Source organism: Aphis gossypii, chromosome 3 (assembly GCF_020184175.1).
Source record: "Aphis gossypii isolate Hap1 chromosome 3, ASM2018417v2, whole genome shotgun sequence".
Classification (NCBI taxonomy): domain Eukaryota; kingdom Metazoa; phylum Arthropoda; class Insecta; order Hemiptera; family Aphididae; genus Aphis; species Aphis gossypii.
The window spans coordinates 1486458-1745900 of NC_065532.1; the positions used below are offsets into that span (position 1 = coordinate 1486458).

General features: G+C 26.9%; 13 protein-coding genes and 3 long non-coding RNA genes across 20 annotated transcripts; 8 read left to right on the forward strand and 8 right to left on the reverse strand.

The window, feature by feature from the left end:
* Positions 1–11487: 11487 nt before the first annotated feature.
* On the forward strand, positions 11488–77747 carry LOC114128100 (uncharacterized). Its single transcript, XM_027992532.2, has 9 exons — positions 11488–11879; positions 25052–25605; positions 27891–28349; positions 31719–31795; positions 72012–73903; positions 75269–75397; positions 75465–75573; positions 77102–77242; positions 77427–77747. Exons 2-9 carry the CDS (start codon positions 25079–25081, stop codon positions 77582–77584), a joined length of 3492 nt encoding a protein of 1163 aa, XP_027848333.2. The 5' UTR covers positions 11488–11879; positions 25052–25078; the 3' UTR covers positions 77585–77747.
* Positions 31802–41707, forward strand: LOC126551480 (uncharacterized). The gene is made up of 3 exons (XR_007605383.1): positions 31802–33115; positions 41107–41301; positions 41379–41707. It is a non-coding gene; the product is annotated as an uncharacterized LOC126551480 (long non-coding RNA).
* Positions 77748–77916: 169 nt separating the features above from the next.
* LOC114128078 (elongation factor Tu) lies at positions 77917–80385 on the reverse strand. Its single transcript, XM_027992495.2, has 4 exons — positions 79748–80385; positions 79363–79691; positions 78309–78958; positions 77917–78253 (listed from the first exon to the last, which is right to left on the reverse strand). Exons 1-4 carry the CDS (start codon positions 79878–79880, stop codon positions 78043–78045), a joined length of 1323 nt encoding a protein of 440 aa, XP_027848296.1. The 5' UTR covers positions 79881–80385; the 3' UTR covers positions 77917–78042.
* Positions 80385–82389, forward strand: LOC126551481 (uncharacterized). The gene is made up of 2 exons (XR_007605384.1): positions 80385–80776; positions 80877–82389. It is a non-coding gene; the product is annotated as an uncharacterized LOC126551481 (long non-coding RNA).
* A 3145-nt stretch (positions 82390–85534) lies between these two features.
* On the forward strand, positions 85535–90242 carry LOC114127971 (multiple inositol polyphosphate phosphatase 1-like). The gene is made up of 7 exons (XM_027992362.2): positions 85535–85836; positions 87932–88224; positions 88296–88412; positions 88508–88631; positions 88705–88805; positions 88879–88988; positions 89066–90242. The coding sequence occupies exons 1-7, from the start codon at positions 85680–85682 to the stop codon at positions 89502–89504; spliced, it is 1341 nt and encodes a 446-aa protein (XP_027848163.1). The 5' UTR covers positions 85535–85679; the 3' UTR covers positions 89505–90242.
* A 774-nt stretch (positions 90243–91016) lies between these two features.
* Positions 91017–91973, reverse strand: LOC114127990 (uncharacterized). The gene has a single exon (XM_027992386.2). It carries the CDS (start codon positions 91971–91973, stop codon positions 91017–91019), a length of 957 nt encoding a protein of 318 aa, XP_027848187.2.
* A 4644-nt stretch (positions 91974–96617) lies between these two features.
* LOC114128085 (multiple inositol polyphosphate phosphatase 1-like) lies at positions 96618–108953 on the forward strand. Its single transcript, XM_027992509.2, has 8 exons — positions 96618–96773; positions 104155–104333; positions 105820–106145; positions 106211–106360; positions 107051–107237; positions 107932–108041; positions 108126–108235; positions 108323–108953. The coding sequence occupies exons 2-8, from the start codon at positions 104180–104182 to the stop codon at positions 108777–108779; spliced, it is 1494 nt and encodes a 497-aa protein (XP_027848310.2). The 5' UTR covers positions 96618–96773; positions 104155–104179; the 3' UTR covers positions 108780–108953.
* Positions 108954–110575: 1622 nt separating this feature from the next.
* Positions 110576–116891, reverse strand: LOC114128093 (uncharacterized). Its single transcript, XR_007605173.1, has 3 exons — positions 116395–116891; positions 115439–115618; positions 110576–112420 (listed from the first exon to the last, which is right to left on the reverse strand). It is a non-coding gene; the product is annotated as an uncharacterized LOC114128093 (long non-coding RNA).
* A 1203-nt stretch (positions 116892–118094) lies between these two features.
* On the forward strand, positions 118095–132904 carry LOC114127882 (multiple inositol polyphosphate phosphatase 1-like). The gene is made up of 7 exons (XM_027992238.2): positions 118095–118370; positions 121463–121755; positions 123478–123597; positions 125076–125220; positions 129338–129438; positions 131502–131611; positions 132386–132904. Exons 1-7 carry the CDS (start codon positions 118154–118156, stop codon positions 132816–132818), a joined length of 1419 nt encoding a protein of 472 aa, XP_027848039.1. The 5' UTR covers positions 118095–118153; the 3' UTR covers positions 132819–132904.
* On the reverse strand, positions 132786–147157 carry LOC114127876 (non-lysosomal glucosylceramidase). Its single transcript, XM_027992226.2, has 16 exons — positions 146323–147157; positions 141615–141703; positions 141317–141497; positions 141081–141243; positions 140894–141014; positions 140389–140507; positions 140209–140329; positions 139943–140078; positions 139225–139350; positions 137625–137992; positions 137401–137546; positions 137203–137315; positions 134523–134665; positions 133400–133506; positions 133132–133323; positions 132786–133060 (listed from the first exon to the last, which is right to left on the reverse strand). The coding sequence occupies exons 1-16, from the start codon at positions 146475–146477 to the stop codon at positions 132875–132877; spliced, it is 2466 nt and encodes an 821-aa protein (XP_027848027.2). The 5' UTR covers positions 146478–147157; the 3' UTR covers positions 132786–132874.
* Positions 147158–148716: 1559 nt separating this feature from the next.
* Positions 148717–165539, reverse strand: LOC114128111 (insulin-like receptor). Of its 3 annotated transcripts, none has more exons than XM_027992567.2 (23): positions 163663–165539; positions 158541–158920; positions 158058–158479; positions 157190–157304; positions 156964–157130; positions 156702–156897; positions 156518–156631; positions 156098–156245; positions 155796–156022; positions 155540–155720; positions 155119–155291; positions 154884–155054; positions 154613–154802; positions 153538–153668; positions 153217–153414; positions 152260–152411; positions 152025–152186; positions 151793–151961; positions 151513–151714; positions 151239–151404; positions 150994–151168; positions 150790–150926; positions 148717–150727 (listed from the first exon to the last, which is right to left on the reverse strand). In XM_027992567.2, exons 2-23 carry the CDS (start codon positions 158890–158892, stop codon positions 150206–150208), a joined length of 4470 nt encoding a protein of 1489 aa, XP_027848368.2. In that variant the 5' UTR covers positions 158893–158920; positions 163663–165539; the 3' UTR covers positions 148717–150205. The 3 variants fall into 3 exon arrangements, with proteins under 3 accessions (XP_027848368.2, XP_027848345.2, XP_027848354.2); XM_027992544.2 differs by having other exon boundaries at positions 152257–152411; positions 163663–165538; XM_027992553.2 differs by lacking the exon at positions 163663–165539 and adding an exon at positions 162807–162984 and having other exon boundaries at positions 152257–152411.
* A 30189-nt stretch (positions 165540–195728) lies between these two features.
* On the reverse strand, positions 195729–199957 carry LOC114127843 (GPI ethanolamine phosphate transferase 3). Its single transcript, XM_027992180.2, has 6 exons — positions 199038–199957; positions 198874–198950; positions 197175–198800; positions 196770–196987; positions 196378–196557; positions 195729–196309 (listed from the first exon to the last, which is right to left on the reverse strand). Exons 1-6 carry the CDS (start codon positions 199769–199771, stop codon positions 196109–196111), a joined length of 3036 nt encoding a protein of 1011 aa, XP_027847981.2. The 5' UTR covers positions 199772–199957; the 3' UTR covers positions 195729–196108.
* A 533-nt stretch (positions 199958–200490) lies between these two features.
* LOC114127860 (dual specificity protein phosphatase 3) lies at positions 200491–203309 on the forward strand. Its single transcript, XM_027992204.2, has 4 exons — positions 200491–201078; positions 202454–202675; positions 202746–202969; positions 203054–203309. Exons 2-4 carry the CDS (start codon positions 202512–202514, stop codon positions 203251–203253), a joined length of 588 nt encoding a protein of 195 aa, XP_027848005.1. The 5' UTR covers positions 200491–201078; positions 202454–202511; the 3' UTR covers positions 203254–203309.
* LOC114127853 (putative phosphatidate phosphatase) lies at positions 203029–206645 on the reverse strand. The gene is made up of 6 exons (XM_027992190.2): positions 204915–206645; positions 204643–204791; positions 203855–204099; positions 203708–203765; positions 203461–203625; positions 203029–203360 (listed from the first exon to the last, which is right to left on the reverse strand). The coding sequence occupies exons 1-6, from the start codon at positions 204961–204963 to the stop codon at positions 203310–203312; spliced, it is 717 nt and encodes a 238-aa protein (XP_027847991.1). The 5' UTR covers positions 204964–206645; the 3' UTR covers positions 203029–203309.
* A 750-nt stretch (positions 206646–207395) lies between these two features.
* LOC114128070 (putative phosphatidate phosphatase) lies at positions 207396–224054 on the reverse strand. The gene is made up of 5 exons (XM_027992482.2): positions 223692–224054; positions 215170–215321; positions 211742–212095; positions 211484–211660; positions 207396–208777 (listed from the first exon to the last, which is right to left on the reverse strand). The coding sequence occupies exons 1-5, from the start codon at positions 223753–223755 to the stop codon at positions 208664–208666; spliced, it is 861 nt and encodes a 286-aa protein (XP_027848283.1). The 5' UTR covers positions 223756–224054; the 3' UTR covers positions 207396–208663.
* Positions 224055–225698: 1644 nt separating this feature from the next.
* On the forward strand, positions 225699–255452 carry LOC114127953 (serine/threonine-protein phosphatase 1 regulatory subunit 10). 3 transcript variants are annotated; one of them, XM_027992339.2, is made up of 12 exons: positions 225699–226502; positions 226584–226735; positions 227805–227905; positions 237599–237685; positions 238060–238247; positions 238342–239301; positions 252697–253082; positions 253339–253420; positions 253486–253647; positions 254005–254088; positions 254165–254345; positions 254415–255452. In XM_027992339.2, exons 2-12 carry the CDS (start codon positions 226733–226735, stop codon positions 255244–255246), a joined length of 3066 nt encoding a protein of 1021 aa, XP_027848140.1. In that variant the 5' UTR covers positions 225699–226502; positions 226584–226732; the 3' UTR covers positions 255247–255452. The 3 variants fall into 3 exon arrangements, with proteins under 3 accessions (XP_027848140.1, XP_050059425.1, XP_050059426.1); XM_050203468.1 differs by having other exon boundaries at positions 225699–226735; XM_050203469.1 differs by lacking the exons at positions 225699–226502; positions 226584–226735 and adding an exon at positions 227574–227745.
* The last annotated feature ends 3991 nt before the right edge of the window (positions 255453–259443 follow it).

Here is a 259443-nt window from a genome sequence, read left to right on the forward strand (position 1 = left end):
AATCAATGCTTCTACGCTCTACAATTATTATTGTAAATATTGCCATACTTGAGTTTTAGACTTTTAGTTATTAGTTAGGTACCATCCTTCAGAGAAGTAAAAATATTAGTCTCTTATTTACGTAGGATCTCAGCATAGGTATTTTTTATAAATAGAAAATTGATTATTCTTAGGAACAATATTTTTAAAATTGTATTACAATTATAAAAAAAAAAACAGTACAGAATCTAATAAGTACCTATAGAAAATTACCTAGGTAGATTCCTAAAAGATCGCCCGTCCAATTTTTAGTAAAACGTTTGCAAAGAGCCAGAGAAATCGGTTGCTTCGAACTCAATTTTTATATCCACATTCCGTGCAACATTTATAATAATTATTGTAATTATACTTTGATTTATTTTATTTTTATTTCATAGGTATCTACTCAACATTTTCACAAAGCTGTACAAGTAAGTCATTTTTTTCAACTAGTTGAAGTTAAGTTAGGTAGGTACTTTAATAAAAAAACTAACTAAGTTAGAATATAAGTTAGTTTCTGAAACTGTTAAAATCTCTAACTTCGTTAGTTAGAAGTTAGTTTGGTGAACATAGTAACTAAAGTTAGAGTAGAATAGTTAGAAGTTAGTTTTTTTATAGATTGAAAAACTTTTTTGTTAAATTGTAAATAATAAGTTATCTAACTTCAATTATTGATTAAAACTGAAAAATTGAAATAAAATATACCTAGTAATTTGGTCAAAATTATTTTAGTTAAATAAGTAATAATTTCAATTTCTTATATCACTAGTCGGTGATTAGAACATGAAAGGTGAAACAAAAAAAAAAAAAACAGAACAGTATGACAACTTAAAATATTAATATAATAATTAATAACTACTAGTTACTTTTTTTTCTAACGAGTTAGATTAGACTTTTTACATATTAAATGGAACTAGTTAAGTTACAAAGTTAATATAAATTAAAACTAACTAGTTAGTGCCCAGCTTTAAATTTTAATTTCAAATTTCAACACTGTTACTGTTACGTCTGTACGTAAAAATAATTTAGTATTTATAAATATTTATTATATAAATTATTTTTTTAAATTATAAATACATACAGATTGGTACCTACCTAAATAATAATGTAATATAAAGATATTATATAATGACAATGACCGGTACAATTGAAAACAGCTATATTTGGCCAAAATGTTGCACACTATTAAACCAGCCGTCGATAGGCTTATTATTCTTAATAATAATAATAAAGTAGGTGTATAAACAAATAATTTAACAATTATAGTTATATTTTTATTAATGTTTTATTATTGAAATATTTCTAAAACATAAGACTATAGAATAATTCGTAAGTATTAAGTAGGGTAGGTCGTAAACATGTAAGTACTAGGTACTACCACTTCTACCTAAAATACTGAAACAAAAGCAAGTACCAGGTAGTCGATAACTTTATTGCAATTCGTGACAAAACTCATAAATATTAATACCTATATAATATTCCCATGGCAACAACCATAGTATTATATTTTTAATTTAAATAAAATAAAATAAATTATAGAATAAATAGAACTATAATATAAAATCCAACAACGTAAGTAACAAACATCATGTCAATATGGCATGTATACGTTTAATGTTATAATAATATACCTACCTGCCTGACCATATTTAAACGAATTTTAACGTTAGTCGTATAACCTACATCATTGTGATTAATTTTCGAAAGAGGTAAAATTCGCAAGTCGTAATAAAATTGCTTATAAAATTGAACTAGTTCATAACTTCGTGATACGTCAAGTAGGCAGTAGTTTTTTTCTATAAGGCAAATTCGTAGACGTAAACTCATTAGACGACTTTGTAGTAGGCTACGACGATCGACGACCGGCAAAGCGACAATCTACATACTTAGCCAGTTGATTGACAGGCGACGGCTGTTGGACCTTAGCCGGCGTTTTCAATGTTTTCATTCCGTAATCCGTTTATCAAGAATTTTCATTATCATTTATCCGTGTAATCTACAAGTACTTACTATCATCAAGCGACTATCATGTCCTTGTTATCACGACATGATGCGTTATCGTCACAGATTTCTATATAGAACCACAGAATAGATTAAATAGAAACTAGATAACGAACTCCTGCTATCAATTTATTGAAGCCAGGTTTTTTGGTTGGCATTAAATGGTATTTTATATGGTAAACATTAATTATGTTGTATTGTATTTTATAATGTCTGAACCTGTTGTTTAGAAAAAATTAAAAATATTTTGCATAAATAATTTTTCATTTGTTTCTATATTTTACCATTAAAAACGATGTTATTCCTAATCACGATTTAAGATAGTATCTTAAATCGTGTTCCTAATACATTTTGTATAGGAATTGTAATGTTTTGCCAACCGACGAAATGGCGGAAACTGATACGCGAGCTTCAATGTTAATAATTTAATATTATAAATAATATACGAGTTCCTTATCTAGTTAGTATAGAAGTCTGTGGTTATCGTCCGGACCATGGTTATCTGCGAATAGATACCCTGAATCACGAACCATGAACTACTATATAATACAACATTTTAAGTTCATGCGATCATGCCATAAATTTTCAATTTAGATAGGAAATCTGATAACCATAACTTATTTATGAAATATATATATAAAAAATAGTATATTTTGTCATATTTTATTGATCAGGTTTTTAGACTAATTAAAATAATTTAATAAAAAAATAGATGTACTTAGTCATAAAGCTTAATATAAATAATAACAATTTATAGATACGAATTAATATCGTATAACTTATTACCTATGGAATATAGGTATGTAATATAGGTATATACATATATATATATATACATATGTATAATGAAAATAAGAATTTTAATGGTAGCCGGTAGGTATCTATACTTTAGTTTGTGGTTTTAATTTAGATCAAATATTCGAATATTTCAAATAAAAAATAAAATTTTTACTTGAATTGTATTGACAATAGGTAAACTGATATTTTTGTTAACAGAATGAAATTACGATGTAAAGAAGCAATATTTTCATGGAATCGGTGGATGAAAATATGAAGTGATTATATAGTCGCATAGGCGCAATTAATTGGGAGATAGGGCCGAGGGGCAATGGTGCCGAAGTTTTTAAAATTTGGTCGGGCAATTTTAAAACTACGCGGCCTCAAATTCTAATAACAAGCGGCTAATAAAGAAAATAATAAAATAGATTAGTAATAAGTGAAAAATATGAAATAAACTAAAATTAAACACAATCTAAATCCAGTTTTTTTACATATTTTTTAAAGGTAGATAAGATTTTTAAAATTATTTAAGTTAATATTAAATGAAACACACAATTGTAAGTCAATATAATATGTAGTTTTTTGACCAAAAACTTTAGTACAATTTTTTAAGCATATATTAATATTTTGTTTAAAATGTTTAAATCTAGTTTTATGTTCATGATCAAAAATTGGTATTAAATGTTTATGTATTTGTATAAATTTATCAGAACAGAAAAATTATAAATAAATTTAGTTTTTTTTTATATTTAGTGACTCATATACAGTGCTAGTTTGAAAAGGTAAATTTAACAAGTATTTTATAATACAAATTATTATAGTAAGTAGTAGGTAACATTTAGTCTGAATAAATGGATATATTATATAGGTTTCTCCTCAAATTGATAAACCATAAGAATAAAAAGATTGTACTAGAGATAAATAAATAATTCTTTTATAATAATTTTTAAAAAATATATCTAGTTTTTTTTAAAATATAGAAAAATGTACGTAAACTATTATTCATATAGTTAATATGCCTGTCCCATTTTAGCCTATATAATCAAGAATTAACCCAAGATATTTGATTTCTATTATATTTTCAAGATTAATACACTTAGGATTGTATAGGTAGAAATACAATTAGGTATGCAATTTAATGAATGTAACTACTATTAAATTATTATTTGAAAAAATAGTAGATGAATAAAGTTCAAAATGCATAAATTTAGATTTAGATAAATTAAATTTAAATTTATTTTTACAAAACCATGCATAAATGGACAAATGGTATTTAAAATTTTATTAGATTCATAATATAAATTGTTAACTGTTGGATCAGATATCAATATGGCAGTGTTTTCGGCAAAGCTAAATAATTCAATATTAATATTTGCAGTTTTTATTTGTAAAAGATCATTTATACAAATTATAAATAATAACACATTCCTCCACAAGATATTTTTAAAGTTTCGCTAAAAGTATCATACATTTATGATTTATACGTTCTTTGGGTTTGTCCACTTAAAAAAGATTAAATACGTAAATGTGACCAACTGAGAGGTACCCACTTGATCACACGTTTTTTTTTTGTTTTACATAACAATATGAAATAAATCTATTGCCTAATAATTTATTATTTATTTATTAAGTATCAAATATACGGATCCAGTCTTAAAAATTTAGGTTAGGTGCTATATAAAAATATATATGAATAAATAGGGTTAGACATAAAAGATAATTAAAATATAACAAGATTATATGTACATTATATGATACAAATAAAACAAAATATAACATGTGTTTATAAAGGTGTGTTTGAATAGGGAGGAGTGCACCGGAGTTTATAAAATAGATCTCATTATATACAGCAAATTAAAAGTAATCTAAAACTACAGATTTTTGCGACTATAGACGTTGAGATTACGACGCCAAAAGTCAAATGTGCTGTGCAGCCTGCAGCGTAACATCCACTTGATGTCGAGCTCAATTCGAGTTGTCGAACACACTAACCGATATTTTATAGATGGCAGCGAAATTTCCACGTATAGCTGTAGATGAATTATCGACATTATTTTTTAGAAATGATGATATTACACAAATAATGATCGTATACTATCTCGTTTATCTCGAGCGTTTGACCCGTGATACTGTCATTACTCATTACCGAAAAACAACGTCTACAATTTGTTGTATATGGAAAAATTAAAAAGCACCGTCTGACTGTTATCGATAATTTTAACGAAAAATGTACATCTTTCACTCGTAAAGCATCGTCAAGTTAATTGGCATGACGTGAATGTTACGCTACACTTCACGTTTGACTTTTGCCAACGTAATCTTAACGTTTATAGGCGCTATAACTGCTGTAGTTCGAGAAAAAGCCGTATAATCAGCGGAAGATGTTTCAAAAAATATCTTCTGTTATTATGTTTGACGTATAAATAAACATTCAAACAAACATATCAATCGTGACAATAACAAACAAAATTCAAAACATTGTTAAAAATAATAATATAGGAGGTGGCCAATTAATTTCCAAAGACATTACACGATATGTCGATATTATATATTTCAAATTCTTACAGTTTTATACTAGTTTAATAATAATTTATTCATTTTTTATATTTTTAAGATGATCTTAATCCTGCTTCAGTCCCTTGAAATTTTTATTTGAGTTCACCACTTTTAATTTACTTATTTATAATGAAGTGTTATACTACATATATTTATAAATTTATATTAATAATATTACATTTATTATAAAATATAATAGATGATACAATGTTTGTTAATTTTTAGTACCATAATTTAGTTTTAAATTATAATTTAATGTTTACAATGTATAACTATATAATTTTGTTATTGTAATAAATTATAGCTATACCTTCTATAGCTTTGTTTATGATTTGATATTGAAGATGTTTTGTAAGTTGCAACTATACCTATAAAACCTTCTAGTACGAGTGTATATTATTAAGAATAATGTTTGACTATGTAATAAATAATAATTGATTGACCCGTGTGCTGCTATAATAATAAATAATAATTAGATACGATGTTTTGAATTACACAATTTAAACGGTTATTTTTCGCAACCAGTTTAAGTTATATATTATGACGTTTTTATGCAGATTTTAAAAACTATTTATTTTAAAAAGTTTAAAAACACTGACATAAGCAGCTGTTATAAATAAAAATTATATATCAATATTTCTTTTCAGACTTTAGTTGTGCAACCTAGACTAATATAATAACATATATATGATATATGATCTATATAAATGTATTATGTCATTATGATGTATCGTGTATAATGTTTTTTGACTAAGTTGCTAAGTTGAGAGGCATGCATTCGAATTGCATGCAAAAAAAAACATAAATTGGGATGTCCGAATTGCATACCATTAGAGTTTGTCTGAATTGCATGCCACCGCATCGAGGGGTTTGTCCGAATTGCATGCCATCAGATTATCAGGTATCACTGTATTAGCAATAGTTTATTTACTATACACTTATTATATTAGGTATAACTTGAACTTTTTTTTTGAACTTTTCTAATTTAACTTACTTTTCCACTGTAAGAACGGGCTTTTGTTACATTTAGTTTAGTATAATAAAGTGAATATATTTTACATTTGTACATGATATATTTTAAATCAATAATTATAATAATAATATAAAATTTATTTGGATGTCGGTAACACAATATTAGCTAACTTTTCTACAAATGAAATTCTACTAATTTCATTATTTTGAAATTGCGTCATCACTGAATTCATAAATTTTTCTTTTTCCAATATTTCTAGTTGTCTATTATTTAAATTTGAACTACACATTTTTATATTTATATACCACGTTGTACTTGTTTTAAAACATCAATTAAACATAAATTAGAAAAGTTCAAAAAAAGGTTAAGTTATACTTAATATAACAAGTGTATAATAAATAAGCTATTGCTGATACACGGCATGCAATTCGGACAAACCCCTCTATGAGATGGCATGCAATTCGGACAGACCCCTTTAAGAAATCGCATGCAATTCGGATGCAGCCGCTGAGAGTGTTATTATTGATTAACGAATATGTATAAATCATGTAGTATGGTCGCAAAATTATTTTATAAGTATATACTATACATAGATAATAATACTTGTTCTGCATGTTACGTCAATACCTATCTAGTTAATCATATTAAATTATTAAATTTAAATTTAAAACATCGAGTTTTTGAGTTGGGATATTATACATTTTTCAGAAGAAGTTAGCGAGGAATATCACTTGAATATACATTTAAATAATACCCCAGCTGTGATCTGTACCTATAACTCATTATCATCATATTTATTTATATACCTACCTAATTGTATTGTGTTCTATACCAGTCACCAGATAAATATAATACATATGTATAGAATATAATACACTATTACTATTATGATTTATGATTATGTATATTGTATACTATAATATACTATAAAATAATGTATTTATATTGTAATAATTTGTAACTCTAGATTACCAACATTTGGCAAAATATTTAGTATACTACAATTACATATATACAGTAACTTATTGAAAATATTAATTATATTGAGCAGGTACCCTTTACTGAGCAGAAAATAATAAAGATTAAATTATACTATCTATCAAAAATTATAAATATTTAAAAAAACTCATTTATTGTTTTTTACTAGAACATACCTAAATATATATGATTTTCCATACTCACTAATATTGACCGCAGGTCAATTTTTAAATTTGAAGCCAGCAAGTTCATCTAATTTCTATAAATTAATATAATCACGGTTACCTAACCAGTAATTATTTGAGTAAAAATAATCACCTACACGCGGTTACTTTAATGAATTATTATTGGGGATAGTAACATATTATTAATTAATTTCTTTACAAAAAAAACTTTTTATAGCTACTTCATACAATCGCGATCATACCTTTTATAATTAAGTATTAACTACATTGGTGTAGTGAAGGGAACATGAGGGTACATGACTTTTCTAAGATAATATTGAAAGTTGGTTAATCACTAGAATTTATTCTTCTACTATTACCTATAGTAGTTATAATTAAAATAAATTTATACAATTTCTTAAAATAATTAAATTATGACAATGATAACAAAGAAAAAAATCCATTAAAATAATGCTAGAATTCAATATACTTAATAAGTTTCATTTTTTTTTTAAAATTAAATTATTTCACTGATTATAAGAACAATATTCCATTAAAATAATACTGTGTGCTATAATATTATCTAAATTGGTTAATTATTATTAAGAGTAAGTACAAATAGTTACACCTTATATTTAAGACCAAAATGCTATTGAGTTTAAGATCACTATAATAGAAGATATACTACTTAATAGTAATAATTTTAAGGAAGCCATATCATTCTATTTCGGATCAAAATAAAACAGTTTAAAAATTATGAAAAACATCTTATAATTAATGTGTAGTGAATTTAATTAATTTAAAAGATTCTATATTCATAACTTAATGAATGAATTTCATAAGCTCCAAATCATACCTGTTTTTCATTAAATCTATAGTGGCTTTTCATTAATAATAAAATATTTTTTTCTGAGTGATATTTGAGAAAAAACTTATGGAAAACTAAGTGCTAAATTTTTTAACCTTAGATATAAATACAAAATATGTTATGAATTTTCAACAACAAAATTACTTGTAAATTTTCGCTATTTTGACATAATTTCGTAAAAATTTTAACTTTAAACGCTTATAAAATAAAAAAAACTATGATCAAAGATTTTTATTTTTTTTTAACTACACTAAGAACAACTTATATGGAACTTTGTATTAAAGTTTCAAGTTTTTTGGGCACTCAACATTTTTTTATCGACACTTCAAAAAAAAAAAAAAAATACTTAGAAAAATTCAAAAATTTCAGTTATTCTAAATAGCTCAATAAAAGCCAAAATATTTTGAAAATTTAACTGTAAATAGAAAACTTTTATATAAACATCTTGTGAAAATTTCAAGTATTATTTACAGTGATTAGTATTTGTATTACAGCTATATAAAAAATTCGATTTTGTCAAAAGCTGGTTTTGTGTAAAGATTTCCGTTTTTCCGTAATTTTTTTTTGTTTTTTTCCGACGTTTTTGAAAACTACTGGAAAATTTTTACTTTTGACCTCTATATAATGCACCAAGGATATTCACTTTGCCATCATCGGAAACCACCCCCAAAGTTTGAAATTGAAGCATTATTTCGACAAGTTATGTTGTACACAGACATAAAAAAAACAAACACACATCATTGTAAAATCATTACATTCATCACTTCGTTCAGAATCTAAACGAGAAGATATGCTTTAAAATCTGAGCCCTAATTTATATATGTTCATAGTAAGCGCATCGACCTTATAATTATAACATAAAAAATATTAAATAATGAATCATTTATTTATTTATCATTTACAAAACAATCTGTATCCTTTCTTTTTTAGCTATTTTGTCAATAATTTCTTCAACGTCCAATCTTATGCGGTTATGAATGTAAAGCTTTGTAAGCCCATTCAATCTGAACTATAATTAAAATAATATTTAAAATTTAAACAATTAATAAGCACAACAAATATTTCATTAGCGAATAGGGATATAAGCTAAGAAAAAGGTCAAGGGGGAGATATATCTCTCTCATCCCCCCCGTTAATACGCCACTGTATTATATTATACCTTTGAGATTGATAAATGAAAAAAAGTAGACGAATATTAAAAACCGGAACGTGTGTCAACACACAAAAATCAAATTATATTTATGTCTTTTTTATATTTGCACGCGGTATGTATGTTGTACTTAATATCGATTATTGACCATCGTTCGGATGGTGGAAGGCTATGTAGGTGAAGACGGAAGGAGACTATCATGCAGTTCCGGATTTGTGAACAAACCGGTGTTATACTCACCGACGTCCCAGTCAAGCCTACGGGTGCACGAAAAAAAAAATCAAATTACCAACAAATATATTATGTATAGGTTACGGCAGCTGACCTGCAGTGACATATTTAGGCCGAATCCGTAGGGGTCTAGCTGTCTGGGCTGGTCAGTTGTAAGACATCACCTTGATCAACAAAGGCCGGAAGGAGGTACCGGTCTTGCATTGTTTTTAATACAAGGTGTACATAATATACGACAATATCAAATGTACAGATGATATTGATTGAAACAGATTTATTTTTATTTTAATGGAATGTATTTTTTAATTTCACGATCAAATCACAATGTACGCATGATTTTCAAAAAACTAAATAAGATTATTATTATTATAAATGTACAACAGCAGTTTGTATAGTTAAGAAAATGTATTTCTATTAAAAACACACAAGTTTGCTACTGTGATACATAAATAAAAATAAATATTATTTACCATAATGGCATAATATTGACTGAAGTTGACAACCGAGGTGGAGAGATATCATTAAAACTAATACACTTTAATTTAAATCTAAAGATATAAAGATTTTCGTTTTTATTTTTCTAGTTTCCTTATGAATAAATATATGACAAACTACAGAATAATATTTGAAAGTTGTAAGGTTTAATTTACGATTAAAATTAAAGTTTAAAAGTCAATATGAAGAAAATTACTGGATATTTAATATTTTCATGGCTGTAACTGCAGAGTATCTATCAACCTACTTATTTATATGAAGTATTGACAGTTAGATAAAGTTTAAATATATTAGGTACCTATATGTTTGTTTTTTTTAAATACCTACCTCCTACCTATGTAATAATTTTAACAGTTGACAGTTTATTTTGTAATGTTTGATTTTTTAAACGTGAATATTAATTTATTAAGATAAGCTATTTTTAATAATAATAAAAAAAAAACACAATTTGATGAAAACATTCGCATTGTGTTATAATGTATAAAAAAGGAAAATATATTACTGACCAACTTATTATAGTTTCTTGATGAAGTTATAGTTATCAATATGTAATTCCTAAATATTAAAGAACACACCAAAATCCATATTATGTTGATAAAATTTCCACATAGTAAAAATAAGATATAAACAATAATCAATATTGAATACCTAATAATTAAAGTTATCGCTAGGTAGTTGGTATTTATCGCCTTAACACATTTTATATTATTATTTGAATATTAATTATAATTATATTATTTTAATTTCATTAATGAATCAACATTACTGAAAAATGTGTACAACAAGTTTTTCGACAAGTTTATTTTACAATGGTACCTATAATATATTGAATATTACAGACGTTGCAAGTCTTTGTATTGCAGTTATGCGGTTTTAATATGAAGATTTAACACGAAGGCTCACTCGTACACATCAGTACATCACGTGTCACAGCGGTAGACTCGTATTCTTTCTTCACGGTAAGTAGTAAAGTAGTACGACGATCGACCCTTGAGACGGGAGCAAATTATCGGCATAGAAAAAAAAATAAACCTGTTGCGCCTGTCGCCAAACGGATATACAGGTGCGTGCGTAAAAACATACCTATGTTTATAGATAATATTATGATTATAATAATATTATAACCGGTAACCGCCGCCGCGACTTTCGTGCGAAACATTCGACCGTCGACCGTATCTGTCAGCCGCCGGTCCTCGTCGCCGCACCCATCCCCTCCGACGACCCTCGAAGAAGATACACGGTCGGGGCGCCCGCTCCAACAGGTGCGCACAGATCGCTCTGAGTGCAGACTGCAGGCGCGCAGTACACGTTCGTCCGGCTCCCGCGCTCGCGGTCCATTCGTCGCCCATCGTTTCGTTTGTCGTTTCCCGGTGTTTCTCGTCTACAACCCTTCCGATATCATCCACAACCCTCTCAACAACAACGAATACACCACGTACTCTGCGAGCGATCTCTTCGTGTTTTCCGCTTGTTCTGAAAGGTGTGTTTTCGCGTGATGATCGCCGACAGTCCAGCATCATCATATCGCGGGCGTTAACGTCATCGTAGGCGATGGGCCATCAAAGTCGGTATCGGTCAGTCCCAGGGTTCGGTCTTCGTGAAATGTACCCGACCAACGGGGCAGGAGTGGCCTGCAAGATACATTTTTAATATCATTTTGCGCACGTAAGTCTTGTACGATGTATAGTTTCGGTTTTTACACAAGTACCTAGTATATAATATATATATATCAACTATATACAGTATACATAAATACATAATGGTACCTAATATATATTATAATTAATATAGAGGTACAAACCACTAAAATATAAAGTCTTGACACTCTAATCGAATCATTCTGGATGATAACGATTACAATGTAATCGATTGGTATATTTATATAGATCCCTAAATACACTAACCACATCTAACCATTTTAGTGATTTTCTAAAAGTATTAGATTATATACTAGTCTAAAATGTTTAAATCACGTACCTATACGTTAATATAAATTATATTTTGAAAAGCTACTTGAGTGATTCGCGTTTGTATGTGAAACTGGTCGTTGCTTTAATGGCCTAATATAGTTAAAAACATCATACTACGTAGGTAGCTGTTGTGTAGTAAGTTTTTGTATAAAAGCGTAAAATCTGTTTTCATCGATAGGTACTCGCTTTCTTACTAACAGTTTGAGTTGTTTTAGTTACCAGTAAAAATACAAAGACCCTTGAATCCAAAACCGTCTTGAGTGTTTTGTCACCATACTATAAATTTATTTATAGAAAATAAACGATATAATCCCATACTAATGTTTAACAAATAATAATGTACGTTTTCGTCTTCTCGTTGGAATATACTTTGTTTTTGGAGGATAGGTAACCGGCAATAGACGATAAGAATGGACGAAATCAGTTATCACTACCCCTTCTGATCATGTGGGAACACTGTCCGTTCGGTGATTACGATGAGGTTCATTGGCCATAGCGGCGGCGGGCCGAGTCGAGGCGATTGTCCCGAATCTCCGTCGTCGACCTTGTTCCGCGTACGCACTTGCCCTTTCACATTTATTTAGTAGTACATGATATTTATAATTTTTAACAAATAGATTTGTGTAAGTACAAATAAAATTAAGTATTTTTAAATACCTAAATTTCATTTTTTAAATTGTTTTTATAATTAAAAATTAAAATGCAATTTTGCTGCTATGGCGCAGGACACTTGTTAAGCTACGTATTATAAATTATTATACCCATTGATATTTCGATTTTGAACTTGAATTGAATTTGTAGTCTGCCACATATCATTATTATACATACCTACATACTTGTACATAAAACTATAGAATTCTATTAATTAATCACAATTATATTTTGAATCTTTATTAATGGTTTTATTGTACATTTTATTTTACAAATATATACCTATATAGTATATTTTTATAATTTAAATAATTTAATATCTGCATTTTTATATTAGGGTAAACTATAGTTTCGTATAATGTAAGTACTAAAATATAAATACAAGTATAGATATGTTCGTCACCGTCCTTAAATATATTATACATAATATGACATGCATATGTGTGTATATTATCAACATTATCACGTGGTTAGCATTGAAATTACAATAGAAAACAAATCATTTTTTTCATTTTTTTTTTCTGAAAACTACTCTCACTTAAATTTTTAAAGCGAATCAAAGCCCTAACGGCTAATAAGCGCACAAACAATTACGATTCCTTTCGATTGACTATTCATATATAGCGTATATTTGCAACATTATAGGTGTGTTGAGTTGTTTAGTTTAATCGGTCGTGTGGTTTTATGTACAAAATGTATTATGGAGTTCTGCGGTTTATTCAATTTATTATTCCATTAAATGAACTCTATACACCTATAACGAAAAATACTATCTATAAATGGTTCACATATCATCTATTGTAGGATAAATATAAGTTCCTACATAATATATAGCATGTTAAAAATATACATATGATAGTTTCTATATACTGTAGAAAAATTGTATATTATGTAAAATCCTACACAGTAAAATAATTGTGTTAATTCCTTTACTAATTGTTTATCTGTGTGTATATTTTTTTGCTAATAAAATGTTACATTTTTAAATAATTTAAAAAAAAAACATAATAATATTTGATGATCTATTAATTTAATAATAAAATATTTTTATACCTATGTATAATTCTTCTGTATATTATGTGTAATGTGTATGTTACTGAACTCCTCCTAAACAGCTGGATTGATTTTGATGGAATTTTATGTGTGTGTTTAAGTGGGTCCCAAGATGGTTTAGATTCAAGTTGGACTTGATAGGTATAGCGCTGCAATCGAGTTATAGGAAATTTTAACATTGATATATCTTAAATAACACTTGTGTGAATCTTAGAAACTGAAGATCTTTGGGATCACTCATTTGAAGTGATATGGCTTATTTTAAATAAAATAGTAGACTATAGAGCAGATTTCAAGTATACTTTTATGGACTTAACTCTCGTTCATAGAATATTGAGCGATAAAATATGAATAATGAATGTATTAGTGGCACTATCTGTCTCGAAGAAAAAAATTTAAATTTAATACAAAAAATGATATAATTTTTTCCCCTGTGAAGTTGATCTTACGACTAAAAAAAAACATCAATATTGCATTAACTTATATTTTTTTAGTTTATTTTAAAACAACGATTATAAGAATCTACTAGAAAAATGATTTTCCAGAGATTGGTACATTAAAATGGAGATACGACGATGTAGCATATTATAATATTTTATGTATGAAAATGTAGTTAAAATGATGCTGTTTTTTTTACCGTGTAGAAACTTATATATTTTAATTTTTTTCAGTCAAAGGTGCATTTATTTTTTATAAAGATATGTGTAAAAATGTATATAGTCATCACTTCATAACTTAAAATTCAGGGAACCGAACTAAAAATTCGATCTATAGAGGTTTTCAATTTACCGAGTGTTTGTATAATCGAGGGGAAAAAACAAGTAATTCAAATTAAAGAGAGGTGAAAAATTTTATTACATACCTACGTCCTACATACATTATTGTATTTATTTTTATTATTATAGTAAGGTGTCAATATAGTAAAATTTTCTTTTTGTTTGAGTATAATTGAATGCGTTGAAGTTGGGGTACAAAAATCTAGGGCAACATCTTTTTTTACCAGCTTCAACTGCCACACTCACTTTTTTTTTTTATAGGTGAGCGACAAACACTTGTACTTAACGAGGCCCATATTTAGACTGATAACCACTATACGTATGAATATGTCAATAAGACTATTTATACACAATCGTTATATTATAATTGTCATAGTAAATTTATTTGAGTTCATATAATATAATAAAGAAATTTGAACTATAAAGGTTCTGATAAAAAAAAATTCGAATTGTAGAGCTGACAGACATTTCGAATTATGAAGAAGACTAAAACTTACTCATTATATTATGTTAAAGGAAATATAAATTAAATCTAATAAGTAATTTAAAAAAATACTTTGATAGATATCTGTTATTGCCTACTAATAATTTTATTAACATCATGATAATATTGTGGATATGAAGCGTAGTATACAGAATGATGCATGCTATTTTTATATCTGATTTTGGAATTTGTTGTGTCATGTATTCATGTCTAATGTCTATTGATGTTTTCAATCAATAATTTCTAAAAAAATAAAAAAATAAAGATGCCGAGGACATAATAATAATGGTTAGTTGACAACTATTTTTCAGGTATTTTAAAGTCATTATAAGAAGAAAAAATATAGATAAAACTAAGGTCATATTTGAAATTTACATGGAAAATTTAATTATAAAACTTTTTTTTTCAAAGCTTACACATCAAAATAATATGTGCAGTGTCGGTAAATATAAATTATAATATATAACATGAAAATGATTATTAGAGTATATTATATTTTATATATATTATGGATTATTATAGATACAAGAGTTACTAGAATAAAAATAAAAATTTTTGAATAACGTTTATAAATTTAAAATTGTAAAAAAAAAATAATTGTTTTCCATTTTGTTCATTTTGTTGATCTGTTTTTACTTAATGTAACCAATACATTTTATGATAAATTAAAATTTATGTGGCAAGTACTATTTCATTGATCAAATACTGTACATATCGTAATAAATATCAGCAAGATAATTTATTGTTTTTAAGTATAATAAGTTTTCAATTTTGTCATTCACAAAGAACATAAATATTTTACAAACAAATTCTGTGCATCAGCATGGAATCTTAAATGGCTAAAATGCCCTTGAGCTAAATTTCACTTCAAAAACGCCCACACCTACTCACATAATATCCGAATAGTAGATAAATGAACTTACTATCTAACATAAATATACGTTTTTTATAAGTAAATATACCTACATATAACTACATATATAATTCCTCATTTGGATCTAATCACACTTCAAAGATCTGAATAAATTAGCGAATAAAAAATATATATATTTATTATGGGTAAAAAAAACACGTTTCACCAGATATGTGGTATTATTATTATTTTTTTTTCTCCATCCTTCTCGTCTGGCAGTCATCATATTTGCATTACAATGCTTGAAAATTTCTTCCAATGACCTTAATCGCTTAATAACTTCCATGTAAGTTAAATTTCGTTTCCGTGTCCATACTATTGTAATTATATTACGAAACTATAAAACTCACGTGGGTACCTCTAAATAGATACTACACAATCGTACACTGTAGTCATGGCTTTTGAATAGGTGAGGCTGATGGAGGGCATCAATAATGATGAAAAAATCTAAACTGTAGATTTCATTGAGACACAAAATATTATCAATTATAATACCTAATTAGCTATTAGCAATAATTACCCTAATTTATGATATTAATGTTTATCTTAATTTATGTAAGTTTAGAATAGATTAATTTGATATTTGCTATCAAATTAACAAATTATTTTTTTTTATTACCAATTTTATTTGAAAAAAAACAACACTAAATAATAAACCTTCACATCACTTCTAGTAAACACACATAATCTTACAACTGCGCTTACATATAATTGATGCTAATCTATAACAATATAATGTATTTTTATAATAATAATAAGGATCATTATCTTTACGATGTATTGAAACGCTTTTCGTATTATGTGTGCCATGCAGATCTGTAATTGCATATTATCTAGGTTTCTTATAATTGATATCGAGCGGTGTAAAAACAAAACAACGTGCAAACATATGTCTTATTATAATGAATTATATTTTGGTTCGTTGTTGCCGCTATTCCGCGCCTATACCTTCAATGTATTACTATAATATTATACTACTTAGGACTGTGGGAATACTACACAACATATTATACTTATTTAGTACCAGCTGCCTGTACGCATATTATAATATATCTACCAACTAAATATTCATAACGGTATACCTAGAGAGCTCTCTAGGTATACCTATGCGTATTGATGTATAGTATACTACGTTATGAGTGTCTAGGATTGTAGGTAATACATATTATGATGTACCGTATAAATATATAATACTATTTATTACATAATATATAATTACAGGGAGGTGTATATTACCAGGTGATAAAAGATTAATTTTCATATAAAATGCCCAAATAACACCTTTGAAATTACACCGTGGAATTAAAATTTATTGTTGGCGAATATAAACTATATTATTATACAGGCACACGTTATTTATTAGTTTATATAATAGTTTAATATAATATTACCTACACAGTTATCGCGAATTTCGTTTTCGCCGACTACATTGTTATTGCCGTGGACCATGAAATGGTGTGTTTCATTGAATAATTAACAATAAAAATCAAACGAAGACTTCGTTTTTACTGTCTGCTGTACACGCATAGTATCACGATATGAATGTATATTATTCATTTATTCAGTTCAAATAAACTGGTTCTAACTGACTAAAACTTAAATCAATACATGTGAAACTTATAATATTATGCATACGCACGCGCGGGTACACACACATTATCTATGTTAAGAGTAAAAATCTATGGACATTCAGAGCAATTTTTTTAGTATAATAATGTTATGTATTATAATAACATCACGTAAACGATTCAGATGCTGGCGGGCGGGTCCGTTTTGCAATAAATAATAATAATCGTACTGAATGGGAATCTTGTACGCGACTTCGCATAATAATAATAAAAGAATCAATACATAATTATTTTTCGGTTTATCAATTTATCAAGTTTGAGAAACAAAAACTGGTCAATCTGGTAATCGTCACTTCAGACGCACTCATAAACAAAATTCACTGCTATTATAATATTTTATTAATATTATCATCGTCATCTTGCTTTTTATAAATACAGCTAAAACAATAAACAAGACTGAAATTAATCCATTTTATATTATTATATACTTATCCACTTAAGAGGAAGCTACACGTTTAGCATTATCTCCGTCTTAAAAATATACACATAGAAAATTGTATATTCTGAATAATCTATTTAACTCCTGTTATGTTACGCCAAAGCGAGTTGATCTATTATCGAATTAAGAAGTAAGAATATTATCTATTGATTTTTTTTTAAATTTAAATTTTTAAACCTAGTTATAAGCATTCTAAACTTTTAAACAGTACATTTTACACATACATGTGTATGTAGCATCTTCTTAAACAAGGTATACAATTGAGGAAATCTTTGACTTATAAATTAAAAGCTACATACAATATTTAAAACCTATGCACGATTGTATACATACAATGACCAATGTGTAGTATAACCAGTCAGTACTTGCAAATATTAATATCTTGTATTTAATAAAGCAATATTATATTAAAATGGAAGTGTATTTAATTCGATTTCTAGCATAGTTTCACCAGAAAACAATTTTTTCGCTCACTTCTATAAAAACTTTTGACCGACTTTCGAGTTATCTTTGGAGTTCCAACACTGTTACACAGTGTTTAATTGTATACTTGCAGCACTAAAGATACCGACCTAAGGATTTTTTTATTATTATAATCAACTCGAATAGCACGAACTCGAGATTTTACGATATTATAATATAGTTTGTTATACCGGACAGGTTTCTTATTAATAAAATAATTATATACTTACCTATATAAGTAATAAACGCATAATAGGTATATAATATACATAAGTAATTGCAATGATCAGTTATCATTTATAGAATTATAGATATATAGGCAGTGTAAAATATTTGAGAATAATAATTAATATAATAAAAGATGACTATAAAATAAAAACGATAATACAGTTCATTAATTCGAATATATATATAGAACTTTTCATGTAGAACTCAAGATCTTATACGATTCATATTATTGCAAAGTAGGTCTTTGCAAATTTTATTTGTAATATTAGAAATAACTTTTTTCTATTCTTTTTAATCTGTAGTTTCCAAAATTTATTAATCTAATTAACTAAAAAATTAGGTATAACCGTGTAGCCTCAAAATACTTTGACCATATTTAAATTATAAAAACAGATCAATACCTGACATTTTTAAAGCAAATTTATTGTTTAGAAACCAATTATATAAGCTCAAATACAAACTACGTTAGTTAAAATGCATTTGTTATTTTATTATTCCCGTGTTTTTAAACTAGAATTGAAAAAAAAAATGGATGTTTTCAATTCTAAGTCTGTGTTACATGTATACTAATTGCTAAAAACCATTAAGGTACATAACATAAAGTTTTGATAATGTCTAGTAACCTATAACAGCAACATAATGTTAAAAAAAAATTGGTTCTTGAATTCTCGTTCGTAATTCAGACTTAAAAGACATACCATATTAAATATTTTTTTCCGGTATCGATGCAGACAAAAAAAAAACATTCGTTGTATATGTAGTGCCGGATCTAGGACATTTGACGCCTGGAGCTAGTAAAATGCAGCGCCCTTATAACTGTGCACTGTGTAGGAATACTTTCATCTTTTTATTCGACTATTATAATAGTTGTATTTGGTATTGATTGAGTTAGTACCCGAGTATTAGCGTTTAATGGAACCAGTTCTATAAATTTGAAATGTTTTAGATAAAAATATTTTCATAAAAAAATTAAACAAAACTTGTAATTACAGTTGTATCTATTAAATGATAAAAAAAAAAAAAATCATAATTTAGCTTTGCGTCGATGGCGTGGGTTTAGAACTATTGTAATTTATAGTAATTTAACAAAAAACGAACAAAATTCCAGTTATCACAGAAAATAGGAAAAAAGTCTTCTGAACTAGTATTCTACCTACAATAAGTGCTAAGCTCACCCATTAGTTTATACACTTGTTATGATATATTTGGTTGTCATCCACTTGAAATATTACTGGTATATCTGCAGGGTTATGAGATGGCTATGTGTTTTTAACATATCATTTTATAATTTATATGACAATAGATGTTTATAGTTTGAAATACAAGTGTCAAGTGATACCTTCATTATTTGATAAGTAAAAATACATTTTTATTTTATTAATAAAATAAATAAAATTTACAATACGGTTGATATCTGTACATATAAAGTCAAATTTGCAATGACGTATAATACGTTGCATTGTAATTAAGGGTTATTCGTGTTCTCTATATGCATATAATGTATTAATATATTATATTATTATATATCACAACGACGTCAGTAATAATAATCTTTGTTCGGTCAATATAATTATTTTTACTCTGGACCTTTAAAGGCTTCAGTAGAATTACCGTAGAACGTGTTTTTTGACGTGTGATTCCGTATTTCCGTTCGGCTATAAAACGTATAATATTCTGATTACGAACTAGGGGGAAAATTGTAACATTTCCGTTAATTTCCATCCTGTTTGACGAACCGTATAATACATTAAACATTATTATGTATACGTATATTATTGTGATTCGCCAAAATAAAACTGAAAACATTGAACTCATTCCCGTCTTCTAGTCGATTATTATATACCTAATAAAATAAATAGATATATAAGTATTAGGTGTATAGGATTATATATTTACAATAAATTACCCACAGACCAATGTCATATACAATTTAAACATCTACAATGAATTTGAAATATTTTTTAGGTTTTACATGTGTATGTAATAATAGTTACATAATAAAAAAATACATGTATACCTACTATTATTTAGAATTATATAGTTTTTCTGAATACAAAAACATTGAATGTAATATGATTTTCTTTTGTGTAGTGTACATACCATATAATATATAGGTACCTCCTAATCTGATTTTGTCAATGGTTCGATTTTGATGCTTTATTTCTTTGTTTCATCTAAAGACAATAAAGTATAATATAGAGTACCAACTATATATAGATTAGATTTTAGACTGAGATATTATATCTCGACATCTTGATTTGATAAGTCTAGATCCGGGATTAATGTAGGTACAATGGAAAAAAAAGTAGGTACTTGTAAAATCATTACATTTCAACCGTTGTGCTACATTACATTATTATATTTTATCGTTTAAGGCAATTTAAACACAAAAGAGATTATAAATGTGAAAATCGTGGATATACTCGTATTTTTAAATTCATAATAAGGTTTCTTTATAAAAATTACAAGATGTTACGATTTGACAAATTATAGGGCGTGCAAAATATCCGTGAGAATCGTCCGAGAGTCGTCGCGTATTATAAAAACACTGCTAAGCACTAGCAGTTCTATTAAGTATTAACATAAATGGCATGCAATGGTAAAATTATCGTACTTTTTAATGTTTGAACGTTCAAAGACATTGGATCGTTAAAAATAACATGTCGAATTAGGTTACTACAGTGGACGATGCTAGATAATATTATACGTTAAACGATTAATAAATAGCTAGGACTAAATTTAATTCAATATATTTTATTACTATGGAATTCCTTTTTAGCTATCTGATTCAAAACTGGATACTATACAATACAATTCATTATTATCATGTTAAGTATATATGATACATAAACATACCTATATACATGATTGAATATTTAATTTGTATTTATTAAATTTACATTATTTCGATTTGTAACTTATATAAATTTATCTATATTTATAGACGCTAGAAAAATTGTCTACTAAGCATTTTGTACTAATTTAAATAACAGATAAAAGTGAAGTTTAACTATAATAGAAGTTACATCAAATGTTTATATTTAATTTAAGGTAGTAAATTGAATTATAGTAAAGATAATTAACTATTAGTAATTGCCATTTGCCATCGATAAAAATTCATATCGTTTTACTGCTAAAAATAATTCATACCTATATAATTAAATTCTTTTGTATATTAAGTTACGTTAGTTATAAATATTAACATATTAGAATACGTTTAAATAGTTCCATATCGATTAAATAATATTTTAAAACTATTTCCGTATATTTTAAACTACTAAATTTGAAATTATTTAAGAATGTTATTAAAATGTAGATTTGCTATTGTTGTAATATATTTTAATATATTGTACATAATAGGGTCAAATAAATACTTATTGAATAAATAAAATTTCAGATTTAAATTTAGATTTATTTCGAACATATCATCAGCTTTATAATGATATGTTTTAGTGTCGAAGTGGAGCTAGTAATGTTTGAAGTAATTTTCAGTGATGTGGGTTTTTTATTAAAATCGTAAAAAAGTAATAAAATTGAAATTTCTTAAAGCAAACTATATCCATATAAGGATTAAACCAGGTTCAGAACGAAATAGACCAGTGCAAAATTTATCCAGAGTTCTCTTAATGAATATTTGCTAGGTTTATTTATCAAAAGATATTTAATACAATATACATTTAACAGTCTGTGAACATAGTCAATGGCGTATTTACGGGGGAGGTCCAAGGGTACTGGACCCCCCCCCCACAGGAAAAAAACCGATACATATTCCTGCAGTATAGAGTAATAAGTATAGAAATTGGTATTCTGACGACGGTTTCCAAGTTATGACTAAATATAATGTGTGATAAAGGTAATAGATATAATATAGTAAGTTATATCATAGTTAATATAAATTATTTAATTACCTATATATAAACTGTGGACCCCCTAGAAAAATGTTGAAAATGCGCCACTGAACACAGTTGTGTCGTTCTATATTTTTTTAGAAAATACATTTAAACTACAACAAGTAGTACTGCAACAAGTCCTTAATGAAACAAACGGTTAAAATTTTTGTGATAAACACTTTTTGGTCCGGAGTATGAAAATTGGAATAAAAACAAAAATTAGAAGCTGAATATATGATTAACTTTAAATTTCCAAAAAAAGGTCATGTGATTTCTTAGTTTTATGTGGTCATCGTTGTTGAACAATATGAAAGTTGTTCAAGAAAACAATCGTTTTGCTTTAAAAAGAAAAAACTCTAAGTTTTTTATTCATCCATCATATACTATGGGTACCTACGCTTATATAACTTGACATTATACATCAAGCAATATTTTATGGTACTCACTCATGATTTACGCTATAATATAATACTATTATCATTTTCTCGTATCGTTTTGGGCTTTTAGTCACATATACCTATACAATAAACATATAATAATAATTATAATATTCAAAACGATGTGCGATGCTTTTATGTGTAGGGTGTATACAAGTACACTACAGAATAATATATATAATTATAGGTTCATGAGCACGCAAAACCGCTATTATCCTTATTATTTTTGCATTATTGTTGTTGTTGTTATTATTATTATTATTATTTGTATATATTTCTATCTCTATATCTTTCTTTTTTTCTGTATGGTTCTAACTAAAGTAAAAATTATTATATTGAGGATGATAATAATAATAAACGTTGGATAATATTATAATATTGTTTTTCTCTCGCGATCGTATCGTAAACATCGGATATTTCATACTTATATACATATTATATATACCTATCTAGAATATAAGTATATACTTTCACTGCGATTTCACATTGAACGAATTCATCTTAAACTTGAAGTGTATCTACATATATATATATATATATGTATGTATTCGTAAAAACTCGAACACATGCGTGCCCGACCTGCGATGGGCGGGCATACTTGAAATCCGCATATAAGTATATACATATATAATATTCATTCTATATGTGTTGTACCTTGTACAGTGAAGTCCAGGTCACCGTTATAATAACATGCTCATTTGTTTTTTTTCACCGACGAAATTCCGTATAGCGCGTACCCTGCACCTACTTATAGGTACAACGTATAATAATACTATCGTATGTATTGTATATAGGTACCTAGTTGATATTTTGAATTCATATTGGTCGATATATTTAAAAAATCTTTTATTAACACACTTAATATTAACATAATGATTCAAATCAATTTTTTGTTATTATTGTTTGATTAAAAAAAAAACTAAAAAACCATCGATTTTTGTTTTCTTATCGGTAACCAATATAGGTAATACACATATTATACTTATTGAGTGTTTTTTTTGTCAAATACTCATTATTTTAAAAATATTTGTTTTTACACAATTATTGATACGCTGTAAAACGACTGACTTAATCTTAAAATTATATTACTTTAAGTTAAGATTAAGAAAGTAGAATAGAGTGATCTAAAATCTATTCATTGTTTTTAAATTTTATAAGTTGACTTATAGTTTTATATTACTATTCATTCTAATTATCATGTTACATAAATTTTTTTTAAATATTTACATAATTATAGAAAATTTGAACTCATGTGAAATCAAAGCTATAGCTTATAACTCTACCGGTTTTCGGTGGTTTTAATCAATGCAAGTTATTTATTGCAATAATATACAATCGAAATAAATTATAATCGTTTGATAATTTTTATATTTTTATGAATACAAATACACAATATATATGTCATTATATTATGTATAATACCTTCGTTTTCTAAATCTCTTCTCTTTAGTTGACAGTCGTTACTCCCAAGATATTTCTTTTATTCAAAAACACTTTTCCGGTTTTGTTGGCTCTCATTAGCATTTTGAACTTTAAAACCTAAAGGTGTTAATTCAAAACACCCGTAATTCTTGTTTTATTATCTCCACCGCTTAACCAATTATTTAAGAAATAGTTTTTCTTCAGGATGATGATGTTCGCCAATCAAACCCCGCCATTTTTAAGTTAAGGTCTTTAATCTTGAAATATATTATTATATTGCCATGCATTTACATCGTGGTTTTGTATACCTTATGCTTCAAACCCTATGTAATATTTAATAATAATAATAAAAACAATAAACAGATACACTTTGGACAATGGACATTCTCAGTCTTGAGTCGTTAGGAGAAGTTTTATTATGTATTTATAATAATATTATCATCAAACATGTCATAAAATAAAATATTATAAATGGTTTTCACAGGACGACAGAGCACAGCACAGCACAGCCATGAGCACAGTGGCCGCGAAAGACTTTGTGACGGTCGTATCGGTGGACGGTGGTGGCCGAGGTGGAGTTCAGACGGTTGAAGATTCGTTTGTCACCGTGCTGTCCATCGGAGAGGACGTTGCCGCTACGGACGGTTCGATCTGCAGCACCGCTGAAGAAGTACTTGTCTATCGTCTGCCCGGCGAGCGATTGGGCTTTGGGTTGCGGTTTGACGGCGTGGACACTTGCAACCGGCTATTCGTCCAGTCATGCGCCGACGGCAGCCCTGCGTCCCGCACTCAGGCGTCGTGGGGACCGCTGGCCGCCGGCGACGAAATCGTCCGGATCAACGGACGGCCGGTGAATAGGCTGAGCCGCGACGATTGCGTCCGATGCCTCAAGGAGTCGGGGCTGGTAGTTAAGCTGCACATGGTCGACGGTCGGCTAGCCGTAAAGGCACCGCCGCCCGTACCTCCCCGGAAACAGAAGAAACCGGAACCTCCCCCGCCGATCGCGTCGTCAACTTTGTATACAGATGCCGTCGAAAAGTAAGTACCCGTATTTATATATTTATATCATGATTTCGCATTATAATATTATTAATAAGCTTCTCGCTACTCGTGTTTACGAGTATGCGATATACTTTGGTATTTGCCAAGTGCGGTTGGAACCTAATAGGTATAGTATACCTGCTACTTGTACGAATATTCGGTATTTGACACGAGTCAAAGAAACAAATTAGATTTTTCATTAATATACGAGTAGTGGTTTACGTTTGAATATTCGTGTAATTTAACGATTTATTCCACTATTCGTGTATACTGGTCAAATACGCGAGTCGTGGGTATCCAGCTGTAAGTTCTTCCGGTTCTGTATATCGTGTATTGTATAACTTTAAGCGGTCGGTAATTGAGCCACGTTTTATCTATATATTTTGTATACAACAGTAGTTCTCAACCTTTGTGTATATCTACCCATTTTTCATGCCACCTTTTTAAAAATAGTGTTATACCAACGTTTTCAATTTTTTACCGACCTATTGAACATTATTGGTGACCTAGAATTAGGTCGTGACCCTATGGTTGAGAGCCTCTGGTATACAATATCTGTTTGTATTTTTATTACTCGTGTGTTGGCCATACATGTATAACACAAAATTATACAAATATGTATTATATAAATTTATAAATTTCTTTTTTTTAAATAAATATATACAATATAAAACGGGACGTAATATTAGTCAAATAATTATTAATGTATTTTTAAATAATGCGATACAGATTTCACAAATTAAAATCTGACTTTCTCCCCTTCTTCCTATTTTTTTAAAATTTGGTTGAAAATAGAATTCTTTCTAATTAAAGTTTGCTTCCTGGCTTTTAATTATCTTACGCTTCTTTAAAATAGTGGTCTAATCACTGGGTCAACCTGATGTAAATGTCTAATTTTAGTGGTTCAATCCCCGGACCCATAACTATAATATTATGTGTTATACAATATGGTATGAAGTAAGCATTACAGTAGGATTTATCAGTGGAAAACATAAAAAGAAATATAATTTGAATGTATTTAAATGAATTCATAATAAAACAATGTCAGTTAATAGGTAAGATTTTATATTACTTTTTAATTATTAAAAAAAAAAAATACTTTTAATTTGCCTTTCATCTCATATTTTACGCAAGTCATCCAACTAGAAAATATAATATAAGCTAACGGGTTATGTAAGCGAAAAGCGAATTACATTACCTGATAAAATTTCCATTTATACAGAGAAAGGAGGCACAAAGATGACGATCGATGATCAATTTCTACTAATTAGTGATGATTGATGAACATTGTGATTATATTATATATAGATAACGAAACTCATCTAAACAGATACAAACCTATTATTTATTAAGCTATGTTCAAAGAATTGCCTCGTTGGAATGTCCGTGTTGATTATTATATTATACGTGATACTATCAAGTGTTGATGTTAATTAAAAAATAAAGCGTCTGTGCGATGGGTATAATATTTTTAATTTCCCTCGCAAAACGAAACAATTAGGATTATAATTGGATGCCTATTGGGAATAATGATACATCTGTTCTCATCACACACGTTTCATAGGCGTAACTTCACTACCTACATAATAGTTTTTATAATCAATTATACAATATATTATATTAATACCTATACGTTATAATAAAGTATTCGAATATTTTAAATTTCAAAATATGTAGGTACAAGAATTTTGACATAAAATGATTTTAATTTTTGATTTATTTAAGTAAACTATTACTTATTTGTGAATTGTGATGTTTTTAAAATTTGTCGTTATGGAAGCTTTGAAATAATTTTCAAATAATATTATCAATAAATGTTATTAATATAGTAAATGTTGTAAGTATTATACATTCGTACAATTTATTTTTTGATAACTGTTAACTATGTACAAGTAGATAACATTATAAAATGAAGTAATGCCTATACTGTTAGAGTAAGTCAGAAAATTCACTTAAGCAATTTTACTCAAAATGTCTACCATATTATTTTTACCTAAATAGTTACCTATTTAAAAAGAATAATTTAACCTTAAATAATAATGCTATTTTTAAAGCTCTATAATACTATGTATAACCATGTAAGTTGTTAATATAATAATTTGACCAATAATCTATCCCTACACTATCATCATGCTCTATCTTACCACAACTATATGGTGTGTAGGAAAACATAACCTTTTTGGAAAAACAAAAATAATTAAAAATATTTAAATTGCGTATGCAAATCTAAAATCTGCATGTATTCGTACTCCAATACTTATTAATATATGTCCATTTTACAGGTTATTCGTTTATCACGGCGAATCGGAATCGGACGACACCAACAGTAGTGTTTCCACGGTGGTGTCCAAGTGTCCTGCCGAATTATCAGTCGGTGAAGACTGTGACGGCGTGTTGAACGGCGGCAGTGACAAAAACTGTGTGCTGGACAGAGTTCTGGAGCCGTTCATGCAGCTGGAACGTGAGTTTTCGTCGAGTGCAGCCATTGGCGATGACGTTGGCCTGTACGAGAAGTTGGTGGCCGTGGCCGAAGAGGACCGACTGCCACCCAAACCGCTTCCTCGAAAGGAAGTGCGGCCACCTAAGAAGAAGCCACCGCCACCTCCACCACCGCTTCCTTCGTCGCCGCCGCCGCCAGCTTATCGGTTGCCGCCCAGGCTTGTGGATTTCGTGCACAAAGACGAACCGCCACAAACATTCGTCGACACACCTGCTGCAGCCGATGATGACGACGTTTTCGCGTAAGGGCGTAAACCGATAACTTCCTACTTACCCACCGGCGATGGGGTACAACCCGTCTCATTTATTTAAACCCATTTTTTTTAATCCTATTATCTATAATTATAATTATTTTAATTTATATCTTTGTCATCGAACCCCACCACTACCCCAAAGTGTTTAATGCTGGTTAAGTTCAGACCCAACCGTTGACCTATGTCTATATTATGTTCCTAGCTCGTGTCTCGACAAAAAACAAACTATTGTTATTGAAAATTCTACTCTTAGGTATATTTACGGTGATCGGCGTTCACTAAATCGTATAAAAATGTTTGCAATTAAGGTTTTTTGTTCGGGTTCTACTTGCAATGAATGAAATTAATAATTTTTATTTCCTTATATTATCTCAAGTTTAATTTAATGTGAAACTATAATATTTTATAAGCCTATATCTAAGAAACGGATAAAAATGTATTTATTATTTAATTTAATTAGGTAATTAATTATTCAACTGAAAGTAATCTTATTGTGTACCTATACTTGCTACCTTGAGTTTATTTTACAAATAAGGTAAATCCACTTAATATATTTTTGAAATTAAAATTACATTTTTGTGTTTTATTGTTTTATAAAAAAAAATAGTCATTATAGAACTTAATTTTTTTTTATGATTCATTAAAATTTTAAAATGTTTAATACATTATCAAATGTATATTATTTAATTATTAAAATTATTGTATCTCAGTATTTATTAAATTTGAAATAAATTTATTATATTGACGTTTGAAGATTAGGTATTTTATATGCTAGTTAATTGATTTCTTTCAATCATTATTTTACGTAAAATAAACGAAAAACAAAGTACAAATCGTAATTTAACAATATTTTTTTAGGTTATAAATACATATGACTTTATTTGTAAGGAAAAAATCGTTTAACTTATTTGAATTTTAACTGATGTCTGATCGTTAAAAACTAGATTTTTAATTGTATTACCTAATGAAAAAAAAATAATACTATAATCTTGAATAATGACAATGTAATTAAACATTTATAGATTTGTGAAAAGATTATGAATTGTTACACGGTATTATAATACATACATTTGAAAAGATTTAAATATATTGTTTCTAATTTAAAAATATACCTCTAACAATGTAAAAGCCTTAATTGTTTCAGATTACCCGAGTACTATGTCTTACAAATTGATTCTTCGGAATTAAAAATAATTTACCCTACACAGTTGAATGTATATAGTTAAAAACTAAATCATCGTTGGATACATTTGTCTTTAACTTATATCCTGTATTTAGAAAATAGCTTATTGGAAGCAAAATGGTAAATTACCATCCACCCTAATCCCATTTCTCAACAAAATAATACATCTAGGATTTATTTATATTTTTAATGATGTAACGTAAATAAAGAATGTTTGACTACTTTACTATTTTAGTCAATTGTTTTAAGTTTATGATATTACGACATTATAACTTATAGATAGTAGGTAGTAGGTATAGATGTTTTTTAGAATTATTTATTAAATATTTGCTTTATAAATAAGATATTCAATATATTATATTAAATTATATTATGGGTGTCATGGAAATTAAAATTTGTAAAGTTTTTCATTATTTTTAAACAAATTCAAATATTTTTCTCATAGAAAAATGATATTCAATTTAATTTTGGCTTTAACTTTTAATATCATTTTTGTATGATTATGCTTATCATTATAATACATTTAATACACAATTCATATCATATGATTTGGTTATAATGATTAACTTAATCTTTAACAAAAAATGTCTGTGTTTGGAAGGGCGGAAGGAGGAAACTACTTGAATTAAACTAGGGAAGGTCTGTTTTTCGTTTTTACATTTTTTCAACTTAAAAAGGAAAAGTCCTCAACAATTTTTAATTTTTAGTAAAAAATGTTATCAATAAAGGTGTTTGTTATATATCCAAGTCATTATATTATAATTTATAATAATGAATTCTTAGAGGGATTTTTTATTTAGATTAAAATAGTGATTAGTACAGAGTAACAAACAACAATATTTCTTATAATATTATCATACTATATACGTAAATGATATTTATATAAGAAAAAATGTCTTGAGAACGGATCGAATAGTATCAATGTTATTCTTATTATTTATTATCAATATTAAAAATATTTATACATATTATTATGTACAAACTAATAATTTTAGCGTTTAGCAGATTGTATAATAAATATATAATAATAACTATGATAGATAAATGGTTTTCTTTTAACTTCGTATAATACGTAGGTACCTACAGTAGAAACATAATATTATATTAAAATGTGTAAATTCGTAAAGAAACAGACGAATCTGCAATATCTGTGTGAAATTCATATAAAACGTGTTGTTCAACAAACCATTTTTAATCTGTAAATTTTATACTGACTCTGTACTACTAATATTAAAAAACAATATTCATTAGGTATCACATTCGTACACTATTATAATTAGAGATAGACAAAGCTAAGTTATAAAGTTAATTTTTGTTAAGTTTTGACCTTAACTAGTTAGATAATGTTTAATTATTTTATTAACTTAACTAGTTAAAGAGTCCATTGTAACAACTTAGATTTTTCTAGTTACTTTAATATATATTTACATATAACGTTAAGTTAGAACCATGTTTACATATATCCATAACTGTAATTGAAACTTATTTATTTACTACTATTTCTTGGCTGGTTACCCAGTAAATTCATAATATGCAATAATTTTAAATAAAAAACAAATATTCCTTGATATTTGAATCATTTAGTCGACACAAACGTGTAATTGTTTAAACAATCACAGCTAGTGTGTAATAAGGAGGAATAGAATAAAATGCATTTTTATCATAAAATATTTAGTTATTATTTAAAATAATGATTGAAATATGTATAATCACTAAATATGACGTGAACATCTGTTACTTAGATGGTAATTAAAAAAAAAAAATTGTTAACTGAGTTCAGTTAATATTTTTATAAGTCTTAACTTTAAAATATTTTTAGAGTTGAAATATTATTTATTAACAATAATTAACTATTTTAGTTTAGCGTTTTCTACGTTAACATTTTTTAATTAATTCAATTTTTTTGTTTTCATCCATTTTCTCACGTTTGCTGTAATAATAAATCACATAAAATCATTTTATACCATCTGATATGGGTTGTGATAATAATACAATATTGAATGCATGCCCCTTTAACCACGACAATCGTGTATAAGTGTTTATCTATTCGCCGGTGGAACGGCGACCGTTAATATCTATTACAATATAGTACGTCGGATAAAATAAAATTTAGGTTTTTATTTATCGACGATTTATTTATTCTCTTCTGATATTCTTAAATGTTTATTTTTCAGAATTGTCACCGATACGATTACGATGCCAACGAGTGATGAAGAAATAACAACTGCAGAACAACACAATCTGAAAAAAGGTAACAACATACTATTATAATATTATACTAATATAATAAACAAAATACCACTATAGTAATAATTATTATTTTATGAATCAAATTCAAGATATTAAAAAAAAAATTGAACCTTACATTTTGAACGCAGTGATAAGAGTATTGGTTTTTAATGACGTGTGTGTGTGTGTGGTGTGTGTGTGTGTGTGTGTGTGTGTGTGCGTGTTTTTATGTCAAAAACAATTTTTAAAGTAAAAAAAGTACTCCGATCATTAGATTTTAAGGAATAGTGTTTATAGAAAATTGGATCTATAGTTTGTACTTGGAGGGTCGAAAGTAGAAATTTTAAAATTAATTTATCAAATAACTAGGAAAAATTTTTGATTACAAAAAATTCATAACATTTTACACAGAATAAGTTTTTGACTAAATTGAATTACTTTTTTTTACTGCAATCAAAGAATATACATTAACCAAATCTAACCAAATTAAGTAAATACCGATGAACACAGATTCACATCTTTAAAGAATTATTTTAGAATGACAGAGCGTTTCCGCTTAGAATCATTTTTAATAATATAAAATAATTTATACCAAAGACCTACTCAATAACTATTAGATACACTTATGACTTGAATTTTATTGTACAACAGATAGGTTACTTATCCGCTTTTTGTTATGAAAATAATGTATTTCTCGAATCGTCATTTTTTGTTTAAGCAAATGACTATATATATGTATCGGACTACTTGTTTACGTAAAAAGTAGTATTTGTACTTAAATAATAATAATAATATGTACATTGGACAAGATTAAAATGTCGTTACAGGACTCAAGACCTTAGATATATCTGTTAGTATGCGTGTGTGTTTATCAATATTATTTAGTATTGCAGGCGTAGGAAGATAGGTACATTATAAACAATGACAACACTATAGGAGATAACGGCATGCACTGGACTTAAACCGCAAACCGTTCAGCCATGTGTATCGTCTAATAATATTAAAATAATAGTACGAGTATAATATTATTGCAGTGAGTATCTACTGCTCCGTAGTAATGACACGTGTCCGGAGATCCAGACCGATACCATAGCTACTACATCTGACTACAATAATATTATAATAATATATTCTATCGTCTAGTATCATCTGTACATACGAAATAATAGTAATACGTTATAATATAATATATTTTCTATTACATTTTGTACTTCTACCTACCTATAATAAACCCTACGCGCGATCGCGTTTAACAGTGATTTATAACGCGTATAAGTGTATAACTCGTACAAGATAATTATGACGATGGAGTACGCTAGACGGATACTAATTATCGTCACAGGTATGTGTGCATTAGCTTATTCAAAGATCAGTTTCGATAAAATAAAAAATAACTGTTCGTAAACTCAATATTATATAATATTAATTATATGTTTACAATGTATATATATAAACAGTTCATATGAAATTTACTTTAATAATAATTGATTTATGTTGCTTATGTAGGTTTATATAGTGGTTAACGTATATTTTGATATTCTTGTCACGCGTCACAGAGTATTTGGTTTATATCTTGACTTGTATAATATAACAATTTCAATGAAATGTTTATAAACTCGTATGATATAATATTAAATAGGTACTCAATAAAAAATGTATGTAAGTAGTATTATTACAGATCTACGCTGTGGTTTTAATTCGGGAGGGACTGATTATTATATATATATAGATATAGGCGATATAGGTATAGGGTTAACTTGACTTAAAGGATTCTTCATTGTTCCGTACGCCGATAGCGTGAATTTAACATTTTATATTTTTACAGTGATCTTCATACAAATTATAATTTTTAATAAGTAGTTACGTGTCTTACGTTATTAGTTTACAGAACATTGGAATCATTTTTAAATACTCCTAAAATTCGAAGATTGCACTCCTCATTTTGTAGCTCGCACAAATCCTTTTTACCTGCACCACTTTATATTTCGCATAAATAGGTAGTTTCAAAATCAAAGACGCATATCGAAAATTTAAACATAATATATAACGTCATCTAATAAAAACATAGTATCAAAAATAATGTATATTAACATATTGTATCAGAGGCGTGTGTCATTGATAACAAAAAAAAAAAAAACTTTTATGACAATTACAACAGTTGCAACTATAGAAGTTTATTAAAATATACCAACATCTCTTGAACACAATATTTTAAATGCCGTTTTAATATTTGTTTTGTTATGTAATTTTAATATTGTGTATTGTATAAATATACATATTTATATAATATATAGGTACTTGTATTACTATATTACGACTATGTATCTCCTATACTAATTTATGGCCCTAATTATATCTTAGGAGCTTTTACAGTTGACTATATTGCAATTTGAATACCGTACTCTAATGTTCATACACTTGCACACACCACGTCATGTTACTGTCTTATGACGTAGGTACTTGGTGGTGAAGCATTTTTATATACATTAGGCATCTAGCTATTAGCTACTAGAAGGTTCAAAAATATTTAATTTAAATTTGTTCTTGGAGCACCAAAAACACTTTCATGAAACCCTAGATTTCCACGAAGTATAGTTTGGGAAACATTGACCTTGATGATGCAAAAAAAAAATTTTAAATATTGTTGTTAAATTATTTTATTTCACCAATCACCATAATAGTTAAGTTTTATAATTGTATTCATGATATCGTACTTATTACTAATATTTATAAAGTAGCCTAAACAAAAATGTTTTAAAAATCTTAAAAGATGTTTTAAAAAAAATATATTAAAAATTTGTGTCTTATCGTTTAATTAATCATATAATGAAAATGATTTACTAAAGCTACTAAAATAGAAGTAGATATTGATTTTAAAAGTATCTTTAATTATTTATAAAATTATAAATATAAGGACGGTGGTCGATAAGTATTACTTATCTACTACGCGTTTTAGTCATTTTATACTATCTGGCCACATAATATTATGTACTTCATGTTTATCACAAATATGCCGATTTTTGTCACAATAAAATGTTTACTATAACTTATGTTCACTTGAAAAATAATGCAAAATAATAATCGTTAAAATAATATCAGGACTGAAAACGTAAAACTATCAATTATTATAATAATTATTAAAAATATATTAAAATAATAATAAAAAGTTCAACCATGTCTTTTAAGTTTGAATTTTTTGTTTTTATATCTTATTATTTTTTTTTACATTATGTTGTTCTGTACAATATTTACTTAAGCCAGGTGTACCTAGTAACAACAGATGGGAAAAAAAACGTATTAAATCGATGAAATCGCGATGAACGCAATCCATTATTCCGCCGTATATTATATTTATTTTATATTTATATTATACCATCGTGATATATTATTGTCCATAATAAATTAATGTATAGGTTTAGTAAGTACATATACCTTTGGCAGGGGAGAGACGCATACGTATAGTAAGACACTGTGTAGAACACTACACGTGGCGGGTATAAGATCTGGTCCTTATTATATATGGACATGCCTATATTACTTATATACGCGCAATAGGAGAAGTATTTAAACATTCTTGACCTAATTTAGCAGAGCGCGCAAACAAATAGGTCCGATCTCTATAATGTATACAAGTGCTTACATATTGTATATGTATTATATGTAATGACATAATGTCGTACGATATTACGATACTATATTATAATATGTGGTGTATCATCGCCACTAAATTTTCAAATCTAGCTAAACGCATACATGAAATATTAAATGGATACGACGACGAATCATGTGTTGCACGGCCTGCTGGAATGGGGTGTTATAAGATAATAAATAATATTTTCATGGGGTTGAAATGTATATTTAGAGTGCACCCAACGGCCAACGCCGTTACTGTGGTCTGTGGAAAGGTGTAGGTTATAATATAATAAAGATGTATTATAATGTATTATAGGTATCAGGACTCAGGATGAGCTCAGTTGCACCGAAGCAGATATTTTCATGTTCTGCATGAAAAAAATTCCGACTTAAGATCTATCTAAATTTCTATAATCTGCCATAATATTATTGTTAAATTATACATTATCATTTTGAAATATCACCAACTGGCCCACCCATCGTGACTTCCACTTCTAAAGAATTTACCTCTGTTTGTGTATTGATACGTATTGGTTATTAGTGTTATCACGTTTATCGAGCGTTCAATAAGTTATATGTGTGATATACTAGGCACCAGAAAACATCTCAGGTACGAGTCCGGTATTTTATACTATACTAAGTACATAGCGATACATATCAATTTTTTCTTCTAAAATATCTTGCAGGTACATCACTTGGTTTACGCTGGCTTCACGAGTTCTTTGAACGAATAAAAGGGCATTGTGAACTGTATTACAAAAATACTAAGTATAATTAAGAGGGCACCACTGTCAGGGTTGTACAGTTAGTCCCGTCCGCAAGCTATTCGCATTTTCCCAGGCATCGGGTCGAATTGAGTCGATTGAAGAGCGTTTTATTGAACGTCGACTTCGCGTAATAGTTAGCATATCAAACAAAATGTACAATATTACTTTTAGTTGCATGCGAGTGAGATCTATATGTGTTTACAATCTAATTGATAATAGTAAAAACACCATTGTGAAATCTTCAGCGTATGCGATATGTCCACACTCGTATCTACGTAAATATAATATGAAACCGCTGCAGCGTGTCCCTCTCGTCCAGGGCGGCAGTTGGCATGTATAAGAATATAAATATTATACGATGTTGTCGTGGGTGGTCCAAGCGTTTCGTATATCGTATAAGTTTATACACACGCGTATAATATAATATACACCCGCATTGGCGTTGCAAAACACCATACGTATGCGAGACTTAAAAGGGGATAAAAAATAAAAAATAAAGTAACAGCCGTGCCAGTTGGCCGTCGACACCGATGACCTCAAACTCGCGGCACGCACGCACGTCGGCGGGTCCAATAATATATTTAATATCGTTGTTTATTGTACTACAGTGTATACCTATATAACATTGTATTTATTTTATATTATTATACATAAACTCCTTGTTGCCAACGAGCGCCCCAGACAACTCGTTCACGGGATTAGGTGTGTGATGTATATAATATGTGTAAGGCGCGTGTTCGAAGTAAATGCGATACAAAAATCAATTATAATTTTTTAAATAATAATAAAGATTAAAGGTATATATAATATTCCTCGAAAGGTCGTCGTAACAAACAAAGAGAAACTCGGACGCGTAACGAATAGTATTGGTATATAATATTTCATCTTACGCGTGGGAATATTATTATTATTAATATTACAATATATTTTATTATGCATACCTATGATAGATTATATTATTATATATTTATGTACACTATAATCATTCCATAGTATTACGTATACGTAACACGTTTGGTTGTACAAAATGATCATAAGTAAAAAATAGATTTTTTTTTTTGTTTTGCATTGTATTGGCAGTAATGAGGATCTTATTTTAACATTAAATTATTTGAAAAACACAATAAAATTATAGTTCCTTAACTTCTACACATTTTATATTTTTCTCAATTGAAAATTAAAATTGCTATAACAAATCATTAAATTTTTTTTATTTATTAGAAAACAAACAAAAATGGCTGATAAATCGTACGAGATTTCATTGAGTGAGATATACGTTAGAGAATTATTGTAACACAAAATCACGAACGTCATATTATAATAATATATAACGCGCCGTTTATTGCTGTAGCTACGTATCGGATTGCGGCTACTGGCACTGCTGACACCATACGTATATGTATAATAGGAACACATTTATCATCTCGAACGAGGTTCGATGTTTCGATGAAACTCTCCTCGGGCCTCACAAGTCTCGAGTCATAATAATTTTTCATAATATATAATATTCTGTACGTAAAAAAAGCGAGACGACTATGGGTGCTTACTACCCGGGTAAATTTCTGTCAATATAATATGTTAACGCTATTTTTCTGACAACTTGGTTGAAACGTAATTTTCGAAAGGAAAATAAACTATAATTTATGCATAATATACGTTAATGTATATACCTACATTATTGCCGTTACCGTTTAAACATTTCAACCCGATCGCGTCATTAAATCACGAGATATCGTGTAGGTACACAATGATACGCTTTCTTTTCGCCGCGTATCACCATCTCAATTTACTTTTTTTTACTTCACGTCGAACTTCAACTCACGAAAAACGATTAACTGTCGCATTATGAAATTACGAAAGCGCTTCAACATTCCAATATTATTTATAATTTCTTTACGATATGATTTACTGTGTTCACTGTTCATAGTATATTTTATGTTAAAATAAAACCCCGAATTATGATTATTATTTATTATTGTTCCAACAAATTTTTTGAATACTTTTGTTTTTTTTTTTTTTACTTATAAAATCACGATTAATGACATTATATTTATATAGTTTAATGGCCTTATCTCAGCCGGATTCAAATTATTGCTTCTATTTATACGCTTTCATCAAATGTTCTATGTCCTATAGTTTATGTATAAAATGGTGTATCTAGATTTTGAAATTGTAATGGCTTAGTTTCACTCAGGTACACATCCCTTCTTATCAAATAAGTCAACGACGAATTGATTGCATTGTGATTTACACTTTAATATATTATTATAATGTCCTCCCATTATACAATATAATTATTATAATACATTTATCACACATATGTATTGAATTTCAACAATGAAATAATTTATCCTAATCCAATCTGCTGCAGCGACAGTTGTTGTAATTTATTGGACGAAGCCACGAAGGTCAATAAGTCCTCGGAAGAATTTTCATTTAGCACTGGTCCATACGTTGTTACTTGTTATCAGTACAATAGTATTAATAGTACCTACAGCATTATATTATTATAATTACGCGACATTCATAATCGCCGTAGAAAATTAAATTATTAATAAAATAATAAATAATACGTTTATTATATTCTACGTTGATTTTATTTTTAAAGCTCACGGCACCCATACAGTAATACATGTTACAGGTATCTCATAGATTCTCCACATGGCACATAGTGTACCTATATCATACGCACGCTCAATGATATATATTTACATTTTCAATTTATAACGTTTTTTTTCAAAAAATTGTAATTTTTATAATCAGTACTGATAAATATATTTTTACAATAAGCATAAATATAAAATAGCTACATAGTTTAAAACGTTTAAGAACTTGAGTTACGGCTCATCTGGTGGGCGGTAATTGAACTTTATGACATGGATTAAGGATTAGTCAATCAGTAGGTGACGATCCCAAGTTCATTTTAGGTGTCTCCTGAGGTCATAAGAGATAATGGAGATGGATAGTTCTGAGATCAAAGAGTTGTCAACTATTGAGTGTAGTCAATATTTTAACTCAAAAGGTTTAAATTTGAGAAGATCGAGAAAAATATCAACTATATTAATACTCAGTCAAAACGAAGATAATTAATTTTTTTTATAACCATATGAATCACAAATATATAAGTGAATAAGTTAATTTGAGAATTTAATAATTAATTAGTTAATGGCCACCTTTGACCTTTATAACTATGTTATATACCTATACATACGTAGTTATTCGTTGTTTATGTAATCTTAATTATTTTCGTTACAGCTGTCTCCTAGAGGAAAATATATCATATTATATGTTATATCAGTTACGCGTCTTTATTTTGTTTGTTTGTTTTTTTTCGTTTAAATTTCTGTTTTATAACATATGACTCATAACCGTACACCACTCGCAAACAACGTGTGTCGCCGGCTGGCAATTCGCTGCAGTTTTTTTCACCGAGTGGAACCAATAGCAGTTAATTTTTTTTCGCGACAAGAATATAATAACATAATGACATTGGAGTTGCTTTAATAACAATAGGTTATTGCGGTTTTTATGCAAGTTAGTATTCGTGGAGGATGGGAGGGGTACGTTAAGCTGGAAAAATAACATAACATTATGAGCATATTATATTATAATATTATATACGCGCCGCGGTATTTACGCATTTTTAAATACAACGTGGACCTTATACATTATATTATTATAATATAGGTAGTTAAAACCGTATAGTTTCACGTTGTAAGAGGACCTTCAAATTGCCATTATTGTGTCGGCTTGTACATATACGGCATGAATGGGTTAGAAAATAATACTTTTGATCCGCTGGACAGTATTTAATTCTTCAACGATAACCAATGGTGCGTTATTTATTAGTGTATAATGATGTATACCTTAAGTGTGTATGTACAGAAATTTTCTGTCAAAAACACTATATTTAGAAACTAGAAATTTTGAAAAAAAGTTACCGCTTGTAATTATATTTTTAGTCCTCGTATTGTAAAACATATGTTCTGTACGATTTTACATTCTTAAAACTTGAAGCGAATACGTAAACTACGTATACAAATTATATGCTACTAATAATTATAATCATATTATAATGATAGGTTTTAGATTTAATAATGAATTTTAATACAAACATATATATCAAACACATCCCGATCTCGTATCAATAAACGCCAATGCACTATTATTATTTATATACTTACAAAATATATTCAAAAATTTTAATAGTTAAGGACTTAAGGTTAACTAGATGATATTTTATAATTCATTTATTAATGAAAAATAAATAATACACATGTTTAGTGTATGATACGTGTAGTAGGTATAGTTATTATTGTTGATAGGGGTTAATCAGTTACTTGACGTATTTTAACGTTTAAATCATGCAATTGCAAGAGTCATAATTTATGACGTGAAATAAAATTTTTCTAAAAAATATAACACTGATAATTAATTTGGTCAATTTAAAAAATATTATGAATAGGTATATTTTAAGACCTATAATGAATCGTGATGAGATTAATATTGTTCTATTACACAATATGTTAAATTTTTTAGATGGATACCTTAATATAGTCATTACCTATTAATAATTCCTTATCATTATCACGATAAAAATCACGAAACAAATATTAATAATAACAATGATGACATAATAACTGTGATTTTAAATCCATATTATCAAGAACTCATTCTACAATTAAAAACCAAGTACTATGTAATGCACCCTTCATAAGAGAAATTCCATAAGAAAGCTGGAATTATATATTGTGTCACAATATTTTACATTTTGCATACTATTATATATATATATGTCCTGTTGTACAATATAAGATTTAGAGAAGTCAAATACTTGATTTCTCGAAAATATAAAACGCCTACATATTGTCGTAAAGTGTACACCACCTACTACCTACACAAATCTAATCCTAGCCCGTTGTGTTGCTTTCAGTTCCGAAGCAAACGAAATCCTTTCGTTTTCCACGCACTTGGTCATTTCTATACGAAACTGTGTCCAGCATCGACTATGACGGTGCTGGTGGCCATTGCTCGTAGATATCATGATAGAAGATCATTGCAATTACACAACGTGCAATGACTGCAATATAAATGGAACAATGGCGTATATGGGGTTCTGCTGCAATAGGTTGTATGACTTGTGTTGTCTCCCGAGTACGCGCGCACGTGTGTGATTTATAATAATAATATTATATTATATTGTAGATATATAATATTATGTCGGTCGTCGGTCGACTTGTTGTCCTATAAATAGAAGTCGAAACTCAATATTATCATAACGTCCGTCCGTTGGGTTTTGTTTGCGACATCGAACCCGTAGAGCGTGTAATGTGTGAAATGTGAATATCAGCTATTCCTACAAGACCATATCTATAATATAGTATTATGGAATCCAAGGCTGGGTATAATCTATTAAATAATTTTCAAAATCCAGTTGATTAAGACTACTATAATTGAGTTACTTATACATTTTTTATTTACTAAAATTATCATTCACTTTAAATCACACAAAGTTTTGTGACAAAAACTATTCAGTCGAGTTTTGAATTAAGTATATAATATATTGTATGTACCTATGTACGTATGTTGTTATGTATACATAAAAAAAAAAATTTCAAAAAAATTATTCACTAAATAGTTTACAGTAAACAGAAAGATTTTCATCTGTAAAACAGAAATTTGTATCTCCATAGAGCACTCCCGAAATAGAACAAAAAATTTCAAGAAAAATATGATTTTGAAATATCTTTAAGAAGTTTAAGAATTTGAATAAATTCATTATTAAATGAAACACGGGGATAAGTATTCTTAGTGAATCACCGTATATATTACATGGTTTATAAATAAGTTATATGTTTCTATGAATAGCAGTAGGTATCTATTTTCTATATTGTCTATGTAGTGATCACGAGTGGCTAAAAAAAATGAGAATAAATCGTTCGTCATTACCACGCAAGGCATGACGTATTATGGCCGATGATCAGCAGTGGGCATTGATCGATAACTCGTTACTAAAATAACAATAACGCAATAAAAAATAAAAATAAAATAAGAGAGAAAGAAATTAAATCGAAGTAAATTGCTTAGGACACAGTGCCGCCCGCGCGTCATGGGATCTATGTGTACTGATTTTTATCTTAATTTTATGTGGGGGATTAAAGAGAGCTAATAAAACATATCGTCAGACGCCAATTTATAGCTCTGCGTTTAAAGACATTATTATTTAAGAAATAAATATACATTATATTGAAAAAAAACCAGAGACAAATTATTCCAGTCGTATTTATCGTGATGAAAACTGGTTGTGTCCACTCGCATTTATTCAAATCAGTCTGGCGATAATGTCGCGCTGCAGTGACATCGCCCGAAATTCTCGCGGAATAAGCACCGCGCCTTAAGAAACGCTTAAATAGATGTATATATTATTATAGTACAAGTACATGCTAGTTATAAATGATCGACTGGAGACGACAAATCATCGACGATAATTTCTAACAGAAAGTAAGAAAAATTTTAACCGTGCATCTGCTCGGCAGGGTTAGTATATAATATATATACATAAAATAGTCACTTTAAGTTTTTATTATACTAATAGGAATTGTAGTACAAATTACGTTAAAAATTATAAGGTTTTGCAAACCGAAAATGTATACAACAATATGAATAATATTATATTCCTTTATAAGTGTCAGAGTCTGCAATAAGTAAAAGACAAACATACTATGGGCAATTTTCAGTTACCTATGTTTTAAAATGCTTGGAGTCAAGTACGAATTGTGTTAAGCTTCATTTATCAAAAATATATTAAAATTTTACTAGGTATAACGAAATGTATGAATTTTTACTCTGAAGTAATTTTTATTACCAAAACGTGTCCACTCTGACTGCACCATTAATCGAATGATATCAATTTAACACGTTAAATTATTCGTTTAATTGATTTCCATTGAAAATAAAACTAAACCTACTCGAAAAGACTATATTATGTTATTCAAATAGATAAATATGTCACTGAGCTGTTAGAGATACATGTCCAAAAATTATTACACCCACTCAATCACTATACTACCTTAATTAATAGGTATATCGTATATAATATGTTTAGTGAATTGAATGCTCTGTATTAAATATGCTACTGTAGACTGTGACATTCAATAAAGCTAAGATAAACAAGCACTGTAATATCTAAACTGGAGTACTGGAAAACTGAAATCTCAATCGAATTAGGACAAATTATATAGAAATGTAAGATATAGTCATTACCGATGCCGCACTACCCGCATCACATTCAAGTTGCATTTTATCAGTATGAATTTATAATTATAATTTATATGCATATTTATGACTATGGTATATGACGAACCATTCATTTTAAACTATTTATTATTTGTGTAACTATAAAAATATTATACGTCCATACTCCATAGGCGTCCGCAGCAATTTTTCTAGGAGGGGTCAATGTTAGGATTTGTTATATTTAAATAGTAATTTATCTTAAAACATTCAATTTAAAAAATATTTTTGAAAAGCCAGGGGGGGAAATGCATTAAAATGCCCCAGCTTGCTCCTCCCTCCGGGTGCCTATGTATACGTCGCGTGTATCTCACAGAATATATTATTAGTTTCGATGGCTTTTTGTTTTTATACAAAATAAAATCATACATAAAGGTTTTGTATTCAATTAACTCAAATTGGGGTGGCTTGGAGGGGGGACTTAGTATTAAAACTGTCTGAAAATACTTTCCAATTCAAAATCTAATATTCGTTAGTAGGTACTAAGCATCAATAATTTTTAGAAAATATTTTTTGGAAGTGACTCATTCAGTCATTATTTTCTTAAAAAATATGCAACTGGCTTACTAATAATTCTACAAGGACATAATAAATGTATAGGACATAGGTAATATATAACAATTGACAGAAATATATTATGATAATATAATGTGGTACATTATAATAAAGTTTCTGGCGTGCACAGAGTTAGATGTTTTTATTTTTTAATATTCTATTGTAATAAAATATACCTAATATACGCGTATTACTGTACCACGCAATTCGGGCGCGCCGGAATAATTAACGTCTCCTATATTATACTTTAATATTAGGTACGCTTTTAATATTATAAATTATAACATCGAGTGATGCGCCCGCCACTGTTTGTATCCACAGGTGTGTTTATGACACCATCGACGGTATATAATAATGTAATTGACCGTTTCCACCCGCGCGGTATACTATTTTATTATTATATATATATATTTACGATATAACTTGCTTAAACATTTCACATTACCGGTGAGAACGGGTGGGAAAAATATTTTTAAACTTCGCATTCGTACACACACACACACACACACATATATTTTTTCTCTTATTTTTCCACTATGTATGTATACATCGCAGTCATTCTCTTTTTCTTGTCCGTATATTGTTTATAGGTAATGTATGTGTGTGTGTGTGTGTCCGGCACCGCCGCAGGATTGAAATTGACAAACGTTGAACCCGTTCGGCCGTATAATAGCGCAGCATCACTCCCTCTTCCCAGTTAATATGCCGCCGACGCCAACGCCGGTGCAAACCGAATCGTGTCTGTAGCTCTAAACGCAGTTTCAGTATCGGTACCGGCGACTCCGCATCCGCGATTCTATTACGTAGGTACCTATATTATAACGCGACTAACCGTACAGGTCCGCCTCGTCGTGTAGGAAACGTGCAAAATAACGGAGAGAATAAAATACGATTTCATCCGTAGCCATAATATTATTATTGTACATAAATAGTGTACTTAGATATTAGTTTTTTTCCAAACTTTTATTTTTCGTCTTTTACATTTTAAACACGTGTAATAATATCATACATAATACCTATGCACTGCAGCGTCGCTGCAGCAATTAAATGTGAATATGAAAAGTTTCAAGTTTATCGATCAGGTAATATTAATATATATATTATTATAATATATTTTATAGGATGTTTACGCATATTATATTATCATATTGTAGTATATATTTTATTACTATAAAATATATTAACAGTAGTACAGTACTTAAGTAAAATATCAAAATATTTTCATAAACCATAATAATATAATATATAAACATTAAACATGCTGCAAATACACTTATATATACACTATATATATACTGTATATACACCTATACATATTCTATATTATTTATTTACTCACCGTCACGTTATGATAATAATATATTATATAAATATGATATATATATTATATCTATACTTGTATCGCAGTATACATATATATATATATAATATATTATAGCAACGCGTTCTCCCTTGTTTTCTTCGGTTGGTGCAAATATTGTACGAGCGTATCTTCGCGCGGAGTGAAAGCTGCAGCACATTATGGAACATTGGTTCTTTTGTTGGCCGAGTACGTATATTATGTATGGCCGATAATGGGCATCGGGCAGACAAAAGAAACGCAATATTAATGTTTGCAATGTGTGAGTGTGTGTTTTAGGGAGATAATATCTATATCTCTTATCAAACAATCGAGTGTGATGAAAAGTCCGTTGAATTTGGGTTAATAATAATAAAAAATAAAAAAATTTCGACCGGTGTGAAACAATAGGAAACCTTGTGGTTTGTGCATCGCCGTAAAAGTTTCTGACATTTCACACAATTTTCTTGCGTAACTGAAATTCGCTTCTAGTTAAAATATTGCACCAAACGGAGCAACTACGGTTTCTCGTGTCCGTCTTGCACGTTATCGGTCGATAGGCAGTAAGAACTAAGAAGTAACTCAAACGAGAACTAATATATTATCAAGTTCACGCTACAAATAATATGGTAATATGTGAGTATACTCGTATAGTATCGAAACGACGAAAATTATGAAGCGAAAATTATAAGCATAAGTATACCTATAGCTTATACAAGATTTAAACGTATTTTTATTAATTAATACTTTCGGCTATGATATAAATTATAAATTACGATAGTATTGTTTCACATAAAATGACAATTATCTTTTTAAAAATTGGAAATTGTTTGGCCATTGCAAATACAAAGAATACTATGGTGCATAGCTGAACCGGTCCGTTTATAGATAGGCATAATTGTAAATCGCATGACGTTGGTTAGGAGTGGGCGGAAAAAAGGAAACATTTGTCTGCAACCAATTGCTTTTAGTGACCATCCAAGTTTGTAGGTACTTGTATTCTTTTCTTTTGCATTTAGAGTATACTGTCATATAATTGACATATGTCTGAAAATGCATAATATATAAATATATTGCGTCGTATAATATATGTATACCTATGACTAGGCTGCACAGTGCACAGTGCACACACACTCGCGTGCTGCATACGGAATCAGTGCCCGTTATAATGTTTAATAATATAGTCTGCCGCATTTTATCCATAAACGGCATGTTGTTTGAAGGGGAAAAATACCATTCGGGAAACATTGGGGGATTGTCAGTGTTGCGATGGCGACAGCAGTATAGCGTGTACGTACTTATATACCACTATATATAAACATAAATATACATATCTAGACCGACAGATTTTTATGACACAAAAATAGCAACGTGGGATGGGCACATGGCCCACGTGTAGGGTTACGTCGTATGGGTGCACCGGAAATATTATCACCACTTGAATTTTTTCAGGGTGTGTATTGTATGTATTTATACGATTTATATTAATAAAACTCGCCTCAATAAAAAACACGATATGCATATAATATATATTATATATATATATACATTATATATATTATATATATATATATATATATAAACATTATACTTATATTGTTGATAAAAAAAACCCTTGTATATTTCGAGATCTCGCATGTTTTCCGACGCTAAAACATTTAATTCAGAAATACAGCTGCTGCAGTGTGCCAGTGTTTATATAGGCGTGCAATATATTATGTATATGTATAAACGTTTTATTGTGTGCACGTGTTTTCCTATACATATACGTATAGGCTGTAGATTGTAAACCAACTTTATAGGTAAATGGAAATTTTTCAAAAAATATTACACTACGTGGGTCGAATAAATTGGTGTTATAATGAATATTTATAACTATAATATATAGTACATGGGATGACAAAAAAAAACCGCACGAGCTTGATCGTCGAAGCACTACAATGATGGCAGAAAACGAGTATATAGCGAACCCCGCGCACCGCGACTTGCGTATTCCGAGGTTTCGCTCACACTACGTCGCAAAATTGCAATCACACATGTCTTTCCCTTGTTATAATAGTTGCACTTCAGCACTTTATAAAAAAAAATATATATGATTGAATCCGGTTTTTGGATCCTCAGCCTTAAATGGTCATTTACTCCGGATGATTGTAATAATTGGATATTATAAACATTCTTCGGTAAAGTGAGATTTTCATTTGATATTCCCGGAACAGACAACGAAAAATAAATTAAAAGTTCGTATGAACTTGCAAAACTTTACCACTTTGTACCACAACTATTGTATTGATACAATAGTGCGTTCCGGCAGTGGCGTAGCTAAAGGATAATTAAGAGAGGCCTTAGAGTTTTTTTTTTTAGGGTTGGTGGATAAGTGAGCGGGTAATAGTCAACGAATAATAATTTAGTATTTTAATATGATATAAGTGGTTGGAAATATGACTTTACAACATACCAGTACGTAAGTAATAGTAGAGGTACCTATTATTATTCGGACGCAAATGTGTTTAACGTCCAACAGATGCACGCACGAGGGATATTGACGAGCAATCCTATTAACGATAAAATAATATGTGTAATTCGTGTGCCTATATAGTAATAATTAGTTTACATACTGCAGTATAGTGTGGCTGGATAACGGAGTACGACGTCAACGGCTGTTCGCGTGTATTTTTAGAAGATTTATTTCAGGAAACTAAAGTACCTACACGGAACAGAATCCAGGGCCGTGCGTGTTGTATATATACTATATATTATATTTGTTGGTGTATACTGTATATACATAATAATGTATATTAAATGCTATTTACTCTATATAATACTGCGGCCATAGCTCATAGATCGAAAGAAAAACTGATCATTTTTTTCTAATTTAAAATTATAAAATATACTTTTAAAGATTGATCTCCATTCAATTTATGGATAATTTCAGGTCAGACATAGGTTCCACTTATAATTTATTGTTTATTACTTTTGTGTTGCTTCAATAATCACTTAACGCATCCTTAATTTGTAAATTTAAAACAACACGAGATACCTTTAAATGTCGTTTAACCATTATATATATAAGCATTTATCTTAGATGAATAATAATATTATATATTTTTTATAATAATTATACAATCTATACTTCTTAGCATAATAAGTATAAGTGAAAAGAGACAGAAAACATGGTATGCGTGATTAAGATTTAAGAAGTCACCCACTAGTGACTCTTTGCGTGAGGAATAATATTATATGAATACTATTTGTATATATATATAGATATTATTAGGAAAAAAATTAACAAACATAAAATACATGGCTATAATGATAAATCTTGGTTTTAGTGTACCTCAGTTCACTGAGTAGTTCACGAATACTTGCATTTGAAAACTGTATGTGTTCTTAATGTTTTTTTCGAAAACAAACGACGATTAGACATAAAATAATAACCATTGATACTTACAAACTTCTCTCGTAGGTCGTGTTACGTCGGTGGCTTGCCACTCATTACGTATATGGATGTGGAATTCCTAACGATACATGTTTCTACCTATACATATACGCACATACTTAGTACTTGCATATATAATATGGCAAACCCAGCGGAAGTATATTGTATGTAAAGAGAACAAATCACGACGTTATATTATACTAATATTATTTACTTATCGAATTTATTAAGTATGTGTACCTATATTGTATATATACTATAATACTACATATTACTATTATGTATAGTTGGTTATCTCGTGTGTGCGACAATTTCTATACTACTGCGTTTTGACTACAATACTTGCCTGCCGTAGCTATAATATTTTTATCGTATATAGATATGTATTCCGACCAAATGATAAATCTTATTATAATGCGTGATTCGTTTATTTGTGTGCAATTACTATTGCAATACGCACAATTTTCTGTCAAAACGTCATGGATTAAAAATATTTATTTATTTATGCTTTACCTGAATATGCATAATGCACATATAGATATCTAATAATATGATTTTTTTTTTTATTTACTTGTTTATCGCATTTATAGTAACCACTTCATCGAAGGTTCGTAATATTTACAGTCCCTAGTACCTATATATAATATTATAGTGTACCGTTTTTACCATTCGGTTTTGAGTTACGGATTAAATCGGACATATTTACACATTAACGCATTAGTTACAATTTCCAAACATTTTCCATCCGCAGTAGGCAGTCAGTCATGTGAACAAAACTTTGTCAAACACAATATATCTACGATAATATTATAATGTATTTGCAATGTATTAGAACGCTGCAAGTACATAAGCTGCACATGTGCAATATTTATTTAGAATATTGTATTTTTTACCGGTACGTAAGATATTTAGATATAATATGGTATCATAATAAATTATTTGAATATGCATTGATATTTATTGTACATTTCGTAGAATTATAAATATATATTATATTCATACTATTAAAATAATAAATTGTATATAAATAAAGTATTACATAAACCCAATATCTTTAGAAAAAAAATCATTACCAAATAACAATAAAAAGTCCTATAACGTTGTTCACATTATGTTGTAAAAAAACGTGAATCAAATTGAAAAATACGATTTTATCGTAATTGAATTTTGTTATCGTAATCAAATAATCTTTTCGAACAATATTCTTGTATATGACAAAAATGTATTTTGTGATTTTAACAATGAATCATAAACACTAACCTCATACCTAGTTTTGTCGATCGGTCAATGCAATATTAATTTCATACCTAACTAGTAACTATTGACAAAATAAATTTTGTAATTGAAATACTATTTTTTTCCAACTAGTGTTTTATTACCTTACACCTACCTGTGGAATGTAGATGTATAAAAATATTCATGACAACGGTTTCAATGGGAATTCAATTTGATGTTATGATTGGATTTGTAAAACCTAATTGTCGCAATAATACGAAATGTAATGTAATTTGTATATTGTATATATACTATATTATTTATATATTTATATGCGTTCATATACATCTAATACTTATATTATTCTTAAATTATACTGTACGAGAATAATGTCAATCGTTATTATTAGTTGGTACATCATTTTATGATTATTAAAACATAATATCATGTTCAAATATTTTTAGTTTTTCGACACAAGTATTTGCTTATTATTATTATTGCATGTGTATGTTAGACGCAAATAATCTATATTTAAGATATTTACTTAAGTCTTAAGTATAATAATAATAATAATAACTAGTTAGTTAGCCGTTACGAATAAAAATCGCCAACTGTAATAATTATAATTAAATAATAATTTATAATTACTGGTGTAAGTTCTTTGAATTTCTGACATTTTTCTTGTTCTCCAAACCCGGAGTCAACGGTTCATAAATGTTTGTTATACTCATATAGTTATTATTATGATATATATTATGTTGTGCATTATAAGTAGACGTGAATCTTTTTATTAATCGCAGTGTGCAGTGTGCTCTTAATCGCCCGACGAAACAGTTTTGTAAAATCGCTTTTCGCGTGCAGGTCGGCCGCGGAATTCGTCTACTTACCTCATCCCCTTCCCACACATACACTTTCAATTGTATATTGGTAAACACGCCACTGCGCCTGCAATGTCCCGTGAATCTGATTTATCAGTGTACTATGTCCGATTAATAAAATATATACTAATATGTTATACTTTGTATATATTATTATTATAATTATGCGTAATGATACAATGCATTGAAAAAAAAATTATGAACTTATTTCTAATTAACATTTTTTTTTTTACCTCCATCGGGTGCGTGTCAAAAATTATGCTACCAATATAACATAATAGTCATAAAATATGCATTCAGTGTATAGACGAGACGGTCACCCGGCGATCGCGTCTCGACATTAAAAAATAAATTAAATGGTTATAACGACTCAGTAATAAAACCAGCGTTTATTCATCAGTCAAAAAACAAAGTCGACGACGCCGCCGCCGAGATGAGGTCATCAAATACTCCAACATAGGTATAATACAATATGCACAGTCCATAGTACATATAATATTATTGTGAGCATATTTGATATTTATGTATAACATATTATATTGTACAGGCAAATGGTATACATAATATATGTAGTACCGTATTTCATTCATGTACAGTGGGGTATAGGGCTGACAGAGGTATCTTTAACTCGCATTTCTCGTCATTATGTTATGTACGTACTTATAGTCCAATGTGGCCCATGTTATACAAACGAAAAAAATCAATCATAATGATATGCAAATTGTGAACAATTTCACAAAAAATATGTTTTACACTTGCCTATATGTGCTATAACTTTGACAAATAATTTGGTTTTTAATATTATAAAAAACTTATAAACATATATTTTAAAAAATATTATGTATGCAGAGTTGGGCGTTATTCGAATGAAATTTTATCTAAATGATTATATAGATAAAATTTTATTCGAATAATTATCTAGATAAAATTTTGCACAACTCTGCTACAGGTCCGTTTCGCCAGCACTGCCACTTTCGAATTCTAATATCAAAAATCGACAGTATTATGTACTTTTTTTTGTACAATTTTGTTGTACAAAAATTGAGTTGTGCAAAATTTTATCTAGATAATTATTCGAATAAAATTTTATCTATATAATCATTTAGATAAAATTTCATTCGAATAACGCCCAACTCTGTATGTATGTATAGACTAAAGGGCATAGGCACATATTTAATAAAAAAAAATATAGTGGTAACTAAAATGTTTTTCGTTTCCTATGAATTATATTTCTTTGGGGGAAAACCAAAAGGTTAATTTTTGGGCGAAAACATGTACGGCCTTTTTAACAATGGACAATACAAAGTGACCGTTTACCATATTGTAAGGCATGGGCCAAGGCATTCCTTCGAGTTATCGAAAATTCGATTTATGTAGAGGTTCTACTGTATTGAACATTGAAGTGTTAACAATATATTGACATAGTATACTTTTAATATGATTGTTGCACTGCACATAGCTCGCGTGTATTTATAGTTTGCACTTTTAGTGGTTTTAAAACTTTTAAAACGTATTCCTTAATCACCAAAAAGAAAATAATAGATAATAGATATCTATCGAATATTCTACAGTTTAACGTGTTGAATGTATCCCATTATATTTACCTTTACATTATATTATGTACATATTTAAAAAAATGTTTGTATTATTATATTAAAATACATTATTATGTTATAATTTACTGTAAGTAGATCTGACCACAACCACGCTACCAATATTATTAAATTTATTTTCCTAAACGACCGAATGAAATTCTTTTGCATTATATGCAACCGAGTTTTGAAAGTGAACAACTTTACTGTACTTATAAACATATACATATAATACATAATCTCGAGTCGTTGAACGTGTTGAAAGAAGAGTGCAGCGTACCTATGCATTCCATTTTCCCTTGAATACCTTCATCTAAATAATAATTTCCCATTTCAACAAGTACAATATAGGTAAATAATATTATCTATTTATCTACAAAGACTCGTGCGTGATTTGTTGTCACAAACTGTTATTTACTAATAGAAAATAATAACTAATATTTAATAAGCGATACAAAACCGAAAAATTTTCGAAATTTTAACATTGGTAAACCAGTATAAAGCATTTGCAATTATTAGTAGATATGATACATGATACTTTAATAAAGGGATTCAACTTTTTCAACAGATGGTAAAAAAAACTAAAAAGATAGTAAATAAAAATAAAACCATTGGTTCCCTCGCTCAGCTCACAGTTTATAAATTGAAATACATTTTGATTAAAATTATGTTCATCGTGTTCCAATATATCAAGATCCATCTTAAGTAGGATAAGATAAGTTATGAATTTTGATCGGTTATACATTTTATATACATAACTTAAACTAACTATATTTTTAGCAAATTGTTCCAAAATATATCATGCTCTACACTTTAGTACAATGTTTTTAATACAATTATTAATACAAATATTATTAGGGAGGGGGCAAATATACATATGTGGCGTTTTTTTTCGCTTGGATCAATTGTCCTAAATCCATAATATACCTATATCTACTTACTATATAAGCTGGCGATGCACCAAGAAAGGCGTGCAGTGGCGCGACACTGATGCTGTAGTCGCCATCCGCGAGGCTAGACCAGAGCCACATTCCACGTTCAGACAACCGCTAACGTAGCTATTCATATATAATAGTATATTATATGTATAGAGGTACATGAGCGCGTCTAAATCGTTTACCGACATTCGTTCACAGCAGATATACATTGCAATTCTTTGTCATCACAGTTACTGCAAGTTGGTACTATAATATTATCTATATATTATATATATATTATATAGGTAGTCGGTTATTTAGTACCAAACACTATCCCACATATCATATATATATCAGGGGCGGCCAAACAGTCGAACGCGATCGACTGGTTGATCTTGAACGATTTCAAAGTCGATCATATTAGAATTTATTTTTAGGGCCACGCGCTCTATATGTTCTTAATAATTATAGTTAATCAATAATAATGTAAACATTTTTATGGAAGTCAATCCTCAAAGGTGAAGTACATTTTCAGTAGATCATAACCAAAAAATGTTTGGCCACCGCTGATATATATATACAAATTTTCGATAAAATAAAATAATATTATGGACTTCAAGTTTATAGAATAATTATTTTCATGCATATTTTTAGACACCAATATACAATATTGTAATACAATTGTATCATCACAAACGCGCCTCAACTGCTTATACCTACTATAAATATAATATAGATTACTTGGAACGAATAATAAACATTGTTGATAGTACTGCTATGTATATAACTACAGCAAAAAAAGCCACCAGAAAAAATAATAAAATAATTCAAATAAAAAAATGTATTAGCACGAGGGTTAAACTCGTTAAGTTTTAAATATTATGGTCAATAAGTATGAGATCAGTGGTTATAGAATGTTTAATATTATAACTGTAATACAAATTTGAGTGACACCACAGAAGCGATTCTCGTGTAAAGTTAACACATTTGTGGACTAAATTCCAAAGTTAATGTACATGTACCTATCACTACTTCTAGAGTACCTATTAGAGTATAAATTATTAAAACAATTTAAATACTACTGTTATAGCACAATTATTTTCAATGGTTTCATATGAAATAATATATTTTATTGTCCCACGACAATACTTGATAAAATCAGGTGTTGTATTTTGTATACTTTATACTTTTATAAAATATTATTATTTATAGTACATTTCTAGTGTATTTCTTAAAGTACATAGTTTTTCTTACAAGATATTTTATTATCCATACGAATGTGTTAATAAATCGCAATTAAAGGTGATTGTAAATTACGTTGAATGTATTGACAAAATATTATTAGTTTAAACCTTTTTAAATGTCTTGGTAATTCTCATCAATAAATGTCAGTTTTAAAAACTGCACAATGTTTTACTTTTCATTTTAAAGCTATAATCAGTAGCGTACGGCGAGGGCAAGCTAGGTAAGTGGAGTATGCCTAATCAAAATGGAAAAAATAAAAAGTTTAACATTTATTATGTTAAATGACAATGCGACTTATGCATTAAAATTATTAGTGTCGGCCAACGATATATTTTTAATTATCGATATCGTCTTTATTTTTAATTATCGATATCGTCTTTATTTTTAATTATCGATATCGTCTTTATTTTTTCGTTATCGATATCGATTTGCGTATATTTATAATATTCAGTTCCGTCTTTACATAGGGTAAAGGTACGTGCCCAGGGCCCCCAGCCAAATGGGACCCCCGAATAATCGAAATTACAATTTTAAATTGTAAGTTGTAACGTATTAATATTTAATACGACCATCATCTATAAAAAAAAATAATTCTAAATTCTGTAAAATAGTTTTTAATTGATAAAGTAATCATACTAAATAACTTTTGATGTTTTTATTCAACTTATGTAGGCCTACTAAAAGGGTCCCTGCAAAACTTAAAATGGCCCTGATAATATAATTAATTATATGTATATATTATTACTACTACTAATTATTAATAATAATTTATTATGTATTATAATGTAAATATAAATGTAGAAAATTAGGTTGTAATAAAAATGTTCACTCATTTTGTTTAACACAAATATATATTTAATAACAAAATAAAATGATTATGACGTATCACAGCGAGCAAACAATCAGAACTGAATTTTTAATTTAGATTAAATTGCTTGGTATGGTGAATTATTTCTTTGAAATTTATCACAAATGCCATCATAATTTTATTGTCTAGAAGATAAAAGTAATAAAAGTGAGCCCCGAACAATCTCGATATCGCGATATTTTCAATAATTAATTTTAGATATCGATATCGAAATTATTAAAAAAAATACCCACGATAACGGTATCGTATCGAATTATCGATATCTTTGGCCAACACTAAAAATTATTGTAGCTATTAATTAATTCTTATTTGAGAACTTATTTAATTTATCAGGTTTCTTTGAAAGAAATTATATTAAATTTTTTTCTTATAGTCAATTTTTTTAGATTCTGAACGGAGTGATGAATGTATTGATTTTACAATGATGTGTGTTCTTTTTTTTATTTTTGTGTCTGTGTACAGCATAACTAGTCGAAATAATGCTTCAATTTCAAACTTCGGGGGTGGTTTCCGATGGAAAAGTGAATATCCTTGGTGCATTATAGAGATAAAAAGTAAACATTTTCTAACAGTTTTCAAAAAAATCGAGAAAAACAAAAAAAAAAATGACGGAAAAACGGGAATTTTTACGCAAAACCAGTTTTCGACCGAATCGATTTTTTTATATGGTTGTAATTCAAAAACTAATCACTGTAAATACTTGAAATTTTTACCAAATGTTTATGTTAGTGTTATCTATATACAGTTAAATTTTCAATTTTTCCAAAAATTTTTTTTTGAAGTGTCGATAAAATTTTTTTGACCCAATCAAAACACTTGAAAATTTTATACAAAGTTCCTCATATGTTATTCTTATAGTGATTAAAAAATTATAAGAATACAAAGGCACAATTTTTTTTTTATTAGCATTTGAAGTTCAAATTTTGACAAAAATTCGTCAAAATCATGAATATTTGCAAATTATTTTGTAGTTAAAAATTCATAAAATTGTTTGCATTTATATCTAACGTTAAATATTCTAGACTGACAAATCATCTCCGTTCAGAATCGTTTTTCGTATACAATGATACCTATCATTGCATTCAAATTTAACCTACCCTAGTCCGAGGTCCACCCCACCCCTAATGTACACCAGAGCGGTACCCACTTGCCGACTTTTTACAAATGCGCTTATGTTTTTCATTTCCCGGGCCCGTATTGTGGAAATTATCGATTGTGATAAAAGGGGATATCCACGTTTTTACGTATTGGTTGAAAGCGCTGTGCGAGCACTTACCAATATTTTTAAAAATGTAATTCAAACATCTTGCCGTTGCATATTGATAAATGATAATGGGATTATTTTCATAATCAATTAACTTTTATAAGACGGATACAATACTACAATAGGTATACATTGACAAATGACAATATTATTTTATCGTCAACCGAAACAAGAAAGACCAATTATGGATAAATTATACTTTTATCTATAAAAATAAATTTCAAATAGTAATTTTTTTTTATAAAATACCTTTTTAAGCTTTAACTTGAAATTTCACTTCACCGTGACTCAATGGTCAGTGATATTATAACCACTAACTCTTTATCAGCCCCAGCATAATATTAATACATCGCGACACCACCTATTGTCTCTTTTGAACTCCACCAACAATCCCTTTCAAAACTATAAGTATTTTCTCTAACCAACAAAAAAAAAACATCATATTGAACATATTATTTTTCTTTAACTATTCAAGTTTTTTAATTTAATTCTGCTTTTTTACTGTTTTTTCTTATAATCAACTTTATGTTGTGTTAAATAATTGTCGAAATTAATTGTACTTCCATAGTTTAATATAACCACACACCACCGCTATATATTATTATTTATTACTTCTGCATATTGTGTATATAAAAAGCTGTAAGGTACGGATATATATAAATTACGTGTAAAATCACATGGGAAAAAATTTGCCAGAGTCAGTTTTGATCCATTTTGGGTTAGACTATATTGTGACAATGGTAATATAAACAGTTTCCTAATATACATATTATAGGTATACCATATATTATACATATAATATATACCTATACTAATCGTGCAGTATATTATAAATAAATGCAGTGATGAGATGGTGATGTTTATTCATGTGCAGTGCATAATGCACATCAATCTTGGTCGACGTTAATTGATAACTAGTGGTTAGTAATTAACTGCATATAATGTCTATAATTCATATAAAATCATTATAATATTTTGACATAGTAGTATAGTACGGATGTAATGTTTGTATATTTTTTATATAAAACAAAATGTACGGTTCACGAACATTATCGATATTCTCATGTACAAACATCGATACCGTGTGGATATATATTATTTTACGATTATTATTTATATTTATACACATATTATATAAGATATAATAAACAGTATCGAGTAAAAAATAAATAAATCGCTAGCTATTTCTTTCTCAATCTTCTCCTGTTTTCTTCCTCTCTACCTATAATATTTATTGTATTATATTTTGTGTTGAGAGTTGGAGAGAGAGAGAGTGAATGATACAGAAAGAAGAAAGAGATAGTCACGGTCGAGATGAAAACGCATTTTTTCCTCGAGGCAAGTGACCTTCAGGCGATCTGCACCGATGGCGGCGACGGCGCATATATATAATCAGACGATCGGAACCGGGGGGCCGTACCGATACGAGGCGCGCGCGTGCGCGTGCGTCTTCCCCCGCCGAGTGCAATAAGTATACGACGGCGATGGGAATTCGTGGTCCGGAAAGGTATGCGGTATCCGGTCACGGGAAAAGAACTTTGTTGATTTTTTTTTCCATATCCTATAAGCAACGGTTGCAGCAGCACTGCAGCAGCAGCAATCGGAGTATTATTATATTGTATCATAATAATATCATATTATACGTTTTTATTTTTCCACATTTTTTTTTTATCTTCTTCTAAGTAAACGCGCGCATCGCGTTGGTATATAATATGTATACTTACGTTATGTGTTGATATCGTTCATATAATTGTAGAAAATACCACCGTGGTTATGCCAATATACGTGCGTTATTGGTATATTCTGTAGTTGTTTTAGGTGTATCTAATGTGTATGTAATACCTTCAGATGATTTTTTTATCAAAGAATACTCATCACTTTAAAACTATTGAAAGTTTTCAAAAATATTTTCTTTACATAATTTTAGGTTGTTACAAAACAACATTTATATAAAAAAAAATGATATTTTTATCATTTTTAAGAGTGGCACAGAAGCACGTACTCCAAAAAATATTAGTTTATCACTCTATCTATAAACTAAAATAGTAAATAGTTATAAAGTGATAACTTGTCAACTACTCGTCCAAAACTCAATTTTTTTTTATCGAAGTATTTTAAAAAATATTTTCTTTTAGAATAATAAATTTAAAATGTATGTTTATATTAAAAATAGAAAAAATTAGACAAGTAGTTACCGTTCAATAGGTAGGTAGGTAGGTAGTCTTAAAAATAAAAAGTGATCTTCGATAAAAGAATCGTTATACGCCTGCTGCAGTTATTGTTACAGGGTAGGGATATTCGATTATTGAGAAGTCTTTCCTCCTTGACTCTTCAAATTTATTATATACATAGTATAGTATCTGATCAATATTTTAATTTTATAGTCTACTCGAGTATTGTTTCTATGCGTGCATCTGAATTGCATGCCAAAAAAAAAAAAACATAAATTGGGATATCCGAATTTCATGCCATCTCTTGAAAGGGTCTGTTTGAATTGCATGCCACCACATCGAGGGGTTTGTCCGAATTGCATGCCATCAGATTATCAAGTATCAGCAATAGTTTATTTACTATACACTTATTATATTAGGTATAACTTGAACTTTTTTTTTGAACTTTTCTAATTTAACTTACTTTTCCACTGTAAGAACGGGATTTTGTTACATTTAGTTTAGTATAATAAAGTGAATATATTTTACGTTTGTACATGATATATTTTAAATAAATAATAACAATAATAATTTATAATTTGGTCCAGTTTTTAAATAAACAATTACAATAACAATTTAAAATTTGGTCGAATTTTTAAAAAAAAAATAATTAAAATAATAATACACAATTTGGTCCAATTTTTAAAATAAATAATTATAATAATAATATAAAATTAACATATAGTATATATACTATATACATTATACTTATAAAGAGTGTACATTTAAAGGTTAATCAAGTACTATAAAAATTAGTTAAATAAATCTTTGACTTTTTTTGTTCTTGTGTTTGATGTTTCACTGTTTATATTACTAGATTTTACTTTCATAAAAAATATTTTATATGATATAATAATAATGAACAATTAAAAATAATTACGTTAAATCAAGTAAGCCACTATAAACATTTTTAGTTATTTGATTTATTTTCTACTGCTTACTTGATATCACTATTGGTGTACCTATTACCTATCTGTATGTAAACTATGAGTTAAACCTTTATTATTTGTCCCCATCTGACGACAGCTAAATTAAATATAATAATTAATAATAAAAACAGCCGTTTTGAATATAACGTACAGATTTCAATGAATGTGACGCCAACAGTTCATAAATATTCATTAATAATGACGCAAATATGTCATATTGTTTGGTTACCACATATACTAAAGAATAGCGAAAGTCCGTTATTATTGTGACAATAGACATGACCACCTAAATACTATAATAAATTGAGCAGGTTTTTTTTATTTACAATAGTGTTAGCTGTTATGTAGCTGCTAGGTTAATGTGCTATAATAACTACAAAATATTTTATTTTTATTATTCTTCATTCATCTTTGAAATGTCTTATAACTTATAACTAAACATTATTTAAAGGTTTTTGTTTTAGAATATTACTCAAATATATACATATATTTATTACAGTATTTATTCTAATAAGATAAACATATTTAAAACTTAAAATTTTCGATTTTATTAAGTGATTGGAAGAAATGCGCACATGTAGTTATGTGGTTGACATAGGTTATGTTTGGTATATATTAATTTAAACATTTGAACAATTTATGAATGTAAACTATGATATAGAAAATTCCATAGTAATAATAAATATACCACTTTTTTTTATCAAATGTAGGTATTTCACTTAATTTCAAAACTTTGAAACTAGCAACTCTCAATTATCAAAATAATGTTTATTCGAATACATATTTTAGATATGTATTTAAATATTTTAAATATTATTCAAGATATCCATACTTAGATTAATTTATATATGTTTTTTATTATGTCTTATAATGCTTATTCTATAATTCTATATCAATAAATAACCATAATTTTGGTAATGGTTTTCATATAGGTAGATACCATAGAGATACGTTAACTGAAGAGTTTTTATCAGGGGACAGGAGTATCACTTACAGTCATAGGTAAATTGTATCCTCTATGTCCAATTTAAAATTGTCAATACTGTCAACCACTAGGTAATATAAATTATGAGTGAACATTTTATTATTAGTTTACAAAACTAATATCAAAAATAAAATTAAGATACATAATATATTTACTAATAAGTATTTTAGTACATAATAGTCATTAATTCATAATATCCACTACCTATTGTAATTATAAATAAAATGTATACTATATCATAAAAGGATTTATGCATTTAGCACATAACTATAATATGTATATTGTATATTTGTATGGGACCCTGCGATGACAATAACTTCTACTTACCTACTTGTTATGGCTCAGACCTCCTAAAAAAAATTGAATACCTCTGATTTAGATTGTATGTACATAGTACATATTATATAATATTTATATACCTATAATAGGTATATGTCTGATTACGAGTGCTATAATTATTTATGTATGTTGCGTACTAGTTAAAACGCGAAATATGTTCTAAATTTTTTATTTGTTGTATGTAATAACACGTTAAAAAAATATAGAGTCGGTAAAAATATTAAATGGCAACAATTACTACTAGGCAACAAAAAAACGTAATGCAGATGTATTTATTTCGTCAAGTAATTTTTTTATTTGTCAACATAATATTAAATTTCGTTCATTACCGACACAATACACTCATATATAATATAGGTACATCTATAAAACATGTATAAAGCCGTAAAAGGTATCCATACATTTATAATGTTACAACTTACAAGAATATAATATATATTTATATAATTTCGCACACAAAACGATATTAAGTGTTTAACCATTAGTCATAATAATATAATAATTGTTACCTATCTACCCGCGAACACTCGACTTACACTTAGATACATTACATATATTATAATATGTGCCACGTACTATACTATAGATAATTTAATATATATATATGGACACGAATACCGGAATACCTACAGCTGTATATATAATATGTGCTCATTGTGAAACATCGGGCGAACGTGTTCGTAATATTCGCGTAAATAATGCAAACTATATAATATGTAATAGTTTATAAAATATATAAACTTTATTACATTGGTTATAGGCTAACATAAAAAACATTTAAGTATTCTAATTATTCTATTAAGGTCCAAGACTTAATCCTGCTATGTGTACATGCGTTTACAATTTCTTTTATTTATATATACTTATACATACATATTAGTGTTTATATTCAAAGGTATTATATATTATCCGATGAGCTAAAATTTTCTATTTGTCACTACGAATTTTCTAACGAATTATTACAACAACAACGCTTTGTTCATTGCAAAAATAAAATCGTATTTTACAAACGATGCGAACATATTTCTTCATTGTATGTACTTGATATAATATATGTATTCGCGCTTTTATAATAAATTGGAATACACACTTATACACGTGTACGGTTCATTATATAATAACATTCAACGTGTCCTAATAATGCACACGGGGACCTGCCATACCTTTGTAATATGTATATATACCTAATACCTAAACCGTTAACTACAATATTCTGTAAAATACGATTTTCCGACTTGTTATTATCCCACTAGGAACGTAATTATATAATGACGCGTTGCCGGGGTCGGCATATAATATATAATATATATACGCGTGTACAATATCATACGATATTACACACGAGAGAGCTCAAAAATTCGTGAGTTTCTGGTGACCTACCTATGTATACGCATGTACATATATTTACCATTTAAACGTACATTATATATGAATATAACTGACTGGACTGCACGTAGGTATTTATACGCCGACTAGACAACGAGGGAAAAACAGTTGCAACACATTTTTCTAATTTTCAAACGGTATACGTAGGTAGTATAGCACAATAACCTATCGGAGTACCTTCATTGCTTCTTGATATTAAGTACAATATACTATATTTTATCTATTATATGCTATAAATTATAATATTATAACTACATATAACGATTCACCAAGCATTTTTTCGTATTATGATTTTTGAAATTTTTAAACATACTAATAATAACTAAGTATATTAAATTGAATTACATATATTTGAATACACTTAAATTTTTTGTTCCATTTTATAAAAAGAGTACTCTGTAGTAATAAATACTATTTTTTAGTGAAAATCGCAGTTAATTCTTATACATTTTTATCAAATGATTTCTTATATTGAAAATGTTGGTATCTCTAAATCTAAATTTGAATGAGTAGTTTTTGAGTTATTTAACTTTGTATATAAAGAACAATACAATAGATTTTAGATTATATGAAAGAGACAATAATAAAGACGATAAAGTGAATATTTTAGTAACTTATATTAATATATCTACCTATGGGCGTAGTAAGAATTTCAATCAGGGGGGTGGGGGAAAATTAAAACAAGATTATAAAAATGTCAATAATAATTATATAAAAAAAAATTGTTTTATTCAATTTGAGGCGCAAATTGAATACAGCAGAGGTGGGCAAGTTCCCACCCCTGCCCCACCCTCGTTATGCCCATGTATTTATCCATATAATTACATATATAATAATTTGTAACATTTTCTAAGTAAAATAAATACTAGATTCAATATTTGGTACATTAATTTATTTTATATTTTTGTAAACTTATTTTTATGAGCTATTATTCTTAGTTCCCACTACCCATACACGTTTCGATAATTTAGAAACTACAAAATTCATCAAAATGTTTAAAAAATAATCTGCTTAATATAATTGACTAAAAAGAATTAGTTATCATTTTTAAAAAGACGGTTGTATCACCCCATATGCTAAACACTTCTTATAAATAGTATAAAAATCTAAATAATTGAAAATAATATAATTCTTAAATATACTCAAAAATTCTAAAAATCAGAATTTGAATAAATTCATTATTAATAAAAAATATAATACTTATTTGATGACTTACCATTTATAGATGTACATTGTACATTATAGACTATAAGTATTATTATAGTACTAGGATAGGGAAATGTCAATTTGGGTAATTGTATTTTAAAGTTTTTTAATAAATAATTTAAGACATATTATAGGTTTACTGGTATACTCGTAGTCTTACAGTAGGTACTCAAGTAATAATTAAGTAGGTACTAATGCATTATTTTGATTACCTATAGGCTATAACTAAATCTTATAGCTCGATAACTAATACATACTATACACTGATAATAAATTATCTTAAGCTATATTTCACACAATTATATAGACTAGGTATAGTACAAAAATAATTTTCGTCGCGTATAATATAGTATGCCTAATAAATAATAATATCTGTAATATTATCTGTAAGTATAATATCATATTGTCTATTGACTATTTATGTTGTACTATTTCTGAAGAGATTTGACCACCCGCAAAATAAGTTTCACTCTTCGGCCACGCAAATAGTAATATTATTATTGTGAACTAGACGTGCTGCAGATATATCGCGGCGGTTAAGATTACCGGCCACGGAGCGTCGTCGGCCGAGCGCGACAATTGGACGGCAGGTCGGCAGATCGGCGGAACGGGAGCGCCCGACCGTATAGTCGAGAAAAAAATATAATGTAATATTATTATAAATTCACGTGATGCATTTCCCGTAAAAAACCGAGACGGTATATGTAGTTATAAGCAAAAATTATATTGCAATTGAAATCTTCATATTATTATTAGGTATAGTTTTTCCAGTTCTTTTAGTTTAAATAAGTATCTGCCTGTAATAAATGTGTTTTTCTTCGGTGTTTTCATACATTAAATATCATTGTTATTCACAATATTTAATATAATATGTATAGCGCTGAAACGGACGATTTTTGAGCGTGGGCTTTTACCTTGACGATAACATTGAGGGGCACAAAGAATGCATGGGACTTCTGAAAAAATAATTTTCTATAAATTTAAATCACGCGAATACATGCATAAAACAATTATGAAACTATTTTAATAAAAAAAAAAATAAGTAGGTGTACCTGATGCCTTAAAATAGTTTGAAAAAACATTAAAACAAGTTTTAATTGTTGTATTTTCTTAAATAATCTATCACAGAATACAAAAAAACCGTGAGTGTTGCTTCTTACTAATCATAGTTTTTTAGATAGGAGCAAGTATGAAGTATCGAGTGTACAATATGATGATCGAGAACATTTTCATGTATATATTTCAAGTTTTAATATCAAAATGAATTCTGTTTATTGTATATGCTATAAAATGAATATTATAAGAGTAGATACATATAATAATATTATACATGTAACTTTACATAAATTCAACAATAATGTAGTTTGTATATCTATATAATATATTATATAACTTCTGTTCTTCTGGTGAATTGTATCCACTATTGTTGTATTGTCTACAACTTACAAGTAAATAACATTGTCATAATTATACCAGTTTCAACAATATTTCCAAATATAGAAAAATGTACAATAATAATGTTCACTATACCCCACCCGATCGCCCCTATTTTAAGGGCTGGACTGTCCCTGACGATGATATATATTGTTTTCATATAATAAATTTCAACAATATAAGTTGTGTGTGATGGTACAACAATAAAAGTATTAGTACCTATTTTTCCAATATAATATGTAAACAATATTATATTGTTTAAGTGATCAATGTTCAGTCTGTTTCATATTATTATTTACAATATAGATACACTTAGCACTCATATTAATCGTGTATTTTCATTTTCCAAGTCAATAGGTATATACAATGATAATAACTATAGAATTTATACAAAATACACTAATATAATATAGTATTATAGCTCGCAGATATGTGCCTATATTATAATGTGGACGTTATATGTTCAAAGTTCGTTTCCCTAGCTATATATTAACTATATTAAAATAACGAATAAAAAATAATTCAGGCTTTTATATAGACATCACTGTATTTCAGAATTTAGATATTATGCCCAGTTCTCCAAATAATTTCTCGACGTACTGTTTAGTACAACGTCTTATAATCGATATGGTAATATATATTTAAGTGTATATATCTCTACTAAACACGTTACATTTTATATTTTAGACAGAGCTAGGAATATATTCTTGAATGTGGTGTATGATTAAAAAGTTTGAAAATTGAACACGATATTTCTCGTCAAATATGTGTTCTTAAAACAATTTAAATATATCAAAAATACAGTTACAATTTTTTTTAATAATCGTTTTAACTTGAGATATTGTTAAAATTGGATATTAATCGAAAAATATGTCCTTTTTCTTTAACAATTGTAGATATTGTTAGTTAAAATTAAACATCATTCTACAGTACGTTTGGTATTGAGCTTATAATAATTATATCTGTGTATTATGTTTTTGGGGGAAAATATTTCCACATTCTCTTTACCAAATTAAGATAATACTAATAATAAGATAGAACAAAATATTTATAGAAATAAATCCTTAATCCATTTGCCTTCTTTATTTGTTTTTTTGTAAATAATTTTGTATCGTATTAAACTCAAAATATTTTATAACGTCCATTTGATGCTACATAGGTATTATAAATGACGACCGACAAAATATATTTGAAACCTATAATTAAGTACATAGCATAACGAGTTCCCCATTTTTGAAGTCAATTTTTTAATAAACATATAATATGACATCCGATCCAGATGGCAACAATGTAAAATTCTGTTGGCTATAGTCACTATCCGTATGATAATTAATCCAAATGTTGGTGGCAATAACATTATTTACAATCTGCAAACTTTAACCATATTTGGTGTACGGTACGTCGGTACAATTTATACTTTATACATAAAATAACAAATAGGTATACACAATGCACTCATACTCAACACCTTTCCAAACGAATATACATATGTGCGAACATAATATTATGTTTTACATTTTCATACCTAGGAAGGTATATATGTAATGGAAAAACACGTCATTATTGTGCAAATCATTACCTAAGCTTTATAATTCCCTTCTACTTTCGTGGTGCCCAAAGATCGACGACGACATACCTATATAATAGTATAATATATTATGTTATTTTATTATGATTATCGTTCTCTTGTATATACAGTAATTCCATTATCATTAATAACATAATACGACATCGAAATTGTAGTATTAAGTTTTAAGTAGTCTATAGTATATACTATATATGATAGTGCATATACCTATTACATATAATATATGACCTACCTATACATTATAATAACAATATTATATACCTATTATACTATAATATATAATATAGTGAATAATCGTTTTGCACGAGTTTTCCGTCGTGGCGATGTACATCATTATTATATTATATTGAAACGTAGCTTAGGTACCTATATTATATAATTTTAAGTTGAGAATCTCTCTTTATCTCTCTCTCGCCAAAACGTTTACAATTATTTTCATTTGGTTTTTATCATATGCAAGACTCGTTTAAAAAATATGCAATATTCTTCTCAAAAATATTATTATTCGTTTGGTCCTTTTAAATTATTACCATTATAAACACAAGTGCATATTGTAACGACTACCTATATAGTGTGTATTCGAATAACCTATCCACTAATAGTTTTTATAAATATTTTAATACATTATATGAAGTGTTTAAGCAAATATGGAAACATTTCTCCAAGAGAACCTTTTTAAATAATACCCCTCAGCAGATGAGATAATAATGGTACACCCATATTGAAAAAAATAATCATTCTGATAAATATGTTAATAATACATAATTACATTCATTGTAAAAAGTATTAATGATTAATGAATAATTGTTTTATTAGGTATACTAAGACTTTAAGCATTGAGCTTTATTCTACTCCTATTTTGAACGACTTTGTATAGTATAAAACTATAATGTAGGTTTGATTAGGTTAGCTAGTAGGACAATCAGTACAGTAAGTCAGTAAACTTAGTAGAGATAAATAAACTAAGGGTTTTCGAAATAAATGGTTATCGCAAAATGCTTAAAATTAAATGAAACAAAATGAATAATGAACAATAAATGAATTACAATGTAAGTTTCCTGACCTATATAATAAATACTAGATATAGTAATGAAGAATGAAGACCGACTACAAAAGACTATAGTTTCGTAAATACTAAATGTTAATCGTGTTTTTATTATTTATTAATTATTAAGTATTATTAATTATGATATTAGGTATACTCGCGATCTTATGATGTATTATAGGTAAATTTATGCTATTATTATGGGATGATGTTCACCTGGTACGAGTATATAATAATAATACTAATAATAATGACTATTTCAAAACGAACGACGAGTGCAATCATTGGTCTATGTCGAAAAATAAAAACACACAGGTAATAAAATGTATAAAAAAAATATATATATATATATATGTATTAAAATGTCATCATGTAGGACGTGGGTAGGTATGACGAATAAATTACGACGTAGACAGCTAGACGTGACGATTACAAAATGTGAATTACACAGCAAATTTATATGACTAAAGATATCTTAACGTACATATTATTACCTATGATTGTTTTAACAATTAAAACCCTTATTATTTCAGTAGATGTTGGATTTTTTTCTTCCAAAAACTTATATAATTTTGATTATGAATTACATTTTCGTCAGCATTACTTATCTTAAAAAACTTCCAAAATTTGACTATAGTCTATATTATAAAATAATAAGTATTAAGCAGTAACAATTACTCTCGTATCAAGACTGAGCGGACAAGATATTAATATTATTGATATTATGAATAATATATATATTTAATAATAATAATAGCTTAATATTCAAGTCAATTTTCACAGGTCACATATTATATTTTTTCCTATTATTCGATCATTAATTAGATCACATACACACGCCTGCGTATTATAATGGTTTAATGGGTATATTATACTCGTAATATAAAATACATTAACCAGAGGAATGGTTTTGCACGAGGTAGATATCTGCCTCTATATTATTCTCGTATACCTACCACCTATAATACTACATAATATACACCTACCTAGTACCTACCTACAACTTACCAGCTATATGCCTATTATATATACCTACTGACTTTGCTATACACAAGAGTACTACTTTTATTCCTTATCATTTTTTTTTCTTATTTCTTGTTTCTCTCTCCTGTCCGCTAGCATTTTTATATTAAAAAAAATACACGTTATAAATCAGGTTTGCAAGAATCTGGTTCACGTTTAGTCGGAAAATAATTACGGATAACTTAGTCTATCGGCGGCAACCGCCACGAGATGTACCGCTGAGATTTATATATACAATTGCCGCACACATCTTCACAATAGATATATATGTGACATTTTTTTATTCACTTCGCACACATATTATAGATATTGATATATACAAAAGTAATTGTGAAGGTCGCTATTGCCGCTTACCGTGCAGTGTTATTATTACTCAAGAATAATATAAATATAATACATATTATTTCGTTTTTTCTTTTAACTTTAAATCGCGACATGGGCGTAATTGTTGGCCATTATTCACCGTGGTGACAATGAGACGTGTCCTCTTCATCCATTCCAATCTCCTTATACTACATAACTCATAAGCGATGAATGTATTATAATGTATAAGACTAAGACACACTGTGTGAAAAACAATAATAGATAAGGACCTACCACCTGTGTTATATTTCCGGTTATTAAAATCTGTGGAAAATTAGTTTCGAAAATAGCTTACTATATTAGAATAATAGAATAATAATACTTTCAAAATTCAAAGTAGATGGTAAATATATTAATGCGCATTATATTTTATAATTCATCCATACCTATGCCATGGGTGGATAACTGCTGTAAGGTGATTTCTTTGAGAACGGTAAACTCGAGACAGCAAATTTCTACCTGAGGCGCTTATTATTATATTATTATACGTATCTGATTTAATGAATAAGAATTAGCTAGATTTTAATGAATATTTTTAACTCTATAATATGAGCTGGTTCAATAGTTAATTTTTTACACTAATATTTTATAAAAACTTAAAACGTCATATTATATGATACAGCCAAACCTAACCATATAGGTACAAACTACAATTAATGGTACAATTTTAACGTTTTGGCGCCAAAGCGTAAATTTCGAAGTTCAATAAATGCTAAAATGCATAATATAATTAATTAAACTCATGTATTTATGGATGATTATTGTTTATTAAATATAAAATTAAGAATAAGAAATATAAAATTATTAAGTGATTATTGCCTAACGTCAGTATAGTATTATTGATTTAAAAATAATACCACTAAACTTTATACAATTGCATGCAATAGTTTTTAAAATAATTAAAACATTGACACAAATAATTAAAAAAAATCATTAATTTTTGGTTTTTTAAAATTTTAATACTCTAATATGCTCGTAAAAAATAATACATTAACGCGTTAAAAACATTGTTATTATATACACATGCCTTATTTAAGCTTCGTTAACTAATGAAGTAAATAAACTAAAGCCATTTAAGGACGTCTTAAACTAACCTAACGCAAATCGCGTGAGAATTGATCGTTTGACAACATTTCCTTACGTAGCTCATTATAATGTGTATAAATTTTAATAACATTCATATGACGTATTAACATACACTTATGACTGATGTTTGATGACTATAAGTATATTTAATACTTAACAATCGTATCGTATCTATTTTTTCGATTTATGAAAACATTAAAAACTGTAGATCGCTGAGCGATGTAACCTAAACCTAACCTATTTCATGACAATATTACTTATTCTTAGCAAATAATAAATATATGGAATAAAGTATTATGCTTATAGGATATATTTAAAAATTCATGGAGTACGTGATCTATAACATCTAATAACAAAAATATTCATGATTTAATCGTAGTGTTTTGTATCTACTATAAGTATACGCGTATACGCCAAATAATAATTGATGCTGTATAAGCACTCGCATTTATAGTCGTCTTCTACATCTACCTATGCATAAGTATATACTATATACCTATATTATATTTTAGATTTAAAATTTGACATATAATATAGAAAAATGCTTTCCTACGGCTCATATATCGATGGCTAGCCTCATTATTTTGTCACTAAATTGATTAAAATGCGTGAAAAAAAAGAAAAACAATTTATTTTTACTTTTATATTATAGTTGAAAGATATTTATATTATTTTATACACTATTGTATATTATATTGTATAAATTACGACCAAAACACATTATTACACACATAGCTGTAATGAACGTGGGCATACAAATACACTTGCATGAAAGGATTGAAAGGGAGCCGGGGATAGTGTGTCAGTAAAATAACCATCACATATTTTGTGCGCGAGATTTTCATCGTATCTATGTGTACTTATCTACATATTATACACTCTTTACACGCCAATATACAGGTAAAAAGTAAAAACACTAAACTATATTACCTATTATTTAATCATAGTAAATGAAAGAGTCATTGTCGCTCGTAGTGGGCAGTCATCTTGACAGATTCATGAAAAAAAATATGTATGTTAATTTAGTATTAGTCTATTATTCTTATCAAACCTTACTATTTTTGGACATAATTATTTTCTATATTAAACTTGAACATTATTTTAAATAATTTTAAACATTTACGAATTATCTATATAGAATATTATTCGATATATTTATTCAGCTAAACAAATTTTACTAGATACTATCATGAAAGTAGGATAAGTCTATGAAAATATATATATATATTAAGGTATTTAGTTTTAATTTATTATTATATGAATATATAAATCTAAATATTTGATGTGAAAGGTATATTCATATTTGTACAAATAAAAACTAGCAAATGTCAAATAAAACCAAAGGTATAAATTAATGTAAATAATTATAGTTAGTTCAATTTAAAGAGAATGTCAAAAATCATCGTAGAAAATATAAATTATATAATACATTAATTGTCTTTTTGATCAGTTTATATCCAAACAATATAAAATATTATAATATAAATTAATCAAGTATAGAAAAAACATATTAATGATCCATTTGTTTTAAATTACGATTCAAACTAGGATTAGAATTGGCCTAAAAATCGTAAACATACGTTTATCTTCAAAAATAATAACAGGCTCGAATAAACATATCTTTCCTTTTGTGTGTTTACAGAGTGTGATGCGGCTTTGGAACGACCGGAGAACCTGACGCCGAGCTGTAAACCAGATCATTTATACAGCGACGGCGGTTGCGGTGACGGCGACAGAGGAGGATCGATGACAATGAAGTCGACGCATACGGTGGCTGCGGAACCGTCCAGTAGAACGGACTCGGAAACGGATTCGGATGGTTCGAGAAACTTTATTACGACGATGACACCGAAAAGAACCACTTCGGGCAGGACGGACGAGGTGTGCAACCGGAGCGTGCGAGATAAAATAGCTATGTTCTCACGAGCCACGGCTACGGCGGCGGGCGGGGAAAAAAAAGATTCATCATCATCAGCTTACTCGACGGCCTCTGCAGACTCGTCTCCGGCAGCATCTCCAAAGGCTGTGGCGTACAGCACTCTACAACGCAAACCACCACCTCAACGCCCGCAACAGCAACAATATTCAACCACGGCGAGCCCGTCGTGGAGCGCACCGGTGCAGCAGCAGACTGCAGACCATCGGCGGTCTCAGAGTCTCGTCGAGCAACCCTACAGCAAGTACTTCAACACGATGAACGCGTACGCGGAAATGGGACGGTCATCGTTGAACGCTTTGATTGAACAACGTCGGCGAAGCATGTCCAAGCTCAGAGGATTGGTGATACCGGAGAAAGTGGTGCCGGGGTCCGGAACCGGTGTCGGTGTCGGGGACGGCACAGTTAGCGGCGGCAGCACAGACGAGTCGCAGCTGCATCCGGCTGCGATTCCCGATTTACCGCTGGTGATCAAAATCCCACAATCGGAAAACGATGACGACGACACGGACGCCGCTGTATTATGTCCACCCATCAAGACGTACGTTAACGAACCTGCAAAAATAACGGTGACAAGACGTGTTAACCCGGTATTGCGGCAGTCATTTATGGTCGTCCCTGTGCTGACGCCGGCGTCAGTGACGGAACAACGTCGTCCGTCATCTGCGTCCAGTTCACCGTCGTCGTCGTCGTCTTCCTCATCTACATCGTCGTCGTTGAACTCAAGCAGAGAGGAACTCAGGCACATACATGACGAACGACCGCTGTCATCTGACAAGTCGTCTAATAAGGGTTCGTTTAAAGCAGACAGTGATGAAGACTCGGCGCTCAGCTCTAGTCGATCGAGTACGTCGCTCCAACAGTATTCTCCCGCTTCGTCACCGTCACTTGAATCACAGCAGCAACAGCCGCCACCACTACCATCAACGTCGCCGCCACCGCCGTCGACCACAAACATGGCTATCCCCAACCACAATAACCCGTCTGCGTGTGACACCGGAAAACGTGTGCTGAAAGCCGAGAGCGTGGAGGCTATCAACCGAAAAAACGTCCTCTGCTCGGCGAGGATCAGCAGCGGCAAACCGGAACCTCAGGCAGTTTTGCCGTCATCTCTCACCAATAACTACGCGTACAAGACCGAATACTTGCCGAACAACCATCACTATCACCAGCATAATCATCAACAACAACAACTTTCAGACGGTCCAGCGTTGAAATCAGCCAAGTCCGGGCCGGTGTTTGCCACCGGAACAGCAATCATCAATAGGTATACACACAACCGAATGTCATCAGTGGAGTCTACAACAAGTGACGATTCTTCCATGCAATACGTAGTAAACGCCGAACCGTTCGGCAGCATCAGCTCACTGGCGTCCTCCACCAGTCTGATTTCACAACAGGAACTACAGCAACTCATCGACGACGCCAATCAAACTCTAGAAGAAAACAATAGTGGTTGTAATGGAATTGCCGCATTAACCACGAACCCCCTGCAATCGGTCGAAGTGACTGTGGTTATCCTGCACCGGGACATGGCCACTAGTAGTGTGGGTATCACGTTAGCTGGCGGTGCAGATTATGAAACGAAAGAAATAACGGTTAGTACAAAACCTATCATTTGAAGTTTGCACTTATCATTATTGCTGTTGCCATCGCCATAAATGTAATTATATTTTCTGGTAGTAGGCATAGAGGTTTCTCTATAACTGTCTTTATCAGTGGTTCCCAACCTTTTTCATTCTACGCCCCCCTTATAAATTTACTAAAATCTCATCCCCCCCTTAAATGTATAGTCGTTTTTTATTTTTTGTGAGGTGTATAAATTATAAATCATATAAAATAACTATATATTATATAAATATACAATATACAACTATTTACTTTTATTATTTTCATAATTTTAAAAATGTATTATAAATCACTTATGAAGTAATAATATTAAGTATAAGAAAAAATTATTGAATATAAAAACAAAAATATTAATATAACATATACAAAACGACGGTATTAAAAGTGCGACTTGACTAACGTGCAACTATAATAATAAACATGAAGTCGAGTCTACAAAAAACATTTCAACGCATGCTCTATCTGGATTGTAATATCCGTTATCGGAGGCAAACAGATAGCCGTGAGTCATGTGAATCAAACTTCGACACTGTGTATCTATTAATATTAGATTAAATGCGAAAAGATCTATCGTTATATGTAATATATATTTGTTATCGATGTGCTATAATCTTAAAATGAATACAGTGATTTCAATTGTACACATTATACTGGTCTTTGTCATCCGATTCTTAATCACACAGTTTTACGGTTGTTTTTTTTCATTTTTCACGCCTGTGAATGAGTACTATACTATATTATGATATATAAGCTTATCATTGTTTAATCAATGAAAGACAAATACCTAACACATTGTCCGAGAATACCACATCATTAATCTTATTAATCACAGGTTCCTTGTAAGTATAGCAACAAGGCATATAGCTAGGATTTTATTTATTGGTAAAAGAGGGAGGGGGGTTTAAATAATTTTGAATACAATTTTTATTTTTTACATTATTCATGTACAAAACCTTACATTTAAAAAAAAATAGGGGAGAGTTTCCAGACCTTATGAACCTGTTATGGATATACGCCGGAAAGAAACAATTGTATAATATGATTATACAACAATTATATATAAATAAAAATTGATTATACTTACATACATTAATATGAAATGGATATTGGATATATTAATAGAAAACTTTGATAAAATAATTAAGTAAAACGCATTATCGTCAGATATTGGGATCGGTTATATTCATCTATAAGGCTATAAGCCAGTGAAACATACAATTATACTCACGTGACAAACATTAATAAGTGTTAACCACTTATAGATTTATCAAAATATATAATTGTGCACAATGCTCAAAATTGTATAATATACCAATGAATTTGTTTTCGTGTAGGTGTATAAAGTACTGGCTGGAAGTCCGGCTGATAAAGACGGCCGCATCCGAAAAGGCGATCGCATATTATCAATAAACGGAAAAAGTATGAAAGGAATCACACATCGAGAATCATTAGCAATACTTAAAGTAAAATTGAACCAATATCACGCTTTCAAACATTAACTACCTAATTAATTTTATTTTTATTTTTTAGGCACCTAGGTCCGAAGTAGTGTTAGTAATATCTAGATGCAAGTCAGATACGATCACTGAATCTGTTGGGTTACACCAATCTGCAGACCTCATGACTTCAACCAAAAATGGTAATAAACAGAGGGTTCAGTCGAGTAAGATGTCTCAGAAGTCGTGTAGGAAAAATGTACTAATATAAACCTAGCAACTTTTTCATCGAAATTAAAACAATTTGGTTCCTATTAAGTTAACTTAGTCACTCAATATCTCCATATTTAAAACAATCGGTACTTCTTTCGACCAAATATGTTTAAATAATTTTCTTTTTGTCTACGGTTTCGCGTTTAATATCTTAGAGACCACTGTCTCAAAATTAGTTTAATAAAGCCATTTACCATAACCCAGAGAGCACCACGAAGAAGTTGCTTTTATTACTCTCCAAAAGTGTACTGTTTATGTAGATACATTAAAATAATAAATAATTATTATATAATATAAGTACAAATTGATGTATTATACTCGATTAAATATATTATCCACTTGGCACTTACAATACTTTCCTTAAGATAAAACTTCAATTAGAAAAATGAAAATAAAATCCAATAATATAATAATGAAGGGTTAAGTCAGCATGAGTTTATTTAATCTTGGTATTCAACTATACACTCACATGATTAATTAATATATGAACATAAATCCTTTTTTTTTAACAATGTTAGGTAAAAACAATTAATTAGTAATACCTACTTATCTTTATCATACAATAATTATTTTAATGTAAGTACACTAACGCAATATATTTTTGAAGAGTAATAGAAACCACCTCTTCGTAGTGCTTTCTAGGTTATGGTAAAAACTTAATTTAATTCATTTTAAAATGTTACTTCCCAAGATTTGAAATTTGAAATGTTGGTCAAAAAAATGAAATTATGTTTGGGTGAAAAAAGGAAGGTCATTTTTGGGGGAAAGGAGTATTGTCCCTTCAAAAAGTTCAAACAATTTCTTTATTAAGTTAAATATAGTAGGTAAATTACATAATATGACATCCCATATTGTTGGTTGATAAGTATAAGAAGGACCCCAGTCTTTCCAATTTTATTAATTCGTTAATCATTGTACCTTTACAAAGAAATCATATAATTGCAAGATATTTGGCTATTTAAATCACTAGTATATTAGATATATATTATACGGCATTAATTGAATGGCATTGATAATGATATTGATATAACAATTAGTACAAAATTATAAACTCTTAAGTACCATTGTTTTTCTACCATAATGAATTCTCAAATAAATTAATATTAGTTATATCTTAAATATATATCTATTATATTTATATAAATACTGGTATAGGTGTAAAAACAAATTAATTTCTTAACTGATGTATACTTTAATACTTTGATACTTCAATTAACATAGTTAAAAGTGATAATTTTCATAGAAATGACAATAGTAAAAATCAAACCAATTTGTAAAACAATACAGATAATATTTAAGTGCCGAGATACCTAGAAGTAATATTGTAATATTATAAATGATTTTTAAGATAAAACTTTTGTAAAGAAATTGTAACATATACGTCATATGTATATCTTCTTAGACACTAATTATTTTTATTTATTACCAACATCCTTATTATATTTTTTTAACTTGCAGATGTCATTGCAAATAGAGTGTTTGGACCATTAACTAAAATAGTATTATCAAAAGACGGTTCTGGTTTAGGCTTTAGCTTGGAAGGTGGAAAGAATTCACCAACTGGTGACCAACCATTAACAGTGAAAAAGATTTTCACAGGTTAGTAAATTTACTTAACTTTTGGTTCTAATAACATTAATATTTATTGCAACAAAATATAATATATTAAAACATATTAAATAAATAAGTTCAAAACTTATCTAATAAGCATATTATGCTTGGATATGGATGAGCTTAAAATTACATTAATATTTTAACAATGGGTAATTAACTATTTACCCAGGTGGTTGTGCAGAGCAATGTGGACAAATATTAGCCGGAGATGAATTGGTTTCAGTAAATGATATAGACGTGACTGGGATGTCACGTACTGAAGCTTGGAATTTAATGAAGAGGCTAGTAAACGGAACTGTTACACTCTGTATACGACATGTAGTCTAAATACTATTATACTAGCATTAAGCATATAATATATTTTTATTGTTATGAAAATCTAAAATTATATATTGTATCTTTATTTATATCTAACTTAAAAAAATAATTTTTAAAAAATTTGTTATATTAATTGGCAATAAAATTATTTTACCATCTTTGTAAAATACAATTTTAATAATAATTATTTAATAAAAAAAGTAGTTAGATTATTGTAAAAAATAATACTATTAGTATGATTTTAATTTATATATAATTTAATTTTAAATATTGTGCCATTGTGATTAATGATGAATAGACTATGGTTTACTTAATAATATTATAAATCACAATTCACAACATATAAACATAAACTGATATATTATGTTCATGTATGTATGTATGTATAATGTATATATAAAATATATGTTATTGGTAAACATTAATAACACATACAAATAGTGAGTAGCTACATTTTGTATCACTTATTAACTTTCTGCATTCACCTTACTTAAATTGTTTTTAGATACATGTACATTTGATAAAACTTCACTAATAATACCAGTAGCAACTGTTCTTCCATTTTCTCGTATAGTAAATGGTTGTCCAATATCCATAATCATTTTATTTAATAATGTTATTATAACTTCAGCATGTTCTCCGGGCATTACCATAGATACTGATGAATTCAGATCAATTCTATGAAAAAATATAAATAAATACATATATACAAGTATATAAACAAGTTAAGTACCTGCAAAAAATGTTCCACGTATGACTGAATAATTGCTGTTGATAATTGGACGTGATTGGTTTAGACCGTCCGCCCTCTGAGCGTAGAAGAAAATAAATTGTAGCTTTAAAACGATTTTTCAGAGTCAAAGTATTAATAGGGCACAATATCATACCCTTACGTATAAATTTTGGCTTAAGGCCTCTTAACAATAAACCAACATTTTCTCCTGCTTTGGCACTTGCTACCGAATTCTTAAACACATGGATATCACTAACACTCGTTATTTTTTTTTCATCAAATCCTAATAACTCGACCTTATCATTTTTGCAAACAGTTCCTCTCTTTAATGTACCTATAACAACAGCCCCTCGGCCAGGTACTAGTAAACAATTGTCTATAGGCAATAGAAATGGAGAAGTAAAGTCACGTTTAGGAGTTGGTATGTTATTGTCAATTACATCCATTAACTTTCGTATAGACTGTTCTCCTAGTTCGGATGTGTCACCTTTTAATGCAAGAAGTGCTGAGCCAAAAATACATGGAATCTCATGTCCATTAAAACCAAAATCTGTTAATAGTTCTCGTATCTCAAGTTCAACAAGTTCAATAACATCATTTTCTGTTATATCACATTTATTAATGAATACTACCACATGTTGTACTCCAACCTAAAAAAATTCAAATACAACTAAATCAATAAAATGTTTAGTAACCTAAACATTTTTTGAATTTTATAATTTACTTTTTGTTAATTGATTAATAGGGCTTTGTCGAAACTCATATAATGGTAACAAAATTACAAGAAATAAAATAAAGAGAATCAATAATTTATTTAAAATACTTAATTATATAAAGTTATACGAAGACAACAACATCAAAACAATAGGTACAGTGTTAGTGATTTTCAAAATAATCTGGAATGAAAAAGTTGAGTTTTTATTACCATATTATATGGACCCAATATAAAAAAGTTTTAAAAACAATTAAAATAACTTTCATTCAATAACTACAAATAATAAGTAATGTAAGTAATGATTAATATCAACAATGAAAAAATAAGATAAGTATTTACTTGTTTAATCAATAGCAAATGTTCTCGAGTTTGGGGCATTGAACCATCTGTAGCAGCCACTACCAAAATAGCACAGTCTATTTGAGATGCTCCAATGATCATGTTTTTGACAAAGTCAGCATGACCAGGACAGTCAACATGGGCATATTTACGCTTTAATGTTTCATAACCAATATGTGCTATATTTATAGTTATACCTCTAGCTTTCTCTTCAGGAGCCTTATCGATTTGATCATAATCTACAAATTTTGATAGACCATCTTTTTCAAGCACCTTAGTAATGGCTGCTGTCAGTGTAGTTTTTCCATGATCAACGTGTCCAATAGTACCTATTTGTACCGCACTAATTAAGCATAACTATGTTTTAAAATCTTTCTAGACTTACCAATGTTGCATGTTGGTTTAGGATTCGTACAGTATAATTTAATCGTTGTTTGGCTGGTCCTATATATTCTATTATAAAAAAATATTTTCCTGCACCACGTAGTGTTTAATGAGCAAAGTGATTTTAAGAACATTTCGTTCTCAAAACTAATTTAATATTCTCAAAGTACAACACAGACTAAGATATTTTGGTACGCGGTGTACGATATGTTGTACACTATTATAATAATTATAAGAAAAAGTTAGTGGTTATTAATAAAACTAATATAATACTAGCTACTTTATACCTACTACCTAATAATTATTTCATATTATTATAATTTTTATCATTAACTGATGAAAAAATATTAAATAATAATATTATGATCCCCATTCCCCGGTCACGGTTATTATCTACAGCCGTGATTACAGTTGAGATATTGATACTGTTATCTAAAAACCTTTGGTACCACGTGACGACGGTAAATCGTTACGGGACCAAAATGTTCGGGTAGTTGCAATAAAAAAAAGAATGCAATTATGTGTGCCCGAAAAGGCGTAGTTATTTATTTGAATTAAAATAACAAGAATAAATATTCATTCAGAAAATAAAAATATTTTACAAAAATACGTACGTCGACATCGGGAAGAATAACTCGAGACGGGGGAACAAAACGCGTGACGACGGTCGTAAGAAAAGTGGTGATAATGCGTGAACACTGCGTACATCACAGATATAGATAATAAACTAGATTGCTAACAGTATAAATCGACAAGCTAGCCGACGGACGCCGATTTTCCGCCATGTTGGTTATGGGCTCTGGTATTTTATCAATTTTTATTATTGAAGTGATAATATAATACACATAATTATTATTATTTATTATGATTCTTGAATTCGTAAATATTTCCTTAGAATTTAAAATAATAATAGTATCTTTTATAAGTCATCAAGAGAACTTTCAACTTATTACCTAAGTATCTCAAAAAGTCAAAAATATTTAAAGAACTAATCTTACTGCTACAAACAATGAAACAACATAAAACATAAGTAATATTAACCTAATAATATATTTTAGGTGTAAAAAAAATATATGATTATAAGTTATTAAACAAAATTGTCTTATGCAACTTTTGTCTTTTGTTGACAGAAGATTTCATAATTGAAAAACTTAAAATTTTGCTGTAAGAATGTATACGAATATTTAAATAAATACGGCTTACTACGTTAATAATATTTATCTTGTGAGGACGTGAATGCATTTCAGTGTCTTCAAAACATTTATTTGTTTCTGGAAGTAAATTTGAACATAATGCAAAAGAATTTTGAACCATTATCATAATTTTTTGATCCATATTTTGTATAAATAATTTATTTTTGTTAATAATTATACACTTCAAGTATTGTTCCGTTAATTTGACAATTTTGAAAACACTTTCAGATGCTAATTGAAGACCTCCTCGGTTTTTTATATTTGTCAAGTTATTAAATGATTTTTATTTTTTTGACAATAAGCATGGTCATTTACCTATGTTATTTGATTTATTGATTAATGCCTTAATGTCATTTGGACACTGCAAAACTGGAATAAGTTTTTTTACTATATAACCAGAAATATAGTATAATACATTATATTTATTTTATTATTTGCATTTACTGAAATTAATTACTAATTACTACCTATATATACTTGCCCCCCGGCTCCCCCAACTAATATTCCTAACTACGCCCATGACAAAATATATATATTTTATCATGGCTACGCCACTGCTATCTAATATTGCTTATTATTATAATAATTATATCTTATTATTTTATACAAGCATATTTTTACTAAATTTTAATTAATTTTATTTGTGTATAACTTATTTTGCATTATTATCTATATCTGTGGGAATGGCCTATCCATTCTTTATTATCTATGACTGCGTATGCCGCCGGTTATAGGGAAAATGTCGGTAGGTGGCGTTGCGACGATTCGGTGGCGCTGTGGTAGCCACAAACCAAGATCTGTTCGCTATAATTAATAAACATAGATAATATATACCTACATATAATATATATTATCTATGGCTATAAACCATGGTTGTAAAGAAAACCATAGATAATAAAGAAATAAAAAAAATAAAAAATAATAAATATTCTTTATTATCTATGAAGAAAACTGTGCTATAAATTAAAAAAAATATTATCATTCATCAATCACAATGTTAATGAAAAAAAGAGTTGAAAAGTCAAAATTTTCAGAAAAATAAACTCTAAGAAATGGCAATCTTTGATTTTTTTGAAAATAATTAAATAAAAATTGTAACGTTTTTACCAAAATATTAAACTTATTTAAAATATGAAATACTTGTGGCCCTTATCTCTGTGAGTCTTGTGAAAAAAAAACAGAATTATTATCATTTCATTATATTAAGAGATATCGTAACGGGTAAATTCTTACGGTACACCCTATCCTAACATGGGTGTGCAAGCTTGGCTGCGTTTGGAACATAGCAAACATAACAAAATGTTATGATTTTTATAGCGGAAATTCAGTACCAATTATAGTGGGAGGCAGAAAAAATGGCCACGGAAAAAAAACTCAAAAATAAAACCTACGGAAAAAAAAATCCTAACTATAAAACACACGCCGGAAAAAAAGCCTAAAAAAATATATTGTACATAATACATTTACATTTATTTATAGATACATATTTTAAATAATATACACAGTAGTAAAATATAATACTTTATTAAATTATACATACATGATACATACATACATACTTTTTAGCAGTGGTAGGCATTAACTTATTAAAAAATTAATTTTTTTTAACTTTTTAACTTAACTAGTTAGTTACGTATTTTTGTTTAATCAAACTTATTAATATAATATAACTTATTCAGTTAAATTTTGTATTGTTTTAACTTAGCTTTTTATAGCTAATTATCATTATTGTACAGTTAAGTTAATTTTAATTTTTTTATGTAGGTATAGATATAGCCTACAAGTTATTATTATTACAAGTAAGTTATATGATTTGTGTTGTTAAGGTAACACCAGTGTGTAGCTGAATTAACCTTATAATTCAACAATAAGTTATGTATTAAGATCATGTTGTATTAACTATTGATTGTTATCGTTTTGACACCATTTTATTATTGTCTCAAATGAGACAAATGTAATCAATGATTATTAATTAACCCTTAATAAATGTTGATTTTGCTTAAATAAGTTTAACTTTTTTATACCTAATAGTTTTTCAACACCAAGCTTACTTCAGCTAGATTTCTACACTCAAATGTGTTTAATATTGACACGTTTTGTTGTTAATTCAATACAAGATTTCTATGTGTGATAATTAACCATACAATCTATATTTTACACAATAATATTATACCCTGTCAATAAATTTCATTTTTATTGCCCAACCTTTGATAAGCATTTTGACATTTAATTTAATTTATATTGCTGATATATTTGATATGATAAAATTATTTAAAAAATATTATTATTTATTATTAAAAATATATTATATGATTGTAAATCCATTGTATAATCAACAATCAACAACAGTTTATAAAATATTTCATAATATTAGATTAGGTACAATGATTGCACTTTTATTTTCTTGGACTTTTTTTCCGGGGTGTGTTTTTTAGTTTGGGTTTTTTTTCCGTGGGTATTTTTTGGGGATTTTTATCCGTGGCCATTTTTTCCGCGATTCACCAATAGTACCCTCCATTTACATAAAAATTGCAATTCAGCATTTCCGGTCTTATCTCATTTTATCATATACGGTATTCCTATTTCTTATTACATTATAATACAGTAATCATCATTGATTAATAATAGTAGTTTTGTTTTATTATTGAATATTATTACTCTATGCCCTATGGTAAGCATTATCTAAGCATCATGATCAGCGACCATCCACCTCCTGTGTTAATAGTCTTATGATCAAATGTTTCCAAAAAGAGTTTTTTCGGTATGCTTTTTAACATAAAATATCTTCTGTCCTCCTCACGAGTATGCGCCAATTTTTTACATGTACACTTGTTCTTAAATTTACCTCAGGTTTTGGTTAGATTCTCCATACGGAGGGCCGTATTTACGCCTAGGCCAGCAAATTTTGTAAGAAATGGAAAAAAATTCATATATAAATATTTACTACATTTTTTTTTTTTTTTGAAGTAAGGGTGGCATATTTAAAAGGGCCTAGGGTAGCACTAATTTAGGTTCTAAATCCTGCACTTTCCACACATTTGGCCTAATGTATCATACAGCTCAACGTTTCTCAAAGTGTGGGTCGCGACCCACTGGTGGATCGTCAGTCAATTTTTGGTGGGTCGCGAAAAATTTTTTGAATAATATAATATGTAGATTCAAAGAAATTTATGTTAAATTAATATTAAATATATTATTATAATAATATAATACCAAAAATTACGTAGTTATTAAATAATAATTCATACTAAATACCTAATAAAAATGTACACATATTTATATAATATAAATTTTTTTTTTACTATTTTTTGAAAAGTAAAACAATGTGGGTCGCGGTATTAAAAAGATTGAGAACCACTGATATAGCTCCGTTTCATGTTTACCTATTCTTCAGAAAATTATATCAATTAAATTCTCCATTCAACCGCATGACAAGGAACAACATTGAGGACTTAATTTTTTTTCTCTTAATAAATTCTTTACCTATTAATTTCTTAAGTGCGCTTCACTTTTTGTTTTGTTTTTTCTCTACTTCACCTTAGTGCCATGTATATAATATATTTAATATTGTATTATTTTTTTCCTTTATTTATTGTACCTATTTCTCAATTCTTCAACTATAGTAGATATATAACTTTGAAAATATCTTTTGTCGAATATGCTATAAAGTAAATAATAAATAAAATAAATACATAATTCATTATATTTTTTTTTTTATATATAATTTTATTAGAGAGTATACAATCTATACTTGAAGGCATAATAAGAATTTATGCTACATTATATTAAAAAACATGAATAGGGTGAGGAAAGAAACCGTCCAGTGATCGCACTTCCTTTTGATTAAATATAATATGTGTAACTATATATTTTTTAAAATTCATTATATAAATAATTATAACTTAATTATAGTATTAATTTAATCCGCGTGTGTTTTTACGTGTTATACAAATGTACAACAAGTAAATTTTCGTTCAGTAGAATACATTTTGTATTGTTAGCTTTAATATGCAAATTTACTTGTAAGTGAACTAAAAGTAAAACTGTAAAAGTATACATTATCTGATCTCTCATAGGTTTGTTTTTTTGATATCTTCTTTAATTTTAGTGAGTTTTGTACTTTTTTCAGTTATGAGTAGGTATGTAAAAATGTAAAATATTAAAATATTAATATGTTCATAACGTGATTAATAATTAAAATACCATATAGAAAACGAAAGATAGATTATAGATAGTATTGTAATACTTCAATTTTATAATAGGTAAGTGATTCATAAATATATAGGTAATAATATAATGTAAATACAACGTCCTCTTAATATTAGTTTTTTCTTTCTTTTACCAATTTATTGTATCAAATAATAATTAGATACCTGCAAGTATCTATACATATTATTAATATATTATTATCCATTAACCTACTTTTAAGTTCATACCAAAGCAAATAATAATAGATTAATTAACATTTAACTCAACAATTGTTGAGTACACATATATAATATAGTGTTCTACAAAAGTTATCTAATTTAAAACAGTGGGGGTAGTAGAGTTTGGGTTATTTTACCACTCTAAAATTATTAATCTTTAATTGAAAACTGTAATAGAATGAGATTTTAAACACATTGAAATAAAAGTTTTTACTGTTATACCTATAGTTAGGTTATAAAATAACATTGTACATTGTAAAAAATATCTTATAATTTTTTTTTACTCTAAGTAATACACAGAATTTATTTTAAAATGAAATTTTCCGTGATTATACTGCTACTGTTAATATTTAATTACGCTAAATGTGAATCAGATAAATGCTTTTACTATGATGATCACCCTTTTCCATTCTTTGCTTCAAAAACTGCATATAATTATGTGTCAGCCAAACAAAACTACACTCAACCAAGTAAGTTGCACTTAATACTTATTTACATATTAAGTGCAATTTTATATTGTATGAATTTATAAGAAACATTCTATCAAAATACCTATAAAATTATCGTGGATAGTGATTTTTTAAACAAATTTTTAATTTATGTAATTCCACAATCCACAGAAATGAATTCTGAAATGCTTCAATAATTTCAAACTGTTCAACTTAAAATCCTTCAACACATATAGTTAACGCTCCTACTTAACTTATCTAATGGAATTATCCTTTATAAAAAAAAATCCAGCCTTATAATACAATAATACATTAAAATATTATTTACTCATAAAATATCGCAAAGTTAGGTTGTACCTACTAATTATATCATAAATTAATTATGAATCGTATATAATATATAGTTTAAAATTAAATAAAATGTATATATAATAGAAAAATAGAAATAAAAATCCCTACTTATTATATACCTACCCTATGGTCTATTGTATTAATTTATAGTGGGGAGAAATGTATATAACTAAATCTCTAAATATATTTTATAATATTATGTTTTATGATATTGCTATAAATGCTATTATAAAGTAGTTTATTTCATTGTTATAAAGTAGGTTGATGTAATTTTTACAAAAAATATCGCACTCATAAGTATTATTAATATAATACATAGTTAATAATACCTATGCAGGGGCGTGCTCAGCTTTTTTCAATAGGGGGTGGGTGAGGGGATGAACTGTATTTTATTTTGTTGATTGTTTCGTATACTACGATTACTCGGACGTATACCAAAATAAATTAAAACCAAAAATGATGTGAAATACTTTATTTGAACGCGACGTCCAGTGCGGTGATCGAGTCATACGATCACCACCACTGACCCTTTTGCTGCCTTAACCATATCTCTTATATACTAATTGTTACATCTTTCTCTTATTATACTAATTTACATTTCATACACCTTAACTTACGTAATTATTATTTTAATCAGATTAATAACAAATTGTATTTACATTTCTTACTACTATGTTTTGATTACTATGCTAGCTAAAATATAAAAGTTTATTAACACTATATTTCACAATAATTGTTATCTTAACTTATTTAAATGCTTTTTTTTATTATTGCTTAATAATTATGGAAATTCATTAAATCCTAATATAACAATTATCATAGACACAAAATGTATAAATGCATAAGAAAAAAGTTCATGGGGAGATATGATACCCCCCCTCCCCCCATAAGCACGTCCCTGTACTTATGAACAGGTTTATAGTAAAACAGATATTATCTATAAATGAAACTGCATATTTTAAAAAATTCATGGCGCATAGAATATTCATAGTATAAGTAGGTACGTAAATATTTTAAATGAATAATGTTTTTGAATTATAACAAAATAATCAACTAAGTTATTTATTGTTTAAAGTTATTATTTCGTTTAAATTTTAACTTCAAATGTCTTTTAAAAAATTGAGCTTATATTCGTATAGACTATAGGTAGGTACCTATATGTTTTACCTTTTTTGAATTCAACATGAACTACTTATGCGGAATTTTGTAATCAAATGTCAAGCCTTAACTACAAAAATTAAAAATGTTATATGTTTTAAAATGTCAGTTAAAAAAATTAAAGCGTAGTTTGTTATTTTACTTTTATAGATAGTAATATGAAAGCCTAAGTGTTGTCTAGTTGGTTATACATTTTAATAAAACCTAATCCCGGTAAAAAATTGAAAAATTATCTAATGTAGGTACATACAATATTTTTCTAATGTAAAATAATAATGGCAAAATATCCTCTTAAAAATAATTTCTACAATATGTAAAATATAACAAACAATACATTTAAACATTATATTCTTATACCATAAAGTATTAATTGCAATTTGCAATTTATAATACAGTTTTATAAAAATATTACTATATTTTTAAAGTAATATGCGTCTCTCTGTACCGTCTGTGAATATAAATAATAACGACCATTACTTATATATACATATATTAACATTCAATAGTGTTCTTTCTTATATTTTATACAGTCTATGTAATTATCAATTAATTGGATTGATAATAACTAGTGAGTTCATAAATAAATTATAATTATAATTTTTAATAGATTGTAAGACATTGCAATTGTGGATGTTGTCAAGACACGGAACGCGACATCCCGGAAGAGATACTATTCATAAAATATCAAATTTAAACGAGTACAAAAATAACTTAACCAATAATTCTAGTTTATGCAAAGAAGACTTCGAGGCGATTAAAACATGGGTTTTTAATTTGACAGAAAAAGACGAATACAAACTCAATAGTCAAGGTATAAACGATTTGTCATCTCTGGGATTAAGACTTCAAAGTTTATACGAAGATATATTCAACCAACCTTATAATCCCATGACATATAGTGTAATTTTATTATTTAACATTTAATATCATGAATATATAAAGTATAAATTTAAAACGTTATGTATTTTCAGGTGTTATCATCGAATAAAGAAAGATCAAGGGATAGTGCATTTTATTTTTTAAAATCTGCTTTTAATGTGAATGTTACTGATATACCATTAATAAATAGTGATGATAAAAAATTAAACGTAACTTTTATTTATAATAAAAAATAAATAAATATTTCTGTATTCTTTTTAAATATAAATAAGTAAATAAGTGATACATCATACTTCATTTCTAGATATCCAAATTTGAAAATAAACACGATAATGAAGAATTAAAGAAATTTCGTTGTAGTATTCACGTGCAAGAGGTAGTTGTCAGCGTATCGAAGATTTTGGGACTGGATCGTAATCTAACATTTAGTAAATCTTAAAAAATACATTTCGTTTGTTTTTAAAAATTAAATTTGTATTATGTATAGATACGATTTTATAGATATTATAAAAGCTATGTATGACTCATGTCGATTCGAAAGATCAATCAACTTAAATTCTCATCCAGCTTGGTGTGCTGTATTTTCTCAAAAAGATTTAGAAGTAAATTTATTAATGATATTTGAAATCAATCAATATTTATTGTTTAATCATTAATTATTGTATACTTTTATAGGTTCTTGAGTACGATGAAGATTTAAAGTATTACTACTTAAACGGATATGGTAACTCTTACAACGAAAGACTTGGCTGTCCGATTGTGAAAGATCTCATGAATAACTTCAAGTGAGTACAATACTAAAATTGCAACTATACAATCCTTATTTATTTATCGGTTACTAGTGATTTTTTTATTTTAATAGAAATAAATCTCAAACACAACTCGGGCCAAAAGGAGTATTTTATTTTGGTCATTCGTCAAACGTGTTTAGTGCAATTGTTAGATTAGGATTTGCTAGAGACACTATACCTCTACTAAGCTCAAACTTCAATAATATGCGCGATAGAAAATGGAAATCGTCGTATTTGAGTCCTTTTGCATCAAATTTAATGGCCGTACTTTACGAATGCCATGGTGTGAAAAAAGTAACTTTTTTTGTTAACGAAGTCCCAATGACCGTGGAGAAGTATGGATGTACATTATGTCCATGGGAGTTGATCGAAAATATGTTTGACCCCATTATTTCTAATCCATCCTGTACATTTGATGAAAATTCGTCTGCTTTCAAAATATCTAGAACAATGAATTTACTTTTTCTCACTTATATATTAAACATTTTTTATTATTTTTATTATTCCTAGAGTTTTTACATAAAAATAATTACAGCTCAAATATTTACATAAGACATCTTATAAAATTATTTATTTACACTTTATTGAAGTAAATCAATTTGTCACATACGAATTAATTTTTTTATACAATTAGGAAATTATATTTTTGAACGTTTTTGCGAATGTTCTAAAATGACTAAAATATACCATTAATTAAAATAATATGGAAACTTCATAAAATAATTGATTACAATTTAATACTTTATAATAACTATATAAAAATATTTTACCCACATGCATTAATGCTTCGCCAATAACGTTAAAATTGTTGTATTAATAGTTGTATTAGTAATAATAATGACAATAATGTATAAGTCTTTTACCTCTACTAAGTACTACATAATAGTTCTTTATTTTACATTTATAGTTATACACCGAAATACTTAGGTTGATAATGATTAATTTTTATTATTTATTTGTATTAAGTATTTATTACGTTTTAATGGTATTAGTGTATCATCACTATAATATTGGCTTTTATTTATTGAAATTCTACTTCAACTTATCAATACTTTGAGTAAGTACTTGAGGTTGAGGATTGTTCATATGATATTTTTATCATATTTCTTCACCTATTCAAAATATGCGACAAGTAAAAGCTGTATTCATCTAAATTAATAAAGTAACCTGTAGATTAAAGTATTAAACTATATGAATGTTTTATATTAGTTGTCAAGTATTATTAATATGAATAATAACATAAACGTGTGTTTTGTATACTTTTATTGTCGACAATATAGATCGTAATGAAGTACATTATATTTCTACTCTAATGATCGATGGACAGTCCCCACCGATCGTAATATGATATTTATGCTTACAATTAATATAAGGGTGATCTACTTTCCGCCAAAATCGACCTTTCCGTTTACCGCCAATACAAAAATATATATTTAAATAACATATATTTACAATATTTATATATTTTTATATATTTTAAGGAACCTTTTACCGCCACCACAAATTCCAGTTTCTATATTTTGGTAACCCCTTGGTAATAATTTTTAAAATAACAAAAATAATTAGGTAATCAATTTTTAATTAAACATATGATTTTACAAAAAAAACATTCAAGTGATACTTATAATTAAAATTATACAGAATATTGTATAATACATTACGAAAAAGTCAATATTACGACGTAAAATAGTAAAATACAATATCACAGTCAAACATTTATACTATTTATTTATTTCTTATAGTTATACGCAATTGATTTTACAAATGTATATCGACATATTTCTCCCCTTTCATACTTGTCAATTAAATTCTGGTTTTTTATTTGTCTTCTTAAAATTTGATTTCGTGGTGTTTTTTGTTCACTGACGCTTCTTAGTTTGCAATAAACGTCAGTTTGAACTTCATCGATTAAAACATTTAACCATTGTAAAATAGATGGTGAATGTCGATAAAAACTATTTTTAAAATGTGAATGAAATGACTCACAGGCGTTTGTTGTGCGTGTAAGTTCTGAAGATGCAACTATGCAAGTGGCCAAAGTTTTGGAGGGTAAATACAATCTTCAGAAATATATGTTTCTACAAAATAATCAGAAAACTTTTGTAGTCTTTCATCGAACGGACACTCGCTCATAAAATCGTCGGTGAAACAATCACTTACATCTTCCGGATTTAGAAATAATAATCCAAATATATTACGTAACCATTTACTAATTTCAGATGACTCGTCTTTATACACACTTGATAAGCCAATTTCTTGTATTTTACGGTACCAAGACTGGGTCAAGTGAAATCGGCATCCTGATATATTGGTTTGCGTCCACATTCCAGAAACTGCATTAATTATAGCCCTTTCAAAATCTACAGTAATATTAGCTGGAGAAAAATTTAACCCCAAGTCTTTGCATTTTTTGCTTATTGCACGAAAAACATAAATATACATTTGTTTACATTTATTTGGTAATAAGCAAAAAACTAATGGAACATAGTAACCATTAAGATATCCAAGAATCGAAAAAAATTGTAAAAAAAAACGAGCACTATAATCGAAAGTTCCGTCCATATAAATATTATCAACTATAGATAAAAATCGAAGATTTGTTTCACACGAAAATATTATTATATTTTCTTTTTCGTCATTGACCAATAAAAAATGTTCACTTTGTTTGGTTTTCACGTCAATTAAATTAAGTACGTTGTGAGCATCAGCTATATTAGTAGGATTTGGGGGCATAATTTTCCGTCGGTTTTCATAAATATTCTTTCGGATTCTAGTTATATCGTTAATGGTTATATCACTTATATCTGATGAATTACTATTTTGTGCGATTTCAGTGAGAATAATTTTTTTTGGTCTGGTACTTACATTTTCAATAGCTTTTCTTTTACATGCTGTATTAAGCACCTGCTTCTTCAATGCTTGGCTGGAATATTCACCATGATTGTGCTGTGCAGGTGTATCTGTATTGTTAATACACATATTATTTTCATCTGTATACACTTTTGCTGTATAATTTTTAATAGTACACCGCCAACGAATAAGTCCTTTATAACTTGATTCAATTCGAAATTTAAAATTATTTAAAATTAACTGTTTTTTACCACGATTACTTTCAATAATATTTCCCATTGTGCGGAGCGTACTTTTTTTTCGCGAACTTCAACACAAACTAAAATGTTATAGGTATCGTAAAATCTATAAAAGATCAAACCAGACAAGCGTTATCTTTATTGTCAGTTGTCGCATGAATTTTAAACATAATCTTTCCTCTCTTTTATATTAATAGAGAAAAAACATGATTGTGAAAATGTTATCTGCGTGATAAATATACGTAGGTATATAATATAATATTTTAATTCTTTCAATCAACGGTTTGGTTAGGTTTTAAAAATCATTACCAAGGGGTTACCAAAATATAGAAACTGAAATTGGTGGTGGCGGTAAAAGGAAATATATATTTTTGTACTGGCGGTAAACGGACTTGGTGGTAAACGGAAAGGTCGATTTTGGCGGAAAACGGCGACGCCCTTAATATAAATGTGTGTAGTATAAAATATTGTAAAAGCTGAATATGCAACATTAGTTAAAGGTTTAAAGTAAAATAATATTATAAATAAAATTATTCTTGTTTATTAGTTATTACTTGTATAAGTCATAAGATAACTTCATTTATTAGGGTTCCGTACCTCAAAAGAAAAAAACGGAACCCTTATAGGATCACTTTGTTGTCCGTCTTTCCGTCCGTCTGTCAAGACCCTTTTTCTCAGGAACGCGTGGAGATATCAAACTGAAATTTCTATATGATACTAAGGTCGACTGTCCCTGGAAGCTGTAGAAAAATCAACCATCTAAGCCAACGCAGTCAAAAGATACAGCCATTTAGGCCGCAAATTTCCGCAAATTTTCGAAACTCGCACGGGAATCAAAACCTACGGGGTACTTCCCGTGAACTTAGAATCTTGAAATTTTGTACGAAGTCACGTCTTATAGTACAGATATAGGAAAAATTACGAAAACCATAAATTTTTAGTTTCATCATATAAAAATAAAATATTTTTGACAATTTTGAAAATTTCAAAGTTACTACTTCTTATCTCATGAACGCGTTGATAAATATAATTGTAGTTACCGCAATGGCCGCAACTTACCTTTATGTATTGAGAGGAGACAACATTTTTCAATCAGCTTGTTACAATAAAATATAACACGCTGAATTACCCGTCGTGTCCGGGTTAAAGTATAAAAACATTAATAATAATTCAGTAAATTTGATAATATTTTCAAATTCTTATTCATCTGTTAATTCGAACTTCAATGTTCAATGTGGTACTATTCATACCTTTTTCAGTCACCATTTACAAATCTGGTTCAAATTTAATTTTTAATTAACATTTTTGTACCAGATTTCTAAATAGTGACTAAAAATACTGTAAATAAATAACTTTGATAAAAAAGCTTGCCCTTACAATTGTTATATTATAAAATAAACGATAGATGTTAATATAAAATGAAGGATTACTGGAACGATAAAGATACCTTTGCCATTAATTTATGATTAGCTTTTCATATTTTAATGTTATAAATTTCATTTTGCAATAAAAATACCATAACTATGACTCGATTGTCGTGTTGGTTGAACTTTTACTTATATACCTACAGGTTTGTACGGAACCCTCGGTGCGCGAGTCCAACTCGCACTTGACCGGTTTTTTTTATTATTGATTCAACATCAATATTTTTAAATTTAATATAATTTTATGCAAATAAAATTGGTTTTTGAATCATATACATCTAATGTTTAATGACATCAGAAGTTAAAATCCTATTTTTTATTATATTAAGTCTTATATTACTTATAACTAAATATTATAATAGTCTAGCTTAGCCATCCACGATATTTTTTGGGTACCTACTCAACGAAGTGATGAATGTGTTGATTTTACAATGATGTGTGTGTGTGTCTGTTTGTATATGTACACCATAAATTGTCAAAATAATGCTTCAATTTCAAACTTTAGGGATGGTTTCCAATGGCAAAGTGAATATTCTTGGTGCATTATACAGGTTAAAATTCAAAATTTTCTCACAGATTTTAAAAAAATTGAGAAAAACAAAAAAAAAAATGACCAAAAAAAGGGGAATTATTACGCAAAACAAGTTTTTGACAAAATCGATTTTTTATATAGTTGTAACTCAAAAACTAATCACTATAAATATACTTGAAATTGAATTTTTCACCAAGTATTTATATTAGCGTTATCTATACATGGTTAAATTTTCAAAATATTTTGAATTTTTGAGCTATTATTGACGACTGAATTTTTTGATTTTTCTGAAATTTTTTTTTGAAGTGTCGATTTTGGGTGCAAAAACTTGAAAATGTAATACAAAGTTCTTCAGAAGTTAGTCTTACAGTGATTCAAAAATTATAAGAATACATGAGCACAACTTTTTTATTAGCGTTTGAAGTTCAAATATTGACAAAATTCTACAAATTATTTTGTAGTTAAAATTTATAAAACATTTTGTAGAAGTAGTCAAGAGTTGATAATTTAATACAAGATTTTCCATAAGTTTAGCTTACAATAATTATAAGCTAACTTAAGTTTTGGGGTATTCTGGTCATTAAAATATAAGCCACCTTTTTCACCACCCATTGGAAAATATTTCCTAGTTAGGCTGATAAATCATCTTCGTTCAAAATCGTTTTTCGTATATACCTATCCAATATAGGTACATTGCCAATTACTGTCTACTAAAAATATTGGTTTTCTATAATTTTAATATTGAGATTGTGAAGAGTTCCATAATACTATATTAGATATAAATATTTCATTAAATAATATATATTATTTATTGCTATTAAAATATTTAGATTATACATATGAATATTATCATTGAGTTTAAATACTATAGATTACTCTCTTGCAGATTTTTTGGTGGAGTAAAATAAAAATCCCGATAAATTAATATAAGAGATTTAGGTAATACCTAAGTATATAGTAACTAATAATAATAAATTCTTATTTCGTTTTGGACGTTGGCGTAGCGTAGGGTAATCTTATCTTAGCTTCAAATCTAATAGTTTTCAGATGTCATTTGTCAATCTTCGTCGATCAGTTTAATATAATATAATATTGTTGTATTATTTAGACTTATGAGATATATTTGTTTTACAATTAAAAAAAAAAAAAAAAACATTTTCTTTTGGCATTATGATTATTAGAAAACAAAACGTGTACATGATACATTGATACAACAACAGTCAAATAGAAATCAGTACCTACCCAATTACAGGCCATCATGACATATTGTAGCCATGTTATTTTGTATGTGTTCGAAATGTCGGACCGTTGAACTCTCTATAAGCACAGAACAATAAGCGTTATTGTTGATAATTTTAATCATATATTAGGTATAAATACATAGTATTTATTTTTAATCAATTGATTAACTAACTATAAGTACACTAATATACTGTAATATCTCACTTAGTATTTAATCACGATCATCATTATTGTAACTCAGTGGCAGCTCGTGGTGTTCAAAGTGGGCGGTGTGCAAGTGCAATTCTTATAAAAGTTTATTAGAAAAAAAAATTAAGTCTATCTAAAATATTATTATAGTTCGATATAAATATATTGAAATATTTATACCATGTTTAAAAAATAATTTATATACCTACGAACATAATACCAAATAACATGCGTAAATTGTATTAATTAACAAAAAAAAAAAAAATTTATGTATGATTGAGTTATTAAAATTATAACCGATATGAAGCGCCGCGTGTGCAGCAATTACTACACACCACGGTCCCATTAATTTGTGCCAACTACCCACTCAATGACAAAATACATATTTTACACTGACAAATGGTGTTTTGATTGAGCTGCACACCAAATGATGTGTATTTATTACATAACTTCAATAAATTATAGGAGTAATATTTTCGGATATATATAAGCAAATATTATTTTTTTTGAATCAATACAATATTGTACAATGAATAGTATACAAATTGTGTAAAAAATTGAAAATACATTTTTACTATTTTATCTGTATTAATTTATGTGGTGTGCGCACACTTGCACACCTAGGCACGAGCCACCACTATTGTACCTCATAAATAATAATGTAATTTAAATAAATGTTATTTATGCCTAATTTAGTGTTCTTAATTGTTATAAATTACACATACATAATCTTACAAATTAGGTCAATGTGCAAATTTACTCAATCTAAATACTTTTAAAAAAGTATTTTACTCAAGGCTGCCAATAATTGTTTAAGGTAAGGTTTTACTTACTATTAAAATGATTAAATATATTATACTGCAGTAATGCTATACTGCATTACTATGTTATGTATAACAGGGACAACGTAAAATTAGTATAAATTATACTCAAGGAGTTAATAATTGAGTGCTGAAAATTGAAATGCTGAAGTTAAATAATTAAATAATCAATGATTAACGAGGCAGGCGCGCGGCTCCTAAATCCTGAATCTTGAATCCAGACAGCGCTAATTCTCAGTCGACCAGACATGACTACTAGCGATTACAACGTTATCGTGCATAACTCGTCCGCTGCATAGCCCAACGATACCGTTTAAATAGCAACGCACCGAAAAATCGATCAGTGTGCAATATAGTCTGGTACTCAAGTGTTAATTATTATTTTCATATTAATTTAGTTAACTTTGTTTTTTTCGATTTTCATAAACAAAAATAAGTAAACCTTACTTTATATTATTTTAACAACAAATTTTTGTTAAAAGGTATTTTATTTTATTATTATTTTATTTAGATTAATTTTATTATTTTTATAATATTTTAGATTCTGAACGAAGTGATGAATGTATTGATTTTACAATGATGTGTTTTTTTTTTTTGTGTCTGTGTACAGCATAACTAGTCGAAATAATGCTCCAATTTCAAACTATGGGGGTGGTTTCCGATGTAGAAGTGAATATCCTTGGTGCATTATAGAGGTAAAAAGTTAACATTTTCCAACAGTTTTCAAAAAAATCGAGAAAAACAAAAAAAAAAATGACGGAAAAACGGCAATTTTTACGCAAAACCAGTTTTCGATCAAATCGATTTTTTTTATGATTGTAATTCAAAAACTAATCACTGAAAATACTTGAAATTTTCACCAAATGTTAATGTCAGTAGTATCTGTATATAGTTAAATTTTCAAAAAATGTTGACTTTTTTTGAGTTATTTATAGACCACTGAAATTTTCGATTTTTTGAGAAATTTTTTTTAAAGTGTCGATAAAAAATTTTTGGATGACCAAAAAGTTTTGAAAATTTCATACAAGGTTCCTTATGAGTTGTTTTTATTGTAGCTAAAAAAATTAAAAATCGTTAGTCACAATTTTTTTTTTATAAGTGTTTATAGTTCAAATTTTTACGAAATCTGTCGAAAACGCGAAAATTTGCAAGTAATTTTGAAGTTGAAAAATCATAAAATTGTTTGTGTTCATAACTAAGGATTAACATTATAACACTAAGTTTTCCATAACTTTTCCTTCAAGTAGCTATAGAAAAAACTCATAACATCATTATAGGAAAAATTTTATGTGCGTTTGAATTTTAAATTTTTACGAAATAGCGTAACGATAACGATTTATCCTCAAAGGATTTTAAGTATTTGTTATTATTCAAAAAGTATAAGTAGTAGATAATTGAAAATTTTACCAGTTATTAAGATTAGCATTTTCCTTACATGATTTAATTTTCAAAATATTTTGAGTTTTTTTGAGCTATTTATAGACAACTTAAATTTTCAATTTTTCTGAAAATTTTTTTTTGAAGTGTCGATAAAATTTTTTTGGCCCTATCAAAATACTTAAAAATTTTATACAAAGTTCCTCATATGTTATTCTTATAGTGATTAAAAAATTATAAGAATACATAGGCACAATTTTTTTTATTAGCATTTGAAGTTCAAATTTTGACGAAAATTCGTCAAAATTATTAATATTTACAAATTATTTTGTAGGTATAATTCATAAAAATGTTTGTATAGGTAGCTAAGAGTTGAAAATTAAATACAAGATTTTTCATAAGTTAAGCTTACAATAATTATAAAAGAACTTAAATTTTGGTGTATTCAGGCCATTAAAACATAAACCACCTTTAATTTTCACCAACCACTGGAAATTATATCCTAGGCTGACAAATCATCTTCGTTCAGAATCGTTTTTCGTATACAATGATACCTATCATTGCATTCAAATTTAACCTACCCTAGTCCGAGGTCAACCCCACCCCCTAATGTACAGCAGAACGGTACCCACTTGCCCGCTTTTTTATTATATATTTTTTAATTTTGTTTTGGCTTATTTTTTACGTTGATATAATTAATAATATGTAATATGACAAACTATAAAAGTATTAAATTGTTATATTTGTAATTTAAATTCAATGATCTTTAATGCTTTAAATTATAGGCGGATACTGTTGGGACTTGGAGAGGGCTTAAACCCCTTCAAAACGTAATTAAGCCACACCAGACGGTTGAAGTGTCTAAAAATATGTGTTTATACATGGATTAACATGTTAAGCCCCCCTTCCTCACGAATGTGACCAATTATCTCTCTGGTGCCTATGGCTTTAATAATTGTTACATACATATTTGCCCAATGTCCACAGATTCGAATGATTGTAGTTTTGTATTTTATACATAGAATAATTAATTTTGTATGAATTAAATTGATAATTTATTTTTGTTATATTCATAAAAAATAACTAATAATATTGTTCAGCTATTCAAATGACAAATTTTATATTGTTTATTGTTTATTTACATCTATTCGACATTGATTAGGAAGAGTTTTAAAAAAAATTTCTTGATAAATTCATTAATACACGAATAGACATTTCGGCTGTATGATAATTTAGATTTTGTTGAAAAAATAAACACAGTTATTAATTCATGAAATTGATATCTAATAACTTAAAAATATGTTTGTAAGTTAATGTCCTAGGACGTACCTGTAGGGTGGTTAGAGGTTCAACCCCCCCCCCCCCCAATAAACCCAAGTTTCTACGTGAAAGTATATAGCAGGTAAAAAATTACATACGTTAATTCCTACATAATATATTATGTGCAAGTTCCTACACGTTAAAAGAATGTATTATGATAGTTCCTAGTGTTCCTACACAGCGAAAGATAGGAACACAATATGTAAAAAATATACTATATTTTATATAGTATTATAAGTTATCAAACTGCTGATAATGTTTAAAAAAATAAAAATATCTTTAAGAAAAAAATACATACTACTACATGTTGTATAATATTATAATAAATCAAATAATAATATTTTTCCACCGAAAATATAGGCTTAATAATCTTCTAATAGAATACATACGAAAAACGTATGCAACATTTTCATTCAAATTTTTATCTTCAACATCCACACATTTCTAAAATTATTAAAATTCTCAAACTATTTCAAGTAAATACATACATGAAAATAAAAACTGCAGATAGTCACACAAAAACAAATCAATCAAAAATACGCTGAAAAAGAAAATTGTATAAATAAAAAAATTTTAGAATACTCAACAAACAAGATGAACTAATACGATTACCTATGTTAAACATTTAAATTTCCGAAATAAGCCACATAAAATATATCATTGATTAATAATTTTATACATATATATAATATTTTTATTATTTTATTATATAATATAACTGATATCAGATTGATAACTTATAAATTATATTATTACGTAGAATTATAATATTGAATTATTATAAACAATAAATACGTAGTGCAGGAACTTACATACGTAGGTACCTACCTTTTTTACCGTGTAGGAACATTAAGAAGTTACATATGTACCTATTTTTTACAGTGTACTAACATATGTATTTTATTTGCCTGCTAGGTCTGGTGTAGGAACTTACATTCGCCTACCCCTCCCCTCTCACCCTGAAATTTTCTCGTTTTATACGAACGCATTTAAACATTTTTCATTGTTTTATTCACCACTTACTAAGTTTTGTATAACTACTATAACAACTCTAAGAAATTTGTTCTCAGTACCTACGGCTTTGTTAGTATCAATTTTAAAAATGTCAGCCTTTTCTTTAATAAATTATTACTTCGTAAAGATCTATAATAAATATTAATTATTATAGATCTTTAATTAATATTAATACACACCTATGAACATTAAAACATGTTATACCTAGTGTTACTGTCATAACAGAAGTCAGAAGTCATTAAAGTAGATAATCGCAATGGTCAATATGAGTAGTATACCTACTCATACTATGAAAAGTCGATCTATTTTTGTGCTATCAATTATCCGCTATACCTATATTATATTATATTGACGATCCAATTCAATCATGACCACGCGAGGAACAGATAGTTTTATACACACAATAATCATTTATCATTCTGTTTATTTTGCTATAGTTATTGTTATTAAAATGTGTCTTGTGACTTGTGAGTTATATTCTAACATTGTATGTAGATTATAATTTATATTTTATAAAATTTATACCTAATATACCTGTGACCTGTCACGTTATCGCATGCCTTAGCGTCAGCTAAACAAATATTTTAGTACGGCCATTGTTATTTTTTTTCTTTTCGCCCGCACGTTGTTGTGGCATTACCGATGCGTACTATATAATATTTTGTTTTTACTTTACTGAAATAATAAGAAATAAATAAATAATAAAAAATATAGTTATATAGGAAGTTTTGGTTTTCCGGCAAAATGGCCTTCGCCCGTTATCACAATAATCATTTTCCGTCAAAAGTTATATTCTGATTTCAGCAAAAAAAAAAAGCGGGCAAGTGGGTACCACTCTGCTGTACATTAGGTGTCGTATGGATCATTATTATATATTATAGCAGTGTTAAATTTGAATTCAACGATAAGCATCATTGTATACAAAAAACGATTCTGAACGAAGATGATTTATCAGCCTAGAATATCATTTCGAATGGTTGGTGAAAAAGGTGGTTTATGTTTTAATGGCCTGAATACACCAGAATTTAAATTCTTTTATAATTATTGTAAGCTTAACTTATGAAAAATCTTGTATTTAATTTTCAACTCTTAGCTACCTATACAAACATTTTTATGAATTATACCTACAAAATAATTTGCAAATATTAATAATTTTGACGAATTTTCGTCAAAATTTGAACTTCAAATGCTAATAAAAAAAAATTGTGCATATGTATTCTTATAATTTTTTAATCACCATAAGAATAACTTATGAGGAACCTTGTATTAAATTTTCAAGTTTTTTTGGTCGTCCAAAATTTTTTTATCGACACTTCAAAAAAAAATTCTCATACAAATCGAAAATTGCAGTGGTCTATAAATAACTCAAAAAAAATCAAAATTTTTTTAAAATTTAACTGTATAAAGATAACACTAACATAAACATTTGGTGAAAATGTTAAGTATTTACAGTAGTTTTTGAATTACAACCATATAAAAAAATCCATTTGGTCAAAAACTGGTTTTGCGTAAAAATTCCCGGTTTTCCGTCACTTTTGTTTTTCTCAATTTTTTTGAAAACTGTTAGAAAACGCTTACTTTTGACCTGTATAATGCACCAAGGATATTCACTTTGCCATCGGAAACCACCCTTGAAGTTTGAAATTGAAGCATTATTTCGACTAGTTATGCTGTACACAGACAGTAGACACAAAAAAAAAACACACACCATTGTAAAATCAATATATTTATCACTTTGTTCAGAATCTAAAAAAAAATTAATTAATTATTTAAAATATTTTTTGATAACCCCTGACTTTAAATCTGTCAAATTGTAATGATTACGATGTACGGGCCTCACTTTGTATCACATATATATTGATAATAAACTATTATCTAAATCTTATCTTACTAATATTTCCCAAGATATACATGTAAAATTAAACGACTAATAGGTATAAACAGTATATACGGAGTGTATCTCATTATATCTCATTATTTCATTATACGCTGGATTTTTTATTTTGGTTAACTGGTTTATTTACTATGCTGACCTTAAAATTTAATAAAATGTTTTAAATGAATTGTATTTCTAGAGTTAAATAATTTTTTTTTAACTACCTATCTTTTAATGTAATTCTACACCTTTTTATAAATTTAAATTGAAAATCTTATAACACACACACAAAAAAAAATTATAAGTAGGTAGGTAGGTTACACCTATAACCTGTGTTAATTAAAAAATTCCAATCTTATAATATAATTGAATACTGTGATAATCATTGTCTATTTTATTAAGTATCCAAATTTAAGCTATTTTAAATAAACAAAATGACTACTATGGTATGAAGAAAAATCTAAATTAATCGATTTATTATGATCATACAATAATAGTAAGTATGTATCTACGTATTTTATAATTGTATGTTAAAATACCTTCAACAGTTTTGTAGACAATTATTGCAAACAAATTTTTTCATTGTCTGATAAGATGTTCAATTTAAGTTTATAAAAAGGTATAGAATTGCATTAAAACATAGATAAACAAAATTATTTAGCTCTTCGAATACAATTCATATTTAAATTAAATTATTAAAGTTTAAGGTCAACATAGTAAATAAACCTGCAGTGAACCAAAATGTATGATTTTAATATCATTTTTTTTTTTAAACAAGCTAAAAAATCCATTAAAAAATAAAGTTGTTACTATTTGAAAAAAAATTGATTTTGATGTTGGTACAACTGCTTACTTAAATTTTTAAAATTGTTATAAAAAAATTGGCTGTTTAAAATAAAGAAACACATCTTTTTTTCTTTTTTTGAAAATTCCATGTTATCGATCCATAATCGTTAAAAAACTCCACGTACAACAACATAAGATACACTCTGTATATTAATGATTAAAAACATTAAAAGTTTGTAGTCCAAATAATGCGATTGTAAAAACTAAAATTACATAAAAAGTACAAAATTCAAACATGTTTTATGACATTTCATATTTATTATACTAAAAAGAGTTTTTTTGACAAACTCGAACCTATACTTAAAAGCCCATCAATGTATTTTTAAATGTATTTTTCATTTTTTAATTGTGTTAAATAAATTATACTTCGTGGAGTTTTTGTTTAATTCACAATTTACATTTTACAACATACACTTAATAGTTAATAGTATAATCATAATTCAATATTTTCGCCAATAGCTGCATAAACTTACAGGAGTTAGGATTGTCAAGTAATTAAATAACGCGGGATATAACTGATATAAGGGGTTCTCAAAAAATATGATTAATAATTTATTAATTTTTTTTTTTGAGTAAAACGGAATACAACTTTTGGTGGAAAAAGGTCATGGTGATAACGACCGAGGGTGCTTTTGGCGAAAAACAGTTATGCCTGTTATATACTGTGGTGTCGAATCGCTCAAATTGCATTATTGTTTTTTCCACGCTAATCGACAAAATATATAATTTTTATTACCAATTTGAGCTTTAAAAGGCATAATTTTTTATATACACATTATTATTCGTATAATGGGTTCCATAAATTGTGAATTTTTTATTACAGTGTACTCTCGATTATCCTCGGATAGGGTGGCAGGGCATCCACGGATAAGCGAATTCTGTGGATAAACCGCAAGACCACGAATAATAATTTTTTTCATTAAACGTAGATATCAACAATTACCAAAAAGTATTAATATTTAAAAAGCGTTTTGTATTTTATGTCGTTATCGAGTAATCAGCTATCATAACCCAATTAAACCGATAATGATGTGTAATGTAAGGATATAATATGTATTTATATTTTATTTTTATTTTTTGTATACATCGTAGACTATATGGAAAATTAGTATTTTTACGGATAAACCGCAACTAAAAAATACCCAACGATTTTATTATAAAATTAAAAAATATTAATCATGGCTCATGAATTATGAGTAATTGAAACCTTTAACGTGTATTAAAATATACATAAAATTAAATGTTTAAATGCAATGATTTTATCAACAAAAAAAATTCAACTTATTGTAATACCAATATAAAAATATATATCAGAAAAAAAAATAAAAGTATTTCATTTTAATTTGTAAGAAAAGGAAAATTAAGTTATATGAATAAACCTTACTTATATACCAATGTAATTCAAATAACATTTATAAAATTATTTTCAGTGGATTATTTTATCAACACTAAACAATGTTAGTTCTTATTGCTATATTATTATCGACGTCGCAAGTGCTTGCAAAATTTACTTCACGATTCAAAGATCCGAGTTTTCCACAGTATCCAAATGATATGAGAGGTATACCATTTAGGTTGGGCTCGATGACACCATACCATCCACCAGATAGTAAGATTTTCAATTTATATTATATTATAATTATATATTTAAAAGTTATATGCCCCATAAGTAAATTAGGTTTTAAATAGCTCAGAACTTAATTTTGAATAAATTAAATAGGTATTATTTATTTTTATTGATATGTATATGTCTTATGGCTGGGGGTCATTCTGTTAATTTGTCCCGACACCTAGAATGTTACCATTTGAGACGGCGATTGTTTATAGCAAATGGTTGTTATAGCAACAGGTTGCTATGTAAAAATGTATAAAAAAAATAATAATAAAAAAAATATATATATATTATATTATTAGTTTAATCTAACTATTTTTAACTTTTTTTTATTTTTTTTATCTTTACTATTTTTTATTTTTTTTTTTATTCTAATACCAAATTGACATTGACATTCTTATGTCAACTATATTCAGTAGAAACAAAACATATACATGTACCGATGTATCTGCATGTAGTGTAGATACTCTTTAGTTTTTTTTTATATGCCTTCGATATCTATCAAAAATAATTAAACTAATAAACTAATATCTTTCTTTAGATTAATAAATTATTATTATTGTTATTTTTTTGTACCTACATAGTAATAGATAGTAAAAAATAAATATATTTGTATCCATTATTATTTTATGTGTTTTTATTTACATATTTATAAAGAGTTTAAGATAATTTTTTTTCATGTAATATAACCATAACCTAATATGTTTTATGGCGTAAATTTATGTTTGTGTGACCTTTTTTTATCGTGGAACATAAAACTAATAATTATAATAGGAATTATATCTTTTTCTTAAATCCATCTTCCAAAAACTGAAGGTTGGTATTTCAATCGACGTTTGACACAATCTCTCTTTAGTGCTCACGGTTTTTTTTTAAAAATTCTGTGATGTTACATAACACCACCCACGACAAGTTTTATGAGTAAATTACCAGTGAGAATGAAAACTGTTAAAATCCTAATCTAATCTAGCCTAACCAAACTTTAGATATTCAAGGTTTATAGATATTTATAGGTTTACAGCCGACCGTCTTCTTATCAATGATTCTGGCAGCTAAATATAACTTGGGAAATGCTTACTAATAATGGTAGACAGGTATATTATGAAATATTACATAATGTAGGATTCGTGAAATTACGATGCAAGACGATGACGAATCAAAACGATTAAAAAATTATAAGAATTTGTAAACATTGCCCAAATGACAAATGGCATTGGGCATCATAATTCAATTATATTTTTGTATATAGAATCTTATATCTAGTTATTATATATATATCTATGGACTACTTTTAAAAGGTTTAGCGAAACAGAGTGTCCAATACTTACGTATTTATACGTATTTTATCTATCAACGTTACTCGTAGCTTGACTCATTTAACTGTAGATAGTAGTATGGAAGGAATAATGAAACTAATAAGTTAGGGAATTTTAATAATTTTTACAAATTATGATTTGTAAAATTTAGCAATATTTATTTTTAGAGACATGTGTAGCAATAAGAGGCCATTGTACGGTGAGACACGGAGCAAAATTTCCGAAAGAAGATGTACAAAATGGCATTTCTGGATTGAACTTTATACAAGACCATCTTAATACACAATATGAAGATGAAAATAAATTAAATGCCTTACCCCCAGAAAATAAAGAAGTTGTTCATAAAATAATGAAATGGGTAAATAAAACGTCTGAAAAATCATCAAAGGAAATAAACGAACATGGTTTACTAACTATGTACAAGTTAGGGCGTAGGTGGAATTCTCGATTGTTAAATATAGTAACAAGTATTAAAAGTGAAAAAGATATAGAGGTAATAATAACAATATAAATATTATTCATAACAGAATAATAATAAAACATTTAATATATTTTTAGTTTAATTCAGCAAAAGAACATAGATGTATTGAAAGTGGTCAAGAGTTTTTGAAAGGGTTTCTCAAAATTCAAAAAGAAAAAGATTCAACTGTAATAAAAATACCTCCGGCTAAGATCCCAGAAATAGGAGGTGCCGATCACCGAATAAAGGTATAGTAATTAAATAAAAATAATTTCTAGGCTTTAATTTCAATCCTACATGTATTATTGATAAATCTTTATATTTATTTTTATTAACAATGTATACAAATATACAATACTATATCTCTACAGTACTAAAACGTAAACCAGAGGTGTGAAATGGCAAGAATCCGACCGACATGAAATTTTCTACTGTCACAAAGGCGCGGCACGACTTTTTTTGTTATTATTTTTTTTATACATTTTTACATAGCAACCGATTGCTATAACAACCAGTTGCTAACACAATCATCGTCTCGACTGGTAGCATTCTCGGTGTCGCAGAAATCAACAAAATGACCCCCAGCCATAAGACATATAGGTACATGTCAAAAAATAGATAAAGATTTATCATTCGTCTATCCTCAGACAGACTTGCTTTTTATAAATCAATTAAAATTACATATTACAATTATTATAATCGAATAACTATTTTATAGAGAATATTAAGTAAAAAATAACTTATGTAAATAGTATAATTGAATTTAATCATAAATTACTATTAATAATAATGTTTTCGATTTATGTATTTTGGATATACCTATTCTCAATTGCTTACATTAATAATTGTGCTTAAGATTAGTTATTGTTTACTTCTGTTAATTACTAATATTAAATACATTTTAATGGTGTTTTTATTATTATTATTATTATTGATAGTTGGATAAGGGTAAACCAGAGGTAAAAGGAGAACGTAAACCTAAAAACCCGGATGAAGAAGAAGTGGAAATTAAGTTTTTTAATAAAGTGTGTCCACAAAATACCTGTTATCTAATAGACAAAATTGGTAAACTATTATTTCCATCTGATGATGAGTGGAAAACATGGCGTGATAAAATAACAAGCGGTAATATACATATATTATGTTGATTTACTATTCCATTATTTTCAGAATTGAGTATATAATCAGAGTAGAGTTCGTTTGCACATTACTACTACCCGGGTACATATTATTTCTTTGTCAATAAGTCATATTCGTGATATACGAGGACTATAGTCTACAACTATAATTTTTATCTTCAGTACCTACATGTTATCATTTAAATAACAAAGAAAATTTGTTGAGGTTTTTTCCTTACTTATTTGATGCAATTCCTCCGCTTTCTCCTTACTATGCGTGATGAGCTCTATAGTAATGCATCACACCACTCTGCTGTTCACTGCCTTAGCTAGAACTGCACGACTTTTAGTTTATCGTTAAAAATCATAATTTAGTTGGATCCTATGATTACATTTGGAATGTCAACCAGTTATAGAACTTTCCCAAAAATCTGAGATACATCGTTATTCACCATCAATCCAATACTTAATATATCAAATGAATTATTATGATCTATACGGTGTGTCGGTGTGTGTACTTGAGGTATGGAAACGTTTTAATCTAACGGAAATAGAATTTAAAGCATCAATATTCAATGCAGAGTAAATACTTGTGGATCAAAAGTTTTAATTTTAATTTAAATATATATAGATATAGGTGATATTATTGTTATTTATTACTAATGTAATTATCATTTATTAGAAAATTTTTTTTTTTGTAGCTAGGATCTGGGCAATGTATATGGCATGTGCTAATAGTTATGTGTACGAGTATTCAAAAGAAGAAGAAGGACAAGCATGGTGTCATGTATTTGATAATGATGATATAATAGTAAATATATTTTTAAGATAATTTATTAATGTTTTTGTAAAAATTAAGAGTTCAATCAACTATTTAAAATATATATTTCTGTAGATGTTTGAAAACATGAATGATTATCAATACTACGTTAAAAATGGATATAATGATATAAAAACTAAGAATTATGGTCACCCAATGATGAGAGATATACTGAAGTTTTTAAAGTAATATTATTACTTATATTTAATTTATTATTATAAATATAAGTAGGTAACTGCAATGAATAAAAACCTGTTATTTTTGTTTTATAGTGAGAAAGATACTGAAAAATTCAAATTATTTGCTTCACATACTTCAAATTGTCTGAGTTTAATCACCGGATTCCGTATGCTTGAAGACGAAGTCAAATTATCACTAGAAAATATGACAGAGGGTGATAAAATGAATAATAGAAAATGGAAAAGTTCTTTAATAGGCAATTACGCATGTAATATAATGGTTGTAGTTTACGAATGCGAAAATGCCAAATACAAAATATCAGAGGAAGTTTCAATTTTTTTAAATGAAACCCCTTTAGAGATGGTTTTCGAAAATGAAAGAACGTGTACCCAATGTCCAATAGACGATGTTAAAAACCTAATTGAAGAATTATTGAATGATTTACCAACGGCCGAAGAATTGAAAGAATACGAAAACTCACAAAAAGGAAAAATAGTACAAGAGAAAATCGGCGAAACAAATATTTCTGAATCATCAGTTAAAACTTAAAAATATATTCAGTCATTTTTTTAACAATTATATAATATATAATTTTATTTCATAAATTTACTCAAATTATCGTAAACAATTATTGACAATGTATATCTAATAGTAGGTGAATGCTCTAGTTGACAAAACCTTTATTCTCAATAAAATAAAAATAAATGCATTTTATATTAATAACACTGTTAAGATATATTTCATTATAATATAATCAATAATATTGTTAAAGTGTCTTGTAGTAATAAATCTTTAACATGCATAATCTTTCTAGTCTTGGTAGAGTTATTCCCGGAATGGGTCTCCTACCTATTAATTTTTTGGTAACAAGCTTATACGATAAACCCCAAGGATCCCTATCGATTTGCTTGCAAAGGTTGATCCAGCAGATCTTTTTGCTCTTTCCGATTGCGTACTTAACCTCTTTCCTTGCTGTTCTGAACTCGTCATTCTCGTTCTGGAAAGGTTCTCCTCTGCACCGTCCTCTTTTAATTCTCCTGCGGGTTGCGTGACATTTCCTCCACAGATCTTCGATCTCTTTCGTCCACCAGTGCATCGCCTTTTTTCCTCCCCTGTATTGTCCCTTAGGCATGCTCCTATTGCATGCCGCCTCCACGATATTTGATAGTCTGTTGGAGCCTGTGGCTACATTCCTTACGTCCTCGAACGTGACTGTTGACATATAGTTCTCAAATTTGGCCTGGTCAAACTTTCTCCAGCTCCACCTGTTTTCTATGTGCTTGCTATTCTAATTTAGTGGCTCGAGCCTGATGTTATACACTATGTATCTGTGCCAGCTTAGCGACTCTATAGTCTATTCAGAATAAGAAATACAGTCGGTGACAACTAGTTTTCGTCGACGGTGGTCAGATAACACCCGTTTGTCTATCCCTATCAAAGACACTATCCGTAAGCTGACCGTATATAGTAACCACGCCCATGCGCAATAGCTAGCCGCCATCTAGGTTTATTATTTTGAACAGAGTATACTTCCAAGACCTCCCATTCACACACCTTGAGTACTAGCCTTGAGCTTCCGAACGTGATATCGATGTGGGTGCCTGAGTTACCTCGGACGAAGGTAGGTGATCCTCCCTTATTGCATACCGTTAGATCCATGGATGCCATACGATCTGCCAGGAGGGCTCCTCTTTCGTCTTCTAATGGGCTGCCCCAGTTACTCGACTTGAAATTGAAGTCGTCAGCTGCTATGACTGAGAGTTCTGATTCTCTAATGCACTCCTCAAGCATCCTCAAGAACTTTTCAAATTCGGCGATTGTTACGTTCGGGGAGCAGTAACAGCTATAGAATCTGATCCCGCTTGCTTCAATCCATCTAAATCCTTGAAAGGGAGGCCCTATCTTATCGATCTGCAATCTACTCGAGACTTCAATCGTGGACCTGCTGCCCGCGTCGGCATACCACCTTTCCTCCTCATCACTATCTCGGCATTGCTCGCTGAAGACTACGATGACGGTTTCGTTAGCATTCACCATTGATATTGCTAGGTCTTGAGCCGCTCGGCAAACTCCGACATTAATTTGGAGTATACGGATCATGTCTTTAGGTTAACTAGTACGCCGGCCGTTTCCTCCCTCCTGGGTAAAGACCTGGGTATACTGCATGCGTTTTCCACCGTCTTCAAGCCCTTGTGAGACTCCTCCTTCAAAATTTTTTCAAACTCAACCGCTGCAAGTACATCCTCCTAACAGTCGTTGGCAAAGTGGCCTGGCTTACCACAACGCCTGCAGCAAGCACTGCGGTCGATGCTCTGGCAGTTCTTGGATTCGTGTTCATAGCCTAAGCACCTGAAGTACCTAATCCGACGCTTGTCCGCTAGACGTACTCGGCAGTTCACCAGACTGATTTTAACCCGCTCGTAATCGATAACCTTGTTTGCGTACTCAGTAGGCAGAAGCACCAGTGCTGTCTGCGATCTGCCATATACAGACCTTCTATTGATAACGTTTACCATTTGGCTATGAATATTGTTTTCCCGGCAGAGGGATTCAACGACGTCGGTTCTCTATGACCAAAGGTCTATGTCCGGATCTCGATCATTGATCTTTGTTAAAGTAGCCAGACGTGCACGTCGTCTCCAGCCGCTCTAGCGACCTCCGCCTTCACCGTGTACACAACCATAGAATCGCCACGTACCTCCAACAATAGTTTACCTTTTGTCGTTTTTCGCATGCCGATAATTGATTTACCTACAGTGTTGTGGTCCACCCGGCTCTTTATTTTATTCGTTACTGCAGAGAAATCATCCTAGCCATCAATATCGACCAATATTGCAGTAGGGCGTGTTTTAGTTCGCTACCATCTGACCTTCACGGTATCCTCTTTTCAGCGATTCTTTCTTCCGTTCTGTGTTCGCTCTTAGATGGTTTCCTCCTGACTACATCGGTCCAAGTTCCACCGTCCTCATTGCCCCTGCTATACCCCTGTTGATGCTGTTGTTGCTACTGTCGTTGTTGTTGTTGTTGTTGTTGTTGTTGTTGAAGTGCCTCTGTTTGTGTAGTCAATTTGTTGATTGCTTCGCTCTGCTTTTTCAATATGTCCTTCACCTTCATTAAAGCCCCCGAAAATTTGGACCGAGTGCAGTCGGGTGGTTGAGCGAAGTCTGCTTTCGTTTTCGAAAGTATTTTTGATAGTTTTTGTGTGCTTGTATTTATATAATATAAATATATTATATTCTATAATCAGATCGGATGGTATTTTGGAGATATTTTGGTGAGTTGAGTCATGACAATGCAAATTGTTTCTTTTAATTCTTTGTGCACGTTTCGGGTGCTCTGTGCAAAGACTGCCATCGAATTTATGTACCCTCGGAGCATGGTCAGAAGATCTTCTTCGCTGCGTTAGGTTAGGTTAGGCAGATATTAATCGACCTTGTCGTCGTTGAGCTACTGGTCAGTCCTCCGGATTTCTCCCCTCCGTTTCAAGGAGCCATGGCATCTGTGTCTTGGTCTTTACCTGTTTCCGTCGCCTTTCGCATGTCCGTGTCCTTAATCCTACCATTGACTGTTGCAGTAACCTCAGTGGCTTTTCGGCCACCGTCGAGGGCCTGTTTAGTACCCCCGACAGCAGTAGATTTACCATCTCCGTTGCTGGCGGTAGGGACCTGATTAAGCATCCCTACGCCTTTAGCACCTGGTGGTGATTTCGACCCTTCGGGCGAGCGCTGTCCCGCATTGCCGCCTCCTGGGTCTCCGAGCCCCCTGGAGAAGTACGGTTTGTGCTCTCTGTTGTGCTGTCCATATTGGTTGATTGTGGCTAGACCGACACTGCCGACACCAGCCTCGTGTCGGTTGTCCTTGTTTCATTCGTGGGCCGAGACCATCCGGGGCACCGTGGGTCGGTCGCTCCACCGGTGGTGGTTTACGGTGTCCTTCCGTGTCCGTTTGCTGGTGTTAGCAGGTGGAAAAAACCTTCCGGCGCCAGCCACTTAGGGCAAGCGCCGGCGCTATGAGTGGAACCTCTTAGCACCGACCAAGTGAATGGTCAGTGAGCCCTCCACCACGACAAGGTGGGTTACGTCAGGGGGGGGAGGTTAAAGTAACCTAACCTAACCTGTCGCGGCTTTCCAAGTGACATTTTTTCAAATTTTTGCTTCAATCTTGTTAAGCCAGATAAGCAATTGTGTACGCTGAAAAAAAATTTGAGGCCCAAGTTGCTATAGCCAAAATTACATATATTACATACATAATTACATATATTATTATATATAGCCAATACACGAGCAGTCTGCGTTTAGAGGTTTAATCCACACAATGCCCCGTGTTTCGGAGGTTTATGGATGGCAACTGTCCAGTCAAAAAAATGCCTTTTCAAGTTTATTGAAAATTTTGGGTCAAATCTCTAATATGCAGGTGTTAGCATGACGTAAAACATTGAACAGTAAAAATTTAATAAATACTAATATTAGTACCTACATAGTTTACCTAATAGCAATTTTTAAATTCACAAACCATAAAATAACTTCTTAGAAACTTAATTTCAAAACTCCTTCTCATAAACTAGTCATTGTTCATCAATCATAAAATGTACTGCAAGTATCATTTTTATATGTCAAACCATAATAAGTAATACTACAGTATTTATTTTCAAATTTCTGTAACTTAAAATATTAAAATAATTAAATTTAAAAAAAGTTTTTCAATTAAATCTACGAATAAAATTGTTTATAAATTTCACTATGTGCGCTTAAACGATCAACGATATTGTTAATTATCTAGAGTAGAGTTATTTGTGTATAAACTAGAATACAAAACATTAGATTCCGGGAGGAAGTAATGCGAAAGCGGTTTCCTCCCGGTCGTCGGTTCAAACAGGAAAAAAAAAAGAATACAAAACATTAATAATGGATAGTTATTATTAGTGTATATATTTAGATATTTTGCTAAGTCTAAACTAAAAATGTAATAAAAATGCATTGACACCACTTTTAAATAGATAATGTATAATGAAATAACATTTCAATGCATTTTTTAGTTTAGACTTCCCGAAATATGTTTATTAATTGTACACTGTTAATATGTTTTGTGTTCTAATATTCATACGAAAATAATCATATTCTGGAGACTTAACAATATCACTGTTTGTTTAAGTTTAGGTACTGTTATCTGTATTGTATAACTTAAAATAAATTTCAATTTAAGATTTCCAGCTGAAAATAAAAAATTCTCCATAGGTACTTTTTAAAATAACTGGAAAATACAAATCATTAAAAATTGAATTTAACTGGAAATTTTTACTTAAAACCAATAAAATTTAGTTATGTTAATTTATTTTAAATAACATAATATTGTTAAATTAATGGTATAGGAATAACAACGAATACAATTGTGTATTTAAGTACAGTATAATAGTATACTTATGCATTTAATAAAAGTGTTCAAAGTATATTTGTACTTATTTAAAAAGATACATATTGTCCTAACCTGTATTTAATTAAGTTGACTGTATCCTATAAGATACATTGACAAGAAATGTATACTATTTTATTGCTTTTATTTATTGTATCCTATAGGATACATCGATATTACTGAAAATATTAGTTTTTTATAATATTAATAATAGAAAGAGTTAGGTATATTAGATATAATTATTAATTAATATTTTATAAGATATTATAAGCTATTTATTATTGTTGGGGCGTTGACTAATTATACAATATTAATAGAATTGAGGGTAGCTCCAATAAAAATAATAAAGCAGATAAATGTAATTAAGTGGACTGTATACTTAATAACAATATAAAAAGATCACACAAGTAATAAATAATATAATAATATCCACCTGTTTGGCAGTATATAAAAAATAGATAATACTGAATAACATAAAACAATCAGCAATAGGCTAAATCAAAGTATAGTTAATGTAACCAATATAACAATAGTAACAATATATATATATATATGTATATATATATATAAATGAATTAATAGAAACAAAATAATTATAATAATCACAAATTTGAGTCATGAAACAGTTTTTAACACAGGTAATAATTAAAAACCTAAGTAACAAATATTTATGCCTTAGATAACACTTATAAAAATATCACAATATTACAATAAATAATAGCAATAAAATCATGTGGTGCACCACGTACCTTAAGTATAATTATGATGCCCTGTGGTGCCCAGATCCGTATATAATAATTTTAATAAGTTACAATAAATAATAACAGGATGATCTGGCACACGCACATAAGCCCCGCTAAACATACACGAAGAATCAAATAATAATCTGCAGCCAAACCAATAATACAACACCGAGAGACATTCTCCAATGACAATTTATTATATGTTAGAACGATCTCCTGCAAATATAATAATATTCAACAACCGCAACAGAAGATGACCGAACGATACGTACCAAAAACCGACATTCACCGAATACTGAGCCAAACCACGTGGTGAAAATAAGGACCAATATACGCATACAAGCGAAACCAAGAAGTATATTGAACAACGAGCAAACAACTAAACTTGCTGTCTCGAGAGCACCGAAAAGAAGAAGAAAAAAAGTGACTAGAAAAAAAAGGTACAACAGACCATACCGAATACAAATAATAATATGAACGTAGGAATGATATTCAGTGCCATACACACAATATTATATAAAACAAGGCAATCATTGTATATTTGGTGGCATTGATACAATGATTGTGCAATAGAATAATAAATGTAGCACCCAAAAATACTAAATAACATTTGAATAAAATAACAAAATAATAGTGATAACAACACTGATTATAGCTAACAGCTTGTGAGCGTGAACAATTATTATTATAAAGTTTACACTTTGCATGAATATTATTTTAGTATTGATTGAATTTAACTTTATTTTTACGATATTCATAAACAACATTTGGTAAAAATAATTTCATATTATTTTATCAACAAATTTCTATTAAAAGGTTATTTTGTTATTATTTTATTTGGATTAATTATGATATTTTCATAATATTTTTTAAAATGTATCATTATTATTTATATAATGTTCCAGAAAATATGGAAGGGAAAATTTAAAAAATGTTTATAATAACTATTTCGCTTTTAATTTTACAGTGGGTATGTTAAATAATTAAAGTTGAACGAATGGATTTTATTCTCAATGAAATAAAATAAAATTAATTTTATACAAATACGATACATACCTATTAAAAAATGTTCTATACTCAAATTATTTAAATTCCCAACTGTAATTGCAACGCTTGTCCACTGGAACTCACGAAATTTTATGATTCACCAATTCCCGAGAAAATTTATTGGATACTTTGCCTGTATATGATTTTTATATTTATTATTACGGAACAATCCCAAAAGCAATAAAGTACCTATAATAACATATAAAGATAAAAAGATTAGGTAGCTCCGAATGAATAAAAATATTTTATGAATTGGTAACTCGCCACATGCACCGTATTTTTGAAGGATAAAAAAAAAACGAATGCACCACAGTTCCGTTTTCTAAAATTATTTTTAACACCAAAACTTAACATCCATAAAATTAAGCGGGATAGTCGAATTGCACTTATTACCTAAAAAGAAATGGTCGAATTGCACTTAGGTTGAAAAAAGGTAATAGTTGAACTGCACTCGGTTAAAAATTAGGTAGTAATCGAATTGCACTCATTCAAAAAAAGAGTTAAAATGGAAAAACCGTGGAAACCCGTTAAAAATATTGTGAATCTTATGTTTACGAATGCTACAGTAAAAATGTATAATATAATATAATATAATGTATAATAATATAATATATAAGAATAATTATAATGTATAAATATATAATTAACATAATGTGATGTATAAAACAATCATTTTTAACCACGCCAATGATTAAAATCATTGTCAGTTCTAAGCCTGTAAGTGGGAAGGAAAATGAATGTTTACTAAATGTTTAACTCCTTCAAATGTATGATAATTTGGTTGAAATACTTTTTTTGAGCCCAAGTGCAATTCGACTACTACCTGCTTTTTACCCGAGTGCAGTTCGACCATTACCTTTTTTAAACCCAAGTGTAATTCGACTAAGATGAGTGCAATTCGACCATACCCAAATTAAGATATCGCTGTATCGGTGTAAAACCATATTGAAATTAAACTATTATACCTGCAAAGCCATATCAAATCATTATTGTGTAATGATTTAAATCCCATGTCTACGTACTATTAGACGTTCTTGTGTGTTCCGTACTTCCGTTCTATATGAATATCGTACTTTGTGTTTTAACGAATCGACAGTGATCACTTTAATTAGTTCTTTAACTATAGCTGTTGCTTAAAATATTATTAATTTAAATTATTAAATTATTACAAATCTTTTAATAAAGTTTTATTTAAATATGGGAAGTGAGATAAGTGTTTTATAGTCAAAGAAAAATATGCTGTTGGTAAAAAATCAATTATAATATAATTTAAAATATACAGAATGAAATAGATACTAGAAAAATTGGATGGAAATGCATAAAAAATCGTTTAAAACAAAATTCACAAAATTAGCGTTGGTTATAATTTTTGGCAAGAATCAGGTACACATAATATGATAATGAACATTAATTCTGCCAATAGGTAATATAGTTAGTTTACTGTTATTCAACAATGTTTTCGTTGGCATTTAAAATTAATAAAAATATACCAAGCATAGAAAATATTAACCTAAATAATTTACAAACATTTCAAATAGGTATCTATGATTATTTGATTATTAATTAGGTAAGTACCTTCCTACAATAAAATGAGAAAAATTGTCTATTAGAAATCGTTATTTTAAGCTTAAATATCCTATTTGGTTGTTATTTAAATTTCAGTTACTCATACAATTAAATAAGTAATAGGTTCAAATGTACATTAGAGCGCAAGTGGGTTATAAAAAAGGTGTGATGAGTGCAAATGGTTTGCACCGGATTACCGATTAGCGGTAACTGACATTTTTTGGCAACGGTCATAGATATATACAACTAGTTAAAAGGTAGGTAGTATAACCATGCATATTATGTAACTATGTAGTTTTGTATATCTATAGAAGTGATGGTTAATCATATAGCCATCATTTTTTATTTATTAAAAAATGAATTAAGCATTAAGAGCAAAATCAGTTACATCATTTAGTAAGAGGGATAGTATACAACTCTGCAGTCTATCTATTCTCTGTGTAAAGAAAGAACATGTCGATTCTGCGCAACTTGAAGTAACACATCCCTGCCATCAAGACCGATTTTATTATGGCCTGATGTCGCGTGAAGGTCCATCATGCGAAAAAAAGCCGACATTCCACATCGAACGAACACGCCGCACATTCTCTCGCTGGATAAAAAAGAAAGAATATGCTTTAACAACACAACAAAGAAACAACATTTTTAGAAAAAGGATAGCATGCTTGAGTATACAATACACTTAGAAATTAGAGTTCTATCGTGTTGGCACTCAGGTATTGGCTTTTTTTTAAATAATTATAAGACTTAGAAACCTATGACAGGGTGTTGGAGACAAATAGTTATCATATTAATTCGTCTTTGCAGAGCACCGGATATCGATTTTTGACCTAAATCGTTGATAATGGATATAAGCACTGTATAATCCTACAGTCTATAGTAGGTAGGCATACGATTTTTTTTTTTTTTTCTGCTACTCTTATTACTTCGTATTCATATAATGTAAATCATTTATTTATAATAGTATAATACAGAAATACATTAAACAGTAAAAAAAACAAAGATCGCCTATCTGAGTCTCTCTCTAACCGCCTCCGCTGCCGCGCCACAATCGCCATATACAACTACCAGCAATCGGCGTCGGCGGTGGCGATTTCGACGGCCACAAATCGCAATTTCTATACGGCAGCGTACCTAACGCCGCTCAGTATCGCAACAATGTTGGTCACGGGATGTCTGTTTACGATAGCACTAGTGTTCGGGACGTTGGTCACGTTCACGACTGGACTTACCGACTGGCAGCACATCTCTTCGTTCAAACAGCAGACCGACTATGGTCGCATGTGCTATCGGACCGTCCAAAATCCGTACGTGTACTTCGGCACAAAGACCACTTACGGTGCGGTGGCCGGCAACGACTTACAGACTCCGCCAGGTGTGTGTGTATATATATATATATATATAATACAAGATATTTGGCCCATTAAATATATAATGCCAACAATTGCCCAAAAACGTTCACGCCTAATCACGCTTTACGATGATATCTTATAGCTGATGAGCAACTGAGCATTAAGTGATGGACGGTAATGTTATTATTTAAGAAGATTCTCCGCTGTAAAAAGAGATGATCTTAAAATTTTTATTTTTTTAAAGTTTCTCCTTTCTATTAATGATTAATCGTATACGTAAAAAATCATTATAATCCGCGAATCGTGTAATTGGAGTGAGTGTAAAATGTTAGTATTATAATGCTAATAATTTAAATAACATCATCTTAAAGCGACTACACGGCATAAACTTATATTATAATGTATAATAATTAATAATTATAATATGAACCATATTTTCTTATAATCAGGAAAGAATAGCAAAATATAACGAGGTTGGAATATCTATGCAACGGCCAAAACCAACTTTAGACAAAGTCGGTTAAAATTTGAAGTTCAATTTTTGTCAAAAAGAGATTTAACAAAATATATAAAATAATGATTTTTTCTCAAAAGATATAAATTATTATTGATTATATAAACATATATATTATATTATAATCTTTGAAATTTGACTAAAAAAATATAAACCGCAGAAACTTGAAAAATTCCATTATTTCTTATATGCCTACCTACCTATCATAATTTTCTGTATAAAATAATATTTTCAAAATATTAAAAGCATATTGAACTTATTTACATTACATTTTACAAAACTATTCTCATATTTCTACGGCATTTAAAAGTCATATCAATAGTTGATTTTATATACAGTTGGTAAATACTATAATTATGTAATGCGATATTTTTGACAATAATTAGTTTAATAAATTATATTATAAAATAAAGATTAACATAACAATCACGATTACACTGACATATTGCTTAATGTCAAAATAGTCATACTTCAAGTTATAAGTTACTGTTGTACAGCGGGCATGGCTATTATAACCGTTTTCGACCAAACGTATCCTTCGCTTTTAGTCCAAAACAAAAAATATTACTAACAGAGCACAAGACTTTTTATTTTTATCTACAGTAAACACTATATAATAATAGGTACTTTTAGAAATGCAACTATACAAATAAGGATAACAATAGACGTAGGTATTGACAAAAGGTTATTTAAAATATCCTGTATTATTATAATTATTATACATTAATATTTAATCATTTTTTTTTTTTTAATTTATTTTGTATAATCCCACGCTATTCGACAGTTGCTTTTTAGTACAATAATAATTCACAATATTATAAGTTATTTATTATTAATTATCACTTATTAATACAATTATATAATATGTAGTAGGTATATTGTATTTTATAAACATTATATTATTATTTATTATTTACCAATAATAATTGAATATATTTTATAAATAATTATAATTTATAATTATTAATATATCATATTATTTTTTCTAAAATGAAAAATTACAACAATTTCGTCAAACATAGACAATAGATTGAATTAAATAATTGAAATTAGTGATCTCTAATTTATTTTATTTGGAATGTTATCAATGAAATTTTTGAAATAATACTTTATTATTCTAGTAAGATCTCAAAGTATGAATTATTTAGGTATTTAAAAAAAAAATTAAAATCAATACATCATTCAATTCACAAAATTGTTACTTCTTCAAGAATTTATTAAATCATTTATACTTTACTATTTTATCAGATTTAAGTTGTCCTAATAATTATCGATTATATTATGTACTATGTACTTTCATGTTACCTATGTATGGAAATAATATGACTAATATTTTTCTTCTAATGTATTCATGTCTCATTACTTTCAACTATTTAGATACCCAAATTTTCCTAAAAAATTCTATAGAACCATTAGTCATTGTTGACAGAAAATATGTATAAATGTGTTGACTCTATAATCTGTAAGTACACTGCACCTTTATGAAAGACTAATAATTAGGTTTGCATTAGAAATATAATTATAAGCATGTCTCTCAATTCGTATTCAAACCAAACATTAAGCATTAACAGCATAAATTTATCACTCGTAAATTATTACTATTTTATATTTGTCTGTCTTTCTGATAAAAAATTACAAAGCGCCTAAATTAATAAATAATATGTTTCGATCATGTGTATTTTGCTGTTTTTTGTACGCAGCAAACAGTATGGTTTTATGAAGCTATACTGGCGTTTAACGCATATATTTGAATATATTTCTAGCCAAAGAATCCTTTTATAAATACAATAATTTATGATCACCAACTGTAACACGTGTAACATTCAGTGATTCGGTATACAGTATAGCTTTTTGCTTTCCACTTATTTTATGCTGCAATACAGTGGCGTAATTATGGGGGAATATAGGAATATATCCTTCCCCAGACGCTTTTTTTTTGCGTAAAAAACAAAAAGGAAAATTGACTTGATACTACAATTGATGAAAAATATATTTTATTTTATTTTATTGTTTACTTAATTCTTTATGAAAACTATTATTATACTATTTAACTAATTTATGATAATAAATTAATATAATATTGTGATATACGAGATTTAATGTTCAAGGGGGGGATAGCCCTACTAAAACAATAGTAAATAAACTTATTCCCAATCCCACCCCAGAACCAATTCCAAATTATGCCACTGCTGCAATGTGATTTAAAGCCGAATTTATTTCAAAGTTAGTACAAAAATTTAAGTTTTAGCTTTAATAAACTATTAAAGTCTGTGTTTTATAATTTAGTTTTTCGAAACCACTCAATAAGTAATAAGTAATATTTTTATTTTATTTCTTTTGTTTAATTTATAAGATTTATTAAACGTTTTATTTTTGAACTGAATGATACCATCGATACTTCACAAAATAGTATTTGATATAATATTCAATTAAATTGTCGCCATCAACTTAAATTAGTTCATCTCAACTTTTTCTATATGATATTAAAAAATAAATTACTTGAAAAAATTACAACCAATACAAATAGCTATTCATTAGAATAGACACCCGAAAAATACATTGTTAATATATATTTTACGGAAATCATAAATATGTTTACAGACTGCCGACCGTTACAAGTGTGGATGGTATCCAGGCACGGTACACGTTATCCATCGAAAAAAAAGATCGAAGAACTTAAGAAGTTGAACGAGCTTAAGACAATGATAACTGCCGAATCGACTATGTGTCCTGAGGATATCGTGGCCATCAAGAACTGGAATACCAATCTTACCAAAGACGACCATTACATGCTACAAAGACAGGGTGTAGAGGAACTCAAGTCGCTGGCCGTGCGGCTCAAAAGACAATTTCCACAGATATTCAATAACCCATACACTGAAAACAACTTCAAAGTACGTACAACAATTCATATGGATAATATTTTTTAATTAACTCAAATAATATTTTTTCACTCTTCACTTTCATACATTGAGAAACCTTCTACAAAATGAAAACTGTCAGTATAAGTTTTAAAATCATAGTTTATTTATAATTCAGTTATAAAATGTGGCGTCCGCGAGTCCATTATGTATGGTATTCAACTCCAAGGTAGGACCAATAACTGGGCAACAAGTCGAAAATAATTTTATTAAAACACTCTTATTATTTAGTGCAATATGAATAAGTACTACGTGTTATTGTAATAATACCTATTCTTTTAAATTACAAAAAATTTAAAAAAGTATAAACGATATATAAATATCTATAGTTTTCTCTTACAGCAAACTTTAGGTATATTAATTAATAATATCCTAAACCCTAAATCTACATCAGTATCAGTAGCATCCAATGGTCTTAAAGACTTAAACACAAATGCGTTATTCTCCATATTTCCCGATATAGTAATATAGACGTATAAATATATAATATAATATAGTTGGGCATTTATATCAATCTATTTTACAACTATTTTCGTACAAATCTTATGAATGCTTACGCCTTACAGGTATTATAAAGTGATAACTATTGATAATAGAGTAGTTTTTTAGAATATCAAAACATTTTAGTAATGTACAATAGTTATTTGTATTAATAAATATTTTTATAAAAATTATTATAATCGTAACTGTAATAATATAGTTTTGAATACATTGCATTTTAATCACAATTCAACTAATTTTATTAGTTATAAATTATCTTATAAAAATATGTAAGCTGCGATGTTTTTTAAGTAAATATATTATGTAATTAATTATAACAAATAAGCAAGTATAAAATAAATACTTAAAATAATTTAAATGAGTTGTAGTCCTGTAGATCTATAATCATAAGTATTAAACCTATAGGTACCTACCTAAAAAAATTAAAAATAAATAATAATAATAATAATAAGTAGGTATTTGAATAAAAGTATCTACATGTTTATGATAAAATAAATCACTCACTGTAAGTCAGTGGCTATTTTTTCTAATTTTCCGTAGTACACATATTTCAATTTAAGTTTAGTTAGGTACTATCAATTCGTCCGAGGTATAGTTGCAGAATGTTATATACTATATACTATATAGTACATAATATAAAAGTGGTACACATTTTTATTTTTAGTAGTGCACAAAGTGTGTTGTAGTACCACAAAAATAACAACTTCTGTAAGTATTATTACATTTTTATTATATTCCGTATAATATATTGTTTTTGTATGTTGTCCATAATGTTCAGAATTAACTTGTTATTTACAGTATTTACCAAATTAAATAGTATTCTTTAGGTAAAATATTTTCAATAGTCAATTTATTAGTCATTAATAACCAAACCTCACGTAGAAGTAATTGAGTATTTTCAACTATTTGATAAATTTGGTAACCAGTTAACCACACTCTGTAGTCTGTATGTTTATATTTATACTATTATGTATAATTACATACTGTAAATCAACATGTCCCTAAACAGAGTGACGACTGACGAGTGACTCATTTATAGTATTTCGCTCCGATACGTAAGTACCTAATATGTAAATAACTATAACAATATTAATAGGTGTCACATTTTTATAACGAGAGAGCTTTACAATTTTACATAAAATTAATTATTATACAATAATTTATAAAAGTATTTCGATTGGTTTCTTTTTTCAGTTTTTGACTTCACATAAACAACGCGCCAAAGACAGCGCTACTGTGTTTTATCAAACAATCTTTAACCGAAACCCTGAAAATGAATTACCGATCGTCCAAACATCCGATGACAGATTTTATGTAAGTATTGAAAACGTCCAGCAATAATTATAAAATTGTACTAATTTTTAATACTAGTAATACCTGAACAGTATAAGATGAAGCTAGTAATTAGTATAAAGTAGTGGTTTTCATAATATTTTTTCATCGTGACACATATTATTGTTATTTACGCTACATTTCAGAAAAACATTGTCTATCTATTTGCTAACATAAATACTTTAGACTTATAAAAAAAAAATATATGTTTACCCATTACAGTGGTATTTGGGTAATATAACCGGTATAGAAAATGGGAATTAGTATATATACTTAATCCAAAATAAGGAATAAGCAGTTGATGCTCGTAGTCCATAGAATCCAGTGTTTAGAGATAGTGGCAGAGACCCTTTTTTGACAATCCCTTGTTTCTGATGGCACATAAGAAAATCAAACTTCTTGCGTTTTATCAAAAATACAAATACAAATACGTGTCAATTTGACCTTACACAATGCGAAACGTCCATTCCATCAATGATAAAGATTTATACTGAGGGTTATCATTATCTGCGCACGACAACCTGACCATTATTTATTCATTATATTCGTAAACTGTGAACAATATGTATATAATTTGTGAACATATAATATGATAAACATAACGCCATAATATAATGTGGATAGTTTATATTATTTCGAATTATAAATATTTTGTATGCACCTATTAAATATCGAGCGATCATTTAATTATGTTCACGTGGCTTTTGAATTAAGTACATCTGTAGACATTTGTTTTAAATTGATGCTTTCTTATAAACAATTCAGTCTATAATGTAACAATTAGTTCACAAAATGTTGTTCGCATAACAATAAACAATATAATATTATAATATTGTTGCATTCTTTAAAACTTTATTATAGACGTACTTTCTTTAATTTGTAAATTCGACATATTTTCTACAAACATTCGCCAATATTTTCAAACATCTTCTAATTATATTTTTTATTGTATCTTTTTTTTAAGAGGACATTTTTACGCAACACCTCCCTTCTTAATGTAGTTTTTATTATAAATTTATAACCATTATTTATTCTCCTGTAAAATTTTCAAATAATTATACCTAGTTATTATAGCCCATGCCTTTAACCTCTTAACTCAGTGACACTTCATACTCGAAAAATCCACCATTGAAGTCGTTATTCGCGTAGACATAAACATAAATATATAATAAACATTTATGTCACGTAATGATTTTAAATAAGTATTAAGTGTATAATATAAATCCACTCGTGTTTTATTATAACGTAGAAAAAAATATTTGTTATTTCATTAACTTGAACTTGACTAAGAGTGTATAGCGTATGTCAAGTATAATTCTAAACTATTAATAGTAAACAATTTAAAATGTTGACGTTAAAATTGCTATTATAGCCGATTATAATATTTAATTTTGGCACACTACATTGCCACTAATAACGATGACTTAGGTAAGTAAATTAAATAATATATTGTGTAATAGCTGTATAAGTGCAAGCAAGGAGAAGACGATGACGACGACACAAAGGGACAAGGAGAAGTGAAAAAGTTCGAGGACGGCCCACTCGTGAGGTCCGTTGTGTCCAGGGTATCTATGGCAATGGGCCTTAAACAAAACCTCAGTTATGGTAAGTTTGTCCATGAGAAGTCAATATTTCACGCATGTGCGAAAATAGTAATATTAAGGCATTACGCTTTTATTTTTTTTTTTTTTTTTACGATTATAACTAGATTCAGCTGGAAACCCATCCAACCGTATAAGTACATTTTATAAAATGTATGCTTGTGCAAAAATATATAACTTTTTAAGTGCTTATAGTAGTATTCAATATCCGTTAAACCTATGATAATAAGTAGGTATAATAATTATGTATAGGTTTTGCATTGTCTTTATTCGTTATTAATGATGACGATGACAAATAATAATAATAATAAATTACTATTTATCATAAATTATAATATAATGCGGTAGTTACGTATTGTACTTTACATTATTTTATACTAATACATACACAATTGACGATATTTATATCAATAAAAGGGCTACCGACCCCAGTTCCCTGCAGTGCAGCGTTTTTGTGAATCGTTCAACAGTGTGTTGTAATAATTATAATGCCAAATTTGTACATGAAATTCGATTTCCATCTCTACCAACACATTATTGCAAATATGTATATATAATAATATGATATATTGATATCACATGTTTCCATTTTTTAGTAATAGGTAACCTAACCTACCTACTGTTACTGTACTCACCGCCCACTAGCTATCGAATAATAACCGTAATTATCTATATTTCCGCAACCCGAGGTCATTGGATTAATTAAACGAATATAATTTAACAGATTCGTTCTATTAATTACTTATTTGATTAACGATAATAATTGTAATATACTAACCTCCTTCCCCGGACACGCAGATCCATACAAGCGTAGTATTGTCTTTAATAGCCGTTTATTAAGTGTATCTATTCGACTCAACTCGTCAGCTGTCTTCATATATATATGTATGTACATACAATGAATAATAGTAATAACAGCACATATAAGTTCAAGCAAACGTTTTTCAATGAGTATAGAAGCTTGATCGTTCGTTTTATTTATAGTGATTTGCTGACTCGTCAAAATTGTTTAGCTGTAAAACACATTAATCATATGAATAGCGGACTTAAAGGAACAGACCCTTAGTCCGTAAAACATTACGTCCAAATAAAATAATTACATAGATTTAGGAGATATATTCGTTTGTAATAAATATATTGAGTTCAATTACCTACTTTAATTATCATTAAACTATATTAAAATAGGTATGTATGTAACAATACTCAAAGATGAATAAAAATAAAATATTAGTTATTATAAATACTACTCAATTCCAAGCTTATAAAGCTTCTCCCTGCTTCTGTCCTTGCTATAAATTATCTGAAATTTATATTATTTATTATCATAAACAAAAATACCTGTATACCTACATTAAAAATAAATACAATACATTTATACGAATATATACATTATTATTCAGTTAGATATTATACAACTACAATTATTAAATATTACCTTTAGTTATTATTACATTGTCAACATGGAAAATGCACCATGCACACATAACATATCATCAAATTATTAGATTGAATTAATTTCCTTTCCACTTTTAAGTTATGATAGTTTTAAAAACAATTATATTGGGGCATACCTACTCAGGCATAGGTAAATAATCCGTCTGAAAACTAGCTATAGGTTATAGCAGTTATCGAGATCGTTTCGCCTAAACGCTAAAACCTTTCGGGAACTTAAAACTATTTTACAATATTCTTAAACAATAATGATTTATTATAATAGTTTGGGCAGTAAAATATTAGGTGTATACTGTATAATGTATTAACGAATACTTGTAGTATACGAGATAGTAGGTCAACTGCTGACAACGAGTATTAATACTAAGACAAAAGTACTATTGTTTGTGTATTTATAGGGCGTTGAACCTTTCAATAACTATAGATAGATGAACAAGTGTTAACTGCTGGACACTAAAATATATAGCATTCTTTTTGATTTGTATACACTATACAGTATGTAATAGGTATGATAATTGATGCGATTTACCGATTCATTAGGATGTGCTAGTATACAAAGAAGTAAAACAATTTTCACATACCTATTATTCTATTAATATTTCAATGTTAATGGTTAAAACACAAACAATATTAAATACAAATAAACAAAATATTTTATTTTATTACCTGAGTTCGATAAATGATTAGAAACTAGCGTGGATCTAGAGGGAGGGAGGGGGTGCTAGGGTAATATAGTACCTCTCTTGAGATGTTCCTTCCTGGAAAAACTCTACACAATATGTATTTAGGCTGGGCACATTTTTAAAAAAAGTTGGTACTAAAAAAATAAATGAATGAAATTGAGAAGTTATTTTCCTCTAATAATTGATAACCAGATGTACTTAATCGTAAAAAAATTGATTCTAAAATAAAATTAATGGTAACACTACTTATTATGAAAAAATGGGCAAATGTAAACTGGGCCCGCGATTACCATTTTTATTGTAAACTCGGCTCCAAAAATTTTAGGTAATAAATTAGATAGAATATACATTGGCTCGGAAATTACAGGTAAAAAAATGTCCGTTGTAATCTCGGCCCGATAATATTTACCGATAAAATATAATAAGCACGACATAATTTAATTTTAAAAAAATAACTCTTATAAAGAATACTTACAAAATATAAAAATAAGAAAATATCAGTGAGTGAAAACGTTAAACACATGGCTTTTTACTTTTAAAAAATAGATTTATACATTATTACATTACAATTTTTCACTTATATTTATAAATTTTTTACATTTACTAATACACACTTACATTTATATAACGAATTTCATACTATGAATAATATGAAAATGAAAATCATTTTTGGAAGATAATGAGAAACGCCTCCTCGTGGTGTTCTCTGAGTAATTCTTAATGGTTTTCAAGAATATTGTAAGAAAATTATATGTACCTTTTTAGCCGGGCCGAGTTTACAATCGCCCGAAAAAATAGTGTTATCAAATATAGTATTTTATAATAAATTATTACATTAACGATTAACATTTATAACAATTTTCAATCAGGTAAATGTTGATCCATTAAAAAACAATTCACTCACAATTGCTTTAAAATCAGAATATAAAAGCTCTATATTATTAACTATGCAGATACTTCTGCTTCGGTAATAACTAATATTGTGTTTTAATTTTATCGTATTAATTAATTAATTAAATATACATCAATATAATTTATATAATAATTAATTGTATATGATTTAAAATTTTAGTATTTTTTCTTGTGTTAATACTTTTGCATAGGTATAGTGCGAGATATGTATGAGAAATCATATGTGATAAAATTTAATTTTTTTAAATAAAAGAATTTGTTTTAGATTTGTTTTTAAAGTTTCCACTCATGCTTATCCTTTTGAATATTAAGCACTAAAACAGTCTTGCCTTCGGGATAGACTGAATGGAGTATATACAAAATACAATACCTTAACCTTAGCTCCCCCCATAACAAAAATCCTAGATCCGCCACTGATTAGGAATATTCCTATAATAATCTGTAGAAAAGAATTATTATTCATATTGTATTATTGAATGAGTGCTCCTACATTAGACATAACAGGTAAACACCACCTATGTGTAGGCATATCTCAATTCGTAAGATAACGTCACAACGATTTCGAAAATGTGAAGGACAAGGGTGGTCAAAAATTATATAGTTAAGGGTGAAAAATAAAATAAAAAAAAAATACATATAAAGACAATTTCATAAATTACATACGTATATACCCGATTCCGATAATTATTTTAATCGAAAAGAACTTATAATAATAGGTAGTATCTTATATTAAACTGTGTTACAAGCTAAACACATTAAAATAAATGTTAGAACTTGGGAAAATTTTGATATATAACAATAATTATATACAGTAGAATATTATATATTGATAATATTTTATAGTAAATTAATAAATATACTGAAATATATTGAGTTTACACTTAAACATATAATTTGAACCGGAGAATGTGTTGCATTGACTTTGACTAATAGAAATTCTGTTTTTATAATGATAAAAATAAATTAATAAATAGGTACTATTAAAAAAAGTTATGTCAATATTGTATACAGACTATTCATATCCTACACACAACATACAACTCGTATATACATTATATAGTATTATATTTTTAGAAAATGTTTCATTGATGTTGGAGTCTTGCAAGTATGAGAAAGCTTGGTATATACAGTCGCGACCACCATGGTGTGCCGTATTTACGCAGTATGATTTAGAAGTACGTATAATATAAAATTACACGGTGTAAGTGTACCTAATCTATTTAGTATAGACACCTACTAACATATGTACAATAGTATTACAATATTATTACATTGGGTAATGTTATACGCGGTCTAGTCTATAATTACTGTCTAGCATGTGACACTGTAACCTACCGCTAACATTAATCAATTTAAATTTGCTGTTACTGATAGTATTTATTACTAGTTCATATTTTTAAACACAATGTATCCTTCATATCTGTATAAAAAAAAATATAGTTTATTTGTTTGACTGTTGCATACATTGATCTCCACTAATCTTCTTTAAATTTCTCATATAATAATTGCGAAGCTTCGATTGTTTTTATATTTGTTATTATATCTATTTTTAGACATTCTCCATAAACCTTCAATTATTTGTTTATTCATAAAATATATAAAACATTTTTAATAAACACACAAAGTATGAACAATGATATAATCAAAACATACTGAACTGAACATGGTATATTTGTCGTTTGTCACCCGCAATTTACACATATTTATCAAAATAACCATTTATTTTATCTACAGGAAAATTTCTGTCCACTGTGTACATTATTGAATACGTATAGTTTCATTAGGTATACAACATGGTGCTTATTATGTTATGTTTATGGCCATATGTCCGTCTTAACCACAGTTTAAGGTAGTATGTATCCTAAATCATGGTATTGGTAACCAACATTTCAATACGCTAGCTTGTGCACATAATAGTAATAGTAAGAATAATTTTTAAGTAAGGCACATATTTACATGGTTTTGCATATTTGTAATAGTTGGATCGAAAAAATAGCCAAGTTTCAATAATATTTTACAAACGATTTACCAGCAAATCATACAGATATTATGAACAAAATTCGTATAAAATATGTAAGACGGCAATCTGTATAGGCAATTTAGGGCCATCACAATGTAATATTAATTGGGTCCGTGTAAATAAATATTTCGTACGAATTGGGGTCCGGTCTTTTCCGGTAAAAACGATAACACATATTTACAGAATATTTATTAAAAAATTATATTCGTCCTGATGCAAAGTTCCCTCCAAAATAATGGTTTGAATTTAAGTCTAATACAATAAGAACTATAAATAACGCATGTGAATTTTTATGTTTTATTCTGTTCATCCAAATATATTATTTCAATTTATACACGTTATAAAAGATATTCAAATTAACGTTTATATTAAAATGAGAAATCCAAAAGGAAGAAGAAGAAACTGTATTATATCTAAGGAAAATTTCTTAAAAGAAAAAATTACAGAAAAGATATTGGGAACAATTAATTGCTACGAATTTGTCAAATCTGTATCTTATAAATTTCAGCCCAATTATTAACTTATTAACTAGGTATTAACAACTAGACTAGTGTAATTTTATTTATACGAAAATAAAATAGTAAACATTAGAAAAAAAATATATTTTGTAATTATATTTATGTTATTTATGTAAATCACGAAAATAAAATAGTAAACGTCAGAAAAAAAAATATTTTTAACCATACCTATAATTACTAGATGTTATTTGACAGTCCTAAGTCTGTAAACATGGGAAAAAACAATATTTTTTTTTCTGGGACCCAACTAGTACAGTAAGCTTTTTTACACGGGACCCAATTAGTAAACAATTGGAAACTGGGACCCAACTAGTATGCGCCGTCCTTTACAACTTATATATTAAATGTTACAATCAAAACTGGATACAATAATACAATATTCACTCACTCATCAGTCAGTTATCAGTTTATAACTCATTACTCTTCTAACATTTTTTAATTGTAATTTGTAAAAGCTCTAGAATCTGGTGTGTTAATATTGTTGATTTTCATTTATTCAATTAATAATTTATATTGAAATTTAATGGATTTCTGCTAATGGTCCTTTTCTATGCTTACTACTTAATGTTTTGTATCATACCAGTACTCCAGTCTATAATATTACATAATAGAATAACATAGATATTTTAATACCACATGTCACCACTACTGGTGATATTAATATTTTTGATAATAATAATGTTTGCTCTTTTTTCTTCAGATCCTTGAATACATAGAAGATCTCAAATATTACTATGCCAATGGGTATGGAAATTCTATTGGAGAGAGCATGGGATGCCCTATTGTGAAGGACTTGATAGACAATTTCAAGTATGATACTAGTGTACAACTCAGATCTATATTTGATAATACAAATTAAGTACAGGATGTTTCTATTTGTTTCAATACCAAAACATTAGTAAAATTAAAAACTAGATTAAGAAATAACTTATGTAATATTCAACAAAATATAAAATTAAGGGCCGTTCTTACAATGTTCGGTTAAGAATAACCGGCAGAATTCTATCGGTCAACACATAAGAAATTCTGCCGGTTAGCGTTATCAGACACTAATCGGACATTGTAAGAACGGCCCTAGTCTAGTCAATAAAACTACATGTTAGCTTGTAATAGTTGACTAAAAATAATTATATAGCAATATCAAAAAATAAGTAAGCTTTAATTTATAAAATGTAAAGGCAAATGGAAGTGGGTATACAACAAAGTACCATAATAAAAAAATATAACACTTAATTACTTTTTTATTAAAGTAACCTCATAAATCTTTCATCAATGAAAAACTCTCTTTTTGTATATTCCCATCAGAGCTATACATTATGGATTAACCTAGTTTTCTATATTGCAATATAATTATTTTTAGTCCACTATAACTTATTGACATAACTCATTTATATATTATTTTGTTACATATTACATAAAAGTTTTCTTAACCTAGTTTTTAATTTTCTAATAATGTTCATGTAATAAAACAAATGGTTTCATACGTATACCCTAATTTAATATATATTATTATATGCTAAATACAACACAATATTCATATTGTAAATAATAATATAATCATAGTATAGTTTATTAATTTTATAGGAACCTTGCCAGAGGAAAAAATGGACCATTAGGACTATTTTACTTTGGTCACTCGCCTAACGTTTTGAGTGTGGTAGCCAGGTTAGGCATCGGAAAAGATAATACACCATTACTGAGTACTAACTTTGAACAGATGAAAACTAGAAAATGGAGAACATCATTTATAGATCCGTTTGCATCAAATGTAATAGCAGTATTCTACAAATGTAGGGATGGAAATAAAGCCATGATCTTCCTCAATGAACATAGTATACCGATGGGTAAAGATGATTGTCGATCATGTCCATGGGAACCAATCGAAGCACAATTTAATGCAATAACCTCTAATAACCAAACATGTAATTTAGATATGTGTAAAAACTCTGCAATTTTATCCTCAATAAATTTAGTTGTAGTCATATTTGCATATGTAATACATGAGCTGTGTATTTAAAAATATTTTTAGTTCATCATATAAAATTGAACATAAATGAAATACTATTTTAATAGTTAGTCTTTGTTTAAATTATCCAATGCAACTTGAATAGACCATATACTCAGTGGTCTCATGTAACCAACAGAACGATATGCGTTTTTAGAGTAAATAGCTTCTGGTGTCTGGTACGCCATGCCTATATTATTATAAACAGTATTATAAATACCCTTGGCTGTGTTGAAACCTTCTTCATGCATACCCTAAGAACAAACATTGATCATTAACATAATACAGTTCATTATAGTACTACAATTCACAATAGAAAACTAACATGAGAAATCATTAAAGAGGACAAAGCATAAGTAACTCCTGTCCAAACTTCTTCACTTTGCACAGAATACATATCTAAATTTCCATCAGGCATCATGCCATTCACAGCTCCCATTTTTCCATTATTGAATCCAAGCACATTCATCTTGTAAATTGTCTGAAGAGCTTTTTTAACTCTGTCAACTGGGAGCACCTAAATTAAAACCATTTACCTATATATTTCGAAAATTACATATTATTTAACTGGTACAGTTTGTATAATCCAGTACCTCTTCGTTTACACCACAACATTTTAAATACCATTCCCCGCATAATTGATCAGCCATAATTGATTTTGAATGATACTGACCAGACGAATCAAAATCGAAATATTCACCTGAAAATATAATGTATTAACAATCTAATTTTATTCAGTACCTATTCTTAGACAAAATGTTAAGTATATTTATAAATATTTTTGTATTAAAATATTTAATTTATACATTTGTGACGAACAAATAATACTCAGATAATCGAAATATTGTACTAATAATTGTGACAAATAAATATTAAGCAATTTATATTTATAAGTTATAACTAAATATTATATAAAAAGTACATCTGATTTTTATTTTTTTTTCATAGAAAGTAGACAATAGTTATGTTTATTTATTGTTGTAATAAAGTATTGCAATTCAAAATAATATATAACAGTAATTGTTTTATCAACTATTTAATAAACGTCTGTTTTTTAAGTATTCATTTAGTCTAATATTACACCTTAATTAAATCATAAACAAATTTTTTTCTTTCTATTTTTAAATGACAAAAGAGACTCTGTTTAACTATTACATATACACTTATCACCATTGATTATATAAATCATTAATTATCTTCCTTGTTTAAAACTGAAAATGACATTGAATCATGAATAATATGTATTTTAAATTGAAAGGAAATAATTTTAATATATTAATGTGTTCATAATATCATTCTTTATCTAACAAAAGACTAATATAGTCTATTCGGAATGAGATCGTACCTTAGCGGCGACCAGTTTTCGTTCGCAACGGTCAGACGCTTCTCTCACCTAGTCAAACAACGAAAGCTCGTGAGACTAGCACTGAGGAACGAAGCCACACCCATGCGCAGAATTTGGCCGCCGAGGTACGATCTCATTCTGAATAAACTATAGATAGAATTCATTATGATAAGATGTATTGTAATCAGTATATTATAATACATACATTATATCTTTAAGGCCTCTTATTATATACATTAAAGTACTTTTGTCAACTTATATGCCTTACACTTTATACATTAATTAATATTAATGTTTAATTAATTACAAAATCATTTAACTGCTGCATTTAATTAAATGCAATTAATATAATAACAATTAAAATCAAATACCATTCCATAAAGCAGCATTAAATGACTCCTTAGCTTTATTTAATATAGATAAATATTTTTCACTGATATCTTCTTGTTTAAGAATCTTTGATATTTGAACAGTGCAATAAAGAGCAGCTAACCATAAACCTCCACAATACGCACTAGAAACATAAATATTATAAAATACCTAGAACTTAAAAATCAGAAAATTTTATACAGAATATTTTAAGAAATCAGAGGTAAGATAATAGCAATTCTTATTCAATAATTGGAAAAACTATCAAAAAACAAGAGGAAATAGAATTATTAATATAACACGAGTTTTTGATAATCTAATTTAATATTTGTTGTAACTCAAAAATTAATAACCATAGATAGGTACTTGAAATTTTATAACTCTGTAATATTTTCTAAAACATGATAATTTTCAATATAACTTTCTATGCTGCTATTTTGCTGCATTTTGTATTGAATTTTTATTATTATTTTTTATTTTTCATAGTTGATTGATATAGATAACTCTTATTTCTTAGTCAAATATAAATAATGAAATATTTGAAATATTTAGTATTATTTTAAGTGTTAAGATATAATATTCCAAAATATGTCGGTATATTAACTTTTACTTAATAATAATAATTTATGTTTTAATATTATAATAATTGTTATATGTATTCAATATTGTTGGCAAAATTAGTTCAACATACACACATAATATTACTAATAGTAAAATAAATTATAAAGTATCCTTAGAGAATAGAGGCTGTTATATAATTTCTACTACTCATTTAAAATATTCAATGATATGGCATTGAATTCAACTTTCACACTTCCATAATAATGACCTATTCAATAATGAGAAACATTTGAAACCTACTACACAATAATGCTCCCCAAACTTTTATATTTAATAGTAACAAATTTAAAAGTACCTACTTAAATAAATATTTTAGCTATTAAAATGTTAATGAAATATGAATTCCTATTTATATTATTAACTTGTTACTTAAATTTAATTTAGTTTCAAAAAAAAATTCTTCTCATAAAAATGTCCAATCACAATACAAGATAAGTGGGTAGATATGAATCTTTACCCTAATTTTTAGCATTAAAAATCCTTTCACTAAGAAAATATTCAATAGTTTAATTCATCATGAAATCAAATTACTTTTAACCAACCAAATATAAAATGAAAAACCTAAAAAAATCGGATAAGTGGGTACCGTTCTGCTGTACATTAGGGGGTGGGGTAGACTTCGGACTAGGATAAGTTAAATTTGAATGCAATGATAGGTATCATTGTATACGAAAAACGATTCTAAACAAAGATGATTTGTCAGCCAAGGATATAATTTCCAGTTGTTGGTGAAAAAAGTGGTTTATGTTTTAATGGCCTGAATACACCAAAATTTAAGTTCTTTTATAATTATTGTAAGCTAAACTTATGAAAAATCTTGTATTAAATTGTCAACTCTTAGCTACCTATACAAACATTTTTATGAATTATACCTACAAAATAATTTGCAAATATTTATAATTTTGACAAATTTTCGTCAAAATTTGAACTTCAAATGCTAATAAAAAAAAATTGTGCCTATGTATTCTTATAATTTTTTAATCACTATAAGAATAATATATGAGGAGGAACTTTGTATAAAATTTTCAAGTATTTTGATGGGGCCAAAAAAATTTTATCGACACTTCAAAAAAAAATTCTTAGGAAAATTGAAAATTTCATCTATAAATAGCTCAAAAAAAAGTCAAAATATTTTGAAAATCAAACGTAAAGAAAATGACAATCTAAATAACTAGTAAATTTTTTAAGTATTTACGACTTATACTATTTGAATAACAACAAATATCAAAAATCGTTTAAGGCTAAACCGTTATTTAAAGCGGTTTTGTAAAAATTTAAATTTCAAACACTCATAAAAATATTTTGTCTGAATCCGGTAGTTTTTTTTACAGATATTTGAAGAAAAATTTATGGAGAATCTTGTACCAAATTTTCAAAACTTTGTTATAAAAGAAAAAATTTTTACGATTTTCCAACCACAAAATTACTTGCAAATTTTCGCAATTTTGACATATTTCGTATAAATTCGAACTTTAAGTACTTATAAAAAAAATTGTGACTAACGATTTCGGATTTTTTTTTATCACTTTAAGAAAAACTTATAAGAAACCTTGCATTAAATTTTCAAGATTTTCTGGTCAGCCAAAAAATTTTTACCGTTATTTAAAAAAAAAATACTTAGAAAAATTGAAAATTTCAATTGTCTATAAATAGTTTAAAAAATGTCAAAATTCTTTGAAAATTTAACTGTGTATGGAAAACGCTAATATAAACATTTAGTGAAAATTTCAAGTATTTACATCGATTAGTTTTTGAGTTATAGCAAAATAAAAAATTCGATTTTGACGAAAACTGGTTTTGCGTAAAAATTCCCGTTTTTCCGTCATTTTTTTTTTTGTTTTTCTCGATTTTTTTGAAAACTGTTGGAAAATGTTAACTTTTTACCTCTATAATGCACCAAGGGTACTTTTACATCGGAAACCACCCCCATAGTTTGAAATTGGAGCATTATTTCGACTAATTATGCTGTACACAGACACAAAAAAAAAAACAAAAAAAAACACACACATCATTGTAAAATCAATACATACATCACTTCGTTCAGAATCTAATAATTACTACCTTATGCCAGTCATTATCCAAGTGTCAAAAGTTTGATCAGCTGTTCCAGAATTCTCAATCATTCCATCACCATTAGTATCCCAAGTCAATGATTTCTCCATCACATTTTTTATCTAAATATAAGTAAATTATTATTTGTTTAATTTTTTTTCTTATCAATGTAATAAACTGTTTTGATAAATATTTAAAACTAATTACTTGAGGATACATATCAGCCAAATACTTGTTATCACCAAACATAATGTAATCTCTGTAGCATTGTAAAACAAACTTTAAATTAAGGTCACGCCATTCTGATACATCATGTACCAAATAAGCATTCACTAAGTTAAAAGGATCTTCCTCTAATAAAAAAAAAACATAATAATTAATGAATTTAATTACTTTATGATAAAAAATTATTAATTAATTAAAACACAAACCTGGATCACCAAGATCATGCGGTACACTATATTTATATTTCCGTAAGCCACTAGTACCACAAGACAAGTGTTTTCTTGTAATATTCAATGAATTATCAATTGTATCTCTAAACATGTATTGTATACTTGCCTGTAGTTTAGGCCACAGTTTTGCTAATGTGAAAGATGCATAAAAATGTACATCATATGTATTGTACATTCGATACTCATGGCCTTCTAAATACCCAAAATATCCATATTGATATCTTGGATCTGTAATATCTACCCGTTCAGAATCTTCCTTGAGAGGTAACAACCAAACACTTCCACCATCAGCTACAAAATAAACTTCATTGAATATAGCACTTTTATACCAGTCAGGTAACAATCTAAAATGAAAATTACAATAAAGAAAATTGTTAGTAAATATAAAATATTCAAAACAGATTACAGCACAATCTCAATAATCTGGCCAAATAATAGTCCAACACGTTCATCAAATTATTCAAATCTAGTTTTTTTTATGAGCGGTAAATTAAGTTTATAATTAAACTTTAATAATGAACTCAAATTAATAGACTGATTGTTATTTGAATTTAAATAATTTTTGTATTGTTATTATTTAATCATTTCTACATTTTTTTCAATATGATCATACCTATTAGGTACAATAATAAATAATCTTAGAAATTAAATACAATTTTATAATATCAGGCATGTTTAAATTAATAATATGCATGCAAACTGTAGTAAAAATTAAAAATATACAAAACCTGAAAATAATGATATTGGCAATCACCAAACTTAAAAAAACAGTGGATTTCAATAAATATACTTAATCATGAATCCAACAATAGTCAAATTTCTGACAAAAATATACAATATAATTTGACAGTATTCTGAGACAACTGGTACCATGTATTGGATTACTGAGATGGGACTATGGTAACTATTATTATATGTACATTGTAAGTGTTACAATAATAATATTAAATTAAAACTAAAAATGTCCAGGTATGGAGTGACCTCCAATTTAGACAAACCTAACCTACAGGTTAACTAGGATATTGTCTGGTGACCTAGGTTGCTTAAATTACAAGTGGCTTCTATGTAATTTAATTCCAAAAATTCTATCATATTTTTAAAGTGATAAATTAGTAATCAGATGTTTAGTTTAGTGATTAATTGAAACTAAAAAATAATTTAAAACAATATAATTTGAATAGTATGAAAGGAGAAAAATAAAATTATATTCAAAAATGGTTATTAATTAATACACTACAAACTTAATAACGATTACTTCTCCTTCATATTGTTAACATGAATATTTTAAATAATAAGTTTAATATTATTAATAAAAATAATCAAAAATAATTTTTTTATTTTAAATCATCTATAGGTAAATTATTGTTATCATAATATTATATTAACTGCATAATAGCTACAACATAACTAAGTTAGTTTATGTTAGATGAGTAATGTTCTTAGATTGTACTTCTAATAAATTAACATTACCATTTTTTATATAAATAATTTAATTATTCATAAAAAAACATATAATATGTATATTAACTTAATAAAGAAATAATAAAATAATTAAGTTTTTATATTATGTACTTACGAGTTATTTAAAATAGGATTCTGCCAATTTTCAATTTCTTTTTCCCAGTTTTTAAAATTTTGCATTGAATAATGCATTATTTTAGGACCGGCTGTTCCATTATTGTCAAAAAATTTGGTATAGTACCTTAAGGAAATATATTATGTTTTAAGTATTTTGAAATATACAAAGTGATTCTTTTTTCGGGTACAGAATATTTCATTTTATTGTTTTTGAACATATTTTTGTTACATATAATTTCCAATCAAAATAAAACAACATTTCTTTTATATATCTTATCGTTATAATTTTTTTATTTCACATCTTGAAGTAGAATATTATTTAATGTACTTTAAAAATCAAAATTAAAATAAATAGTTATAAATATTTTAAAGTTAAATTAAAAGTTTAGGTGAGTGATGTGAAATTTTGATTTATTTTATTTTATTTATTAAAATAATCTGAAAAATATTCTGTTTCAAAATTTGAAATTAAATATATAAGTATATTATACATGGATATTTTGTCATACAAAAATAATTAATAATAAATTCATACAAATTAAAATATAATAATAAAAATAGTTTAAAAATATTATATTTTTTTTAAAGTGTTGTTTTATTTTTACTAAAAATTATATAAAAATAAATATTTTCAAAATCATTATTAGATTTTGAAATAATGCATATAGTTTGATAAAGAATCACCTAGTATATTATAATAATAATGTCTCATTTACCTGAAATATTCTGTATTTGATTTAGGGAACTTAATTTTAGGCATGTCTATAAATAATCCAAATTCATAAGTCACTGATGTATTAGGGAGTAAACATTGTTTTAAACAAACAGCACTAGCAACTTCTTCTTTTCTCACTAAAATAGTATGAACAATTTTAACATTTATTTATTTATTCATTTAAAGAATAAATTACATTAAAGAACCACATGTCTATTCATGTGATAATTATATATTATATTATATTATATTATATTTATTACTCACTGTATAAATTACTATGCCCTAATTGCATATCTCTCAATTCTCCAAATAAATTTAAACTTTTTGATATGGTCATGCCATTACTTTTTGGATCAAAATTTAACTGACTAAAAGCTGTACCTTCCTTTTTTAAAAATGTATATTAAATTAAAAATTAAATATTTGAAGATTTAATTTAATTACTTTTATTAATCCACCAATAACATAAGTACACTTCATTTCTTTAAAACAATTGTGTATCAATGAACCAGCAACCTCAATACCATCTTCGTTTAAGTTGAACGGTTCACAACTAGCTTGGTCTAAAATATTAAAATAAAAATGCCAAAGTTAAAAGAGAAATTAATAATTATTTAATTATTATTTATATAACTGTAATACAGTAAAACAAAATAATCATAGAAAAGAACTATTTTGTATGATTTATCATGTAATTATATTTGTATGATCTCTAGATTAAATATTCACTATTTATATATTGAGAATATCTAAATGTATGAGTGAAATAAAAGTATAATACATTCCAGAAACAGTTTTTAATAAAGACAATGGTAGGTAGCTGTGAATAATGTAAATTCAAGAAAATATCAAAATATATTTTTATATTTACCACAAATTTTTAAATATGTATGACATTGAAATGAGATTTTTTATATTTATTTTCAAAATATAAAAAAATTGTATTCACCTGTATTATATGCTGAAATGCCGTTCCCACTTGCAAACGTAAATGTTAGACTAACTGAATATTGTTCATTACTATTATTTTCTACTGACCAAATAAAAACACCACCTGGTATACAACTATCCTACAACATTAAATTATATTATAAATGTTTTTACAAATCTAAATAAAATATAATGGTATTTCATACTTTATAATTATGTGGTATAATAGGTGAAATTTGCTTGCATATTAGTTTGATATTAAATTCTGGAATCAAATATTCGGTCCATGATCTTGGATAGAGGCCGGTATACTTGCATTGATTTGATGGAAAATCCCATTTCCAATTATACAATGTTTTATTGTTGCACCTAAAATGTAAGATTAAAAAATTAATATATACATAAATCTAGACATATATAAATTACATGAATTTTTTCTTACTTTAAACATGACAATACATTATTGTATACAGTAATATTTTCGCTATTTTGAATATTAATTATAAATTGATTTGCTTGAACAGTTTCATATTCATACATGCCAGGTACAATTTGATAACGACAAAACTCTCCTTTAAAACCACGGCCAATGGTTCCACCTCCAATACCACCTAAAGGTACACCTAAAAATGAAAAATAATAAAAATAAATTGTTATGTTATAACTTATGGTTTTAAAACTGGACTAATAATAAGCTTTAACAAAATTGAACGGTTTACAATAAAAATAAAAATTCTTACCATACATGTGCTTAGACTTAATTGGAAAAAAAAAATCCATTATTGGTTTCTGGCCTTTTAAAAAACATAATAGCATGTAAAATAAATACCTGGAAAAAATATTATAACAATATGTTAATAAAAAAAAGAATAAATAGGACCTAAATATTTGATAATATTTTAGTCTTAAAAATTTAATCGTAAGTCAGTTAAAATATATTTATGCAATGAAAAAGTATTATGTAAGATAGTCTACAATATAATTCAGATTTGTTTTAACATTAATTATTTCAGTTTTCACTTTCTCAATATTGATCACATCAGTAGTGTGGATTTTTATGCAATTGCATATTTTTTCCTTTTTATATTATTGAATTTTAGTCAGTTATCTTTAAGAATCATAATAGTTTCAAGTTAATGGTAAATTTTTATTTTGCATATTTCTGCATATTTTTACAAAATTCAAAATGTATTACATATTGAAGCGAAAATTTAAAGAGTATTATGCATGAGTTAAGTAAAAAAATCGTAAAAAAACATTTTGTAGGCACTAAATAGTAATACACATATGATATACATATACATAATCAGCGCCGGATAGAGAAGGTATCGGCCCACCGAGTTTTAGAATTTTAACCAGTCCTAAAAATGTTAGCGGCCCATTTTTCAATAATATAAAGTCATTAATTCATATTTATATACATTTTTGAGCTGTTAAGAGTAACAGAGTTTGGGGTATTCAAATATTTTTGATTATATATTACTAAGTCGGTCTAAATTTTAAGCGGCCCACCGAGTTTAACTCGGTAACTCGCCAGGTCTATCCGGGCCTGTACATAATACATATAAATTATATTTAATGAGACCCTACAATACTTAGTTGTTTCAAATACACCCAAACGACTTCACAATTGATGTTGAAGCATTGTTCTTAGCTTTTAAAAATAGGTAAACAGATAAAACTTTACTGAAGGAAAACTGGAAATACACATGGTTATTTATTTTAATAATACATAAAATGTTAAGAATATATTAATTAATTCAAAAAATTCTATAAAAAAAAGTATTTGTTTTTCATTTAATATACCATATTAATTATTATAAGTTATTAAATTTTTAAATCAAAGAAAAATTGTGCATTTTTTTTTTTACTATAATTCATTTTGAATAACAAATTTTTTTACATATTTACACGATTTTGACTGCATATTATATGGCATATTATGATGCATTTAAACTCCACGTGCTTCTATCAGTGATCATATTATTATCAATAACTTAATAATATCAAGATGCATGTAATTCATATAACTGTATCGATGAGCTTGTTATAAATAATATGATATAAATCATAATATTTTGGTTCTTTAAAATTTTGATTGTAACAACAAATAATTTCATTTTAAAATGCTGTTGTCTTAACATTGTTGTCTTTTGAAGCTATAAAAATATAATTGTCAATTTTGAGAAGAAGGTTTTCTGAAGGTAAATTGAATCAAGTTGGTCTTTTAAGGCACAGTCATTAACCCACTTTAAAGACAGGCCAATCTGAGATACATTTCGGAATCATGGGTTACCAAGATATTTTTACATTTTTTAGAAAAAAACTAATAAATTATTTTCAAAACATTAATTATTTTGACGGGTTATAGTTTGAAAACCCCTGCTTTGAAATAAAGTTAAATTAAAATTCTAATTATTTTTCAAAATAATCAAGAATACCAAAAAAATAATTAAGGAAAAACTGGAATTAAAATGATTCTGAATATTTTGCTTAGTTGGTTAAATAAATAAATTAATAATATACATAAAAGTTTAGTTTCAAATCTCCATAAATATCATTTTTTAATAACCTACTGCAAAATAACTAAAATTTTTATTATTTATAGTAAGATTATTGACTTTGAAAATGATAACTTACATTATTGTACTACCAGTTTACCTTTTTTGAAATCAATTTTCTTATCCCAAAGAATAACAGTTTTCTTATTTTGCAATAATTCAAAATTTTTATTCATGGGGATTTGAAACTTTTATGTTTATTACTTAATTTATAAACACAATCAAGAAACATATTTAGATTAATTTTAATTTATTATCTATTTATAACATGAATCTATTTATGTTATTAAACCGTAACAAATAAGTAAAACCTATTTCCACATAATAATATATACATTTTTATAAAATCAATAAATTCATCTCTCCACACAGAATCTACAATTTGAAAAATAGTTACTGAATAATAGAATTAACCCAGTAACCCAGTAAACCCTCCCTATCATTAGGTCAGAAATCGATTAATTCATTTTATTTTAGAACTAAGCATTATTTATTATTTTAATAACATTTTTAAAAAATTACCCAATGAGTTTATACAACATTATTTCTATTATGAAACTCAATTAGGTAATCAATAAATCAATATACTAGTAGGCAGTAGCCATTTTGTGTTTAAAATATAACACAAAAAATTAAATAAGAGTAATCAAGTACTCTTGTCTAAATAGGTATGTATTCAGATCATCAATAACTAAAAATGAATAAGCATAATTTTAAATTAAAACTTAATTAACTATGTAGTAAAGTTCTTAAGAGGTTTATCTATTTTTTTTTTATAGTTTGTTCTATGAATACTTCATACTATATAATACTATTTTTTATAAATGTTATCAGGCACACTATTTTATAAGGTGATACAATTATCAATAATAATAAGTTCATACGTAATAACTTTCAAAAAAAAAATATTTTTTTAAAAGATAAATTAGCTAGATTATGATAATTTGTTTTTATGAAGATCAATTTATTTAAATTATATAGAAGAGATAGTAAAGTATCAAATATTCAAATATATTAATAATTAATTTAAATTGTATTTATTATTTTTTAATATAAAAATAGAATAAATAAAATTTTATCAAAAAAAAAAAAAAATGAATAAACAACAATATTAATATTATATTTATTTTATTATTTTATTATAAATTTTTTTTTTTATTAATTATTTCTTAATTTATAATATAACGACCAATAATATTATTACACTATTATCAATCAAAAAAATTAATTTTACCGTAACTTTAATATTGTACTTTTTATCCCCGGATTTCTTTATAAGTATTAAGTACAACTTACTTAATAATTAAAAATATTTCTAGAGAGTTACTATAATCAATTAATTTTTAAATTGCTACAAATAATGAAAAATTTAGATATTTTGTATTATAATACAAAAAAAAAAACAGATAAAATATAATCTTTGAATTTTTATTGCATGACGTAATCTATCTTGGGGCATCTGGGGCAGGCCCGGATTGGACCTCTCACAATATGGACAGGTAACAGTGATTGGTAATAATTTAATTTTTTTATGATAACGATAAATATTATAAAACTTGAGTAGAAAATTTAATAATTGAATTGAATTATTAAAATTATTGTTAGCTGCAATCAAATATCAGAAATTTTAAAACTCAGTGGGTCGATAGCTTAATTGCTTGTCTATCTGGCACTAATTTGGGGGTAGAAGTAATGTAAGATATCAAATTAATTAGGCCTAGATTAAAATGTAAAAAGAGTTATGACTTATGAATTAAGAATAAAAAAAATAACTCGTTTTATAATAAACAGCAAAAAATCTATGATTTATGAAAAATATCAACATACTTTAGATTATTAAAAAAAAAAATTTAAGCCTCAAACAGAATGTATTACAATTTTTAAAAACTTAGGAAATTATCTAAAAGTGTATTTATACAAAAAATTCAATAAATTGTTATTTTGCTTTAGTTAATGTATAATAATCAGGGCTCGAATTTTATAGCACTAAAAATTACTAAAATATGCGCTATAATATTATGCCTTTTAAAATTTTAAAATAAGCGCTATAATATGTCCTAAAAACACAATAAATAGCAAAAATGAAAATTTATTTTGTTCACAAATTAAAAACTTATATTTATAAATTAATACATTAATTTTTTTTTTTTAATTAAATAATAAAAAATAATAAAAATTATAAAAAAATTATATTACAAACATTTTTTTAAATATTAAGTAATACAACTTGAATGTGTTGATTCATTAAACTATAAAATATAAACGCTTTTTGAGTATGGCGACTATTCAAAATTGTCATATTGTCACGTTTCATAGTTTCATACCATATAATATAAATTAGTTTTATGAAAATACGAAATAAAAATTATATTTATACAGCAAATAAGCCGAAAATGACACCAAAATTAAAAAATAGCACTAAAAGCTAAAAATCCTTTAAATATGCAAAAAAATAGCAAAATAAAATCTCATAATAGAAGTCTCTGGTGCACAAAACAAATTAATGTACAGCGTACTTTGCTATTTTTATCTGTATCCAATAAAAATTTGCAAATACTATAAAATCCGAGGCCTAATAATAATGTATGATTCTCAATGCCAATACTTCTTCATTTTCAATATTAAATAATCCAAACTCTATCCATTACAAGTCTTGACTAATACTATAAAAAAAAATAAACATATTTTTCATTGATTTTAGGAGTGCAAATAATTATTCGCCAGTGCAATTGGTATTGGTTAGTAATTTAAATAAGACAATCATTAATCTTTATTCAAATATTGTTTTGGGGATAATAGAAAAACATCATGAAACCTAAGACTTATTCTGTCCATATGATCATTCTCTCTGAACCTGCATATGAAACACTCAAAAATACTATTTTACCTAATGATTAGTGGTAGCAACTGCAAGATCTGCTTAATCCTTGGTATGTAATTCGGAGTTCTGGGATCAGGGAACTGGTGATCAAAGTCCACTTTCCAGCCATACTCGGGCACGCCACTTGTATCGTCGTCCAGACCACCGTCTACCGACGACATATCGTTGATTCAGTCTTCAGTGTACTTGTTCAATGTATACCGAGGACGAATTATGAGAACCGATATTATAGTGTGCTGTTTAGCCAATGGCCATGGTATTTGCTAAATTTAGTGTATAATTATTTTTTATCGGTATTCACCGTACTCCTTACATAGAAAAATAAGTAGACATGAGAATTAATAATATAATATATTTTCTTAGTAGTCACTAGTCAGTAATTCTCTAGCCGAGAACGGGGTCCGGGGTCCGGGACCGCTCGATAATCGATATCAATTATCAATGAGAATTATTGATAAGACTGAAGACTCCCACCATTATAGAAAACGCCACAAAAATAACATGGACAATAATATAATATTTTTATATTAAAGTGAAGTATTATTTTTTTAACACAATTGTCGTCATAACGTCATTGCTTATTGGTGATTGGTTGTCCTACTTGGTAGTACCTACTCAAGTCTCAAATATCAATATACACTGTTACTATAATATTATGTTCGTCTTTTGCAAAGTTGAAAGTTGTAACCCGTAGGTCGTTAGACGTCACCCCACTTCATAATTTATGTCTATGGTCGTCATACCATTGAATATTTTACAAGTAACCAAATTGCGTGCATAGAAACCTAATTAAATTAAAATGCAACTAGTCGTCTATAATCATATTATTATGGTAGATAACAACCATTGCAACATAAAAAGGTTGCTCTAGAGGTCATAGATTAAAGGCTATTAAAATTTAAAAGTATATCTATGCCCATCGACATATATTATAATATATATAGGTATTCTTATAGGCTTATGTCATATTATAACACTTAAATAAAGATTTAAAATACTCGGGTTACATCAGTGGCATAATAGGATAAAAACTTAGAGACAGATGGGGGGAGGTGATAATTCATTTTTATTCATTGTATATTTTAATTATTTACTTTTACACAAACTTAAAACCTCGTTTTATGGCTCAAAAACAAATTAGGTATCTCGTATCTGGACATCTGGTACCAATAAAAAAAAAAAAAGGTTAATGAAAAAAATTATACTTGAATTAATTAAGTTAATATTAGTGTTTAGCTAAAAGCTATAAAATAGATTCTATAATCAATGCTAAGTTAATACCTAGTTAAAGTTAACAATAATATCTTAAACTATTTTTAACTAGTTACAATTTTTAAAAACACCCAATTATTAAATAGTTTGTTAAAAATGCATTCTATACTTTTAGTTCTTTGTTTTTATAGCTAATTAATTACAATACTAAAGGAAATCTGGAAATTATAAATAATATTTAATTCATTTATTTAAACTATAATAAAATGTAAATACCAATATATGTATATAAATATGAAAAATATTTTTATCTTATAATTCCCTATATGATAATTAATGTATTGTATTCATTCTTTATTTTAAAAATTGTATAAATTTGTAGCGTCGAAAATCAAAAAACCTGAAGGAGTAAAATGAAACCTTTTCACCCCCATAATTACACCACTGGGTCACACAACGGGAAAGGATTTTAGAATGTACCTAATCCTCCTGACTCCCAGAGTAAAATGTAAAAATAAAATTTTTAGTGGTTGATAATCGTCAACATTAGAATAATAGAATGAGATAAAACTAAATAGTTTCGTGTTAAGATCATAGATACCTACAATGGTTTTGGATGCAGATCTTTAAATTTGTGATATGACTTATGAGTTATTAGTTGAAAATTGAAATCCACTCTACATCACTGATACTAATACACTAGGTATAATGTACATGTCATAAACATAATGATATGATTACCAAAAAAATATAGTTTAGAATAATATAAATATTACATTATAAATTAGTTATCAATATCAAAATTATTTGTGACAAGATTTTGTTATTGGTTATACTTAAAATAGCAAGTTTTGATTAATAAAAGTTTAAACTAAAACATGATTCCATACAATGAAAAATTTACCGCATTCAATAAATTCACAAATTCAAGAAAGGGTATTTTATTTCAGGTATGTTGGATAAATAACACATTGTGTTAAAAAAACACATATCCATTAAAAATTATTTCTTGAATTTAACGATAGTTTTTATAAAAATCTGAAAAATAATATTGAACAAAACAAAGTTATAAAAATTTCCATGGATAAGGTATTTTCAGAATTGTTTTTCAGTTAACGTTTTTTTTCTTTAAATTAATACTTACAAGGACATTATAATTTTTTTGAATCATGTATTTGTTTCTACAAATTGTAATTAGGAACAATTATAATTATACATTTATTACTGAACTTATGACAAAACATTTAGTCAAGACTCATGATTGCTACTTGTCACATATATATAATATACATATTATATAACACATAAGTATAAATATATATAGTTACAAAAAAAATGTTAGTTTACACAATTTATCAAATTAAAACATATTATTTACACCACTTTTTATGAAATAATAAAATAAAAGTATAAAAATACTTTTAACTAAAATTAATGAATACATATAACCAAATTATCTATGTGTTTGTTTTCTCCTTTTTCTTTCTTTTGCATATTGGAACTGAACCAGAATCATATCTTATTATGATATATATATATATATATATAGATAGATATATAGATACAATATATATATCATTTATAAATACATATATTATGTTATATATGTTTAAACTTAAATCTAAGCTTCAGGTAACAAAGGTTCAACTTTAAATATTTGTGTACTATGGAAACTACATAAGTAGTTTTATTTATAAAAGACAGTCTTATAGGAATATGATTTATAAAATAATAATAATAATAATAAAAATAATAATAATAAAAAACTATAGACTATTTAATTGCACACCTGTGGAAAGAAAAGAAAAAAAGGAACTAAACCTATATTGAAAAAATACACTGGCTTTGGCATTGAGCAAGTTCAATCTGATTTTACCCATGTGGCGGGTAATTCACAGGAAGTTAAAAAAAAAATGTTCAATTAATATTGCAAAGATGGGTAAAATATTATATATATTTTTTTTATAAATTAAAAATAATAACTACTTTATACCAAAATATAAAAAATTGTGTACATAAACACAAGCAAATTATTGATTTTTAAGATTTTTGAAAAAAGTATGAAAACATTTATTTATATTTAAATATTTTTGAGAAATGTACTATAAAAATAAAAGTGTTAAAATTATACTTGAACATCTTGTCATGGTTTAATTCAAAATTTAAAATACAAAACTATTGTTTTTTCTATCAATTTTTTGTCTAATAATATAACTAGTAAATTTAATTTATTTGACATTTTTCACACAATTACAAATAAAAATGTATTCATTATTTATAACTACCATAAAGGTCAATAATTATTATTTAAGTTAATATTAAAACAAAGTATGATTTTAAAAAATAAAAAGAATGAACTGTTTAGTGTATACTTAAAGAAAATCACACACATTTTAATATTATTGGTAAAATATATTTAAATGTATATAATATGTATGTATATATTATATACAAAATATTAATTGTGTGATTTATCTATAAAATAAATTTCCATACACATAACATAGACCCATCTCTGCATATTTGACACAACAATTAGGAACTATATAAATATAAAAACAAAATATACCATATAAAAGAGAAAAAAAGTTTGATCTAAAAAATTACTTCTATTAAAAAAAAAAATATATATATAATAATAATAATAATAATAATAATAATAATAATAAAATTACGGTCAGCATATAGTGGTATTTATACCATTACCATTATGTATGGACATATATCCGTTAGGTGGCCTTTTACATACAAAATTTTCAATATGTAACCGTTGCAACTCATTATCTGAATCTTCTTCATCATCATCATCTTCTTCCAGATCTGCTTTAGGTGCTAACCGTTCACCAGACAATGACCCTCCCCAATAATGTGCTTGATTTTCTAATGCTGTCGTAATCTGGTCTCGTTCAATTTGCTTACGCTCTCTTTCCAAAGACTCTGTTTCTGTGATACCATTTTCAGATAAATCGAGTCGTTGTGTTTCAGACTGTAATTCATTATGAAAAAAGGATGTTTGTGCAAAATCTGCACGAGCACATGGCAAGAACATTTTAACTATTTCTGCAAATGTAGGACGTTCTGAAGCTTTAAAACGCCAACAAAGTTTCATACAATCATATATAATGTCAGGACAGTTGTCTGGTTTTTCCATAATACCGCCACTGCTAACATAAGTTATGACATTCTTGTCCATCTCACCCTGAATCATTATCCAATCATTAATAATTGTAAAACAAGAAAATTATACTTTGTTATATTTACTCTATATGGCTGAGCTGCTAACGTCACCATTTCCCATAACACTATGCCATAACTCCAGACATCAGAAAAACAAGTGAAAAGACCAGACTGAAGACTTTCTGGAGCCATCCATCGAATTGGCATCATACCTTCCGAGTCTGAAATTCAATTAATGTTAAATAATATTTAGAAAATTAACCATAAACCAACTAGGATAAACTTTACCTTTTCTATAATAATCTGTCTGATAAATATCTCTTGTAAGACCAAAGTCTCCAATTTTAACTATGTTGTTATCGCTAACCATACAATTTCTAGCTGCTAAATCTCTATGAACATATTTTTTGAATGAAAGGTAAGACATTCCATCAGCAATTTCAATAGCCATACGTAAATTATCCTATAAAAATATATATATTCATCATTTTTGAAAAGAGACAAATTATTACACATTTTTAAAGACTATATACCCTTAATGTTGGAGGTTTAAGAGAAGGATCTGTTGCCATATCTGGTCGATGTTTAAGTAAATATGACTTGAGATCACCTTGAGGCATTAATTCCATTAGAACAAATGCTGGTTGACCTTGTGATACAACACCATATAAGCGTACAACGTGAGCTGAACAAAATTCTCTGTAAGAAGATACATTGTAGTAATAATAAATTAAAAAATATAAGACGAAACAATAATTTATTTTATATAACTAATTTTAAAATATTTCAGTTTATGATTGAACTTACTTCATAACATTAGCTTCTGAAAGAAAATCATGTCGAACCATCATATTATTATTTTCAGTAACGGTCTTGATTGCACATGGGACAATTTCATTTTCATTTTTCTTCCAATTACCACGGTACACCATTCCAAAAGAACCTCGACCTAATGGCTCTAAAACTTCCACATCATCACGGGGAATTTCCCATTCATCAGTTTGATATTCTACAGAACAGACATTAGTAATTAAAATTTTAATAAACATGTATAATTAAATAGTTCATTTTTAATAATTGACCTTACCACAACTAACATAATCCGGATTACAAGTAACAAATAATCTTGTTGAAGCTAATTTATTTTTATAATAACGATGTAAAACAAAGAATATCAACATAATTACGGCACCAATCATTCCAGTAACCATAAAGATAATAAACATCAATTGAGGAGTAGTAATTGAAAGTGCCTCCTTAAACATATAAAATTAATTATAAGTAACTGTAGATTGTAAAGAATTCAAATAAACACTTACGGGAATTAAAAAATAGCTATATTGTGTAAATTCCCCATAATCAGCTAATGACCTCGCACGTAATCGAAAGCTATAATTTCCAGGTGCTACATTTGATAAAGTATGCGAGTAGTCAGATTGCTGATACTGCTGTCTGGTTATACAAACAACAGGCGAATTAAGCTATTTAAATACCAAAAGTAAATTAATACATTTATATTTTGTTTTAAAGTTAATAAATTTTAATTATTACTACATGATCTCCAACTTTTTTGTATTCTAACTGATAGCTAACAATAGGTCCATTTGAAATTTCAGGCTCTCTCCAGAATATCTTAATTGAACCAAGGCTTGTAGTATTTGTATTAACAGCTTTAACAGATGAAGGATCAATTCTATCAGCAGATTCTAAAATTTAAAAAACAATTTATATTAGGTTTGTAATAAAGGATCTAAGAAAAACATAATTGTATAATGTGAATTCTATTTGACAGTTTCATATTTTTATCGGTACACTAGCTGAATTACCCTGGCTTGTAGTTTTTACTTTCTCTAAATTAAATTCTTCAATCAACACACATAATTGTGTTTTAAAGAAAAAAAAACTATAATTAATCCAGTACTAAATCGTAGAAGTTGAATTTCAAATAAAAAGAATAAGAAGAATAATAATATTAACAAATGATTCTAATGGGTCCATAATTATAATTATAATTTGAATAATTTAACTTTATTTATCAATATTTAAAATTACTTAAGTCAAAACCTCTTAGTATACCACATTCAGAGTTCTATTTGGTTGTACCTAATGGTCAGATATTCCAACTTTAAAACACTGCGTATTTCGACAAAAACTTAATTTATTAGGCAGTTTGATTTATCAACTTAATTTTTTTAATTATGGTTGGTTGCTCTGAATGTTTAAATTTAAAACATTTATCAGTTTGCTAAGCCAAACATCACTAGATGGTCACAGGGTAAAAACTAGTTTTAATAAATTTGAGATGGTTTCTATTTCTATAGAATATAGATATTCTATAAGATTAAAATAAGTCCTAAACTGTATGTTAGTTTCAAGACCCGATTAATTTATATTATATAATTTGCTTGACAAAGATTTTTAAGAACCAATACAACAAAAAATAATAGTTTATAAGTCTGAATGCAAAAATAAGGTTTCATTTTATATAAAACCTAACATTAATTATTTTACCTTTTTTGCTTGTTTGAGCTGTGGTCATTGCTTTTTGAATGCTACAATTACTAATGTTTTGATTTGACTCTTTGTTTTCATTTTTGAGCCATTCTCTACACACATATAATTCAATGTTATAACTAGTGAAATGAGTTAAATTTTCATGTAACGTAAAAGTCAACTGATTACTAGGAACCACTATTTTCTTATTATCATCTAAAAAAAAAAAAAAATAATAAAATATTTGTACACTTAATACAAAATAATAAATTCAAGAAAAATTAAAATGTTAATTCACATAAATTATCACAATATCCTGATAAAATATAAATTACATACTTTCAAAATTTTTATCTACATCAAACAGAAGATTGACTCTTGAAATTGTGCTATTTGGAAATTCTTGTGGTTCAAAATTTGATAAATCACGTTTTTTCTTCGGTAGAGTATCACTTTTAGGAGGATTATTACTTAAAAAAAATAAATATTAAACACATTAAATTACATTTAAATAAAAAAATAGGGAGGAAAGTAGATAACCACTCTAATTTAAAGTAGAAATAGGGTATACCTAGTCATTGAGTAGATCAATTTAATGGAGGTTTTAAATTTGAATTCAATAATAAATTAAAATTTAAGTGTAGATTTGTATGCAAAAACATATTTTTAACAAGTACACGCTATTTGATAGGAGTAAGAAATGTTTGCATTTCATAACCGGTAGAATCAATTAAAAAGTTTCTCAGCATATTAGTATATATTTTGAGTTAAGAGAATATTAAGAATATTTTTGCTATATTAGATTATATTAAAGAAAACATTTTAGAGTTTAAATTAGAATAATCGAAACAATTCAATAATTTAGACTAATTTAGATTTTAGACTAGTATTATTATTCAAACATTTAAAAATATATGATTATTATTTATTACTAAACTTGTTTTTCTAATTCCAACAATAATAATTTATGAGAAACCTTAAATTAATTATCCAAACTTTGTGATTGAGTGAGTTTTTTCTAACATTTTTAGAAAAAAAATTGAAAATTGAATATGCCTATAAATAGCTCAAAAATAAATCTTGCATAAAGGATGCTAATATAAATAATATAAACATTTGATGGACATTCAAGTATCAAAGGTTATTCTATTTAATAACAAAAAAATATAAAATTGTATTATATTAAGATCTAGTTTTGCATAAAAATATTAAAAATAGATGTTGTCTACTTATTTCTTTCTATAAATCACAATGAAAAATACTATATATTTAACTCCAAAATTTAAGCATTTTTACTATCCTCAAAGGTAATAGACATAAAAAAATAACAGTTTAAAAAGAAAAACACAATTCATTGTAAAATCAATACATTCATATAAAGCGAAGAAAAGTTAAAATAATGAGTTTTACATACGTCTTAACATATAAAATGTTTTGCAAGTTATTTTCAAATTCTATCATTATTTGGATTTGTTGTTCGTCTTTAAGTTTAGATTGTTTTTTTTCTGGTTGATCAGTACAATTACAATTTTCTTTTTGATCATTATTTATCATTTCAATTGTAGTACCAGAATAACTATCAGAAAATTCATTCACATTGGGACCTAAATAACAAATTATAAACAATATTAACAATATAACAACTTAACAATTTAAAATAATTTGAATTTTAAAAAAATACATACTATTCTGACAATAATCCCTTTTCAGTAATGAATCCCCAGATATGTTAATTGAGGTATATTTAATAATGTAATGTTTAAGTTGACCATTGGGCTCAGCAGGAGGCATCCATTCAATGCTAATACTATCAGCAGTTACAGATTTAACACGAAGATTTTGTGGAGGACTTGGAGCTGTAAAATGTAAATTGTATTGTTTAATTTTTAACAAAACAAAATAATATACAAAAAAACCTACTTCCTGGCATTGTGCGAAAGTAATTTATATCACTTTGTGCACCATTAGATTCTGAGGCCATTGTATATGTTTTAACATAATATGCATACTGTGTATATGGTTTCAGTCCTGTTATAAGAGCAACTAAATCATCAGTAGTTATTTCTGTTGATTCCACGTCATCAGTTTTCCATCTAAATATTAAATTAATCAAGTGTTTAAATTTTATTCCTGTTTTTTTCAATTTTTCAATTTTTTTTTTTTTTTATTTAAAATATGAAAAGTTACAATCTGTACTAAATATACAATGAGTGAAATAAGTAAATTTAATGAAAGAATCAAGAGACATAAGTGGAGAAGTCACACATTGACGGCAACCAAATATTTTAAAAAGTTTTACTTCTCTTTTTAATCTATTTATTATTTAATGTTTTATATTTACCCATCTCCACCACAAGCATCTCGACCATCATACAGTGAAACATTTTTGTATGGTGCTTCTAAATAATATACTACATATCCTAACAACGTACGAGTATCATAATGTTCAAAAGGTCGCCATTTCAATAGAACTGAATTTGAAAGTACAACTTCTGTTGATACATTCAGTTTTTTAACTGCACCTGGAAATAAAAGTTAAATTTTAAAAAGAAGTATTTACAATTAATTTTAAAAAAAGTATTAAAATTAATATTTACAAGCCATTTTATCGCCATTTGAATTGGGCGCTACTTCCAAATCATCTACATTCTTAAATCTGTCTCCTAAATTAGTTTGTAATTGCTTTATTCTATAAATACAAAGCTTTGGATTGAAATGGAAAAATATTTGTCCACGTTCAATTCGTAATTCACCATCAGGTTTTCGAGTACTCCAATCCCACAATTCAACTAAATTTTGATTGTCCAAAACAACTAATGCATACCTTAAATTTGAAAAAAAATATACAGGTTTAATTTTAAACTTAAAAAATATATAATCAATTTTATTAAATATTTACTTTGAACTTTCTAATATTTCTCCTCTAATGACATGTAATTTTCTTAAGAAAGTTAAGGATACTAATGGAAATGATCTAACCACTTTTAAGTAGCCAGTAATTTCTTCAATCATACTTAAGCTTTCTTCTAATTCTTTTACAATGTTCACTAAAATGTGCATATACATAATTAAATAATTAATAACTACACAAGGAATATAGTTTATATTAACTTAACTTAAATGTTCTAGATAATCAGTATAATAGATTATAATAGAATTCATTTATTTGTACGATAATCTATGTAATTAAATTTCACATTTTGACAGGAAATTTGTTTCAAAATAAAATTGAAGAGAAATAATAATAAATATTATTATACTTAACACTTGGAGTATTAAGAAATTAAAGGGTTTTCTAATATCATTAATTTATACTTACTACCACCACGTATTTGTATTTCTAATGATCCATTTATAATAACACATCCTTTAAGTTTTTGTGCAGATTGGATACTTTCTACATTAGCTGCAATGCAAACTTTACGACATGGTCCTACAATAATACCAAACATAAAGTATTAGTTAATTGATCAATTTTAAATTCGTAATGAATCAAACTTTACCAGAACATTTTTGACATTTAAATACTTTTCCATAAATGTTCTCAGTAGGAACTTCCTCAAATCCAGGAGGACATTCCATTACACAAGATTTATTATTAAAAGGTTTCCATGACTGTAAATGTAACCCATTTTGTAAATCTCTTGATCGTGGCATACGATAACAATCACGTTCTACAATACAACGCCGGTTTTGATACTATAAAAATATATACATATATATAAATTAAGAATGATTTTTTTCATTAGAATTAACATTACTTACTGTTAATGTGTCAACTGGACACTCTTTTACACAATCTCGTTCATCTGCTAAATATTTGCAAGCAAAACAATCATTATGATTAGGACCAGTACAACCTCCAAGACACTGTTCATGGCAACATGTGCCATCTTCAGTACAGCTAAGATTACCACATTCTGGTGGACAAACTAAAAAAAACAATTATAATTATTACCTACGAAAAAATTGTGTTATAATAAAACTTTACTTTTTTGACAATGCTCAGTATTCCAACACAAAGGTTCATTAGTGTAATTAGAAACAGAACAACTTATGTCATTTGTCCATGGACACACGGGACATGCATTTACAGGACGATTATCCTAGTAATATTCAAAATGTTAGATATTGTATTTATATAAGGTATACTAAAAAGTGGCGCTGAACTAATTTTTCCTTAAGTGAGGCAAAAAACAATCAGTAACAAATCCTATAACCTTAAGACATGGAAGTCAAAGCCATTCATACTTCCTACCCTTTTCTTAAACTACAAAATATTATTTACTGCATAATATTTTTATTTTAGTATTATTTAATGTAATCCATTACAATTTAATATATAAACAGATACTATAATTTGTAATTATTTATATGATCATTTAATATGGATAAGGATACTGATTTAGTTATAATGCATATTTCTACCTACATCATACCATATCATACCTACTTCTTTTTCACTCTATATAACATATAGTACTATGAACTAGCTATAGCTGATATACAAATATAAATATAATATATTTTATACAATAAAATATTTTGTTTAACACACTGATTTTTATTAGATACAATTGGTTATTTATTGTAAAACTATTAATTAAATAGTTATCAGCTATTTCTAACACATGCAATATACACTATAATATTTTAGGAAGAAATCTAACAAGTTAACTTTATTTGTAATAATATTATACTGTTTTTTTCTTATATTTGTATAATTTTACAATAGTTTATACTTGAAAACTACACTTTTTTTTAAAATCACGAGTGTTTGGATTATCTAGCATAGGCTTGAGGTATACCTAAAACATAGGTTCGGCACCACTTGATACTTTTATAATTTATTAACTTACATAAATATCATGCGATTCTTTTCCAGATGGAGCAATTCTTATCCAGTCAATAGTTTGTGTAAAACAAAGCATTGGGTTTTTAGTGATGTAAACAGCTCCTCTAACAACATCCCTCAAGTTGTACAAGCCCAATTCTTGCAAATGAACCATTTCATAAATTGCAATAGCATATGACATAAATAAGTCTTGTCCTCGGATTACAGATAGATTAGGGAAGAGTTTAGCAAGTGATTTTAAACCATTTACACGATATAATAATAAATAACCAGTAATTTCTCGTAACTCAGGGAATGATAAAGATTCATAACTTGATTCATTTGCATTATCGATTAAAACTATTTGAAGGAACCCTTCAATAACTCTACAACCACGGAGAGCATTCAGATTTTCAGCTTTATTTCTTATATCTTTACTTGGACATACTAAAAATATTTACATATATTAATAAATATTTATAAATTTAAGTAATAACTATAAACTTACTTCTTCCAGCTGATAAGTGTACTCCACTATTATTAGTAGGTTGTGTGGCTATTGGAGGTAAACTTGTAATTTGTGTCTGGTATTCAGCTGATGTTTGACTGACACTAAGTATAGCAACGCACCATAGGGCTATACATAGAAAATCAGACTTCCACACAGATTTTGACGCTATAAACCATGGCTTTCGGTAATGTTTTGGATTAACTTTTGAACATTTGGTTGGTGTTGAAGGTTTTAAAATATTGTAACGTTCATAATAAATATTGGGAGAAAAATTCCCACATAATCGACATCCGCCCAAGCCAGGACAGCTGTCGCGTAAACAGCGTATTTTGTCACACTCTCCACACATTATAACAAAATGTTTTTACATAGTTAATCTGAAAAATATTAGAAAAAAAAAATTAAAAATAAACTATATATATAATAGGTAGGTATAACATGATTTTTGTTTTTGACTAAATGGAACAAGCTTGATAGGTACTATGTAAAAAAAAAAAATTATATGTTAATGGTTAAAATATTCTCAGTGGAATGTGATAAGATAAAAAAACAAGTTTCTGTAATAAATAAACAGGATATTTTAAATTTTATCATTTTTATTGGTAATGAACTCAGAATAATAATAAATAGCATTATTAATGTTGCTACTTGCTTTTAATATTCTATGATAAATTTTTTTGTTACCTACCTACTCATTTAATTAAACATACTAAATACAGATATATTAATATATAAGGTAATTGTTTTTAAATAGTAATATGTATTAGGTTTGAATGGTGATAACTGATATTTATTCATGTTTGAATGATTTAATCTTTCAGATTATTTAATTTATAGGAATAATCTAAATAGACAACATAAAAACATTTAATTTCTAATAATTTATGATAATAGATGGGCACCTAAGTATTATGAAAACATTATTTTCATTATTACTTTTTTGAATATTCTATTTAAATTATAAAATAATCTGCTTAACATTGAATCTAAATTTTAAATTATATTATTAATTTAATTTACCTAAACTATTAATTTAATGATTAACTTATTTATTTTTTATATAGAAAACATTTTGATACTAAATTTTAAATTTAAAAATATATATAAAATGCAATAAATATGTGATGAATTAATGAATCATTGCTTAGAGTTTAAGTTAAAATGACATATGGTAGGTACCTCTAGCTATTAGTCATAAACATATAAATAAAAAACATGACGAGTGTCAGTTCTTTCAAGTTGGTGTTTTTGAGATAGACAAAAGTAATCATACATTTATCAAAAAAAACAATGATAATATTGCAAAGTTGATTATTGACAATAATTATTAATATATAATCAACAATATATATTAGTTTACCTAATCTAACCTATTGTGTCTATAATATTCACATAAATTTAAACTTTATATAATTAAATTAAATACGATGATCATCCGTCAATATAAAATTAGAACTATTTGCATGGTCTACCATGACATACTATATAAATTTAAATTTAAACAGTTAGCTAATTTTAATTTACATTATTTCATTTTTTTTTTTTTTATACAAATGTATACCTATCTCTCTTCTATGCCCCATAGTTTATAAGTATCTTAAGAGTTTAAATATAAAAAATACAAACCCTACTAATAAGACAAATACCTATGATAAATATAAACAATATAATACCTACCTAGGTACATAAAAAATATGACAATATGACAAATTATCAATAAAATTTCCCCTTTGTAGATATTTTACTGTGTTGAGTTATACCTACATAATTAAGTGTAAAGAGTCTGAAGAAAAAACAATTTAATATGAAATTTAACATATTTACCTGTATAAAAAAAATTAATTTTATATTATTACTGCAAGTAATTCTATAGTAATTGAAACATACTAACTATATTTTATAATAAATAAAAAAAATAAAGGTAGTGAAAAAATTTAGATATTTTATTGCACCTAAACTAAAACATTTTTAAAAGCTTTTTTTTAAATAATGATTAATGAGGTATAACCATTGTACAATATATAATATATATATATTAGTGGTTTAATACCAGTGTGCCGCGGGTTTTCTATAAATTGCCGATTGCATTGAATTATGATATAAGAAAATAAATTGATGATAAATTCAAAACAATTTTGTTCATCTAAAAAAGGTTAGTGTGTCGTAAAAATATTTTTTAAGTATACGGTGTGCCGTGTATAATAAAAGTTTGAAAACCAAATTATTAAAAAATAATAAAGAAAGAAAATATTAAATAGGTACCATATCATGTAGATTTAGAAACAATATTGTATGAATAAGTAAGTTGATACTTCTATATTTCTTATTTTTCAGAACTGACACATCATGATCGTATATCAAAGTAAAAACCTTAAAGTAAAATTATACTTTCCCAATACTAAGTACTATTCTAGAATACAAATTGCATAGTTTTATTTTGAGCATTAACTCAGAATTTTTTTAAAGAATTTATCGCTTAATCGTGAGACCTTATTTTGTCACTCAGCATAGAACTATTTCCCAAGCCAATCCAACCATGGTTTAATGACTTTTATCTCCTTACTCCGTATAAAATACATAACTTTCTTTTTTTCATTCCCGATTTAATTACACCTTACTAGCCTCTACTACTTGTAAACTTATGTTGAACAACTTCCCCTCTACATATTCCATGAATACATCATAAATTGTCACAACAAAGTGCCACCTATTGTCGCTTTTTAAATATTTAAACATCTTTTCCAAAATTAAGTGATGAGAAATAAAAGAGAATAGTGAGCAAAACTTTTCTTATAGAAAGAACATCTGTCTTATATCTTACAATAATATTTCTCAAAAAAATCTTAATGTTAATTATTTATTGAATTTAAATTTTTAAAATATACTCATAAGTAGTTAAAAAAAATTGTTTTATGATTGTATACTTATAGGAAAGGGAGATTAAAAGGATATATTTCCTCCCTTGACCCCCTTTTTATTTGCTTATATTTATATGGTTATAGTTGTGTTTTATTCCATTTATCACTTTATCAATAAACAATAAAATGTTGGAACATTTAGCATTGACAAATTTAGTCGTATCTTCCCCCTTTAAAGATATCCTAAATACTAGTTAATAAGAAATTCCTAGAGAAATTCTTATATTGTATATTAAACTAATACCTACAATATTTCCAACATATTAATAAACAGGACATTTTACTGCATTACCTATTTAATTAAATTTCTTATGTTAACATAAGAATTGACAAAAAATTAAGTTATTTAACGGATAAGTTATATTTTAGAAGTAGTTTATTAAACCCTATATTCGAGCCTATATTTAATTTTCTATAAGACAATATTTTTGTTAAAGATACCTGTATGTCAAAATAATAAGAAGTCCTGAATGAAAAAGTAAAATTTACCTAGCCATACATAAAATTAAACAATTATAGGTACCTAAACAAATAGTTGCAAATTATAAAGTGCCTAGTTTAAATTCTTTACCTAATAAGTTGATAACATGTTTTTTTTAAAGTAATTTTTATAAAAATATAACTTATAATAAGTATTATATTTTATGTGTATTCTTATTCATTTAATCTAAAAACAAGAAATGAATATTGTAATATAGATACCTATTATATGTTTTATTTTTTATCAAAATAATATCTATGCATTACAGACAATCGTAAAATAATATGTTTTTTATGTACCTACCTATTTTCGTCAATGTTAAAAACACATAACAGTCTTAAGACATTATAGCAGACTACACAAATAAAGAAAAATTGTTATTCACAAAATTAATAGGTATCTACTTATTTCATTAAACGTTTTAAATGGAACTAGAGTCAAGCAAACATTGCAAACACTATAAAACTAATATTGAATACACAGAAAAATATGAAATGACTAATGAGAGATAACTCTAAAGATAACCAATTCAATAATAAACTGTACTTAATAATATGGCTCAATGGTGATAAACAAATTAAAATGTTTTAAAATATGAATCTAGGTAGGTCTTCAATATATATTGACGTACCTAACTGTCAGAAACTGAAAAATATACAATAGGTAGCATAAATACAAAAATGTTGAGATGATAAAATGTATGATGTAGACATCTATCTGAGCAAATCATTTTTAGCTGATTTACAAAATAGATATAAAAATTTAAAAATTAAACAATTTATAATACCTATACCTAATTAATTAACAGAAAAGCATCACAGTTAGCAGTAGAATCCTATTTTCCCAATATTAAAAATCACTTACATGTACATTGGCCTAAAGATATGTTCAGCGATGGCACAATGATGTAAAACACCTGATTAAGGTATCTACTTCATACAAACAATGAAAACAACGTTGGATAATTAATTATTTGAGAATACAAACAATCTGTACATAAAAAACGATCGAAAAAAAGTATTCGCACTAAATCACACCTGATCTACAATTATTAAAACACTCACGAGAGCAATGGTTAATAGTAATAGTTGGTTATGGGTAGTAGTAGTTGTAGTAGTACTATATAGGAGTAAATATATATAATAGTAGCCAATAGGCAGGTATACATAATAAATTTCTTATCAGTGCTGATAATTTTGCACAGACTTCTTATCATGACGAACCACCGTTCACAGAGAGAAAAATATTTTCGATAGTTCTTTTTCGACCAAAGAACCCCACGATTTGTTTCGTTTAAACGCAATTTACTTCTCATACATCTAAACGATATTATAATATTAGTTAATCTCAACAACAGTAACACCTATATTGTTTTCCCGCGTTAAACAGACGTGAAACATCTGACATACCTAACTAACGTGTAATGGACGTCGATGTCACAAATGCACCAAAACAACAATTATTATTCGAACATTTTACCAATGTTATCCATCGTTCATTCATAAAAGTAGCTGTTAATAATATTACATTGTTTTTTATAGATTTCGACCACACACATACACTACTGACATTACAGTAGGTACCTATGTGTGACCTATACGCCCGTCTTACATAATATTATTTACTAACAATTAGGTACCTAGTATTGGATCTAATTTACCATCTACAACTGCTGTGTATGTACTAGGTAGATAGTATATAATGTGTGAATAGTACCTACCTCCTAAATCCGTGTTGGTGTGGCGCATTATCCGTAATTCAAATCTTGGGAACGGCGGCGGGGTGTGTGAACAACACACTTGTTTTTTCGTTTCGATCAGAAAAACGACGACACGACCACGAATTACAATAATATTATATTATACAACATTATGATATTTTTATTGAAAAATAACGATAAATAAAATATTTATTACACTGTTGCGCACACGAATTTTAATATCATATTATTATAATATAAATGTTTAACCACTCGTCGTCGTTACACTCTGCAGATATTATAGATAGTACACGCACGGTAATATTATTATATTATGTACATCGGATGTGCAACACAACTGCAATACGGTCGATCGCGTTCGTATATACCTTCCGACACGGCGACGCGATCGTTGCGTATATTAAAATATTATTAAAACGGAACAAACGATACGCGTTGTAAAAACGATCGCGAAAACTGAGCAACGTTAAACTATTGCCCTCAGCGGAGGACGTTTTTAACAGAAAAATGCGCACAGCAAGCGCGTCGCTCCGCCATTGTCAACACAACACGCACCGCGGAGAAAAGGTCAATGACACCGGAGCCCGATGCGATCAAAACAACGCGAAATAATATCATAACGGAAAAACCCGGATTCGTCAACACAGTCACACGCGAACGCGATTTTATAATGTATTATTAAACGTTATATTTATTTTACTAAGAAAGGTTAATTAATTTAATAAAATAAATAATTCATAATAACACAATACTTAATACTACACTGAGTGTCTGAGTACGATATAATAATATTGTTGTGATGTCGGTGGTTTTTCGTAATTACCTATTAAATTATGGCGTTCTCGACGTTTCGTTGCATACGATAAATAATTTTAAAAAAATATAATATATATAATATTATTATTGTATATTACGGTATACGGATAAAACGCGACTACGGAGTACGACGGACTTATATTACGGCAGCTACGACAACGATGACGGCGGCAACAGCAGTGGCGACGATGACGACGGCGGCGACGTGACACGACCGACCGTCCACGAAATCGATGTTTATTTTATTATTATTATTATTATATTATGCACTCGGCTGTTTTAATGAATGAGAATATTATATCAGATAATATATATTATATACGTCGCGATGCAGGTAATAATATTCTCGCAACGATCGTATACCATTACCATACACCATGCGTATGTCACGTTTTTTTTTTTCTCCTCTTTATTATTATTATTACTGTTTGTTAAATATTTGCACACACTATTTCAATAATAATATTATAATATAATTATTATAACGCATTACTCTGTGGACTATAGTACTAGAGCCTGTGCAGTCTGCAACGGTTGTTTACAAATATGATAATACGTATTATATATTATTTTATAATATTATTCGTGTGCGCGGCGAATAAACAATGATGTTATTGTTACAAGTATAATATTATATCGGATATGTGTTATTATGATATCGCGTCGGCTGTCGATGAAATCGTACGCGAAATCGCACACTTTCGCAGTACGGCAAAATATTTTTATTATCGTAACAGCAATAACGGAATACGGACGGACGGACGGATATTTGCGGTGCACTCTCGGACGCGGTTTCGGAGAATGTAAATAATTATTAATTGTGTTCAGAGTACTTTGTGATATATTTTAATAACAATGTTTTTATATCGTAAGATGTGTGTTGTTACAACGCGTTACGACAACGACAATAACAACATATTTTGATCGTACGACTCAATACAGCAATACAATATAGCACGCCGCACAGTGTATAGATACGTCGCAGACAAGTGCGATGTGCTTCGCGCGCGTACACATACAACTATAAAATAGTAAAATACAACGCAGTGGACTCCTCGGCAAATGCGCAATAAACACTCGCTCACGCAAACGCGCGCACACGCACACGACGACGACCTATGGTCGGCGGCGGTGGTGGTGGCGGCGGCGGCGTCGGCGTCGACACGGACGTCAGACCAGACAAAACAACTCACACCGGCCTGCCCCTCACTCCCCGGCCATCGTCAATCGCCGCAGTCCCCACCATCGTTGCCGGGGCAGTGTTGTTGTTATTTACATCCTCGGCGGCGGCGGCGGCGTCGGAAATCGGACACGGAATGGGGTTATGGGGAAAATATGTGAAACCGTGATCTAGATTACGGGGCGACGGGCGTACTGCAAGTAGTAGTCGCAGCAGCGGCCCACGCGCCGTATTATATGACCCATACGCGTTTTTACAGCAGCTGCTTGCGGATTCGGCCCGGAGTCGATTATACAATAATAATACATAGGTATTATGATATCTACCATAAAATATAAGAGGAGTTGGGCGAGTTTTTTTTTTTTTTTTTTTAAACGAGACGAGTCGAGACTAAAAGTAATAAAGCGAGTATTCCACATTTCTAGAATTTTTCCAAATGTTTAAATTGCAGTTCTGTTATTGACATCTTAGTTTATTGAGTAGGTGTGGAAAAAATTTATTATTAAGGAAATACTGGATTTCAAAACATTAGTTATTAATTTATTTTTCCAATGAAACAGTTGAGTACTCATTGATTTAAGTCATGTACATTTTAGTATTCTATTCATTTTGTGTACTCAATTGAATTCGAATAAAACTGAGTTAGGTTTATAGCTATCGGTATTTACGAGTGTAAAATAATAGGTAATGAAGTCTAGTACCTACTTGACTCGAACATTTTTAAGCTATTGCATAGCTTTTATCGCAGGCGTGGTGACTGAAAATATATTTTTCGTAACGAAAAAGCGTGACCGTTCCGTAATTGTTACATGGTTACCGAAATAAAATAATAATAATAATATCGTTATCATTTATTTATTATTTTAGTTAATATTATTCACTGTTATCTACCAACAAAACAAATGCATTTTGTCAAATCTTGAGATATGCGGTGTTGCAGTTTCAGCGACGATATACAGTATAATAATAAAAATAATATAATAATATAATAATATTATTTATTATATTATTATTTTTTTTATTAAATTTTATTAACTTCTTATTTCGTGTTAAATGTAATACTGCAATAGCTTTATCGCGGCAGTCCCCGAGTGCCACTTGACTTTTTTATTTTTTATTCGACAAAAAATAAAAATAACTGAGTATGTCACAGACCATCTACAATACTACAAAATATTAGATGATTTGAAAATGAGAAAACAAATTTATTAAATGAAAATATTATAAAAATGTAATACACATAATTTTAAAGATAACTATGAAGAGGATTTCAGATTTCCATAATACAAAATATATATTATAGTTTTATATTTTACAATATCTATATAGACTTTAGTTAGGGGTGGATTCTAAAATGTTTCATGGGGGGGGGGGAGAGGGCAAAATTGTCTATGCTTACGATTATGTTGTCTAAGTCGTAATGTAATACATAAAAGCAACAAAAATATGTAGGCCTCTATAAGAATATAATATATAAGAGAAAATTCGATCAAATAATTATTTTTAAACGGGTACCTAGTAGGTATACTACGTACTATACCTACTGTCTGCTGGCTACTTGACATGAAATCATATTAAATTAATATATTATATTAATATTATTAATATCTAAGAAAAATAAGCTACAATAGTTTACAAAAAAGTCTTGTTTTATTAATAATACCTAATACAGTAATAGGTTATAGCCTTATAGGTACTGGACACTGGTTTAAAAATCATTTTATAAATTTACAAAATTGGTAAAACAAATATGAATAAGTACCCATACATTTTTATGAAAGAAAAGATCGACTTTTCTTTGTTTGTTTTTTTTTTTTTTAAGAAAATTAGTTTATTATATTTTGAATGTTATTTACACTGCTTTATGTTTATATTAATCCCCCCCCCCCCTGAAATGTTAGTCCGTTTACAACAACACTTATTTAATATTAATAGATTTATACATTTTTACAAAAATAATAACATGTCATTATTTACATATTATTTATTATTTTACTTTATTTACATTTTTATGTATATATTTTATACAATGTAAATTGAAAAGGTTGCAACAATGCAACATGATTCCCAAATTTGAATATTATTATTAATATATTTATATCTATCATCTATTAATCAATTTTAAATTTATACAATAAAAAGATTCTATATTTATCAGTACTTACAGGTATAATCTCGAAAACCATAAAAGCGATCAAAATCATATTCACTTATTAAGTTTTTTCGATGATTCTACTAGTTTTTAATTTGGATATAGGTACTGCGAAAAAAACTATTTACTGGCAATTCAAATTGTTCCATGTCAACTAATTATATAAAATAAATATAATTTATTTAACTTTTTCAATAAATAATACACTGAACTCAATTAAATTGAATTAAAGACCCTTTAAAGCAATACAAAAACAATTATGATTTTAGTTTTCATGCAAATGAAGGATAAATACACTTACCACATTATTGGCATTATCGTATTAATGTTCTGAATTGTATAGGTAATTTATTATTTCTTTATGATTAGAGTCATATTTTGAAGTTAACATAAGAACAGATTTTATAGAAAAATACATATCAAGCTTTAATTTGATATCAAAACATCGTGTTTTTTACTTTTTTTCTTACGAAAGCAGCATTATCAATTGTCAAAAACCGATAAATTAAATTTTTTAGATAAAGTATAAGATAAATTTTAATTACGTCATACAAAATATATTCCTGTAAAACTAAAAAGCAGAATGTAGGTAACTCTGCTGTACCTACAGTAGGTTAAGTGGCCGATGTGTCGAATGTACCTCATCGTTGAGGAGTAAGTCATTGTAAATTGTAATGTATAGATTAAATTTGAATTCAGTGATCAATTATTACATTATATGAAAAACAATTCTGATCGAAGACAGTCTATCAAACTATATATTACTATAAGTATATTTTATATGATGTATTTATATTGATATTAAAATAATTTGTGGGTTCTGTCACTGAACAGCTTTCCCCCTTATTTAATCATCGTATTAATTTTCATACCATATTTATATATTTTCTTATTGTACACATAGCTACTGATTGTAAGTTTTCTAATTTTAATAAAGAAATTAATTAATAAATAAAATTATTTATTTTTCGATTAAGTTGAATTAATTTTTACAGAAAATACTGCATTAGAAAATTTTTATTGTAGGTGTAAATTGTATGACAATGTATTTTTAATAACTTTTAATTTATTGACGCGTGGACAACATATTATGCAAAATTAAAATTTTATTTTTAATTGTGCCAAAAAGTTTCTATCGGCATTTATAAAAATATTAAAAAATAATCAAAAAATGTCTATAATTTTCTCAAAAAAAGTTTTTAAAAGTTTTTTTAAAAGGCTATTTTAAAACCACGACAAAATATGGCTATATATTACATAGAAAATGTTAATATAAACATTACAATTATTTTTTTTTTTTTAATTACGAAAGAATCTTAAGAATAATATAAAACAATATAATTGTTTAATAAGAAATCTTTGTTTTCTTCTTAAATATAAAATTCCATCAAATTAAACTTCAGTAGTTCATAAAAAATATATGTGGAACTCAAATTTTTTAAAGTGCTTGAATGACAACTTATGTTTTAGTTATAGTATTCAACTTTCAACAGTTTCAAGCCTTTTAATCAAATGAAACAGTTTTCAATAAAAACAACTTGATTTGTTTAAGACTTCAAGTATTTCTTTAATTTTTTATTTTTTTTCGCGACTACCTATTTTTAAAAATAAAGGGAATTTTCGTTTTTACCTCTCTTAAACATAATTTTTAGATAAAATTATACAAATCACTATTAAAAACGCCTCTAAAATTGAAGAGTAATGATTTTTTTTTTTTACTTTATCTTGTATATCAAACATAATATACCAAAATTAAACACATTGTAAATTTTCTCCAATTAAAATCTAAAAAATATTTACCTACAATTTTCAACTGAATAACGGTAAAATAATTATTATTTACAAATGTAAGTTAAATGCGTTAAGTTTGTGACACTATTGAGTTCTTTAAAAAAATATGATTTGTATTATTTGTTTACGTAATTATACAATTAAAAGAACTCCATACACGCATGCTTTATGAATGTAAAACAGCAAATTTACTTTCAGCGGAATCAGTTTTATGCTGTTAGCTTTAATATTAGACTTAATATACAGGTAACTTAGATAAACTTTTAAGTAATAAATAATAATATTATCTAGGACATTTCATGAGCTTTTATTGATATTTTAATTTTTAATAAGTTATAGTTACGTGGAATATTAAAACTTTAAAATGCTCATAACTCACTTAAAAATTATTAAAATATCAATAAAAATTTAAGAGGTGCTCTAGATAATATTATTACCTTTAAGTTTGATAAAGGTAAATTGACTCTAATATTAAAATTAACAACATAAAATTAATTCCGCCGAACGTAAATTTGCTGTTATACGTTCGTATTCGTAAGACGAAGAAAACACATACAGGTCCTCTTAAGAGCAAAATATCTTTATGGCAACGTTGCTTTTTAAATCATCATTCATGACTTTATGAGTAATCGGTTATAGGTATTGGATATATTATATATATGGAATTTCCGGAATCATGATTGTATATTTTAATGGTCACAAATTTACAATCTTATGTACGGATAATAATGTCTAACCAGTTGAAGGTCTATTGTCAAATGTCGATACTCGATGCCTGTTAAACATTTCAAAATTTCAGATAATAAGTAAAAATGGCAAGCCCTCTGCTCACATTTGACTAAATATCCATTACTTCATACCACATATTAGTTACTATACTTATTGGTGACTTTGTCCAACCATATATTATACTACAAAATATTGAAAATAATTACACAACATTACTTAACTAATAATATGTAACAGACAACAGTATATTATTAGTTTGCTCGTTAGTCGTTATATAGGTATATAATATATAAATACCGAAAATGGTCATACCCATACGATGCGTCATTGTTGCCATAAGTGACTATTAGTAAATAGTAGGTATACAATAAAATCATTGAATATCATATTATATATAATTATATTTATTCAATAGTAATTCAACGTCAATTTCATACGAAGCTGCGGCCGTTCAGCAGTATATGATAACTGATGAGTATTGATAACTGATGAGTGATAAATTGTTTATTACAGGACACGAACAATGCGAGACGCTTATAAAGTTATAAGCCTTATACAGAGTAATTTTTTTTACTAAATAACACTGATTATTTAAAAATTAACGTTTTTGAAAAAAAAAATGTATACAATTTCCAGTAAACCAATACCTAATTTATTGCGAGATATTTTATTGCCTAAACATTAAATACCTAATTATAACTCGTATATAGTCGTATACTACCTACTCGTTTGAATTTTGATTTTTATGCACCAATAAAATACTCCGAAAAGTATTCTGCTTTAGAATCTGAAAATATTGTCATTCAAAAAATATTTACAATCTATGCTACAAAGCATAGTTAACAAATTAGAAAATGAAAAGAATCGCAATAATAATGATAAGCATAGGGAGGAAAACCATCCAGTGATAGAACCTAATGTTATTTTTTTTTCGCAAATTATTCATAAATTGTTAATTGATCGTATATCATTCAATAAACTCAAATAGTATAAAAATTTAAAAAAAATGTTTTTCTATTTTTAATAGAAATTATTTAAAAAAAAATATTTTCAACAACATAAATACTTACATAATATATTTCAAAACAATGAGTGTTGTTCGATAAAAATAGCTCTGTATACCCTTATATGCATTTAGAATTCGGAATACCCAAATACCTATCGTTTCGGTGTTTTATACAAAATATTATATTTATGATTTATCAACATTCAATGTTATACCTTATCTTCAATAATAAATAGTATTTGATAAAGTTGTTTAAAAGATATTTAAAACACTGACCTAAAACATATTTATATACCTACTGTGTATAATGTGTTATGTGTATTTACTTGAAATTTGAATGTAGGTACTAGGTATTCAATTTACATAAGTTTTTAAATTTCAGGCTAAGAATTTCTACTTTACGGATCTAGATATTTTATTTCCCCTTCCTTATGGCTTACATACCTAAAAATGTCAAAATTTTAATAACTATGAACATAAATACAACAATTCTAAATGCAGTACTCACAGTTAATATGTTCCATTCGTCATTACATGATTAGGTTAGGTTAGGTTAGTATTAACAAGATTAGCATAACATAACAAATTTATATACATACTTATAACAAATTCTTACTGTACAGTTTATTTATAGCTAATAAGTAATATTAGAGCAAATTTACAGATTACTTATCGAATATGCAAAAGAGATATTGTGCACGAGCTTAGTTTTTTTTTTCAAAGATTAATTTTAAAATAAGTAGGTATTTAAATAATTCATTTTTTCTAACTCATGTAACTTGTTTCAAAATAACTATATGAAAAAAAAACTCTTCACTTGGACGCACTTAATACACTAATATTCTCCTTAGCCTATATCATTAAGTTAATTTTATTATATATATTTACTATCTATAATAATATAGTCATATTATAAAGTAAGTATAGATATTGTTATACATTTGTACCTAATACAAGAGGTTGAATTAGTTTTTGTCGAATTATTGAATTGAAAATAAAATTATTATTTTACTAAGCTTTGGATACAAAAATTACAAATTTATGTGATTTTGAGAAATGTTAAAATTTGAACTTCAAATATTTATAAAAATAAAGTGTACCAATAAATTTCAAATATTTTTGCATATCTGTAAAAACAACTTATGTAGCTACTATCTTGAAATTTTCAAGTATTTTAAATTTTTAACCATTAAATATTTTTATTTTATTAACATTTATAAAATGAAAAATAGAAAATTACAAATGTCTTAATAAATCAGAATCAAAACATTTTGAAAATTGTATTATAAATATTATCGTATAAATATTTAGTGAAAATTTCAAGTATCTATAGGTTATTCGTTTTTGAATTAGGTTGTTTTGTTTGTTTTTCGAATTATTTTTAAAAATACTCTTTTCGAATTATAATCTAGATCTAATTTTTATCCAAAATAACTCTCAAAGTTCAAAATCGAAGCATTTTTTTCAACTAGGTACTAATAAACGTGTAGCTACCTACACAGACAAAAAAACCAGATCATTGCTATAAAATCTATACATTATTATTCATTGCTACGCTCTGAATCTAAATATACTAAATATACTTAAAAAGATAGACACTTTAAATACTTTAACAAGATTATAAATTACAATATTTGTTACAAAAACTGCAAATATTTTAATATTCCATCTAAATATTTCTCCGCAGATCTCCGTGTATAAATACTGATTCAGTGTGACTTTTATAAGTACCTACGCTCAACACATTGTTTTGCATAAATTATACATTTATATTAAGGAATTATTTAGATTTTACAAACGTATAAATAATATTATACAAACAATTTTAGTAAGGCGTACACAGAAATATGTGATTTATTTAAAAAAATATGTTTTATAATAAAAATATTTCCATATATTTATGTATAGAAATAAAATCCAATGGGAGGTAAACACTCAAACGTGTATACATCAATATACAAACACACCAAACAAATTACTTTTACTAATAATAATAGATGCAACATGCAACAAAAATGATTTGTAAATAATGATCGTATAATGGCGTCCTACAGTACAAGGAATTTGTAAATATAATGTATATTATACATAGTATTTTATACGTGACTAATCGTGCGTCATACCTTGACATACTGCCCTCGGCAAATCCTCGGGAAACGGTAGACGCGGACCGGAAATGATGAGACTCACAAACAAGTGTATCTATAGAATTCTATAGATTCATCTAGATTTCATCCTTGTTTCATCAAAATGTCGTACTGTTGTGACTTGTAGCATAACTATGGTTCGGCTCTGAGCTGTTTTGTACATGTAATTTTGTCCACATTAAGACGTAAATCATTAAGATTTTGATTGAAATCATTTGATTTCAGGGAGTTATTGAGATAGAACGTTTGGTTTGGTACTCAGCATATTTTTATTATAGGTTTGACGTAAGGTTTTAAAGTTTTTGTTTATACGTTTCTTTAGTAGCATTTAAATAGGTAGTTAGAAAATAATGTAAAGTTCAGAAATAAATTTAAGAGTAATTTTCAATATTTAATTGACAACTATTTTTTTATAACAAGGTAATACATTTATTTTTAATATTAAATGAAAATAATACAAATACATAGGTCAGAGGTTCTCAAACTTTTCAGGCCAGGCCCCCCTTTTAGTTAACCCCAGACCTGAGCCCCCCTCATAAAAATAATTTTAATAGTCATGTTTAGAGTAAAAAAATGTTAAAAACAAACAACAAATATTGATATTAATATTAATATTACAAATTTATTTTAAAATAAAATGTATTTTTTATAAAATATTTTAATTAATAGGCCAATTTTAATGTGATGGGTGGGCTTGTTTTTTTTCATCACAAAGTTTGGTGAAACGAGGATTTTTAAAATTGTCTTGCGCCCCCCCTATAAAGCTTTTGCGCCCCCCTGGAGGGTCGCGCCCCACACTTTGAGAACCTCTGACATAGGTAAAAAAATTAATTATTTTATTTTATTGTCCTTAAACTACTTGACTTGTAAGAATTTATTAGGTAATTCAATTTTTTTCATATTAATAGTCTTTGCAAATCTATTACACATCTGTAAAGATTCAATAATATATATATATATATATATATATGTTAGGATGTAGGAGTGGATCCAGAACATATTTATGGGGAGGGGGGCATCTTGAATAAAATTTTGCTAAAAACACTAACGGCATATTTTATCAGCTGAAGTAAATAGATATTTTTCAATTCTACAAGGGGGGGTCATGGCTCCTTGGCCCCTCTCTTGGATCCACTCCTGTTAGAATGTCTATAATTTTTACTATCACCCTGTGTATTATATAATATATACGCATATTATAAAAGTAATAATATGTAAAATACTAAAAATATGTAATAAGTTATTAGTGTTATACGCACAGTATTGTTTCCGTAAATATGTCAGGTTTATTTATCACGTTAAGGAAAATAACAAAAAATACTTTTAAATGAATTAATGAACATTTTATTGTACAATAAAAAGTAAACAGTGCACGACATCTTACACTGACCAGTGGCTACTGAATTATATTCAAATACTCATTTATCTACTATTGGAGGGGTCAACCAGGGTGACCACCCTTTACATAAATTAGGCTTTTCCTATCATTAGTTAATTATTAAAACATTTATTTATTTTTTTAATTTGTATTATTGTCATAATAAACTTATTATATGATAAAAATACACTGAAGACTAAACGTCTAAGGGCTAATAACTCTTGGACACTAAATGTTCTATTATAATAATTGACTGAGACGAAACTGGGATGAAGAAAAAGAAGAAGTAGGTAATAGTATACACATGAATCGATGAATCAACAACATTTTTTCGAGTTATAAAGACAGATTTTTGAGCTATTGCGCTGTTTTAACAAAATATAACTTATACTTGCCAAACGCTCAAACATACTCAAATCTACATATTGTAGTTGTGTATGTATAAATATGTTTTATTTTTACCTCAAAACTAGTCTCATAAAAAAGATCATTTTCATAGTTTAAAATTATTATAACAAAATGTTGTAGTCAGTTAAATGATTTAAACCTTGAAGCTTTTGTACATAATGATAGGCGTAGAAAAAGAAAAATTGGTTACTCTAGACCACGATAAAATAATTAATATAGTCGCTCAAGTTATTTACCGTACCTATAAAAACTAATTTTTTTTAAGTTTTATAACTATGTTTAAAATTACTATTAAAATAATTAATAAAGTGTTAATTTGAATTTGATCATTATAAAAGTGGTTTTATAATAAATTACAAAATAGTTTAGTGAATTTATATATTGGTCAATTCAAATGAACCTTATTGTAAACCGGTCCGAATTTTGATCCCTCTCGTCCCTGGTTTCGGTTACCATTCGTGAGTAATATGTCAAGACCACAGGGGGGGGGGAATATTTGTTACAAATTGTCTCAAAGAATCGTTGACAATTGGACAGCTTGCAGTCAGACTATACTTAAAACATACTATATAGCCGATTAACAGATCATAGACAATATTAACCAATTTACTATACGTTGATTTTCTCTTTATCCTATTAGTTAGAGTCTAGAGGAATAAAAAATGTAATGTAAAACGAAATGTGATAATTTCGGGTGAATTTAAAATTCCCCTAAGTTATTAGCATAGACTAACAACTAACAAGCGTGCCCAGGGGGCTGGCATTGTCATTTTTTGATTTTCAACCAACCTATACTATTATTAGCTGTTGCTGACTGCTATGGGTATATTACTTATATGATAATTTTCATAAAAATTATTACTTTATTACTTATAATTTATTTATGGTTATAAAGCACTATAAGAGTATTTTTAAATTTTCTTAAAATTTCAGAGAGGGCTACATTTTTAATTCTTCTTAGTTCTTGGCTATATGTTTCTATATTATCTATTAATTCTCCTACGTCTGTACTATTGTATATAAATTAATATTAACTGTATGATATATATCTATACATATCACATAAAAAACTGTATTAAATATGAACATAAGGTACCAATCAGTAAATTTGTGTGCAATCACTTTTCAATTATCAGCATCTATGTTAATCTATAATAAGACACTTATAAATCTACTGTGTACTAAGATATAATATAATATTTATATACATCTACATTATACATAATATATAAGCAGTTATAAAGCTATGTATAATATATTAGATTATATACTTATGTATTAGTTATATATTATATATCTTATATAGTCACTGTGATTATAAGCTAAACACTATTAATTTATTAACAAATTTGACCCCTAAAACCCCTTTATATGTATTTGCACATCATTTACTAAAATGTATTTAAAATGTAATCAAAAATATAAGATGATTTCATAAATATTATCAGACTTAAATTTGTATTTTAGACTGTTATATTATGTATAAATATCGTAACTATAACTATTATAGGCGTTAAGCCATCGATATATTTTACACATGACATACATCAGTATATCATATAATTCACACGTGATATCTACAAGTACAATAGTTACAACCTATGTGTAGGTATATATTAGCCCAACGATAAGGTTTACTGTGACACGCATGGAATACTAGTAATCTTCAATATAATAAAACTTTGACGAGATGAATCCACGCGTTTGTATTCTCGACTGCTATAAATTATTATTTTAATTTTTAATAGGTATCTAATTCAATATTTTTAAAATTTTATCCATTTTTATCTGTTTTTCAACTTTTAAGTATTAAGAGTATTATTAAATATTAACTTATATATTTTGTAAATAGTAAAAATATAATGTTTTGTTTAAAAATTGTATCAATATTTTTTTATAGTTGTAAGCAAGTCAACAAAACAAAAAAAAATATATACACAGGTATATTAAAAAAACATAGTGCTATTTCCAGAATATAAAATTGTTTAGGAATATGTAAGGCATTCCATATAGAAGGGTTTTATTCGAATGATTTTACCATATTGCGAATTTTAAAGTACCTATTATGTTTACGTCTAATAGTTGATAAATTCTGTTATCTAGGTTTGGTAGTTTTAAAAAAGTCAATTAATATATTTTGATGGTTTATGACATTAGAGAATAGTATTATTAATTTTTATATTTTTATATATTTTTCTACATTTTTTTTATTGATGCTGTATACCTAATAGTATTTGCTAGCTGATATAGGTATGGGTTTTTTTTTATTATTAAGTATCTTTAGTTATTACTCATTGTTCATTGCCAATTGGCATATAATATACATGACTCAAATTTAAATTATGAAGTACCTATAATACAAATTATTATTATATTGACTTGCTCGAAATCGAAATGATCTTCGCTTCTGATTTTGTATACTTATTATATATTATAATAAAATATATACATGATTACATAAGTATCATATTGTAAATACCTATATCTACAATATTTATTGGTTTTAAATGGATTTTTATTAATGTCGACGAATTGCGTCGAACACCGACATATCTGCAATGCGCACTTGGCTAATAATTCAAATCATTTAATAGAATCGACACTTGGTAATTAACCGATAGACAAAGGTCGCTTAAAAGACAGACCTAAAAATCGTACTTAACCTATATATTCTATTGCCGTGTACTCGTGTATATATTATTAATATTAGTTATAGTTTTAATGGCTTATTATACCTTAGGTATATACCAAATATATATAATATATAACGTGAATATATTTATTTATTTATATATTATACTTATATAAAACTATAATAAATGTATAAAAATAACAACATATTGGTACCTTCATAAAACGTTATAAATATTATTTATTAATTATAATCTGTAACGTTTAAACTTTAAATCTATATGTAGGTACCTATTCTAATAAACATTTCCATAAAATTATATATTCAATTAATTTTTTTAACTTGACATGACTGGAATAATAAATAGGTACTGAACCAGAAGATTATCGCCTTAAACAAATACATATTTTTGACATTGTATATCCATCGGTGTCTGATACTTCGACACTTCAAGACATGAATATTGCTTACAAAAAATTTTTTTACTTGGTAGTTGGTATAATATGCAATATTCAACTCGTTTTAAACAAAACTTTAATTTAAATAGTAAATACCTACTGTATATTTAACTTCAATTTAAATTAATTTAATAAAACTATAGTACCAAATACTAACATATAGACTATATAGACATTATTAATTATAAAGATAAAGATAAATTATAGGTGCCTACTTTAATTTAATACCAATATTAGTAACTACTATAATGATGATCTAGGGTTCAGAAATTGTTGCATTCGCATGTTTTTTGTGGATTATTTGAATTATTGCTTAGTAAGCTAAAAATTAATTTCAATATACTAATAAAAAAAAAAATGTAAGTTTTAGTGCATATTTTGTGGTTTTTTTTAGTTATTTCTTAATTTTACAATTTATTAGTGGAAATTTGATGATTAATACAATTATATTATATATATAATAAATATTTACGTATTACGTTCATCTTGAGAGTTTTTAGTTTTGATTTTATATTGTACTGTATTTTTCGAATAAATATAAAAAACATAATTTATAAATTATTAGCGTTATATCATTGTTTATCATCATTTAATAACTATTATATATACGTGTATATTGTATAATTACAATAAAAATAATATAAATAAATAAAATGTTTAAAGCTATTTATTTATTACTAAAGTTGTTTTAGAAATTATGTTTTAAAAATTTAAAAATACTGAAATTTATGTATTTATTTCATTATTTGTGCAATTTTAAGAGTGTATATAATTGTAAAAGCATATTATATTAATTTAACTTTCCTATAAAAATATTACTTCTGGGCTTAACTATTTATAGTTTTAGAAAAAATTTGTACTTAAAAAAAAAATAATAAATGAGTGCATATTTAATATTTTTTACGTGCATTAAGTGTCAAGCACTAATAAGACTTTAAGTTGTTGCATTTTCAAGATTTTTTGTGAGCTGTTAAATTTATTGCTAGCTAAGTTAGGAATTAGTTTTAAGACATTACGAAAAAATTTAAAAGTTTACAATAGATATTTTTGCAGATTTTGTGATTTTTAGTTTCAATAGTATATTTTTTAATTTTAAAATTGTTTAGGATATATTTTGACGATTCATGATAAACGATAATACGATTTAAAAACTCTTAACTTAAAATAAGTATTGAGTATATTATATTCATTTTGACAAGATTTCATTTTTCACTATATATAATAGTAATATAGGTAGTAGGTAATATTGTATTTATTAAATGCCTTTAAAGTAAAAACCTGATAAAAAATACAAAAATGTATACCTAATATACTCGTACATACTCGTATTATACCTATTATACGCTTTATATTATGGTTTTCCGTCTCCAATTTATAACTTTACGTATCTATTATATATGTGTTTAATCATAATAAGAATAGGTGTAAGAATAAGATAGAAATATTCAAAATGCGATACGTTTAAATAAAGATACTTATTTATCATATAATAGTTATTTTAGAGATTATATTTTAAAAATCTACAAATATTTAAATATAGGTGGGTATACATTTTATATGCCTTTATTTATATTTTATGTAGTCTTAAGACTTTAAAAGTATAACTATGTAGGTATATTAAATTAATTTACCATACTTTCGACTTTCCTAAGAATATTAACTTTAGCCTTCTGGGCTTAACTACGTATTTATAGCTTTATGTATAAAATATCTTTGTAAAACAAAAAAAAAAAGAATACGGAAATATTTTTAAAGTATAATGTCAATATTTTCCAAGAGTTTAAGTCTCTGCATATTTAAAATTTTCTTAGAGTATTAAATTCCTCGCCTTAATTATAGCTATAGCCTATAAGTATTAACATCGTGAAAACCCGTAGCCTTTGGATTTGTTTACCATAATGTATAAGTATTATCGAGTTTTTCGTGATAGCTAGAAATAGAGATTATATAATATCAAAGTTTTTTAAATCTTCTGAATTGAATACGAATTTTGCAATAGTTTTTCGGACAATTTTAAACTAAACGTGGAGAATAAATTGTAAGTAAAATCCGTAAATGTAGTTTTAAGAAAATCTTGATCATTTTCGGGTATATTTCAATATTTTGCTCCGAATATTGTAACTTGTAAGTACATCCCTATTTTTAGATAAATCTAATGATAATGGCCAACAAAAATTTATATTTAAGTATAATACAGTACAACAGCAATTATTAATTATATTATATTACTATCAATCGATTCTAAATAGTTGATAATATTCAATAATTTATTATAGAATACCATTATTGATTTATTAGGATTTGTGAAAGTTATACGTCTGTAATTGACAGGTATGTATGTCACGATGAAGTTTATTCGTTAATGAAAATATACAACTGTATTCATTAGGGACGGTGTCAAGGAGGGCAAGGGTGGGTAATTCCCCCTAAGATAAGTTTTCACCCTTCTCTCTCCTTAGATATTTTAATTGGTGTGTAACGGTGGCTACCAGGAAAAGTTAATTCTCTAATTAAAATTATGATTTAAACAATTATTGAACAGAATTAATATTCTAACAACACTGATTTCAATCACCTGGACCATGGTTTGATTTCATATAAAGCCATTTTAATTGACAATTATTTAGTAATCTTGTCACAATAGAAAAATAATGTTTATTTAAAAATGTTTACATATTTAAATCGTACTTTGAATTGTTTATTTTTATTTTTAATAAGTATAAGTATTAGGTTTACGTTGTATGGAGAAATGCACTTATACAGTATTCACTGACAAATAAATCATATATTTTTTTTTTATTAACAGAAGTAAAATTGTTGAAATAGCCATTTCAAAAAATTGATTTGCTGTTTATCGTCCATAGGAATAAAATTCTGGTGACGTACCAAGTATTCATTATTTCATATTTTTCTTTTTTTAAATTCTCTGTTATGTAGGTACCTCTCCGATATCTGTTGTATTGTGTTTTTATTTTTAAATAACAATTTAATACATTTATAAATTTTATATTGTATCAACATTAAAAAATAAAGTATTAATTATTGTTTTGAATTTTTTCGATGTACTATATTTGTGATAAATTAAAATTTTTATTCGAACAAAAATATAAAAATGTCAAATTGTTATAAATTATATCTTAATATTTTTTCAAGACTTAGTTTTAATAGGTATACAATTATAAAAGTAATTATGTTGTACTTAATAAATATCTCTAAGTAACTGTAAACTTTTAAAGTCTAGGTGTAAAATTCAAAAAGTGTTGGTATAATGTCCGTTTTTAAAACACTCTATAATATTAAAATGTTGTTTTTAAGTAGGTTTATGTAGTATAGAAAATATTTATAACACAAAAATCGCCTAATGATAATTGATATAGTGTCTTAAATAAATATTAAATATAACCTTGTGTTCGATTTAAAAATTAATGTGTTACCTTAATTATTACCGGCGATATTGTTTTTATCTGTCATATTAAATACATGAACTGTAATTTGTGAGAAATAAATTTAGTTTGTTTTCTATAATAATATTGTTTAAAAGTATACATTAATAATAAGAAATAACACTTCACATAATCTCATAATAACCATTGAATTTCGATGAATGTGAGACTTCTGGACTCTGGTAATAATCAATTATCTACTGTAGTAGATATTCTTAAAAAATATTTCATTAGGTACAACTACGTAATTTGTACTTATATGTTTAATGTATATATTTATTTGGTGAATAACATATTTACATGTTAACAAAATTGCAGTACCATCTAGTGTCTTACACCGTGAGATAACACCGAACACTAACGTATAATACTGATATATTATTTAATAGGAATATAGGTTCACTTCACTATACGGTCTATACGGCAGGTTATATATAAGTTATTTTATTTAGTATAGACAATGTCTATATTGGACATGAGCATATATTGGTCAGTAGTGGTCAGTGATGAAGTATTTTACACATTTTCGATGTAAGTATAACTGATATAATAATAACAAAAATACTTATAATCAATAAATATTAAGTATAGGTAATAAACTAATAATATTGATAACTATGAATTTATCCTAGTATTTTTATACTTAAAATTTCAAAATTTTATAACTTATAATATTAGCTATTACTCTGTATTCATGAATATGAAAATACCCTTTCATATAATAGATGTAATTTTATATATAACTACATAGTAAATATTGTAAATAAATAGTTATTATTTTATTACTTCATGTCAATCCATTTCTGGTTATAATTATTCGCGTTAAACAGCCAACTTGTCGTAACTCGTAATAAACTTATTTTTATAAATTTTAGACTGAAAATTGTATTTTTGGTATAAGTTATGTTTATGAAAGTAGTCAAATATTGGTATACTTAGTGATTTTTAATATTTTTTTTATAACTGCCAAACTCACGTGGTAACAAATCAATATAAAATTGCAAATTATCAAATATAGATATTGATAGGTTGTTATTTTTTTATTTAACAAATTGGATCTAATTGTTAGTATGGGGTGTTAAATTTGCAGTTACTTAAATTTGCGATTTGAATAGATTGCAACGTTTGCAATGTAAATAAAGCGCCCTAACTTTAACGAAAACATTCGCTTAAATTAAACACAATGAATTTTGAGCAAACGTTCACACCATGTGACACGTTGGTAATCGAAAATAAACGGGAATATTTATGCATTGCCGATTTTATTATTTAGCTGTAATTCAATACGAACAACTGATACTATTATAATAGATTAATTTTCTAGATTACTTTTCAAATTTTCAACAACACTTATACTCTATTTTAGTTGACAAAGTATTATTTTCAATTATTAATTTGTTTTAATTAAATGTAGTCAAGTAGTTTTTTCTAATAATTTTAATGATTCTCTTTTTTCATTATTAAATAATTTGTTTCAATAAATTATTATTCTTTCTATGATTTTAAAATGTACAAGTTTATTTTTATAATGTACAATAAAAGAAATCAAGAATATAATACAAATAAAGAACAGAGAAAATAAAAATTTTACTACAGAATAGTGATATTAATATATTATATTATATTAAGGACACTTGAGATCATGTGACGTATAAATTAAGTATAAGTAATATTCGATAATTTAGATAATGATGATATTTTAGTACTTAATTTAAAATTAAGATGCGTGAGAAAGGAAAAACATTCCAATAACTATTGTTTTACAAAACAAATGTTCGTGGTTATTGATTATTGGTCTAATCTAAAATTATTTTATTTGAATACAATAATAATACTGACATGTTAAAGATAATTTAACTTGTTTAATTCTTTACATAAATATATTATACCTATCTAAAAATATTTTTCTTTGGTCTATGTAATGTATAAACATATTTTAATGAAACACCATGCATAAAATACATTTATTGTAGAGTATAATATAAGACGCGATTGATAACACTAAATATTAGAATATTCCAATTTATCTTTACTCAATTATAATCTTATATATATTAACTAATTTAGCATACTGTATATTATATAGTATGAAAAATTCTTGAGTAATCAAATAAGAACAAATTTAATAATAATTACGAGATAATATTCTGCAGTAGCTATTATAATGAATATAATTGTTTATTTGTCGTTTTTTTTATTTTTTTATTTCAAATTTATAACATTTAATATTATGAATTTATGAAAGTGCTAATTTTTGGATTTAGATACTTTAATTTAAATTTTATTTTAAATAATAAAATTTGAGCTATTTAAAATGCAATACTATAGTCATAATATTGTTATAATACGTACGTATCAGTATGAATTTATAACATTAAATATTCTACTAAACAATAATTGTTTATATATTTATTTAAAAATTTAAAATACAATATTATAACTTACGAGTACCTACACTTATACTGTGTATATGTCTAACAAAACTTTAATTAATGTATAAATAAATATTAACATTATAAAGTAGTATTATTATACAGTTTACACCAGTACTAAATTTTAAACTTCAGATGCCAAAGTACAAAATAAATTAGGGCTTCTCATAAAATGTTAACTGTATTATATATGAAATGCATATTATGCATGTATTATTAATTAATGAATTAAAAAATATAGATGCGTATACTGGCATACTGCGTTCACTGTGTCTACGGTAAAACATAATCTTTAAATTGTATTATATTATAATTTATAACTTAACTGCATAATAACAGCTTATAAATTGCCTATTTCTATTTTAACGTTTATTTTTAAAAGTTCTAATACAAATATTAGAGTCAAAGAAACTTTTGATATAGGTACAAAATTACAAACGATTAATAAAAAAATAATAAACGTATCTCCAATAAGAAATTTTCATATCGAAAGGGAACAATTTATTATATAAATACTGATTGGTTTGGCTCTACAAATGTAAATATCATTAGACCTTTAATTATATGTAAACCATGTAAATATGCCATATAATTTATGTTTTGTGATTTTTTTATGTGTTTCTATGTATTCTTTATTTTTTGATGTTATTTATGTTTAATATTTCTTATATTATATATATCATGATATAGTATGTACCTATTATTGTTATTATAAAATTAAAATGATGTTATTTTGGTTAAATTGTTGTATTCTGTGCGAAATGATGAATGTTTTGATTTTATAATGATGTATGTTTTTTTTTGTTTTTTTTTTTATGTCTGATTACAGCAGAACTTGTCGAAATAATGTTTCAATTTCAAACTGGTTAGCAATTCAACAGTAAAAAGCCTATTTTTCTCAAACGGTTTTTGATATTTTGTTGTAATTCAAAAACAAATAACTGCACAGATATATTTTTATAAAATGTTCAATTATTCAATTTTTTTTATACGCATAATCAATATTTTGACTGAGTAAGTTATAGCTATAATAATTATATTATATAAAGTTCTTTATAAATAATTTACACAGAAACTAAAACATTAAAAAAAGAATATAGGTAACATGATTTGTTTTTTTAAAGACATTAACTTCAAATTTGGTTGAAATTATATATTATTCATTATTTTGTTATAATTCGAAAATATTATTCACGGAGACCTAAAACTTCAACATAATATATTATTGTATTTTATATACACAATGATATTTTCAAATGCAAAGTTTTCGAAAAAAATTATTTTAACGTTCAACCACAAGCTGTATGCCTGTATGGCTAATAGTAAAATAAATTACTTAATAGCAATACCAAATCTATAACATAAAATATAGGTACTTATTGTGATAGACTGACCATAAAACGGTACTCACTTGTCCACCTATTTTTAAGTATAGTTTAGGTTTATATTCTTAAGTTATAATTTACAGTGTCATCGATGGATGTCTTCTTTCATCAAACTTATCATGTTTTTTTTATACTCTGAACCAATATAGGTACTTATTGTGTTACATACTTATATAATAAAGATTGTATATTTCTTATAAAAATAAAAAATTATAATTCATAAAAAAAATATAGTATTAAATTTTTATAATTTTAACCATAGATTATTATGAGATATAAGAATAATATGAAATGTGAGAAAAAATAGATCACCTATACGGCTATACAGTATACATACACTTATAAACGGGATCTAATATTATGCTGTGCGTAGGGTTAGATAGGAATAATTTTATTTTCAACATTTATTTTAAGTTAAGTTCAGTAATCACACATGATTTTGGATCATGCTCACGAAGGGACGTCACGTAGAGGAGGCAATTAGATTTTTATACAAAATTTAAGACACGAATACACGATAAACATAGCTAATATTAATAGACATAGTCATAATAATAATATTTATGATGTATCTAATTTATAATTATTATTATAATAAATTCCTCCTTAACATGATAAATCATACACCAAGCTATCATAACTTCTTGTTGTATAGGTATAAATGGTATATTGTATAATATTATAATAAGTATACATAGGTACAATATTGTCCGTTTTCCTAAAATTCTTTATTTTAGATTAGAGTAGAACGTTTAATGTGTAGGTAGGTCGATGTTATTATTTATAAAAAAATTAATGTTAAATTAACTATTTGTAGCTATGTAGCTAATGTTATATGTAGGGCACTTGTCTCAAATCACAAGTTTGAAGTTTTATCATTTTATCGCTTCGGTAACCTTGACGCAGGATATTAATCTTTTACTATTACGTATAGCTGTATAGGTATATTGATATTGTATACAATAATATTAATTTATAAATATTATACGTAAATATAAATTTTAGATTATAATATAATATTTATATACAGTATACTATATTGAGTATAGATGATAGAAAAATATTATGGATACCTAAGTGTTTTTTATACGATAAACATAAATATATGATAAAAATTTTAACCAAATTGCATAGGCATAATATATTATGATTTATGGTGTCTAATTATAATACCTATATAGGTACCTACTATGTTTGCATACAGAGTTTAAACCAGTCTTAAGGTTAATTGGTATTTATATAGTAGATAGAATAAATGGATAAAATCGATTTGAACCGTTTTTTTTATTTAGATTAGGACATAACTACAAAAGGTATTGTTTTGAATTTGAACGTGACAATTATGGCGTTCGAAAATGATGACACGAAGTAGGTACGATTATTCTAAAATTAGTCATGATTTTGTTAAAAACAGGTGGTTGTCTAGATTTCATTGTCATTGTTTATTCCTACTGTTGCAATTTAATTCAAAGACCAAAATTTTCTACCTATCTCTCTAAAACAGTTACCGTGATGTTCAATTTTCAGATATTTGAGAGTTGAGATACCAGATAGAGACATGTATATAGACGTATAGTAGCGTAATGCGTAAAGTAAATATCATCTAACATCTTAAATTTTGTAGGATTTGCAGTAGCTAATAAAAAAACAAATACATAATCAATCAATAAAGAACCTATGAAGTTTCAGGGTAGAAGAAGTGCATTTGATGACCATTCCAATCAATATTTGACACGGGTAATATAATAATATGTAGGTCACCAAGGACATAGTGCTTTCTCGTTTTCCTATTATAGTATAGTCATATAAAATAAGGAGATGGAATAAAACATAACGGCTTATTAATTTATCATGTTTATATTATATAAATATCGTGGATATATTATTGTATTTATAAATAGCTATATGATTGCTCATCATATTTGTCCTTGTATATATATATATATCTATATTCTATACGGGATCTTCCAAATTTCGTGTGATAAAAATGGTGGGAATTATAAATCGGTTTTTAGTGTTTTTGTATTATCCCGTATATGTATACCGGTTCATCCATCAACTTTGAATAATACTTCTATAACCCCCACACCCTTGAAATCATGTTAAAACTTTAAAATATTTTCAATGATATTTAAATTTTAATAGGTACTCAACAAAAATCAGTTATTACAATTTTAGATAAATAAATAAATAAATCTTAATAAAATATAGATTATACATTCTTTCCAAATTGTAATCAGTATCAGATAAAACACTGATTCTTTAAATTTATTGTGGAATTTGAAAACTCTAGTGATTCAAAATTAGAAAAATGGCGTTTTTCTTCGATAAAGTATTACTTTTAGAAGGGTTATTACTTAAAAAACAAATGTTAAACATATTCAAATAAAAAAGGAAATAGTAGGTAATTATGTTTTAGAGTAGGTGTTAAGTGTAAGTATACCATTATTGAATAAGTCACTATAATATATATTATGTGCAGTGGCGCAACCAAGTGGGTGGACCCCGGGTCCGGACCCCCCCTTGGATCATGCCATAGTATTTATTTTTATTTTATATTTTTAAAGTTACCCAAAAGTTTTCATCAAAGTGTATTGATTATAATTATTATTAGAGTTGGTATAATAATATAATTGTATTTATCAAGCAATGAAATGTATTTATAATGTATATAGTATATACTCAGGAAGAGAACAGAAAAACAATATCTAATAAATAAAACATTTTCCTGGACCCCCCTTCCGTGAATAAATCCTGGTTGCGCCAACGATTATGTGTTAAATTAGAATTCAATAATAAATCATTGTTAACAGAAAATGATTCATGAATTTTTTCTGCAGAGCAAATACAATTTGCTAGCCTAAATTTTACTAAGTATATTTTGTACTACCTGATAAATTATGACTGCGTTGACTGTGGAAAATTAAATAATGCCAGTGACTAGTGAATTTATCCTTTCTAAATTTCATTAAATTAAAACTACACTTATTTTTAAAATAGTAATTTGAGTGGTTTTGATCTAATATAAAATACAAGAATAAGGTTTTATAAAATTCTAATAGCTATTTTATTTTTTATAATTAATGGCACTATTGGCAATGTATAACAAACAAAACATTTTTAGATTCTGAACGGATAGTGATGTATTGATTTTACAATGATGTATGTTTTTTTTTTTGTTTTTGTTTTTGTGTCTGTGTACAGCATAACTAGTCGAAATAATGTTTCAATTTCAAACTGCGGGGGTAGTTTCCAATGGAAAAGTGAATATCCTTGGTGAATTATAGAGATAAAAGTAAACATTTTCTAACAGTTTTCAAAAAAATCGAGAAAAACAAAAAAAAAATGACGGAAAAGCGGAAATTTTTACGCAAAACCAGTTTTCGACCGAATCGATTTTTTTATATGGTTGTAATTCAAAAACTAATCACTGTAAATACTTGAAATTTTCACCAAATGTTTATGTTAGTATTATCTATATACAGTTAAATTTTCAAAAATTTTTGACTTTTTTGAGTTGTTTATAGACCACTGAAATTTTCGATTTTTATGCGAATTTTTTTTTTGAAGTGTCGGTAAAAAAATTTTGGATGACCAAAAAAACTTGAAAATTTAATACAAGGTTCCTTATGAGTTGTTCTTATTGTAGTTAAAAAAAATTAAAAAACGTTAGTCACAATTTTTTTATAAGCGTTTATAGTTCAAATTTGTACGAAATCTGTCGAAAACGCGAAAATTTGCAAGTAATTTTGAAGTTGAAAAATCATAAAATGTTTTGTGTTTATAACTAAGGATTAAAAATACAACACTAAGTTTTCCATAGGTTTTTATTCAAGTAGCTATAAAGAAAACTCGAAGCATCATTATAGTAAAAATTTTAAGTGCATTTGAATTTTAAATTTTTACGGAATCGCGTAACGATAACGATTTATCCTCAAACGATTTTAAATATTGTTATTATTCAAAAAGTATAAGTCGTAGATACTTGAAAATTGTACCAGTTATTAAGATTGGCATTTTCTTTACACGATTTAATTTTCAAAATATTTTGAGTATTTTTGAGCTATTTATAGACAACTGAAATTTTTAATTTTTCTGAAAATTTTTTTTTGAAGTGTCGATAAAAATTTTTTGGCCCAATCAAAATACTTGAAAATTGTATACAAAGTTTCTCATATGTTATTCTTATAGTGATTAAAAAATTATAAGAATACATAGGCACAATATTTTTTTTATTAGCATTTGAAGTTCAAATTTCAACAAAAATTCGTCAAAATCATGAATATTTGCAAATTATTTTGTGGTCCAAAATTCATAAAATTGTTTGTATTTATATCTAACGTTAAATATTCTAAACTGACAAATAATCTCTGTTCAGAATCGTTATTCGTATACAATGATACCTATCATTGCATTCAAATTTAACCTACCCTAGTCCGAGGTCCACTCCACCCCCTAATGTACAGCAGAGCGGTACCCACTTGCCGATTTTTTTAAATTTTTTTCCTTAATTATTTTGCAAATATCGTGAATATTCATCATAAAGTAAATACTAGATTCAATTTATTACCAGAAATTACGTTCAAAGTTATAAAGACTAAAGCTGCTCCTCAAATGGCTAAAATTGATACATTTGCAGACAGGCGCGTACACAAGGGGGGGTTTTAGGGGTTCAACCCCCCCCCCGAAATTTCAGGAAATAAGTTTTATTATTTATAACCTTAGGTTAGATTATATAAGAATAAAAATTTAAAACCAAAACCCCCCCCAAAATATTTTTTTGTGTACGCGCCTGTTTGCAGACACAATAATAACATTTTAAATCATTATTATACATTTATATATCATTGTAAAACAAAAAGTTATAAGTGATAAATGAACACAATTTTTCAAATTTAATAATTGTGGTGTATTTACCTAATATAACATATTAATATATATTATAAACATCTACCTATGGCTATTTAAATAAATATAAAAAAATTAATGAGCGCCTCCATGATGACATTTCTGGTTTTGAATATTAGGTAAGTAGTTAATCTTATATTAGGTATCTATATCTATAATGACATTTTGAACATTTTACAATTTAAAGAAACTGCAATGTTATAGATTTTATCATATTATATTTGGTAAGCGTAAGAGTAAAAATGCATTACAGAGTGGAATTCATGTGATATGAAAGATTGATCAAAATAATTAGTTTATGATGAGTAATGACCAACTGAAATTAGTTGTCTAATAGACGACGACCTAAAATACAAACTAATTCTAGTTTTCTATACAAGACTTCCCTCTTTGATATGGAAGATTAAAGCATTTTTCAGCTAGGTATAAAATGCGTAGCTTCAGAATATATATAGACACAAAAATAAATATTAAAAATAGTTAAAATACACATCTCTATAAAATAATCAATACCTTCATTGCTCAGAAATTGAATTTATGAGCAATATGAATATAATATTCTTTACTATCTATATATACAATTCACTGTGACTATATACAGATATATAATAGTACCTATATACAAACATATACGTATTATTTGTATTAGGCATATGTATACAAATGGTACTTACCATATAGCCATACCTATACCTATAGCCATTTATTTTGATTCTATTTTAATTAAATTTTTTCGTCTCCAATAGTTCCTTCATTCAATTCATATTTGTATATAGTACCTATCTGCAATAATATAATACAATATTATAATATTAATTACTACGATAGGTAGGTATTAATTCTCTGACGATTATATTCCTTTTTAAATGTCAAACATAAAACTTATAAGTCATACCTGGGTAATAATGTTAGGTAAAATTAAATATTAACAGGTATAAATATACCTATTTTATTTTATTCATTCGCAACTTTAAAAAGCAGGTTATTTTAGGAAGGTTAAACATCCAATTATATTAAAAAGTAAATACAAGTGCACATTGAATGTCTACATAGTGTATAGTAACTAAATAATGTTACTAAGTAAGGCACTAATGTTGCCTTACTCACCTCGATGAATCTGTACAAGTCAGTTTATTAAGTGATTATTTTTAATTTAAAAACGATGAATCTAACCTAACCACTGCATTCATAAAATATTATGAACGGAAAGAACCAGGTGTCTGGATTAAGTATTTACTATAATTACTATAAATAAACCTAAGTATACTTCTTAACAGTATAAATACCTACAATCAAGGTCGTATATGATGAGAGGGGTTTTGGTCGTTTTAGGGGTTCAACACTCACATCCCGAAATATTTTATAGTTAATAAATTTAGTTTATATAAGTAATTTAATTATTATTATTTACATAATAATGAAAATATTAGTGGCTATTATTTTCAAATGTTCATATTCATAGTACCTATTATAGTAGGTATACCTATTATCTACATTCTACATAAAGATTACAATGCTGTAAATTAGATGTTAGTGAGACAGTGAGTCCTATGTATAGGTAGGTAGGTACATTTTAGACATATTAGTATATTACCTATGAAAGTAGTAAGTATAATAACTTACAAAAAAAAAAAACGTCCGGAAAACACACCACTATTGCTCTCAAACCTATAATATATAGATATTGGTGATATTGCCTTCTAACAATTTTCCAATAAATCCAATACTCTTTAAAAATTCAGCCGGACTTGGTTAATTTAAACTTCGACTTCAAGTTAACCAAGTTTTAAACATTTACTAAATTTTTTTAAATATTTATAACGCCATAAATTCATTCAATATACAGTTGAATGTTAAAATTAGTTAACTTCAGTCTTAAGCTAACCAAGTCCAATTATATTTTTGAATATTGTATTTCAAAATTGTTAGAATATTACCTATATTACATATTTTGTTTAGACTGTTTAGAGAACAATCGTGTTTCACCGCAAACGATATGTAATTTTAGGTCATGCGCCTCAACACAAACTCCAGGATAATATGTTAGAATACTGTTTTAATAGCGTTAAATTCTAAATATTTTATACAGTACTTAAAGTTTTAGAAATCAGAAGGATAAAAAGGGATGAATTATACTGTAGGTAACCATATAAATTACCTAGTATTAATTTATTGTATATTATACCACAGGCCAGTAGTGAATTTTCGATTTTTAAAATTAGGCAATAAATTATTCAGTTGTTTCCAATTTGTGTTTTATACTATTATAATAAAAAAAAAATTTAATGTATAATTAATTTAATTTTTTAGTAAACATATCTATCTAGGCTAAAATTATAGTTCACAGCTAAAGAATTATTGATTTATATTATTTTTTATTAATTCATATATATAGCCTTTTGATGTTTTTTAAAATGTGTACCTATGTTAATATTATTATAAACATTAAATTATAATAATGTACTTACGAAGTTATTACACTCAGGAGGTTTTACTTATATCCTTCATTCCTTCAACTAACACTGAAGTAGCCCCGGAGTTTATACTATTTTTAGGTTATTAAAACCGGGAGCATACAATTACAGTCACCTGTAATTTTTATCACATAATTCTTATGTATTATCGATGAATAATTAATACTTAAATGGCTATATGATATAAATTACAAGACAAGGTATTTAGATTAGGTTAGGTACCTAACTATTGGTTCCCGCGGCAGTAATACGAAAGCAGTTCCCGCGGCGTCGTCGATTCCAAACGGAAAAAAAAAAAGGAAACTATTGGTTATTAGATAGTAGGTACCAATCTATGTGACTATATACCTACGTGTTATATTTAAGACGTACAAGCATTTTAGATACCTATAAATAAATGACAATATTTATTTGTTTAGGTTCATAATATTAGTTATTGCTCAAGAATTTATTTGTAGAATCTATAGTAGGTAGTTACCAATTCTTTATTATTATTATAAATAGATTGTAATAAATCACAGGCCAATAGCAACATATATTTTTTTAAATACTTTTTCAAATTGTATTATCTAGCCATCTTGGTGGTAGGTAGAGAGTTTAATTATTATTATTATATCATTATATAGGCTCTCTAGTGGTAAGTATAAACGCTATAGATATATTTTATATCTTTATGTCAGTAGTAGACGCCCAAAGGTAGGTACCACTTGTTGTTGATAGGTTGGCAGACAGACTACTGCAATTAGATATTTATGGTAATATAATCCTTGTCAATCATTATTGTATTTTTAATTGTAACTAATTTATTAATACTAGTCATGATTCAAGATATAAGATTACTTTATACTTGAAAACCATTTTACTCACAAGATGAGTTCTTCCTATCTACTTACTACTACCCTTACTATATTACATATTATGTAGACCTATAGTACCACACAAATTAGAAGCTTAAAGCTTATATTAATTGGTACAATATAACCTAAGAGAATAATTACCTAAACAAAATAAAATAATTAGATAGGTATCTCTTTATTAAATAATTTATATCTCTAGGTAACCTCTTTGCTGATCATATAAAAAAATGTAATAAAACTCATCAAATACCAATCCGATATCTTATATTTATTTCACTCAAATATATATTTGACCTTTATAAATTGAAATCAATTGAAACTGATTTATTTTCTTTAATTATTAGACAATTGTAAATTTGTAGACCTATGTGCCAATGTTAAAATAATTTGTATAAATAATAAATGTCAAGGTTAGATTAGCACCTATCTAGGCATTAAATAAACAATTTAAAAAATAACAACACAATATTAAAAAATCAAACAACTAGTAGTAAATAAAAGTCAAATATGTATTGTATTATATATATATATATCATTTAACTTAGATAGATTTAATAAAATAAGTGCTAAGCACAGGGCAACTCTCTTCATTTATCTTAGTATAAGACAGAAGTATCACCAGTGGCACAACTAGGGAGGGTGCAAAAAGATCTTTAGCACCCCCTGTTTTTTATATCTAACTTTTATTATTTTATTGAAATACCATGAACGTTATGTTTTTAAATTATGGAAAATTTCCTGAAAAATATTTAATTATTTGGTCGTAAGTCATATAATATAATTCATTAAAATTCATTCCATACACGGATAATCCCATACTATTGCTAGACGATTAACTATAAGGACGATAAGGTATACCTTATGGAGAAATATACTGCTTATGAGCTATTATTAGCCAATAGGTCTCATCAAAAAGCACTATATCTCTGTGGTGCATTCACGTATTTAGCATCCCCTGTTTTAGAGATCTAGTTGTGCCTATGAGTATCACTACTAGATCAATACACCATTATCGTTTTGAAAGTGATAAATTTAAATTTATATTTTAAAAAGTACTGTTTTAATTAAGTTTTCAAAGAAATCCATGAAATATTCATAGAAAAATAAATATAACATTTATGTAAAATCGATAAATAATTTGTTTTGTCTGAAATCTACATAAAATTGTACTAAACTAACATAATTATTGAACATTTTAATTTTATCTATTATTATATATATTTATAAAATAGTTATTCATTACCAATTAAAGTATAGCTATTTATATTATACCTATAATGTAATATCACACGCAAGATTATATTTCTTATTAATTTTAAGTATTATATTGGAGTGCAGTTTTATGTACTTCATGATAATTATTTTTCAAATTTGTCAAGCATACCTAGTGGATTTCTGTTTGATGGATAAAAATTATGATGTTGTGTTAATATGATAGGGATGCAAAAGAAAACATAAATTGGACAACAAGAAAAACGAATAAACAAATATACATATAAAAAAAAAGAAGATAAAATCTAACTATAAACTAAAGAAAAACAAAATTATTTGAACATTTAGTAAAACATAACAATTTTTTTAATGTTATTTTAAAAGAAAAAAACAATTGATTATCGGTCATTCTAAGAAGCTAATATACCAAATAATTTAGCAGCAATGACTAAAGCATCGCATTTAGTAAGGAAGAGGTATATATTGGAATCAATAATACTACAGTACAAATGTACTGTCGATAGTTAATTTTATAGGATTCAAAAATGTTATTATTATTCTCCTAGCTATCAAAGTTGCTTATTTTTTTTTTTATTAACAAATTATAAACAACATTGAATAATAATAATAATAAAGGATTCAAAAAACAATAAATAAATAACTACTCAAAGAATGATTTTAATTATCTACTTACAATCAGTCATGGCTTATATATTATAACTAAAAAAAAAACATAAAAATTAATTCAAAACATTAACACAAAATTAACATGTGAAATGTGATCAACTGTCAAGCTCTATAAATATAATACTAAATTACTAGAAAAGGTTTTGATATTTCTAAACCACAAATGAAATTAATTTTTAGTATATTTGTAATCTAAGGTTTATATATACGTGAATGAATCTAGAATTAATAAAAAATATTACTTAAATTATTTGAGAAGAAATTTTAACTTTAAACTAAAGTTAAAATATTATTTGAATTTTCTTTAAAATAACTAGATATTTAAACAGTCATAAAATGTACAAAAAAAAATTAATTTGAATGTTGTGACATAATTCTTTCAAACAACACATTTATGTGTTGAGTTACACGATACATAAGAATAAATCCAAAAAAAGAAAAAGGCAATGTTATAAATAGTGCTATTCCTTCAAATATTAATTTTGGAGCAAAAATTTTCCACATCATCAAATGACGTGAATGAATGGTAGCTGCTGCCATGACCATAGCCACCTAATATTAAAAATTTTATTTTGTATAATCATTGAAAATGTAAATAATACTATTTATTTAATATTTACCCTAAAACAATTGACCAGAATATATTTAGCAGTTAAATCAAATGCACCGTGTATCATCTGTCTTGATTTTTCAGCTAATAATAATTCACCTCTAGCCATTGTTTGTTCATCTTCATCTTTGGGAGGCAATGATTTTCCTGACCAAGCACCATGAATAGTAAATGGACAAATTAATAGCAACTATAATAAAAAATATTATAAATTTATGAAAACTGTGTTAAATATTAAGATATTTTAAAGACAATTTTTAAAAATATTCATAAATATATAATTATTTATGTATTTAACAATGGCAAGTTTATAAAAAACATAATAACAATAATTTAAAACAAACTTTACAAACTTTAAATCAAACATTTATTTAAGAAAAATTTATTTTTCAATAAAATTACCGGCAATAAAAATGCATGAACAGCATGTGAAAAAAATGTATTTGCTAAAATAAAAAATCCAGGAAGCCATGTATTATTTTTTATATCTGATTGTAACACAAATGCAGCATTCCAATGTATTGCAGGAAATGAAGGATTATGTCCAGTACCATAGAACCAGTATGACGATGATAAAGTCCACAGCAAAATATACAACCAGTTTACAGTATATAATTCATCTAAAACAATAATTTTAAATTTTTTGCATATAGTTATATATCAAGTATAATATACCTACAAAATGTTCATATGTATATTATGTAGTAAATAAATTTAATTTTCATTGTGAATTTATTAACTTAAAAAGATATTATATATATACATTCATAATGAACAATCTGTACAAAGTAATTAATAAATACTAACTGATTTTGGTACACTGATTATGCCTTATGACCGAAACAATCATGGCCATTATCCAGATGGAAATAATCATGATAACTACTGACACTGCATATACATATCCAAATAGCAATCCTCCGAAAATACATAGCAATATTGAAAATATCAGAAATGTTGCACTGTAAACTGTAGCAAGTCCATATACTATTGGATAACCTTGAATGTGTGGACCTAACTGCATTTTCACAATATTTTTAGCTATTCTGTAAATTAGTTCATAAAAATTCTCCGATTGATTTGCTTTTCCTTCCTGTAAGTCTACATAATGTACAAGTAATGGGCTTGCAAATAATGTCATTATTAGTAATACAGTTAATAATATAATAACATTTGGTATGTATGCTATGTATGGTACGGTAGGCTTGACATGTTGAAATGAAGATTCAAATATCCAATGAACAGATATCAGTACACTAAATATTTTAGGCAAAAATGAAGACAAATAAACATTTAAAGAACATCCAGTTAGATTTCCAGAACATTTCAATGACTTATGTACAAGAGTAACAGCAATTACTATAACAATCAAGGAAATTATTGAATTTCCAGTTTTGGTTTGAGCTCCATCTTCAAAACACCATCCTTGTTCTTCACGACATTTCCAAAATGAATGAGAGTAACGCAATATAATGCATAACAGTATTGAACACCATACAACCTTGCAGTTTAATGATGTGATCCAGTGTTTAAGTGAAAAATTTTTAGGTTTTATTTTATTGCGAAACCATGTTTTTCTGTTTTCTAATTTAAATCTTACAACAAGATACCACAGTAAGAGAACAAATGATGTATGCAATACATATGACTCCTCAATAATGTAACTATTGGAAAAAAATCCAAGAGTAGTTAATACAGTAAATATACGTATTAATATTTTATCAGGTTTGTTTGTATTAAGAAAATCTTGTGTTAATGATGACCAACAAGCTACACAAAATAAGGCAAGAAAAATAGTACCTATAAATCCAGTAATAAAAAAAACGACAGTTATATGAATTATCTTATAAAAATAAAATAGAAATGCAATTAAATTCAATGGAACAACTATGGAAAACATAATGAGCACTTGTGTACCAGTGATTTTATCATAATTATCTAGAGCAGATGAGCCAACAAGTAAGAAACTAAAGTATAATGATACAAACATTAGGACTAAACCTTTATAAATAGAACTTTCATCAAAACGAATCCAAACTTCTTCACATGCTCTTCTACTTAGTTGCATAAAGTTTTCACAACTTTTCACGAATGTATTATGTTGAATATCTAACATTTTGAATGAATCTTTAATAAAATGAATATGCTTGTCATTAAGCTCATCATTTTTTAATGAGTATGTTGTAAGATAATCATTAATTTGTTTAGCGTTTCTCCAAATACTATTGACTAAATGAAAGTTTTGTGGTAAAGCTGATTTTATAAGAGAGCCAATATTTGAGAATGGAATAGGAACACCCATTATTGTTGATATAGTTGGTACTAAGTCAACTTGTTTTATATCATTTTCTGTTTTTGGTTGTAATTCTTGAGATGATGACAATACAAAAAGAGCAGAAGTCAATTCGTTTTCAGATTCTCCCCCATGATCTCCTGAAAATATAGTCATTTTTAAAAATATTAAATAATATTTATATTTTAATGGAAAAAATATATATTTACATACCATTTGATGTCATTCCATGATCACCAAATACAAAAAGCATGATATTTTCACGTCCAAGAATCTCTTTTAATATGTCTCTGAAAAATAAATAATAATATTAATACATCCAAACTAGGAGAACTGTGATAAACTGAATAATAAATAAGATGTGAAAAACTTCTCACCTCAAAATAACATTTGTTTCATTAAGCTTCCTTTCCATTTCTTTATGATTTGGTCCATATCTATGACCACAATGGTCAACTCCTAAAAAATGAGCAATCAACACATCCCAATCATCCTTCACAATTTCAGGATATAAATTTTTCTTAATTCCTTCATCAACAGTATCCAAATCCCAAACATTAAAACTTGGATATGTATAATTTCTGTAAAATCTTTTGGGAAATAAATTTGCCCATGTATCATCTCCCATAAACACAACTTTTTTTCTATTATTAACTAATTGATCTATAACATTATCTTCCAATAATTCTTCAGTTGCAAAATTTGAACCAACATCAATAAAAGTAGGCAAACTTCCAGTAGTGAGAGCAGTTAATCTTTGCATAGTAGTGGTTGGGGGATCAGCAATGAATTTGTATAATCTTGATTGTTTTGGATAACTGGCCAATATGTCTCTGAACACTGTGATCTTGTTCGTGTATGGCATATCCTGTTCAGAATGAATGACAAAGTCATGGCGCAAGGCATCAATTATTATCATTACCACTTTTGTATTGGTTTTTGTGCAATTCTGTGTCAACTCTTGGAGAGAATCGACATCAGTTTCACAAATGGATTTATTAGGCAGCACATCTCTGTGCAGTAATAGTCCCTTGCTGAATAGAAGTATAATGGAGGCGAAAGTGTATATAAGCCATAACAGTATAAATACATACTTGAGCACCAAACACATCGTGTCGTTTTTTTTTCTTTTAATATGATAAAAAACTATAAAATATCATTATTACTACGATTGTAAATGTATCACTGCAGTCATGACTAGAATTATTACACTCATAATTCTGTGATTAAATACTACCTAACATTATAAATATTATTTATTTTTTTTTTTTTATTACTAATAAAATAATAAAACTGTATGTACTTCACATTTTGTACTAGATGTCTCGGTGTACACGTCCTACAATATTTTTTAACAAACATCATCCGTAAGACGGCATATCATCGTCACTCGTTGTCGTATGGGTAAAACGTCCTCATGTGTCATGTCCTCTTAAACTCACATTAGTACATTACACACACCTACACACATCTTAGTCATCGTACATGCGTACAATGCCTCATATATTTATATACTATCAACTACCTATATGTGTTTGTGTGTATCTGTACGATAGCAGTGTACAAAATATGGTACTACTAATTCTACTTACCACAACCGTGGTAAACAGTTTTTGATAACAAAATCTATCCTGTGCTCGCACCGTCGCCGCCGGCCAATCATAATGTATCAAATCCTATCTTATCCATAAAAATCATAGACATAGATAGATAATATATAATTATCAATGTAGACCACTGAGATAGATAAGATATACAGATCTTATCTATCTCAGTGATGTAGACATGATATGTCTATGATAAAAATAAAAATATATTATCACGATTTTTTGATTTTTTTATTAACTACGAACAGCACGAAGCCACGAACTCGCGAGCTGATGCTGATCACTGAGTGCTGGCTGTAGAGTGTAGGTTGTTGTCTATAGAATATGTGCAAACTACATGGTGATTACTGATTATAATAGTGGCATATTTCAGGTTGCGGCTATCGCTGCTGCCCTGGACTTATTCACTTTTTAGTTTTTACTTTATCGTTATTTTTAACTTACGACGATAATGACAATTTAATTATCATATTAAGTTACGAAACAACGTGCGCTATAATTCATTATCGAGGGCTCTCAAAGCATGTATTCGGTCGTGTGACGTGCTGCTTAGATTTTACGATAATTGAAATTTAAATAATTTTACACTTCGTGTAATGTGTCTCCCATTATTATCGACGATCTCTGTTACCCGTTTGGCTGCAATTATTAAATATAAATAAAGAATGTCTATAATAATTATCATAGACAGTTTAATATAAAACGGTTGCATGTTATTTTATGCAAAAGAATATTTTTGTATCAAAAACAAAAACTCTGTTTCACAATTCAATATGATGTTGTCACGAGTCATAAACAAACAACTTACAGAGTAGGTATCTTAAATTTTGTTTGTAATAGGTATCAATCATTTTAAATAAAATAGCTTTTTACAAAAAAAGCTTGTCTTTAATTATGTTACCATACTGTTTATACCATTATTATAATGCTTCATTTACAATAATTATCTAAAATAGGTATTATATTTTTTTTATCACATAATATGTTAAGTATATAATTGATTAATCAGTAATGTATTCGTTTATGTGGTTAAGCCAAAATTAGTATAAATTAACGTATAATAATTACTGTCGATAATTTATATAATTATATCATTTACAAGTTTTTCATTAATTAAAATTGTACAAACTACATAAATTTAATTAACAATTTTATTTCAGCTTAATTTACAAAGCTCATTAAAAATTTTCAATTTACAGGCTCCAATAGATAGATAAATATAACTATTTTATGCCTTTGAATTATCTTTAAAATAAGAAATTTTCAATAATAAAAAATAATAAAATATTTTAATCACTGGATGTATACTCAGATAATCCTACATATTATACTATAGATGTTATTTAATAATTTGCTGTTATTACATTAACTGATTACCTAATGTCAACTCAATTTTTCAATTTTTATGTTGTATGAATCAATTTTTGGTTCAAAAACAAAAATTCAAGCTGAAATCAAATCATTATTTAAAAAAATTATCTACAGGTAATAATGTTTCTTTCTTTTTTTAGTTTTGGTAGTATCATTTATAAGTTATAATACATTTGTATAACATAGAGTAGTTGCACATTAGGCATCATAAAATAATTGATCAGGATGATTAAGGTTATCCAACTTCTTGAAAAGCAAGTTAATTACTTATAACTACGGCTCTATAAATATAAATCATTAAATTTATCAAACAATAACCTACTAACTAGGTGTCTATTTATTTCAAAATAAAATGTATTTTGTGAATAAAATTTTTTAGAATTAATTTTTCATGTAGAAATGTATAGTAAGGAATACAGACAAATATATAATAATATAATATTATATAAAATTAAAAAAAAACCAATATGTTTAACAAATGCAATAAAATGTATCAGGAATATATCATTATAAATATAATATCTAACCAGTCTAAATTGTGTACTAGAATATCTATTTATTTTATTATATTTATATTTAATTAATTTAGTAATATTTTATTATGTCACTGTATAAGTATTTTACTATAAATGAATTATGATATCCATAAACTCTGTATATTAGATACGAGCTTATAGCTCAGTTGGTGTACATATCAGCTATTATTAATGTAATTTATAGTAACTATGTAACTGTAATTGATTTGGCGGAATAAATAAAAAAATAATAATAATATACATAAACATAAAATTCATTATTTTTATTTTATTTTATAGGTAATTTTCTATTATCAATTGATTTTAATTTAAAACTTAAAATATTTTGTTGCCAAAAATGGAATATTTATTAGCAAAATTTCGTAAAAAAGAATCAAAGAAAGAAATTACTTTTGAGGATCTGCAAGCTGTTCTTTTAAGAACTCAACCACCTCCTAAAAAAAAAAATCTATCTACATGTGATTATAATGAAATTTGTCCAAAAATATATGTAGGAGATTGGTAAGTGTAGATGCTTTTAATGAAGTATTTGTTGTAAAAATGTTGTTTTTAATTTTTTTTTTATTTATAGGAACACTGCAAAAAATCTTAATTTATTGCTGTCACTGGGTATCACGCATGTAGTAAATGCTGCTCAAGGTATTGGATTTGGTATGGTTGATACAAATGAACAGTTTTATCGTCCATTTAATATTCAATACATGGGTTTGGCCTTGTGTGATGATCCTAATGTTGCAATAAATGAATATTTTGATAGTGTATCAAATTTCATAGATGACGCATTATCACAAAAAGGTAAATTTTTAGTAATTTTTACTAAAATTTAGATTAAAATATTAAATAAGATAAACCCATATATTATTTACTCTATATTTGTAGGTAAGGTTTTGGTTCATTGCATAATGGGTATTTCAAGATCTGCAACAATTACAATTGCTTATTTAATGATAAAGAAAGGATTAAGAGCTAAAGAAGCAGTGGAAAAAGTAAAAAAAGCAAGAGATATAAGACCTAACAATGGATTTCTTAAACAACTAGCTCAACTTGACAATGACAGAGTGCATAATAATAATATTTAACATTGGTGCTGTAAACATATGATAATGAAAAAAAATTATATTGAATTATTTTCATATTAGACTGCATTTATGTTTTCTAGAGATATCCGTATCTTCACTTCATACATCTATTTAAAATACAATTTGATTGATTAGGTAATTGTTTACTTATAAGTGTAAATAATTTTATAATTGGTAGTTGTAATACAATATAGGCATATTATTTACCATTAAAATAGCAAATGATGTACCAATAATTGAACCAGCTATTACATCTGTAGAATGATGCATATTATCAGTGACTCTAGTTAAAGCTGTATACCACGCAGATGTGAATATTGCAAATTGAATAATAACCCATGCTACATTCTTTTTATAATTGTGTAGGTACAACTTTTAAACATAATCAAATAATACATTTATTTGTTATTAGTATTATGTTATTTAACCATTATATACCGTTTAACACACTTACAATTGTGTATACTGTTGAATAGAATGCTAAACATGCATGCCCCGATGGAAATGATGCTCTGAAATAATTTTATATGTGGTGTAATACATTTATATTTTGTATACTATGTGAAATAATTAATTTGCTTTAATAGTTAAAATAATTTACCTTGAATCATTTGATATAGATACTTCTGGATTTGTGCATGTGTATTCTGTAATGTATTGATTTTGTGATGTACATTCAATACTTGGCTTACACGCATGAAAAAAGTGAGGTCTTAAACGCCCAGAGTAATATTTTCCCAGGTTTACTGTTATTTGGGCTAATCCAGAACCCAACCAGAAATAAATTATATTTACATACAGGTTTTTTATATTTTTATGCATAGTCCAGTAATACTTCAAACTTATCTAAAATTTAGAATTATTCATAAATATTTATGTTAGTTAGGTACATAATTCAGTACAAATTAATAATTAATAAGTAACAACCGAGGTAATAGCTATACACATGTAATATAATATTAATATTTAATATAGTGATTATTAAAATATAATTGAAATTTATTCTTATTTTATTCTGATATTATTTAATGGGGGAAAAACTGATACATTTTTAATTTAATCATAGTACTTAAAATAAAAATATATAAAACTGTGTTAATGTAGTAGGTTTAATACTATAATATATAAATATCTTATAAAAAAATATATTTTATTTAGTAAAAATAAAAATAGTTCTATTAACCTATATTTTTTAAAATTGAACATGAATTGTTAACTAATTAAATAATAATAATTATTAATATTATTTTAAGGTTTAATGAAAAAACAATATAAATATATATATACATATATATGTATTGTTTATTTCAATAGCTTTAAAATTAATAAATAAATATAAAACAATAATTACATTGCATAACATAATAACTAAAAATATCAAGTATTTACCGAAACATTTGGTAGTAGAAGATAAAACAAGCATAAGAATGTTTTTCCAACTGTTGATGTTTTATATGGATATTTAATTGTCTCGTCATCACAAAAAAAACCTTTAGAAATAGGTTCAAGAGATGATGTTACCATAACCAATACCCCAACTATTAAAAGAAAAAATTGAACTTATAAAATATAAGCTAAGTCATTATCTGTATTATTAAAAATCATCTTAATTAAAATAGGTTGGTTTATGAATTTGAAAATTAATAAATTTAATATCTTACTCAGCAAAACTAACAATACTTCAAAAACTATATCTTTATACAAATCCATAATATTATTGGATAATTATTAGATACTTTAATTAGTCTAGGGATTATGGCTATTGCATAATATAGGTAGTGTTTACTGAAAAACTTTGTCGAATGAACCCCTTTTTATATATAAATATAATAATCCATATTAGTATGGCCCTGATAAATCAAATTAAATTAATATGTCTCTATCCCTTCTTTTTTTTATTACTATGCACACGTTGGTTTTAATCTAATAGTTCTAATAAATATTAAAATAATACAAAAATATTAAAATATCTATTTCATGATTGTATTACCATATTAACCGATTAACCATGACTCTCTTTTACCACACATTAAATATTTTACTATACTTCCCGTTATAAAAATTACCTTAACTCATATTATGTTGATGCTTTATAAATAAAAATAAAACACTGATAAAATTACATTAAAAATGAAATTATGGTTTAAAAAAGTCTGCTAAAAACGGGATGTCGCGTTCGCATGTATTATTTCAAAAAGTGATGATAAAATAACTGAAACACGGAATAGGTACGAATAGATGTCAAATGTTATTTATAAGGGGATGTCTATATAAATAGTAAAATTGCAAAACACCCATCACAGTATCACACATATTCAGAACTCAACACTTATTATTATGACACTGGTACACCGAATATAATTTTTTACTCTTTACTCGTTGAGGTAAATTCTAAACATTAACATTATAGGTACCTATATGTAATAAGTAAAGACTTGTAGTTTTTTATAATTGTACAAATGATAGGTCTATAGCAGCATAAACATTGGTATTGGTATATTATATTATTATGACTATAGAGTTACAAATGTATAGCGTACAAAATATAGATATCCCGATAAATTTGCCTACCATAGTACACACAGTGTTTCGGGATGCAGTAAGTCATTGTTTTGGAATTAAACTTTAATCATTTATGTCAACAGTTTGTCTTTTACAAAATATTGTGTGATTTATTCGTATAGACAAGAGATGGCCCCATGTGGGTTAGGTTAACCCTGGTGTCTGTCACTAAGGAGATAGCCAAATTCTCTTTTAACGTAGAGGCCTTTGATGGGCTTGCTTGTCACTCTGGCTGGCAGTGCACCAGCCAAATAACCACACCGGATCCTATGAGCGACATCTACTACTTTTCATTTTAACGAAAATATATTAGTATTGAGTGTTGTATTTATTTGGATTCGAGTGTTAAAAACTTTTTAACCTCATTAATACAAATATTGCATGAATCAAATATAGCTGTGAGTATTTTTTTTATAATTTGCTTATCAAGTTATCAATATATTATTTCACGGTGTACTTGATCAATAATCATATTCTCGAATCACGACCTCTGGAGCCCTCCAATCATCAAGAGGAAGGTAATAGCGCAAATTTAAATAGTTTAATACATATATCTGATAGGTGACTATATTTTACACCACTTATAAGTGTAGGGATGAGTCCCACAGATTCCAGCATTCATTCTGCAAGGCTTATGTCGCTTACGTTTACCTCGCATTTAACCATTAAACATAATAATAATAAAAACCAGGTGACAGATACTGATGATATTTTTGCTAATCGTTATTAATCACTATTAACAATTATAAATTACTCTAAACAGTACTATAATTATATTATACATAATTGTATTTATAATTGTGACTTATTTTAATTAATTATGTTTTATATGATTTTTGGCTGTAGATTCTTTAAATTGTATATGATTTTTGACTAATTATTTATATTTAAAATATATTATGATTTTTGATCAATTATTTATATTTTTTATGATTTTTGACCAATTATTTATATTTTATATGATTTTTGACTAATTATTTATGTTTTATATGATTTTGTTAAATTAATTGTTGAGTGCATATAGCATATTATAAGCATTTTTATTACGCTCAAACAGTATTTTTAATTGAATAATTCTCGCCCAAACAGTAGCTTTAGTTGACTAAACCCTCGCCTAAACGGTAGGTATATAGTTATTCGCCCAAGCAGACTATAATATATTTTGGGTCGATTCGCCCAAACGGTCTACGCCCGCGCCCCTCTACCTCTCCTGTATTCCATAGTTCATAGGCACACCTATGTGGCTTATAGGTCAATAAATAAAAAGACGCGTTCGAAACACTTTGTCTAGTTATTTTGAGGTTAAGGTGCAAGTGTTTATAAACACGTGTGTATTTATATAACTGAATATAACTGCAAATATATAAGCAATAAGCACATATTTTTTTGTAAGACCTTTACGCATTTTTTTCTCCCGTACATTTGTGTTATTGTATAATGTGTATACATACCTACATCTAAGATTTAATTATATAATTAAATCATAGAATAGACGACACTTAATTTAATCTATTATTATATACCTATTTATTTAAAATATACTTATAGTAACTTGACGATTTAAAAAAAAATAATATGTATAATATATTAATATTCGCTATAATTTTTAATTTTATTAATTTGCAGTAGAAAACAAAAATACAATTTTAATTATCAGATCGATAAATATGTAAAGCGACAATAGTATAATACATAAACAAATATAAAAATGTTCATGATCTATTTTAAAGTAAAATAGATTTATAAATTAAATTGTATATGCAGCTAATTAGTAAAAAACAATAATATTAAAAAACAACGCATAATGCAAATGCATATTACCTATGTAAACATTAAAAATAAATAAAAGATTACCATATAAATATAATACGCATAATGTTAGTAAGTATAAAAATTAATTAATTTTGTTATTTAATACTAAAATATTATCTTAATAATAATAATAAATAAATAAAATTTGAATGGTTTATATTATTATAGTTTTTTTTTTTTAATGTGAATAGGTAACAACAATTATTATTACAGATCTTCCTTTTTTAAGTAAAATAATTAATAAATTATACTTATGACGTTATAACAAACAAAAAGTATACATTTATATGGAAGGAACATATTATAGTTATATAATTGGTGATAATGTGATATATATTATACAAGATATATAAAATATATAATGTCAAATGTGCTTTTATTTAATTACAGCGTAAAAATAAATAAATTGCAGCATATTTTTAGTCTTATATAATAAGATGTGATGATGGCCTAAAATATAATGTAAAAAAATATATTTATTAGCTTAAAATATATACCCATAACCATATAAATTATTGTAAAAACTTTTAGTATTATAATGTTTAATGAAAAAATAGCACCTAGAACAATAGCTGCACAAAATCGTGAGGACTTTATTCATTTATGAATGAAATTAATATAGTTAGGTATGTTAATAATTGATCACAATATATAGTTATAATACTTGTAATTGTATATATTTTATGTATATTATTAATATTTTAAATAACTATACATTTTCTACACTTAAATGTTATGGAAAATGTATACTTGATGAAAAAAATTAAAATGTAAATAATGCGACTGGAAATTATGTTTTCTTCATTACAATTGTTAATATTACTAAAGATAATAAATAGGTATAATTAACACAAATAATGTATATGATTTTACGGTCCAAACATATAACATTATAATTTGTTTTTTAAACTATAATGAAGAAAACAAATTTAATTTTTTTAATTTTAGTAAATTATTATTTGTAATCAATATATTAACGAAACATAATAATACTCATATTATTTAAATGCAGTTTTGAAGCATTAATGATGCATATTTATTTGAGTTCAGTTGTTTGTAAATTATTTGTAGTTTCGATGTCATCTGCTGAAGAATTACGTTTTCGAAGGGATTTATATTTTGACGCAAATAATTCCGATACGTATAATGCCTAAAACATTAAGTTTAATTCTAATATATAAGTACACAAAGTAAATACATAATTAACATCTATACATAAGTAGGTATTTCACTATGTTCGGACTTTTTCATTTTAATTATTCAGCCTTGAGTTTTTAAAATTTGCAAAAGTACAAACATCAGTGCGACACACTACATTCATAAATAGATAAGTACACATACAAGACAGGTCCTTCCAACATTTTATTTTACAGAAATTGCTGAAATATAGATTAATTTGCGTTCTTTAAACTTTTGACATTTATAATTTATAAAATTATATAGGCAACCTGTATGTGTACATATATACTTGAAATTAAATAGATATAAGTATAAAATATGATAATATTTTATATTATACATTAGTAATACCAATAATTATTGATCTTTATTCAAAGCATATATTAAAAAATAATTAAATACAATTACGGATTATGATATTTTGAGAGTTAATTATTATTGTGAAATAATAATATTTGTTAAAATGTAAAATTGTTATTATTATTTACTAATGAATAATATATGTATTATATTTTTGATGTATTTATTGTTTTAATTGTAAAAATAATAGAAAGAGCGAAATATAATTTAAAAGACTTACAAAAATATATTAACTCGTGGTATACTGTAGTGAGGTACTCCCGCCATTTAAATTAAAAACCCATTCACAACAAAATATAAACCAAATAAATAAATAAAAACAATAGATAGCCAATGAACGTGTGTTATTACTTATCTATTAGTGGTTATCAATTACTCTGTAAAAGAATAATGTAAACGAGTAATAACTATTGATATTATTTTCATATTAATAAAATAAAATCATTTTGCAATAAATTAATAAATATAATAAAGAAAGGGAATCTCTGATTCTATAGTTTTGTTACAGAACCAATACTAAAAATTATTAGGCCGAAAAATTCTTATAATAATATAAGTTCAGTGGTTTTGAAATGTATAAGCACAGGACGAGTCACCAAGAGTTTTTTCCCCAATAATAACAGTTATATTTAAAAATTTGATTTTATGAATTTATAAATATATTTACTTAAAAAATATTTTAAAATTCTTGAAATTTTTTGTACTCCTTAAAAACGTTTTCCTGAACTAAATTTTAATTTTTTGACTCATGGTCTTAATTTTACAGTAATACAATTATATTAAAAAACATTTAAATTCATAGTATACTTAAATTGAGTTTGTAATTTAATATAAATACAATAATTAACGCGTATTAAACTTACTTTGAGACTACTTTGTGTCTATTAATCGAATGAATCAATAAAGTGAAAGGTCCAAGAATAAAAAGATAGGAGTACATAAGTAACGTAGTAAAACAATTACATTTGGCTATCTACTAATAATTATTATTAAGTAGATATTTTAAATGTATGTATTATCGTTCATAAAAAAAATATTCAAATAGATAATGATGAAAATCATTTTTCAGCAATATTGTTTCGAATTACATCAAATTAAGTAAAAAACTGTTTTCAAATCTTATTGATGCGATGAGTTAAAGAAATAGTAGGTATTAATTGTCAATATATTTGTGATGAAATCGAGTAAATGGAACAAAAAGTGGAAATATTCATTAGCCCCATTAACTAATGCCGTGAAAACTAGACTTTTACTAGTAGAGTGAGTCTATTATACAAATTTTTCTCAAGTGTTGGTATACGTGTAAAATAAGACCAGTCTTTTGGCTGTTGAGTTCATCAACCATCCAATAAGCGGCGACTATAATGTATTATATTACTATTACTATAACTACAACAAAACATAATCTAAAAAACTCAATTTAATAAGAGATCAACAGAGTTTATTTTACAATTATTTTGTTTTTATAGAAAGATAGTTTTGTAAATTCAAAATTGATTATTTTTTAGTTACTTGCCTGTTTATAGTAAATGTTATACGATTTATAGATAATGGTATTACCTACCTATTTTATATTTATTTGGAAAAAATAAATTAAACATAAATTAATATTATAATATTATACATTATCATTAAGTTACACTGTAACCTACAATATGTCATATTAGTTCATCTCCATGCAGTTTATAAATCGAATATTTAAATAAACTTTTTAGACATTAATTTCCTTAAAAAGAAGTTTGAAAATAAAAAAGCATTTTTTCTAAGTTTTTTATAGTTATTCCAGAACTAACTAATCAACTATAATTAATAATTTTTCACTAAATTATTATAGCAAACTACAATTTCAAATTTGATTAATTATAATTTGTTTGATTAAAAAAAAAAATCATCATGATAAAGACGATGTTTTCTTTTTGCTTGGAATTTAAAAGTATGCGATTTTTTATGAATTATGATCTTGCAAAACATAAAGAAAAAAATCATAAATTTGAAAATATTTATTGTCTTATTATCATGAACATCTTCATTACTTCATATACGTATACATATTGTAAACAAATCTAACAGGTATACAAACTAAGTTAATAGTAAACTAATAAAATTAATTCATTATTTAAATTTTTTATCATAAACATAGAAGAATATTATAAATTAAATTTATGTATTTTGAAAGACCACAGCGTTTTTATTTAAAAATTAAGTATTTATACAAAAAAACATTAAGTGGTTTATATGAAGAATTTCCACATCAGTCTTTACATTTTATCCTTTTGAAAATTTTTTTTTTATTATTACAATTGATCATTTGGCTTACAGTTATTGTAGCAGTAGTAATTCCCAAAATTGTTCCAGCCAACACATCACTCCAATGATGTTTATAATCACTGACTCGTGATAGTGCACAAAACACTGCCATCACAATAACCACAAACTGAGCTAAGCTTCTTGCCATTCCATATTTAGATGTCTTAACTCGGGCTTGTAAATATAACTAATATATACATGTAAAACGATTATTAAATTTAAATAAATTAAACAAAATAATATGTTAAACAGATAAATTAACGCTTACCGCTAAGTAAACCATACAATAAAACGATAACGAAGAATGCCCAGAAGGAAATGATAATCTACTATCGGTAAATTTGCTGGGCCTTTCTCCGTTACATGTAAAATCTTCAATATATCTCGTTTTATTGATGTCAGAATTACAGTCCACATTGGGTTTACAGATGTCTAAAAAATGAGGTCTCAATCTTCCTATTGTATATTTACCAATGTCCGTAGTTAGTTGTGAACAAGCTGCTCCAAATAAAAACCATAACATATTGTTGTACACGGAATACAACCAGTTAGGGATTGGTGTTCCCAATAATGAATAACGCGATTGTTCATTGTTTCCCATCGAATATTCAATAAATAAAATCTATAAATATTTTTAAAGTAAGTATTATGATAATTACTTATTAAAAAGTAAAAATAAGTGTTAGTTTCAAGATGTTTAGTCCATTTTATTTTTTTTTATAAAACTTCCATAAGTCTTTATTGATAAATTATTATTGTCAATAAAGGTATACTACTTTTAAATCTAGTAGGTATAGGTATGTATTATACGAACATTTATTATTATTTACTAGCTACTATATAGTAAGCGTATTCTAATAAAACCTTTGATCAAAAATGCATAATTACACTTAAAAATGTGATATTTTAAACACTTTTCGTCTTTGATTTTTCTACCTTTAAATTGAAGGGTTACTATAAAAATGTCATAAAGAATACAATGAGATCTACTTTAACTAGTATAATACTACAGTAAATAATGAAACAATAAATTATAGGTATTGATAAAAGTCAATATTATGTTGTATCAAATGTTTAAAGTAATGTAAATACCTAATATAAATTATTTTCAAGTTTTTTAAATACCTAATTGAAATTGAATTAGTTTAATGTTTAATTTGAATTAAAAAGTACGAAAAAATGTTTTGAAACAGTGATATTGGAATTATTGAATCGTTTTATGTTTAATGAAGATATTCGAGATGATTACAATATATAGTACCTATATACGAATATCGAAAATTGAAATAAGTTGCGCCAGGCGTAGGTTTGAAAATTGTGATTGGTATTAGCACTGTTATATATATACGGTTCATAACAACGGTCAAGGTCCAACCACATATTATACAAATGACGATAGTCAATACTTCTGTACAGAGTGATGCAACAAGCATGCTCATATTATTTTATCCTGTATGCGTTTATTTAAATTATGATTTTAATAATTTTTAAGCACTATTAGTAGAAGAGTATCCTGTGACAATACAAACTTTACTTTTAATAATGAGAAGCATCCATAAAAATTATTATCTAGATGAATTTTTTAAAATGTTGGCGCATTCGATTCAAAATTCGACCAATTAATTTCCTAGTGATTATACATTTTATATCATTAAGTTAATAATTCTCAACAGTGATTTTACATAAAACTATTGCTTAGTTTTTAATGAACTAAGCAATGATCATAAATTAAGATTAATTACTATGTTTAATACCAATATTTTAAACTTGTTAATGCTGGTATCCGCAATCTTTTATTGATATTATTGTTTTTAAGTAAGTGATGATATTTTAAAATATACAGTTTTAAAAAAGTCATAACTTATTTAATATCAATATAATGCTTCGCAGGATTCTAGATAATCTTACCTTTACATTGTATAATAGATAATTTCACTATATATATCAAAACTAACACACTATTAAAACTGGTGAACTAACATTTGGTATGTCGGAAGTGAGTAAGACGGAGACAACTTATGCGGGTGCGACATTCTCTTAACGATTTGTAAAAAAATAAAAAAGCGGGTAAGTGAGTACCGCTCTGCTGTACATTAGGTGCAGTGTGGATCATTATTAAATATTATAGGAGTGTTAAATTTGAATCCAATGATAGGTATCATTGTATACGAAAAACGATTCTGAACGAAGATGATTTGTCAGCCTAGGATATAATTTCCAGTGGTTGGTGAAAAAGGTGGTTTATGTTTTAATGGCCGAATACTACAAAATTTAAGTTAAATATAATAATTATTATAAGCTAAACTTATGGAAAATCTGGTATTGAATTTTTTACTCTTAGCTACTTATACAAACATTTTTATAAATTATATCTACAAAATAATTTGCAAATATTTATGGTTTTGACGAATTTTTGTCAATATTTGAACTATAAACGCTTATAAAAAAAAAATTGTGACTAACGATTTTTAATTTTTTTTTAACTACAATAAGAACAACTCATAAGGAACCATGTAATAAATTGTCAAGTTCATCATCATTGTTTATCCACGACACTTCAAAAAAAATTCTTCCAAAAATCGAAAATTTCAGTTGTCTACAAACAACTCAAAAAATTTAACCGTGTATAGATAATGCTAATATAAACATGTGGTGAAAATTTCAAGCATTGACATTAATTATTTTTTGAGTTACAACTATGTATATAAAAAATCGATTTAATCGAAAACTGGTTTTGCGAAAAATTTCCCATTTTTCCGTCATTTTTTTTTTGTTTTTCTCGATTTTTTTAAAAACTGTTGGAAAATTTTACTTTTTAGTTTTTACCTCTATAATGCATCAAGGATATTCATTTTACCATCGGAAACCACCCCCAAAGTTTGAAATTGAAGCATTATTTCGACTAATTATGCTGTGCACAGACACAAAAAAAAAATACAAACATCATTGTAGAATCAATACATTCATCACTCCGTTCAGAATTTAAAAGGTTGGTTCCTATATGAAAAAGTTTGTTTTGCCACAGAAGACTTTAAATTATACAAACATTTAAGTTTTTAAAAATATTGTATTAAGGTAAATTTTAAATGTAATAAGAATGTGAATTAATAAATTTATTACTATAACAAAAAATAGATAAAAGTGCTTGATTAATTACCTAATATATAAGAAAAAATAAATAAACATGTTCACTTATTAATCTTGCGTAGATTTATAAAATATTATGATAGGTACGCATACAACAGCGATTCCCAACCTGGGGTACGTGACATGATCTCAAGGGGTACCCGAAAAAATTATTTTTCGTTTATTTATAATTTATATTGATATTTGGGGTACGTGAAAGTGGTGAGAGAGGTCAAAGGGTATAAGTGAATGAAAAAAGGTTGAAATAGCCGCTGCCTTAGGTTATTGAGGATGAACGCTGATTGATGGGTATAGGATACAAAGTAAAATTAAATAAATAAACCATAAAGTTGTTATTAGAAATTAATAATTAAATATATATAATATTACTTTGATAAAAACTATATATTAAGTAAAAGAAAAAATGATTTAATTATTTTTAATTAATTTGATCGTCGTACATAAATTATAATTTATAAATTAATAACACAATAATTCATTTTATAAACATGGACAAAACGTCTGGTGGCTTTTTCGATTAATTATTATGGCTATTAATTTATTACTTACTACTAATGTGGGCAGTCCTAATCCAACTGTATATAATATACTTGATGTAACAGTAGATTCTTTAAATGGATATCGAATAGATTCATCACTACAGAAGAATCCTCTTTGGTAAGGAGAGCCAAACATATAAAACATCAAAACTGGAAATCCAACTAAAAAAAAGAAAACATGTTATACAGACAATATTACATTAATGCACAAATATAAAATGTATACTTATCACAGTTACATTTTAATTTATTTCCTATATGTCTCAATTTTGTAGTTATTAATTATAAATTATCGTAATTATACTTTTTATAATTTCTTATCGTACTCGTATTTTAGAGTTTCGTTATACAACAAAGTCAATTTATATCCAAAAGTATTTATTATAGATTTAACTTATAATATAGTTCTAACAAAATGTCGCTTATAATGTAGATTTTTTACGTTTTAAAACAAATACATTTCTCACGTTCATTCCCAATGTTTCCCATAATTTCATTAAATATCATTTTCTTCGAATGTAATAAATAAATAAATTTTATTTTTTTTCAAACGATAACCTACCAGTCTAAGACTGAGTATATTAAAATATTAAAAATTAACTATAGTTTTTTCTAAAACACTAATAATTAAATGTAAGTTCTTCATTCTAAATTTTTCTTACTATTATCCACATATACAGGCGTGGATTTAGAAATCACAAATGGGGGAGGGCTTATTAACAAAAAATGATAAATAAAGAATTTGTTGTAAATATTTTTTAAAGTAATTTAATTTTATATAACTTAAAATACGGCCGAAGGGGGGGGGCTAAAGCCCCTTAGCCCCCCTTCAGATCCGCGCCTGTACATGTATTAATTATTGTATATGCTAAAAATACTGCACATCAGCCACCAGTCGTTAACTTAATAAATAAATAAAATGTTATTATAGATACTTCGTATTAAGTTATAGCAATGGTATTAATATAAACAATACGTATAGGTACGTAATTTAAACAATAATTTTACAGATTAAATTGCAGTAAATAATTGTAATAAAGAATAAGCGTATAATTTTAAAATTATATGCATAATTCAAAATATAATCAGAGTTACTTTCTTCGCTGCAAAATAAACTTAAGTACATTTAAAAGTTATCAATATTCAAACTACGCGATATGAAATTTAAAAAATTTAAAATCATTTTGTTTTTATAATACAAATGTAAGTATAATAAGTAGGTGCATAAATGTGAAATGCAAAAATTATGTTAGAAAAAAATAGTGAAAAATAAAAAATATCCGTAACTAAAGTAAGTATCCAAGAAAAAAAGTACGTAGACAATTTTTTATCGAGGTTCAAAAACTTTTGAGGAGGGATTTAGTTACTTGGGTTTTTTTTTTAATAGAGATATTTATAATATAACATTGAAGGAAACAGTTGGAAGAAATATATTAAGTTTGTACAAAAATATACACACAGTATTATATTATATTTGTGTATTGTTTAAGGGGACGTGTAAAGGTTTTGAGCGGTTACTCCTATGCCCTATTTTCAACATTTCACTATTGGACACTTATATATTTAAAAAAAAAAAAAAAGTGCAAAATGTAATAACAATATTATACTTATTGTACTAGATTGAATTTCTTATAATAGATATATATTATACTAGCTGACCCCATGCACTTCGTTGCCCGTTAAAAATGCCAATTCTATAAAATGATTCACTAAGACATTTTCATTGACCATTTTGATTTTCAATAAACTCGTTCAAGCACCACTTAAAAATGATTTTTTATTGCACACTAAATTTGTGGTACGATTTTACGAATGTACCGTGTAAATTGCAAGCTACGATCTATCATTGTTCAGACTCTACATTTATCAGTCAATGAGTTAGTCAAGTAATAATAGTATAGTCATTCTGTTTGGCTATACCCGTGAGACTCTTATGATTATGTGGTGGATTGCAGACCCCGTGAGATGTATACGTAATTTTATAATATCTAATCCTTAAGTTTCAAAGTTAAATAAATTTTTTTTTACTATAATGGAAAAATACAATAATGTTCCATCTCGTGGTTTTCATATTGTTATGTTAGTCTATTGCTGTGATTTTGAGATTTACTGTGGACATTGACTTATTTCGCTAATTCTTATTTTTGTTGTTATGGTTTTGACAAAATATATCAATAAGTCTACAACTATTATATTCAATCATAACCAATAGCAACCTTAATATAGTTTATTTTCTTGCTAGAAAGTGACGTCATTACATTACATATCATTACATTTACATAATCATCTTCTCCTGCGACCATAGGAGCGAATCATCAGTGAAAAATGTTACAAAAATGGGGAAAATAAATAATAATAATAATAGCCTACGTAACAAGTCATCATTTATGATAATTGATAACTCTTTTATTTTTTAATGTTAGAGAATCGATCAAATGCCATAAACCTTCTCCGCAATGAGCTCTTCAATTAAAAAAAAAAAAATCAAAACGATCGGTTCAGTAGTTTCCGAGAACATATCACTCAGAGGTTTTCATTTTCACATTTATATATTAGATAATATAGACATAAATACATAAAAATAAACAATTTTTTATTTATATAACTTATATATTATATATTCGTATTATGAAATGTTCATAATTTTTAACATAATAACCTTTTTCAAGCAATTAAATAATGATATATTTTGATATAATGTAAGTTTAAAATTAAACTGCATAATATTATATTAAAATGTATTTTATGATAAAAACATATTTACCCTAATGAAAACCATTAAGAGGCCAATACCAGAAAGTAACATACAATAACATTATGCGGCATGCAGTATTTATTATATAACTGCAGGCTTGATTGTAAGTTATCAGTAAAGTGCAAATTTGTATGCATTTGCATATTTATTAGGGTTGATCGTATTATGATATGCTAATAGAGCACAAAATTTGTTTCATGACAAAACGATTTAAAAAATGAAACTTTTTAGTGCATATTTTGACATTTATCTATTTTAAGGGCTTATTTTAAAATTTTAATTGCATATTTTATCTTTTAGTGCATATATCAATATTTTTTTAGACATTTTTAAAATATTATATTTTTATAGTTTCGATTAGTATTAAAATAAATTAATAGTTATATACCTACTTGTATAGGAATAAACGGTCTTTCCAAATATGGCCTTATTAGAGCTTAGATTAATAATCGGGGAAATAAATACGTAAATCAAGATAAGAAAATATCGGTTACGATCATGATTGAACATTGACATTATTTCATAATAGTTCAAAACATAATTTTTTTTTTTTTTAGCTAATTTTTATATGCTTATTTAAGATTTTTTAGCGCATATTTGATTGGTTTTTCATGCATATAAATCCACGCTCAATAGTCATAAGAATTAGAACCCTGGTAATAGTGAAGTTTTTACTTCTATAATTTTTCTCATAATATTTATTTAGAATTATTCAATTATTTTAAAATCTAAATCTAATTTTTAGAAATATGCTAGTTTACAAATATTTCATACTATAATTTCTTACAATATAATGAAAACCTGTTCAAAATATGTTTGTGAAGTATCTGCATATAAACCATTAATAATAAAAACTAGGTATAAGGTTGAAGGTATGAATGAAAATAAATGTTAACGATTATCTAAGAAATGTATTTATAAATAGTTAGTACTTACCTACCTACTATAGTAAATTATATATATACATATACATTATACAATTATAAATTTAAGAATCTAACTAATTAGTTTGAACCTATAATAATTAAAAAATTATTATTATGTAATAGTAATTTGGCATTTAGCTAGTATATTTAATATGATACATAGTATTTAAATTTGATTAAAAGCGTCAATTATAATTTAAATTCTTGAGAGTTGAGATCTCGTGTTACTTTAAAACATTACACTTTGTTTTAAATAAATAGCATGCACACACCCACGTGCAATTTGCATCATGCAAGTTATTAGTAGTGAATTATAATTTAACAAACACATCCTTAGGTACCTTTTAATAGTACAAGTCGATTATCGAGGACCTATTTTTGTGCATAACTCACCATTATTTCGCAGTAGGCAAATTATAAAATTAAATATGAAATATGTGTAGAACAAGAGTACGAAAATACAGTATGGTGTTTTATGGTTTTTAGAAACTATAGCAGTACCAATTTTTAATTTATAATAATTTTATTTCCTTTGGAAACCAGTATATTTAATAAATTAGTTTTATTTATATAACAATTTAGTTTAACACTATAGTGCAAGCATAAGTCACTATATTATAGTCGGTTCGAAATTCAGCGTCTTTACGTACAGACCGCTGTACCGGGTGGTCGCGCCGTCAGCGTACAAATGCCGATAAGAGCTGTATGGTGTCAAAACATAGTCCCTTAAAAGGTAGCATATATTATGTATTATGTATGTGAGGACACGGGGATAGAATAATGTAAAGAAATAGGGTATGGGATAAAAGCAACCACGAGTACAAAAAAATGTAAAGAATACGATAAACTGCAAATGCAAATTATTTAACGAACTAAATTAATATGACAGTTAATGAAAGAATACAAAAAAAAAAAAACTATTCGAATACTTACTGAGTAATTAATTATACATGCGATAATACATTCAGAATCTCGCAAATTAAAATGTAATTATATAATCATATATATTTTATAAGCTCATTTTATTTTTTGTCTTTCTTGTACATAAAAAATAATAATATATAGCAACTTACAGTTATTGAAGATGGAACACATTTAATATAGTTTGTACTTATGAATAATCGTTTATATATTATAAATCGATTATATCGTCTTAAGATGATAAAGAAATATAGACCGATACATTTGACTGAGACGACTTATAAAGAGATTGCAGATAACATCAATAACCAGTGCAATAAAGTTATTGGGTGAGTGGTCGACAGTGACCAAAAAACATCACCAAATCACGGTGGTTCAAAATTCCGATAATAATCTTTAATCATCCTCAACAACAATATGTTAAGTTGTATTACGTAATTATATTAATTGTATTTCTTCTTTGAGGTGGGAGAGAAGAGGAAGACTTTATCACCTACCCCTAAAAATAATTTTATTGTAAGGGAAAAACATAGACATATAGTTAGGGTTAATCTAACCTATAGGCATATAGAAAATGTTAAGATAAGAGCTAGTGGGAAATTTTAAGAGAAGTTTGTGAATTTAAAAACGTTTATATTATTATAAAAATTATAAAAAAGAAAACCTTGTACGAATATTCAATATTGTAACATATTGTAATAATTTCACATTATAAAACGTTAACTCCCCCCTCCCACCACATAACAATAGTTTTTTCTGATTAGTATGTATTCGAGAAAATGACAAGCTCACTCGAGGGCGATATTCAATTACTACTGGTATAAATACTTTATATTATGTTAAAATAATATTTCTATAAAAGTTTTGTGAAAAATACAAGTCTGCACTGTTATTTTATTTTGGATGACTAACTAAATAACAAAATCTTATTTGTCATAAACCGGTGTTCCGATATACTCGCTTTTAATAGGTAGGTAACCAACCTACATCAAAATATTCTAAAAAATATAATTTATTAATAATTTTTAGTAAAATTCAAGTTAACGCCGCAATAAGACTACAAATAAAAAGTGTTATAAACAATAATATTATGAATAATCTACAGCTCGTATTATAGGTACTTTTTATCTTAAAAGTACACATACAATCTCTATAGAATAAAATATCATCTTACATCTATATGTATGATATCAATTATTTTTACACTAACAATCACACCAAAAAACTAGAAACACAGAAAAATATAGGGAGGTTTAATGCAATAAAAAATATATAATTTTAATTACAATTATAATTGAATTTGTAATTATTATATAAGTTATACTCAATAAAAACACAAATTTGGTTTTTTTTTCATTACATTTTTTATGTTTTGGATTTCTTTTTTTTCTTTTTTTCGTGATCATTATTAAAATTGTTATTTAGTAAGTACTGTCTATACTAGAAAATTGATTATCAAGTAATTATTTAATTCTTACTATAGGTATAATAAAAAATCGTAAGTCACACACCATTTGAATTTAAAACAGTTAAACAGCTTGAATAATCATAATTTTTTCTCTTTTTTTAAGTTTGCTATTATATGTTCCTACTTATACTAATATTAAATTGAAATAACTCTTAGGTAATGTAATAATCGAATAATTGTGGGGCTGTGAACTTACGAAATTTCTGTAATTAATATAGGTATATACCTATAAAAAGTATATAAAAATATGATTTATTAATTTTTTTTTAAGTTACTAAAAAATCTTAACCAATAAAAAAATACAAAAATACTTGACAATATTCGTGATTATATAAGTTGTCATTAGTTTTATATGTTAAAAGATAATAATCTAATAAATTTTGCTAACATTATATAAGCCAAAAAATTACTTGAATTTTTTTTCTTGTTCTTGCGTGACATTAAATTATGAAAAATATAAATAAGAAAACATAGATTAAATAAATTTAGACTATTGTTTATTAGTCATGGCGTTATTTTATGTCTAGTTTCTATGTGTATAAACTTTTTTAACTAATCTAAAATTTGATTTTCTGGAAGACACCAACAATGATGAAAAAGTGCTCACGAGTGCTTTACGTGCTTTTAAATAATGAATAAGAGAATTTTAATTTTTTAATTGTCACAAATGTCCATCCCTGATAATATAGGGTATATGTATGATTAGTATGTATGTATACATAATATACGTAGGTATTACAAATATAATATGTATTAACTACTAATTACCTATATTCGTAATTATTCTTTTCGAGAAACTTAGTGAAACGCTATAGCAATATCGTAACAATAACCGTATTATGTAAAAAAATACCCAATAAGAATAAAAAAGTAATTTTTTCGGGAATAAATAAATATCAAATAGGTATATTGGAATTAACTTTCACGAAAAAAAAAAGGAACTATGATAATAATTGTAAAAGTAAAAAAAATTGTTTATTATTATTTAAACTAATTCAATGATTTTCATTGCAGTATATTATTCTTGGCTCTAATGTGAACAAAACAACACTAGCATTTAACATAAGGTTCTGTATTCGTCATTTTAACATTAATCTTTGAATATTGTATTAGAGCAGTGCTATAGTAGTCATAGTCACGCCTTGTGGATTAATGCAAATATAGGTATCTATGTATGATATTCAAATGAAGCAATCGAAATAATATAAAAAGAACATGATCTTTATCCTTTATCCAAACAAATTGCTATAGATATACCTATATTATGTGTACTATGTACTTTATTAGTTTATTACCTATATTATAATAAAGCTCAGTGGTTTTCAATCTTTTTAAACACGACATAATGTGCTCTTTATAAAATTTTACAATCTTAGCATTGTAACCATAAACAACTTAATTTTAAAGAACACTTTTTTTGTTGTCAACATTTAATATTTTAAATCAAATTAAATACAACTGTATTTTATTATACATAATATATTTTTATTAATTACTATTACTATTATTATTATAAAAAAAAATTAAAAGCTCGGCGTACAACAATAGGTGGTGAATTCTCCGGCACAACGGTTGAAAACCACAATTATAATTGTACATACTAGGTATTATATAAATACCTCAATATTCGCCTATTTAAATCCCAGGCTTAACTTTCAAAACTAACGAATTACAAAGGTTATTATACGAGGGAAAATTCCCATAGGTATGAAAATAGACTTATTGTAAAAAATATATTTTAACTGTGTTATAGTATTATAGTATGGACAGCATGGGCTTGATTTGGGTGTTTTTTGGGCACGAGGAATGACTGAATACCGTATGATGTTATTTCATTCACAATTTAACAATAGAGAATTTTGATAGGTATTATAAATAATAAATGTACAAAATCTAAAATACTATGTTTATAAATATATGATAAATAATAATTAATAGTGTTTAAAATTGTGTTGATATTTGAATATAACTCGATGACCTAAATAGTGACAACGACTTCAATGTTATGAATGTCGGTTAGGTAAGTACTTAGGTATATTTTTAAAATTATTTTAACAAATCATATTATAATAATAAAAAGTTCTTTTTCTTTTTTGTTACTGTAATAATAAATATTTAACTTGGTAACGTTTGTACTTTCAGAATTATAAAATATATAGTAATATATAATTTACCAAAAAATCAGTAGGTATAAAATCCAATATTTAGGAAACTGAGGTTATCTAAAGCGGGCAACAGATATTCAGAACATAGGTAACATATCTTGATACGTGTAATTATAGTTATAATAATTTTTTTTAACTGATGTATATATTTTCTAACCTTCCTCACTTATTTTTAAATTGTTCTCAAAATCAAGTTATAATGTTCGGTAAGTGCGTAAACAATAAAATTTGATGTAGACTTTGAATAAAAGCCTAAGAAAGATGTCAGATAATATGTTAAGTAAGACAAATTCTTACCTGAACCTAAGCATAATAAGTCGACGATAACTTTATGAAATAATTTTTTTGAATCTCTGTCCATGGTTGAATTTTTACCAGCAATATGTTCTCAAAATACGTGGTAATTAATTATGGACTGAGTAACTGTTAACCAAGCACCGTCCTCGGCCAACGTCAGACGTAAACTAAATCAACTAAACACTAAAATCGGTAAAATCGACGGTAGATAACTAACATCGATCCGAGTAAACGCTATAGATAATTTTTTTTTAATCTTTAACCGAACACGATTGGAAGTAGGACGACGTTACGTCATAAAAGCCGTACGGCAATGTTATTGTTAAACTTTTTATTATAAGCGATTACGTTATCATCCTCGGTCAACGCATTTCGGTCAAATTATATTTTATACTCTACGGGTCAACGTCACGAATTATTATCACTGATATCTTGATAAGTCTAGCCAGTGTAACCAATGTGACAAAAATGTGTTTGATATTTCGGATTGGATGTTTTCTGTGAAGACTACAATTATGTCAATTAAAGATACATTTTAGGAGACAATAATAATAACTAAAAAGGTATTATAATTTATAATATCGAGCGTAGGTGTCTAATCCATAGTGTACATACTGTAAAAGCGCCATTTGCTCTTTAGAAAATTCGTTCACTACAAGTTACGAGTTTAGTAAGAACTTATGGATACCGTGGTCCATGGTTAATTGGATTATTCGGATTATCGGATTATCCTAAATAATAAATATAAATGGCAGTGATTTTGTTATACCACAACCACGAACTCAGATATCTTTATTGTACCCACGATTTATAATATGGTTGCTCGACAACCTATGATAAGATCGTTTAAAGTGGCAACCAAAATACCAAATTAAATAACTAAATCAGCTGGAATATTGACCACTAACAGTTGCGACATGATGTGTTGAGTGTTTGATATAGAAGCAGAATTTTAAATTTACGACTTAATGAAGTATTTGCGCGGTATTTGAGCTTAAAAGCCTGGTCACTATTACATTCAAGTGCTAGTGGAAAATAGTGACTTTGGTGCACTATTTTATGACTCGCTCCGGGCAATCAATAACCACACAATCTTTAATAATTAAATCGTGGTTGTACCGAATACCAGTCATGGGATACGGGAATGGGAAACATCTATTTGTTTTCATAGACTCTTTGTTAACACCACACACGTAGATAAAGATTGGATAGCCAAACTATCTCTAATAATTGTAATTGGCTTTTTCATTGTTAGCCCATTCCTTCTTAGCCCTTTGTATATAGTCATTTACTCATATAAGTATATGAGTCCAGTGCTGATCTCAGATAAGAGTAGTCGTACGTTTTCCAGGTACATGGCATATTACCTATGTACTTGTTGAATGCACGACATAGTAGGTATCGAATATTATTTGAAATTTGAATGAATCGAAACACTAATTTCATCCTTGAAAATCTTGTCTCTCTACATTCTAAATTTTGAATGGGTCGTACACTCGAGCCATGTAAGTAGTCAGTACTAACAAGTAACTACTAAATAGTAAATGTTAATAGCACTCAGCTATCACTCGCCTGCAGCTTGGCTATTAGTTATGAGTTATGGCGCTAATACGCTATACAGAAGCAGAACGATTAGAACGGCGAGAACGCTCGTCTTGGCGTCTTTCGATTCCCTCTTACATAGTTACATTTAACTATAAATCTATAAACATTAAACATCAACAGCTGCTATTTTGTGCATAGTATAAGTATAATAATACTATAATGAAGTGGAGTTACGCCCCACTGCCCCAGCGCAATAGCGCACAACTGCACAAGTCGGCCGAGACCGACATTAAGCTAAATGCGCACTGCGCAGTGGCAGCGCTGTAATTATTTTACGTTTCAATAAACCATTACCAACATGACCGCTCGAATTTCGTATAGTTCAATTTTTAGTAGTTGGCATCATTAGAAGTTTCTTTGCTTGCCTGATGCCTATTGGCTATTGCCTGGTAGTTAGTAAAAATTTCCATTTGCCTTAGTACAGTATTTTATAGTCGTAGTGTCGTACAGACTACAGTTACAGTAGTACACCAGTTAGTACACTATCACACTTTAGTTACGTCGTCGAGTGTACGTCGCTGATCGCAGTTTGTCGAGTGTCGCAGCCATATTGGAGTTAGGACGTACGAGATTATTTGATCACTTTATGTCAAAACGGTGACGCGACGAGAAAACGAATATCAAAAATTTTGCTGCGTAGATAACTACCAACAGAGACGAGTCTACATCGACAAATTATTTTGTTATTGCCATAATATTGCTCTACGTGCACATAGTCGAAACAATATTATTGCCATCATCTCAACAGGTTAGGTCTGGTACCGTTGTTACGTCAACGTGTTTTCTTTTTCGAAGCGCTGCCCGAAATTGTTTCCATAACAATTTTCTATCTTATTTTTATTGATTTCCGTTTTTATAAAATATATTATATCATCAAATCTTTCTTTACCTAGCAGTGCGGTTAAAGATAGTTTTTTGTTTAAAGTATTGTATTTTTGAAGCGGCGGAAGAAGAAAAGTTCTAAAACTGTTTCAAATGAAGGCCATAAGTGCCTATACATGCATGAAAAGTGTGACGATGACCGAACTGTTATATTATTTTCACGGCAGTAATACGCAGAATAATCGATATCGTTTATAGACGACCCGGACCGCCATTTTGGGCTGTTTATCAGCGGAGATTTAATCACGGATTTATGTTCACGTGGACGAGCGTAACAGCGAGAGTACTCTAGCGCCAAAGTCCACCTCAAACGTCGTTTACATAGTACGCCAGGCATCATCAATTCGCCGTCAGGACGATCGATTTTAAATTAATTTTATTTCTATTTTTATTGCTTTCCTACAGACAGGAAAACATAAAAAACGCAAACACAATCACGACGTTTTATAGTATTTTTAAATTACGACATTATTTTTGTGAAAAAAAGAAACAATTAGTGCCAAACCATAGTATATATCGTACTTGTACGTTCAGAGACGCACAACAAAAACGCCATGGTAAGTTCATGGGCTTTTTATTGATCTGCCCTATAAAATTATTTGACCTTTGGTGGAAATGACTATAATAGATAAATAAAACATTTAAAAGTCGCCCACGTAAGACAATTGAGATAAAATTTAACATTGAACAAAAGTGGTATTACAGTGATAGTTTTAATTGTGTATTTATTTATTTACTAATGTATTCCTTTGTATCCTTTTCTCAAAGAAACGAGCTAAAATACCCGGAATGGGTTAGCCATTCATTGAATGAGAAAAAATGATAATTGAGGTGTGATATTCATGTTCCACTCAATTTTTAAACGTAAATATTAGACAAAATATGTCGACAATATTTATAATTTTTACGTCACTTAAAATTGGTGAACGTATTTTGCTGTCTTATTATTGCTATAACAGATGCGTGACATTTTTAATTGTATCGTATTAAATAGAGATTTTTTATTCTTGAGTTCTTCCTTTCTTGTATTTATCCGAATACCAATCATACTTTTTCACTATCACTGTACTACTATGAAGGTTGGATGGGTGGAGTTCATTACGAGTAAACCTCGCAGCTAAGTAGTTAAATTTAAATTGTTTTTATATACGTTCAGTACGTCATACTAGTGTTAAAAAATAAGTATAAACTTAATTTAACCGGTGACCTATTTTATCTTAAAAGTTAGTTACGTCAAGGCAGTTAGCTCAATATTTTTTGCCATTCCCCTTCCTAATTTTCTTGAGGGCGTCTGAGCTTTTATGAGTCATGTTCAGCATTTATGAAAATACAACTATTACTAATAAACATTTTAAATCACAAATACCTATAACTTTATCTGAGTTGGTTAAATTTCTTGACTAATAAATTCAGAATCAAGTATTTAATTATTTATTTGGTTCTTATATGATATGAGTTTCATATGTTTATTAGAAGTTTCAACTCTTTTCTTACTATATCTAATATATTCATTGAACTATATAACTAAATTGTTAATTATTTTTACCAAGTTTTGAATTTAATTAATGTAAAGTAGTTACTTATATAAATAACCATCAAATTATAATCAATTATTTATAATTTCAGCCACCAATTGATCCCATGCAGTTATTAAACTGCTTAAAAGTTTTACTGAATGAAGACACTGGCGGTCTCAAAGGTCCTCCTGAAGCAATGCAAATATCCAGGTAAGAAATATACAAAGCACACAATATAATGTATTGAGATTTTATAAAATATTCTTCAATGATGTAAATTTCAAATTGCTAGGTATATTTGTGTCATAATTAATATCTGTTTTAAAATAGGTAACTAAAATTTACTGAATTTTTTTACTATCTAAAATCTAAATATTTCTTAATATAACTAAAGATTGACTAAATAGATAACATTGTTTTGAAATCAAGCAACAAAAGAAAAATAATTTGGCGATAAACTAGAAATATAAATCTTAAAGCAAGTGTAGAATAAAATAGATTAAATTACTGAATTCACTAGGAATTGAAATGTGTAATTACTGTGGTTATTACAAATATTTATTGATTTTAATACGAGGTAAATACGACAAGTGAGCTTCAGGCTATTTCACAAGTCTTGATAATAAATGTTGTATTATTTATGTTAACTTCCAATACTTATTTGATAGAGAGTATTAATCTGAATAATCGAGACATATAGAATTTTTTATGATTTAGCATTTTAATATTATCTAGCCGTTCAATCATAAACTATTCATATTGTATATATTTTTAAGTTTTAAATTAAAAATTGTTACAAAATTTAAAAAAAGAAAATTATCTTTCCAGGTAATTGTTTTTATTAATTTTTAGAAGAAAGCCTTATTATTTAACTTAATTCACTGAGTTGTAAGTGAAATAAAAATAAAATAAAAAAAGTGAAAACTATTCAATTATTTTAGATTTTTAGCTAAGTGTGGATATTATTAGTCATTGAAAAATTTTCTTTTATTTGCTTTTTGATCCTTTACTTAAAATTAAAATATTTACTATTATTTTAGTAAATTAGTTTGTATTATTATTATTTCTTATTTTCAGAAGTTTGAGATATTTTTATCATTTTCTATATCAATACATCCTAATCATAAGTTTAATATTATTACCTTTTTAGAAATTGTAACAGTAACTTCTACAGTTTGTGCTGTCATAATAACTAAAGATCATGGGAATTAAATTAATTAATAATTATTTCAACTGTATAGTAAATGTTAATTAAAGAAAATTTAATAATACTGATTGTATTTTAAATTTGTGTTGCTGCTCAATGGTCAGATAGTGGTGTAATTTAGGTTTGCTTAAGACTACATAACTATAATTTGTCCCTTTATTAATATATAAATATTTTGAAATATAATATAAAACATGCATTTATCATTGTAAAAATATGTATTCCTTACTGTGAATAAAATTTTAAACTCTATTTATTAGCTTGCTCATTACATCTGGTGATTTATTTTGGTATCCAACAAATTAAGTAAATTGAGATCTTTATTAGAAAATCAAGCTATTCTCAAACTTTCTGGTATGTTGATAAACTAAACGTAGTAACTGAATATTAAAAATGGTGTTAAATTTTGTAGTATGTATCCTCGAGTCCATAGATTATATTACTAATGTATTTTCTTCTTTAGTTGGATGGCTGTGTCAAATATTAACTTAAAATATAAAATAAAAAAATTTGTTTTGTTTTGTCATATTCAACACATTAAACTACATTAAATTTATTTTTATTTTAACAATCTACTTAAACTGTAATTATAACTTACAATAACTAGTTAATAAAGAATATCAATCTAATATATATTATAGATCTTTTTTAAATTAACCTTTGTTAGATTTTACTATATCTAGTTGATTAAAACCAGGGCTTAGAAGTTTTGCTCATAGTAATTTTTTTGTTAAGTCATAGAATAATAAAAGTAAAGTACAAATTTCTTTCACACTTTCTTAATGTTGTATAAGAAATTTTATTCTACTAATTTTTGCATATTTATGATTTCTAGTGTTATTTTGCTTATTTTAAGTTTCAAGTACTATTTATAGGTGTATCTTTTTATATAATAAAGGGAATAATAAATATAATTCCAATTAAGTAAACAAATGTGCTAACGAAAACATGTACAGTAAAACCTCTATAACGTATTCACTTAAGACCAACAATTTTTTAATTATATTATTATTTTATTTTGGACTATTGACATTTTCCGTTATAAGGAGGATTCTTTTTGGTAAAAGGTCTGTTATAGAAAGATTTTACTGTATTTTTATTTAATAGTAGGTGTGTTATCAATGATTATCACTGATGATATTTTACAATGTATTCTATTTATTACTAATAATTTAGTTAATTTTATAATTATTGTCAGATGCATTGTACTGCAATTATCAAATTTGTTGTATTTACGTTTCAGAAGTGACCAATAGTTCCTAAATATCTACTATCACATATTCTATAAAAAAAATATACTATTTATATTATTAAAAATTTTATAAAATAAAATTTTTTTTACATATTAAGGTGCTAGAAATATTCTTTTTTAGTATTATAACTTCGAGCTCTCAATTATAACTATTTAAATATTGAGAAAAATAACCTAACCCAACTGTTAGAGTATCACTTTTTGATAACTATTGTAATAGATAATTGTTATACTTTAAATATTTTGCTTACAAAATGAAAAATGTGATAAGATAACTGCATAATATTACTGTTTTGATTGTGTGCTTGGTTGTTGGTTTTTTATAGTTATCATAATGTGCATTTTTGAGTTAAAAAAAAAAATAAGTTTGAAATTCAACTTTGTTTTGAATAAATGTAAATAATCACTTTCATTTTCATACAAAAAAGTAGGCATTACAGAGTATTTGGCCAAAATATAATTAGTTTTTATCGAGGTTTTTATAATATTAATTAAATATTTCAAAAAAAATAATCTATTATATAAAAATTAATAAATATATTTTATAATATTAAAAGAAAATACCTAATAGCTTATTTTACTTGTATCAATAATATTTATATATAATTAAAAATGCATTTATTTCATAATTATTGTGCTTTTCAAATATTTGTGTTTGCATATTTTAATAGTTATAGATTCTGAACGAAGTTATGAATGTATTGATTTTACAATGATTGTTTTTTTTTTTTTTTTTGTGGCCTGTGTACAGCATAACTAGTCGAAATAATGCTTCAATTTCAAACTCTGGGGGTGGTTTCCGATTTAAAAGTGAATATCCTTGGTGCATTATAGAGGTAAAAAAAATCAAGAAAAACAAAAAAAAACAGGAATTCTTACGCAAAACCAGTTTTCCGACTAAATCGATTTTTTTATATGTTTATAATTCAAAAACTAATCATTGTAAATATTTGAAATTTTCACCTAATGTTTATGTTGGTGTTATCTATATACAGTTAAATTTTCAAAAAATTTTGACTTTTTGAGTTATTTATAGGTAATCCACTGAAATTTTCGATTTTTATGAGATTTTTTTTTGAAGTGTCGATGACAAAATTTTGGATGATCAAAAAAAACTTGAAAATTTAATACAAAGTTTCTCATAAGTTACTCTTATAGTAATTTAAAAATTATAAGAATACATAGACACAATTTTTTTTTTATTAACATTTGAAGTTCAAATATTGACAAAACTTTGTCAAAATTATGAATATTTGCAAATTATTTGGTAGGTATAATTCATAAATTTTTTTGCATAAGTAACTAAGAGTTGAAATTTTAATACAAGATTTTTTATTAGTTTAGCTCACAATAATTATAAAAGAACTTAAATGTTGGTGTATTATGACCATTAAAACATAAACCACCTTTTTCACCAAGCACTGGAAATTATATCCTAGGCTGAAAAATCATCTTCGTTCAGAATCGTTTTTCGTATACAATGATAACTATCATTGGATTCAAATTTAACACTTCTTTAATATATAATAGTGATCCACACTGCACCTTATGTATAGCAGAGCGGTACTCACCCGCTTTTTTTTTTTTATTATTATTATTATTATATTATACTCTATTATTTCTCTATTTTAAATAAATTAATTGATAGCAGTTATAAATTCATGTGGCTTCTGTTATCTTCTAAAGTTTGTTTTTAGTAGAAATGTACGATTGATACATTTTTTGATTCCATTAATTTCATAATTTACATTTAGTTCTTTTTTACTTTCTTAGCGAGGATTACTGTTTTACAACATAAGTAAAACTTAAAGAAATGTTAAACATACATTTTTAGAAAAACTTATTTAGGTATTCTATGACATTTTTCTAATAAAAATATTATTATACTTGACCATTTTGTAAGAATATAATAATATAAGTTGAGTTATTTTAGAAGATATTAGTGAGAATTAGATTTTGAATATTACCATATTAATTTGTAGGTGACACCAAATAGTATCAATTATCTTTATTTACATATCCTGAATAAAGCCAATTTAGCTTGTTATTGAATGTACTATAATTTAGTTTTGTTACGATTAAACTATTGTTTTTTTTGTTAGCATTTCATATTATGTGAATGCAAGTATACTCTGTTTGCCGAGAGATTAGGACTACTAGTGTATACAATTGGTGGAAATGCGATTGCTCCATCAAAAAATTTTATACATGTAGTGAGTTTAAATAACATAACACAACACATCATAATATAATAGATCACAATCATTACAATTGAACGCTGCACTATATAATTTGCCATAACCATCAGTTGTTATAATAGGAAGGAATTATGAGTTTTTACAGTCCTGATCTTTCGGCTAAAGAGTATAGTTCATTAATATTTATTATCATTTTTTTTGAAAATGTTAAAAAAATGCAATTATACTCATTGTTTTAAATTCATTAAATAATATGATAAATGGATTATTGATTATTTTTCTACAAATTTATACAAAAACAATGGTCAATATTATTCAAACTCAAGATAATGTATTACATTAAAATTACCGAAATAAATAAATGAAACATACAATATAAGTATGAAAAATAGGGTGTGCAACTAAAAATTGTTTATTGAATAAAACCTACTGAATTATAATTTGTTAATTAACTTGCTGATCCCCTTTAAATTTTATCTGTGGACACCCATTTATGTCACGAGTATAAAATTGAAATTCTATAAAATATTTTTATGTATTGCTTAATTTTTCATATAATCATACCCGTAAATGATTAACAATAATATCTTAAATTATTCTTGTAAATTATCAAAAAATAATATTAAAATGAAAATGTTTGAATTATTTCTTATTAGAATACTAAACATATGATATTAAATCTAGAATTAATCACTACTTGCAAATATATTTGTAATGTTAAATTGGTATGCACATTTTAAATCTAAACTTCATGAATCAAGTATCAAGTATAAGTAATATTTTGGTATAATTCTTAAGTGCGTGTCATGTGTGTGTGTAACTGTGTTTAAAATAAATTATGGAGTGTTCCACTCTCCAACATACTTACATATAAATCACCACTGCGATGTCATAATCTTGAAACTTTGAAAGAATGTATATTTATTTGTATATTCATTTCAACAAATTAAATTTTCAAAAGTGGTTAAGTAAATGTAATAATAAATTCAAATCAGTTTTTAAATGTATATTTACTATTTTCAAACTTTTTAAGTCATTTGTAGATGTTTAGACTAAACACCATACTCTACAACTGTCACTTATAGGAAGTGATAAGATTTGTTATTATAGAATTTTATTTAGTACAATTACCTAATCTACTATATTATTATCTGAATTAAAAAAATTTTTCAATAACTACAAATTAAGATTATCAAAATAATTTTATAATCATTTTGGATAGGTACATGTCTAAATCCCAGTTTAATATTTAGGTAGTATGGATGTATATTATAATGTAGTTAAAATTTTATTAGATAACTTCAATAATAGTGTTTTACTGATGGTATACAGCTTTTATATGTATTTTTATACATAGTTTTATAATGATGTATGTTAATAATGATTTATTTTCATTATATTTCATAAAAAGAAGAGGTAGATATCTTACCTAACTTATAATATTTTCCAACCCAACATTTACTGAGTCATATATTTTATTCAAATTATGAATAAATTACAAAAAAATGTGTATTTTTTTACAATATAAACTATAGCTTGCTCTCGTTTATGAAGATTTCTATCATAATACTTTGATAATTTCTTAATAATTTTTTTATACATAACGATTATTTTATGTTAGTTTCTTATAAATTATTAATTTCATTATCTTGTAAATTATAAATTTTAGTTTTTTTTTTTTTTTTTATTAGGTAGTACTATACATTTACGTTTAGAATACATATCAGCTAATTTTTAATTTTAATTTTTTTTTTACTAATTTTTGTGTTTTATTGTTTTGGAAACTGCTATAGGTAATTGGTATACATAGTAATTAGTCTACCCATCAAAAATACTATAGAATATTTCACTTTTTATCTTCCTACCAACATGTATAAAACTATTATTTCTTGGATACTGTTTTTTTTTAATTATATTTATCTGTCATTAAATTTATATCTAAATCATGTATTGCAATTGTTTTAGGTAGGTACTAATGAGTAGTGTATGTAAGTACCTACCTACTTGTTATAAAATTATCTCATTCTATTAGAAATTTCCTAGTTAAACCAGTTTAGATTTCCCCTTGATGGGTAAATTCTAATTTAATTCAGATAAATTAGCTGTATTAAATAGATTTATAAATAAAACACACTAGTTTCCATTTTTCTACCACAGTAACAAAGTGTGATTATATGGCATATATTTTTTTAATTAATTATCATATCAATATTCTTGTAAATAATAATTAATGGGAAGGGTAAACTAACTAATCTAAAAATATCTAATTAAATTGGTACAAAATGTACCAGTTTACTTAGTTAATTTTTAGAACAGTTAAGATTATGTTTTATTTTATTTTAACCATTTTTGTTGTTTATTATGTCTCGCATGTTATCAAAAGGGCTGATATTTATATTCATAAAACTAAAATGCTTACTTACATTTATAGAAATCTTTGTCAAATATGTTTTCTGAAACTACTCATCTGATTAACTTGATTTTTTTTTTTAATAAAAGTACATTGCAGAGCAGATTTAAAGTCAATTTCTGATTTTATAAGTTAATGAAAAATCAAGTTAATAATTTTTTAAATAATCGTCTAGTTTACATAAAAAAATTTTTTGTATAATATTAATAAATATATCTATATTCTATATAATATCTCGCATTCCAATCACCCCCTCAGAATAAAAAAAAGTTGCTCTATGTTAAATAAATATTTTAAATATTTTTAAAATATTTACCCCCCTCCCTCCCAAGAAATGATTGAAAATGAGCCACTAAGTATAAGTTATAAAAAATTTAAATAATGATAAGTACTTGAATAACTCAATTGAAGAAGTCAAAATAAATAGATAATAGACAGTAGTGTCATCAAAGGGTAGCTATTTATAATTAATATTTAGTGAATAGTTGAATACAATAACAGTACAAAACTTTTTTGTGAGTTTTGGTTCACACTTAAAAATACTTTATGTTGTTAATTTTTGGTTTTTAATCCAGAATAAAAAATAAATACAATTTTGTCGTTTAGAAAAATAATTTAAAAAAAAATCTTACTGTTAAATTGTCAAAAATAAGCAACACTGGATGGGATAGTTATGTTAACTAATTATGTCTAAAATATTAACCATATATCCTGTTCGTTGAGATACCAAGACTGTACAGCAGACAAAACTTGTGATTCCACACCTCTATAATACTTGACAGCTATAGCCCGTCTACTTATCACCTGTTCCTTTAAAGTGAAGGCAAGTTGTTATACAGTGTCAGGTTTTATTGTATTGATTACAATCCATTATATGTTGTGTCCAATGCGGATTGCAGTTTATTTGAATTCATTAAGTAGGTATATAAAATAGTTTTAGTTGTTGGACAGGGGATTTTTGACAGAGCACCTGTATTTCTATCAGTTGGATATGTAAAGTGGCCTCTCGGCGAACAGAGTATAGATGTTGACAACTATAGATATTAAATTACATATTTGTTTACAATGGAAAATTAGAAAGTATTAAAAATCTAAAATATTATTTATCCATATGCGTTACATTAACATTAGCCTATCCAATTTAACTTTGATGCATTTTATATGGGCAACAAAGTGTGTGGTTCACCGCTGTTTCCTCTACGCCCTCTCCACATCTCCTTGTCATTGGCCATTTGTTCTCCATATCTTATTCCCAATAGCTTGAGGTCTTCTCTAACTTGGTGAATCTCCACTACTGTCTTTGTCATTTTCTTGGTCGTTTTTGTCTGATTTTCATTTTGTGATTTTTTTTTTTAGCCCTTCGCTTTTCATACGTGACCAGCTCAGCTTATCTTGCTTTTAAGGACTCACTATGTTTGGATCATTGAATGTTAATCTCAGTTCTACATTTGTTCTTTATTCATACATATTCTCTTCCTTGTTTCTTTTGGGCCCATAGAATCTACAAATGATATTTCTTGAATATTTACAGTTTTTTCGTACAACTTTTTTGATGCCAACACTCCACAAATACACAGAACTAGGTCTAATAATCACTTTACAAAGTCTTAGTTTCTTATTTTTAACTTAAATAATGGCGCAGGCACAAAATAGTACTTATTTCCTGATGTTATTCTTATGTAAATTTCTTTATGGCTATTTGCTTGTCAATTAATCTACTCCTAGGTAATTAAAGTTTGATAACTTTTTGAAGTTAAAGTCTGCAACTATTAGTAAATCCTGTGTATAATGTCGCGATATTATTAAGTATTTAATTATATTTAGTAAATGTCGAATTCAAAAAAGTTGTATTAAAAAAGAATAATATTTAGCATTTCTTTTAAATTTCTCTAGGTAGTAGAATTTACACTAAATCTCGCTTGTGAAATTGGGCAACATACATAAAATACTCACTAAATAGAATCAATAAAAAATTACATTGTTACATAATTTTAAAAATATATTCGATCTATTATTATTGTTCCCTCCAAATCTTATCTGAATTTGATTATCTGACTATTGTGTAGAAAATAACATGTATAGTTAGCAAACTACCAAAAAAAATAAAAAATTATGTGTATAGAATTAACCACCTTAGCTTCAAAATCATAGTACTCAATTTTATTTTTCTATCTTAATTTAATTAGTGGTCATGTGGAGATATATGATAACTATAAACATGAATGATATACATTTTTTTATTGTAATATTATATTTTAAATTTATATTTCATAAATAACCTAAGTTGAAGATCATTTAAACATGGATTTATTTTTATTGCCAAATAGCTACTATAATAAATAATTATTTCAAGTTAAAATGATGAAAATATCAAGCATTACAAATAGTTAAATATTGTTAGGTTTATTTAAATGTATACTCATTTAATTGTTTGTTTGGTTGAATTGATAATAATTTAATTAGTCATGTGACGATTTCTATTGTTAATATGCACCTTGTTTTTATGTTTATCTTGTTTGTAATGCAAATCATAAAATAATACCCAGTTTTTAAATAAATCAATTGCAAGTAACAGATAGTATAATCTGTATAATAAAATTATTCTGTATATAATATATCATTGTAATATATACATCAATATGCATAAATTGGTCCATTAATTCTATGTAATCTAAGATAATAGATATTGATATTTTAAAAATATTTCATATTAATTAAATTATTAACTGAAATATTATTTATGTTTGTAGTGTATAATTTGACTACAATGTTATTTTTTGTCAGGTTTGAATTTTGTAGATTTATTAAATTATAATAGTTAACTATTTTGTTTCAGGTTGATGGCAAAATTTTCAAAAAAAATTGTTAGTAAAAGCTTATATGTTTTTATTTTAAAAGAATCCACTCCACATTTATTAAATATGTAAGTAAATAGTAATGATTTAATATTAATTATTTTTTGCTATTTTCTTTATAAGTTCAATTAACAGCATTATACAAATAAACATAAATTTAATTATTTTAAATAATATACCTATAAAACATAGATACTATTTTATTGCAATTATTATTATTAAAAACTTGTACCACTTATAATATCATATTTATGTTTTGTAGTTATAAATCTATTATTATTTCTTATAATAAATACACAATATACATGTATACATGTACATATATTAAGAGTAACATTGTATTTTATAGTTTGTCTGATTATAAAAAAATTACTTTATTAATACATTTTTCAACCAAATAAATGCTACATGTGATAATTAATTTGTTATTATTATTTTTTAGATTCATGGATGCCGGTGGTTGGAATTTAATTTATAATTGGTTAAAAGATGCTGTAGAAACAGATAATATTGTACTAATTCAAGACCTTTTAACAATTTTTCATATTGTACCTGTAACAATGGAAAGACTTAAAGCTAATGGAGGACCAAAATTAGTCAAGAAGTTATCCAAAACTCATATTGATACAGGTAATTATTATATAAAACATATTTTAATTTATGTATGAAACATCAAATAGTGGTTTGCATTTCTTATGATTTTTTTTTTCTATTCAAATTTCAGAAGTAAAATCACTTGCGCAACAATTAGTTGAAAAATGGTTAAAGGTAGTTAAAACTGAACAATGGCACAGTATGATGAGTGATAAAGAAAGCTTAACAAAACATGAAACACTTGATAACTTAAAATCTGAAACTGGAGGACATTTAATCTTAAATGTACCTAAAATAGATTCTGGAGTTTCTTCAGAACCGATGAGTGAAACTTCAGATTGTAAAACAAAAATTGACAAATCTAAGAATAAATGTGAAAATGAAAAAGTCAAAGATAAAACTAAAAAAGATAAAATTAACTTAAATATTAAAACTGAGCTTGACAAAAATAAAGAAAAACCAAAACTTGAAAAAGTAAAAGATGATTCTGACGATGCTAAAGAGAAAAAACGGCGTATAAAAGATAAAAATGGAAATCCATTCTTAAGAATAATCGGAGAAATGACTGATGAAAAATGTGATGAAGACAAACAAATAGAAAATGATAATTCAAATTCAACCAAACATTCGAGTCGACGAAAACAAAATTTAAAAAATCTTTCATCGGGAGAAAAAATTATAAAATTAAAACTATCCAATGATAGCAAAAAAAGCAGTGATTCCAATTCTAGTTCTGACTTAAAAAAAGAAACACGACCATTACCACCTCCAGCCCCTAAACCTAAATTGCCAGAATCTAAGACAATTTTAGAAAAAAAAAATTATTCTATTCATGTAGAAAAAAAAGATTATGTGGGTGAGAAAAAACCAACTGTTAAAACATTTAAGTCAAAATTCCGAAGTACTGGTTTAGAAGAACAAGCCCCACCTCCACCTCATCCTAAATCTAAAGTACAATCTAAAAAATCAACTAAAACTTTATCACCTTTACCTTCATCAAAAGCTGAAAAAAGAAGTTTGTCACCTCCATCAGATTCTCAAAGTGAAAAGAAACTTAAAAGTTCTTCTTCAGACATCAAAAAACTACCACGTAAGATTTTATATTTTTACTATTTATTTTTCTTCAATTATGATTTTATACTCTAGTGTCAGTGCTTAATGTAAATCTAAAACTATTTAGACTGAATAATTTTAAAAGATTCTATTTCAAGGTGACAATTTTATCAAGTGATAGAAATGTAGAATATATTGTAATTTTCATTAAGCATCATTTAACTCTAAACTATTAATTGTTGCTAAACTAATTAGTTATAAAAGATTTTTTTTGCAATAGGACATATAAACTTAAGTAAAATATCAAAACAAATTTTAACTGTCTTGAATGTTTCACTTTATTTTGCAAATTCATTTAGAATTTAAACATGTATATTGTCAAATTGTTGTATAGTATAATATAATTTCTAAAAAAATGTTTATTAATTTTAAAGCACTGACACTGATTTATTAACCAATATTTTTTTCTGGAAATATGTTTTAAACAATGAATGAATAATTGTTGTGACAAGTTACATTTCAGGATAAACTTCAGGTGTCTAATGGAACACCTACAGAAATGATCTCTCTAAACAAATTATATTTTTGTATATCTATGTATGTACGTGTGCATTTATGAAAATGTTGCACACATGTACACACTTAAACCCATCTTTAACATATGGTTGATTCGTAGTTAAACCCTCCCTATTTCAAACAATATGGAATTTTCGTCTTAAACAGATTTTCATAGTGACATTGGAAGTATGTAATTATATTAAACTGTCCATCACAGTGATAAGGTAAGTGATAAAATTATGTGGTTTTTTTTTATGTTTATTCAATATGCAATTAAAATTGATGTTAGATTATTTGTTATCTCAAACTTGTTTTTTAAGTATTCAATATATTAAAAAAAAAAAAAAAAAAAAAACAGGTAATATGGTTTGGGTTGAATATTTTTCGATTATTATCTATGAGTGATTAAAATGTTCATTATCTAATCAAGTTACTCCATTGTAGTTATTACCTAAATAACAGTTGATTTGCGTCTCTATAATTAGGTATATTATTAGCGCGGGTATTTACATTTTGTTGCGGTATCAAGACAAATTAGGTATTCAGTTATATGATTAATAAATATATTACTTCCAATTTTGGACTCTATTTCTTAATAATAACTTCTGTTACGTCAACAACAAACATTTATTGTGTTCAAAATCTAATTTATAAAAATTGTTACCATATGTGCACAAATAATTGATTAAAAACTTCATACCTTACCCATACATATTGCATGTTTTGTTTTCATCATACAAACATACGATATAGCAAGTTTGTGTTTAGCAGAACTAATTTTATGTTGTTAAATTTAATATGAAAGTTAATTGAATTATTATCAAACTTGAAGATGTTAAATCATATTTTGTATTTATACGTTATTTTTTGTAATGTTTCGTGTTTTTACAATATATGGATTTTAAAATCTTAATATTTTGTGTGGGTACTAATATCTTCTATGAACATTTTACTACCATAGAGAATTCCACACATGAGCACAGTTAATAAGCTTAACTTTAATTGTGAATAAGTTAATTCACTATAATATTAAAGCATATCCTATTTTATATGTTTGTTTAAACAGAGCAATATATATGGGTAATATCATCTTAAATTTTACTATAATATCAAAAAATACGATATTGTTGATAACTTTACAATGTTTGCTCATCTAATCCATTTAAATTAATTTGTACATACATTTATGATAAATTATAATACATAAATGAAAATATGTTTTAAATGTTTACAAAGATTGAATTTATATTTATAAAAATTAATTAAGAAATGCCTGATAGCCTTTTCAAGAACTTAAATATTAATACAATTATTTTAGTTTTGATTAAAAAATTATAAATATTATGTATTTTGTATTTGTCCAGGTATTAGTAACTTGGAGAAGCGTCGTCTCGCTGGATTGAAATAAGTTAAATAAACTATATGAACTATATGAATATAATATAATAGTTTATTTTCATAAATATACACAGAATGTAAACACTGTGATATTAAATTAGTTATTAAGTTTTATTGGCATGCCTGACACAAATTATGTTTGTGTCTCGTGCAAATAAACATATTACTAATTTTAGATACAATATTTGTTTGTTTTTTCATATTCCTATAAAGATGATAATATATATTATATAAATTTATCTTTCAACATGGAGCATACATCTCTACAAGAGACTCGTGGTTTATCAAAATGGACGATCAACTTGGAAGATGCTGCTTGTGATCATTGTTTTTTCGTCGACACTACAACAGTAATCATTTGAAGTTTAGACGTTATATTAGCTATTTTGTTAATGTTATTTTAGTTAATTTACAAACATTTTCAAGAACAGATAGTGATATGTTAAATATCCCAAATCTGGATGAAAACTACGTGAATTGTTGTTATAGGCTATTTGAGGTAAAACAATTTTGACTATTTCATTATACTTGCAAAAAAAATCAACAAATATTATATTAACATTAAAAGTATTGAAAATATTGTTAGCATACATTATATAATAATATAAGCAGTTAAAATATGTCATAGTCATTATCTTTTAATAGCACAGTATACCAAATAAGATTGTAATGAGTTGTGGTTATGTAGCATTTCCACCTATAGTACATAAGCAGATTATCATGTGTGGTCAAGTTGCATAGTAGTTACCCAAGGGTAGTAAAATGACCAATGCAGATCAACACTTGTTGATACTGTGTGCTACCTTTTTATTTGGTATATAGAATCTCTGAACCTTTAGTCAATGTTTTAAAACAATTGCTAAGAAAGGTTATATATTTTTCAATGTTCAAATTATTTGTTTAAACTTCAATTTTCAAATAACAACATTTGAAATTTCTGAATAAAATACTCAGATTTAAATAATTTGAATATTTTATAATGGATAAAAAAATGTTATCTGTCACTAATAATTTAATAAAACTACATATTTTAATTTGAAAATTAATCGTTTTAAGAAAAGAAAGGAAATACTTATTTTATATTTTATAATAACGTTTTATCATTTAATACTTGCATGTTAAAAGTAAATATATTAAAAGAATAATTTTCAAGCTATTGACTGATATGACATATTAATATTTACGTATGGATTGTATTATAAGATGTTTCTAAGCATACAATACATTTTTATTAAAAAATATATAGTTAATGATTAAATTAAAATCTAAGTATAATTTAAGTTTTTAGTTAGAAGGAAAAAGGAACCTACAGTTGATATACTTAATAATTATTTTCGTTGTTATCTGAAGAAGTTTGATTAAATAATTATAAAAAAGGTTATGATAAATAACTATATATATGTCACATCCACATCCATATCGCGGAATTGTACGTTTCACGATATGGACAACGTTTGCATCCATTTCACGAAATGGAACCGCGGTTTCTCCACTTCACGTAATTACACAACATGAATTATATTTCGTGAAATGGATATCCAAACCGTCATCAACGGAACTTGTTTCGTCATTTGGATGTCCTATGGCAAAAATTAAAAAGAAAAATGTTATATAATATTATTCCTAAAATATCATTTATAACTAATTGGCGTGACAATAATTTTTATCTGTTCCATAATAAACTATAGTTCCAATATTATATTTAGGTATTATCTGATTTATCAGCATTATTACAGTTCAATAACCGTCGAAAATGTTACTCAAGTAATGTGTATTACCAGCTTTCATTTTGCTAAGCGGTTTAAAATCAAAAAATAAATCAATAAGAAAATATTTTACAAATAGGTACTTCAATACACACTTTTATTTATTTAAACAAGGCTATGAAATATGGCAACGAGAATTACATTTTGAATTAACTTTAAAACAAGCACATTTTTTGTTTGACATTTGTCTTTACAATGACAGCTAAAAAAAACCTTAACTTCCAGTTATTCCAAGATTCACTACTTATAAGAGACAATTTTTAAGTCGAATTTTCATTTTATTTTAAATAGTAGAAAAATACGTTTGAAAAAGAATAAATATTGTGCATTATTCAAATGCATATTTTAAATTTTATAATTATAATTTTAGAAATTTGATTATAGATTATTTTCAAGGAATAATATTATATAAAAATTATTAATTTTTGCTATATAAACATTCAAATGACGAAACAAGTTCCGTCAATGACGGTTTAGATATCCATTTAACGAAATTTAATCCATATTGTGTTATTATGTGAAGTGGAGAAACCGTGGTTCCATTTTGTATAAGGGATGTAAACATTTTCCATTTTGTGAAACGTACAATACCGCGATGTAGATACGACATATATATTTGAACACCACGACGTATTCATTACGTACGTTGATGTATACATATCGGACCGATCGGGACACGACAATATGTATACTTTTTAAGCTGTTTTTAAATAATTAGTGTTCATGTATATTTTTTGATTTACATTATATTCTTATCATTTTCATTTCTGCATGAAAAATTTTGAACCTTAAGTACTAAAATTCACTTAATTTTATTCTGATGGGAATAAAAATATATTCGCAGTATTTTTTTTTATAATTCAAAAAATATTAACAAAAGACGAGAATTTTTAAAGACTTATTATAAGCTATTTATACCACAAACTTAATTACACAAACATGGTACATCAATACTGACATATTGTATGTAATTTTACATAAAAATTTAGAAATAACTAATAATAATATAATGGATTACAATCGTTTTTTCGTTTACAATGCACACATTCATTACGACGACCTACCCAATGAAAAATTGAAATGTTACGCTCGAAACCTACTATGCAGCAGAATCTAGTTCCCATTTTTAAAAAATTGTATACCTTATATTGTTTGTTGTGTACAAATTTTACCAGAAATATTTTGCAATAGAATTAGTGTATAGTATTAGTACAAAAAAGCAGTACCTACTAATAATAGTATTTTGTGTGTTATGGTAATTAGTTGACTTAATTAGTTTATTCTTCATTTATCAAAGTTATTTACAATTTTTCTGTTAAAATGATATACCGAATTAATATGTTCAATCAAAATATTCACGAATATTCCATAAAACGATAAATTTGTTTTTGTGCTTATTTTCTTGCAAAATGAACAATTTTAATGTTGGTAATATTAAAACTTGTTAGGTACTCTTAATTTATATTATGGGTGAGATGATGAATGCATTGGTTAACAATATTTTTTTTGGTGATGTCATCTATATAGTATTAAAAATTCTTCAGTTTTCAACGTTGAAGGCGATTATCAGAAAATAAGTTTGAATAAGCGTTTAAAGTTAAAATTTTTATGACAATGGATATTAATCCGTAAAATAACTAAGTATTTCTCAAACGATTTCTTATTTTGTTACTATTCCACTTCGAATAACCGTTGTAATTTAAAATGTCTACCAATTGTTTATAGTAATACATCTTATATCATAGCTTTAAAAATATTTTTACCTTCTTTTTGACCTATTAATAAACATTTTACATTTTATATTTTTTAGTTTCATTTTTAGTTCTCACTTCAAATTTCTTCGATGTGTATTTTTATTATTTTTAAACTGTGTATGAAAAACTTATGAGAAACCTTGTATTGAATTTTAGTATCAACCACGTAATTTCAATTTGTTATCAGCAACCACTCTCAATGTTGAAGATCGAAGCAATTTTTTTTACCATGTATTAGCCTTGTATGTACAAAACAAAACCTTGTAAAATCAATTATCTCTTTACTCAGATTCTAAACTAAAAATGTTTTCAAATATTTCTATAAATATTCTGGTTTTCCCATATTCTTCCCCTCTCGATTATTTTAAAAAGTACTGTGAATTTTTTTGAGACTCCTGAATAATAACTAAATATAAATTATAATTTACAATTAATTATCCATCTTCAATTTCTAAGTTTAATAAAAAAACAACATTACTCCTCATAGAATCTTGAATAAAATTTTACAAAATGTATGTACAGTGATACTATAACATTAATAAAAAATGTATAGGTATAATAGGTTTATGTTGGCTAGTAGAATGTCTTAGTCTTTCCGTTAAAATTAAAACTTAATTTTTTATATTTTTATCGTCGTTTTAAACTGAAAATATTTTAAGAGAAATAAATAACACTTGAGACACTAAAATAATATTATTTTCATTTTTTAGTTTTATAATCAACAAGTAAATTAATGCTCACTATAAACTTAAATCTTAAGATTAGTTATAAAACAAATAACTTGTATATTGCACTTATAATATTAGGCAGAAAATAATGAATTGACATGCAAGGCGTTTTTCTTGAAAATGTGCTTCCTTTTGAAGAAAACATTTTTGGAACAGTAACAGTGCCTAAAATTTGGTATATAATCATACGATCAGAATAATCATAGATATATTTAATTTGATCGATTAAGAGTTAAATATAAAATATATGATAGGTACCTATAGATTAAAAAATGAAAATAAACATTTTTCTAGTGTCTTAATATTATTTAAGGAATTTATTAAGACTAAAGTATTACACGATTAGGATTATTCATTATGCCCTAAATATAATATTGATTTCTATATTTTTATTTAAAAAAATGGAATTTTGCATGAATTATTTTTTACGTTCGTTACTTTCTTTACTCATTATACATATATTAAAATATAAAAGATTATTAATAAAAAAAACTACTTGAATTATCATATTCTTATACTAATATAGCTATTAAACAATTTTCATTTGTTTTTATTGTTACGTGGTAGTAGGTACAAGTGGGATATTTGTCCTTGACCTTGCGCTCGACCCCAATTTTTTCTCTGATTGAGAACTATAATTTAAAGCAATAATATATTACTTAGGGCTCGGATTTTTATGCATTTGCATGTTTTTTTTAACAGTCCAAAAAATTGCTAGGTAAGCTACAAGTTTGAACTTAAGTTAGTGGATCCGAAATATAAAGTTTTATTTTGTCGTTTTTTGACATGTACTACATATTTCTGTACCTATTGTATCATTTTTTATTGCATAAATACGGTTTTTAATTAAAATATTTATATTAATATATAATATTATGTAATATTTCGCTTATTTTTATTAAAATAACTTAAGTACTTATAGTTATATTTTTAATCTATATAATTTGATGAAGTCGTTATCTTATCTGAGACTTACCGGGATGAGTGTTAATGTAGTAATGTGTTATTGAGTAGATTTTCGTAAACCATAAATAAAATACTTTTTTTATCGATTTGTTCCATATAATTTTTATTTCGTAGGGCATACGCGTATTCCTAAAAATAAGAGCAAAAATGCATATTTCTGAGGTTTTAGAGCATATTAAATTCAGTCCCTAGTAATTATATTATATCCTATAATATATTATGTGTTTTTGTAAATAGCGGATAATTTTGTATAGTGTTTTTGTATTATTGTTTCAACTTGCTAAAAGCAATCATTGCCGACTATATTTGTATTTTCTAAACATGTCATATCGATAAATAAATCATTATAGTTCGGTCATAGCCATAATATGCTTGCTTTGTATATATACAGAGTGATATATTTAAGTGACGCACTCATTCAAAAAGTATTAATTTTTTTTTTTTAGTATAATATTAAGTAAAACATTATTTTTGAAAAAAATTTACAATTTATATGAGATGAGAAACTATCCATTTTCATTTTTATGCTGGTCTTTTAAAAATAGTTAACTACTCGTTCAAAATTTGATGTATTGAATTACTCCAGAAAAAAATATTTTGCTTAGGAATATGAAATTAAAAATATATTTTTGTCACTTAAAAAATATAAAAATGATAACGCTTTTGAATTGTGTAGAACTTAATTTAATTTTGTTTATGTTAAAACTTGGAAATAGTGTGTAGACACTTTGATTACCTTTGATTACTTTGGATTACTTTTTATAAAATTGTCCATACAGACCACTCAATATTTTTTTGTAGTGTGCATTCTCGTATTATCATTCTTATAATTTATTTTAGATTCGAAGTGGAATGATTAATGTATTAATAATATATGTGTTTTTTTGTCATCGCCTTTTGAAGCAGTACACTTTAATATTATACTTTGAAGCTGGTATCTGGTAGCAAATTAGACTATGAATCTAAATGGTATTACGGAAATCGAAAATCTCAGTAAAAATAATTACAAAAAATACGGTAATTAATAATTAGTAATAACATAAAACCAGTTTTTGATAAAATCGATTTTGTTTTTTGTTTGATTTAAAAAATAGATAACTGTAGAGTTTAATTTTTCATCAAATATATTTACTAGATTTTCATATTACTAATATATTTTCTCTTGGTTCGAGAGTGTTCTTAATAACTACATTTGTAGTTTGGTTTTTGTACTATTTATAGATTTTTAAATGTTTTGGATTTCAAAAACAACGATGAATGTGTTGATTTTATCATGATGCATTTTTTTTTATGAGTACACATTACACAATAAGTTGTCGATACAATACTTCGATTTTCAGAAAAAATTTTAAAAATATGAATTATTATGCTAATCCAATTTTTGATAAAATCTATTTTGTTTTGTTGATGTAACTCAAAAATGAATATCCAAAGTAATTTTCACTAAATATTTATATTATCTGTTTTTATTAATAATATAATTTTAAAAATATTTTGTTTTGAGCTGTTTATAAACATGAGAAGTTTTCAGTTTTTTTTTTATTTAGATCGATTAACAATTATTTACTGGGCTAAATGCTTGAAAATTGTACAGAAAAGTCTTCATGACTTTATGAGTTGTTTATTTTCAGTGAAAATAATAAATTATACTCGTATTTCGTCATTTTGATAATTTTATTGGATACCTATTTGATTATACACATGATTCAAGTGGTTTGAGATGTTTAAAGTACAACTTATCAGTTATATAAAATAATAAATATATATTTAATACAATTAGTAATGATACTTTCTTATTACAATACTATTGAGAGAATGAAAAACAAAATTCAACGATAATAATGAAACCCCGAACCCATAAGATTAATGAATTTACCGTTCGACATTTAATGCTAGATGTTGTTGTCTACGGGTAAATAGTAATATTTTATTTTTATTTTCCTTATTAATTGTTGTACATAAACAGTAATTGTATTACATTAAAAATGTTTTTAAGAATTTCAATAATAAGAATAAATAAAAACCACTTACAAAATTTAGTTTGTGAATAAAGAAAATTATAAATATTCAAAATTTGCCGCTTATAGTGTTAATTGGGAAATATAGCACTGATTTTGACAACATTTATAAACATATTTGTTTTTATACCTAAAAATAAAAAAATGTAATACCAGGTTTTTTATTAGCCTATATATATATATAGCTTATTACCGTTTCCGCTCAGAATCGTTTTTCGTACACAATGATAAATCATTAAAATTTAACAGACGGTACTCGCATAATAACCTTTTTTTCTGTCGGATTACAGGCATCGCCCTTGTTAACACTTTTAACACTAATTGCCGATTGGGTCAGTAAAATATATGTTTCTATTTTTAAAAGCTTATATGGTTTCTGATAGCAAATTGGAACCAGTTGATTTTGGTATTACTCAAAAACGAATAATCGTAGATAGTTGAAATGTTAATATTACCGTTTTTTATTTACGGTATAATTTTCAAAATACTGAATTAAAATTTTTTTTTCTAGAAATGTTGATTAAAAATAATTTGCTATGTAGAAGTGTTTAAAAAATAAAATTACAAAGCTCCTTATAAATTATTAATTTCTCAATTAAAACATATTGAGAATCTATAATCACAAAACATTTAACGTTATAAAGTTACATTTTTTAAAAATTGCGAAATTTTGCAAATTTTTGTTATACAAGGGATTTATTAGTTTTACAGCCTATATATAAAAAAATTACCAATAAAGCAAATCCAATTTTTTATGAGCATTTGAAATTCATATTTTTACTACGCTAGATATTCACCCGTAAAATAATTATTTTTTCACTTTTTGATATTATGTTAATTTTAAAAAAAAAACAGTAGATACTTGTAATTTTCGTCAAATTTTTATATTATCATCTTTATCAGTCAAATTTCTTAAAAAAGTATGATCCCACTTAAGTTGTTGTTATATCTACATATAAATATTAAAACTTCATTGGGACAATTTTGTTTGATATGCATTTAAATATGGAGTTTTAACGCAATTCGTAAAAGTCGCAAACAATTATTACTTGGTGACTACTTTTTTGTAGTATAGGTATTTACAGCTAGATATTATCAAATTTTAAGTTAGTTGATATAATATGATAAAGATATGTATTAATTATAGTAATATTAATAATATAATAAAAGCAATAACTTCAATAGCAATATCAGATAAAAAACATGAAATAATGAAAATATACTTGGGTGAATGGGTGATATAGGCTGACGGTCTGTTTCCACTCAAAATTATTTATAGTAGGTATATAATGATGTATCATTGACTTTAAATATAACACATCCATAGTAGAGATGTACAGGTTTTAAAAAATATGATAAAAATAGTTAAGGCATCAGTAACTAATTTTAAATTACTATTAACATACTTTAAATAATGTGATGAATCGACTAGTGGCATATCAACAGATTGGGGTCATAACTATATTCATCCGAGAAAATAAATAAAAGCCTCGAATTTCATCACCTTCAGTAAGGAGGGATACTTGAGAGGGTACTTCTTGGATTTATCAGTATGAAAACGTTATTTGTGCGCATTTTTTAGGTATACATACTTATTGTAATTTATTTAAATTATTTATTATTTTTATGTAGTATGTCCCATATTAGTTGTCGAATATTTTTCTCATAGTATCAATTATACATTTATTATTGTACTCTCATTGAACCATTACAATGGAGAAGCTTAGCTCTTCGGTCCATTATAGTTTGCTTTAAAAACTTTCTCGGGGGCTTAACTTCTCAAGCCGCCAAATTATCTTTTTATATATCAAAGGGTGAGGACGGTCACTAAACGTTATAGATAATTATATGGAAAATATCTGTACAATAAGGCAAATTTCTATCGTCGTGTTCTCATAATTAAGTATAAAACCTAGAGATGAGAATAATTATTTTGTACTGATCAATTTTTTAATTACTATTCGTAGCTTAAAAGTATTAACATTTTTGGAAATATTTTTTTTTAAGTAAATAAAAATATTTGAATTAGCATACATTTTTAACTTGTATTGATTTAACATAGGTACTTAGCTAGGTATTTATTTGTCTTATTTCGATGCAGAATATTTTTCTAACAATTTTAGTTTATTAAAATCAAGTTTCAGATGAGTACCTACCTATTTAAAATATATTCGAGTTGTGGAGCTAATGGTTTTTTTTTTGTATCAGGTTCTTACCCAAAAACATGTTAGTCTACTACGCTCATCTAAATTTTATTTCTTATTATTATAATCAATTAGGTAACTGATTATTTGAAATATTATTATTTATATATAGTTGAAATCAGTAGAAATTTGTTATGCTTGGAAATTGAAAATTATAATAACATGCTGTTACTTATTCAAAAACTTTACTAACATAATTTTTGTTTTGTTGGTAATGAATTCAAATTATGAAAAAAAATTCTATTTTTCATAACTCTAATATCTTTTTCGAAATGATGAGTATTTACCTATTTAAAAAAAAAATCATGTGTAGTTGATCTGTTTTATAATTTTCTGTTTTAATAGATTTTTTTATATTTATGGCCTATGGAAATAAGAAAATTTGGAAATATTTTTAGTAATACGTTGAAAAATTAAATCTGGTTATCAATTATAAATGTATAATTTTATATATTAAACCCTGTTCGCTAAGAGACCAGGACCACGCAAACGCGACGGACGAAAACTCGTTCTCCATCACTACAATACTTGATGGCTACTTATAACCTGTTGCTTTAGAGTAAGGGAAATTCATACAGTCTCGCGTTGCGTTTTTATAAGTTGTGTCCAATGCATATTATGCTAGTTTATTTAAACTCGCTATGTATATAAAATAGTTTTAGTTGGCGGAGAGAGGATTTTTGTCGAAGCACTCGTATTTTTCCGTCAGACGGTTGCGCGAAATGGTTTATGGTCTTTCAGCGAATAGAGCTTAGGTGTTAACAACTATATATAATAAATTACATATTTATTAATATTTGACTCCATTAATTTTATGTGATGTTATGAGGATTGTTAAATATGTTAGTATACTAACATATATATGTTCTATTTGCATGGTAGTTAAAGATAAGATAATAAATACTATTATTTACGTTTAAATTAATTACCCATTTACAAATTAGTTTATCAGCACAACTTATGGAATTGTATTTTAATTATTAAGTTATAAATTAGTATTACTTATACAGCTATACTAATTTTATTTGTTTAACTCTGATTTAAATGGTTTAATTATTGACGATAAAAATATAAAAACAATAATTTGTGGTTGTTTTAGTTTTAAAATATTGTTCTCTTATTGTACATTATGTGAATAAAAAATTGTTTATATTTAAGTATCATATTTTGTTTTTTTTCCATCAACACATTCCTCCTATTCACATTTTTTAGGACATTGAATATGTACATGATAGGGTGTTTGAATTTGAGTTAATAGAAAACTAAACTTTTAATTACGTACCTATCAACGATTCGTTTATTTGAGACGAATCAATCAAATGTCTACTTGCATAATATAGTTATTCTGATTTTTTTTGACATTTTTACTGTACCTACTGAAGTACGATTACAAACTGTCATACCTATCAATTTGCTATACATTTTTTTTTTAATTAAAAATAATTAAGATTTAACACACCAAGACTTAGGTATAAATATACCTATGCTCAGTTCAAGTTGGGAAGTACCTATACTCAGCGGCCAATTTATGCGTATGATGTCGTTTAAACTACACGGCACGTGTATAAATAGTAACTCAATGGGGATGATTAACGGGTGTTGCTTGACCCCAGCATGACGAAAACTGGTCGTCGTCGACTATGTTTCTTAACTTGAACAAAAAATAGATAGTTCTGTTGTGTCTAACAACGCGTCCAGCCAGTGGCGTAACAAAAAAATTTGGGCCCCCACAAAAATAAAATATGGGTTTCTAAAATATAGTTACACCAAATATAACCATATAATCAAAGGCCTCAAATTACCGCAGGGTCCGCAGGCCCTCAGTTACCCCACTGCGTTCAGCACTATTTAATATAAATACAACGTCAGTTCATTTAATTCTTAATATTCTCCCATACTACGAATCAACCAATATGTTATTTGATAATATATAATATAATATGTATGTAATATGAATAAGTATCAATAAGATTCTCTTTTTGTTTTAATGAACTTATAATTTATTTTATTTTATTTTATTTTATTTTATTTTATTTTCAGCTAAAATTAAAGAAAGCGGGTTGTTTATGGATGCAATGTTGAATGTCCTAAACTCAGCTCCAAAAGTCACAAAAAAACGAAAACCTAAACCGGATGTTGTTAAGAAAAATTCTCCTCCACCGGCTATCCCGTTGTCGCCTGTGAAGTCTGACTTACCATCACCTTCAAGATCTCCGGTACATTCGCCATCGACGTTGGATTTGGATTCTTTAGTTTTGTCAGAACCCTTGACGAGCGCCAATGAGTCGCCATCATTTTCAGAATCGATTACGCCTTCAGATTACGTACCATTATCGACAGAAAATAATACTTCTGATGATGTAATTCCCGATCCAGAACCAGAGTTAAATGTTGAACCGATAGTTGAAAAGCCACCACAACTAAAGGTGTGTGATATACTAATATCTTTGTCAAAGAATCAACAACCAGAGACGTATTTAGGAATTTTGTGAACCAGGTTATTTGAGTACCATAACTTTTTTTTATCGTCCAAATAACCTAGGTACCGTATTATATCAAAATGTTCTCTAAAAATTACTACCCGGGGCCCAAGCCCCCTCAGGCCCCCCCTAATACGTCACTGGACAACAACTAATAATATAATATATTTTCAGTATTATCATTGTGATTTATTTTGTTTAGTTTTATCGAGACACTTTACTGGATTCTACAAACGAGTCACTCAATACTGATGAACCCGAAGAAAAAGTCCAAGCCAAAAGTCGTGAGTAGTATTATATATTTAATACATTTTCATATTTTATAATATAACATTTGATATATTTACAGCTATTGACGAATCAACTACGAATAATTGCAACGACAAGAAAAGCGGTATGCGAAGTGTTCTAGTGTACGTCAGAAATAAATCATCAAAGAAATCGGTTTCGTGGAAACAAGAAAGCGATTTGGTGAAAGTTTCTTATTTTGAACATGATGAAACCGAAAGAGGTAACCTATATAGAAATTATTTTATTTTTGTATGTTATTATGTCCCCTTAGTGTCATACAGTACTTTTTTTAGTTTTCATTTGTTTACTAGTATTTTTAACCAAATTTACATTGATGCATACTTTTGTATTAAATCAAATCTTAAAATCAAAAGTTTACCTATATACTCATGTATAGATACAATTAATATACCTTCAACTTCATTTTAAAATTGATTTATTTTATTAATTCGTTTTCAATATAAGATTCTGGTTAAATTTAACATAAAATATTTTTCTGAAGTATTCTCCTAAATAATAAATATTTATTATTATTATTATTTTAATAATTAATCTATTATACTTGTAATTATTATAGTGAATGTAACAAAAAACTTTAAAGCTATGGAAATGCATGAACGAGATATTGAAAGACAAAACTTCATTGCTGTTCGAAAATTAAGTAAGATAGTCAAATAATAAAATGAATTACCTTTCAATGTACAGAAACAGCAATACTAATAAATACATTTTTTTAGATGCTGCTGATAATATGGAATCAAAGACACCTTGGCGGTATTTAGATAATAGCTTGTTAGTTGATATACCAGAAGAGCCTGGTAAAGAAAAAATAGAACCCGGCAGTGGTAGTCAAGAAAAAAAGAAACAGACTCTTAGAGAACAATCAGTTTTACAAGCTATTTACTTCACTAGAAATATGTAAGTGTAGAATGTCAATTTTAAATTACTATGATAATAATATATTATTAACCTAATTTTATTATACAGGATACCGGATTCACCCGAAGAACCTGATCAAATGGAAATAATGGTACCATACTCTGAACCATTAAACATTCCGTTAGAAGACATGTCAGGGGATACTGCCCCTATTTACAACTATGTAAACATTTCTTGGCCAGAATCTAAAGGCGATCAACCTCCTGTTGTAGAATTTCCTATTGGAATGAACAATATGATGTCAATGCCCAATATGATGATACCACAACCTCAGTTTCAACCGCAGGTGTTTGGGGGCAATCAAATGAATTGGGGTATGCCACCTGAGAATATGATGGGAATGGGTCCTCCTGCAAACAATATGTACATTCCCCCTAACCAGATGATGATGAATAATCAGATGTTTATGGGTGATCAAATGCAACAACAGCCTCAACCCTTATCATTACAACAGCAACCACCACCACCACTGCAACAACAACAGCAGCATCAGCAGCAGCAGCAACAACAACAACATCAAAATCATCCACCACCTGTTCAAGAAGACCAATGGATGGGTCCACCTGGACCTCCAATGCAACATGATCACCACTGGGGCCAACAGCAACCTCCTCCTAACAACGGACCACCACATTTTGAAAGAGGTGGTGGTGGTGGTGGCCGTGGTCACACAAGATGGGACAACCCTAGAGGTGGTAACTACGACTCATATCGAGGCAAAATGAACCGTAATAATCAGCGAGGAAATAGAGGAGGTCCTTACAATCGGAGAGGTGGTCATCCAGGCAATGGAAGAGTAGGTGGTCGCTTATGTAAATATTATGCAAAACAAGGTTTCTGTAAAACTACGAATTGTGCCTTTTTACATTCAAAATGTTAATGTAATCAAGTACATTTTATTATTATTATTATTTTTTTGTCATGAAATAAGACTGAATAAAATTTAAGATCTGTAGAATAGTTCCCTCATTCTTGATACTTAAATGACAAGCGATATTGTAAATAAAATTATAAATATTTTGTATGATTGTACTCATTTCGTTTGAACCAAATAATTGTTAAATAAATTTTATTTCTAGATAAAATTATTATTAGTTGCTTGATTTTTGTATTGTAAAATATTATGTTGTACAAAAAAGTAATAATTATTAAGATATTTGATGATTGGAATTAATCTAGTTATTATTAAAAACAAAATTTTAACATTATGACTAACTTATTCATTACTATTGCTTGTTTTAAGTAAATTTTATTTCCGTTTGATTGTATATGTATCATACCTTATTAAATTTTGTATAGTATGCTAATGATGTTTAGTACAAAAGATAAAAATCTTTTTACAATTATACAATTTTTTTTATTATTATTCTGTTAACCCAATTATTTAAAAACTTAAAACTGCATAGATTGTAAAACCATTGATATCAAATTAACAAAGCCTGTATTATCTCCTAACTTTTAAACAGTTCATACTTAGTTTCGTATGTTTTTGTACATTTATTTATTTATTTTGTATTATTAAACGGGCGAGACCCTATAACAGTTAATAAGATTAATATTACAATCATTTGTGGTAAACATGGCATGAAATACAACAAAGAATAGAGTTAAAAATGTGTTTATGATGAGCATAATTATGAGTTAGGAATTAGAAAATTACAATATAACTTTATAAAAAGTGTATGTTTGGTGAGTTGAACTTATCAATTTTTAAATAATTGACCATATCCATGATTCTGTGTTATTAGAGTAATTGGTTACTTGTAGATGAAAAGTATTTTTACAATTTGTGTTACGAATTGGGGTAGAAAAAGATAAGCTGGTTAAAAAATCAGAGCAGTCAATATTACTAACCAGAAGCTTGTGTAGAAAAAATAAGACTAAATTTATTCAACGATGTTCCCACGTCTCAAGGTTTAGAATATTTAAAAGAGAAGCGTATGAAGACTGTGGCTCTCTGAGAATGGAGCATTTATGAGAGAGGAAACACAACAATGTTTCTTGAACTTTTAGATTCTAAACGAAGTAATGAATGTATTTCTAATTTGGATTTATTGCTTGATTGATAAAGATACCATATAATTGATTTATATATACATATGGAGTGTACCAAAGAATAATAAAAAGTGGCGTAACTGTGGGCCCGCGTTGCGGGGGGAGGGGTGTACGGTAATTTAGGGCTTTGGTTATTGGGTTATATTTGGTATAACAATATATTAGGGGCCCATTTTTAACATTTTTTTGATAATAAACTGATTTTAAAGCATATTTATTCGTAAAATCTGCACAGTTACGACTTGTATATAATATGACTGTCGAATTTTAATTTTGGATCAAACAATACACCAAGATTTTTGATAGGATCTGTAGAAGTAAAACGAAAAAGAATTTCCCTATTTATATAATAATCGAAATTTGAAGTTAATCTAGCTCTAGGTACTAGGTAGGTCATTATTTGACACTTTTTTATATTAAGATTAAGATGATTCGGCGGTTGATAGTACACCATTCAAATAGGATATTTAAATCAAATTGAAGCAAATCAGCATCTATACTTTAGAATAACCTTTACAATACACTGACATCATCCGCAAACATAAGTTTAGAACAATTATTCTGAAAATGAAAAGTTACATAAATATAATAAACAACATTGGTGCTAAATGGGGTATCCTTGCGGAACTCCAGAAGTAACACAAATTGGGATAAATGTATAATTTTTATAAGCAACAAAATGAAAAAGGTCTTGAATGAAAAAAAAATCAGCCAATTTAAAAAAGATCATCATACACCGATTTATTCTAATTTTTTAAATATTAAAAATATAAAAAAAAAAAATTAATTTTTTTGCAAACTCGGTAAATATAATGTTAACACTAGATCCAGTCGAAAAAGTATCAAGATATAAAATGTTAAAAGACTAGCAGATTGGAAATTGTTCTCATATTACACCGAAAACCGTGCTGCTCGTCAACGATTACATGTATTAATTCAGGTATAACTTAATTAGAAACTATTGATTTGAATACTTTAGGTATTATTAGGAAGGAAATGAAATTGGTTGATAGTTGAAAATATTAGATACCCACCTAGATCTGGAGAGATTATAGGTTAGGTATGACAGTTAGGAAGTAAGGACGAATAAAACTAGTTTTCCAAGCATCAGTGAATGATGTACCAGATGATAGCGAAAGATGTGAAAGGTGTGGAAATTGCATAAGCACAATTTTAACAAATATGCTTGGTATAAAATCAGGCCCTGGTTTAGAGCTAGAACACTTAATGAAATTAGTGTTTCGAAAATATTAAGAAGGCCGGTCGATTGAACAAAAATGTAATGGAGATACTCGTAATAAGAGGTACCTCGACAAAATAAAGCGAAACCAATATCGTAAAGAAATAATACAGCCGTACATTAGCATCTGTATATTATTGCATTTAATTTTATATCTTATCTAATCGTATTCACCTTTAACTCAGCAATGCATTCAAGTATACTGGTTTTCAATTTTATAATTTGTAAATCAGGGGCGTGCCCATGGGGGGATGAGGGTGTCATATACCCCCATGAACTTTTTTTCTTATGCATTTATACATTTTTTGTCTATATGTCAATCAACAAAACAAAATACAGTTTATCCCCCAACCCCTCTCCCATTGGAAAAATCCGAGTACTCCCCTGTTGTAAATAGTTATACTTTGTACTGTCACCACTCACCGTTACTGACGCATTTATAGTTAGGTATACACTTTTGAGTTTTTTTTATTTAATTTAATTTTAAATGGAATTGAATTTTTTAAAAACTGCAAAAGGTAACAATTTATTCATTAGGTTAGATGAGATATATATACTTTCATTAATTAATATACATATTTTTATCATTTTTATCAATTCTACTATATATTTATAATTTATATAATAATAATAAATAATAATATCTAATACTAATACATATAATATTATATTATAGGTATACAATAATTTTATATAATTTAAAACATATAATATTAGGAACAATTCTAGTTAAGCTCCCAAGCGTTTTTTGGAATTTTTTTTCAAAATTTTCGTTTTTGTATACTTTTTTGTGGCTCAAACTTCCATTGGAAGTTATGTTCAAAAATATTCAATAAATACTTACATTTTCAAAAAATCGTAGTTTTGAGTTTTAAATATAGAAAGTTTGTATTTTTAAATTTTTTTGTATTGTAGTTAGTGTTTGTATGCTAAATATTTTGGTGAAATTAAAATTCATCTATGATCTATCGTAGTTACTTCTTATATTAAACTTCAAAATGTTTGGTTATTCAAAAATCGTGTTTTTGAGTTCAAAATGTTAGAATTGTTTATTCATTCAGTATTTCAGTGTGTAATGACTAATGAGTAATGACATAAAGAAGTGTCGCTACGCTCACTCGGAACAATTCAAAGTTTCTTAAATCGAAAACATGCCTTGACTTATCGTGTAAAACAACCTTGGGTACTGCCGGTACTCGGTAGATCTCAAAGTTAAATAAGTTAAATAGAGCCAACACTAACAATAAAAAAAAAAATTTTAATTCAAATGTAATTTTTAGAAAAATTGAATTATTTTGAAGGATTTTAACATAACTTCTCAAGGAAATTTAAGCGACGTTTATTTAAAGTAGGTATCATACAATAAACTATAAAGCATACAAATACACACATTTTGAAAAAAAATATATTCGAAAAAATCTTTTTAGAGCTAAGCTAGAATTATGGCAAATTGTTTATAACTATTATAAAGTATCAATCAATAATCAATATTATTTATTTATAATTAAATTACTGCTATATTTCATAGTTTCATACTGACGAAATTAAGTAAAAAATTATTTGCGTTTATTTGGTATTTATAAATTTCCTACATTTTTTTGTGTTTTAAATGTAGTTGATAATTACTTTTCAAATAGAACTTACATTTGGCCCAAAGTTGTGAAAAAGTTATGTAGTCACTCACCAAACCAGAACTCTTATACAACTTATGGGTTATTTTGTCCTTTTAAAAAAATGTAAAGCAAATTACGATTTACCTACTAGTATTTTTAAGTAAATTAC

Coding starts and splice junctions, on each gene's coding strand:
- LOC114128100 (XM_027992532.2), top strand. CDS start 25,079: ATGAGCACAGTGGCCGCGAAAGACTTTGTGACGGTCGTATCGGTGGAC. Junction 75,398..75,464: donor AATCATTAGCAATACTTAAA/GTAAAATTGAAC, acceptor TTTATTTTTTAG/GCACCTAGGTCCGAAGTAGT. Junction 75,574..77,101: donor CATGACTTCAACCAAAAATG/GTAATAAACAGA, acceptor TTTAACTTGCAG/ATGTCATTGCAAATAGAGTG.
- LOC114128078 (XM_027992495.2), bottom strand. CDS start 79,880: ATGTTCTTAAAATCACTTTGCTCATTAAACACTACGTGGTGCAGGAAA. Junction 79,692..79,747: donor TAAACCAACATGCAACATTG/GTAAGTCTAGAA, acceptor CGGTACAAATAG/GTACTATTGGACACGTTGAT. Junction 78,959..79,362: donor ATTTGCTATTGATTAAACAA/GTAAATACTTAT, acceptor GAATTTTTTTAG/GTTGGAGTACAACATGTGGT.
- LOC114127971 (XM_027992362.2), top strand. CDS start 85,680: ATGAAATTTTCCGTGATTATACTGCTACTGTTAATATTTAATTACGCT. Junction 85,837..87,931: donor ACAAAACTACACTCAACCAA/GTAAGTTGCACT, acceptor AATTTTTAATAG/ATTGTAAGACATTGCAATTG. Junction 88,632..88,704: donor GGATCGTAATCTAACATTTA/GTAAATCTTAAA, acceptor ACGATTTTATAG/ATATTATAAAAGCTATGTAT.
- LOC114127990 (XM_027992386.2), bottom strand. CDS start 91,973: ATGTGTATTAACAATACAGATACACCTGCACAGCACAATCATGGTGAA.
- LOC114128085 (XM_027992509.2), top strand. CDS start 104,180: ATGTTAGTTCTTATTGCTATATTATTATCGACGTCGCAAGTGCTTGCA. Junction 104,334..105,819: donor ACCATACCATCCACCAGATA/GTAAGATTTTCA, acceptor ATTTATTTTTAG/AGACATGTGTAGCAATAAGA. Junction 106,361..107,050: donor GTGCCGATCACCGAATAAAG/GTATAGTAATTA, acceptor TATTATTGATAG/TTGGATAAGGGTAAACCAGA.
- LOC114127882 (XM_027992238.2), top strand. CDS start 118,154: ATGTTGGTCACGGGATGTCTGTTTACGATAGCACTAGTGTTCGGGACG. Junction 121,756..123,477: donor ACACTGAAAACAACTTCAAA/GTACGTACAACA, acceptor TTCTTTTTTCAG/TTTTTGACTTCACATAAACA. Junction 131,612..132,385: donor GACTTGATAGACAATTTCAA/GTATGATACTAG, acceptor TTAATTTTATAG/GAACCTTGCCAGAGGAAAAA.
- LOC114127876 (XM_027992226.2), bottom strand. CDS start 146,477: ATGTCGTCGGTAGACGGTGGTCTGGACGACGATACAAGTGGCGTGCCC. Junction 140,330..140,388: donor TTATTGGTGGATTAATAAAA/GTAATTAAATTA, acceptor TTTTTAAAAAAG/GAAGGTACAGCTTTTAGTCA. Junction 140,079..140,208: donor AGGGCATAGTAATTTATACA/GTGAGTAATAAA, acceptor ATACTATTTTAG/TGAGAAAAGAAGAAGTTGCT.
- LOC114128111 (XM_027992544.2), bottom strand. CDS start 158,892: ATGTGTGGAGAGTGTGACAAAATACGCTGTTTACGCGACAGCTGTCCT. Junction 156,898..156,963: donor GTCCAGTTGACACATTAACA/GTAAGTAATGTT, acceptor ATATTTTTATAG/TATCAAAACCGGCGTTGTAT. Junction 156,632..156,701: donor TAAATGTCAAAAATGTTCTG/GTAAAGTTTGAT, acceptor GTATTATTGTAG/GACCATGTCGTAAAGTTTGC.
- LOC114127843 (XM_027992180.2), bottom strand. CDS start 199,771: ATGTGTTTGGTGCTCAAGTATGTATTTATACTGTTATGGCTTATATAC. Junction 196,988..197,174: donor TAATCAGTGTACCAAAATCA/GTTAGTATTTAT, acceptor TTATTGTTTTAG/ATGAATTATATACTGTAAAC. Junction 196,558..196,769: donor TTCATGCATTTTTATTGCCG/GTAATTTTATTG, acceptor TTTTTATTATAG/TTGCTATTAATTTGTCCATT.
- LOC114127860 (XM_027992204.2), top strand. CDS start 202,512: ATGGAATATTTATTAGCAAAATTTCGTAAAAAAGAATCAAAGAAAGAA. Junction 202,676..202,745: donor AAAATATATGTAGGAGATTG/GTAAGTGTAGAT, acceptor TTTTATTTATAG/GAACACTGCAAAAAATCTTA. Junction 202,970..203,053: donor TGACGCATTATCACAAAAAG/GTAAATTTTTAG, acceptor CTATATTTGTAG/GTAAGGTTTTGGTTCATTGC.
- LOC114127853 (XM_027992190.2), bottom strand. CDS start 204,963: ATGGATTTGTATAAAGATATAGTTTTTGAAGTATTGTTAGTTTTGCTG. Junction 204,792..204,914: donor AGTATTGTTAGTTTTGCTGA/GTAAGATATTAA, acceptor TTCTTTTAATAG/TTGGGGTATTGGTTATGGTA. Junction 204,100..204,642: donor TTCTACTACCAAATGTTTCG/GTAAATACTTGA, acceptor TCTAAATTTTAG/ATAAGTTTGAAGTATTACTG.
- LOC114128070 (XM_027992482.2), bottom strand. CDS start 223,755: ATGGACAGAGATTCAAAAAAATTATTTCATAAAGTTATCGTCGACTTA. Junction 212,096..215,169: donor TAGGACTGCCCACATTAGTA/GTAAGTAATAAA, acceptor AAATATTTATAG/ATTTTATTTATTGAATATTC. Junction 208,778..211,483: donor TTACTACTGCTACAATAACT/GTAAGCCAAATG, acceptor TTAATGTTTTAG/GCATTATACGTATCGGAATT.
- LOC114127953 (XM_050203468.1), top strand. Junction 237,686..238,059: donor ACTCCACATTTATTAAATAT/GTAAGTAAATAG, acceptor ATTATTTTTTAG/ATTCATGGATGCCGGTGGTT. Junction 253,083..253,338: donor AAAAGCCACCACAACTAAAG/GTGTGTGATATA, acceptor TATTTTGTTTAG/TTTTATCGAGACACTTTACT.